Here is a 288,358-nt window from a genome sequence, read left to right as displayed (position 1 = left end):
ACCTTCAATCTAAGCCCTCCTGTACTTTGAGGGTCTTCCAAAATTGGCTTCTGTTCTAAATTTTGAGGTTCAGACTCATGTCCTTTGTTAGTATTCTTAGTAGGGGTATTACACTAGACTGAGGATCCATTGTGCTAGGCTCTGTTCAAACATATATAGTAAGGAAAAGGTCCCTGCGCCAAAGTGTTTATAATCTACATACACAAGACAGACAAATATAAGAGTAAGGAAGGAAAATACACATGTTATGGAGAACTGAGATTAAGTGATTTGATCAAGGTCACACAGCCAGAAACTACAGTTAGATCTCCTCAGTCCCACTCCAGTACCTTAACCACAAGCCCAGCTTTCCTATCGCCAATCAAGAGAGGAGGATGTGTGACTAAGTTGGCAGATATCAGAACTGTGAGCCAGCAGCTTGAGTGTTAATTCCAACTCTGAAAATGATGCCTTCTCTGGCTTTGGTGAAAGACTTATTATTTGTTGTTTTTGAGCTCTGACACCACACCTGAAACAAAAGGCAGAACTGTCTCTCCGTTTCCCCATCTGTAAAAAATGCAGATGATAAAAAGTACCTGCTTCTCAGGTATGCTATGAGAATTAGCATTCATAGCACTTAGATCAAATTTTGTCCAAGCACTAACAATTCCTAGCATTGTAAGTAGGTGGAACTCCCACCTGGCTCCAGAATATATACACTGGATAAGGTCCAATGTAGCCCCTTTCTGAGCATTGCCTTTATTGTTAACAGAAATAGCTTGGCTGTTTTTCGGGTTTCCCAGCAGATCTACTTTGTTATTACCCCTAATTCCTTCTGCCTCCAGATGGCTCTTACCCCTTTTATATTTCTAAATTGTGGGAAACTAGACCCACCTGATATAATCTTAGACTAAGAATACTTTTGCATTTCTTTGCAGGGTTCAAACTCCTGACATCAGGCTGACTCAATAAAAGAAACCTGCATCCTTATGCAGGCGCCAAAAATGTGTCACCCTATTATAAACACTTATAAAATCCTTTACAAATGTGGGTCGGGTCCAGAAGTGATGTGTATGGTGGTGTAAAATTTAACTCTTACTAGATTCCCTAAGGGCTACTAGGATGATTGGCAAAATGGAGAACCTACCTTACAAAAGGAGACTTAAGGAGCCTGGCTTATCTAGCCTAACCAAACGAAGGCTGAGCGGAGATATGATTGCTCTCTATAAATATATCAGAGGGATAATTACCAGGGAGGAAGAGGAGTTATTTAAGTTAAGGGCCAATGTTGGCACAAGAACAAACGGATATAAGATGGCCATCAATAAGATTAGGCCTGAAATTAGACAAAGGTTTCTAACCATCAGAGGAGTGAAGTTCAGGAACAGCCTTCCAAGGGTAGTAGTAAGATTGAGCTTGATAAATGTATGGAGAGGATGGCGTGATGAGACTGCCTACAGTGGCTGAGCCATTAGCGATTAGCAAATGTCTCCAATGGCTGGAGATGAGACACTAGAGGGGGAGATCTCTGAGTTACTACAGAGACTTCTCTCACAGGTATCTGGCTGGTGGGTCTTGCCAACATGCTCAGGGTCCAACTGATCACCATAGTCGGGGTCAGCAAGGAATTTTCCCCAGGTCGGAATGGAAGAGATCTGGGTTTTTTTTGACTCGCTCTGCAGTGTAGGGCATAGGTCACTTGCTGATTTGAACTAGAGTAAATGGTGAATTCTCTGTAACTTGAAGTCTTTAAATCATGATTTGAGGACTTCAGTAATTCAGACAAAAGTTATGGGCCTAATACAGGGTGGGCGAGATTCTGTGGCCTGCTGGTCCCTTCTGGCCTTAAAGTCAATGAGCCACTCACTTACTGATGTGTGAATGAGTGGTGTAATTTACGTGTGTTTTAATTTGCATGAGTCAGAATTTAAGGGCAGAAGGGACCGGCAGATCATCTAGTCTGAGTTCCTGTATATCACAGGCCACCACCATCACCCGTCGCCTGCACACGACATCCAACAACCACAATTAGACCAAAGTGTTACCGCCCACAGGAGACTCGATTGGAGCCACAGGAAGAGAATAGGAGGGACCAAGGTGCACCAGTACTTGAGGCCCCCACAGTGCCAGGGAAATACTTAAATGAGATACCAGATAATCCAGGCAAGTGACCCGCACCCACAAGCTGCAGAGGAAGGTGAGAAAACCCCAAGGTCACTGCCAATCTGACCTGAGGAAAATCCCTTCCCAAACCCACAAATGGCAATCAGTTAGACCCTGAGCACATGAGCAAGAACTATCCAGCCAAGCAGCTGAGAGAGAGAATGCTCAGTGTCACATCAGAGCCTGGGCCTTCTCCATCCAGAGTCACATCTCCAGCCGCAGCCACTCCTGATGCTTCAGAGGAAGGAGATTTAAAAACCAAAAAGAAGCAAAAAACAACCACCAGAATATATTAGGGGAAAAGAATCCCTTCCTGACACCTGCCAGTGGCCAGCTGAAATCCCAAAGCCTGCGTTTTTAAGAACATAAGACACAAACTGCGAGTGAACTTCCAGGCTACTGAGCGAAGCCCCCTATCATCATAAGCAACCCTACCATACAATTGCACTCATAAATTTGGCCAGCTGGGAGAAGGTGTAACTTACAGTAAGATATTTAACTTAAATATTCTTTCCGTGTTCTAATGTTAGTTGTTCCCTTGATACACTCCACTCTTCTGGCCCCTTGATCTGTGAGTTACACCAGTTTAGACTCAGCATGCCAAATTCAGAAGTGATGCGTAAAGGGATTTATAGATTACATGTTAATAAATTGGTGTGAGTAAATACCTACTGTAAATCTAAGGGCATATAAGTAGGTGTAATACACACATTGGGGGCAGGAAGAAGGGGTCACTTACACTGTCTTAGACTCCCCCTAGCCTAACTCAGATTCATCTTTGAATATGGCCCATTAATAAGGCCCTACTTAACTTGAGGTACTGCAGAAATTGTGGATTCCACAATATTAGGCTTCTCGCAGTTTTGGCAGTGGGAACTCCACTGTGCACGGGACTGAGAGCAGGTGCCCCGACCACCATGGGGCTGAGAGCAGGAGCCCACACTGACACCTCAGGGCAGCTGCTGACAGCCTGGAGCCCCTGCTGCCAGCCCCAGGTGGCCGGTGCACCTGCTCTCAGCCCCATGCACGGTGTGCTCCCACTGTCAAAACCGCAGAGAAGCCTAATATTGTGGAATCCACAATTTCTGCAGCTGTGAGCCCCGTGTTCCTGCTCTCAACCCCAGGTGGCTGACAACAGGAAATAACAACAAAGGAATAATGGACTTTATTACCGCAAATAACAAGGTCCACTCCTGCTTTTCCGCAATTTTCCATGGCTTCTCTGCAACGCAGCCGCAATTTTTTGACAACCATCCCCCATTTCAAGTAGGGCCTTACCCATTAATTATTTAAGCCTGAGAGCACCCTTCTGAAGTGGGCAAAAAGGATCATCATCATCCTATTTTACAGATGAGGAAACAGAGATACAGGGAGATTTAAACACTTCTTTAAGGCTACATAGAAAGTCAGCAGCAGGGCAGGGATCAGAGCTTGGGCACTACTGGTTTCAGTGCTCATTCCAATACATCACATAGCCTCTGTAGTCTAGCCTACTAAATATACTCTCCAGGCACATACTATAGACGTGTGTGTTTACTTCTGTCTCTCTCTCACACACACATTGCATATGTATGATGTTAATCTCAGGCCCATGTCTTTTATTAGTAATAATGCCGGGTAATCATATATATGATCGAATGCACACTCTTTATTGAGAACATCACTTGCAATGAAGTCTGACCATGCCATGACTTGTGAGTCTCAGCCAATACATATCCTCTGGCCTCTAGACTGAGAATATGGGTGCCAGAAACTCCCAGGACAGCAGTAAGGCCCTGAGGAATCCTGTCTGTTGGCAGGAGATGAGTAATCAGTAGTTGAAGTGCAGATTCTGGCTGAGCTCAGCTGTTGTGCAGAGGCACCGGGCTGTCAGCTACATAGTAAGAATAATTGTAATTCAGCTTGGCCACCTCCTTTTACCAGCAGTAACAGCTGAGAAATCGAGGCTGATCGAAAAGGCTTTTGCATTCTGTAAGCAAGCAAAGAGCGGACTTGGGGAGCTGGAAATAGGGCTTTTGTGTGCACGTTTTACCATATGGAAGGGACTTTATTTTATTCTTTATTTGCCCTTGAACTTTACAATGAATTGTGCTAAGTGCCTGGATTTCTGTATCAGGACTGTAGAAAACCAGCGATTCTGTATCCCATTGTTCTATTATCTCCTCACACATCATTTATCTGTGAATAAGGGGGAGCTGGTAAGTATCACTCAACCTCAGCATTAAAATTCAAAGTCGATAAATATAATAAATAAAAATACTGTTTAGTCATTCAAATTAAAAGGAAAAAAATCTCTCTCCTTTTCGAAAATTTCACCCTTTATCTGCTCAAAATATCTCGTGCAAATTAAAACACATGAGCACATTTACAGACCATGGATGTTTAATGATGAATTGACATTTGCAGCTTGCCCATCTGCAATCTCTTCATCTAGAAAAATAAAGTCTTCTAAGCAAATTGCAGAGAGAATAAATGCTAAGCAATACCAGAACCACAAAGCCAGAGAGACATCTTTGCTCAGCCATTCACTGGTACAAACAATAAGCAGGGTTGCCTTTGTCCAGAAACCAGGTTAGTTCTGCAAGAGCCAAATCCTGCATTAAACTGGCCCAAAGGCACCTGGTTTCCATTCTGCAAAAACTTTGCTGAACCAACAAAATGCTGGAAATAGATGTGTTTGTTTGTTGCTTCCAAATAAATATTGTGAAATAATGTAGCAGGAATAAACTAATAGGAGCATGGTTGGGACTTGAGATTTGCATGTAGAAGAGGGATTGTTTGCATCCTTAGTAACCATCCCCTTCCTAGCGTTCAAACCAGATTCATACAGGAGGAGGCTGAGGACAAGGACACCTCTTCTCACTCCTCTTCACAGAGGAGGAAAGCACCTTTTAAAAATATTTCTTTTAGGCTTTCCACTCTTTTTCTTAGGGAAGGGTCTGAAGAAGTCAACGAGGATTAACAGGCATCGATTATGGCCGACAGGCTTCTTTACTTATCAAATTCTCAAGTTTGAAGAAGGAGAGAAACTGGTGTCTGTGGCTCTTTCCACATGGAATCCCCATGATCTGAACACAGGGAAGCCCTGGGGGGAAATATTATTGTGTGAGCAGTGTATCACACAAGCACACGAGCGTCTCACATGAACCAGCACTGTTGGAGAGATTTCCATGGCATTAGGTGTTACTGGGGTAAGAACAGTGTTTAGGGAATCCATGTGCAGCACATTCATTGGCCCAGTAGACTTGCAGAAGCTAAAGGGTTCTGCTTCAGCCATACCCCTACCTTTATACATGGCTCCAATGACCTGTGACCCTCACTCTCTCGTAGAATAACCCCACGTCTTTGGAAGCCCAAGTCCCTTGTCAGTATGGTCACCTCCTGAAAGGAGCCAGCAAAAGCCCATCCTCTCATGGTGTGAGGAGACCTCCCTGGTTGCTGATGACAGGTTACTTGTGGGGCTCTTGTAATTGTCACAACTGGAATGTGGTCAGAGCAGGAGTCAAGCCAGATCTGGATACCAGAATCTGAGACTGGCCAGAGGGTACACTGGGAATCGGGGTCAAGAGGTAAGCTAGGACAGGATACTGGGAGGTCAGTGTCAGGCAGCAGGAGCAGGTAGCACAGGAAAGGCAGTCCTATGCAGGGACAAATCCAGTAGATTGGACAACTTTCGGTGCCTCTGCTTGGTTTAAATAGAAACAGGGAACCAATCAGGTCCCAGGACTGGAGTCCTCTGCTGTTGTTGAGCTTTGAGTTCCAGCAACTGTTCACAAGTCACTGGGTGGCTGGTCAGAACATGCAGCTGCCTAAATGCCCTGTAGACCAGCATTCAAGACTGCTGAATGGGCAGCCGGTAACCCAGTCAGAGCATGTGGTGACTGGCTTGCCCTGGTGTTGAAGCATTGATTGCTCTAAACTATTTTCTTGCTGAGATCCATTTGTCCATCCTCCCACAGGAGTGGAGAGGAGAACGGAAGGGCTGATGAAGGTCCACAGCCTTCCCTAGGATTCCTGAGCAGAACTGCACACTAAGCTGTTGCTGAAGACAGCTGTTTTTCTATTACATCTACAACAATTGATTTAAATCTCTGATAAACTGTCATCTGATCTTCTTAGAACTCATGTTTTCCCCTCTATTTTTTTAATGCATGTGGTATTTTCAAGAGGTGAGAGATGGCTTGAGGCAGAAGCTCCTCTCCTAGTCTGCAGAGTGAAATCAACAGTGAAGCCTATGGCAGGGGGTCCTCTTGCTTCATTAAGACACCTACCTTTGACTCGAAGGAGAGAGACATCTTCTCAAGCAGGGAGAGAACGAATTCTTCATGGGAGCCTATTTGTTAACCTTTTTGGCAAAAATGACATCCCTTTTTAGAACATCTGCAGTCAACTGGAAACCTGGCTTATCGTCAAACTTCTGAGTGGGGAGAAGAGCTTGACAGATGGCCTGGATGTTTCCTGAGCTAAAAGATCCGTGGGGTGATGCAGTAAGCTCCAGGGTGATTACCTCAATGCTATAACTCTTCTCATTTAGAATATCTGGATTACATTTGTGAAATTCTCCATGTGCAAAAATTAATAATTCTGTTGCCTGCTCATTTTTTCTTCCTCCTCATAAAATAAACCCAAATGGAAAAATTTGCAAACCAAAAATGTAATTACCCAGGATAGTAGGAATGTGCACACGCCAAAATAGCTGTGCCAATGCCTCTGAATTCTGAGATGTTTTGGATCAGGAAGTGGATCAGAACTTCACTGCCGGTCCCTGTCTCTCTAGTGAGCCTAAAACCGGAATGCAAACACCCACAGATCCTAGGGGAGTTCAAATCTGAACCCAGGCTTTGTGCCTCAAAATCATCTCTGCAGAAAATGAGTATGAGGTAGATTAGCTGTTAGGGTTAAGCATGTGCATATATCCCATTCAATTAATGGGCCTGATTCTCCATTCCTACTGAACCTAGGGGAAAAGCTAGCTGCTTAACTGATATTCAGAGTCAGTTCTAGACTCTGATTATTGTGGGGGAGATGAATGGGTATTTTGGGGCCCCTGGGTGTTGCTATTTAAAAAACAAACAACTTTCCAGGAGTCTGGGAGCTAGTTAGACTCCTGGAAAATCTCAGATTTTCATAGATTCAGGATTGTGTTACACCTTTGTCTGCTAGATTAAAGAACTCATTATCAAATATTTGTTCCTGTGTATATGGTAATAAATTGTGATCAAGTCAGCCTTTAACCTTCTCTTCGTTAAGCTAAATAAATTAAACTCCTTAAGTCTATCACTACAAAGGATGTTTTCTAATCCTTTCATCATTCTCATTGATCTTCTTTGAACCGTTTCCAATTTATCGACATCCTTCTTGAATTGTGAACACTAGAATTAGATGCAGTACACCAGCAGCAGTTGCAGGGAACCAAATACAGATGTAAAATAACCTCTCTGCTCCTACTTGATCAGCTGCTTATCCACCTCGACCCCCAAACCTTTCTCAGAGTCTCTGCTTCCCAAGATAATGTCCCTCATCCTGTATGTGTGGCCTACAGTCTTTATTCCTAGATGTATATATTTACATTTAGCTGTATTAAAATGCATATTGTTTGCCCACACTCAGCTTACCAAGTGATCCAGATTACTCTGTATCAGACCTGTCCTCTTATTTTTTTATTATACCCCCAATTTTTGTGTCATCTGCAAATTTTATCAATAATGATTTTATGTTTTCTTCCAGGTCACTGATAAAAATGTTAAATAGTGTAGGGACAAAAACTAATCCATGCAGCACCCTTATTGGAAAGACACCCACTTGATGTGGATTCCCTGTTTACAATTACATTTTGAGACCTTTCAGTTAGTCAGTTTTTAAGAGTTTCAAAAAGAAAAATTTAGCTTCCGTGTCAGTATCTTCTGACTTATAATTGATATGAAGGACTAATACTCTCCAATCTGCTGCTGTTCTACTGCTTTACATTGGATAACTTAGTATATATTTTTGCCTTTCTGACTATAATGTGAGGCCCTTGAAGATCGTTTAGGGTGGCAAATGTCCCCTTTGCCTCCCCGGTAGTGCAGAGCCTGTTGATCTAAATCAGGAGTAAGTTAGCTGAACTTAATGCTGTTGTAATGACATAATACTGGTATAGATCAGAATCTTGTCCAGTCTCTTGTGATCAAAACCATGCTTCATCTTGCCTCCTTATTGCATGTTATTAGATATGTGTCTAAATAAACTCTTGGTCTCCCATTTCTTTGTCCACATATGTGTTACAGACAGTGCTTACTTTTCCTTTTGCTTGTTTCTAATGAATCCTTGAATTCCACTCAGGGGAAAGATTGACTGGAGGGATTTATTCACCCAACTCCAGCCCCAAAGCCACGAGTGTGGAAACAGGACATTTTCAGAAATACTAACTAAACCTTAATTGAAAACAGTGCCCTGTATTTTATTTATTTCAAGGGTCAGAGCATGAGTTTGATTTTCATGAACTTTGCAAACAAGCCGCAGAAAAGTTTGGGTCAGTTTGTTTGCTTTCCCTTAACATCAGATAGACTGAGGTAGGTTAATGATGGACTGCTCCACTGAATCATTATTTCATTCTGTTTTCAACTAGAAAACCCAACAGTTAGTTGGCTTAGATTACTCTTTCACTTATTAAGTGAAAACACAGCCTCTCAGTTTTTCAGTGTATTCCGTATAATTATTAATCAAAAAAGAAATACATGTATATAACATTCTTTCCGAATATTTTCTATCTGATGTGAATTTAAAGCCCACACCACATTTTAAGTGGCATCGCTTTTTCTTGTATGTCACCAAAGCATACTCCTTGCTGTGAACATTGTGGTCAGTCTTTGATGTCTGGTGATGTTATAAACCAAAATGAGACCATACCTCACAATTAGAGATTGCTCAAACCCTCTTGTTCTTTGGGTGGAATTTGGGGATCTTTGATTATGAAACACATCTTCAACCAATTGTTATGAAGGGCAGCCCTCATTTGAGAACCACACAATCCTGCTGTTATCTCTCCATACAAAAATATTATTACCCTAAAGGCATCATCATTTTAAATCACCTAGTTTTATGGTGTCTCTCAATTTGGGAAACCATGTTTCCTCTCTCCTTTCCTGTATCATTTCCCACATCTGAGTCATGGCAGGAAAAGAGGTACACAGAGGGGTGTGCTGTGTTGTTGGTAGTGTGTTTCATAATCATGGAATGATAGTGGCATAGATTAGGATCATGTATCTCAATGACTCTTGCATCCCTATCATACAATGTCGCATAACAATAAGAAATGATCTTCTTGACCTCTTTAGCAGATGCCTACCTCTCTGGCTTTCAGGAAATGACCCAGGAAAGCATGTGGGCCAGGGGCTGCCTGGAACAAATGAAGCATACAAGTAGCATGATTCTTCGTTGAATTTCAAATGGATGGAAAAATGTGCAGAATGCACAAGTGATGGCTGATGGTGAGGCTGTGGAGTAAATGCTTTTATTTTACAACTCTCATGAATGCCATGTCTATGTGCTTTTCCTTTCTGTGCTATGCATCTCTAAGAAGGCAATGGTGCCATCCTGTGGTGAAGCAGAGAATCAATGACTAGTGTAATAAAATTTTACTTTTAAAGCTGATCAGATTGTGCCTGGACCTTGCATGGATCTGCAAGTGGTGGAAGAGCACAAGGGATCTTCTCCCCATTTGTATCTCCAGACACAACTGGGGTCACAATGCTCTCCTTAGTACAGCGACTGCTCCCTCCCACTACCTCAGATTGGGTCAGGAAGAGGCAGGGCCCTGGTCCTGGCCTCCAGTTCCCACCAACCCCACTGCACTGGCAGTAGAGCAGATCTTCTCAAGAGGTGATGCACACCAGAGAACTTCAGATGCCCTTGTACCATTGTAAGGCAAAATGTCATTCAAAGGTCCCCCTGCGGCAAAGTGGGCCCCCCACTTTAATGGCCCAATTAGGCCCAATTAGAATCTGAAAGTACAGCTCCAGTACTGACCAGCATAGAGAGATTGCTACACTGCATCACAGCACTATTGAAGAAGTGCCTGTATTGAATTGTCCTACTTAAAGCAATGAAGTTTATCTCAAAAGTGATAATTCACTAAGATCAAACCATACAGTTCCATTATTTAAAAAAATGCTGATAACCAGGCCAACATGGGATAGGTGTGTGTAATACATAAATAAAATACACTTATGAGGAGTCTGATAGATCTTATTCCCATACGATTCATAAAATAAATGCACACAGCTATAATAATTAATTCACCATAATTAATAATAAACAAGAGTTTTAAAAGGATATGAACTCCCATGCACCAAGGCACAGGGCAATTGTGACTGTTGGGGATTAGGAAGAAATTTCCCCCGGTGGCATAACTGCTTATTGCAGGGTTTTCTGTGCTTTCCTAAGAATCAGTAGGTCTCACCATTGTCAGAGACAGGATACTGGACTAGGTGGACAACTGGTCTCATCCAGTAGGGCAATCCCTACGTCCCTATACTCCTGCTTACTTGTGCTTGGATGTCTCTTAGTAGATTAAGAGAAATTGCTTGCTGTGTAGGTTTGTCCTTACCAGCAGTTTACCATTCAGTGCGTGTGGTGGGGGGTGAAAGAGACATATCCGATGACCCCATAGGCTGCATTTCCTCCCTCAAACTTCATTCTGGGCTCGCCCAAACTTTTTGCCATTTTCACAGTATCTTTTAATGTCCCCTTACTCCCAGAATCAATCAGTGTCCTCATTTATAATATACTGTTCAAACACCTTTCTCTTAAAAGTTGCCTTGTCCTGTGTATCTTTTCTAGTATTGTCCTTCACCTGGAGCGGGGCTTTACAAAGCAGAAAATGGAGTCACTCAGTACAGTACGGTGATCCACAAATGGCAGGCCACCAACCATGCATTTTATTTATTGCAAAGATCCATTTCCCCATCATGTCCAATCTGCTGTCACTCTTACGATGCAGCCAGAAAACTACTGGATGTCCAAAATGTCACTACAGCAATGCAAACTTCCTGACAGGTCATGAACTTAAAACAAGGAGATCCTTTTGGAACTGGATCTGCAATGATACATTGTCCTAGCTGAGCAGTTGAATGAGAAACAAACACCTGTGGGGGGGACACTTCACAGATGTGCCTTCAAGGGGCATCCACAATGAACTCCCTGAGGAACTGCAATCAAAGAGGAATATAGGGCTTGATTCTCCTCTCATGCTGGTGTAAAACAGGACTATCTCCATTTACTTCAGTGGGATTGTTCCTGATTCACACCATTATAAGTGAGAGGCAAATCAGAGTCAATGCATTCATTTATGCTCTATGAAAGGCCAGTACAACTGAGGGTACCGGAAACAAAGCTGGATTTTTATTCAGGAAACAACACATTCCTAAATGTTTTGTTACTACGGCATAACATTTGGTTACAAGAGATACAGAGTTTACCAACACTTACAGTTGCTGGTACACTTGTTGAGATCTCAGATAGACTCTGTGTGGCTAACAGTCAGGGCAGAAAAATATTGGAGAGAAGAGAAATCAAGTACTCAGCAAGCGCACGGTTTTCTTTTTTTACCCTTTCAGACTCCTGACTCATCCTAATTTTCTGGACATCTCTGACCAAGTGAGATTACACGAGTCAGGCTTCCTCGATTGGTTTCAATTAAATATACCTCACTTTGGAATCCCGCTCTGTTGGTCCTGGGAGCATTTTAGCTAGATTCATAAAGTTGCTCTGTCCCTTGCTGCTGGAAGTAAAACAAGTTCCTTTGAGATCCCTGATGTCAATGTTCGTGATTCTTGTGTTCTCCCCAGCTTACAATGAATTGGAATGCAATGTGCTGAGCCATTTTTCTTGGACACAAAAAGGGGAGCCAAAACTTTCAGATGTGGGTGCTTAAATTAGGGACCTAACACTATATTTAGCACTGAAATAAGTGGCTTGAATTTCAGAACTGCTAAGCAGCCTGATCTCCAATTTGGCCTGAGCATTTATCTCCCTATTTCATGTGCAGACTTTCAGATGGACAAGGAATTAGAACAAGAATTAAGAATAAGGAAAACAAACATACAACAGAAATCTCATGCTCTGTCCCAGGCAATACATGAATGTCAAGCTAACGTCTGAGAACACTCACAGTGATGTCAACCCAAAGTAACTCCATTGAAGTCTTTCCATCTCTTGGACTCGCCTTACTGTTTCTTGTTTTTTTCCCCAGAGGATTGTGCTAGATTTCTATGGCTGTAAAGAGCCTTTGCTGGGCATTGATATGGAAAGGCTGGAGGGCTATGGACAAGGCAGGCAATATACCATACTGGCTGACAGCTTTAAAACACTGGCTGCCAGTGATATTAGTCTTTGACTACAGAGAGAGGTATATAAGTGGAATTCTCACACTCCCCAACTTTTTCTGCAGCCCAAATGCAATAAATGCTTGCTCTCTCTCTCTTACGGAGCAAGGTGATAATTCCATCTCCATGACCCTTTCCTGTGATCAGGAAATTACAGAGTGGGTTTTCAGTATCTAACATCTTCCAGTTATCTGGCAAGGAAAAAAGGCTCTGATGCTGTCCAGTCCCAAATACTACAAGCTGACAAACGTGGTGCGGGGCAGGGTGTGGAGGCTTGATTAAATGCATTACATATGTTCATACCTTAAGACATCTGGCTAGTAGAGTGTCTGTTAGTTTTTCACCTTAAGAATGTGCAAAACTGAGTGGAAGGACTCCTAAGTGCAGCCCTAAATATTCCAACCCCTCTTTTTGCTCTTTGATTTCTTGCCTGAATTGTAAAAGAAAAGGAGTACTTGTGGCACCTTAGAGACTAACACATTTATTTGAGCATAAGCTTTCGTGAGCGAAAGCTTATGCTCAAATAAATTTGTTAATCTCTAAGGTGCCACGAGTACTCCTTTTCTTTTGCGAATACAGACTAACACGACTGCTACTCTGAAACCTGGCTGAATTGTGAATTTAGAGTTTATGTACTAATGTATGCAACTGGGAGGACCTCTCGGCAAATTAGGACATTGCAAATCAAAGGTCCAAGCTGGAAAGCTCTCCTGCCTTTAGGAGATTACGCTCTGATTTACTCTTCATGCGGAGAAGATTTTGAACATATTAATATATTCACCTGCTTACATTTTAAGGGGTCAGACTGTTTGCCTACCTGTTAGAGCTCTGCACCACTGCAGAGAGACCCATGTTGAACTGGTGGGGTTGGATTTTCTGCTCCCTTAATAGTTCCGCAGTAACCTGCCAAGCTAATTCAGAGCCCTTTTCCAGTTCAGACTATTGTAGGAACAGGGGGAGTTAAAGCGAGTACAACAGAAGGGCTTGGACTCTGGAACATCCAACTCAGGTTTACAATTGTTTATTGGCAAAGTCCATTGACCAGATGGCCAAAAAGCTACAGCAATGGAAAACACCCATTACCATTTATGGCTAGGCAGAAGACTGAGCCCCATCCTATCAGATACACATCTCACCACAGTGATCCAGGCTTTTATGACCTCCAGGCTCAATGATTGCAACGTATTACATCTGGGAATGAAGCCAAACAGGCTGAGGAATCTTCCTCTAGTACAAAACTCTACAGCCTGCTTGCTAAACAACACAGGCCACTGTGAATACATCAAGCTGGTGCTCTGTTGTCTGCACCGCTGCCCCTCTTAATACAGAATCCAGTGCCACTGTCTGGATATTCAAAACTCCCAATGGGACTGGCACTAGGTACCTGAGAGGTCACCCCTAGACTATGACTTCCACTGGTAGTTATGTTCCATGAAACCATGAAATCATCAACCAGCAGCTGGAGCTTGTGAATGGGGGAAACAGAGCTTTCCTGAGAAAGCTATTTCCTTCTGGCCCATGTGTTGGATAATTAGTACGTTCAAAATCTTCTCATCATGAAGAGCCAATCAGATTGTGAACTCCTGAACACAGAAGAGCCATCCAGTTTGGGTCTGTCTTCCTATAATATAGAACTCACCCCTGCAGGAGATAAGAATGGCCATGGGCCTCTACAGATGGTCAAAAAGTTCAGATTTCGAAATTGTTTACTCTGCAGGGTATGCATTTCTCCTGAATGGCCCCCTGTTTTGATCCGCTCTATCATCCTCAGTGCATTCTGAATTTATTTCTCTGAATGTTTTCCCCATAGTAGATTTTTCATGGCCTCTTCAAATACAGAGAGGGCTGAGGGCAAGAAAAAGAGGGGAAAGCCTGCTGCCTTCCTAACTACGTCTGCACGTGGGGAAAGGTGAGAGAGTTTTGTTTACTGTTGTTCGCTTTATGCACTTGGACAGGTCTCGGACCCTATGGTAATGAGGGGTACAGAAGTAGGGTTGGTTGAAAATTTTTCAATGGAATGATGTTCACTCCGCAACAGTGAAATTTTCCATGAGAGCCTCCTGGCAGGCTCTTGTTACTCTGCTTTCCTGCCTCCCCTCCCCAGCTCTGCAGGACAGACAGGAAGAGAGCCTGGGCTGGGAAGGAAGCAGAGCATCCAAGCTGTCTGCCATGCAACCAGAGCTGCCAAGAGAGGCTGAGTAGCCAAGGCTCTCTGTCTCTCCCACAGCCACACTAGAAGGTGTTTGCGAATTTCAAATACAATTGACAAGAACCTTCCAGGAGGACAGCCAGGAAGCCAAAAAACTCCATTTAGGTTCTCCAGAAATGGAATTTTTCTTAAAACCCCTTTTTGGAGAAAAAAAAGAAAAGAAAAAGAAATCCTTTTTGAAGTCTTGTCTCTAGTCAACATGATTCTTCCCCCCCCCCCCCCACCACCCCCAAAGGACACTAAATGCTGTAAGGGATGTTCATTTTCTGACCAGTTCTACATATAAGTACCTAGAAAAACAGAGCTGACAGCCCTTTGGAACAAATGAAATAAAGAGATTGGATTCCACTGAATTAATTTTGTGGTCAGATACAAAACCTCTTTTTATCCTTGGTGGACAGAGAGAAACAAACTCTCAGGAGTTTATCTTGAGTTTCATATTATAAGAAAAGAAGTACTTGTGGCACCTTAGAGACTAACAAATTTATTTATTAGTCTTTAAGACACCACAAGTCCTCCTTTTCTTTTTGTGGATACAGACTAACACAGCTGCTACTCTGAAACCTGATATTATGCTATGTTTTCCTTGAAGTCCCAGATCCAGGAGTCTTGTGATTACTTGAGACTCTCATCTTTCATTTTAAAAACACTACATTTCTAAATCCGCATGGAAAAAAGCTTCAAAAAATGAATCCCAAAGGCTTAAAAACCAAATTACAAGTTAAAAGAACCCCAATAAAATTAATCATTGTAAAGTCTTGTTATTTTTAAGTCAATCTCATGGTTTTTGGAGGGCTGACATACGATTTTTGAGGGCTTGGAGTTGGCAATACAGTAGTAAACTTTGCATTTATCCTTATTACTTAGCTCTTCTTAAGACAATGACAAGGAATAGACAGTTCCCAAGTGACAAAGGTTCAAGTGTAAAGCAAAGACAATCAGATAGGTGGTAGAGAATGAGTCATTACCGGACAGATTTCAGGGGGAGGGTGTTGTTTTTTTCCTTCAAGGTCTATCAAAAGCAGCATGGATGACAGTCACAGTCTGAGATTGTACTGACTTCTGTTTGGAGTGCTTCTGAGAAAAAACATGCAGACCACAGTAAGGACAGGAGAAAATTTAATTTAGTCATTGCAGCCTCTAAGCATTAGCCATAACGTGGATAATTCATTTTATTAATGTCAGACTAAATGAGGCTTCACTGCATCTAATAATTGTTTTGGTTTCATGTCGGGTGGCCTGGAGAGTGCTGGTGAAAGATTATTTCAAATTAAAATAGACAGAGAGAGCAAGCTCCTAGATTTAACAGTGTGCAGGACAATACACAATATCAGCCTTCTTTGCTGTAGTGCTCACATCACATCTCACAGTTCAACAGCAGTTTTTCTAATCAGTTAAAGGGCTTTGAAAGGACATTTATTTAAGAAAATCAGCTTTCAGGTACCCAAATTACTTCCAGATACTTTAAACATTTCATAGCCGTGTTGCTCTCACTGCTACCTTAGCAAACCTGCAGTAAAGTGCAGGGAATGCAGATCTAAATCAAACCAGCAGATGGCAAGGTAACCGAGTAGATGTCTGCACTTGCAATTGCTGCTCCTGAGGAATGGGTGTCATGAGGAAAACAGACTCTGTGGTGTTTATTTTTAATGCTGAACTTCCTTGCATTAACAAAACAGCAAGCGAATCAGACAGGAGTGAAGCCAGGGGATTTCAGTTTAACTGAGGTTAGATCTTTAAAGAGAATCAAAGATTACTGTGTATATTCAGTTGATGATGGTGAGATTAAACAGTTCAAAATGCTGCATTTGTTTTTAAGGGACCAGCATATGCTATTCCAAATTTATAACCAAAGACATGCCTATAAGATATTTATGGCAATAACTGGTTTTGAATCTTCTCCCCCAAAGAGCCGATAAGAATTTTTGAATCAGTGGGAGTAAGAGTTAATTCTAAATTTGTATATAATAAATGCAAACCAAAAATTGGTGGTGTTAGCATTTTCTACCCCAAGATTGCAAAAAGGTTAAAAAATGAATCAAGCCTTCAGCTTGCCTTTGGTCCCTTTATGGTCTCTCCTGCTTCCCTCCCCTGTTTGGCAAGACATCCTCAATGAGAAATGTGTTGGGGCACAGGAAAATAAATAATTACCCACTGAATCAACCATGCTGTTGGCTGATCCAGACAACAAAAGGTGCCCAAGGGTTCCAGAGACCATTTCTGTCGAGAACATTCATTCTAGGAGCGGGCAAAGTTATCTATCTTAGGTACTTTTCTGGGTCCCATCACCTTAATACCTGAGACCTCACAATGTTTTAATATATCCATCCTCCTAACACGCCAGAGAGGTCGGGAAGTGCTATCATACTCATTTTACAGGTCGGGGACGAGCACAGAGATACTAAGGCCCAGATCCACAAAGGTACTAACTGAAATAAATGGAAGTTAGGAGCCTACATACCTTCGTGGATCTGGGCCTAAGTGACTTGCCCAAGGGAGTGGACCAACTGTATGCCCCTTAAATAGGGAACCCCCCCCCCTACACAACTACAAACAGAGAAAGATGGTTATGTTATGGGCCAGATGATAGAGAGAGAAATCTGTCTAATCCATTATAATATCTCTTTCTCTATTTCCCTTCTTGTTGCATTTATATTGGTTTGCATTTTCCACTGGGCTATTTTGAATTCTGGCATCCCTGCAGCTAAGGATATGCAGATTTAGAAAGATCTAAAATATAAATCATGTAGGGACAGATGGTGCCTTGCCTGTATAAGGGTGCACAATGGGAGAGGCAAAAAGAGCTGTTAGGTACTGCAATTCCCATACTCAAGAGCGCTTCCAGAGCCCCACCTAACCCCAACCAGCAGAGTGGACAGAGGCAGACTGAAGTCAAGGGCCTAGTGGCAAATGGGGAACAATAGAGCCATACATGGGGTTTATTGCAGAGAGCCAGAATGGCTAGAGAGGCAGGCGGGCGTGGGGTAATAATACTTACACTGCTCACAGGGGTGTTGTGAGGGTAAGTTCATTAATGTTTGAGAGATGCTCAGAGGCTACAGTGATGGGTGTCATAACAAAATCGACAAGGAAATCAAACAAATAAAAGATCAGATGAACCCAAACCTGGATCCAAAGAAGCTGAATTTCCAGGGGGTTGAAATGGGAAGTGTGTGCCTGGAACATACAAAATACGGCATAAGAGGCAATGTTCAAACCAGCAATAGCAAACTACAATCGTAGTCAGGAATAGGCAGAACTATTCTTTCGTACTGGCTATGGAACATGGAAAGCCCTTACTGTCTGATTTTTCTTCCCACCCTTCACTGTTATGTGGGAGAACAGCTGCTAGAAAACAGATCAAGGTGACTGTAGAACTTTTCTGGGATCAGTGATTCTAAGATTTTGATAGATTTTGCCATGCATTAACCTACCAACAAGATAAAGGAATGTTACCAAACCTCTGCTCTGCAACAGTCTGTTCCTTGTCTTGATCAGGAAATTTTGCAATGGATTCAAAGTGATTCAAATAAAATATGTATCCTCTGTGTGGGGGGAAAAAACCTTAAGAAAATGAGATGAGAATGAATTCATGCCTGGTGCAACTCCACTCACTGAAAACCAGGGAGTTACACCAGGGGTGAATTTAGCCCACTACTTCAACCATTTCTAGATATAGAAAACATAAAAAAAAAAATCTGAAGTTACATGTTAGCAATGGGCAGTCTGTCAGGTTAGCTGAAACAGAGTGGAGGTAACCTATCTGCAGTGAGGAGAGACATGCAGGTGGAGGGCTGAATGCAAGGGAAGAGGTGTGAAAAGGGGACCCGGTGATAAAAGCTGAGCCATGGAAGGGAAAACTAAGGGTATTCACCAGAGCTGCTCCAAAAAAGTGAGGATTTGAAGTTTTGAAGAGAAACAGGAACATACATTTTCAGAAAATATAAGTGAATGTGGGGCTGGATTAGGAGCCTTGGTGACTAAAGTCCACCATTTAGCCACAGATACAGCAGGGACAGTAATACCATATGCTTTTACTGAATTCACCGCCCTCTGGTTCTCAACCAGGGGTACGTGTACCACCGGGGTATGCAGAGATCTTCCAGGGGGTACATCAACTCATCTACATCAGAGTTTCTCAACCTGGGGGTCGCAGGATGGGTTGGGAGGATGGGGGGTTTGCAAGTGCAGGGCTGGAGTTAGGAGGTGGTAAACATGGCAATTGCCCGGGGCCCTATGCTACAGGAGGCCCCATGAAGCTAATTTACATGCTTCAGCCCCTGGTGGCAGGGCTTGGGCTTCAGACTCCTGAAAGGGATACAGTAGTCGGGAAAGGCTGAGAACCACTGCTCTACCATACCGAGAGAGAAGGGGCGGAGGGCACTAAATGCTGTGGAGAAGCCATTATGGCTCAGTGTGCAAATCCTTCACTCTGCACCGATTACTGCTGCAGTAGTATGCTGAATTTATCATGTTTCAGAGTAACAGCCGTGTTAGTCTGTATTCACAAAAAGAAAAGGAGTACTTGTGGCACCTTAGAGACTAACCAATTTATTTGAGCATGAGCTTTCGTGAGCTACAGCTCACTTCATCGGATGCTACATCCGATGAAGTGAGCTGTAGCTCACGAAAGCTCATGCTCAAATAAATTGGTTAGTCTCTAAGGTGCCACAAGTACTCCTTTTCTTTTTGTGAATTTATTATGTGTGCTTCATGGCTTCGCCCATGCACTGACTCTGCAAGGTAAAAAAACACTTAGGCGATTACTGTGCAAGACATGATCCTCTGCCAGGCAAATAGGCAGCTGCTCAGCTCGGTGAATGAATAGTGAGCTTTCCCCAGGCTCAGCCTGAAGGAACATTACTAAATTTGGCTCATCTCATGTCTAGATAGATACATTTTCTGTCTGTATCTCCTAGTGGGTGCTTCCTGGGCGAGTAAAAATAAGCCATTTACCATGAACCTCTTAAAGGTCCAGACCCTGAGAAATGCTGACTTCAACGGGAGCTGAGGTTGCTCAGCATCTCTCAGGATCACATCAAGGCAGATAAGTTGCACCACTGGCAGTAACACCTCTAGTTTGCAGCAATCATCTATGCCAGCTGCTTCAGAGCAAGGTTCAGTCCCCCACCCATTTCCATACCTCCTAATGGATCTAATTGTGCCATGCCACGGGGGTGGCATGAGCTATCAGATTCAGGAGACTTAAGTGGGCATCTATGTTACCACTGAATAATTTGATGGCTTCAAAAAGGCTGGGGTTGTTTTCACTCTAAAATTTTAAAAGGCAGAGCTACTGTCTAGAATACGTTCCCCCCAAGGGCTCTCTGACGAAGGGCAATTCTACAGCTTAAGAAACAGTGCCTGTGAGAGTCATGCCTAGAAGAGAACCAAAGAAACGTTACTTGTGCTGCAGGGCCAGAGACACCCTTTCTATTTACTGGAACCAGAACAGAACAAGACTGTCTTGCTCTGAGGGATAAGTGATCTGTTCTTAAGGTGAAACTTGGCGGGGCGGATTACTGCCCATTACCGAATTCAAATTTTAAAGCCTGGGTTAAATTTAGGGAAGCAATGCTACATCACTGCAGAATCAGGACAGGGGCTGAAATTTCCAGTGCTGGCTATTAGTCAACTGGCAAATAAACACAGGAAATGCCACACCAAATCAGACCAATGATCTATGTAATGCTGTTTTGTGTCCTGGACAGTAGCCAATGCAGCTGCTTCAGAGGATGGTGTAAGAAATCCTTTAGTGAACAGTTATGGAATCATCTACTCAGAGGGGGAGTTTTTTCCAAGTGGTTAGTGGTAGGCTTATGCCCTGTGAGATAAAGGTTTTTATCCATTATAATTTTTAAATAGTCTTATGTAGTGGTAAATGTTCTCTTTATCTAGAAAACTGTCTGAATTTTTTTTATACTAGTTCTCAGGCTCCTCAATATCCAGTGGCAATGAAATCCGCAAGTTAATTAAAAGGCCTTCAATTGCTCATTGAGCATCCACCACCACAAAGGAACTGATTGTTTGTGAAAACTGTTGTTTAAAAATGAGTGTTAACCCTGAATGAAGCAACATGATGGAATATGCACTGAAGATGCATGCACCCGATGATTCATATCCACTTGTTCAAGTTAGAAGTGCATTTGAATGTTTTGGTTTCTTTGGTATAATATCAAATTATCTTTATTTACATAAATTCCCAAAAGAACAATGATGTTGCTGCCACAACTTTAAATAATGGTCACCTTCTGCACTTGGCTACTGTTATGCAACTCTATCATCTTCTAAAGGATTGCACTGGTGTACATGGAACATGGAAGCAGAAAGTGGCCCTAAACTTTTAACCTGAACTGCCCCCAAGACATGCATCCTATACAATAAATGGATGTAAAAAAAAAATCAACCTGAAAATCAAATGGCCTATTTATGGATAGAGATTATAGGGTAGGTAAAACCTGGGGAAGTTTTAGTTACAGTGATGGGAAACTGTCACTATGAAACCTTAAACCACATAGCACTCACCTGCCCTTTTTTTTTTTAAACAAACTCAAAATTCCCCCCAGGTTCAGTGAAAGGTTAACCTAAGACTCAGGAGCATTTCAAGCAAATCAGGGGTGGTTTGCACTGGGAGCCTGTCAAGCCTAACACTTTGAACCCCAGGTGAAGGGAGGTCAACCTAGGTAAGGTAAATCTGGGGATGTGGTCAAACTCAAAGCAAATCTCAGAGAGTGAAACCTAAGTGAACCAAAACCCCCAAGGAAACAGTTTGCACAAAGCCATGTGATTGCTCTTATCACTCTCATTTCAGGAGTGGTCATAACTGAACACATCCGCAGTCATTTCCCTCCTTTTACTGGGCCTTGTATACTCATGGGGGCTGCTGACATACTGTTTTGGGTTGGGGTCCGGGAATAACTAAAAGGCTAAACAAGGCATCAGGGCTCCTTTTATGTGAGCTAACAGTTTGTGCGTTCCTGTAGAGCAGACTCATTTTATATCTCTCTCTAAGTGGTCTTGGTGCCACTAGATGGGACAGAACACCACACCAAGGAGGTGTGTGGGTTACAACTGTACTGTCAGCTAGGACTGTTAGATATTTCAGCTTCATCTCCTGTAAAGCACCCTCCCTTTGTATTGTGTTCATCACTCATTAGGCCACCCTCCTTTGCTTGCGTCACTGCTTTCTATATCTTCATTTTTTCACTCCTTACAGCACCATCATTATCCATTCCTTGTGAAGCCGTTCCATCACCCACATCAATCCTTAAACCATCAGGGTTGATGCTGTTGGAATATGCAGGGAGATAGGTATAGCATATACAGCACAGAAACAACTGAGTGCACGCACACATGCAGTGAATGCTTTATTATCTGCCCACAGTCCAGACTGGAGGTGGCAGCTGTTCCTAGAGTCAGATTACTAAAGAGAAGCATAACACAGTTAAGTCCTTTGTATCTGGATACCGTATTGCTAGGGATGCAAAATCTCTCTGAGGTTGCTACTCTAGCCTATGGTTTGCAAGAACAGCTACTGCCAACAGTGTGGGGAGTTAAGGCCACTGGATCTAGGTAATCCCATGGCCTTTCCTCAGACTGTCTCCAATGGTGTTCTTTGTGCAGCTGGGGAGATACCTTAACCACAGGCATACTGCCCCATTCTGTGGGCACTCTGTTGGCATCTTCACCCCTCCTGCTGGCACTGATTCCATGGCAGTTTGCTTTGGCATTATTGTGATAGAATCAAATCCAAAGGTCTGAACTCTAATTTTACTCAGGTAGATTCATAGATTTTAAGGCCAGGAGGAATCAATAAATCATCAAGTCTGATCTCCTGTAGAACACAGACTATAGAATTGCCCCAGTCATCCCTGCACTGAGCACAGGACTAAAGCATATCTTCCAGAAAGCAAGCTAGTCTTGATCTGTAGACATCAGGAGATGGAGAATCCACCATTCCCTTGGTAGTTGGTTCCAAGTAACACACTAGCTATGTATGTTGTGTCCCTTTCTGGTGCCTAGTTCATACACAGGGACAAGAGTCTACTGCTACTCTGGAGTTACTTCTTCAGCTCAGTTGGCAGAAGCCTTTGCTTTTGGTGCTGAATATCCATCCCTGGGTGCTGTTCCTGATGGCTCCTTATGCTAAGATTGTACTCAGTTCTTTCAGGCAAACTCCCACTACAGCCAATGGGAGCTTGCCTAAGTAAGGGCTTATCTACATGGAGAACAACCAGTTCAACTAAAGGATGGAAATTAAACTGATTTAGTCAAACCGATGCAAACCTTGTTAAGAGTGGTTGATTTCAGTTTAGCCTAAATCAATTAGGATCAGGTTTAAGCAAAATCAAAATAACACATTCTTGTTCTGAAAGAAGAGTACTCACACAGCTTTTTGCGCTGGTGTAAATGGGTGCAAGTTTGTGTGTAGACAAGACCTAAGAAAGGCGTGAAAACGTGGAAACCCAATGTAAGGCCTCCATCGTTGTAACAGCTGAGTGCCACTTCTAATCTCTCTCTCTCATGATTTGATAGGTTTGAGAGAGAGAGCCCTGCTTGAGGAGGAATAGCCTATAGTATATGACAAAGAAGATGCTGCCCCTTTGCATTTTCTTTCAGGGATACATTGGTTGCTGTGCTTTACGGAACACAGGAAATTCTCCTGTATCCTCTATGCGCAGAAGTGCCTTGTTTGTTTCCACAAAGTTACCCAAGACGGAGAGAAGGCCCCTGTGTTGCAGAGATTCTGGAATACTTTATTCCTTTCTAGTTATCCAGTTAGGAAAGGGAGATATCAACATTCTCAAAAGCAGGTGGTTCATGATCCAGTCTTTCATGAGCACAGTTTGTGCTTAATTAACAAATTAATTTTACAACAGATAGCTTGCCTGTGGAGTGATTAAATTAGCAACCATTTTCAAAACAAGAGGGGTGCAATATAGTAGAGATAAAACATTTCCGGAATGAAATGTCAGCCTTCGCTATCATTCCCATTTCCTAAAGAGATGACAAGTCAGGCTTGTTAGGCAAAGATTATGCATGGTAGTCATTTGGTCAGCAGTCATGGTTCATTTTGCCAGGCACCTAACTGGCCTGGCTTGTATGTTGCTACTTTAAAACAAATGTGTAGTTCATGCTTCTGAGAAGTGTCAGACTGAAAACACTGGACACTGAAGTCCTCTTTTATCCACAGAACAATGAGAATTATAGTGTTGTTTTTATTCTTTGTTTCACAGTAGTACGTAAGGTATGTCTACACAGCATTCTGGAGTAAGCTTCCCAGCCTGGGTCAACACTCAGGCTAGCGAGGCTTGCTCCAAAATTCTGCGTAGACATACCCATAGAGGCCCTGATTGAGATGGATGCCCCCTTGTGCTAGATGATCTACAGTAGGAAAGTCCCTGCCTCAAATACCATTCTATTTAAATAAACAAGACAGATAACGAATGAGAGAAAGAAACTATTGTTCACATTTTACAGGTGGGGATTTGAGGAACACGGAGGATAAGTGACTTGCCCAAGATCACAAAGGGAATCTGGGGCAGAGCTGAAAATTGTATCCAGATCTCCTGAGTGGAGCTGGCCAAAACAAAATTTCCAGTTCACTGAAAAATTCAACATTTCCAAATTTGGTTTCACTCCAATTCAGGACGCCCCTGGAGGGGCTGCTCCAGAGCTACAGACCCTGGAAGCCCAAGGTCCCCAACAGCTCACTAAGAAACCAGATCATTTGACAAAAGTTCATCTAACCTGAGATGTTTCCACAAAACACCTTTTTTGACAAATCAGCATTTTCCAACAAAACTTTATTTTTCAGGAAAATTCTTAACTAGCTCTACTTCTCAGTCCCAGACTGGTGTCTCATCCACAACACAACTCTTCCTCTCTCAGTGCACATGTCCCCCAGTCTGGGCATGTGATGTGTCACAAACCAGCCTTGCAAGATAGTTCAGAGTCCTTGCTCACTCTTCCTTTAGCCTCTCTGATTAGACTGCCAACACTGCTGCCAATCAGAGAGAGAGGCTCATTTTTTCTTCTTCATAATGCAAATAGCTCCACACTAGGAACTGGACTGAGATCAGCAAATACTTTTTGCATAGACCACTGAAGTGCCATCAGACAGTAACAACCTGGACTGGATTTGCACCTATAAATTAGGCATAAGGGTATGTGACAGAATTGGAGGTGCTACGCAAACAAGTTATGACCGCTATAGAAGCTGCTATGAAGGAATCTAAGAATATATGGATTTAGAGGATATGTATAACTAACTGTTACTCCCACTTGGATTTGCCAGCTCCCGGAGCTCTGGACCGAGTCTCTAGGGGGCCCTATCAAGAGGACTACATTTAAGATGTCCCAAGGCCTCTGACCCTATTTCCTACCATGCTTGGAATCAGGGATGGGGACAGAAAGAATTAGAAATCTCCACTGGAGTCAACAGGGAAGCTTCTGCTTGGGGTGATCTGGATGAGCAGTCCATTGGACCAGTGACAAGGCAGGGCTGCATAACTCCCAAGGAAGGTACAGCCCGACTTTACACAAAGACAAGAGAGTTTAGTTTCAGTTGTTTGGAAGTTCGGACAGGGATAGCTTAGCTCAGGGAGTCCCAGCTAACTCCCACGCCCCTTGAAGGAAGTTCTTGTACTGCTCTGAGACTCTGGTACATGGATCAGGCAGTTCCAGCATGGCAGTGGCCAGCATCCAGAGAGAGAGAGAGATATCCAACGCCACACTAGCTACCATGAGCCAGCTGAGACCCAAGAGGATTCCAGACCAGGAGAACCAGTGAGCCTGGCTGGAGTCAGGAGAGGACCCTGGGGATCAAGAAGATAGATAGCTTTTATTTAAGTTGGTCAATGCCACAGGACTGTAACACTTCATCTCAGGACATGCAACCTCAGCTGTACCATCCACCTTGGGAAGGTGCCAGGGTGGGAGCTGGGGTTTGTAAGTGTGAGTGTTAGGAGGTGGGGAATTGGCTTATTTATCATTGTTTATTAACTATTAATTAATCTTGACCCTTTCCTTCCCCGGATCGTATTTTCCTGTTTATAAGAAAGTCAGCCCCCTCTAGTATGCTGTTATTTTCGGTGCATCATTCCTTTGGTGGGGTTTTTTTTTTATTACCTTATTGCCCCCCTGTGTACTGGACTTCATACTCATTGCCAGCTAGTAGGAGTAGTATTTGATTTTTCTCAAGAGACAGCATCCTCAGGTATATGGCACAGTGAGGTGTTACCTTGGATAGAGGCACATGGCACCAAGAAAAAAACCAGGACCTGACCTACATGAGGAGAGGGGCAAAGATCCTCCAAATAGTGGGCTACAAGCAATTAAAAAGTGTCTTGAGTCCTCCAAAGGAGGGTCATTTGTCAGCAACAGCCTAGAGAGTCTAGATAGGCTCTGTAGAGCAGTCTGAAGACATTGGACATTTCCAGTTCCAGGGAATAGTAAGCCTTAGGGAAGAGCTAGATATGTGTAGAGTCGGTTTATTGTTTTTAAGATCTTTCCTCTCAAATGCTTTTATTCTAAATAAATACTTTTCATTAAGGAGGCTGTTTGGTCACTGATTACCACTATTATTGTCCTCGGGAGAAACCAATTGCAGGGTCTGGACATAAGTCAGCCCTGCTGAGGTGATCATAGTTGATACACAGGGGACTGCAACCCTGCAGCACATCTGAGAGGGAGAGAACCATGTTATTCCATCCTGAGAGAGGAGGTGATGGCCTGAGATCTACCGGGGGTCCGCTCAGAGAGACTAGGAGGGTCAGAGGTACAGATCATCTGGTGACTGTGACAGGATCTTTTTCCAGTATCAGGGGGTAGCCGTGTTAATCTGTATCCACAAAAACAACAAGGAGTCCGGTGGCCCCTTAAAGACTAAGAGATTTATTTGGGCATAAGCTTTTGTGGGTAAAATACCACTTCTTCAGATGCATCTTTTTCCAGTTATTAGTCACAATGCTGTGACGAGGGAATGTCAAAGCTCAAATGGGTCAGAGTTTGAATAAGATCTATTTAGGTATAATGACAGCACTTATTACTATAGTATCTAAGGGCCTGATCTTACAAACACTTTCCACCAAGCCCAGGGACTATTCATGAGCAAAATCACAATGTTTGGTAATTAATGTTTGAAGGGTTGGGCTCAAGGAGACCAAACTGTCAGGTTAAACTATTCTAGGAGAAGGAGGACCGCTGAAGACCTTATTTTATCCAAAGCAGTTTGCTTCATCAGATCTCTAAAATAATAAACTGTGTGAAACCTGGGAGCATTCCATGGTTTTCTGGGATGGGTGGCAGTCCCAGCTAGGCAAAATAGTGGGTTGCAGCCTAGACAGTTACTTTTTGATGAACAAGTATTATATTTAACCCCCGTCTTATCTTCCCTCCCTTTGCAATACATATCCTTGTCCCAGCCTCCACTATCCTGGTATGCACAATTATCTCTTCATACTTCTCCTCAGGAGTGTGAGCCCTGAGAATTTCATCCAGTCCTTTGGTATTTGAGCTGCCAGCTCTACAGTGCTTATTGGGACAGTCACATGCTCTTTCACTCATGCTCAAGGTTTCCTCTTGGCTCCCAGGACCAGCCTCTGTGTTTTTGTCTGCTGCACAGAGACCTAGTAACTCGCAGTTACAATTCCCTGGTCAACCAACAACTCAGCTCTTTGTATTTGAATTGTGTGTGTTACTTTTGACTTCCTGTTATATGGTGGTACTGCCAAAAAACACAGCATTCAAAAATTTAAAAGGTGCTGATCTGATTTCAGACGCAGGTATCAGCCAAATCAAATCACGCTTCCACATAACTTCATATTAGGGTTGCCAATTTTCAGCACAGTAGCTTAAGTTATGCCCCTTTTTATACCCTGTTCAACCCACTGACTGTAGTGTTGTTCAAAGGTCTGAATAGGGCCATATTTGTCTTTTAGGACCACAATTTTAGAGATGCCTTGGCCTGGCCTTGCACAGCTTTGCACTTGCAAATAATTCTGGGTGCAATTTTGCAAGTATAACTGACTGCAAGCACAAATAATAGCACTATGTCGAACTACTTGATTTTGCGCATGGATAGGTATCAAGATGGTTAAATGGATAATCACATTTGCAAATTATTTACTGATGCAAAATGGAAGGTCAGTTTTCAAACTTTGGCCTTTACTGTCCTAAAACTTGAGGACGCCAGTCTGGGTAAACTGAAAAGTGCAACCTTCTGGACATTCTTCAGCCTTTATTCACGCTGCTCCTAATACACCTATGTTGCTGAACATCAGTCAATTGTTATGCAGTATTAACAAGCAATCTTCTCTTTTTCAGAAGGCTCTTCCAACGGAGGCACCAGCTTGGACTGTTTGTCTTCTGACACACCAGTGTATTATGACATTGCAGCACAATACCATCAAATTGCAACACGTCAAAAAATAACAATTTGCATTGACCATGAAAGATGCTTTAAGGCACTTCAGTGTACTGAGAGCCTAACATGCAAGACACAAGGTCATGCTATTGCTAAAGCAGGGATGATTGGCAGTGGAATTTTTCCCCACACATTTCTGCATAGGTAGTTACTTTAATAACTTTGCTTTAGCTCTTTCAGGCAGGGTATTGTGTTTCCTGGTTATACAGCTTATCCTCTTTTTGTAATGAATTATAAAAAATACCTCTGACATTTTCACATTCCTTGTGTGGCTAGTGAAGTGAGTCACAGCTCAGACAGCACTGAACCTAATGTGCTGAACATACTGATTCTTGGACAAAAATGAAATAATCAAGAAACAAATGCTAGCAAGTTATATTCTTCTATAGTTTTGAGCCATAACAATATATAACAGGACACAACCTTCCTGTACCTCTGTGCATTGTGTATTTGAGATGAGGGATGGGAAGGATATTACTAAGTGACCAAACAGTTTTCAGAGTAACAGCCGTGTTAGTCTGTATTCGCAAAAAGAAAAGGAGTACTTGTGGCACCTTAGAGACTAACCAATTTATTTGAGCATGAGCTTTCGTGAGCTACAGCTCACTTCACGAAAGCTCATGCTCAAATAAATTGGTTAGTCTCTAAGGTGCCACAAGTACTCCTTTTCTTTTGACCAAACAGTGAACTTCATGAAGGAAAAAAGTAAGTTCAATACACAAGAACCATGTGGTAAATTTTTATGTATAGAGCTTTTATTTACTAATATTAAAAAGCTGTCTTCATTCACGCAGTAGCTAAGCAAAAAGGAACTTTAGTTGGTAACATGCTATAAATAAAAACAGAGAGCCCAGTGTTCTGATGATAAACAGATTCCGTCCTTCTATAAGCTGTTTGTTCATTCACTTCATGGAATGCTGATTTCCCAGGCAGTTTGCTTCTGGGGACAAAAAGGAAATGTATTTTCTGTAGAGAAGGCGGGGTGGGGGAGTTGTGGGGGAGACACGAAAGCTGGATATTAAAAGGCAAGCATGGTAGTTAAGCACACAGGACAGTGATAACTTATCCCTTGTTCCACCAAAAGAGAATGGTAATTAATTGGCACCACTGGCAAGCCAAGTGTCTTTTATGCTGTTGCTGATCCAAAGACTAGGGAGGAAGGACATATGACTCTCTGATATTAGACACAGGTTTGAACCAAAGCCAAGATCCAAGCACCCTTTGACTTCAGTAGAAGTGGGGTTCAGAATCTGAACACAGACGCAGACCTATCCTTTGTGAACGTCCCTTATTTCTGATTCATTGGTCCCTTTAAGTCCTTGGAATCTTTGTGATCATCCAGTCTGACCTTCTGTATGACATAGGCCATAGAACTTCCCAAAAATAATTTCTAGAGCTTATTTTAGAAAAACATCCAGTCTTGATTTAAAAATTGGCAATGATGGAGAATCCAACATAACCCTTGGTTAACTGTTCCAATGGTTAATTACCTTCACTGTCAAAAAATGTACGCCTTATTTCTAGTCTGAATTTGTCTAACTTCAACTCTTAGCCATTGGATCATGCTATACCTTTCTCTGCTAGACTAAGAGACCATTATCAAATATTTGTTCCACATATAGGTACTTCGACACTGATCAGATCACCCCTTAATCTTTGCGATACTCAAGGCGCTCAATTTATTTAGCTTGTCACTATACAGCATATTTTCTAGTCCTTTAATCATTCTCATGGCATTTCTCTGAACCCTCTCCAATTTATCAACACCCTTCTTGAATTGTGGGCACCAGAAATGCACACAGTATTCCCGCAGTGGTCACACCAATGTCAAATGAAGAGGTAAAATAACCTCCCTACTCCTAATCAACATTCCTCTGTTTATGTATCCAAGGATTGCATTAGCCCTTTTGATTGCAGGGTTGCACTGAGAGCTCATACTCAGTGGATTATCTGCTGTGATTTCCAAATGGTTTTCAGAGTCCGTGCTTCCCAGGATCGTATGCCCCATCCTTTGTTCCTAGATTATATGCTGACATTTAGCTGTATTAAAACACATTCTGTTTGCTTGCTCTCAATTTACCAAGCAATCCAGATTGTTCTGTACTGGTGACCTGTTCTCTTCACAATTTACCACTCCCCCTAGTTTGGGTGTCTTATGCAAAGTTTATCAGTGGTGATTTTCTGTTTTCTTCCAGGTCATTGATAAAGATGTTAAATAGCATAGGGTCAAGGGATCCCAAACCTGAGGAATCCCCTAGAAACACAACTACTTGATGATGATTCCCCATTTATAGTTACATTAAGACCAATCAGTTAGCCAGCTTTTAATCTATTTAATATGTTCCATGTTAATTTTATATTGTTCTAGTTTTTTTAACCAAAATGTTCTGTCATACGCCTTACAGAAGTCTATGTACATTACCTCAACATTATTACCTTTATCAACCAAACTTGTGATTTCATAAAAAAAAGATATCAGGTTAGTTTGATAGGATTTTCTATAAACCCATGTTGATTGGCATTAATTATATTACTCTCCTTTAATTCTTTATTTAATCAAGTCCCCTAGCAGCTGCTCCATTATCTTGCCTGGGATTGATGTCCGACTGACAGGCCTATAATTATCTGGGTCACCCCATTTACACTTTTTAAATATTAGCACATTAGCTTTCCGCCAGTCTTCTGGAACTTCTCCATGTTCCAAGACTTATTGAAATGAAATGAATCCCCCTTTCTGCAATTCTAAGTGCTCCCAGATTTGAGGGTGTTAAGTCTGGAAGTGAGGCCCAAAGCCCATCCCTAATTAACTCCTATTTGTGATGATCAATTCTTTCTATTGCACCTGAGCTGAGCGGTGATTTACATTCCCATAATGCCTTGCATTCAACAGATTGAAGTGCTTCACAGGCTCAGTTATATGGGGCAAATCCTCTCCCACCCTTTGTGGGCATGGAGAGCCTCAGCTGTAGACAAATAGGGTTCCATTACACAGGATATGGGTAGTGCACATGGCCAGCATAGTAGGGTGTAGCCCCACAGGGCTTCCTGACCCTAAATGGCAGAGGTGTAAGGGACCAGACAGTGGAGGTGGAGAAGGAGGAGCAAGAAGCAGGACTGATGAATTCATGACTAGAGAGGGTCTTTTCGCAATTGGGATGAAGCAGCCGCTTCTGGAGAGCAGGCAGAGGAAGAGAAAGAAGCAACTCCTCTTTTAGTTTCCCCTACAAAGAAGAAGGATTCTGAGGATGAAACTGGTGTTGTTTATCCATCTTGCTAAATTAACTCACCAAGTGGATTAATATAATCAAGGGTTTGCCATTAATACAATTCGTGGTGTTGGTACAAAACTGAGCTCACCCCAAGCAGGGTTCCACCCTGCATCAAAACTCCCATGCCAAAAAATAACGTTAGTCAGAAGTAGGATTTTCCCCTGGCCATATACGTCTATTCCACCTAGAAAAGGCTCATTGAGCAACAGCAAGCCCAGACTAATGGAACATAGGATATGGTGTGACGAAGTGGGAATGTTCTTAAGGTTTTCTCTGAATATTGTGCGGGAGCCTCAGTTTCCAGCTATGCCTTTCTTAAGTATCTAGGTGTTGGGATAAGGGTGTGTGATTGTTGCAGAGCCCTAGGCAGGTGTGATGCTGTCTGCACAGAGAATGGCAAACACCCTGTCTCCTGGCAACTGATGGCCTGGGCCCCTCCCCTGCAAAGGTGACAACTGAAGGTGCTGGAGAACAAAAAGATAAGGTGGCCTCCTGCCCCGAGAAAGAAACAAAGGCCAGAGGAGGGGCTGGAGGGGGCTTCAGTTTGGAGCTGGCTGGGGAAAGAGAGGGAGGCCCAGAACCGGGTTCTGGCCTCTCTGGCCCCCAGGATGGACCTGACTGAGGGGTCCTGTTCTCTGTACCTACAAACTCTGTTTTAGACCGTGTTCCTGTTGTCTAATACACCTTCTGTTTTATTGGCTGGCTGAGAGTCATGTCTGACTGTGGAGCTGGGGTGCAGGGCCCTCTGGCTTCCCCAGGAGCCCTGCCCGTGCGGACTCACTGTGGGAAGCGCATGGTGTGAAAAGGGGATGCTGACTGCTCCAAGGTCAGATCCAGGAAGGTCGAAGCTATGTAAGCTTCATGCCCTGGAGACAGTATGCCCACAGAGAGGAGGCACGCTTCCCCAGAGTCCTGATTGGCTTTGTATGGAGTAGTTGCAGAGCATTGCCCGGTGACTCCATGACAACTGGACTAGATGGATAACAGGTCTGATCCATTCCTAAGTCAATTCCTGTCTCTGATAGTGGCCAGTATCAGATGCTGTTGAGGCCATTGCAAGAAACTCCAAGATGTAGAATACTCTGCCCCATGAGGGTCTCATCCTAATTCCCACTAATCAGAAATTGGTTTAAGATGAAATATGGTGTTTTACATCCCTTCAAGCCTCAGCTCATCTGTGGGATGTAAGTATCATCATCCCCATTTTACATATAGGTAAACCGAGACACAAAGGGATTAAGTGATTTGCCCAAGATTATGAGACTAAGCAGTGGCAGGGCAATATTAGAACTCTTGAGTCTGTCATTGCTTTTATCCCTCCTGCTCTAATTACAACATGCTTCTTCCAGATGGGGTTAAATAGAGTTCGTCCACCCTTAGCTGAATGTGTTGGCGTCTGAAATGTGAACATATGGGTGGTGGTGAAGAGTTCTCTCCTGCTGCATGTTTTGCAAGTGAGGACAGGGGAAAGTTTTTTCTGCTTTAGAATAAAATAATCCTAAAGAAACAAATGTAACTTAAGTGGATATTTTTGTTTTAAAGTAATTTCCCCCTCAGTATATCTTCTTGTAATTACTATTTAATGATTGTAAAGGAGGAAACGGTTCCCTTTGATTATAGGCAGGAAGGGGTCCCCTCTGAATATAGGCAGCAAGGCCATCTGTTAAATCTGTCATGTTATTAACATGACGCAGTTTAAAAGAGGGATTTAACTACTTTACAACTAGCATTGCCCTTGGACCATATCTCTATTCACAATGCATTCAACTTTGACCTCCTTGCAATCACTTGTTTGGAAAATAACTACTGAGCTACAAGATCTAGAAGTGTTTTAAGAGAGCCGAAAAACTAAACCCTAAAGGGTTCTTGCCAGGAAGAGAGTTAGTGAGCTCCTGCGTCTATTAACTTTGGGCTGGAAAAAAAAATCACCACATCTGGGAGCTGACCACACCCACACTTTAGGAAAGCTCTGATCTGGATTTAAACTCTGCAGATCAAGCCCACCTTTAATTAGCTTTACTGTTTCCATGATTTAATATTTCCTTACCATTTTACCCTGGGATCATTGAACATAAGGTACTAGGCAATGCCTTGCAATTTGGATTATGTTCTACGTACGTGTCTGCATTTGAGACAACCGCTTCTCAGGGATTCGACCATGACGTATCCTATAAACTGTTCCTTGTGGACAGAAATCTGCATGGAGCCCCAGCAGATTAAATGGGGATCTGTGGAGGCTCAAGAGTCTGACTCCACAGGCCAGCAGGGACTTTGCAGAGGCAGCACAACCATTCTCAATGTGGGAAAGGCTGTATGGTGGACGGCTGAAGAGTGACTCATTGGTCCGTCTAAGGAGCAGCATTACCAGACACTAAAGAGAGCTCTAACCAGTATGCCACAGCCAGAAGATTGGCGGCCGTCATGTGGGGATACAAGGGGCTGGCTGAAGGAGTAGTTACTTAAAGCAAGGAACAAACTGGGGAATCTTGCAGACTCCACCCTGAATAGAGAGGATTTCCAGAGAAATGAGTAGACCCCAACAGCAGAAATCTACTCAGAGATTCACATTTAAATTGCTGATTCTGTTGCTGTGGCCTGAACTGAATCTCCTCTCAGATACAGCCCTGATGGGGAAGTGTAAATATTAGAAAATTCTATTAATCATCCAAACACCTCACTGCCAAACACTGCACTGTCCAGATGGATTATTTGTCTGTCACACAGGGAAACAACCTATTCTCTTCAAACCCAGTTCATTATCTTGTTGCTAAAAAAGAGGACTAGCAGTCAATAGTCAATGTACACTGTCAATCTTGTTAAGATCTTCTGGCAAGCAGAACAGTTAGACCATAAGACAAGCCTGAAAAATGATTTTTTTTAAATGAGTGCCCATTTCAAGCGACTCAAATGAAGAGGGCCATCGCCAAGCTAACACATATCAGGTGTGTATCCTAGCAATAATCAAGCCCCAAACAGATCAGAGAAGCATCCAAAAGATGCTTTGGTCTAGGGCTCATGCTGAAGTCTAAGAACAGATGCTGTTGAGAGATTTGTCATACAGTACTTCAAAGGAAAAGGTCAAAGCTCAGACTTAAGAGTCAGGGAACCTGGAATCTATTCCTAGCTCAACCACTGACTCCCTATGTGATCCTGGAGAAGTAACCTATTTTTCAGAGGTGAAGACGTCAGTGGGAGCTCTGTGCACTCAGCACCTCTGAAAACAGGTCATTAGTCCCTCTGTTTCCTCATCTGTAAAGTGCAGGAAATAATATTAACCCACTTTACAGGATGTTGTAATGCAGGACTTTATGCATGGAGAGGCCAGAAGCGATATCTGACAGACATTAGCACTCTCGACCTGCCGCTATGCTTGGGAGAGCAAGTGCAGTGCCAGTGTGATTTGAATGCCCATGCATCATGGGTAGCTTTTTGGTGTGCAGACATGTGGTGTGTTATGGTATCACAATGCTAAAATTCTCTAGTACAGACAGGGCCAAGTTCATTTAATTCACAAGCTGTAATGATGAATGCAGTCCATCTTCCTGCAAGAGGCTACAGTGAGGACTGTGAAACCGTGCAGATAAATCTAGGAAATCTGCCTCGCAATTCATGATCTGCTGGTTCCTGTGTGGACCTGGAGAAGTTGACAGATAGCACTGATCATTTCAGCTCTCTCCCCTTGAGATCCAGAGGTAAGAGGTTAGCACCATGCTATGCAATCCCTGAATAAGGATGTTAACACCATCCCTGTAATTTAAAATATCACCTTCATTTATCACAGTGAAACTTCCACGATGCTCTGAATATAAAATTCTATGCATGACAATCTAATAGTTAAAATATTAAAGCAAATTATAAATGGTCCCAACATTTAGCAGCATCGACTCCAACAGAATATCCAGTGTCTGTGGTAGACAGTAATCATTTATACATAAATAATTTGTGTGTGCGTGTGTGTTTTGGGGGACTGTGGGAGAGAGGGGGTAGGGAGCAAGTTCAGAACAAAGGCAAACATTCAAAACAGCCTGAAGCCTTTTAAAAATGTCAATTATTTGCATTCCTAACACATGAGCAAATGCGATCACAGTTTACTGGATAAAAGGAGATAGCTTTGGGAGATCACAAAAGGGGAATGGAATTCTGCCTTGGAGTAAAAAGTGGGCATAATTCCCCTGGCATATCTATTTAGTGCTTTACATCCATAGCTGTCAAACTGTTTTACAAAGGTGGGTAAGTATCAATACCCCCATCCCATTTTACATAGATGGAAACTGAGACAGAGAGGTCACCCAGTGGTCAACTGGCAGAGTCTGTAAGAGCTCAGATCAGTTCCCAGTCTAGAGCCTTATCCAGTGGCCAATGCTGCCTCTCCACTGAAATCAGTGTTCACAATGCCAGCTTCTACAGCATTGACTTTGAACCTGAGAACCCAAACGACAAGCGAATACTCCAAAGTCCAAGAAGTATGGTCTCCAATCCTTTGTTTTTTCATGGAAAGCAAGTAAGGCAGCTGCATGTCATTGTGTTCAGGAGTGCAAGATGTTTGATTAGTTTTATTTTAAAATGGACTTTCTCAGTACAGTGCTGAGAGAGTATCTCAAATAAAATAATGATGACCACCCCTAGCATCTGGATGGAAATTTTGCCGAAGCACTCGCTACAAAATCTGTTGCAGCCAACTGGAGGGATGGAATGTATGTTATGTCATTTTAAATTCTCTCCCTACCTGCTCGTTAATTTAAAATAAAGAGTGTTCAGTTCTGAAATGTACCCACTACTGACCTGAATAGCCACTAGCTGAGCCAAAGGCTGTTAATAGGAAACCAGGCAGCCCACACACCGCACCCCTGTGAAGTACCAGTGGGGAAATAGGAGGGTTAGGTGAATGTTTGTAAGTGTTTTGAAGATGTAGAAGTGCTAGGTAGCATTAATTACATGTGGCAACAATAATAATAAAATAATAATAATAATATCAGTTCATTGGGCTAGCTGACAACAATCCGTCTGGCATAATTTTTTAAGAGTGCTCTGCTGGGAAAGATGGAGTTCTACAATGAAGGCACCATAACACATCCGCTTAACACATCTGCTTAAAACCAGTCAGCCAGACTTTCAAGAGATAGCCAACTAATTTCTACTCCTGAATCATAGAATCATAGAATATCAGGGTTGGAAGGGACCTCAGAAGGTCATCTAGTCCAACCCCCTGCTCAAAGCAGGACCAATCTCCAATTAAATCATCCCAGCCAGAGTTTTGTCAAGCCTGACCTTAAAAACTTCTAAGGAAGGAGATTCTACCACCTCTCTAGGTTTACACATTCCAATGTTTCACCACCCTCCTAGTGAAACAGTTTTTCCTAATATCCAAACTAAACCTCCCCCACTGCAACTTGAGACCATTACTCCTTGTCCTGTCATCTTCTACCACTGAGAATAGTCTAGAACCATCTTCTTTGGAACCACCTCTCAGGTAGCTGAAAGCAGCTATCAAATCCTCCCTCATTCTTCTCTTCTGCAGACTAAACAATCCCAGTTCCCTCAGCCTCTCCTCATAAGTCATGTGTTCCAGACCCCTAATCATTTTTGTTGCCCTTCGCTGGACTCTCTCCAATTTATCCATATCCTGGGACCAAATCTTGTGGTCTTTACTCAGCAAAATTCCCACTGACTTGTAAGGACTGGCAGATTTGCTGCTTACGCATAGAAGGAAAGCTGTGAGGAGTGAGAGGAGCAATAGAGGTTACCAGATTACCAATACCTGGGAAAAGAAACAATGAGCTGGTACAGCCTGTGATCCTCCAAATAATGTGTGGCTGCACTGGACTAGCATCATCAATATGCCTAAACACAGAACAAGCTTCAGACATTTCTCCGACTCAGAAAAATCACAGGCCATCCAAAACACCCTCAGTTAGGACTTAATCTCAACCCTTATCCCCTAGTATTTCATATGGTTGCAACTGCAAGTATGTAAGTGCCCCAAATTCTGAAATTCTGTTGATTGCAAGAAACAATTGTTAGCAACAGAGATACACACAGTCACAATCCACCAGCCCACACTGTCCCCAGCACAGAAAACCCACAGATACCTAGTGATCACAGGAGGTCCCTTTAATTTGAGGGTTTCAATTGCTTTTTAACAAAACATCCTTGAAATACTTGTACAGCAGATGAGTATGAGAGGGAGGACCAGAAGGGCAAGTGCTCTTTCTTCATTAAGTGCAGCAGCATTGAAAGCAGTAGTTAAAGATCCAAAGTACAGCATGTTTCACCTTGTTCATGGGATATATTAGTTCAGATGGTGGAAGATCCCACACAGGAACATTCTGTACGCACCTACTAACCAGCATACTAAAACTTTGATTTAATAAAGAGCAAACAAAGATTACAAGACTGGAGTGGGACCATGGCGAACGCATGAAATGACTGGTTTGACACAGGAAGCCGTTTAACTGCACATCAGTTTTTACAGTTAAGTATTGCCGTTGAAAGAAGTAAGAGCCTAACCAGACCCCCAAGCTTCTGCCCCAAAATTCAGAACAGCTGTTTGAAAAATGGCTTAACTGGGCCCATCTCTAGTTCTCCAATAGGATTTGAACAGTCTTTTTTTTTTTAAATATACAATTTTATTATTGGTCAGCTCAACAAAAGTACAGAAGAAGGAAACCTTACATGCTCCGCAGAGATGAAGAGGTCATTCAGCCAGCTGAGCAATTTCCCAGCTGTGGCTAATAAATGCAGCATTGTCTAGAATTCATCTGTCTTTATGACACCCTGCCACAGAGGTAAATGACAAATATAGGATTGTCTGTCCAGCAAACACTGGTGCTGTCCTGCAAGGGGACAGATGATTTACTGCAACGTCAGCAAAGAGAAAATAAGCCAAGCGGGGAAGAGTAGATACACTGATGAGGAGAAAAGGCATTTCATTTCAGTGATGCTTACCAGCACTGTTAAGGTCAGGGTGTCTCAGCATTTCAGTTATACACTCTCATTTTCCCAGGACTGTAAAAATTTCATTCCTGGCTAAAACTAGGCCCACACACTTTCTAAGGGTATGTCTGTTCAGGATTTTGAAAGTTTACAGATAGTTTATATATGAAGATTTTTAAAGAAAATAATACAAATCAGCTTAATAAATTACATATATTCTTACTCCCCCCAGATTCAGTTTCTTACACTCCTGACTGCAGGCTTATCAGGGAGCTCAGTGTCCATGATACAGGCTATGTGGATGCAACGCTGGACAGCCTGGATAATAATGCAATAAAGAAAATGGGAAACTAAATTAAAATAATAGTAATTTGATATGGCTTGCCTTTCAGAGGGTGTGGCCGGCAGAGAAAGTGTAGCAGAATTTTAGCTTTTCAGAGGGCTACGTTTTTCTTTGTCAGAGCTGGAGACTGAAACCCTCAGAAGAATGGGTATAACATAGGCAGCAAATATTTCCCCATACCACTCTGCCAGTGTGCCTCAGGGACCACTTGTAGGGTGTACTGCCTCTTCAGCCCTCAGCCACTCTGCTCAGATTACCAACACGGGCGCCAGTAGTGGGCACTTGCTTTTTCGAAGTGGGCAACCATCCACGAGGAACTAGTCTGAAGATGCAAAGCTAAATTTTCAAAACATTCTTAAAGGGAAATGGCTCACTGATACCTGGGCATTGGGAATGTAAGAAAATCTCTCTCTCCCCAAATTAACATTGTTAGCACAAAACTTTCGTAGCCGTTGTTTGGAGAGTGAGGCAGATAGAGCTTCTATATCCCCCTGCTTTATTCACTGTTTATGCCCTACCATACCTCTTCATCTTCTTGCTGAGGGGTAGCATGTGGCCCCTTCTCCTAGTCCTCCTATGATCCAAAGCAGCATAGGAGAGAAGTGCTGCTTTATCACAACCTTATCTTTTCCCACCATACTACCTCCCACCTGCATGGGCTTGTCCCAGTCTGATCCTTACCGGGATGTTGGAACAATTTGTATAGTGAGGATGCTGAGAATCAATGAACCAAACTGTAAACCCTGTATATAATGAAACCACTTCAAGCCGGGGGTGCAGCAGTCACCCCTAGTTCCAGCAACTATGATCCTTACCCCTCTGATAAGCAGAGGAAGCAGCCCCTCCCAGTACAGTCCTTCTCTCCGCAGTGTGGAGGAGTGAGATGGTTTTCCAGTGCAAGCGTTCACAACTTGTGTGTCACCATCCCCCTGGGGTCAGGAAAGTCAATGGTGCGGGAGGTTGCAAAGCACTGAAAATTTTATTTCAATCAAATCTCACTCCCCCACTCCCTGCACACCCTTACCCTTCAAGCTCAAGTATGCTGTGTCAACCTTTTGAAACACACACACACACACACACAAATTAGATAGGCTTATTGTTATCATGGATGCATTTTTACATGTACAGTAAATGAAAGGAGTTGAAAAGATTTGACTTTAAACAAGAGGTCACCAATCTGAAAAGGGTTTAGAAACACTGGCCTGCTGGCTAGAGCAGTGAATTGAGATTTCTAGTTCTTGTCCTGACTGTCACTGACTCACTGTGCAATCTTGGGTGAATCACTTAAAACTTTCGGTGCTTCCATTCCCACGTTTGTCAAGTGGTGAAAAGACTTACCTAACCTCACAGAGGGTCTGTGGAGCTTAATTTGTGTTTGTAAAATGCTTTGAGCTCCTCAGAGGAGAGGTGCTATGTAAGTGCTAACTATAGCATTATACCATAGCTTTACCTCTGTTATCAGAGAAAAGAGCCAATAGAAAGTCACAAGATACCAAGCATAGAAATCACATTTCTCATTCCAATCCACAACAAGGTGAAGCCATGCTTAGGTATGATTACAATGTTCTCATCTTGTAAATTACACTGATTCTAGAGACAGAAGGAATCATTAGATTCCTCCACAAGACAGTGGAGATTTTTTTCTAGGGAAAAAAAACACCTTTGGGCATTAAATAAAAACTTGTGTACTCTCCTACGAAACAAAGTTAACCAGTCTCTCCTCCAAGGTTCATATCTGGCAGCCTGGTCAAATAGCAGGACTGGTTTACAGCCCATGGGCTCTAAAGAGTTAAAAAGAGGCTTGCACAAACTTTGCTCACAGTGTAGCTTGCAGCCTCTTTGCTCTTGGTCTCTCCTCCCTCTCTCCTTATTGAGGAGAGGTAGCAGCAGTGCTGGAGAACTACCTTTCCTTCTACAATCTAACAACTGCCTACAGCAGCTGAAGGAGGGAACTGTCTGGCTAAGGCTGTTTCCATTCAAGCGTTCAGGCACATGAACAGAAGACTCTCCCCACCCTCCCTTGCTGAATGAAGGAAGAATATCAGCATTTATGCGGTTAAATCAGTCTGTCGGCTGGCATCTCAAGAGCTGGAATAAGAGTCGCCCCTGCCTGTCACGCAGCAAAACATTTACTTCAAGAGCAGAGAAGGAGAAAGTGCACTCCGCATGCTTGTTCGAAAAAAGATATTCTAGCTCCAGCAGTAAGACAGCAAATATTTCTTCCAAAGACCCAGCTAGTGGGGAGAGATGTTCCTAGACAAATTCTCAGCAAGTCCAAGGTCTGAACCAGATGCTTCCCACCAATCCTGCTTGCTAGGAAAGGTAATTATGCTCTTTAAATTCTTGATTATTTTCCTACATGCTGGCATAGCTGAGGCTTAGACACATTAGTTTACGCTTTGGCGTCAAAACAAAAGTATACCATCTGCCAACGAAAGAAGAGACCCTTGCCCCCAAATTCCCACTGGGGAAAATGCAAGAAACTGATGGAAACGGCATTTCAATGCTTTTTGTGCTTATTCAACATTTTTTTAAAGTGTAACTTATAAAGCACACTGTGCTCTGTACCAGGGTCTTTCTGCTTCTTCCAGCCGGGCAAAGGAGGACTGAACTACTAGCTTAGGAAAGCCCACGTTGGTGGTTTCAAACTGCGCCTCTTACTGTAATAATTGTCCTGTTCAATCCTGTTCTCATTTCTCTGTGATAGTTTTAGTACTGGATGGAACAGCAAAAACAGCTCACAATTGTTGTCCTCAGTTTCAAGGATCCTTTGCTACCTATTAAAACTTAAACTGATAGTGGAAAGAAAGCAAAGGAATGGAAGCATCTATCTAAGATAAGAGCATTTACTGCAGTTATCTAGCTATGCATTGGTTTTATCCTGGCCATACTTATTGTGTTGCAGGGTTTGAAAATCATTATTTCTCTTCCTTTGCTATAGAAGCAAGACATGGGGTGGGTCAGGTCTGGGTCATTAAAAACAGACTAAATCCTGAGCATGCTGAGATCCCTCAGCAAATATTGGCTTCACTGGGAGGTGAATGACTTCAGCACCTTGGCCCTCTGTATGTCTGTTACATATGGTGAGGGAAAGTGCTCTGATGTTAGTTTGTTTTAAGCCTCCATTTCCATTATTGATTTTTTTTTTATTAAACTACAGAACTTGTCTAATTTAAATAATTTCTCAAAAATAATTACAGAATTGTTATGACAGAACTATCTGTTTGGACTGAAAGGGCCTCATCCACTAACATCAATGAGGAGCCGAGGGCGTGAGCAGCTCCCAGGATTGGACCATATTTTCCAAGTAGGTCAGATCCTGTTCTGAATTAACAAATATTGATCAACAACTTAGATCTTTTAGGGAATTTGGTTTTTACTTCTGATGCACTGCACTTTAATAAATGTCTGTTAGTCTGACGATTAATTTGGAGGCTCCCAAAGCAGGGCAGGGAGGTCTTCGCCTACTCGGTTCTGAATCAGACAGTTCAGATCTTAACCTGCTTTGGAAATTGGCTTTGTGCAGCCTCTTTGCATATCAGATTTGCTTACCTGCTGTTAAACAACCCAGCTGCCACGGCTAGCTAGTGGGATGAAAGGGCTACAGAAAATACATTGAAATTCTGCTCCTGAGCCTTTTCTGCTAATAACAGTCTTTGTAAAACTAAAGCAAGTATCCAAAAAGATCTGCACATTGAAATACCTGCTAGTCATTTCAAATTCTTATATTTTGCAGTGAAATGCTCTTTGGTGATCTTGGTAACTGCTTCCTTTCTGGAAAAGATATAGGTAATTTCTCTACTTTCAACAGTCCAAATGAAGCTGAAGTCTCCAGATGTTACCTGCAATTCTATATCAATCAGACGACAAGTAATAAAAATCCATGCTAAATCTCCACTATTAATCTCTTACTTCTATTAATTCAAACTCTTGGCTTGGAATTAATTGTTGCACTTGAACTCCTAATGTGCTTAGCATTATACAGTCTAATTTTCAGAAGTATGTCAAGCCATTAGCCACTCTGGTCTTTAGGGAGAGACGCAGATTTCAGTTTTCTCTACCAGCTGAGACAGCTACAGACATGGGGTAAGGACAATGTTCTGCACTTTACTCATAGCATGTCAGACTACACATTGGTTGCACTTCGGCAGTGGTGGAGAAATCATATAGTATTAAAGTAGGTGTAATTAAACAAGCTCCCGCCATATCCTGTGTTTCCTACTAGCTACAAACAGTGAGTCTGTTCTTCACGGAGAAAGTTCATGCTTTATTCAGGCAAAGTGTGGGAATTATGGGAGTGAAATTTACTGCCCCCACCCACTCAGAGCCAAAGTCCAGGGCTGTAGCACAGCCTCATTCTTCAAGTCCTCTGCTGCAGCCTGTGTGCTGAAATAGCAGTGGCAGCCCCCACTATCACCACACCAATGCCACTTAGCGTGGTAAGATGCCAGCATCCTTGGGAACACGGATTCTTGGCCCCGCCCCTGCTCTCCATGCTGGCCTATGTGGGGACAGCACTGAGACCCTGTGACACACAGGGGAGTGTTTCCAGCATGGGGCTCACATAGTCCAGGGTGCTTCTGCTGGCAGTCTCCACCAATGTGAACTTCACCCCATACTGGATATGAATTCATTTGTACTATCACCTCCCAGAAGTCTCCTGTCTTTCTGTTTTTCATATGAAGGATAAATAGACACACATCAGATTAAGAATGGAAAAGTGCTGAGTTCTTTAATAACACGTGAGCTAACCACTTTGTTTCAGAGAAAGGCACCCATATTATGTTTTACATTTTATATATATATATATATATGAGGCAGCCAAAATCATTAGAAATGTGGGCCTCACAAGCCTTTATATAGTATTTTATACATAGGCTTATGAAAACACATTTCCAAAGTCAGCAGTGATTTTGGCTGCTTCAAATTTTAGGTGTTCAATTTGAGACAACATAAAGCGATCTGATATTCAGAAAGTGCTGAGCACCTGCCCTCTGGAAGCCAGGCCCCTCTAGGGCATCATTTTGGGCTCCAAAACCAAGGCACCCAATATCACTAGCCACTTTTGAAATCTAGGCCTTGTTCTTTACATTCTGGTTTTCCAGGAGTGCTGAAGTATTTAAAAAACATGGAATGGGCCAGATTTATCTCTGGTGCAACTGCACTAATTCCAGGGGACTTGCATCAGCAAGAGCTTTGCCCCAGTCTGCCTGGACAGGTTAATAAGTAATAAGAATGGAAGAAACCTCAAGAGAGAAAAAAGCTGGGAATCCACTAAAATATCACAAGATCTCCTGCTTTCAAAAGGGATTTCAAAATTGGAGGTGTAGGGTATCATTTGCATAGGTGTAAACCTAAACTGAAGGCGTTACTCTGGATATACACTGGTGTAGCACATCTGGCCCATGGACTGCTGCTAAAGTTTAAATGTCATCCTTATGCCCTTAATTCAATTAAAATAATATGTGCCAAAGGCTACGTAAAACCAGACTCAAACGCAGGGCTCACAGGCTGCAGAAGTCCAAGGGGTTTGTTTGTTTTCAGTGGCGCTTTTTTTGCTGAAGCCGTCTGGGAAGTCTGGAGAGATCGATAGAAGATGGTTGGGGTAGAGAAAAAGGAATAATAAAGCCTGTTTGAAACTTTCAGAAATAGTATCTTTCTAAGCTGCGAAAGGACAATCCAAACAAACAGTTTGAAAAAACATACCGTTTTATTTTATCCTCTGCTGTCAGGAAGGCCTACAATTATGTGCTCATAAACCACCCTTGATTTAAAATTGCATTTATTATAACAGTGCTGTCTGTGCCAATGTAAGTGAGCATTTCTCAGCATTTCCTATAAACCTTTGATTTCTTGGAAAGTTTGTAACTTGGCCATGAGAAATTCATTTGGCATAAAAAGGGATAGTCTACAATGCAAATTAATTATTTTAGCTGCTTGGGCAAAACAAGCTTTTGCTATCCTGACAGCCCAATGGTTGCGTCATGAGAGAATTTCAAGGGAGATTTTCAAGAGCACCTAGGAGACTTAGATGCTCAAGTTCATTGACTTTTAAAGGGACTTAAGTCTTTTAGGTACTTTTTGAAAATCCCACCTTTCATTCCTAGTGCCGTTCCTTCACATGCCAGCCCCACAGAAATGCAACTTGCTGGGGATGTTGCATGCTTAGTCCCCAGGGATTTGCACTATTCTGCAGTAACCATCACGACGCTGCGCATTGCAAATAGCCCTAGAACAATCAAACTCCCAGGTGTGCTGGAAAAATGGCTTTATTCGACTTTTCCTTCCCCCAGATCATGAGGCCCAATGGGGGCTGGTTTAGGTTAGGGGCTGGCTCAGGGCCTGACAGAACTCATAGCAGCACACTCTAACCATGCCCCCTCCTGCCTCTACACCCCAGTGGGTGGAACACAGCCAGATAACCAACTCAGGAATTATTCTAGGGGAATCCCCAGCTGACTGTTTAAGCCAGCAGTACAGCTCATTTTGACCATTCTATCATCCAGCAGGATCTGGCCCATTTATTCCTTAAGTTATCCTTTTATCTGTTTTTAAACTGTTTGAAACCAAGGGGGATCCTAGCAAACGCTGGGAGTGGTGTGGAGACACTGTGTTCAGCCCTTCAGTAACACCCAAGCCAGCTAAGTGGTAGTACTGATGGGACCCACACAGGGCCGGCTCTACCATTTTTGCTGCCCCAAGCAGTGTGCCGAATTGCCGCCACAGCGAGTGGCTGAAGATAGAAGCTGATGCCGAACTGCCGCCGTGGACGGCTGAACATAGAAGCTACCGCCAATTTACCGCCGCGAGCACACAGACTGCCGCCTCTTGTAGATTGCCGCCCCAAGCACCTGCTTGGAACGCTGGTGCCTGAAGCCGGTCCTGGACCCACAGAGAATTAGAGCTAGCCTTTTTCCCTCCAGAGAAGAATGTGGCACTGACTTGTGGGAAGAACTGATTAAGAAAAAAAGACAGAACTGTTTTCCCTCTGCAAATGCATTTATATCAAAATTAAGATGTTTCACTTTGTTTTGTTTCAATAATGTTGAAATTAGGGCTGTCAAGCAATTAAAAAATTAATTGTGATTAATCGCACTGTTAAACAATAGTATACCATTTATTTAAATATATTTGGATGTTTTCTACATTTTCAAATATATTGATTTCAATTACAACACAGAATACAAAGTGTACAGTGTTCACTTTATATTTATTTTTGATTACAAGTATTTGCACTGTAAAAAAACAAATAGTATTTTTCAATTCACCTAATACAAGTACTGTAGTGCAATTTCTTTCTCATGAAAGTTGAATTTACAAATGTAGAATTATGTACCAAAAAAACCTACATTCAAAAATAAAACAATGTAAAATTTTAGAACCTGCAAATCCACTCAGTCCTACTTCTTGGTCAGCCAATCGCTCAGACAGACAAGTTTGTTTACATTTGCAGGAGATAATGCTGTCCTCTTCTTGTTTACAATGTCACCAGAAAGTGAGAACAGGCGTTCTCATGGCACCGTTGTAGCTGGCGTCACAAGATATTTACGTGCCAGATGCTCTAAAGATTCATTTGTCCCTTCATGCTTCAACCACCATTCCAGGAAACATGAGTCCATGCTGATGACGGGTTCTGCTCGATAACAATCCAAAGCAGTGTGGACGAACATGTTCATTTTCATTATCTGAGTCAGATGCCACCAGCAGGTTGATTTTCTTTTTCGGTAGTTTGGGTTCTGTAGTTTCCATATCGGAGTGTTACTCTTCCATACCTCGTCCCGCTCAGATTTTGGAAGGCACTTCAGATTCTTAAACCTTGGGTCAAGTTCTGTAGCTATCTTCAGAAATCTCACATTGGTACCTTTTTTGCGTTTTGTAAATCTGCAGTGAAAGTGTTCTTAAAATGTACAAGATGTGCTGGGTCATCATCAGAGGCTGCTAGAACATGAAATATATGGCAGAATGAGGGTAAAACAGAGCAGGGGACATACAATTCTCCCCCAAGGAGTTCAGTCACAAACTTAATTAATGTCTTATTTTTTTAACTTGTGTCATCAGCATGGAAGCATGTCCTCTGGAACGGTGGCACTTTCACGACAAAGATTGCACTACATTACTTGTATGAGGTGAATTGAAAAATACTATTTCTTTTGTTTATCATTTTTACAGTGCAAATATTTATAATACAAAATAATATACACTTTGATTTCAATTACAACACAGAATACAATATATATATGAAAATGTAGAAAAACATCCAAAATATTTAACAAATTTCAATTGGTATTCTATTGGTTAACAGTGGGATTAAAACTGCTATTAATCATGATTAATTTTTGTAATCACAATTAATTTTTTAAGTTAATCATGTGAGTTAACATTTTAATATTTAATGTGTGCATATTAGATATTTTACATTATGTTTCAGCATTAACAAAATGTTTTTACCTTATCAGAACAAAACATGTTGAGGTTTCTTAAGAGAAATATTTTTGGACTTTCTGTTGCATGAGAAATTTTTCATTGTTACAATCTGGAATGAGATCAGTTTTTGAAATGTCAGAATTTCCCATGGGATGGGAATCCCTTTTCTGACCAGCTTTGCTTGTGGGAGGTAAGTGGGCACTTGTAGACAGGACCCAGTCCACATTGGCAGAGCTTCAGCTGCTCATAGGACACTCTGTGCCAGCAGTATGCTTCTCAAGTTATAGCTGAGATGACACATGCAGAGCTTTATGTGTAGGAAGGCAGTGGGGTTCATATCTTTTCCTCCATTAGTTTTAATGGCCCACATCTGTATAATCAGTGGGTGTTTCCCTAACCCACAAACACAGAATACTAGAATAGGAAACAATAGTGAATTATGCAGAGTAACAGTACCCTTCCTCTAAAGGTATAAAGAACCTTTGTAAACACATAATGCTCTTCCGGATTACCAAATGGCTCACAGGACCATGTCCGCGAATTCAGTTCATACCCCTGGAAATGCAATGCTCTAATAGCGATCAGATCAGATACCAATTTCATATTATCCTTTATCTGTCAGGTTGGTATGGTGAGAGTACAGTAGAAACTGGGTTTACTAATTCTTTTTGTTATCTCTTTCCCTTTTAGAAAGAAAGCGGTTTTGACTGACCCTAATTACAGAATCAGTTCAATGTGGAAAGTGGAAAAGACCCCATTTTTTCCAAACTCTCCTTCACCTAATCACTGACATCCATAACTTTGGAGAGTGGAGATCATCAACCATATTAGCAAGAGATAAAACAAGCTTGCCAGGTCACCCAGGAATAAATCATCTGCAGCGTGATAGGTTGGCAGAAAGTTCACTTCCTTTGTTCAAAAAGGAAAGCCTGTATAGAGCTAAGCCCGGCAGCAACTCAGATCTGTTAGTTCCAGAAGAGGACTAAAGAGATTTGGGCAAATTAAAACTCTGACAGCATAAGAAGTTATAACAACAAAAATCGATCTCTAATGGGGCATGTGAGAAATGACTTCCAAAGGCTCTTGTAGAGCAGTTTGCTTAACCAAGTGGGGTGAAGATCTCACAACCAACACAATTGTGCTTTCACTACAGAACTCTGGTCAGCATCCACTTTCAGGTGTAAACCCCCTTTCTGGATTTTCTTCATGAAATGGGTGAAGAAAGGCAACATTTTAAGGGTGAATAGAGAAAATGGACAAAACCTGAGAGGGAGCAATGACTGAGATTTATTTTAAATACCGTGGAAATCTTACTGGCCGTGTCCACTTGCCAACCCTGGCTACAGAAGTAAACACGACAGCAGATAAATATGCCAACCTGTACATGTACGTTGGCTTGTTCCTAACGCTCCTGGCCATCCTTCTCATACTACTCTTCACCATGCTCTTACGCCTGAAGCACGTGATCTCCCCAATCACCACCTCTCCAGAAAGCACAGAGAATGCACACCAGTTTACAGATGTAGAAATGCACAGCAGGATTCCTAGCATTCAATGAGACAGAAGCAACAGGCAGGAGGAAAGAGCTGCATGGCTCACAAAGCACCTTTTGTTTGGCAAAATATGCGTGTGCTTTGTGGGGAAGAGAACTCCCACCTGCCCACTCTGCTCTGCAATGTACTCCACATGTATCAAACAAACATTTTCAGCATCTAGGGCAGTATCATTTGACTCATTTGTGAACTGACAGTCATAAAATATCCAGTAGGCTTAGAACACTCCTGCCCCCTGAAGACTGCAAGCAACATGTGTTGAGAAGTTTGGTTTCTATCAGAATATGGAGCACATGTCCTAAATAAAATCTAGACCACAGAAGCCTAGTTGCTCTCAGGAGAGACTCGGCTCCTCCTGAAAAGACTTAATCCAAATGATAAAAGCTACTATAATGACAGCCAAAAAACCAAAAACATACAAGAATATTTTCTGAAAGATGTATTTGCTGAGTTATCTTTCCTTCTATTGTTAGAGGAGATTCTTCGCCTGATAAGAGACTTGAACTCAAAGTTAATTTGTGGTGCAGGCTCAAAGAACCCACAGGGCACATAAGGAAAATGAATAGTGGTGTGAAAATCCCCAGACATCCATCCCATTCAAGAAGGAAAATCTTAAATGGTGTTTTTTCCACTTGGAATAGCACATTTGCAAAATGCAATTTTGGAAATAGACAAGCGTTCCTGCTATAAGGCCAATGTGCATCATATACTGGGGCTATTACTTTCAGACATTAAGAATCAAACAAAGAGTGAATATTGCATTCCAATTATCAGAAAGAGGCAGCTCATTCAGAATGAAAGAAAATAAGAGGTAAAGTTCTTTGCATGAATCAAGCAGCATGAGTCATATTCAGAAGACACACTGCCTCTGTGTCCCTGCCCTTCCTTTGCAGGAACTGCATTCCCTAAAATTAGGTTCATTTCTTTCAGCTTTCCTAATGTCACTCAGTAATTAAAATCCTATTTAATGTTAGTGAATTAAGTGGACATTGCTAAAAGTGATAAGGTTGTTCTGAACTTGGACCTCTCTGTCATCTCCATGTAGCTTTTCCCTCCAGAAACACGCTAAAACTCCCAATACTTTTCTCCCAAGGATACGGGGGCAGGGGAGAAGGGAAAGGGAAGAGAATGCCAAGGCCCCACACTGCAATAATAAATCAGCATGCACAGCTCTGTACTCTGGAGTTATCCTAAATGACCAACTAGTGTGCATACAAAATTAAAGGAAAATATGAGCACTGAAATAGGAGAGCAAGATTCCAAGAGATCAACTGGAACAGTAAGAAAAAAATATCTAAAATTATGAAACAATATGCTGGGAATGTCCTTTTAACGTCTCTCTATATAAACACACAATACTTTATGGAAAAAAATAAGGACTTTCTTCACATGGATCAGAAAGATGGCAATCAAATATAGCATCTCAATTCTGTTGGGCCACTATCCCTTATAACAACACTTCTTAGATAGGGATCATTTAAACTCATGTTTACTGGGCAGGTGCTTCCCCATGGATTTTAACTAGCACATCTTACCTCCTTTGCTCCTGTCTAAATCTAGCCTTGTGCTAAAACTCCCTTGTGCTTTCCACTTTATATACAATCATTTGCCAATTCTCCTCTCTCCAAGGGCCTGAAAGTGCAAACTCCCCACACACAAACAGTGCTAAAATTAGCAATGACACTGACTCTACAGACCTGTAACAACAACAAGAACTTGTTCTTCCAATGCTTCGGGAATTGTGATTTCTTTATCCTTATGGGTCAGTTGTTCGATGGGTTGTTTTTGACTAGGAGTCTGGCTTCTTTATCTCTCTATGGGGAAGAACAAGATGCTAAAACCACAGTGGTCATGAATGGTCCACAGCAAGGATTAGCATTATTGTCACTGCTGTTCTGACTGCAAGACTCTTTCTCCATGTAGAATAGCACCTTTTGTACTCAGCGTACTCCATGAGGTGCAGGCTCAATGGGGAAAACAGTTAGTGTAGTAACTATGTAAGGAAACACAACATCCAATATACTTTCAGCAATATTTTCCACATAGCCTTGGACATTAGAATGTATTTGCCTGGAAGAGAAATGTAGGCCAGGTCACAGGTTATCCTGTACTCTTGTGCCATGGGATCATCACTTGAGCACCTACTAGACAGGACCCTGGCTTAACAGTTCATCTGAGGGACGGTACAGCACTCTCCCTGTTGTTGTGCAGCTCTATCAGCACTGCTTAGGAGTCCAGATTCTACTTGTTGTAGGATTTAATCTAAATCCTGCTAAACCAGATTGCTACTAACTGAGCCATGCTGTCATGTATGTTTAACAATATAAAAAAAGGTTTACTTGATACAGTTTCATTCTTTCAGCAGCAAAAGCACAGAATACTGGCTAAAATATGTATTTACCCCATGCAATCTTAAGTCCACCGCCATCTTTTTCAGGACCCTTTTAAAAGTGTACAAGAACCGTAGAATTCTGACCATTCCTTAACCCATGTGGCAATTAACAGTCTCTGAGAAACAATAATCTTCTATCATAGCCACCCAGAGAAGGAAAAGTTTTACTCCCAAGATACAGAGAGAGCTGCAGATATATCTATTTAATGAAGACATTTTAGTACAAAGAATAATGACAGACAAATTGATTTTCGGCCCAATCCTAATAGCAATTAATTCAGTGGCAGATTGGGGCCCTTAATTTTCTGTTAAAATATTTTAACTCATAAAAATACTCTTATTCAAAAAATGATTTAATAAATATATTGTAAATGAAAGGTTGATCCATTTATATTTAATCATATATTATATTTGGGCAGATAATATATTTGTATACAATACTGCCAGGAAAGGCAGCCAGAGCTACCAACATACAGCATCACTTTTCCCTTCTAATGTTGTTTGTCTCCATTTCAGACAGCAAGTAGCTGTTCAGCTCAGTATGCCCTATGCCTGGTATGCTCCCTCGATAGGCTATTTACATAAGACCTATATATATTTTTGTTAGAAAAAACATATGCACATTGTATGCACTCCTTGTCTTTTTCAAGGCTAGCAGATTTTAAAGCCTGCATTTCTCAAAGAAACAAATAAAACACGTGTTCTCCATTTGTAGTCTTTTTGTTCCTATTTGTAATTTTCAAGAGCATGGGCCTTCCGGGGAAAGGGACTGCTGGCTGGAATTTGCCTTTGTGGGTCTATTCGAGTCATAAGGATTCAGTGGGCTTTGGTATTGGTTTGGATATGTTGAATGACGACTGCAATTTAAGCACTGAGTTGCTGGATCTGTAATGTTGTGGTCTCATTTCACCACCTTTTCCCTCCACAAGCTTTATTTGTTTGCTTCCCACTTGTCCATCTGCTAAAAAATATTTTTATAAAACCTAAGAGAAACACTATACATCAATTCTGAATCAGCTGACTGCTTTATACTATTACCATAATGTGCACAGGGCCAGCAGCTCATAGTAGGGCTCACATGGAGGAGTACTATACTCCTCCAGTGCTCCCACTGATTTCAACTGAATCATTAGGACTGCTGGAGAATCACAGAACTAAGGTACTACTGTGCACCCATGCAGGAGAATAAGGGAACATAAGGAGCCCCCATACTCTGCATTGCCAGAGCCTTTGCAGTCAGATCACTTCCACTCTAGAGCAAAAGACCAGGCTTGACTGACTGAGTCCTGATTTGGTTCCGACCCTTCTCCTGGTAGGGTCTCTTTCTTAGGCTGGATTGTAAGGTTACAGTCCAGCCCTGTTCGAATCTGATAACCTTACTCAAACTCACAATCATCAGGAAACAGAAACCATCACAACTGCCCTTAATAGTCCTCAAAAATTCTTCCATCATATTTAGCCAAAAGGTTGCCAAGAATCCTCTCCCCACCCCACACCCATCTACAGTCATGTTTCACCACATAATGAATGTATGTTAAAACACAGCAAAAGATTCAAATACAAACATACCTTAAGAGCTAAAAATCCTGATTCACAATCTGTCCAATCACTCTCTATTAACTTTCATGGTGGGGGTCTCTGATGGGAAAAAAATCCACAAGTGATGGTGGCTGTTTGATACTTCTAGCATGCTTGGAAAGGATTGTAAAAATGACACATAAAAAGCATTCAAGTGTATTTTTATACATATTGATAAATACACAAGAGATGCTGAGAAAGGTTTTAGGACCTCTTCCTCTACAGGAATCAAGCAAAGCTAGGGGATCTCCCATATCAGTTTTCAGGTGCTATCTATCTAACTGTGGAGATCTGGATATGAATCTAATATTTTACAGCAGCATTCATTCATGACACAAACATTATACATGCACTGGTGCTGTTTTACAGTCATGGCTTCAAGGCATTGAGCATAAACTTTAGACTCTATGAGGGGCTTTGTGACCTTCATCACCCTCAGATCTGTAGAGACAATGAAGGTCCAAAAGGAAGATGAGAAGTTTATAGATACTAAAGTTCACCCTGGTGCTTTTTTTAAAAAAATTACCATTTGCCTAGGCTTCAAAATGAATATGCAAAAAGTGGAATGAAAAGTTAACTCCTAGATTACTAGGTTCTTCTCCCCTCTCCCTGGATTGCTTTATGTGCAGATTTCCCCTAGTGCTTTCGCAACAGAGGAAGATTAAGTCCATCTTCCAAGGCAGTTAACGTTCTGCATGAACAATAATGTTAAACTTGTTTTTGGCAGAGTGATTTTTATCAAAGGTGTTCTGGGATCTTCTTAGATATAGGCAGGAGGAACTCATTCAGCTGTAGATTATATTTAGCTAAGAGTGGAAGTGGGTTAGTGACAATCAGGAAGGGGTCTGTCCAATTCAGATACAATTTATAAATAATGCCTATATGGACATCAATGTGAATTTAGCTTTTATGTAAATTTATCAACTGGAGAGGGGGAAAAAAAGATTAATCACATGGACCTCAAGAATGGTCTTTGTTACTTTCTCCAATTATTTTATTGTTTGCAAACTGTAAGTGTCTTTCACTTATTTTAGAGCGGTCACTTTAAAATTATTTCTCCAATAAGGTCCAGAATGACTTTGTACTCCTAGCAGCCAACCAGTTGACACTCACTCTCATGGTTTTACAGACACAGGGATCTATTCAGATGACCCATTTAAGGGTTTGGTGCTATAGGACTTAAGTAGTATAACAACTTTTAATAGACTACAAACTTACTAACAGCCAAATTTTTAGAGTGTAAACTATTAATGGAAAATAAATAACTAGGGCATACCCTGGTTTCAATTTCTGGCCTCATTTTCTTAGTGTCTTCCCTAGCAACTGCAAGCACTAGAGAAGCAGTGAACCCAACGCAGGGAAATGTGGAGTGTCCCTCTGACTAACCTAGACAGAGGCACTGATGGCTCCTACAGGAAGCCCCATCCAGTTCTAAGCTAGAGGGAGGTGACACCTAACTTTAGGGATCAAGTAGAAGTTCAGGGATCTGGCTAGAATAAGGACTCATGAGAAATAAATTTTATATAAACTTCACAATTCCAGTCATTCTTTCAGTCAATTTTCTGCATAAGTGAGTCAAACCCACACAGGCACACAGCCTCTGCTCTCTCTCCACCCTACACTGAGGCTCAGCATCTCGGGAGCACTACTGTGGCCACATATGGTTCAAGAAAGGTTACCTCCCTCACAGCCACATTAGGCCCTAGGCATTTGATCTAAATCATTGGCCCATTCACTACAAAATATTTTAAACTTGGCATTTGTATGAAAAAATGATACCTGAAGTCCTTGAACTAACTCAAGTCCCACCTTGAGTCCCTCTTCACTGCAGAGTTAACCTGGGCTCTTCTTCAGGTGTTGCCCCTCATTCCCCCGCCGCCAACCACACATACAAAAGCCACATCCCGGATTTTGGTGATGCTTTGAACCCAAGATGGCCATAGGCTAAAGCCTGAGACTGACACCACATCCGCTTGGCAGCGAGGACACAGGCTAGATTAACTGAGAGCCAAAAGTCCTCCAATGCCTTCCCACAATTCACCCTGGGTGCCCAGAGAGACAGGCAAGTTCTTCCACAATTCACTAGGAAAGAGTCATAGGGCTGTTTAGCTTACTGCAGCACTGAGAACCATGGGATATGCCCCCAGAAGTCTTAGCAAGACACAGGTGCGTGGAGCACCAGCGAGGACACAGTAACTGTAGTGCCACTTTGCAGTGCGGCTGCCTAGACCCAGGCTAGGCAAACACGGGTGCCAATCAAGCAAATTAAGACATACCTATATTTAGGACATACTATAGTTTCTCATCCCTTAGCAACTTTAATTCAAACGAATTCAAGGTGATTGCAAAACAAAACAAAAAACAAAACATTGTTCTGTCAACATACCTCCGGCTTGTCTGATGCTGAAGCACGTTTAAATGCACAAAAGGCTCCCATCTGGGTCATTGATGGACTGCTGCTGTACAGAGACTGGCACCCAGGGGAATCCTCCCCCCATCCCCATCTGGCAACAAGAGTGAAACTAATGTGAGTTTCACGGTTGCTCACAGATTTTTTTCACCCTACTACAGCTCTGAAAAGTTCTGAGCAGCCCTAGATGCACTGAATCTGCCAGTCTGTGAATTCATGAAGACAACACTACATTGGGTTTCACTTGGCTCATGTTGGAAAGGTTATTTCCACAACTGTGCAAAAAAAAAAAAAAAACTTTTTTTTTGCTGTTAAATACATAGACATGAAAAGGAGGAAAAGGAGAGTTCTAAACATGCATTGTTTTCGTTGATGTACTATTGTAGCATGTACTAAATTTCAGAGCTCTTTGCAGTTATACTGTAGAAGCAACACTGAAATGAGAGCTGGCAGATAAGCACAGCAGAGACAGACTCTCTACACAGATTTGCAACTAGAAGAGCCATAATTGGAGAAAGAGGCTGGCCAGGATCAGAATGCCAAGACTGCTTTGCCTTTGTTTGACTTCTGCTGGTAACTGTCCATCAAGTTAGAGCCTGATTCAACATTTCCCCACCTTACCACCTGCCTCTGGATCCAGAATGAAGTTATTTGCAACAAAACAATAAGACAACTGTTTGTACATAATGTACTGGCTAAGTGTATGGCTAGGCGATTGTTAAAAATAAATTTACAAGGTGGGATTTTTCCTCCCTGGTGACTTTTGTCTGGTTTAGAGTTCCTGAACCAACCCCTAAATATAAACCACTTCTGAAAATTCAGTTTTCATTGAAAATTTTGAACAAAAAAATAGATTCACTCTTGTGGTGTTTGAAAAGTCTCTTTCACTCAATTCTGAAACAAGCTACCTAAGGGAGAGTTCATGAGTTAGGCCGAGGGCATGGAGACAAATACTTGAGCTCTATTACCACTCTGGCTACTGAGGAGCCTTAATAGTTCAACATCGTTGCCCCTTTTTTCCCAGTTGGGGAAACTGAAGCACTCAGATGTGACTTGCCCAAGATCATCCACCAAGGAGCAGCCGGCATTGCGGTATGCACACATTTACAACCAAACCTTCTAGGTCAGAGTATGGATTCTACACTTGTGTAGAAGAAACACCAGGTAAAAGAGAGACTAGTAATATGTACAGTGATGGCTGCACAAAAAAAGGTGCATCTCTGTGGACATTTGTATTCAAAGATGTGCAACACCTAGCTTCCTCCTGCAGGCTATATGCTTTACTAACAGAACCATTCATAGCAGAATGCAGACTGCTGGCAAGATATGCATGACAGGTCATAGGAATGATTCATCACAGATCACAAGATACACACGTGTAACTTAAGAAGACAAAGCTAGAGTCCAGGTGTGTTTTTCCTCTGTCACAAACAAAGAAAGCCAGAAACAAAACAGGGACCAAACCAAAGGTTTTTTAGTATGTGTATTTGTGCTGAATATAAGAAGAAAGATATGAAACTCACATAGCATAGTAAGTGCCCTATAAAAGGGGAAAATGCAATGGGAATGAATTCAATTAATAAGGCTCAAAACTCAGAATTTTAATGAGAATTCATTGTATGCCTAAATGTGCTACTGTTTGTGTTTTTTTTTTTGCCCTAGTGCTTAGCTTTGTGATTTATTTATGTCATCATAAACTTCACTGTATATCCCTCCCCAGAAATGGTCCACTAAGTAGAAGATGAGGATAAATACTTGATGAGAAATTATAATAGGTTTCCTTTTTTAACACTGGCTGGCCTAACAGACCAGTGAAATATGGAACTAATCTTGGACTAGACAGCACTATTCACGGATGGTCCTTTTTCCATCACAAAAGGAAACCACCATCATAAGTGGCAGTCACAACAAAGAGCCCAAGGACTGAATAGGCATGACACTAAGTTACCCTCTTACTGCAAGAGATGGTTTTTCCGGGTCAGGGTTTGAACATAGGAGTGGGCCAACCTTGGGGTAGCTTGCACGCTGGCTGCCTAGATCATACTTATTCTGTCTCCCCATTTAACCTCATGGACCTTAATAGATCTACTCTGGAAGGATGAAGCATGGAGTCAGCCCAGCTGGGAATGGAACGTGTGGTTCCAGAGACTGTAGGCATTTCTCACTTGTTACTTAGATTTACCTCTCTGGCAGTGGAATCTGAGAAACAAGCAATATCCAAACCAAATTACAGCAGAAGGCAAATAAGAAACTAGACCCTATTGGCAGGCAAAGTCTTCTGAATGCAGAGAGCCTGAGACATATTTTCTCCCAGGAGCAACCAATTTTTAACAAGTCCCCTTTAGCAAGCTGTCCCTTGGGCTAGGATCAACTACAGCAGGTGCCTGGTTTATCCATATCCCCTTTATACAAACATATTCATGTATGTGTGTATGTAGGTAGAGAGAGACTGTCTCAAATACACCTCCCCTTGCATTTACGTTGACATATCGGTGCTCTGGCAACTATAACAATCACTTACATAGAAAAATTAATACCAGGAAGATAATTAATATAATTTTGGCTTCTTTGAATGTGATTTAAAGGTGAAAGGAGGAGGAGCCAAGCTCATGTGATCAGCCAGCACTCCATGGGCCGTCATCACATGCTCACGGACCAATCTGAGAGTCACTTTCATAGGGGGACTTTTCAGTTACTGGGTTTATCTATTTTTTTTTTTTTTTTGGAAGGGAAGATGGATAGGCAAAAAAAAAAAAAGGCTTACTTTTTGTAGCCTCATGCATAGGTGTGTACTGGTTCTTTTACATTCTCCTCCCCCACCCACTAAGAAAAGATAAACCCAGCAAACAACATCCCCATCTACTTGGAGCATTGGGAGCTACTGTCTGACTCCCAGGAGATTCCATACATTGTCACTGTGGTGATTATCATTTGTATTATCATAGTGGGCAAATGCCCCCTTCTGTGGAAATCAGGGTGGCTTGCTAATCTAAAATGAGCTGTGTGTTTATTTACACTGGCCTGTTCCTGGAGTAAGTCAGGTGGCATTTCAGATAGTAATTATCTTTTCTTTAAAAAAAAAAATCTGTAAATAAATACAACATGCAGTACCCCTTCTGGGAAGGCTGTTTATTCTCTCTCTTTAGTAAGTCTGGAAGATCCTTCACTCAGTGTTTGTGAGTAAGCAAGGCCTTTCTCAGGAGTGAAGAGTTATAATTAGCTTTCACCAGAGAGGTGGATATGGGAATACAGATTTCAGGCAATTTTCATATTAACAGTGTCTCTTTAATAGGTGTTGCTAGTTTAGAAACACAGAACAGAACACTGTATTGACTACACTGGTGTCTAGCAATATGTTTAAGTACAGTGGTCTCATTCTTACGTGATTTTTACCCTGTTCTTAAGAATGATTAGAGTACTCCTAATCTAGAACTACCCTCTGCTGAGTTGAGTTTGGAAAGACTTGCAGCTATATTCCCTACTGGTTTATTTTCTTTTCAGTCATTGCACTCTTTTGACTAATCCACAGCAGAGGTTTGGAACTTAACTGTCATTTTCAATCTCCTCAATAGCACCAATCAAGTCTGTGCTGGATATTGGAGAGAAGAAGAGGTCTGAAGCACAGGACTGACAGTCAGAAAATCTGGGTTCTCTTCCAATTTGGTCACAGACTTACTATGTAATCTCTCTCCCCATCTGTAAAAGGGGGAGATACTACCTCCCAGCGGTGGTTTGAGGCTTGACTCTTTTTTTTTTTTATATCCTCTGTTGGAAGACATATTATAGATGTGGAGAGAAAAAAGTTAAATGTAAACAGTCTGCAATGCAGACGTGCTCCAGGGAATGGAGAAAGAAAAGAGGCAAGCAAACAAAACCTCACAGACCCTGCAGAGACTGTTGATTTCAGAAGGGGAAGAACTGATTTCATTCTAAGCTTTGTTTCCCCTAGCCTGACTTCACCAAACCAGACTTAAGCATGCCTGCTTTTCAGGTCCAAGAACATAAATTCTTCCCTCCGGTGGCTCTCGATGACATCACAGTGTGCCCTCTATTTGCCCCAGAGCAAAGAATGTGGCCTGTGGAGTTGTGGCTAAGAATACATTCAGTGTATGTCCTTGTTTGCCTTCATAGTTGCCTGTCTAAAGTTAACAGCCAGTAGATTTTTATTTTGCTGTTTGCCAGATCTGCATACTAAGTGCATTTAATGTTGCTGAAAGCTGTTAAATTGGCCGCAATGGGAACTGAAGTCCTTTCTACACAGAACAAGTTACTGCCGCACCCCAATGAGGAGACACTTCTGTGGTCAGCGCAATTCAGGGCCCAGGAACATCCTGTCTGCCTCTCAGTTGAGACTGGCAACAAATGTGCTAAGTAGTGCTGTGATGTGGTTTTATGATGTGAATATATTGACAGCAGTACAGCTATTCCCTACAGAATAGGGAATAACTATTCTAGTCTAAATCAGCTTTATACCAGCATAACTGCAGCCATATTAGGGCTTTTATCTGTGTTTTTTTTTACCAAAAGCTATATAAAGTTATACCTCTAGCCAAAACAGTTATGTCAGTTAAATTTTTAAACGTAAAGTTATACTAGTATAACTGCATCTACGCTAGAGCTTTCACCAACACAGCTATGTCAGGGGAAAAAAATGAAATCATATCCTAGCTGCCATAGCTATGCTGATAAAACTCCTAAGTGTAGACCAGGCCTTAAACTTAATAAAAGCCCATAGTGAGGCTGAGAGGAGGTCAAATAAGTTATTTGATATTCTCTTTTGTCTCCTATAACTGCAGTTTCTCCCTCTCATGCCTAGAGCATTTTAATGTAGTGAGTAGATGGCATATACTTTATCTGGCTAATGTATTAAGAAATGCATTATAATTGGAGTTGTTTAAGATTTTTAGGATTTCTATTCAGAATTAGTTCTTTACAGAATGACGGATTTTACCATTCATACCAGAATTAGACAAAATGATGGACTAGCCCCAATGGAAAGAATACACTAATTAGTGTTCATTTGTGCTAGACAAACCCACAGAGACAACTCTCTGGTTCTTTTTATCATACCTTCTTTTGAAGTGCAGTATTCAGCTTGAAATCAGTATATTATTGTTACTTAAGTATCTACAAGTCTCCTTAAGACTTGATCCCTTTAACTATGTTTTTAGGCTAATAGCCTAACAGGAAGTAAGCAAACTTGTCTTCCACCAAGAAAAATAAGATGTTCTGAAGAAAATACAGTCCTGTCAATGGCTATCCTCAGAAGCACCACACTGGACTGGGACCACCATTGGTCTGTTCCAATATTCCTGTGTTCCTCTGTGTCCTAGAGCTAATGTCCCTGGGGAAATATTTGACATGCTCCAAATCCTATTTGTCTGTGTGATCTAATCAAAGCAGACTACGCAGGAGAATTTGCTCCAATATACACAATATAGAATCAAGCCTTAAAAACCAGCTGAGTATGGCTGTTGGCAAAGAGCACCCCTGTTTAAGCAAATGCTATGTGTGGTCATGTTCTACTGAAAGCAGATAACATACCAATATTGAAACTTATGTATTGCATCTGGCATATCATCAAGAACGACTGTTATTGAGGAATTAACCTTCAGTACCTATAGTCCAAGCCTAAATAAAGTAGAACTTAGTTTAAGATGAAAAACTTGTCTCAGAAATCTTTGCAATCACGCTGTTAGTGTCCTAGATATCTGGGAACAAGTAACCCAGTAACATTCACCTTGACCACAAATGTATTTGTATAGAAAAAACACAACAATATTGTTTGTATATGCAGTTCTTGCAGCTAATTAGCACCTGAGGGCAGGTTGTGTATAAACAGAAAACAATAAGGGATCTGAAATATATCCCCAGCCGAACTCTGCACACTACCAGCCGCAGCACCAGGCAGGACTTTTATATGCATCTTCATCAACCTGCCATCTTTTAAATAAAAGAAAGATTCTGATAAAGAGAATCGAACTGGAACAATTTTATGCACCGTGACAGAGCCATTCATGAGGACGTAGTGCCCTGGAGAAATAAAGAAATGTAACACCGTCTGCTCTGAGATGAGGTTAGGCAGTTTTCTTGTAATTTTACATACAAATAATTTCTTTGACATCAAAAAAGTCACCATTAAAAAAAAATGAACTTACTAGTAACTGTGCCAACAGTGTCTTCATCAGAACTCCTCTTCAGCAGGCACTTACAGATGTATCCTCTGTATGATGACTCTACCTTACCACATACAGCACTTATAGGGAATCAGCAACTGACCCAGGGACAAGTAATTGGACATGGATCATTTCACAGAGGCGGCTGCATCAATTTTAGATCTGGCTGATAGTGATCTAAAGTTGTTAGAATCTGATCGTTGTTCAGTGGTCTGTGTGATGGTAATCTCACACCAGTTCCTAGTGGACAAATGTCTATTTCCCAAAGCCAAATGTAGTGCCATTCTCTCTGCAAAGTAGCCAAGGACTGATAACACCATAGGGAATGGAGAATCTGGTCACTCCTAGTGGTAGTCCCTCTGGAGTACAGCTGAGGCACACTCCGATTTTTACTCCTACTGCCCAGGCTGTGTACCTTTGCACAGATTAAAAACCTAAGTCCATCCACATCTGTCAATCTGTTTGTTTTCACAGACGGACTGCAACTCACTTAACACAAAATCAAATAAACCAATAACTAAGCTTCAGTTGGTGGCAATTTCCCTTTACTTGGCACGACTGTACAATTTTTCCACAGTTGATCAGTATTTTAAAAATGGTACTGTGACAAGAACAATGGTTTCCACACTGAAAGAGAGAAGTGAAGTTACTGTAGTTGGAAGTGTAGATAAATAGGCAACCATGCTTGTTTTAGGCTGAGACAAACAGGACAACTGTGAGTTCAGCAACGTTAACTCTAGGGAAAGAGTAATGCAAAACAGTCTTGTTTTGACATTAGCACTTCTAGCAGTAATCACTCTCCCAAACATAACAGACTTCTGTTTTAGATCTAAGCTGGTTAAGCTACACCCAATATGAATTTTACCCTATATGTTTGAGTGGATTCTAGCAAGACTGATTATTAGACAGATGACTGTCTGGAATTGCAACACATTTGCTGATATCTAATTGAGAGAGAACACCGTATTTGTAAAGTACACACAGAGCTTTCCAAATTCATTACACGTATAAAAAGGACTTCTCTAGATTATTTCTCCTTCCCGCTCAAAAAAACACTGCCTACAGCTCAAAACTTCATAATTCCCTACTTGTGTGAAATGTATGTTGCACTCTCCACCATCTGGTTTGCCTCCACATAACTGATATTTTTGACATTGCTGGTGATAAAAATTATTAAAATTTAATGAAATACAAGAAGTGAGTAGAAATATTTTTTTAGCACAGATTCTGTTTGGGTCAGAATCTCCAAACATATTAAAAAAAAGAGCGCTGGTAGAGACTGGATAATTCGAGGATCCTCAATTTGAGATGCCTGAATGAGGCTCCTACAGCAATACCACAAATCACCACCTTCTATTGCTGTGAGATTGCCTTTGTATTAGCGGTGACAGGGCAGACCCCACCTGGACAGCTAACATATCACAAAGCTGTCATTGCTATTGGCACCCTAGGTGGCAACTTCATAGGCCCAGGAATGAATGGACGGGCCCACCAACCTGTCCTCTCATCTCAGCGAGGAAAAGGCAGTGATGGGGGAGCTGGTACCACCAATACCTGTGCTGTACTTGTTCTGTAGATAAAATGAACTTAACTTCCTCAGTGTCAGGAGACTGGGACTTTTCATAAGAATTATATTTACTAAAAGAAAACACAATATCAGGTTCAAGCCCAATTTAAAAATTAAAAGGACAAGCAGAGTTCAAAATAATGAATGTCCACCTGAGATGTCACGTAGAAGAGGAGGTGTACATCCCTCAGGCACTTTTTTCTGTCACCAGACAAGCTCTCAGTCTGAACACAGCACAATTCTCAAAGCCTCATGCAGATCCCAGATCCCTATATCAGTCTGTAACTTTATTGAGCACCTCCTAGTGGCTGGATGTGGCATGGCAGTCCTTTTCTCATCCCCTGGTACCTCCTGCAGGAGCAGGCTGTTGAACTTGGTTGGCAGGTCTTCGGTGGCTCAGTCCTCTAGCCTGGTCACAGTCAAAATGAACCCCTTCCATGATAGTAAAGAGTCCAACAAAAACTGTCTATCTGTCCTCACCATGGTCTTCAGCCCTGACTCTGGACCTTTTAAATTCAGCCCTTTGCTTGGGCTTCTAAAGGAGTCTTGTCCCCTGCTCAGAGATTACACCACTTCGCTGGTGGGGGAACCCAGCCCCACTCACTATTCCTGGTTCCACCACCCACCATATATCACTCATTTCAATTAGTTGCTGCTGTTCCCTTGGACCTCTTCTCACCTGGCCCCTTTATCTTCACCCCTAACCTTAGGGTTAAAGTTCTCAGGTCCTCTCTCCCCCAGCTTAAGCAAATGCAGCCAGTCAAACTTCTGTGGCCAGAGAGAAGCCCCTTTCCTTGCCCCTCTGGTCCCAGCCCGGAACTGTCCTGCTAAGAGCATGCAACTCCTTTTATCTGAGCCTGCTGGGCTGCTGATTGGCCGCTTCCATGGGACCTCTCTAGCTGGCCTGGAGGCCCCACCTTTGCTACTCCTTTGCTGGGGCAGGATGTAGTAGGACCACAGGGTCTCCTGTAGGGAGCCACAGCAGCCAGGTACAACCCATTACACTGTCCCTCCACTGTGAAATGAATCTAATACACATTCAGATTCTTTCTACATTTTGTTTTGACAATGAGCTTGGCAATAACAAATGGATGACAGCAGTAACAGTAAGAAGGATTTTGTAAGTGTGGGGATGCTAATGAAAGGGACTGGAAAGAGTAAAAATTAGTCTGTTTGATGTCTTTTGAGCCTGGCGTAATGTCTGTCTGGATGTGCAGCACTGCCCTCTAGTGGCTACTTGTTCAGTACTTGGCTGCTTTTTCAGTTTCCTCTTCAGGCCTTCAGTGGTGCTTTTAGTTAACTAGATTCTTAAGCTATTCCCACACGGCATGTACATTGTATAGACAACAGTGGTGATGTCTATACATCTCTATGGGTAGGGTTATACTGAAAGGAGGAACAGAATATTTTAGACGTACAGCAGGTCTTTGTGCCTGTGAAAATGCACATATACCACCTAAGGATCTGATTACACTTATACTAACACAGCTGCCTTTGGAGAATAAAGCTCAGAGATTTCAGAGAACATGATTTACCTGGATGAAAATTAATTTAAAATAAAACAGGTATATCCAAGGGATTGTGTGAACATCTGAAATGGTATTGGACTCACATAGTGGATTGCTGCTGATGTATTTTCTGGTAGCTGGGATACAGGAATATCATTTCACAGAGAGCAAGAAACAGTGCCAAACTGTCACCAGTTGAGGTTCCCTAGAGGATATCCAAGGGACTGGTTGCCAGGAAACGCCAGCCATATTGAACCTTCACAGCCACGATAGCTCTCCTTATGATATGTTACAGACTCCCTTTCAGCCCTTTGCAAAGACCTGTATTTTGACCACTATACAAACTATTTTGTTTCCTTTTCAATTTTCTGCATGTCTCTTACACTGACTGTAAATTAGTGTTTTCTCTTGGTTTTTTGAGGCCCATTTTCCATTTCTGTAATACAGCATTTTTATCTACATTTGAGAGGAAACTAAGCATCATGTGTATGCAGCAAACCAGATCCACAGCTGGTATAAATCAGCATAGCTCCATCACAGTCAGCGGAGTTACGCCAATATACATTAGTTGAGGATCTGATGAAGTACAGGCTAAATACCAACTTCTGTTCCCATGAGTCAAGTCAGAATTAAGGGGAATACCCCAATCCATTGGCAGGGCACGGAGCACCAGCACAGCTGTGCCATACTATGGATTACACTTCAGCCCATGGACTCAGCCCCAGGCATTCAAGAATCATGAGACAGGCCTCAGAAAAATCACTAAACTAATTTAAAAAAAATATGATTTTTAAATCAATGTTATTGTTTTTATTTGCTTGCTGGTCTCAGAGCTTTCAGGGGCACTCAATCACATTTTCAAGCTTTTCTCTGCAGCCATAAGGGCTAGAAACCAACTTTAAAAAAATTAAGCTGAGATTCTCACATGAATCTAGGAGCTGGGGATATAAGATAGACACCAAATATTGCAAGACTCACAGTAAAAGTCATGAGTTGGCAACACTGCAGACTATAGTAGTGGTCACACTATCTAAATCCTCTCCTTATGTGGAGGATTAATCCAATGAATGCCCTATCCCTCTGTCATTCCCCCACGTACCTTCTTCCATCCTCCCCCCGCCCTGCACAGCATTCCCACTCCTTTTGGGGCCCTGTATAAGAAGGAAAGGATTTGTACCTGTTTTCTGATGTAAGGCTCTCCATAGAAATGTACCCACTCATTTTCATTTATTTATAATACTTTTAATTTGTAATATGTTTACAGTGAGATAAGTATGCAGATTCTTCCCCCCACCACCCCCCCCATTTCAATTTCCTTCCTGCATACAGTATTTCAGACATAGACTATTAAAAGCACTCCCAGAGTAGTCAGGGCTCCCTGGTGATAGGCCATCAATCTTGGGTGGTTTAGATTAAATAAATTGAGGACAGATTATCTTTGACAGGCTGGTGATGTAAGGTCAGGTCTTGCAAGGTGCTGAGCACACTCAACACATGTAGAAAATGAAGGTGATTAGCACCAGAAAAGAATCAGGCCCATTTTATGTAGGAAGAACTCTACTGTGTTTTCCTAACTTTGAAACATGTTTTGATAAACAGAGCTTTGATTAATAACTGCATTGGAATAAAAGTTATGCACATTTGGGACCAAAGTTAGTTCAAAACTCATAACCCATATGGGGCTTACCAAGAGGTCAACCTACTAGTTTTTTCTTTAGCAATGTGTAATATTTATTGTTACTTAACATGGCACACTCCTGAGAAGCCCTAGGGGAGTCACAATTCAAGACAAATATAGAACACTGACAGGTATCATTCAGTAGGTTTTAGAATACAGCATAAAATGGAGGAGCATACTCTAGCTTTTTGGGACACAGACACACAAATGGCCAAAGCAATCTTTGATAATAAGGAAGGAGGCCTGTATTCATTCCCACAACACTATCAGCATGTACGTCAAACCTCAGCACTACCACCCATCTGAATAACAGACAGACAGAGACTAGTGAAAACCTCTCAATTTTTCTGAATATGCATTTTAATCTGCTGATATGAAGTTTGAGGAGGCTTCTGCTTACTAATGTATTGGAGTGGCTTCATGTCTGTACCTTTATTTTAGAAAAGGCTTTTCCCCCACCTAACTTTACATGGTATTTCACAACTATTAGAATATTATATTGAAAGCTTGTTTTTGTTTTGTTTTTTAAAAATATCACTTACGTATTCTCAAAAAGATTTAGAGACTTACTGACTCCAATGCAGAATCTGATCTCAATCACACCTGTGTAAATCCAAAATATTAACATTCAACCTAAACTCTGGCTTCCACACATCCATGCCAATATTGTATCACATCATAATATCTACTAAATTCAAACACAACCTTTCTAAATATCCATTAATCAGTACAGTCTGCTAAATTTAACTTAAACAATTTGCAGTTTGGCTTGTGCTAAATTAAAGCAATGGGGCATTAATTATCATTGTTAATGAACTATCAACATGACAAACAGCTGTATAATTAGATTCGCTAAATCTTTTGTGCATCTTCCTAAAAAACACTAGTTGTTGTGTGTGACCTTGTCATATTAACTAACTCAGGAAATAAATAGGATTAGTGCTTATTTTTGGTAGTTCTTTCTCACATGTACTACTGTATATTGCATTAGGCTTAAGACAGTGTATTTGTGGTTCAGTTTCTGTGGCCAGTAAAGGATTATTCTGTGCTACAATGGTGGACACTTGTATTTATGTATCAGATGTAGGGTTTTTGTTTGAACCAAAAATTAAAAAAACACCCACTACCCAAGAAGAGTTTTGTCCCCCCAACAATGGAGAGATGCCAAAGACTCCATGAAGTCCATTAGGGACTTCACTGATTTTATGTGGAAAGCACTCTGATACTACAACGATGGGCGGCAGTATAAAACCCTAAGGTAGATAGAATTCCTCCTGCCCTGCAGGAAGTAAGAGTCATAGCTACAGGAACTTCAGTGGAAGTCATCCTACAGGCAGGAAATCTCCTAACAGGAGCAATTTTAAAGGGCCTGGCAGGGTTCTCATCCTACAAAAGCTTATGCATATGACTAGCCCCACTGTACTCAGTTTTCAGTTAATATTGCTCCTCTCAGCAGTAGACTTGCCATGTAAATAGGATAAACAGAATTTTCACCATAGTTTTAAAATGATTATTTATAGTTTTCTCCATAAACACTCTTGCTTAATACACTAAAAGACCTGAGCCCAATCCTGCTATCCTTGCTCATGTAAGTAGTCCCATTGACTTCAATGGTATTTGACACATAATAAATGTTACAAGCTCAATCTCTATAAAAATAAGATATTGAAAACCTCACAGATTCACTTAATGTTGAGAAAACAAAAATCTTACCACATTCTCAGATGCGAGCTGTATTCTGTTTGCACTCTATGTGCTAACTCATGCTTACTACAGTGACTGACGCATCATCAGGACAGCTCATACTGGAACAGGGTGCATAGAGTGGGATGTTTGCGTCATGGGCGCTGTTCTTCAGAGCCCTACAAAACAAAATTAAGATACTCTAAAACTTTTTGAAAACATTCACGTGTTCTGCTCATATGACAATATTGCTGCTTTTCAGCAAGGTTTTAATTAGGAGACTGCTAGCACATATGGAAATCTAATGCTCTGTACAGTATTGTATAAACAGTAAAGAGATGTGGTTATCTTGAAAATCTCATTTAAATCTGATCATTTGGACATTGTTACAAGTTAACTCCTAAAAGGACTATAATTTGAAAGATGGAGGGGAAAAATATTTTTCTTCTGTTTATCAGTGTTTCCTTTGTGCTTTGACAGCACTTTGTGTATGTCCCATTGCACTTCCTCCACTAACACAATGGCCTCACTCTTGCCATAGGAAAACAGTATCAGATTTGCACGGTCCCATATATAGGGCTTCTGATTTTCAATTTTTATAACCATAATTGGTTTTATAACCAATAAAACACCCCCACTTAAAAAAATAATAAACTGGAGTTTATCCAATAAACACCAGCAATGGTTACTTGTACCGAAGGCTTGTCTACACAGAGCAGTAATGCAGACTACAAGGGAGTGATTTCTAAAGCATATACTATAGTGGAAGCAGATATAATAGAAGCCCTACCCATATACCGTATGTGTAAGATAGTCCTTTCAGAGCACCCCCTTGCGGTACAACATGGCCCTTCAGGTACTGGCTTTAACTGTCTCTGGGGCCCTTGTAAGAAGTCACTCACAGACCAGAATGCTGTAAACTAAATTTCTGCTTTGTAGGATTTTATTTATTAAGTCTCTAACAGCAAATCAAACTGCTCCTTCACTCCTCTAGTCCAGTCCTTGTTCCCAGGATCCCACAACCCTCCTCCTAGGATCTGCACTGTTAACTTGCAAAGGTTTTTCCCTTCTTAGGTCAGAAATGCCACAGCTCTCCTTCTAGGCTCTGTACTGATCATTCAGGCCAGCTGCAGCCTTTACTCAGCTCCATCCAAGCTAGACCCTTTCAACTGTATCCCATCTAGCCTAGACTAGAAGAGCAAAACAGGCCTCATCTCCCTTTTTAGAAGCTTCCCTTTTATTACCAGGCCTAGACTAATTTACCCATATGACCTCCCTGTCATAGAGCTACTCTAATTTCCCCCACTTGGGGAGGCAGACGAGTCACAGGTGGGAAAAGGGCCAGTCAGGCTGTCACCCTGTGACAATGTAAAGCACAGTGGCACACAAGTTTACCTGCTGTTCTGTACTGTGGGTCACTTTGTAGGAAAAAGTGTGTCACATGGACTGATCTCCCATCCCAACAGGACCTCTCTAATCCCCTGTCTCTTGGTTCTCATAGGACTGTATTCTGTAGGCCATCAGGAGACATGCTTTTCCACAGGCCTTGCAAGAGGACAGTAAAAGGGAGGAGGCAAAGCTGAAACTGAAGGCAGGAGAGTGCTCAGAGAGAAAAGCAGATGGGTAGCTCTGACCAGGTCTGGTGATAATAATCACAAACCTTTCAAGAGGCCCTTCTAAACATGTGGGGGGAGAGAGACAGAAAAACCCTTTTACAATTATTCTTCCTTTTAAAATTACAATTTGCAACTTAAAGAGAATGTTTGTTTTAAAATTATTCAATTTCCCTTTGATTTGTTAATCCTCACACCTCCCCCCTGGCAAACATACATAGGTAAATAGAAGTAATCCCATTTTACAAGTGAAGACACAGAAAGGGTAAATGGTTTGCCCAAGGTGCAATAGCCTGTTAGTGATAGAGGCAAGATTAAAACTCAGGAGCACAATGGATCCTAGCCTGGTGCTCAGTCTACTAGGCAATGCTTGCTGTCTCATTGCTGTTCATTTTTAAGCTCTTTGCAGAGTTACATGTCAAGGTAACGTGCATTCTTGGCTCTCCTGAAAGGTTCACTTTCTGTAACCTGAAGCATTTAAAATCTTTTATGTCTCCTTTGTGCACAGGATTTTTTGGAGGTCAACAAAGGGTCACCAGACACTGGTTTCCAGGAGAACATGCATAATTTCTGGGATTTATTTTTAGTTAATGCTCTCTATCTGCAAGACCACATATAGAGCCAGAGTTATTTATGCTTACAGGATTCTAAATAAAATATAAAACTAAGAATTGAAACCACATTTGTCTCTTTTCCTTCTGTCTCCCATACCATGATAGTTTTAAGTGTGTGCTGTTTTGGTACTGGTGAAAGGCTTTACTTTATTTGACCTTCAGGGTAGTGAGTGAAGCCCCAGAGGAACGATAATTTCCTGTTGCAAAAAAATATTTTTTTTTCTGTTGCAAAAAAAAAAAAAGAGAGAAAGGGCTAGAAAGACTCAGAGGTCAACTAAAGGCACTGTTGCCAACTCTTGTGGTTTTAGTGCAAGCCTCACAACATTTGGTATTTCAACTACTGGAATAGGACATTGCAAAAGAATCTCAGCTTTCATTTAAAAAAATTTTTTTTCAGAGAAGAGCTTGAAAAAGTGGCCCAATAACACTTTGAAGGGTCAAAAATCATTATACAAAGAAAACAAAAATGTATTATTTTTTTTAAAAAAACAACCTTATGATTTTTAAGACACTATCATGATTTTGGGGGGCCTGACTCATGATTTTTAACAGGGTTGGCCATATTATAAATGCCTTAGGACAAATATAAAGGGCTAAAGTTGCAGATTCACTCAAAGGGTACCAGAAGAGGACAGCTAGCAGAGACCTCTAGACAAGACCCTCTGCTCTGAGTAGGTGTCAAGGAAGACAGTGAATGCTGCTCAAGGGAAACTATAGTCCTTCTTATTTTCCTATCTGTACTTAACTTCCTTATCTCTGCTAAAACTACACTTCTAATATGTATTATCTTACTCTTCTAGGTACCCTGGATTTTCTTCATACACAACAAGTCTCAGAAACTGCTCCACTAACAGCCTTTTATTGTGTTGGTTTGTTCCCATGGGCTCTTACAACTGTCACTGCACCAAACTCTTTAATCCACTGACAGAGAAGGGAGGAATTCACCTGGTTTTGAGGAGCCTGAGAAAACAATGCTCACCAGAATGTATCTATTAAAATCTCATCCTTTCATAAATGTACATGGAAATATAATATTACTATTATTTTAGTATACAGTTCCACCCCCAAGTTTCTGATTGGATGGTGGAGGAGAATGACATCTGAACAAACCACGTGTGTGGTTCACATTTTCCTTTAGAAACATTGTAATAGTGAAAAGAAAAGGAGTACTTGTGGCACCTTAGAGACTAACAAATTTATTTGAGCGTAAGCTTTCGTGAGCTACAGCTCACTTCATCGGATGCATCGATGAAGTGAGCTGTAGCTCACGAAAGCTTACGCTCAAATAAATTTGTTAGTCTCTAAGGTGCCACAAGTACTCCTTTTCTTTTTGCGAATACAGACTAACAAGGCTGCTATTCTGAAATTGTAATAGTGAGGTAGTGTAGCTCCTCCCCAGAGAACAGGTGGTTTGCTCTGAAGAGAGACAACGGGAGACAGGTGTCAGATGGGACCTCAGGAGGAAAAAAACAGGGAAGGAAATTAAAAGAAACAAAGTAATCAAGAAGTAGATAGTAGCAAGTTCCAGGTGGGAACAGGAGGAATAGAATTAAAGGGTGTCTATACTTCAAGCTAGAGGTGTGATTTCCAGCTTGAGGAGACATATTCGTGTTAGTGCTGATCAAGCTAATGCACTAAAGAGTGTAGTTATGGCAGCATGAAGGCTAACCACCCAGAGTACATGCCTGTCAGAGAAACCAGGTATGTACTTATGGTGACTAGCCCATCCTGCTGCTCATGCTCCTATGGCTACGTTCTGTTCTTAGCACACTAGTTCACTGAGAGCTAGCACAAGTACATCTCCTTAAGCTAGGAATCACACCCCCAGCGCAACATGCAGATATACCCAAATGTGAGCAGCCACACAGTGAAGTCATACATACCTGAGCTAATGTGTCCTCACTGGTGCTGCACTCACCAATGGGTCATCAGGAGTTTGGGGGACATATCCCATAGTTCTTGGTACTGCAGTAAGCTGAGTTGCTCTTTCCAGTAAATTGTGAGAGAACTTGTCTGTCCTTCTAGGCAATGGGAAGGAGGGGTGGGGGTGGGGGGAGAGTATTGTGGGAAGGCATTGGAGGTCTATTAGCACTTGGTGATGTAGGCTACTTCTGCATCATAAACTGGGAGGGTTACCAGCCTGAGTAAAAGTGGCACCTGAGCTCTAACACCCAGCTAAACTGGGTTTAAAGCATCACTAAACTCAGGTCAGAGGGTTCTGCATGGATGGAGCAGTGGCAGGGAGGGCTTGAGGGCGAGATTATGGGCAACAGCTGATTAAGAGCCTGAGTTAACTCTGCAGGGACAAAAAAAGTTGCAAAAATGAACTGTGTTTTAATCATGGCAAAGGAGTAGGTTTTACAGTTATTATGCCAGATGTCACAGCGGTAGGTGCTGCAGTAACACCTACAAATAAACCATGATTATCTGAAGGCTAATTATCCAAATTTGAGTTGTCTGGACTTTGTTTCTGTCTCCCATTTCTGCACAGTGAAATGAATCGGAAACACTAATTTTGTGAAATTTTTGGATGTTTGCTAAAATCTTTGAAAAGTTAAAATTAAACCATGTATAAAATGAAAACCATGTATAAGAATGTAGTTGGGCTCTTAAAGCACACAGGAAGAGATAAGTCTTTGCCAGGTCTCCATTAACCACAGTTTTGTTTGGGAATGTGTGGGTATTCCCCATTTCTGGTCTTTCCAGGGTGGTTTGTTTCATTGACATTGAGGGCACTGGAGCATGGCATAGAGGAAAATCTCTGCTCTTTATCTAAGCTATGTAAGCCGCAGTTGGTCAGGAATTCTTGTGATAAAAATAAGTAACAAAAATGAAAATAGCAGACTAGGTGTAAACTTAGATCGTTGCATGCTAGCTCCTTGTCCGTTCTCCAGGCCCCAGCCTAGCTCCTGTCTCTGGGGGAAAGCATCTCCCCACTGCTGGGTAAAAACACCACCAAATAGCACCTTTGTGCTTAGCAGTAAAGGAACACCTGGCTCTGAGGGCAGGCTGAGGATTGCTTTGGTTACCTTTATTTCGGGGTTCACAGGGGATGGGCAGGGGTTACTCTGGGGGCCATGTGGGTGCGTCTGTCCGTGGGTAACATTTGTGTGATAGACACCCCCCACACACACACCATATGTCACTGGGGTGACGCTGCCCCCTGGGCCGCTCGCCCAGCGTGGGGCTCGCCGCTCGGGACAGGCCCGGCTTCGCTGAACCGAGCGCGCCCCCTGGCGGCCGCTCGCATCCCGGCTGTCCGGGAGAGACGCCGCTTGGCCGCCCCCGGCCCGGCCCAGGCGAAGCGGCTGGCCATGAAATCGGCCTTTGTCACCGTGGGGACGACCAGCTTCGAGGAGCTGATCGCCGCGGTGACCACCCCGGAGACGCTCCAGGTGAGGCCGCGGCGCCCTTCCTACAGGCGGCGGGGCCTAGTGCAACCCAGGGCCTGCCGCGGCTCCCGGCTTCCTGCCTGCCTGCCCCGCCCCGGCCCCCGCTCGCGCCGCAGGCCCCCAGCCGCCCCGGCTGCTCCCTGCCCGCGGGGTGGGAGCGTCTGCTGGGCCGCGGGGCTGGCTCCCGCGCGGGGCGGTCGGTTCCCCTCAGCCGGCGCCGCGCCCGCCAGGAGCCGGCTCGCGCGCGCGAGGGGAGAAGCGGGGCTGGCCCCGCGGGGCGGCCCACCCCAGCCCTCTCGTCGCCGCGGTAACATGCCCCCCCACCCGACCCGACCCGCTGTAGGTCTTGCGGAGCCTCGGCTACGGCAGACTCGTCCTGCAGGTTGGCAGAGGGGCGGCGGCCCCGGCCCCGTTCCGCACGGCGGCGTTTACACTGGACGTGTTCCGGTTCAAGGAGTCGCTGGCTGAGGACCTTGAGAAGGCGGATCTGGTGATCAGCCACGCAGGTAAGGCGGCGGCGCCTGGCGCAGGGAGGTGAGCTCCGCGGGCGGCTGCCGAGAGCCTGCCTCCTGCGAGCCGGGGCAGGGCAGCCCCGCTGATCTGAGGCGCTGTCGTTGCTCTAGGGCGGGGGCCAGGCAAACTGGCATCGCCTGAGGGGCCACTGGCACGTTTTAGAGCTTGTAGCGTTGTCCCTGTGCTGAAGTGGGGATTTTCTGTCCTCGTTTCATGACTCCGGTGCGTGCCCGGGTTTCCCCTGTATGCTGCCTTGTTACCCAAGGGGTGGGAAAGGGCTGTTTGCTCTCAGGGCAGGCTAAGGGGCATCCGTATCAATGTCACCTCGCTGTCTGAGCGTCAAGGGGGTATTGGAAAAGGACTGGCAGAGGCTGACCTCCTGTCAATGGAGGATTTGAGACGATAGTGGCAAATCCAGTCACCAGGATAGCGACAACTAGCAGCCAGTGACCCAGAAGGAGAGAGATTTCCGCACCTCTCAGCAACATACCAGCTCAAGGACAAAGGATGGCAAAGCTGTGAGGTGGGGGATAAGAACTGGCGGCTGAAAGGAGACCTCTCTCACCTGGGAACTGACTGGGGGCTTGTCTACGCTGGCAATTTACAGTGCTGCATCTTTCTCGCTCAGGGGTGTGAAAAAACACCCCACTGAGCGCAGCAAGTTTCAGCGCTGTAAAGCACCAGTGTAGACAGTGCACCAACACTGGGAGCCGGGCCCCTCGTGCCGGTGGGTTTTTTAGAGCACTGGGAGAGCTCTCTCCCAGGGCTGTGCTGTGACCGCACAAGCCATGTTAAAGCACGGCCACGGCAGCACTTTAGCATTGCCAGGTAGGCTAGCTCTAAGGAGGTCAGAGAGAGAGAGCTTGAACCCTGTGGGTCACTACAGCTGGTCTGGACTCTGGGAGTTAGCCAGAATTCTCTATCGTTTAACCTTCAGTTCCCTATGCTGCCCTAAAAACTTCCTATGCTGTATTCCAGTTGACTAATAAACCCTAATGTTTTGACAATGCAGTTTGAGTGTGTCTGCAAATGCTTGGTGAGGTGCATTAATTCCCAAAGAGTGGACAAGTCCCTAGTAGGAGTGTCAAGGTTCCTCCCCCACTCTGAACTCTAGGATACAGATGTGGGGACCTGCATGAAAAACCTCCTAAGCTTATCTTTACCAGCTTAGGTCAAAACTTCCCCAAGGTACAAAATATTCCACCCGTTGTCCTTGGACTGGCCGCTACCACCACCAAACTAATACTGGTTACTGGGGAAGAGCTGTTTGGATGCGTCCTTCCCCCCCAAATACTTCCCAAAACCTTGCACCCCACTTCCTGGACAAGGTTTGGTAAAAAGCCTCACCAATTTGCCTAGGTGACTACAGACCCAGACCCTTGGATCTTAAGAACAATGAACAATCCTCCCAACACTTGCACCCCCCCTTTCCTGGGAAATGTTGGTTAAAAAGCCTCACCAATTTGCATAGGTGACCACAGACCCAAACCCTTGGATCTGAGAACAATGAAGAAGCATTCAGTTTTTTACAAGAAGACTTTTAATAAAAAATAGAAGTAAATAGAAATAAAGAAATCCCCCCTGTAAAATCAGGATGGTAGATATCTTACAGGGTAATTAGATTCAAAAACATAGAGAACCCCTCTAGGCAAAACCTTAAGTTACAAAAAAGATACACAGACAGAAATAGTTATTCTATTCAGCACAATTCTTTTCTCAGCCATTTAAAGAAATCATAATCTAACACATACCTAGCTAGATTACTTACTAAAAGTTCTAAGACTCCATTCCTGGTCTATCCCCGGTAAAGACCAGCATATAGACAGACACAGACCCTTTGTTTCTCTCCCTCCTCCCAGCTTTTGAAAGTATCTTGTCTCCTCATTGGTCATTTTGGACAGGTGCCAGCGAGGTTACCTTTAGCTTCTTAACCCTTTACAGGTGAGAGGAGCTTTCCCCTGGCCAGGAGGGATTTCAAAGGGGTTTACCCTTCCCTTTATATTTATGACAAGGAGTCTAGCTCATTTGGACTCACTGAACAGAGCTCACCGCGTGAAACGGGAGAGCTGGAGCCCAGAGGTCGAATCGACGGAGGTGGTGAGGTCCCAAGGCCGACGCTGTGCGGGAAGAGTGAGACCCAATGGGGCACAGGCACACTGATGGTGTTCCTCCTAGAGAGTTTTCCAAAGCTGGAGGCACAGCACCAATCCTATGGCTCCGTGACAGTCACCAGTTTAAATTTTGTAACCTTTTTGTCAAAACTCCCATTCAAACCAAATGTCAGTGGAATCATTCAGTATAATAGGAGTTTGGCGTGAGTAAATACTTCAGGGTTAATTGGTTTTTACTGCAAGAGTGTAAGGTGAAACTTGGCTGCACATGTGCAAATACTGTTCATATTACTGGTTTCTTCTGTAGGTGCAGGCACTTGTTTGGAGACACTGGAAAAAGGAAAACCACTCTTGGTGGTTGTAAATGAAAAGCTGATGAACAATCATCAGCTAGAATTAGCCAGGCAACTATACAAAGATGGACACCTCTTCTACTGCACTTGTAGGTATGGAACATATTTTCATATCATTTGTGCCTCTTTCTAGGGGTACAGCCAACTGTTCTCACTTTGTTCCCTTAGAAGAAATTGATAGCAGCCATCCTGACTGAACAAGTATTATCATTATGAGTGTTAAGGTAGTGCATAGGAGCCCTAGTCATGGCCTAGGAGCCCATTGTGCTATGCATAGTTTTTACAGTTTTATTTTACAGTATTACTTACAACACACAGATTTATGGGAGGGGAGAATCTCTTCTCTGCAACTGTACATCAAAGGCAAAAGTCAGTAACTCTTCCGCAAATAGACAGTGACTTGATCCCTCCAGAGCTAGTCTACCACTGCTACATATTGTTGCCAGGGTAGATTACTACTAGAGTTATGCTTGGTGCTACTTTCACCAAATCCTTGAAAATCTGGTTCCAAGGTTATTTTATAGGGCACTACTGATTCCAATTAAATGACAAACACTCTAAACAGAGCAAAAGTGAGGGCATTTGAGTTGCAGTTATTCAGACTGTTCAGGGGGAAAAAAAACACCCATACAAATCCAAACCTCTGAAGTTGGTAGAAAGCAGCACTGGCCAATAGATCTAAGTAACATACTTTGTAAGTGTCAAGGTTCCTCCCCCACTCTGAACTCTAGGGTACAGATGTGGGGACCTGCATGAAAAACCTCCTAAGCTTATCTTTACCAGCTTAGGTCAAAACTTCCTTAAGGTACAAAATATTCCACCCTTTGTCCTTGGATTGGCCGCTACCACCACCAAACTAATACTGGTTACCGGGGAAGAGCTGTTTGGATGCGTCTTCCCCCCCAAAATACTTCCCAAAAACCTTGCACCCCACTTCCTAGACCAGGTTTGGTAAAAAGCCTGACCAATTTGCCTAGGTGACTGCAGACCCAGACCCTTGGATCTTAAGGGCAATGAATAATCCTCCCAACACTTGCACCCCCCTTTCCTGGGAAATGTTGGATAAAAAGCCTCACCAAATTGCATAGGTGACCACAGACCCAAACCCTTGGATCTGAGAACAATGAAAAAGCATTCAGTTTTCTTACAAGAAGACTTTTAATAAAAATAGAAGTAAATAGAAATAAAGAAATCCCCCCTGTAAAATCAGGATGGTAGATACCTTACAGAGTAATTAGATTCAAAAACATAGAGACCCCTCTAGGCAAAACCTTAAGTTACAAAAAAGATAGACAGAAATAGTTATTCTATTCAGCACAGTTCTTTTCTCAGCCATTTAAAGAAATCATAATCTAACCCATACCTAGCTAGATTACTTACTAAAAGTTCTAAGACTCCATTCCTGGTCTATCCCCAGCAAAGACAGAATATAGACAGACACACAGACCCTTTGTCTCTCTCCCTCCTCCCAGCTTTTGAAAGTATCTTGTCTCCTCATTGGTCATTTTGGTCAGGTGCCAGCGAGGTTACCTTTAGCTTCTTAACCCTTTACAGGTGAGAGGAGCTTTCCCCTGGCCAGGAGGGATTTCAAAGGGGTTTACCCTTCCCTTTATATTTATGATAGTAAGGTAAATTAATAAAAGGCCCTGTCTCTTCAGAAGCTACTGTTTGAAATTATTTAGGCCTTCATGTTTAATACAACCTTAAAACAACATCAGAAATTTGGGTTGATCAACCACTATCCTACCCAGAGGCAGAGTTGTGGAATAATCATTTAGATCTGACACAAGCTCTCTTGTCTTGCACACTGATTGCTCCTGCTGTCAACTTAATTCTAACACCTGGTCAAGACTCTGTGTGGATGTCTGTAGTCAGGAGATCTTAGGAAGGTAAAAACAGGATACAGATTGGATAATGTGAAATGCATTCACAAGTGTCTTAAATGTAAGTAATCTTATTACTTATATGTGCACGGTACTATTAATGAATAAAATAAGATGAAGTTCCCTCTCAAGAATCTTAAACTTAATATAAACACAGATAACACAATGAATATTATTGTCCTTCATAAGTGAAAAATCATTCAGGAAAAATTAAGAAGGGACAGTGGGAAAGCTTTAGGGTACATGTTATGTGTTTTATGATTCATGTTTGGGAACATTGGATTATCATGGTAATTTCTTATGTTTTGCTAAATTTAAAACTGCTATCATGAGACACAAAAATAACCAAGTGAAAACATTTAGTGGAAGAAGAATTTTGAGAAGGGATCTGAAGGACAGCACCTAACCCACTCTGAATCTGGCTCCACATTGAAAGGAAAAACCATTAGTCATGTTACTCCTGGGGGAATTCTGTAACAAAAAATCCAAAATTCTGGATATTTTATTTGTCAAAATAATGCAATATAATCACACCAGTTTCATTTATTTTGGTACTTTATTTATACCATAGAAAAAAAATCAAAATAATTGTTCAGCATTTTCTAAACACATGAAATTTATGTTATGAATTCTTGGTAACCAAGACCCTGCATTCCAGTTATAATCCTGGATTTTCATTTAGATTACATTACTTTTATTTTGGTGTTTGGTGTACTGTAAAGTAGACTGCCGCTTTAAATCGCTCAGAGTTTCACACATGAAAGTCATACAGTTTTGTTAGTCATTGTCCTGCATTTATTTTAAATGGATAATTAAAATAGATCCTGAGCTGTAATCTGACCCCATTGTGCCTCTCTGGCACAGAAGAAAAAGCGAGAAAGCCCATACAGACCTTCCTAGCTGAGGATTCCCTTACTGTCATTTACAATAAGGCTCCTTTTATACCACTATGGCAAGGTAAAGGAGCCTTAATTGAGGAAAATGGGAACAATTAACTAACAATGGAAACATTAGCAGCCTGCCTGTTTAGTTAAAAGAAAAGGAGGACTTGTGGCACCTTAGTCTAACAAATTTATTTGAGCATAAGCTTTCGTGAGCTACAGCTCACTTCATCAGATGCATTCAGTGGAAAATACAGTGGGGAGATTTATATACACAGAGAACATGAAACAATGGGTGTTACCATACACACTGTAACCAGAGTGATCACTTAAGGTGAGCTATTACCAGCGGGGGTGGGGGGGCACCTTTTGTAGTGATAATCAAGGTGGGCCATTTCCAGCAGTTGACAAGAACGTCTGAGGAAGGGGAAGGGGGATAAACATGGGGAAATAGTTTTACTTCGTGTAATGACCCATCCACTCCCAGTATCTATTCAAGCCTAAGTTAATTGTATCCAGTTTGCAAATTAATTCCAATTCAGCAGTCTCTCATTGGAGTCTGTTTTTGAAGTTTTTTTGTTGAAGACTTTTAGGTCTGTAATCGAGTGACCAGAGAGATTGAAGTGTTCTCCAACTGGTTTTTGAATGTTATAATTCGTGACATCTGATTTGTGTCCATTTATTGTTTTATGTAGAGACTGTCCAGTTTGACCAATGTACATGGCAGAAGGGCATTGCTGGCACATGAGGGCATATATCACATTGGTAGATGTGCAGGTGAACGAGCCTCTGATAGTGTGGCTGATGTGATTAGGCCCTATGATGATGTCCCCTGAATAGATATGTGGACACAGTTGGCAAGGGGCTTTGTCCCCCACCGTTCCTCAGACGTTCTTGTCAACTGCTAGAAATGGCCCACCTTGATTATCACTACAAAAGGCTCCTTCCCTCCTCCCCCCCCCCCCGCTCTCCTGCTGGTAATAGCTCACCTTAAGTGATCACTCTAGTTACAGTGTGTATGGTAACACCCATTGTTTCATGTTCTCTATGTATATAAATCTCCCCCACTGTATTTTCCACTGAATGCATCCAATGAAGTGAGCTGTAGCTCACGAAAGCTTATGCTCAAATAAATTTTTAGTCTCTAAGGTGCCACAAGTCCTCCTTTTCTTTTTGCGAATACAGACTAACAAGGCTGCTACTCTGAAACCTGTTTAGTTGTTACATTTCTGCTCTGCCTCAGGCACAGAGCCAGCTTCACACAGTCCTATGCCCAGGATGCAGCAATAGCGAGGAGAGGGACAGAGTGAGTCTCTCTCACTCATTTGCATGCAGGCAGGCGGCCAGCCCCACCACCTTACTGTCTCTCCACAGACACGTCCAGCCTTCCTTCCCTTCCCTTCCTTCCCCCCTCGACCACCCCGCCTCGGTGATCTGCTCTCTGCTGTCCACTGCTCCCAGCAGATGTTCTCCGGGCTGCCAAGGAAGGGAAATGTGTTCCCCACAGATTTCTTTGCTTCCCTCATTTTTCTGCATGGGAGCCAAGAAATCTGCGGAAGCTATGAATTGTGTGCCCGCCCCCCCGCCCCCACATGCAGTGTGCAAAATTCCCCCAGGAGTAGTCGTGCTGAAATAGTATCAGTTTCATGACGCTAATTCTCTTTCTACCTGTGGTGTCTCTTTTCCCTCTAATGTGTGTTCTTGTTGCTAATCTAATGCCAAAGGGAATCATGTGCATGCATGCTTCAAGGCTAGATTAGAAAAATAGTGAAAGACAAAATACCCCCATGTGTAGTATTTAATCGTTCATGTTGCCTTTGTTTTTGCTTTGTTTTTATAGCACCCTTTTGGAGTCATTGAAGTCAATCGATTTGTCAACACTGAAACCCTTTCCTCCTGGACAGCCAGAAAAGTTTGCTGCATTCTTGGATAGAGTTATTGGATTTGAATAACTAATCCAGAAAAATGAAAATGTTAGTATGTGGTCAAATTCTTCTAATGTCACTTCCTTAATAGGAAAATCTACTTATTGGGACCAACACTTTTTGTATCAACTGAACGTAAATATGCCTGTTCAATTTCAGCTGACATTAAATATTTTCCCATTTAATGCCAATTTAAAATCTACTGGCTTCATGCTTCAGTTAACACAGTGTCAGTAGAGGTATAGGGTTATTTTTTGTTTGACAACTATATCTAAAGGACTTATCTAGAAAGAGTCAAGGAGAGCCAGAAACTAAAGACCCACAACTTGACTCTTGCAGACAAGTCCAGCTGATAAAGCAGATGGCAAATCCAGCTAACAGACAAAAAGATGTTTTCTTGCCGTTTTCGGTCTCAACTGTGAGTAAGATCTTAAAGAAAAAGAGAGAGATCCTAAACGAGTAGCACAGTGGTTCAAACTACAATCAAAAATGGCAACAGGTGGAGAAAAAGAAGGGGGTAGAGGAGGCACTTCTGCACTGGTTTGTTCATACACATCATCAGAACATATCAATTACAGGTGAGTTACTGATCAGGAAAGCACAAAACATTGCAACAGAAATGGGACTTGAAAATTTTGAACCAGTCAACAGGTGGCTTTGCTGGCGGAAAGCATGAACTACCATTGCATTTAAATGGAGCCATGTTGAGAGAGATACTGGTATCTCAACTCAAGCACTGGACAACAGATGTCTTTCCCTCAATCTTGGCCAAATTCTGGCCTTTAAAAAGTCATCATTAGCAGCCAAATAGCAAAGGAAAGAGTCACTGTTCTTGTGTGTCCAAGCCAAACTGGCAAAGATAAAATGAAAATTCTTCTGATTGAAAACCGGAAAATGCCATGTTGTTTTCCTGGTGTCCCCTCCCTGTCTATGATCTATAAAACAAACAGGAATGCATGAATGATTGCCATCAGATTCACTGAATGGCTTATGAACATTGACAAAGAGATGGGGAAAAAGAAAAGGAAAATTGCAGTGATTCTCAATTGTTCAGCCCACCCTACTCCAGAATTTACAAATGTGAAACTGAATTTTCTGCTGCCCAGTACAATTTCTCTACACCAGACTATGGTTGAAGGGGTCATTCACAATTTAAAGCTCCATTATAGAAAGATCATGGTGCATAAATTCTTCATGCAAACTGATGGTGGCACAGCAAATGTGAGAAAGTTCACTAAAGATCTTGATGTTTTGGATGCTGTTTATGTTGCGCAGTACCAGGCTGGAGGTAACAACTTTGTCAGTTGTAACCAAAAAACTGGTTTTGCAGCTGCCATCAAGGAAATCACAGACTTATCTTGGAGGACTTTTCAGCTGAACTTGGAGAGACTTATGTCCTTGGCTGATTTCCATTAATACTCTAATACAGATGCTGACCTTGAATGCTTAAGTCAGATGACATAATTAAGATCTGTGTAATCAGTTTTGGAGCCTACTGAAGTGAACAAAACTGGGGAGGAAGATGCAGTCCTAAAACCAACCAAAGAAGCTATTTTTAGAACAAGCTTTTGGTTGTAGTGAAGTGAATAAAACTATTACTAAATCCATTCTACAGTTTGGTAAAGCCCCAATCCCTGTCAGGTACTAACAGCATCATCTGATCCCATCTATAAGGCCACATAGTGTTTTAACCATATTGGAAATTAATGTGAAACCAGGTCCTCCACCACAGCAGCTTCTTTCGTAATATAGCCTGGTCCACACTTGGAACAGACCTGTACTAGTTACACTTATGTTGATACATAGCTGTTATTGAAGTTCTGACTGCTTCTCCCAGATCACTGCAGTGTGGTTGAGTTTTGTTTTATGCAAACAGTCAAACATAGTGGTACACTGCTAAAAAGTTAGTCTTCAACAAAATTTGCTAGCACAATTTTCAGGAGGAAAAAAAATCCCTGTCCACACCGACTCACACCCTTCTAGTTACACCCATATCAACAACCATGTTTTAGTGTGGTTCTGATCCCTGTAAGTAGGATACAAGCTAAGTCTAAATTAAAGTGCTCTTCCTCTAAATGTTCTTTAAATGTTTGTATTTGAAAGCTGATAGTGATGCGGTTCCAAATGTCACAGTACATGTGACCACAAACGATGGAAACAAATTAATTTTATTTCATGAATGCTTATTGAGCTAGGCAGCATATATACTTAATAAAAAGACAGCCCCTGCCTCCTAAAAGTTTATAATTTGTTTTGATATTTTTTCCCAAATTTAGCTGTGTGATTTTGGACATGCAACAAATATGTGAAAGGGACAGAGCGGAACAGAAACTTTGTTTGGCATCTTAAGAGCTGAAAAGAGGAAAATTGGCTCAACTTTATAATTTCCTAAAAAAAGTATGAACACACTCTCTGCAACAGATTTCAGATTTCTTTATTTCAATTATGTGTCTTCTGCTAATATCTTTATTTCAACAGAGAGGTTTTTTTTACATGTCATAGCATCAGAAAAGCAAGGCAAGGAGTCTGTGATGTAAATTTTTGTGAATAAATACAGTAAAGTAAGGTTTGTATTAGGGCTGTCAAGCGATTAAAAAAAATTAATCACGCTGTTAAACAATAATAGAATACCATTTGTTTTAAATATTTTTGGATGTTTACTAAATTTTCATATATATTAATTTCAGTTACAACACAGAATACAAAGTGTATAGTGCTCACTTTATATTTTTTATTATAAATATTTGCACTGTAAAAAACAAAAATTGTATTTTTCAATTCACCTCATACAAGTACTGTAGTGCAATCTCTTTATCATGAAAGTTGAATTTACAAATGTAGAATTATGTACAAAAAAGCCTGCCCTCAAACGTAAAACTTTAGAGCCTACAAGTCCACTCAATCCTACTTCTTGGTCAGCCAATCACTCAGACAAACAAGATTGGTTACAATTTGCAGAAGATAATGCTGCCTGCTTCTTGTTTACAGTGTCATCTGAAAGTGAGAACAGGCGTTCACATGGCACTGTAGTAGCTGGAGTTGCAAGATATTTACATGCCAGATGCGCTAAAGAGTCATATATCCCTTCATGCTTCAACCACCATTCCAGAGGACATGCTTCGATGCTGATGATGGGTTCTGCTTGATAACGATCCAAAGCAGTGCGGACTGACGCATGTTCATTTTCATCATCTGAGTCATGCCACCAGCAGAAGATTGATTTTCTTTTTTGGTGATTTGGGTTCTATATTTTCCGCATCAGAGTGTTGCTCTTTTAAGACTTCTAAAAGCATGCTCCACACCTCGTGCCTCTCAAATTTTGGACAGCACTCCAGATTCTAAACATTGGGTCGACTGCTGTAGCTATTTGTAGAAATCTCACATCGGTACCTTCTTTGCGTTTTGTCAGATCTGCTCTGAAAGTGTTCTTATAACGAACATGTGCTAGGTCATCATCCCTGACTGCTATAACATGAAATATATGCAGAATGCAGGTAAAACAGAGCAGGAGACATTCAATTCTCCCCCAAAAGTGTACAGTCACAAATTTAATTGATGCATTATTTTTTTAGCGAGCATCATCGGCATGGAAGCATGTCCTCTGCAAGGGTGGCTGAAGCATGAAGGGGCATACAAATGTTTAGCATATCTGACATGTAAATACGTTGCAACGCCAGCTACAAAAGTGCCATGCGAACGCCTATTCTCACTTGCAGGTGACACTGTAAATAAGAAGCAGGCAGCAGTATTTCCTATCAAGGTAAACAAACTTGTTTGTCTTAGCGATTGGTGGAATAAGTAGGAGGACTGAGTGGACTTGTAGGTTCTAAAGTTTTACACTGTTTTGTTTTTGAGTGCAGTTATGTAACCAAAAAAATCTGCATTTGCAAGTTACAGTTTCACGATAGATTGCACTACAGTACTTGTATGAGGTGAACTGAAAAATACTATTTCTTTTGCTTATCATTTTTACAGTGCATATATTTGTAATCAAAAATAATAATATAAAGTGAGCACTGTGCATTTTGTATTCTGTGTTGTAATTGAAATCAATATCGAAAATGTAGAAAAGCATCCAAAATATTTAATAAATTTCAATTGGTATTTTATTGTTATAAGTGTGATTAATCATGATTAATCCTTTTGAGTTAATCACGTGAGTTAACTGATTAATTGACTGCCCTAGTTTATATGTATTATGTTTGCGGTGTGGGTATTAATAAACATTCACACAACAAACAGAACTTATTATTGGTTAAATACACTTTTGTTTGGCAGAATTTTGGAAAATATAGACTATTCAATCGGAGGTTCTTACAACATTGTAGACCTGTCCAGGCAAGGTGAATAGGTTGTGTTTTAAATCATGTTCACAAACACATTTTTAAAAATACAATATTATACAGGAGTTTTCACCTAGTGTAGACAGGGCAAGGTCTGCTTATATGTGTTAGGTGGTCATGGTCAATCCTAAACTCCTGTTTTTCTACTCCAGACATAGGCTAAATATTTTTCGGACTCCAGGTTTGATTTATTTATATAGCTGCAAGTCCGTGTCAGAGTTCATGCAGGTTGAAATGTAAAAGTGCCAATAATTTCACCTAACTGAGAACAGAAAGGACACCTATATCAAATAAAGAAAACATTGTTTTGAGAGGCTCAGTATATATGTATACATATGCACACATAGCACCAATGAAATGCAGCATCCTCGAAGGTGGGAGTGTGATAACCAACTAGTATACCACACAGTGCACAACAGCTGTGGATGGAAATTTTAGTCCAAGCACACCAGGAAAAATCACTATTATTTCAAGTAGTGTGATTGGTTCTTTAATGTCTATGGAGAGAGAACAGCACTTTGGTTTTTTTTTTTAAAAAAGGTTTAATTTAAAATAAGCTCTATTTTAAAATAATTTTAACCAGGGCTAAACAGTTGTGTTAAACTCTTGGTCACATATCCAGACACCAAAATTGTTAGATGTGATCAAACCCAGCACTAAAAGAATCTATCACTTGTACTAAGGCAGGCTGCCTTTAGTCTAGGGACTTGGCTTCACTGCAAAGTTAACCTCCGTTATAACTTGAGTGTTGCCCCCAGATCAAATCCCATCCATACACAAAAACTATGAACTCAAGCATGGTAGTTCTTTAACTTGATTTGGCTGGCCTGTCAAGGGTTATAATCTAGAGTTCAAGTGAACACAACTCAGCGGGCAATCCAATCACTACAATCTGAATGTTATTTCATAGTTTGACTGCTCTCATCTGAGTTAGACTAATTTGATTTGTTAACTGCAGTGAAAACCTGGGTTAGAAGTTAACAGACTGTACAGTCACTGTGGCCAGCTGGTAGGGGTAGACACATGAAGTAGGCTATCTTATTTTTAGAGCTAGGTGGAAAATGGTTTTCCTATCCCATGAAAGTTTTAATGATTTTGAAATTTATCCTACCACAAATAGTGACAAATTATAAATCTCATATTTTTATGAACTGAACCTGAATTGGGTTTTTTTGGATTAGGTAAAATGAAATGTTTCCTTTTGATAATTCCAAAACTTTGTATTTTTATTTCAACCTTTTTTAACCTTTCTTTTTGGAGATTATAAATTAACAGAAATTTTCAAAACAAAAAGTTGTTTCAAACCAAAAATGAAACTTTTTGTTTTGAAAATCTTGAAACAACATTTTGACCATTTCAAAACATTTTTTAAAATAAAAAATTCAAATTGGGAAATTTGTCAATACCAACCCTTTCCCACAGAGTTTCGTGAAAAATATTCAGTTGGAAAACTCCAGACTAGCTCTAGTTATTACTTAATTGTTCAAATGTCATGAAAAAGAAAAATACTGTTTGTATATCATTCTAATATCTCAGATATTATCCTCCTTGCTCTGACCTGAGCTTTAGGTTGGGATGGAGACGGAAAAGATTTCAGATTATTAACACTTTATAGAAAATGAAATTATGTGCTTTACAATGTTTTCAGTACCTATTCCCCAAAAATTGTTCAGGTCTTTGACTGCTCGGACACTGTTCGTATTTCATCCTGGATCAAATAAACACCTGTAACCTTCTGATTTCCTATTATATGAATCTCTGTACGAGTCGCCATTTCTCTTTTATTAATCAGACACTCTAGCCATTTCTAAGCACTAGTATTTCCATTCCAGGACATAGCATTTTCATCATTTTTAGTTAAAGGAACAGTCTTTGATAAGTTTTTACAGTAATATTAATGTTTTTCATTTTTTTAGGTAAAAGGACTGGTTTGTTTTCTCGTTGTAGTATTCTGGTCATCTTTTTGTCCTGTTTTCTAGTAAACCGTCAGAGGCCTCTACATTTAGGGGGAATCATATGACTTGTGGGCTCTGGAAGTGCATTTACTTTGCCAGTTCAAATCCAGCCCAAATCAATAGTAAACAAAAGTTTCAAAGAGGGTTATTTGAAATTATTTACTTTAATTTAAAGAAAAACAAAACCAGCAAAATAAAAGCGTGCCCATCCAGGCTCCAGGTGACCGTGACAACAATTAAAAGCACAATACAAAAATAATTACAAAGAAAATAACCAAACCAAGATTCCATCCTGCAAGCTGCTCCCAGGGGGCTAGCTCCGTATGCCTCTGTGGAATAGCTGGCAAAATCAGCCCATCTAACAGTCATCAGTCAGCAAAACTATTACAGTTCCTACTCTACCCTTTCTCTTCAAATAAGAACATAAGAATAAGAATGACCATACTGTGTCAGATCGAAGGTTCATCCAGCCCAGTATCCTATCTGCCAACAGTGGCCAATGCCAGGTGTCCCAGAGGGTGTGAACCTAACAGGTAAAGATCAAGTGATCTCTCTCCTGCCATCCATCTCCATCCTCTGACAAACAGAGGCTAGGGACACCATTCCTTACCCATCCTGGCTAATGGCCATTAATGGACTTAACCTCCATGAATTTATCTAGTTCTCTTTTAAACCCTGTTATAGTCCTAGCCTTCACAACCTCCTCAGGCAAGGAGTTCCACAAGTTGACTGCACTGTGTGAAGAAGAACTGAATGAATCTCACTCTTCCTGAGATGTCTCCATTGCAAAGGGGTTTTTTAGTCCACAACAGGAAGAGGGGCCCTCATAGAACATATTAAAAATCTCATTCAAATTGGTAGTATCAACAGGGAGACCAAGGATAGAATAGGTATGCAGATTAACGTTGTTCCATCTGGTGAAGGTACATTGTTAGTGTGGTGTGAGGTTTGCACTTCCACTGCCCCTGCAGTATTTGTTCTGCAAATAAATAGAAGTCGTCAGCACTCTCGCCATAGGCACTTACAGGAGCATGGAAAAAGAGAGTAAGAAAGACAAAAATGCCAGCAAGAGGGCTTTGAGAGGGTTTTTCCCCAAAGGTAGGGGAGAGGGATTGGTAATACCACCCATCAATTACACGATACTACTCTACCAGTATTTTGTCCTGTAAATGTCAAGCAGATACTTAAAAAATGGGGCAGGTTTAATTGGAAGAGTTGTGAGCCTTGACAATATTCACATAGAATATTTTGTTTCTACTACTAAATAATCACGTAATTGTGCAATTGGTATTAAATGTCACTCCTTTAAACAGTGTTTTGCCTAAAATACGTTTTTTTTTAAAGTTCTGCATGTACATGTTTGATGTCTAATTACACCCCTTAGTAACACCTGAGAAACACAAATGACAGCTGTCTTCATAAACAGTTTATCTGCTGTCCAATAGCACAAATTAATTTTTCTAATCCCCCAAATTTTCCTCACTGAGATTTTCACTTTCTAAGTTGGCAAAGACAACACGGCTTGGTTAATATTTACCACTTTGTGAACTAGGTATTGCAGGAGTTGGGCCTAGAGTCCCTATGAAACTACTTAGCAGTTTTGGCTGCAGTAGGGACCAAAGGAATTAACCCCTAATTTGCAACATGCTATTTATAGTCATATATAAGCACAGCAGAAAAAAAGCTCTAAATAATATGAACTCAGCCTAACAAGAAATCCCTTCTCTTCCTAGGGTGGGATGAAGAACTAGAGAGCATCTGTTGTCAGTATTTTATTGATCTTTTAGTCAAAGAACAATCAATTTTACAGGGGGAAAAAAAACAGATACACACATGGACTCTGAACCTGCATATGAGTAATTTTACATGGGAACAGTCCCACTGAGCTCAATGATTTGCAGGATTGGGGCTTACAAATAGAAAACAAGAAAGACAAATGTTTATTACTAACTTACACTACATCTAAAGGACTCTAGTAAAACACATAAATGTTCATGTTCTCCTCTCTGATGCCTCATTGGTTCATTAGAACTTAATTGTCACCAGCTCTGTGTATTAGGCACCTGTTTTTGAAAAGGAGTAGAAAAGCCTTTACACCTGCTAAGAAACCACCCAAATCTGAATATAAAAGGGGGGGGGGGGAGAGGGAGAAGGACACACAAAGGGTAATATAACCAGTGAAAAGCAAACTAGAGCAACTAAGAGTGACATTCTAAGGAAATAAAGTTTTTAACTTTCTCTGTATTTTAAACTATTACATTTTGATGCATTACAACAGACAAGCTAGACCACATAAGCAAATCAGTCCAAAATTATCTTCTATGAGAGGCATATAAAATAATACTTCACTCGCTACTAATAACAACCCTTGGAGCAGAAACAGCTATATGGAAACACATTTAAGGCGACCCAGGACCACCAGCCAGAATCAACAGCGAGTCTTTGTGGGGCTGTGGATTCTAAGCCTGCCCTGGGGGGCTAGTTCGGTTGTTAAACACTTGTGATTGCTCTCCCTCCCTTGGGATGTTGTGTCTGTCGTAGCCCCACGGGGAAGAGGAGAAGGGAGCAGTCCCCAGGCCCGGACACTTCGGGACGCCTGTTCTGTAACTTTTACACTTTGCTCCTTGGGGCTTCAGGCACCGATTGATTCCCCAGGGCCGGCTCGCTTGGCTATATGAGGCACGAGACCAGGGCCGATCACCAGAAGAGGCGCGGAAGCATGGGCAGCCCGGGCTCATTGCCTGCAGCTGGGCTCCCAGCGAGCGACGCCACGCGCAGCCCCGTGCGCCCGGGAGGCGGCTGCGCTCAGCGGCGCTCCCCCTCCCCACTCAGCGCATCCCCGCCCCACCGCCGTCTCCCCTGCAGCCTCCCCAGCGAGCCCCTCCTCCCCTCCCCCCAGCCCCACGGCTCCAAAGCCCCCGGGGCCACAATGCAGCTGTCCTCCCACCAGCCTGGTGCCTGCTCCTAGTCCTCAGGCTGGACCCGGGGGCTCTTGCCTCGCAGAAGTAGGAGTTACCCCTCCCTCCTTGCACCCCCACCCCCCCCCCGAACCCGCCCCCGGTCGGAAGATGCAGAAAGGCTGGAAGAAATACTTCGGCCAGAAATCCCTCAGCGAGGTCACCATGGATGAGTATCTGGCCAGCCTGGGGCTGTACCGCAAGCTCACTGCTAAAGACGCCTCTTGTCTCTTTCGGGCTATTTCCGAGCAGGTAAAAGGAGTTTCCTTCCCACCCAGGGTGGCTGCCCCTCAAGGCTCGTTCCCCTCATAGGCCAGACCTGGGTGGTCCTTTCCCCACCACATCCTAGCTCTGCTAGCTGGAGTTCAATACAACTCATGCCTTTGGGGAGAGACCTTCTCTTCTCCCTTCCCCCAGATTCTAGCCCCTTCTCTCCTAAAAAGAGCCAGCTGCGCTTGTAAGTGGGGTTTGACTTCTTTTCTTTTGGGGTTCTCGTTTGGACTAATCTTCTACCAGTGGTTACCTAATCAACAATCCATTTATTTTCCTTTAGCATCTTCAAATTCTTCCGCTTAAAAATGCGGGGGCAAATAACGTAAGGCACAGATGTGCAACCCAAAAAGATCATGCTCTATATTGAGGCTCTCTTTATGAGTAACTTATAAAGGGTTTTATTAAACGATTAGTCGCTTTCTATAGACTGTTAGTCCAATGGGTCTATAGGTTGATTACAACTGTCTATCACCTAATGGTGTGCTTATAATTACCTATAGTATATGTTGTTCAGGTCTGTAACATGCTTATAATATATTCACCTTGTAATGTAAATCGAGGTTCTCAACCTTTTAATTTCAGAGGCTTCCCCCCCCCCACATGATATAAAAACTCCACTGCCCACCTGTGCAGGACACTTACCTGGGGCTCCCTGCTGTAGAGCCCCCGCAAAGCTAAGTTGTTCACGCTTTGGCTTCAGCCCCAGGTGGCAGAGCTCAGGGCCCTGGGCTTCAGTCCCAGGCAGTGGGGCTTCAGCTTTCTGCCCTGGGCCCCAGCGAATCTAACGCTGGCTCTGCTTGGAGGACCCCCCTGAAACCTTCTCACGGTCCCCCAGGGACCCTGGACCCCTGGTTGAGAACCACTGATGTAAACTATATGTAAAGGGAGCCTTAGTGCAAAGTGTAATTTAAAATTAGCTGAAAACCTTTCATTTCAGTGCCTTTTAAAACACCTTTTTTATTTTCTAGCTGTTTTCTTGTCAGATTCATCATACGGAAGTCAGGAAGGCTTGTGTTTTGTTTATGAGGGAAAACCAGCATAACTTTGAGTCTGTAAGTAGACTAGTGTATTTATGATATGCAAAGTTTTGTGTGTGTGGAAATAATGGGGGTGTTTATACATAAACAGTTATGTAGATCTCTGCACTGAAAACCTACATCTCCCTGTACTTTGTTTTGTTAAGTTTTGACCAAGCCCGGGTTTAAACTAGTACTAAGCGAGATGAGAAGTTCAGGGTAAAAGGCTTGCTCGTTTGCCTTACTCTGTATTCTGTCCATTAGTTTCTAGTCAACCTTAGATTTTGTTTCTAAACCTTGGAAATATATTTATATGGCACAACATTTTTATTTGTAAAAGGTAATATACGTTTATTCTAAACATCTGATCTCTCATTTTAAGTAACTGATTATAGTACTGTATAGACATTTAATAAGCTATCTTTGTGAAACTGAAACTTCTTGTGTGTGAGGAAACTACACTTTGAAGTAAAACATGCACCTCTAAGGACAGTGGAATACAGCATAGCTCTTTAACCATGGTGTTATACGTGCTTTAATGTCACTGTACGCTTTCAGTGGATGACTTCAACAACTGTAGGAGCCTGCTATTTTCACCCAGTGAAGACTCTGCTTTAACTGAAGTGGTAGAGGTCTGTGGTTTTCATTCAGAAGATCACAAATTAAATCCCTGCCGACAACTGTGGTGTCTTTATATACCTAGCCTCGGTTTGTTACAATACTGCTGAATATTAGGAAATGTACTTGTTGCTGCTGATGGATCAGTGGCAACAGGTAAACTTACCAGTATAGACAGGTCCTGTGACTGCTTTGAAACAACCTGGTTCTGAAGAGCATTCTGAATACTCTACTGGCTATTTGAACTCTAATTCACAAATGGCTTTCCCTGCATCTTAAGGGAACAATTCTAAATGTTTTATCCACCAAATAGATATTGAAAGCAATAAACTAACTTTTTAGTATTATAATACTGTAAGTTTTCTACAGTCTTTTTCACATCAAGTGTTAAAGTGCTTTGTACACTGTGTTCATACTCCCACTTAAATGCAGCTACCATTGCGGTGGAGGGAGACATCCAGTTGGCTCAGAACATGCTGCATAATAGTGAGATAAGACATTTTGGTGACAGGCACTTGCACGAGTTCCTACTCACAATTATTGCTGTGGTATTTTAACTTCCATACAGAGCAGCCAAGATCTTTGCCTTATCCAATAAAAGAAGGACACAGTAAACTACGTGGCATTTAAGATATTGGCCTCTGGAGGAAGGGCTGGGGTGAGCAATGCTAGTATTTGCACTTGTGTATTTTAGGATATCTACCTTTCCCAACCTTAAGCTATCCCTTTTCAACTGGAGGAGTAGATATAAAATTTGATAATAGCTAAAATTGTTACCCTGCAATTTAAAAACAAATGTGCTTGAAAAGTCACTTCTGCAATGCACTGAATGCAAGCAGGTGGGGCAAATTGTTAAAATTTTCAGACCGAAGTATTAGACCCAGATATAACCAAATTGTACATTTAGTTTGGCACGTGCACGAGATATCTGGACCTTCCAGACCTCATGTTTGACACAAGACATTCCCATGTGCTACCTTAATATGTTTGAGGAAACACTGCTATAATTCTGACTTTGTGATTTTTTTTTTCTTCTGTTCAATCTAGTGCATATAGATAAAATAGCTTTTCAGCAAGAAGTTACCTCCTTTACTAAGCACATACATATGCAATTGTTCCTAAATGTGGGGGAGAGGGAGAAATCATTCATGATCAGGAAGGCTACTTACTTGCCTTATGAACTCGAAGGCTGTTGGCCTAAAACCACTGCCTATATGCTGACCAATATCATCTCATTGTTTCCTTGTACTCCTCCCTGCCCCAATTGTCTCTATCCATCTGTTGTCTTATACTTAGATTGTAAGCTCCTTGGAGCAGGGATCAGCTGTTTGTACATCGCCTAGCACAATGGGGTCCTGATCCGTGACTTGGTTCCTAGGCACTAGAGTAATACAAATAAGAAAAATATTTTCAGTTTTCCTCTAAACGTTTTAAATACAAAGTGCAAATTCTGACTCTAAATGTTTCCAGCAGATTTAGTAATGATATGCAGCTGATTAAATCAATTATATCTTTTTTCTTTTTCCTTTTTTTTTTTTAAAAGTATGTGGAAGGATCATTTGAAAAATATCTGGAACGGCTGGGAGATCCAAAGGTAAGGCCAGATTCATATTCCTGAGGCTGAGCCCCAAAAGCTCATGAAGTTTGCTGGAATGTAAGTTTGAATGTTTTTTTGTTCTCCCTGCTAACTTGTATCTCAGTCCTGTTCTCAGATCAACATAGGTGGACCCTTGCACCTGAACAGAGCACTGTTGATTTCAATAGGACTTTGTGTGGGTGCAGTAGAACTCTGTGGATCTGATGGCAGGATCAGGGCCTTGGTTCTTGCTTGTGGGCAAAAAAGGGGCATTGTCAAACCACAACAATGTAATTTAAGCTGAGGGAACCAAACTTTGGTCCTGTCAGCCTGGATCTTTAACAGGCTGTTACAAAACTGGGTGCATAATTCATAGCAAATGTTTGACAAATTTCGCATTTTTTTCCAGATTTGGAAAAAAGAAAACCCCTACTTTCTTACTTATTGTTTCTTTGAAGATTTTTAACTAGTGAACATGAGCAGGATATAAGAGTATCTAAAGCAAATGTAGTATGTTTATCAAAGAAATACTTAAAAATATATTTGAGACTGGCACAGGTCTAGCTAGTAGAGCTTAGCTACAACTTTGCCTCTGATTACTGGGCCAAAAATTGAATACTTACTTGTCCTATGTCAGTGATCTTCTCTTCAGGAAGCCTCATATTTTACAAATTTCCAGACGCAGAAGGAATCAGAATTTTGCAAAAGATGGAACTTAAGAATTTGAGGAGTACATCATCACTTCACATTGATTCTCTCTCTTCCTCTCTCTCAGTGGGTTTTCTTCAGTGCCCACATAAATATTTTTAAGGTAGTCTGAGGGGTTTTACACTTACCACTAACTTTTAAGGATTGAGGAGTAGACCCTTTTTCTCCTTGTCCCTATGAAGCACAGTTATTGCAGAGGGCAGTATATTCAGATCTACTCCTTTATAGAGCTTGGTTTGAGTCTTTTAGGGCTTTGAAGATAGGGGCTCAGAATTTTATCCAGTAGTTAGAGCTGGGTAGAAAATGCTTATTTAAAAAAAAATCACGAAAAATGTTGACTAGCTCTTCTAATGGTATAGTGAGAGCCAGTATACAGTTCCAAGTACTGCATGGCAGGCTCAGTGGTCAGCTCCACTACACATTTGACGAAGAACATTTATTTTTGTACCTTCTAACATGATCTCAAAATAATTTTATACACCTAGGAAAGTGCTGGCCAATTGGAAATAAGTGCGCTCTCATTGATCTATAAGTAAGTCTCTTCCTTTTTTTTAAAATTTTTATTTTAAAATAAAATTAATTTTGTAATGGGCTGTGAATGGTTAAGGGTACTAGCTGTGGGGCCCAGGATCTCTTGATTAATAGATTTTTAAGGCTAGAAGGGACCATTATGATCATCTAGTTCTGATGTCAGCTTGGCTTAGGAGTGACTGCCGTTCAATGTTTATTATGTGAATGGGTGGCTGCAGACCAATTCCAGGTAAAGAGGATCCCACATCCTGAAATGTACTGAATTGGCATCCTAATTAAGTCTCACAAGAGGACAAAGACCTGGTGGCCATGGAGATGGAGCTAAGCCTGACTACTGGAGGTTTCATTGCTGCTGCCCAGGTAGTACTGGCTCTGTGAATTATAAGAGGGCTTCAGACTCTAGTGATGTCTGTTTGGCACTTTTCATAACTATTACACTCTTTTTTTAAGAGTTTACAGTGAAAGACTTACTGACGGGGAAGTGTATGAAATGATGTAGAATTGTGTGCACTAATGCTAGCTATAAAAGTTAATTGCCAACACACAAATAAAACTCTGTGCTTGGTATATGAGGTGTCCTTGAAAATTCAGGAAGTGAGAAGTGCTGCTCGGTGTGTATGCCTGGAAATGCATTTAAAATAAATTATAATTTCAATTAACATTTGAATCCTCTGTAGGCACTGTCTGTCTTGCTTAAAAAAAAAAAAATACTACCACTTCTGAACAAACAGTTTAGGAGCCTAATGGCAGAGACACTAAAACACTTTGCATCCTGTTTCAGTCCAAAATGAACAATTAGATTTCTACAAGGTTCTAATGGCATCCTGTACTGAGATTCTAACCCTTTTGGGAACTACTTCGTTTAGGGTTAATTGCCTCACTATCAGAGCAATCTGTCTTGAGATCAGAATTACCTGACATAATTAGATGCTCTTTTTATTATCTGAAACCAGACATCGTAGATTTTACCAAATATTTCTTCTTTCAAGTAGATGGTTCCACTTTGTGAATTTAGTTATTGCTTAAATTTTATGTTGGCATTCACCTGTTAGGAAAAATATTCTGCTCTCATTCTCTATATTAACCAACAGTGGATTCTCCTCCAAACTCTTCTCTTCAAATGTCTTCATAACAAGCACTTGCATTAAACGCATGCTCTTTCAATTCTCGATTTTTTTTTTTCTCTTTCCTCTCCTTCTCCCCCCCCCCCCCCCGCCTTCTTGCCTAGTCGAGACTTTATTCTGTACCGGTACCCTGGAAAGCCACCTGCCTATGCTACAAACAATGGCTTTGAAGACAAGGTAAGGAGATATGAGCCAATTTTCTACCCTCCCACTCCTAGATAGCTCTAATTTCACTCTGTTCTAATGAGATTTTCACTTCAGTTTTGCTCTTGTAACTCCAGTGAAGTCTCTGCACATTTTGCACACTTAAAAAACAAAACCAAAGCTAACTTCAACAAGGCTAATGCTCCCCAAATGAATTTTTTCACAGTTGAAACAGTTCCTGTTGGCTGCAGGAGTTAGGATATTACAGATGAGGAATCTTCCCATTTGATCAGCTTTAGCTTTTCTGGGGTGATGGTGCTTGAATTTTTTTTTAATCTTACTAGGTAGAATGAGATACTTGGATTGAGTTGCTAACGAGCAAAGTGAAGGTGGCAAGATTAGACAAATATATGGGTGAAGAAAGGGTACTCTTCTCCCTCCCCCAAAAGAGAACAGACAAGTTTTGGGGGGTTTTTTGGGGTGTATTTTTCCCCTCCTGGATAGAAATTAATTAGCTTGATTTTTGTGGGTTGTGCATTGTTACGTAAAGCAGTAGATAGTCTAAACCCACTTGAAGTTTTTACACAATTGAAGGGTGTAGGGAAAGTTCTATATTTAGCTTTTTCTTGTGAAATAGCTTTTCCTCTAGTTTGATACTAGTGGGCCAATAAGATTTTGAAGTTTGGGGATTCTAATGTAAGAGTGGCATTTAACTTCTAGACTGTTTGTTCATAAGGTAGTTGACTCATAGTAAAGTCCCTCATATTTGACCTTTAACAGTTCATGAAATGACAAAACAGTGTCCATGTGGGTGATAGGCAAACTTATTTGTACACTTGCTACAGTCTTTTATAGGGATCAACTCTGTTTCTAACACTCTGTTTGTATTTATACTAAGCATACCCATTGTTTGGACAGCGTGTTAAAGCACTGGCCTTAGAATAAGTAAAGGATTTGTAGTCTCGAGTGAGGACATCAAATAGAAAATGTTTGGTTTTCTTTCATTTCTTCCTCAAAGCTTTTTGTTGTTTTTTCAAGATCTTGCTGTGTTGTTCCAGTAACGGCCATTACGACTCTGTGTATACAAAACAATTTCAGGCAGATGCTGCTGTTTGCCAGGGTAAATTAACTCTCTTACACTATTTTTAATGGGAAGAGTGTTAAGTTCTTCAAATGTTCTCTTTCTTGGGAGGAGAGGGGTACTGAAGGGAGAAGAAAGTGGAAAGCTCATTAACTATTTTTAATGTAGTTGGTGTGTTATGAAAGTCCACAATAAGCACATCCACTACTCTAAGGTCACCTGTCAGACTCCAGGTGTTCTTTGTCTGGCACGAAGTCAAAACCATTGGGTTCTCTGTGCTTTGTTTGCCCAGCTGTCTTGTACGAGATCCTGTACAAAGATGTGTTTGACATGGATGAGGAGGAATTGAGAACTGCAGTTGAGATGTTTCGAAGTGGGACCAAAAAGAACAGAAACAGTGCCTCTGTTGGAAGTGAGGATGCAAACTTTGATTGCCTTCCCGAGAAAGTGTCCAAAACTTCATCTGAAAGGAGGTACGGGATTAAAAACAAAATATCCTGTGAACGCTAACTGATCACTTAAAAAAGGTGTTGGTGGGACTAGTCGTCTAGGTGTGTTCTGAGCTTCCATGTGGAACATCTGTGGCCATCCTCCAATGTCCTGGTACTGAGCCAGAGTCTGAGCATATTGTGGAAAAAGCAGCGTGTTTTTCCTGGGACTGGGAAGTGACATGTTTGAGCAGCAACCTTTCCCACTGGCTATAGTCAACTAGCACTGTCAGATGGCACCTTCTTACTGAACAAATCATGAGTAATCAGAATCATTGGCTTTAATTCCTATTAGTATGGCAGCAGCAAGACTGCTATGAGAAAGTGAGCTGATTCTATTGTAGCTCGTACATCGTTAACTATGCCTTAAGTTTAGGACCAAACCCTGCCCTCATTTGCAGTGCCACTGTGTAGCCCTTTTGTTTCTGATGGGGTAGTAACCAATGGCATTGTACAGATGAGAGGACAACATTTGACCTTATTAATGGTGATGAAGTGCAAGCCAGACAGGACCCAATTTAAGTTGCTGGCTCTGGCAGTTCTTAAACACTTTTAAATTAGACACGCTTGTTAAGGAGTCCTTGAGATTTAAAAAAAAAAAGGAACTCCATAGTGCCCATGAGTGGAATAACTGAAGGAGTGTTTAAGTTTGCAGAATAGAACTGGGCTGACCCTTTCTTAAACATAAAGCAATGTTGGCTGCTACTGCGTGGAAGACCTGAATTGAAGGGGCTACGGGAGAGATCATTTTATTTGCAATCAGAAGAGAGTTTACTCTGTGTGAGTGCTGCATGTGCAAAACTTCATATTTGTACTACATTATAATAGTGTTAGGTTCTGGCTTGCATCTTATCACTTGATGGCGCCATGGTTCTTCTATTAGGTCATTCAGTCAGTTTGATCTTGTTGATTTCAGGGCTGGCAAGAAATCTTGCATTGTATTTTGTAATCCTATTTTTAAATTGCTTAGAGTGGAAGACTGGGAAGGCAATGATACTGACAACCCACCTGAAGATAAACTCAAACAAGGCACTGAAGAGGCAAAGGTTTGGCAATTAAGGGAGAATCCTTTAATTCTTTCCCATTAGTGTTCATGATACTGTGATTAAGGTTGAATCAGCCCTTCCTATTCTAAATGCTGCTGTTGAAGATTTACACCCTTTTTTTATTTCCTCAATCTTGCATGTGCATGTTTAGTTTTTAGCCCTGGTATTCTTTATCCCTTCTTTTAAATTAATTTAAATTTAAATTAATTATGTTGAGCCTTTTATCATATTAAAAAGCTTATTTCTGAGACTCTTGTTCTCTAGGTAGCTTTAAAAAAAACCCTACAGGTTTTAAAAACAAAATTTGGCAAACAATCCCTGATCTGGACTCTTACCTAGAAACTATCTAATTTATCTTATTTTATTTTAGACACATGAACAGTGCTGTTCCATTTTACCAGGCCTGGCTCAAAACACTGCTCTAGCTAACATTCAAGGAGCCTGTGTATGCGTGTAATGTAATTAATTACACGCACACACTCATTGACTTTGGTTTGGAGTTGTGTGGTCAGCAGCTTCTGAAAGTCAGTCTCTAGTTAGTTTTTTCCTTCCCTGTTTTTACCTAGTGACTAAAAACTTTCTATTCTGAAATCAAGCAGATCAGTATAGAGTCTGTGATGAACTTCTTCAACATGATTTTTATTTATCTACTTTGTCCTCAAGCCTCAGAATCCATAATACCTAAAGACTTGTTCATATTCTTCTTAGATTCTGTACTTGAAGCAAACTAATTACATCTCATAGTGGAAGTGAAAGAGGCAGGGAAGACAAAGTGTATATGCTTATTTGAAATAATTAGAACCTCTGCAAGGGTTGTGAATATATGGCATGCTTTTAATTGTAGTCCATTTTAACTCTGTTTTAGCCTCCAGAAAATCCATCAAAGATGCCTTTTCCCTATAAAGTGCTAAAAGCCCTGGACCCTGAGATCTATCGAAATGTAGAATTTGATGTTTGGTTGGACAGCAGAAAAGGTACCTAAAAAAACCCTTTGAATAGTCTATAAATTCCTGGCTAACAGTAAAAGTTTTATTGAGGCTCCATGAGATTATTTTATAGACCTATTTACAAGTATTCAGGACCTGCACAGAGGGCTTGAGCAATAGACACGTACCTGAAACGTGAAGGGCATTATCTAACCCAGCAAACGTATCTGTGGAGCATACATCCTGTTACCGGCCAGAGACTTCTTCTTTTTCATCTCTAAGCAACCAGTAGAGTACTTCCAATTTTATGTGATGTCCATCATGCTCCTGAAATCTGATCTGTTGAGAAAAATATACTGGTTCTGGACTAGGAAATGTGGGGGTTCAGGAAAGCTTAGTGCAATAGCAGAGTATCGTCTTGTAATGCTATTTTCAGATCACGTTCAAATGTAAAATGGGGACTTTTATGGTTGCAGTATCTGCACAAAGGCTCATGTGTTCCATAAATTGCATTTGGGTTCAGAGTAACAGGAAAGGGTGGGGGTCACTTAGCAGTTAGTGTGCACTTTGAACTGCCAAATGAGACAAGTGCTCCCTTCCTCCCCAGCTCTCCAGGGGCTTGAGCACTAGGGAAATGTTACACTCTCTCCCCACATCTCTCTTGTTGCATTCACATCTGGGATTCTTTGGCATGCAATAGGTTCGCTTTACTCATCACTGAAATTTAGTCCAGTCCTTTCTGGGACTAAACAGAGCAGCCAGTTCCCAGTGTGCAACAGCACTATACAGAAATTTAGGAGTGATAAAGGAAGAGTAACTTTTCAGAATTTCCCTGTCAGGGAGATTTAAGTAGATTACAATTATCCAGATACATCCCGCCTTACAAAATGATCACAATTGGTCAGCATTTGGTGTGCTGATGGAAGATCTGAAAACAGCAGCCCCTAATGCCAGGCTGGGCTTTTGACTCTCAGTACAGCTACGCTGCTCGCTCCTTTTGGGGAGGTGTAGAGTATATACACTGCACACGCCTCTAGCATGGGTATTAATAGTAGTGTAGACAGGAAAGGCACTGCTTAGGCAAGTAGAGTGAAGACATGGCTGAGCCCTGTGTGTATGTACCCTACATAGCTCTCTACTTGCACAAGCAGTGCCTCTCCTGTCTACAGTGGTGCCCTCCCCCCAACTGCTGGAGTCTTTCCCCACTGCAGGGAAAGGCTCCAGCCATTGGTAAAAGCTCCGGGAGCCTTTCTCTGCTGCCAGGGCCTGCCAGAGACTTTCCTCACAGCAAGGAAAGGCTCTGGCAGGAGGGAGGTAGTGGAGAGAGATTCTGGAGGTTCCCTGCTGCCGAGCCTTTCCCCACTGCCTCCCCCGTGCCAGAGCCTTTCACTGATGCATGTAGCTACACACCAGTGTGGATGCAGCCTGCTTTTCATTGTGATGTGTAGCTACCCATACCCTACGCACCACTGCAAGTGGTATGCAGTGTGGACATAACCTCAGTGCTGACTCGGAGGAAAGGGACGTTTTTTGTTTCTGGCCCAAAATTTCTATATAGTATTGCTGCACACTGGTCCCAGGAAGAACTGAATTTCAGTGATGAGCAAAGTGATCCTGTTGCATATGTATTTTGTAAAGTGCTTTGGGATTCTTTGGCATGCAAGAAAATCTGGGAGGCACAATCTTCCTCCAGAACCCAACTGCCATCATTCACATTGGAGTTGTCACTGTGCTTTGTGGCATCCCAAGATGTGGGGAGAGTGCAACATTTCCCTAGTGCTCAAGCCTTGGAAGGGATTACTTGTCTCATTTGGTAGTTCAGAGTGCTCACATAATGATGTCCAGGAAAACACAGGAGATAATTCACTCATTTCAGCCTATAATACATACCCAGAATTGCACTCAAGGGAACTAATAGGTAAAAATGAAGAATAGTACCTAGCTTACTTTCACTTTGATCTCTTGTAGAACTTCAAAAAACTGATTACATGGTGTTTGCTGGGAGACAGTACTATTTAGGAGACAAATGTCAGGTTAGTACTCGAAGCAGACTCAGTAATGATGAATTATTAAAGTTGCTTTAAGTAAAGTATAAAGTTATAAAATTATCTGAACTCATTGGGTCTTACAGAGATTTCTTCTTTCATTATAGCTATTAAATACAATGGGGTCATCTGAATGATTTTTCTTTTTATTATTATTATAACTTTCTGTAAATTCAAAACTAGCACAAGATAGTGTATGGGAAGGGCCACTTGAAAGCGGACCATGAACTAGTGCTATGAATCCTGAAAGTCGAGGAGTTTAAGACTGAACTCTTGAAATACACAGACGCCCCACTGACTGGCACTGTACATGAACCTCAGCAGAATGGCAATGAAAGATGGACAATAAGAGGGTTTTTTTGGTTCTGTGTTTTGCAGTGCCTAGTGCAATGGGTCCTGTTTAGCTGTTGAATCGTACAAGGCAGTTTTGGTTCTGACCTGTCCTCTCCCTGCCTTTCTTCCATCCATTAAGTCCTCTCTTATTCTTTTTCTTGTTGTTTGTATCTGTTCCTGCAGTGTCTCTCCCTCTGCTGCCCACTCATCTACTGTCTCTGTTGGGTAGGGCGGGGAGTGCTGGACTGAGGTATTCCAAGACTCTCAAGCTAACTCAGTGGTATGTGAGCAGCATGAAAACAGCTCCTATGTTACCAGCCATTGGGGGGAACCAAGCACCATTAACGTGTCACCGTTTGGGTTTACCTACTCCCCCTTTGTTTCCCTCTCCAGGTACGTCTGGAGCCTGTGGGTAAGTACTACAATGCTCATATCCAGGAAGTTGGACATGATGGCAACATGGTGACTGTGTTCATTGAAGAGCTGGCAGAGAAGTAAGCAATCTGAAGACAGCCTTAGAGCTGTGTGTCTTATTTGCTGAAATCCTTTTTCTTTGTTGAGTCTGCACATACACACCTCTCTCCCAACAGACGTTTAAATTGTGGCTGTCAAATGGTTTTGAAACTCTGGGTGCAGTTTCTTTTCAGAATATAAAATAAAAACCAGACCCAGTTCCTTACCAGTTTAACAGGTTGGCAGTAGCTACCATTCCACTGGAGCAGATGGCAGGAGTAACACCTCTTGGGTTTTCATTGAAAACATTCTGGGTATAATCTAATTACCATGTGGACAGAAAGCAGAAGAGTCTCCTGCCGGTTGGGCTGAGTTCATGGTAAACAATGAGTCTACACAACTAGCTTCTAGAACTTCTTAAGAGTGGGACTTGCATCACAGCTAAATAATGGGTTGCTTTTAGTCCTTGAAATTTGTTCTGACAACTCTCATTCAAATTCTCTCCTTGCCCCTCCCCCTTAATTTTGGGAGTTTTGTAAATGCCTTAAGATAAGTCGTATATCTAGCAAAAATGCCACTTGTTGGCACATCCCAAATTTACCTTTGATAATCTGTATTGTTATCTGTAAGATTAAAAAGCACAACTCTGGTGCTATGTGCATGTTATAAGTAACAGGTATTGCAGCATGCCCTTGAGTGAAAGAATGTGCAAAAGTTAGACTGGATTAAAGATAAATTTAAAACAATCCTGAGAGTAGCTAGCTAGTCTCTGAAAACCAAGACAGTGCTGGGATCCAAATTAAAAATAAATAAATTAAAAAGCGGTGTGGGTGGGAACTGACTACTGTACACATTTTACATTAATATGTGTCTTACTAGTGCTGTAATGGGGATGATTCTGCCTCTGACACTGGATCTGTCTCTAAAGGATAGTTGCCATTGATGCAAGTTACATGCCTATAGCAGGAGAGTCTTTTGTTTTGCCCTCATCTATCTCTGAGAAATCTCAAAGTAGGATTACTATACACATGGGTTGGAATGATAAAAAGCTATATTTAAACTGTCCCCTGGGTTTGGCTAACACAGATGTACATACATTTCTAAACTGTCTTTGTTTTTATGTGCTGCTTATTTAAAGAAAAATCTCTTCAGTAAGATCTGCTTGCACTTGATGGCAGCATGGCAGTCATTTTTGTCTAATGTGGCACTGACTTACACTAGTATTTTTCATGTAGACATATTGTTCCATTGGCAAACTTAAAACCAGTGACACAAGTGACACCTGTCCCTGCATGGAATGTGGTTCCCAGTCGAAAAGGAGGAAACTATCAGAAAATAACAGGCGGCTATGTTTCAGAAATAGGTTTGTACATGGTTTCAATAAGAATCTTATTTGATTTTTTTTTTAGGGGAATGAACGAGGTTTGTAGCAGCAGTCTTCAAATATTGGATCTGATTGAATTCAATTGGTAATATAAAACTCATTTTAAGGGGGAATGATTGAGGAAAACCCTTCTTTGGAGAGGAAATGAATGGAGGTGAACTTCTGATGGGTATTTTGCTGGGGTACTTACAAATAGCACATCCATTGAGAATGTGTGTTAAAGTTTAATATTTAAAACCTTTAAGAGGCTGTAAAGCACTTCACAGACAATATAGAAAGGCCAGGTCCCTTCATCAAAGAGATTATCTAATTTTGTTATAAGAATGATGGTAACAGCAGAGGGAATGAAGTGAGGAAGGGGTCGTGCTACAGAAGTACAGTTCCATAGTAAAGCAGTGTAGGCTTGTGTGCCTCTTGATGATTCAGTGAAGGGTTTTGTAATTGACCCATTCCCTATGGGAATCACAAAGTAATGTCTCCAGGGAGGGGTTTGAATGATGAGTACGGGCTTGGCCTAGCCAAAACTGGGAGGCTATTCTGTGCATAGGAAGCTTATTAAACATTCTGCTTATCTACCTGTAAAGGATTAAATTAGTATTTTAATAAGCTCACACATTTGATTGCACTTTTCTGGGTGGATGACTTTTTTGCCATACTCCATATCCAAATATTAACTTACAGAATTTCTCATATGAAATTGTTAGCATTACTTTATAATCTGAATGTACCTCTGGAGTTTCTTATTTCTCCATTTAAGGCAGTCAAGTAGATCCGTACAGATGTTTAACTGAGCTAACTTTTCTTTTCCACTCTCGCCCCCATTATTTTTTTTCTTGTGCTTCTTTGAAATTGCAGAAATGGATATGAAATCACGGAAGAGACTGTTTAAGAAAGTCCGTGGGAAGGAAGTTTACATGACCATGGCTTATAGTAGGGGTCAGCCAGTTCTTCCACCTCGGCTACAGCACAATGTTCCTTCAGGTCGCTCTTCTCCAATTAATTGCTCTCAAAGTTGTGGGAATATGGCATCCTATGATCACTACCGTCCTCAGAATTCTCCTCAGAGGCATGGCAGGGGATATGGAATGCCCAGGTATGAAGCCTTGGAACCCTAACAAAGACCAGTATTCATTTCCCTGTTAGTTTTCCCACAGTTTTAGCCCTAGCTAATATTCATCTATTTAATAGATGACACTACAGGTGAGTTTCATCTGAGAGAATCAGTAGGCACTTCTTGGTAACTGGATTTTTTTGCCCTTTAAATTTAGGGGATCTGCCCGATTTATAAACAGGAACAACATGGTTGGCCCTCAAATAGCATTCTACCCCGGACCAGGGAAGAGATGTTATCAGAGCTATGACAATTTCTCCTATAGGTCCCGGTAAGCGAGTATAAATTTCTTTACAAAACATTGTACTACAAATAAGGGGAAAATAAGCTTTTAAAATGGCATGATACTGAACAATGGGTAAATAGCACTTCTGCAAACATTTATGTAAGGGCATTTCCAAAAGAAGTATAATTAAAACTTAATAATGGAAATCTGCTTAAACCCCCGTGTGTATGTCTTGATTTTTCTCTAAAGTTCATATAGCCGTAGTCGCCGGCAGATGCAGTGTGTCAATAAGGAATGTCAGTATGGATTTGTACCAGAGACTGGGGAGGAGCCTCAAGGTTTGGAAGAAACCATAACTTTCTATGAAATTGAAGAAGGAGATGAGGCTGCTTTTCCTGCTTTACCAGTAAGTCATGAGCTAGCAGTTCATTTAGAAATGTTTGCCAAAATGAGAAGGAAAGCCTGTACAAACATGCAATGTTGGGGTAGGTTGTTAAAACACACAGCTCATATTTCTTGCAATAGGCTTTTCAGACTTGGATGTGCAGCTTTGAAAGATGTGGAAGGGAGTTCTCCTCTTGTTTGCCATGCTCTAGTTAGAATCTCTCAGTTAAATAACTATGAAAGCTGTTGAGATATAGTAGAGATTCAACTCTTACGAATTTACTACAGCTTTTCTACAGAGTCTTGCCACTCACCTGTTGCATCAACATCTGCATTTATGTGTGATATTAAGTGACAAATGGTTGTGATGTTAGAGAACAACACACTAACCACTCAGAAGCTACTTTCTTCTGCAAAAGAAAATAGCAACAATCTCCAGACTGACTTTTTCCTGAACTCCTCTTTGCGCAGCAAGTTTCTATAAAATGAAACCTATTACAGTATGTGAATCCCTTTGTAAGCATAGTTATTCCCCAAACCAAGACCAATCCAAAATGAAGTTTTCAATTCTGCAAGTAAAATGGCAGAATTGAGCCTCCGGTCTAAGTTGTGAACCCCAGCCCCTTTGGTGTCCGCTCTTTAAAAATCATTCTCTTATCAGTCTACTTGCTTTTCCAAATTCTGTTGTAGGTTTAGACTAAACCACCCTGAGTGTGCCAAAAATGGTCAGTCAATATTTAGCTGTCTGGACTGGAGTTCAGGCATAAAATTGCTTAAACGCTGACCATTGTGAATTCAGCCGTCCTGTCTTCCAGAATTTTTTTGCCACTGCCATTTTGATATAATGAATTTCAGAAAAATAGATTTGTTGTATAAATTGGTATCTTCCTTTTTTCCTTCTCTTCTGGCATTTAAACATTGATTATGTTTCAGCAGCCATACTGTAGTCCCTTCTTCTGTTCTGGGCTTAACCTATGACCTTTGTTTAGCATTCTTGGAAGAAAACATTGGTTAGCAACTTAGACGCGCTATTTTGCAACTTCCTTTTCAGACTCAGAATCAGTAGCGTTCAGCAGGAATGTGTGCACCCCATTTCCCCCCCACCCCCCCGTATGTTTGCCTGTAGCTGCTATTGGATTATTTCTCATGTTGAGGCAGCTATTTTGTATCTTTTTTTTCTTTCTTCACTTGCAGTACTTAATGGCAGTGCTGCAGCACTTCAATGTAGACACTACCTACACCAACTGTCAGTGTAGGTAGTCTGTCTCCCCGAGAGGTGGTAGCTTAGTCAATGGAAGAATTCTTCCATTGACATAGTACTGTTTACGGTGTGGGTAAATCATCTTAACTATGCTGTTCAGAGGGTGTGGATTTTTCACACCCCAGCATGAAGCAGTTAAGCCGACTTAATTTTCTAGTGTATACCAGGCCTCATTCCCCAGCCCAAAGTTACACAGCTGTCTGCTAAGGCAGGGAGCTTAGAGATCAGAGGGACATACTCTTCTCTGGACAGAGAGTAAGGCCCTAACTTCAGACATTCCCACCAGATCCGTTTCTCTCACCAGAAACGCCACACAACTCTCCCTCCAGAGTCCTTTTAGTCACTTAGTGTCCCTTGGATCTCTAGGCTCCAAACCTTGGCAAAATAGTGGTACACTTGGGCTGGAACCTGGAAGTATGCTGTTGTCTTGGAATTGCTCCCCAAGTGTGTGTTTGGAAGGTTGTTTTATTAGAGCCGTGGTGTTGCTTTTCTGCTTTTTTTCCCCAACCGCCCCCTATTGAGTTTTGACAGTACATTCATACGTGAAAGTCTAATTACCCTATATGTGGTAACTTTACCTCACTGACCATGTCACATACAGTATTCTATAAAATTATTACATTGCAGCTCCATATCTGCCACAAGAAGCTAAAGCCTAATTGCCATCGGAAGGCTTCTGACTCTCCTTGTTTACTATGCAGTAGCACTGTTTGCAGATTCAGTGTAATGAAGAACTGCTTCTGCCCAAGGCAGGGTTAGTTTAGTTTGTAAATCTGGAATTCAGCAAAACTTTTTCTGTGAGCAGTGTGTCCTGGTTCCAGGCCTCTTGTTCTGAGTCCCAGTCTAGTGCCCTAACCACTGACCATCATTCCTCTCATCACTAACCAGGCGGTATGGAACAGGATGTGTCATTACATTTGTGAGCTCCGAGTCACGAAGTCAATGAAGGCAGCATTGGCTTTGGGTCCTGCTACAGTTCAGTTGGGAAAAGGGGGAGCAGGTTCTATAACCACCAGGAAGATTTCATGGTGGAATATCTCGGATCTCGTCAATGGCAAGTGACACACAAACTCAGTTGAAACTAGTGTATAACACTGAGTTGAGGTTCATGTGAATTTAAACTCTATTCCAGCTTATGTTCATCTAATGTAGCTCTGAGATGAGTGAAACAATTTATATTATGGTCCAGCCTGGAGACCCCAATTAGGGATCAGGACCATGATACTAGGCGTATACACACAGAGGGAAAAATTGGTCTACGTATATTAGGGGAGACACCTGGTGGATACAACATGGAGGGAGCACAAGGTACCAGTGAGATCATTGTATGTGTAATAAGTAGTGTTTTACAGCAAAATTGTTTTGCCAAATCCTGGTTTCAGGGTGGTGAGAACCTCTGGCGAGTTCACTTTGTTCTAATAAAACACATTTTATCTTGTTTCCTAGAGTCAGGGTAGTCCTGCCCCAATAGTCCCTGCCCCTGCAGGATTCTGGGTAGCTAGAAGAGGCCCAAGCCCCATTCCACCCAGCAAACAGACTCTGAATTCCTCAGAGGAGGAAGTCGATGAACCGAGTGATAATGGTAAGTTCTAAATCAAACACACACTTGTGTTCGGATTAATCCAGAATCTCCATTTTTGTGTATTCCCGTGCAATGTGTGTGCAGGCTACAAAAGCAGATCCCTTTAGCTCTGCTGCTGAGCCATATTGCCTTACAGTGTTCTTCACTAGGTACAGAGATGCCTTCCATTTTTCTCTTGAAGCCCAGCTTTAGGGCAGACATCTGTTTCAAGTAGTTAGAAGCATGCACATGTGCAACACCTCAGCTTTTATTGCATGGCAAACGTGTTAATCCATTTCATTTAATAGTTTGCCAGACTAGTGCTGATATGACTCTGCGGCTTTGTAGCAAGACAACTCATTGCTTGAAACATACAACATAGATTCTATTTGGTGACAGTTACTATGGCCTTTGGTGGAATGGAATAGACTAGTATTGTCGTCTTCTGACTTTCCTCACAAAGTAATAAACTTAGTTACTAATGTTCTACAAACTAAATCAAAGTGCATCCTTTTAGTAGTAGCCTTGGGTATTAGCAACTGCCTTTTTGACAAAAAGGAGCATTGTCTAAGACACCTTAGTAATCTTTCTAAAAGTGCCAATGGCTCTTTTTTTCATCTCTCACGGAAGCCAGGAAGGGCACTCAGTTTAATATCTCTTGATTAAAAATGAGCAGTATTGGAGAGTGTACCAGTATAGTTCTTTTCTCATTTCCCTATGCCTTAATCCTCTTTCAAATGTATTGCCTATTAATTACAGTGTATAAGGAGTAAAAGGTGCATTTTTCAGATAATTTCATTGTAGATCTATTTATACATAAAACACTTTATAAATAGTGACTAGAGAAGGGTAGAAATGTAGTGTTACAGATTGTGTAAAGGATTTTGCATTTAAAATTATTATAGAAATGTAACTCCTTTTGGGGGGTGGGAACAGTCCTGTACAGACTTGAAACACTTGTGGCTTTTTTCTCCATGTGTTCTTTACTTAACTATCTTAACTTTAATTCCTGTTACACAGAGGTGTATTAAGTCAAGTTATAAATTTAGCACAACTTTTCAAATAAATGTAAACTAGGGCCAAATTCTTAGATACATCTAGCTACACTTCGTTCTGCACATCTAGACTCAAATTCGGGTTTTCGGGGACTATAAATGATGTGTTTTGCCTTTGGACTACTTTGTTAATGTCACTTGAGCTGTGAAAGAACTGACCACGTAATGATAGATGTTTGTAGGAAAAGCGGAAATGGTGCAATGTTGGTGTATCCCATTCTAGTAATCCTTTTTCTTAAGACGGCTCAATTCACCTTTGTTGGTGACTGAAATGTAATTCTGATCTTTTCTGTGTTTAACTTTCTGAAATGAAGCTATCCGTTTCCTCTTTCCTAGGGGAATTTCATGAAGAATATATGTACACCCCTTCAGGTCAGTAAGAATTGGACTCTCCCATATTACTCACAGTGAATGTAAAACAATAGTTTGATCTCGCACAAGTTTTTGAAGGATTAGATTTAATGCTCCTGTTTCAATTAATTTTGCCCATGCCCTCCAGATCCAGACTGTGAAACTCCAACAGTATTTAGTTCAGCAGAGACTACAGCAAACTTGGTAAGCTTTAGTCACTGTTTGGATTAGGCTTCCTAGAAACACATAACATCCTTCAAAGAAATTGGCCCTGGAAGCAAGCTGAGTGTAGATGCCCAAGGGTGGTTTTTAGGAGGAAGGAATAATAGTTCCATTTATATTTCGCATTTCTTCCACTTCCCCTCCCACACCCCACCCCCTTTCCAACTAGATAGTGAATGCTTGTCTCTGAAGGGATCCTACTGAAACGTGACCTCATTACAGTATCATTATAGGGTTGGTCTTTAAATCCGTGCACAGTGCTTATCAAGTATATACACATCCTGGTGGTGGCTTTTACAGTCTGAATTTTATTTGTAAGAGTTCTGCTCCATGTCTGTCCTCACACTTTTGTGGGGAGAAGGGAGGTGGAAAATCATCTATGTTCTTTGTAAAGCCATGATTCTTCCTCCTCCTACTTCTGTTTTATATGCTACTCTACAAGTCCCACACCAGTGTATGCTAGCCTTCAGAGACAGGACTGGACCAGACCTTGCCTTTAAAATCAGCCAGTTTGTTAATGGGCTTGGAGAGGCTACTGTTTAGTGAAACAAGGTGTTTTCTCTTCTCTATCCCACACCCCTGCAGCTTGCTGGTCCAGAGGTCAGGTAATCAAGTGCAGGTATAGAAGGCTACTCTGCACCTGGCAGTGCAGAGTGCACTTGTGAACTGGCCTAACTCTAGTTTAATTTAGGGGGTTTTTAAGCAAAGTGCAGGATCTTTGAGTATATATTTTAGAAAATTAAAGAATAACTAGAAGACTTTGGGGTTTCTGGCATCCCCCATCCCCCTCCCTCCTTTTCCCCACAGTCTTATAGCCTTGTGGTTTCTCTACGTTTTAAACACACTGTTTTGCTTTGAAATCTCTTCAGGATGGAGGGACAGGTTCTGTCTCACCTCAAGATGGAGTTGCTTCATACAACTATTCCCAGAAGGTAATCTCAATCATGGACCATTAAGTCACATGTGACAATGGAAAGTTGAAAAATTAATGAAGAAAACCAAAAATGAACTCTTCTGCTATAAAGAGGTGGTCTGCCTACCTGTGCCTACAGGGTTGGGGCTAAATCCTACTTGTTTTATGATGTGAGTAGTCCCGTTGACTTTGATAGTCCTACTTGAGTCAGCGAGGAAGCAGGATTTGGCCTTAACTGCATTAAACGTACATATATCATTCCCCACCCCAACACATACACTCACTGTTGTTGGAATACTTTTTTAAAAAAAAAAAAATCACACAGTACTGTAGCTTTGAACTTGATTTAAACACGAAGTGAAGTGATATTGGTGATCATGTAGCAATTGAGTAAATTCTGTGTGTGTGTGTGTGTATATATATATATATATATATATATATATAAAAAAATTCTCAGTATAGCATACCTGTGTAATGGATGTATTGCACTTGTTCATTTAATATTGTAAGCCCTCTCATAGAGATGGTGGAGTTTTTTGCTTAGCATTTTATGATGTAGAATCCTAGGACAATATAAATATTTGGGGGAGGAGGGGTTCTTGAAAGCAGATGTTCACTATTCCATATTTTCTGTAGTAATTTTAGGCTGGAATTGGATCCCTAACTCCTTTATGCTCCTCTGAGTATCTCAGCCTAAATATATATGAAAACTACCAGACCCAGGTAGTATTTCAAAAACATGTGTGGGTTTTTTAAAATCAAAGTTGACAGTGTACTAAAATCTCTCCTGGCTCTTTTGCAGGTGATGGTGAATTCTGCAGTGATCTCAACCTCCTCTTGTGTTAATAATGCTCCAACAACAGTCTTTTCCTCCAGCACAGCAGCAGCCACTCAAGCCAACGTTACCACCTCCATTCCCCCACAGACTGCAGTGCAACCCATCCTGGTGTCCCCTTCTTCTGCTGGAAGGCCAGGTAGAGTGTTGGATACAAAACTGTAAACTTCAGGTTCTACTCCTGTTCTCACTTCTCACCACCCAGAATACACACTGAGTTCTTAAAGGTATTTCCATAGAATGTGGTTCACTTCTCTATGAATCTTTATTACCCCCACTGCTGACTTTCCTCATACACTGACAAGCCAGGTTTACATCTTCTTGGAGTCCCTCTTCAGCAGAAACAAACATAGATGGCTCCCTAACTTGCATAGGAACTGCACCCATCTAGTCTGGTATCCTGTCTTGGACAGTAGCTGCTTCCAGATGCTTCACGGGAAGGTGTAGGTGCAGTGGGTTAATCTGCCCGCAGCATCCGGTCCCATCCTTGTCTCTACTAGAGATTGGCTTAAGCCCTGAAACACGAAGTTTAATATTGTTGCCTCTTAGCACAAGTGTCTAGCCAATATGCAAGGCCTTGCTGGGTTACTGCTCTAAGGAGTTGAAATTGGTGACGTGGATCAGGTATTTCTTTGGTGCAATCTCTATATTTACAAAGAATGTTCGCAATGTCCTGTTTTCCTGAACACAGTAGGAACAAAGCTGACACTTTGCTCACAATTTCCAAATCTGCCTTTCCAGCCAAGCAGCTCTGTCTCTGCTCCCCACAACTGCATGTCTGGATTCCTGCTCACTTCCTCATTTTTCTGCCTCTAGTACGCACAGCTGCAACCAGTTTAATACCTCAGTCACTGTACTTGAAATCAATCCCTGGGGAAATCCCTCAGCCCACATGGTTTAGCTGCTCATTGACCTCGTATCTTGTGTGGTGGCTTCATTGTCTCCAGATACCTATCTCCATAAAAGAGCTTAATTGCTTTTTCCATTTAGCCTGAATGAAGGCTGGCTGGCATACCCATCAGCATTAACATGGTCTCTGATTGCCTTGTAGACCAAACACCTGTTTGATGGCAGCAATCAGCAACTTCCAACATAACAATATCCCATCGAAAGCTTTTATTGTCATAATTCTGGATATTTTGATATCCATATAAATGTCTAATCCCTCTTTGAACCTTACTACTTCTTTGCCTCAGTGACTTTCTGTGGCAATGAGTTCCACAGCCTACCTATACATAGTGTGACAAAATATTTCCTTTTTATCAGTTTTAAATTAGTCACCTTTACCTTTTGTCCCTCCCCCCCCCTTAAGTTATAAGACAAGGACAACAGAAGTTCCTTAGCTACCTTCTCTAGACCATTATTTTATATAGAGTACGTTAATTGTATTCATTCCGTTTTTATCTTAGAAAGCAGATGAAAATCAGAATCTTTCCAATGTCCTCTTATGAGAGTTTTTTTCCATGCTCTCAATTTCTGTACTCTCTATTTTCATTCACCTTCTATGGATTCTTTCTTTTGCTCTAGTCTCGTTCCTTTTCTCCTCTCCCATAACAGCCATCTCAATTCACAGTTGGTTTGTGTGTGTGTGTGGGGGGGGGGTTTGTTTACATTATGGTTAAGTTACTTTATGTGATCACTGCATGCTTGCAGTTATGATTAACGTTGCACTATGTGGGTTAGCCACTTGGTGGTGGTGTTACACACAAACTTATGCAAACAAATAAACTTTTTATTTAAAGGGGCACAGGCCACTTGGAATCTAGTCAGCTTAAAAAAGTTTATACAGTAGCTTCAACTACTACCCCTACCCTGAACCTTGCAGTCATTTTTTTGGGTTTCATAATCAGAGTTCCCTAACTTTTTAAAAAACTGCTGCTTATTCCATCCCTTGTGGCTGTGGGGAAACTGACTGCCTATGCAGGGGAAGAAGTGAAGCTGACTCTACACGAAGGCTCACATCCTCTAAAGGTGTTTAGGCACCAAACTTCCATTAGGAAGCCTTGAAATGCACAAAATAAACTGTAGAGATTTCTTTTATTAAGTTGTTTGAGTTAGTCATGTCTCTCGTCTTGACTGTAATACATTTCAAACCAAAGTGAATTTAACTACGCAAACCATAAGACAAAAAGTGGGATTTTTTTTAATTTGTCCAGAAGGAATGCTAAATCCTTAAAACAGAAGCTGATAACTATACATTTAGAGAGCATGATGGCAGTTCATACTAACTGCACTGGCTAGTAGTTCGCTTGTTTTAAAACCATTGAAAATCTGACTTGAGACTTTGAAATTTTTTTTAACATAGTAGTGATTCCGTCAATGCCGTACCCATATCATCCAGCTCCCCCTCCCCCTGTCAGCGAGGTGGGAGATAGTGGCAGCATTCCTCCGCCTTACTCCTGCGATCCCAGCGGCAGTGATCTACCTCGAGGTAAGAGGGATGTATTCTCTAACACTGTGCTCTTTCCCTTGCATCAGCTGGCGCTCTCCTGGTTGTATATCCTACAGCAGTGGTCTCCAACCTGTTTATGCACAAGATCAGTTTTTGAATTTAAGTGCAACCCAGGATCTACCCCGTCCCTTCCCCGAGCCCCAACCTGCTCACTCCATTTCCCCCCCTCCCGTCACTTGCCCTCCCCTATCCTAACTCACTTTCACTGGGTTGAGGCAGGAGATTGGGGTTTGGGAGGGGGTGCAGGCTCTGGGCTGGGGCAGAGGAGTTTGGAGTGTGGGAGGGGGCTCTGGGCTGAGCCTGGGGCAGGGGTTGCGGTGCAGGAAAGGGTGAGGGGTGTAAGCTTTGGGAGGGTGTTTGGGTGCAGAGGGGGCTCCGGGCTGGGGTAGAGTATTGGGGTGCAGGAGGGGTTAAGGGGTGCTGGCTTAGAAAGGGGACTCGGGGTGGAGGAGGGGGTATGAGTTCTGGCTTCAGGAGGGGGCTGAGGGTGGGGTTTGGGCTCCCACCAGGCACTACTTGCCTTGGGCGGCGCAGTGGGGCTAAGTAAGGCATGCTCCCTGCCTGCCCTGGCCCCATGCATCTCCCAGAAGGGGCCGTACCCTAGTGAACCCTGGGGGGGTGGGGAGATGTGGCTCTGGGCACTGTCCCTCTATGTAGGCACCCCCCCCCCCGCAGCTCCCATTGGCCACAGTTCCCCATCCACGTTCCCAGCTGCGGGGGCGGTGTTTGCAGGCAAGAGCAGTGCACGGACACCCCGTCCTCTCTCCTTCTTCCCTCCCCCCACCCCCAGGGCCGCAGGGGCATGCTGGCTGCTTCCAGGAGCAGCGTGGGGCCGGGTCAGGCAGGGAGCCTGCCTTAGTGGCAGCCCTTCTATGCCACCAGGGACATTTAGCAGCCAGAGATCGTAATCAACGGGGAGAGTCTCCAGGATTGACCAGTTGATCGCGATCTACTGGTTGGTGACCACTGTCCTACAACAAGCTGAATACAGTATACTTGTAGTGCGGAAACATCGCTCTGTACAGATGATGCAGAGGAGAAGGGAATATTAAGGTTGGTTATGGCGTTGGGATATGCTTAATTTCACAATTTGGGAAGAAGCTTGTGCAGAGGTCTCAAGAGTGTGTAATGGAATATTCCGCAAAGTAATTAACTTGTGGAGAAATAATGGGAAGCCCAGAATTGTTTCAGCTGTGAGTCACTTTCTTGTTATGATTTTTTTTGTTGTTTCACATAAGAAGCTAGTGAAGAATAAATTAATTGTTTTTGCCATAGTATTTGTGACAGTAAAGTACAATACAGGGGAAGTCCTGGCCTCATCAATGAGAATTTTGCCATTGTCTTTAGTGGAGCCCAGATTTCATCCTCTGGCTTTATCAACTGAAGTAAAGTGTTCTCACTTCCCAGTTTATAGCCTGTTCATGCACCTGTCCCTGATTATACGATGTCCTTTAATATCTGAAACTTACTACTTCCCTTTCTGGTAGGGAAAGCCATGGTGCTGCTCCCAGATCTTTCTTTGCGCTGTATTGAACAATTTAATGTGTTCAGGTCACGCAACTTCTTCTGTCTGCAGCCTCTTCCAGCTGTCCCTGAATTTCAAAGACATTTGAGTACTCTGCATCAGAAATTCTGTCACTTTTTATTCTCTACTAGAGAGACTGCCCTCTATGAAGACCTGCGAGCTGAAGGTGAACTGGCGGTAAACATGGCTTTCATATTATTTATCTCAACATATTGCTATGTAGGGAAGCAACTTAATTTTTTAGGTTGTCCCAAACTTTTGACAGTGAAATAGACCTAGGGGGAGGAGTCCGCTTTAGGCAGTTGTCAAGAGTGGCTCTTTCATCTTGAGAGAGCTGTTAAGATAATGTTCTCCTGGTTCTTGCATTCAGGCCCCATGCTAGTGCACTGGGAACTTCAGGCCACTTGACCATATAATATACTTTTTTTTCTGAGCTGTCCTTTGCAGGAGTTTGCCAAATGTTGAGCAGTCATGCTGCCATGTTTTGCAGCATCCATGTTCTGCAATCTGGAGTGGCTGCCTCTTGGACAAGTGCCCTCTGAGGTCCTGTTTTCCCTTCTTACAGTCTTGAATTTCAACTTCTTGTTTGCTTTGTCCTTTTTCAGCACCTTTGACTAGGGTGGTACGTTGCAGAATCAAGCCCATGTTTGTTGTGTCCTTTAACTCCCGTTGAAGAGAAAAGGAATTGAGGGTTAAGGGTTTTCAGCACCTTGCAGAATCAAGTGTTAAGTGTACGGAAGAGAATCTGGAGCAGGTGTGAGCTGAAGACCTTTTCCATAGAGGGCCAGCAGTTCTGTATTTCTCTCCCAATTAAACCACTCCACAGAATTCTTTGAGCTTCTTTTAGGGAAAGGTCCAGACTTTTTTTAAATCTAGTGTCTAGTATGGATTTTAGGGGAGAGAACTAGAAATGAGTCCTATGTAGTGTTTAAAGTATTGTGGTATGTGGGCATGTTACCTTAGTTTATAATGGCTATGGAGCTTTCATTAAGGCATCCATGGGTCTGTGAACAGGGGGTGACACACACATTATATTGGCCCGGCAGTGCCTTTATAAGTTGTGTCACAACTTCTGTTTATAGGTCAAGCTTTCTAAGTTCTCCAAAGTGGACATGCTTAGTTGGATTCACTTGAATTTGGTATCCCTCTGAAGGGTGCAGGGCAGCGTTGGGGACCCAAATTTGAAGCAGGGGTTCCAGAGAGACATCTTCCGAAAACAGTCCTTTTAAAGTTTCTACGTGGGGTGTTTTTTATTATTTATTTTTGCACAGGGCTGGAGATCAAACTATTGATGTCACATTAGTCAAAATGGTCTCTACCTTTCAAATTTTACCCAATACAGTGTATGGCACCTGCTAAATCTTTGGATGACCCAAATTGAAAGCAGTATTTAAGCAAACATCTTTCTTTCTTTTTTCTTTACATTATGCATGAACCAATAGAGAAAAATGGCTGGAGGGTTTCCATTCTCGCCACCATTTTATATGCTTTAAAGCTCAACTCTTGTAAGTATCCTAAAATTTGAATGGCTAATTGGATTGCTTTGAAATTTGGTGTGCCTGCATGGGGGTAGCATTAGTGATCCAAATTTGGGGTCATTGAACCTGGGCATTTCCAAAAGAGCAGCCTCTCTCCCTCAAACGGATTTCTTCTGCTGCCTTGCACTGTTAAACTGAGTGATACGACTGACTGACTGAATCAGACTTCCTGATGGCTGCTGAACTCACCCTTCAATTAACTAAGGAAAAGTTAATCACAAGCCCCCACCAAAGACAAAGGGAGTTCTGAACTGAGTGACTGGAGGTTGCTACAGTTTGTGAGTTGTGGGTGGCAACTTGAGTTTAAGGGGAACATCAAAGGATTTTGGGGAGCAGGGTGGAAATTTGACATGTGAATTCTTCCTGTGAACTGTGAAATAGCCAGTTTTGAAAGTTTCTAGGTGGGTTGTGTTTTTTGGGAGATTTTTTGTGTGGAGTTTGAGATCAAACTGTTGATGTGATGTGGGTCAAAATGGTCTCAATTCATCAGTTTTTACCCAGGATAGTGCATGGCAGCCACTGAGTCTTTGGGAGGCCCAAACTATGAACAGCATTTAAGAACACGTTCACTTCACCTACATAAATGTGCAGCTTGGAAGGATTATGGTGCGTATGCACCAATGAGGAAATAAACTGTAAGAGGGTTTCTATGCAGCCACTTCATGCTTGCCTGGGTAGTTTGAGGGAATATGAAGATGCCACTGCCCTTGCTGAGCACCCTGTCACTGATGTTTCTAGTCAGAACCTTTCTACACTTGTGCAACATGAGTTACTAAATCTTCATTGCTTGCTTCAGGTTGTCTGTTATATTATAATTTTGTTTTTACTTTATGAGGTTTACTATGAATTCAGCAAAATAGTTAGCTGCTGGTCTAACCAAAGTTCTTTTTACTGGGAACAAAAGAGCTAGAGACAGGACTTTGTGTGGCAGCGGTGGGGAATAGGACGAGGGAAAGGGGCTGCAGCGGGCAATGTGCCTAGGTGCTAGGCAGCTCTTCGGTTATTTGAGAACGTCTGTATTTTACTAGCCGCAAGGGCATATGGAGAGGTGGCTAATTTTATTTCTGGGGCAGATCAATGTGGTGGTTACAAAGACATGTCGTGCAGAAGTTTAGAACTGACTGCAGTAGCACTTTGACTGCTGAGGGAAAAGAAATGCATGCGCTGCCAAGAGTGCCAGCTTGTGAATCTCTTGAGGTGGGGTTTGCTGACTACAGGCTGCTTTGGCTTGGTATGCAAATTGTGGGGCATGATACACACTCTGCCTAAATGACTACTAACTACTGCCTATAATGTATCTTTTTTTTTCCTGTTTTAAAAAACAAAACAGGAAATTCAGTGACAAAAAACGATGTTCATAAAGAGTTAACGGTATGTCATCCCTTTGCAGAACATTAAATTGAGCAAACCTCAAATGTCTGAAAACCAGGAAATGTGCAGTTAAGGTGGCTCTTGTAACCTGAACTCTTCCCTCTTTTAGCAGTACCCCACTACGTCCTGCTAACACACACACCTTTACTCTGCCAACCCCGCAGTTGCTGACGTGTAAAACAAAGTGTGCAATTTGTACAGCTCATTCACTCTCATCAGCAGGATTCCATCTAGCACTATTAAAGGACAAAACAGAAAAAAAAATTTGGTTTTGCTCTATTTATTTTTGCTTAAAGCTTGACTGAACAGACATGCATGTGAAGAGTGTTCATCTTGGTGTGGTTTGGTAGTCACTGCAAGAGTCAGAGAGAGGTCCAAGCCAGGCCCATGTGTTTTGCTGTTTCACACATCCACATCTCTTTGAACTTTCAGAATCTCTTCTGGATTCCTCTCCCTCCCTCCTTCACCTCCCCCCCCCCCCAAGTTAATTTAGGAAGCTTGCATGTGCACCCTCTTCCTGCATGCTCAGTTATATTTATTGAAGTTGTCAATATCTGATTATTTTGTGAGTCCTGTGTTTGAGACCGTTTCTCCCTCCCTTCATTAGCATTCCAGACAGATCAGAGCCTCTCAGACTGCACTAATAAAATTCTTATCCAGAAAACTATTTCTTGAGGTCTTGTAAGGTGGCACTAAATTCTTGGTGACTGTTACTATCTTGTATTTATATATGAATCTCACTAGCCTCACTGCTGCTCTGTTTGGCAGGTGTCACATTGTGGCTATATTTTACTGAAGATTATTCTGGTTTCTATAAACTTAAAAAAGCATTGTAAACAAAAACTGGCTCCTACCTGCATTTGCTGCTGTTCCAGTGTTCCACAGACTTCTCTATCTTCAGTATTTGCCTGTCATTTCATTCTCTAGTAACTTGTGTTCTGTTACCTTCACTATGTAACGGTTGCTCCATTCAGCTCTTAGAACTGGTGCTTGCTTTGCATAGATTTGCATAATAATTGAAAAGTAAAATTAGATTGTTTAATTTACCCCAAATGTAAATGAGTCTGCTGCTAGATACTATATAGAGAGCATTTATGTTGCTCTTCCAGCATACTTTAATGCTTCAGCAGCATTATGGTTAACCTTGTCACAGCCAAAGCAGTGTCCCTAGGATGCCCTCAGGGCATAAACTCCTTGCCTGCACGGGTGGGGAAGAATTTATGCAGATTTACTAAGATAACTGGATAGATTATGGTCTGTTTTGAAATGGCAAATAATGAGAGGTGGCCATAGTGTGGATGGAGGAACTAACCATCTTTCCATTCCATGGTTAGGTTTTAATTCTTTCTTTTTTAAAAATGAAACAGCCTCAAAAACCTGTAAATATCAATAAAATGAATCAATAATATCAATAAAATGAAATCCTGAAGTACAGAATTAAGTGAGGTTTTTTAGTCCCATGGTCCTGCCCAAACAGATTTCCACTGATATTTCTGAAAATGTAGGAGGTGTAGAACTTTTTCAATTCACTTTCAGAGATTGGGAATGGAAGCAGTGGTTGACATTTTCTTAAAATAATCAATAATGTGTGAATATCTTGAGATTACCTGTTTTAGTGAGTCATGTGGAGCTTTGCCTCCCTTTCGTCTTTGCCTGTTTTCCTGGATTGTGTGTGAAGCCCAAAGAAATAGCCTCCTGATTGCTGCAAATAGCAATAAACCAAGTGCTATGCAAGTTGGCATGCAGAGAAGAACACTGTAGATCTGAACTGGTAATACTCTCTCGTTCACACAAAGCATCTGTCTGTTTCAGATAAGTGCTACAGCTTTTTTTCTTTGCTGTATTGCTGTAGGGAGCTGAGAAACTAGGAGGAATCTTCAGTTAACTTTAATGCAGGCCCCTAATCTGGAACTAAAGTTACCCATTTCTTTCCCTAACTCTCTGAAGTAGTCACTATGAGACCAGCCAAAGACGCTGATGTTTTATTGTTGCTTCTGCCCATTTCCAAAACTGCACTGTAGAATGAAAAACTGTGTATTCCTGCCAGAATTGCAAATGTGAATATCCCAGACATTTCACATTTTGGGGAGAAGTATGTTTGAGTTCAACATTTGATTATTCTTAGTGAACAGTTTTTTAAAGGCCATCCTCGCTTTTGGGATTACTTCTTAGTGTACCATATACATTACTACATTATCTCTTCCCTTGGATGGAAGCAAATTGGAAAAGGCAAGTTGGAAGGGTGCAGAAAACTGGGTGCATTCTATCCTTCCAAGGTAGGGGTGTCAGCATCTGTGTAGAGAGAGAGGTGGCATGCTTTTTTTTAATTGCATAGAGCTAGAAGACTTGGGGGAATCCTAATTCCAACTCCACAAATCTTGGTACTGTGTGGAATGCCTGCCCACCATGCTCCTTGCAGGTCCCCACTTCCCTTAGCAACACGTATATCTTGGTGGCCCTGCAAATCTTGGTGCCTCAGAGTAACAACTGCAGAGCAGGAATTAATAATGGGCAGAGATAGCATTAAGTTTTGGGTGTTAGGGCCTAGTCATACATGCCATAACCATATGCATTTCTGTATGTGTAGAGTGGCTGCAGATGAATTGCTGCTGGCTTATGATAGGGCAACTGGCAAAGTACTCCCTCCCCCGCATGCTTTCAGACTAGCATTATGCATTCTTCTTTTCATAGTGAAAATGGAGGGACCACAGGCCCTTGGAGAAAGGTCTGTAGTGCTCTTATTTGCAGAGAAGATGCTTATCAGTCAAATCAGTTTGGGGACATAGTATTTTAGTGACCTTATCATTGTTTGCGTACATAGAATGCAAAACTTAGTTTCATTGAGCCACATTCTGTGAAGCAATTTTCCCATAGATTTAAAACGAAGTAACATTCTATCGGTGGTGGTGGTAAATTATCCATGAATAGTTGGCAACAAACCTAACCAATCTGTAATCTAGTATTTCCCAATAATGTCAGATAATGGATACATCTTTCCATACCTTTTTACTGTAGTCAGATGTATGCTAAATTCTGGACTTCAGCTTTGGTCATTATGATTTATCCGTGTTTTTAACAGATTAAAATGCCATCTTTCTGGATATTGTGGAAGTTTACACAGCTATCATAAAATCTTATAAACTAATAAAAGTAAGAAAAACACAGTATTCCACTATCTATGTGCATGGGTATGCATTCATATTCTGTGTGCATGATGTTGGAAGTCCATAATAAGGAACTTTCACCTCTGCTTCTAGAGAGATAATGTGGGTGAGGTAATGTATTTTTATTGGACCAACTTCTGTTGGTGAGAGAGAAGATTTCAAGTTTACATAGAGTTCTTCTGGCCAGGCCAACACACTCACCTCCGCTGTCATTTCATAGGACTCTTGTGTCTAAAGTACTGTTTTAACAGAAGTAAAGCAGACTACAGCAGAACCCCATTTATCCAATATAATTTGGACCAAGGCCAGATTGGATAATCAAAAATCCAGATAAACCGGATAATGGGAAAGTGCAGTGTTGTATCACCATCTAGGGACCACACCAAACATTGCCCCGTTCTGCACCTGTGTGTGGTGGTGGTCCTGTTAACACTGATGGCTGGTCTACACTATGGGGTTAAGTCAACCTAGTATGCAACTTCAGCTGTGTGAATAACGTAGCTGGAGCCGACGTAGCTTAGGGCAACTTTTATTGTGGTGTCTACGCCGCACTCGGTCAATGGGAGAAACTCTCCCGTCAACTTACTTTACACTTCTTGTTCCGGTGGAGTACCAGAGTCAACAGAGTGATTTGCGGTCAATTTAGCAGGTCATCACTAGACCTGCTGAATTGACACCTTTTCCCCACCCACTCCGGTGGATCAATTGCCACAGCATCAATCCACAGTAAGTGTAGACATACCCTGATAGCCAGATAATGGAGGGTCAGATAAATGGGATTCTATTGTACGTGTATACCTGCTCTTCTTACAATTATCTCCCTTGGCCAAAGAAACAAATTAGTTAATATGTAAAAACACTGTTAATTTTAAATTACAAATCTTTGGGAAGTTGCTTCCAACATAAGTTTTAGGTCCACATTTTCAAAAATGACTGTTTTGGGTACCTTAAATTTTGGTTGCCCAATTTGACAAACTTCAACAGGCTTTAATTTTCAGAAAGCGTTGGTTTGAATACGAAAATCAGGCCCTATTGAGTGAGTGTCCAAAATAGCTAGTCACTTCTGGAAATCTAGGCCATGGTAATTTATACTTTTAATATATTCATTTGTTTTAAGGTTTGTAATAATCATTGATTATAGTCATTCTGTGAAAAGCATCATTGAGCAAACGGTTTATAGTAATACATTAATTTTAGTTTTGGCTTATTAATGTTACTTGTTAATGTATTGTCAAAATGTTTAATCCAGTTTTTATTGTGCTAAACTGCATAGATTGTTTACACATATGTGCGAACTTCAAGAATATCACTTTTGAAAGTAATTGAGTCAGATTCTGAACTCTGTATTCTAAAAATACATTCAGAAAAAATAATGCTGTCCAATTAAGCAATTTTATTTTTATTCATTTACATAGTTTTAACAAGACCACAAACAGATGACTGTTTCTGGGTGGTTTTTGTCCACAATCTTCAGTAATTATAGTATGTTTTCTAATTCCAGATACAAAGGTATTGCAGTATTATTTTAATTTGGGATTGCAGGTAAGTGCTTGTCAGATATGGTATAGTAAACCGCTTGTACAGTATCACCTGTCTTGACAGATGCATTGATGTGTCTGAATAGGGCTTTTAAGTGTTCTGAATTCGCTTCCTGTGCATTTGGCTATTAGTACATGCATGGGTGCCTTGAGGAGACTAAATTTACAATGCAGGAAGTTTGAGTTGTAAATTGTGAAACTCATAAAGAACATTTACATGTAGTGAGTTTCGTATCTGTGGCTTTATGAAGATGGGTGGGTAAAGCATTGTTCTTCCCATTTCTACGGGAAGAGTAGGTAAAGCATAGAGAAGTTTTAAGGTTAAGAGCCTGGTCAAGTGCCTGTTGAAATCGGTGGGAAAATTCTCCTGGGCCCCATGTATCTTGCCCAAGGCAATTGAACAGGAACAGAATCCAGGCACCAGCTTTTGATCTCTACTACAGCAATTAAGTGCATAGTAACGCCTCACTCCCAGCTGATGCTCAAACAGCCATGTGATCTAGTTGACTTTAGAGTTATTAATAATTCAGGGATGAAACTTGAGCATTATTCTCCAGGTATGGGGCCCCAGTGCTCAGGGTTCCTATTGACACTCTGCCCTTACCACCCACCCTATGGTGGTAGAGGGTTCTTGGCACCTGTCAGGATAAGGACCTTACAGAATGCAATAAGACTTTCTACATCCTAGAAATTACTAATAGAGACTAAATTACTGGCAATACCTTCTCTCTCTTTATTAGTATGTTGTACACCAAAAAGGTGGTATGAGATTTTAGTGTCCAGCAGGAGGTACCTCCCGTACTAGAATTACATCTGCCCTCTGATTCTGATGGAATAGATAATGCTGATATGCTGCAGACTAAGACTCATGCCAGCCTCTTCCACAATAGAAATTCCTCAAAATGCCTTCTCTTCCTATATGATAAAATGTGTAGGGAGGACACTTTTAATTCTTCGAGAGGGTATAATACAGTTGAGAAAAGTGCTGGGGAGGGGGTGGGCATGTTTTGGTGACTTTCTGGCAGTCTGCAAGATATAATCTGTATCAACATTGTTAACAGGTTTCTGGAAATGTAAATGGTTAAGTGCTACTGAGGTGGGGGGAGGAAAGTGTGTGTGTGTGCACACAAACTATAAAACTTCTCTCCTTACTTCGAATCTCCGAAGTATTATCATCAGAGCTATTGGCATTCCATGGTGTACATGCAACAGGTACCACCGCCATCACCTGTAGAAGCTTACTCAGCATACACTGAGCCTGCCCCCATGGTGGATCAGTCAGTACCTCAGCTGTACACTGACACTGGGAGGAATGATGTCCGGCAAGTTCCCCTGGAAACAGCAAATGGTTAGTATTTTAGGATGACCATTTGTGTATGTGAGTGTGAGCCATTTCAGTAGAAATGTTTCAGAGTAGCAGCCATGTTAGTCTGTATCTGCAAAAAGAAAAGGAGGACTTGTGGCACCTTAGAGACGGCTGCTACTCTGAAATTTATTTGAGCATAAGCTTTCGTGAGGTACAGCTCACTTCATCGGATGCATTCAGTGGAAAATACAGTGGGGAGATTTATATACACAGAGAACATGAAACAATAAGTGTTACCATACACACCGTAACAAGAGTGATCAGGTAAGGTGAGCTATTACTAGCAGGAGAGCGGAGGCGGGGGGGAACCTTCTGTAGTGATGATCAAGGTGGGCCATTTCCAGCAGTTGACAAGAACGTCTGAGGAACAGCGGGGGTGGGGGGAGGGGGAGGAATAAAATTGGGGAAATAGTTTTATTTTGTGTAATGACCCATTCACTCCCAGTCTCTATTCAAATCTAAGTTAATTGTATCCAGTTTGTAAATTCCAATTCAGCAGTCTCTCGTTGGAGTCTGTTTTTTGAAGTTTTTTTTGTTGAATTGCCACTTTTAAGTCTGTAATCGAGTGACCAAAGAGATTGAAGTGTTCTCTGACTGGTTTTTGAATGTTATAATTCTTGACGTCTGATTTGTGTCCATTTATTCTTTTACGTAGAGACTGTCCTGTTTGGCCAATGTACATGGCAGAGGGGCATTGCTGGCACATGAGAGCATATATCACATTGGTAGATGTGCAGGTGAACGAGCCTCTGATAGTGTGGCTGATGTGATGAGGCCCTATGACGGAGTCCCCGAATGGATATGTGGACACAGTTGGCAACACACTTTGTTGGAAGGATAGGTTCCTGGGTTAGTGGTTCTGTTGTGTGGTATGTGGTTGCTGGTGAGTATTTGCTTCAGGTTGTGGGGCTGTCTGTAAGCAAGGACTGGCCTGTCTCCCAAGATCTGTGAGAGTGATGGGTCATCGTTCAGGATAGGTTGTAGATCCTTGATGATGCGTTGGAGAGGTTTTATTTGGGGGCTGAAGGTGATGGCTAGTGGCATTCTGTTATTTTCTTTGTTGGGCCTGTCCTGTAGTAGGTGACTTCTGGGCACTCTTCTGGCTCTGTCAATCTGTTTCTGGGTATTGTAGTTGTAAGAATGATTGATAGAGACCTTGTAGGTGTTTGTCTCTGTCTGAGGGGTTGGAGCAAATGCGGTTGTATCGTAGAGCTTGGCTGTAGACGATGGATCGTGTGGTGTGGTCAGGGTGAAAGCTGGAGGCATGTAGGTAGGAATAGCGGTCAGTAGGTTTCCGGTATAGGGTGGTGGTTATGTGACCATAGCTTAGTAGCACCGTAGTGTCCAGGAAGTGGATTTCTTGTGTGGACTGGTCCAGGCTGAGATTGATGGTGGGATAGAAGAATGTTGAAATCATGGTGGAATTCCTCAAGGGCTTCTTTTCCACGGGTCCAGATGATGAAAATGTCCTCAATGTAGCGCAAGTAGAGTAGGGGCATTAGGGGACAAGAGCTGAGGAAGCATTGTTCTAAGTTAGCCATAAAAATGTTGGCATACTGTGGGGCCATGCGGGTACCCATAGCAGTGCTGCTGATTTGAATGTATACATTCTCCCCAAATGTGAAATAGTTATGGGTGAGGACAAAGTCACAAAGTTCAGCCACTAGGTTTGCCATGACGTTATCGGGGATACTGTTCCTGACGGCTTGTAGTCCATCTTTGTGTGGAATATTGGTGTAGAGGGCTTCTGCATCCATAGTAGCTAGGATGGTGTTTTCAGGAAGATCACCGATGGATTGTAGTTTCCTCAGAAAGTCAGTGGTGTCTCAAAGATAGCTGGGAGTGCTGGTAGCATAGGACCTGAGGAGGGAGTCTACATAGCCAGACAATCCTGCTATCAGGGTGCCAATGCCTGAGATGATGGGACATCGAGGATTTCCTGGTTTATGGATCTTGGGTAGCAGATAGAATACCCCTGGTTGAGGTTCCAGGAGTGTGTGTCTGCAGATTTCTTCTTGTGCTTTTTCAGGGAGTTTCTTGAGCAAATGCTGTAGTTTCTTTTGGTAACTCTCAGTGGGATCAAAGGGTAATGGCTTGTAGAAAGTGGTGTTGGAGAGCTGCCGAGCAGCCTCTTGTTCATATTCCGACCTACTCATGATGATGACAGCACCTCCTTTGTCAGCCTTTTTGATTATGATGTCAGAGTTGTTTCTGAGGCTGTGGATGGCATTGTGTTCTGCACGGCTGAGGTTATGGGGCAAGTGATGCTGCTTTTCCACAGTTTCAGCTCGTGCATGTCAGCAGACACCCCAGCCCCCCCCCCACCACCACCACCACCACTGTTTCTCAGACATTCTTGTCAACTGCTGGAAATGGCCCACCTTGATTATCACTACAAAAGGTTCCCGCCCCCCCCCACACACACACACACTGTCCTGCTGGTAATAGCTCACCTTACCTGATCACTCTCGTTACAGTGTGTATGGTAACATCCATTGTTTCATGTTCTCTGTGTATATTAAACTCCCCACTGTATTTTCCACTGAATGCATCAGATGAAGTGAGCTGTAGTCCATGAAAACTTATGCTCAGATAAATTTGTTAGTCTCTAAGGTGCCACAAGTCCTCCTTTTCTTTAAGCATCCTACTGTTTACCAGTTTACACTACTCCTGTGAGCTACAACAGTTGGTCACATTGGTCTACAATTTCAGTTGACAAAGCGAGGAAAAAGGACCATAGCAATCAATTCTGTTGTGTCAAGGGCCTGTTTACATTTCCCATTAGATGAGATAAATGATGAATTGCATATAATGGCCTCTGGAATTGGTGACAACTTGTGTGTGTGGGGAGGGGTTGTTAAAATAGAGTTTTGTTGTAAAATGAGGATAGTGTATGCTCTGTGGGTGGGTGACGAGATATTATCTTTTATCATTTTTAAAATTATTGTTCATTACTTGCAGCCAGGGATAGATGCTAGAAAAAAAATCAAAATTGCCTGTGAGCCCTGCTCCTTTATAGGTTATCTTAGGGTTAGGTGTGTGCTGTTTCTGATATATTACTTAAGTTTATGATTTAGAATTGCTGATATTCAGGGCTAGGTAACACCATCAAGAAACAAAAATATTATTTTTGGCTTGACCTTGGTAGACTAGCTGCTTTTCTAGAAAGGACTTTTTTTTCAAAGCTGTGTGGGAGGTTGTGTGTTTAAAAATGTTTGCACCTTGTGATGACCACTTTTTTTTTGCTGACCCACAACAAACCAAAATAATGCTTGTATTTTAAAAAAAAATCCTAAATTTTGAGTACTAGTAGGGAATATTGGAACCATAGTTAGTGGACTCTCCTAGGTGTCTTGGCTATCTAAACAGCCATTATCACTGGCTCTCTCTTCCACTGTGTATAAAGTTACAGCAATACTTAGCCCAACCCAACAGTTTTGTAAGAAGCATATAGGTTTATCTGGAGTTAAGGGGGAAGGAGAGGGGAGGGACTGTGTTAAAGGAGTAGATGATGTCAAAGGTCAGATGTCTGGCCTCATTAAGTGTCTGATATTGGGCTAATGGAGTAAACATGGTAGAAACTGGCATGTCTTTGTCACTGTATCTTGCCAAAACTATTAATTGATCAATGACAATTACACAGACTTGCAGTTCTGCTGCAATTATAACCTATTAAGTTTCTTTACCCCATATCCATCACCATGGTATCTGGTCAGAGGTTACAAAGAGAGGTGTTCTTTTGTTTGTTTTTTAAATCCCCTACTGTCCTGCAGCCCCCCCCCGCCCCCAGAGAAGTTCAAAAGGGGATCTGCCCTTCCTCTGAGCCTCAACAAAAAGAAATACAATCAGTAGGCAGTGAATACTTACAGACATGGGACACATCGGTGAATGAGCAGGTTGCCTTCCAAACTTATTCAAGAGCTGAGATGGTCTCCTTGTCAGTGTACGCATCATTTGGGCATAAATTATTTATCTAGATATGTTCTGTGTTGTCATAAGTGTCATAAAATTGTTTCAGTTGTAATGAAAATGAAGGATTGCATAAAAATGGCCAAAATGTTAAAATATATCAACTCTGTTTTCAGGTACTTTCCAAAATGTAGAGCCTCCACCTCCACCCCATGGAACAGTATATTATCCAGTAGCGACAGATCCCTATGGCCAGCCACCTCTACCTGGGTTTGACTCTTGCATCTCTTTAGTACCTGCCTATCATTATGTTAGCCCTTGGCATCCCACAAATCCATCGTATGGTAATTCTTCACGGCTTCATAATACTGTAAATCCTGGACAGTTGCATCAAGTCAGCTATGTTACCTCACCTAATCCTGTATCACATTATGTACCTCAGAGTATGTAAGGCCAAGTGATGTAAACTCACTTCTTGCACTAAAGTTTTCTTGTTTTCTCTGTTAGTATTGTTTCAGTAGTGGATTGTGTAGCTGTTTTGTTTCATTTACATGTTTCTCTTTTAGTTAATGGTAAAAATGTTTAAAACTTGAGTATTGTTTTATTAGAGTATGTTGGAAAGTAAAACTATTGTATAGCAAAGAACCCTAAGCTTATATTCAACTGTACATAATATATAACAATGCAATTTGTCTTTCATGCCAGTATATATAAATTATCACTTACCTTCATCAATAAGTACAATGTATGGAGGAGTTACTCTTGCACAAGAGAACGATGTATCTTACATATTATACCAGTTTGCCTGTAATGGTAACCTACTTCATTATGTAAGCAGGAGAAAGGTTGGGTCCCAGTCCATTGGAGGAAAGTAATTACTGTTGAAATAGGCTGCTTTTTCCAGTCCTGAACAAAACACATCAGCCAGGTGTATTCTCCAATAGTAACTACTTATTTGTAATAGTTGCTCTTTCTCTGTTTAATTTTGTTCAGTATAGTCTTGAAGTGTTAGAAGGTGGGAGAGTGCTCGGCATTGGCCTGTTCTACTGTATCTAGTTATATTTGTGAGAGCCTTGGTTCGTGAAAGTCACCCTGCACAAATGGTGGTAGAAGTGGTGTTTGACTTGCACTAAATAAACAAAAAAGCATCTAACCTATGGAAATGAGTCTTTTTTTTTTCTGACCAAAAAACCCTCCTTAATGTCCCTAAGAGGCTTGTGTTAAGAAATCCACATAGGGTTTTTTATGGGACATAGGAGACAATTGGACTGAACATATTCCCCAAAATTCCTCCTTTGAGTCAGTAGTGAAATGAGGATAACAACATCAAGCTGAAACTTGTTTTACTGCCAAAAAGCCAGTGCAGTACAAAACTACTTTTGTTGCTTTTCAGATCATAGTCCAATGAGGCGCTGCTGTACAAACTGATGCTTCTCCTTGTCATACTCATTGAGGACTGTTGTGTGCGTGTGACCCACGTGCTCTCTTACACTTAGGTCCCGGTGGTGGGGGGTCTACCCCACACAGTGCGTGAAAGGCTTAATGTGGGCTTGAGAGGCCAGTTAACCCACCTGGTTGCACCTGGAGGGTAACCAAGGCCTAATTTAAAAATGAAGCCCAGCTGGGGAGTGCTATAAAGAGAGGCAGCCTGAAGCAGAAAGAGGTTGCAGGGAGAAAGGGAAGAATTCTACAGTCTCTCTTGGTAATGAGAAGGGAAAGACCTGCAGGAATAAGAAAGCTCCTGCAGGGTAAGGAGGAAGACCAGGGAGTGCTACCTGAAAGACACAGGACTGGAGCAAGTTCCTGTGGCTGATCCTGACAAAGGGCAGAAACTGGATCTCTCAGGAGAAACCCTGGATGATGCTGTTCATTACAAAGAGCCCAGAAAGGGGTAGTGGAAAAGGCTTGAGGGAAGGCCAATAGTAAGTAGTAGTCCAGGGAGGCAGTGGCAAGGTGTCTGACAGAGCAGACCTTGGCTGCTGTTTATAGGGTCCTTGAACTGGAACCCAGCTTAATGCGAAGACTCTTGTTTCCCGGTTAGCCCTTTGGAAGATGGAGTTAAGCTCCCTAATTTAAAGGGATAAGGGCAACTTAGTGCCCTGAGAGAAGGGTGTAAGCATTATGGGACGAAGAGCTGGGGTCGAGGATCAGATGTAAGGACGTTCTCTCCACCCAGAAGAGGTGGGGAAAAAAAATGGGGCTTGGTGAGAGAGCCAAGTAGCGAGAAGAGGCAGGCCACTGAGGGATCCAGAGCAATGGTTGGTGGGGAGTAGCTAGAGAGGAGTCCAATGGTGAATCCACTCTCTTACTGCCCCAAATTTGTGTCATTGGGAAGGTGACTTTCCATAATTGTGTTGGTGTTTGGATTTGACATGGCCTTGATGTTAAGAGGTATTAATTTTTTTTTCCATAAAGGCAAGAAAAATATAGGATTTTAAATTAAATTTCTAATTTTTAATTAGTCCATTTTTAACCTTACTTACACTGTGTATACCTGTTCCCTGCCTAGGTGGTGCCACCAATTTTGAAATAATTTTATACCTTCTCTGTTGGTCCATTTTTCTAAAGCTTTGAGTGGGCATTAGTTATTGGTGGGCTGACACAGCTTGACATCACAACTGCAATGAGCACTACCTAGGGTATATCCCCTTGGTGGGTTCTGGGAACCAGATTCTCATTTTAGTTACTCTGGATTTATAGAAGTGTAACAATGCAGAGTAACTCCACTGATGTTATACCTGTGTACCTTGCCGCATGCCTGTATCCTGCAAAGGTGACTTTATCTGGAACCTTAGCTGCTGCTTAAGCAGCAGCTTAAACAGGTGTTCTGCAATCACTGATGATAGCTCAAGTCCTGTTTCAATCTTTGCACATTAACATCCATAACATTCCACACTGTTAGAGGCACACATCTTTTCAGAAGTCTTTCAATTTTAAAATTCATGCATTATTAAAGACAATTATCATAAATACTGCAGAAAAAAATCCCGTGTAATTCTGTGTGTTTGCGACATTAGACTTCACTGTTACTAAAGATCAGGCTACCGCATTGGTTTTTTCCTCCCCTCGCTGCACAAGAGCACTAAACTAAAGGTCCTACAGTAAGCAGCATTTCCAGATCAGTTACCTGTTTTGCTCCGTGCCAAGCCTTCATTTTAATTTTTCTGCCTCATCAGTATCTTCCTGAATATGATGCAGTCTTTTCTCATTCTATATTACAGAATTGTGTTCCAACCAAAACCTTTGATCCAAACATTGAAGGGTGTTCGAATTAGAAATCCAAATCTATATTTTCCAAATGGCTCCTTTCTTCATAATGGAAGGAGATGATAACCTTGGATCCAGACTTTGGGTGGCTTGAAATTGGGATCCAGGCTTATTTATTTATTTATTATTTTGCAGCTTGGGTTCCTATCTGACTGTTTTCAGTATCTCTCTGAACCCTGACCATTAGGGTGTTTGGATTTCAGGGGTGAAATCCTGGCTGTATTGAAGTCAATTGGAGTTTTGTCACTGACTTTGTTGGTGCCAGGACTTCACCCCAACATACCAATATTTGCACCCCTCATTGCATATGGTGTTACAAAATAGCTGTCATAGCTACCAGATGCTCATTGGCTCAGGTTTGTAAAACTAGGTGCTCAGTTCTTAAACCTAAGCACATGCACAAGTCTCCACAAGCCCTTGAGTTCTCCCAAAAGCAGTATACCTGAGTTGAATGCAGTTTGGTGTGTGTAGAGCCTTTGAAAAAGTTCTGCTGAACATGGTACAGATATACAGATCCATTGCTGTTCATAAATATTTATTATCAATAGGCAGCTGGAAATGTTACATCTGAAAAGGTAGAAACACCTTGAATTTCAATAGACATACATTTTTGGAAAAAAGTAAATGCTTTTTAATTTTTTTTTCAGTTTACAATTAAGCTAAAAATACACATAAAATTTCATTTGTTATGTACATTTCACTTCATTTTTACATGTGTTTGCAAATGATAGAGTTTGCACTGCTGACAGAAAATAGGTAGGTAAAACTCTTTCTCTCCCCCCCTCCCCCCCCCCCCCCCCGGAGGCTGCTATTTAATGGCTAAATCCTGAGCCCTTGCTTAGATTTTACGCAGGCAAAATTCCTACTTAAGGGCAACAAGATTTTGACCAAAAGTTTAAAAAAACAAAATCCCCCCCACCTATTGTTTTTAATCCTCTGGAGTAAAATACCATTAAAATAAATGTTTAGATTCCAAACTGTTTCTATGATTAAACTCTGAGAAGATGCAATTGAATGATAAAGACATTGCAAAAATGTTTGGCAAAATAAGCCCATTCCCCTTGTGCCTGCTATGTAGGAAAATAGAATACTTAAACTTCCTTTACCATCCTTTCCCCTTCAACAGATCAGTCTATAGTTCCCAAACTATATCATATAAACAAATACAGCTTAGCTTTTAAATGAAACTGCACGCTACCCCCAAGTAGCTACACTTAAAAAAAGCCAAACCTCAAAAACAAAGAATTTTTCTCTAAATGGTCAAAAAGCATCTCCTCTGAATTTTGTTGGCTAAAGATATCACAGTGTTTTGTTAGCTGATTTTGTTAGGAGGGACAGTTCTCTGCATCATCTGTGTGTGTGTGAGAGAGAGAGCAACCACATCTTGTTGCTCTGTTCATGCCACTAGTGTGAAAGTAAAAGTGATGGAAAAAAGTATTCAGAAGTGGTCTCTGAAGACCGTTGGAGGTGCTCTTTTTTCATAGCTGCTGAACTGCTCACTAGAAATTGATCTCTGGAAGTTTTTCTGGAGATCACTTTCAAGGTGGTTTCTAACAAGTGAGTTCATGTTAGTTCTTTTTCCTCTCTTTTGCTTTGCACACCTTTAAAAATCAAAGGAAGATTGATAGTCCTTTATTCTCCAGAAAAACTAAGATCCTGAAAATAAGGATCCAGCACTTCCACCACATTTCAAACACCTCTTTAGATAAAAGACATTATCTTTTAAAAACATTTCTGCATCATGATTTGACTTGGAACATTAGCCACACCTATGGAAAAACACATTATGAATAAAAACACAAATTGATTTAACCTTGTACAAATGTTACTGGCTAAAACAGGGGAAAGAGTCTTAAACTAATTTGTACAGGATAGGGAATAATATAGCCAGATAATATAATATAAAAGGAGTAAAAATGCTTGTTTTGAATGGTTAGCACAAGCAAAAAAAAAAATCTTGTTTTAGTTCTGGGAAATGATTTATAGTAATTGGGTTTCATTTAACATGTTTAGTAAGCTACAGCCTATTTTGGTAACACTTTATTTTAGAAATTCCATCATTGAGTTTGTTTATTATTCACTGTAGACTCACTGATTCTAATTAATTTCTCCATTATGCATTTGAGAGTCACAGGTGCTTCCCTATGGGTGATTCTGCTTCAACATGCCAGTTACACTTGTGCTACCTCCCTCTATGACATAAGGCTACAATATATTGGTGAGATTTGATGTCCATTGAAACCCACTCTTGTGAGGAGGGGAAGGCATAAATTATACCTTGTCTATTTCAAAATTGGCCAAAGGCATTTTTTGTTAAACAATTTCTTTTAGTAATTCCAGGGTTTTAAAAATGGTTCAGACTTGTTTTTCCATGTGCCTAACCAAACCCATCTAAAACTAGTTTTTAAATGTAACATGCTAGTGGACTGGTGGAAATACTAATGTATTCATGTGGAAATCAGCCATGGAGACTGCTTAATGTCTAAAATTTACACTTGTGGCAATGCTAATGAGATAGGGATTAGCTACCATTTTGATACTGAACCAAATTCACCAACATTCAACCTTTTCCAGCTAACATTATATATAAAAATTTTTCCTTCTAGATTCTATTCTTGGAAATGCTGAAAAAGCATGAAAAGCAAAAAGCATTGCAATCCATCCCAAAGTAGGAAGTATTAGTAACCTCATGAAAATAGCTGGTTCTTGCACAATTTTCCAGTTCCGTCTGAAGCCCCACAAAGAAGTCAATGCTTATCCAAACTGCTGGGCACTTATCCAACTAAATCCAAATTCTAAGTCTTTTGCCATTTGCCCATTGGTATAATGCACTGCTCACTTCCCCATAAGAATTTACAGCACAATCCCAGTGTGAAATGGGCCAAATCTTAGTCCCTCTGCTCATTCAGTGTAATGGAATGCTAAACTGTATTGTACTATTCAGCCACTAGCTGACACGGTGTGTAAAATACCTTATTTAAAGCCAACCTTAGCCATACTTGGCAGACCATTGAAGGATCTTTAATGAACACATCTAATGTATATATAACCAAGCTCTGTAGCTAGTCCATATCTGGTACAGGAATATGACATGGTGGCAGAAGTAAACTAACAACAGAAAGAGAAGGAACAAAGGTTGCAGGATCTTATGAGCATGCCACTCTTCAGTGCCACAGAGAACTTCAGCTTTGTCCATTGTGAAGGTTTATTAGTCTGAAAACAATGTTTTGCAAGATTTTGCATGGCTACCAAGCTCCACAAAGAAGCTGGAGATGTACAGGTATCTTCTTTAATTTATGCTACACGGAGTATATCTTTAAATCTTTTGACTTTACTGAAGACAGTCACAGAGATGACTATGAAAGGGTTCTGGTGCTGTGTTTGATGTGTACTTTATACCCCAGAGAAATGTGGCTCATGAAAGACAGTATTTTCAACAGAGAATTCAAGAACCAGGGGGCAAGGTTGAATGTTTTATAAGAACATTACATACATTGGCTGAAAACTGTGATTCTGGGAATGTAAAATATGAAAATATCAGAGACAAGCTTGTTATTGGGTTAACATAAAAAAATCTTTCCCAACAGATACAATTAAAGAGAGACTGAACCCTAGCCACGGCTATGCAGATAGCAAAGCAGTCAGAATTAGTCAAACAACAGAACAAAAGGCAGGAGCAACTTGAGAAACCTGAAACTAGTTTAGAAACTGTAAACAGATACTGGAGTGTTAAGTTATAATCATAAAACCCCTGAGGCAAGGAGAGAGAACACCCAAGCCAAGAGGGACAAAATACAACGTACATGCACAAGATGTGGAACAAGTAATATCTCAAGAGATGACAGATGTCCAGGCAGAGGCACACAATGTAATAAATGCATGAAATATGGACATTTTGCAGCTGTTTGCTGCACCAAAGCAATCAGGGAGTGCTCATATTAGAGACAATCAAGATCCATTGTTCTGGGATGTGATGTCATATGTGATGATGGAGAGCCTGCCTGTAGAGTGAAACTAAATATTTATGGCAAGACTATTGACTTTAAAATTGCCTCAGGAGTTGATGTCATATTCATCTCAGAAGCACTTACAATCACCTTCAACCCCTCCCAGAGCTGAATTCATCTGACACAGCTGTGACTAGCCCTGGAGACATTCTGAACTGCAGGGCCCAGTTCATCACAGAAACAATTTACAAAGGCAAAAGTCTTGCATTCAGAGTGCATGTGATCAAAGGATCATAGATCAACAATCTTTTCAGCTTCAGTGGCAGCCAGGAGACTGAGAAAGGGATAGAGGAATTGATGATACTGGGCTTTTGAAAGGAGATCTAGTACAAATCAATTTAAGAGACAATGCTGAACCATATGTGTAGAAACATCTCTTCTAGAGATACCTTAGAAGAAACTAGCTGCAGATTTTGTGTGAATTCAAAGGACATGGTTACCTGATTGTCATGGACTATTTTTCCAGCGATATAGAAACAATGTACTTGAAAGACATGTCACAGTGTTATCGAGATACTGAAGTGCACTTTTACTCACTTCGGTATTCCAGAACAACTAGTGACAGACAACAGACCACAATTAACTGCAGCAGAATTTGTCTTTCCAAATTAAATATGATTTTGATCATATTACTAGCAATACCCACAAGCGAGTAGAGGCTGAGAGAGCTATACAGGCAGCCAAGAAAACACTACAGCAGGAAGATCCGTTCCTTGTTCTTCTGAGTTACAGATCTACACCAATAGCAGCTACTGGATGTAGTCCAGCACAACTCCTGATGGGAAGACAACTCAGAACTACTGTTCCAACTTTGGAAAAGAATCTGCCTCCAAAGTGGCCAGGCATGAAGAAAGTAGCCAAGTCAGATAAAAAGGCTAAAAGAGCGTATGAACATTTTTACCACAGACGTCTCTCAGAGAACTACTGGGTCTAAAACCTGGTGACACTTTATGTAAAATTGGATGGAGAAAAGGGATGGACAACTCCAGCTGTCATAAAGAAAAGGAATTCAGCAGTCCGATTATCTGTGATCAAGACTGACAGTGAAGAGTTCAACAGAAACCACTGACATCTCCAATTTGTTTCTCAGAAAGAGCAATCAACAAAACAAACTACAGATGGCAGAACAAGAACACAATGACTCAGGGATTCTTGACTGACCACAGCCAGTTGTTGCAGCTAATGGACAGCCAGATGACCAAGTTGTTTCATGTTCGGGTCATGTAATTAGAAAACCAGTACAATTAAGAGACACTTAACACTATCTTTTAAGTTCAGTACATATCAGTGTGATATTGTAAATGGTAGGCACGTAGAACTTAAAAGGGGAGTGTAATGGAATACTAAGATGTATTATACTGTTTAGCCACTAGGTGGTTCTCTGTGTAAACACCTTATTTAAAACTAAACTCAGCCATACCTGAAAGAACATTAAAAGATCTTATGATGAACATGTCTGGTGTGTATAACCAAGCTCTGTAGCTAGTCCATATCTGGTACAAGAACATAACAGTCTGCACTCAGATTAAAATCCTTTTGAAGTAGATTAGAACTTTTCCCTGAGTAAGGACTGCAGAATTTGGACCTAAGAGGGAAGCAAATAAAAATAGCCGCATGTAAGCTATGCCCATGCAAATCTATGGCCACATTTGGGAGTGGCGAAGGAAGAAAAAACATGAGTTCAGTGTAATGTATGTTATATAAACAACACTAGGAAACATTTCTAGCAGGGTAGGACCTGAATCTCTTCCCGCTGAAATAAATTGGTTTGCCATTGATATCACAAGGATCAGGATGGGGCTTCACTCACAACTTCTATGGGAGTTACACGACTTTTTGCTTGCACATAGTGATGTGCTACATCTCCTCATACAATTGTAAAGTGTAATTGTACGGTGGTTACACAATTCCCATACTACATGAGCATTCCCTTTTCCTGTGTGCTACCATACGTATCCCTATTGATTATGTTAACTCCATGTCAGTAATAGTGGTTTTCAGACACAGCTCCCATTGCCAGCAATGGGTAATGCATAAGACCATTCACTCTATGGGGTTAATTATATATGGTAAAAATTAACCTATTCCTGTTCAGATTGCTTGCCATGTGTACATGTAGTAATGCTAGACTGTACAGGAAGCCCTCTTGTTACGTGTCTAGTGCATTAACCAATTTTAATCTCTTTAAAATGTAAGGTTTTATTTATACACTAATTATATATCATTTATTTAAATATTACAAGTCTTAATATTTACATTTCTTTCTATTTCTGCTAAAAATATATTACATCGCATACCATTAGAAAAAGAATGTGGAACACAAATAAGTACAATAAAGTAACATTAAAGGTGAGACGTAATCCCATGAAAGCAAGGATGTTCAGAGTTTAGGCTACTAGGTGACCCTGCTCTTGGTACCTGTCAACTGCAGACATTTCCTAAAGCCTCCTGTCTGAAAAGCACACTATTTTTTGTTTGTGGAAAACTGTCACAGTTGACAGATAAAACCTTACCTGAATTAGTTGTAAGAAAATAAATGAAAATATTTTACTAACATTGTCTGCTTACTGTATATAGCGCCTTTAATCTGAGGATCTCAAAAGTGCTTACAAACATTAAATAATTAAGACTCACAGCCCCTCTCCCCTGCGAGGTAGGTAGATATATTATCCCTATTTTACAGATGGGGAAACTGAGGCATAAAGAAGTTAAGTGACTTGCCCAAGGTCACCTAGTGAATCAGTAGCAGAGGTGGGAATAGAACCCAGGTTTCATGACTCCTGGTCCTATGCTCTAACCACTAGATATGCTTCCTCTGTAGAGATCACTTATGTAAATAGTCAAGTATTTGTATATCTACTGATGTGTTGAATTAATTTAAAAATAGAACTATCTAAATAGAAGTCTGCAAAGGTGTCTTTACTTAATTTCCTGTTTCTGAAATGGGTTCCTTAATCTCTGACCTCAATATAAATACCTCAGTTTTACTTATACTACATGTTAAATGTAATTGTGTGCTTTTGTGATCATTGGTTCCTTTTTGAGAGTGTCTCTTTGAAGAGTTGGGAGATGTGTAATTTAGGAGCAATAGCTAAAGATCTTCAAAAAAGGGGGAAAATAATAAAGTAAATATTCTTAACTTTGAGTTTCTTTGCACATATTGAGCGTTAGTGTTGAAACACAAAGAATAAAGGTCAACCAGAGCTGTGAGTGCAGAACCGATGCGTGAAAAAAGATCTACCCCCTACTACAACTTTCCAAGGAAATTCTAAATTTTACCCTCAGCCACACCCATGGGCAATCTAGGGAACGAAAAATGTTTCAATGAATGTTTAAACTCTAAAATGTCTTTTCAACCAAACCAAAAAATTTAAATGGAAAAATCTTCATTTTGGTCAATGGTTTTGGCTTCTTTGACTCAATTTTTTTTTTACCAAAAACAATTTTTTCATAAGAAAATAACATTCTTTTACCAGTTTTCACTTTTGGTTTTTATTGAAGAAAAGATTTTTTCCTCAGGAAACTTACCATAAAAAGTAGTTGGCTTTTTAAAACTGGCTTTAGTACAACTAACTCCAAGGGGTCCTACTGCCATCACTGAAGAGAAGCTGGGCCTTTTGCTTTGGCTGGCAGGTAGGAGCAGTGTGAAAGTTTTGTAAATGCCCAGTAGGGTGCTTTATTCTTTATATAGGGTGGTTCTTTGTAATAAAAGAGTTGTGTTCAATAGAAAGGCTTGATGTAATTAGCTCTCAGTTAGGGAGTGAAAAATACCTAAGCCACAAAACAAATCCCCAGAAGACCTGGCCATGGTGGCGCAACATAGCTCTCACCCTCAATGTAACTTTACCATAGATCTTTGTGTACAGCACTCTCTTGTTATGTTAAAATGCATCGGTTCCTATCTGTAGGCACAGCAAGGCAAAACGTCTAATGCTGGTTTCACGGATGGGGTTTGTGTTGCCAGAAGTCACTATTGCATTCTGTTTATGCACTGCTACAGAGTGGTAACTAGCATTGTTTGATGTGTGAACTGGCTGACACAAGAATGCTGCAGTTGAACAACAGGCTGGAATCACGGCCAATAGCAGTGTGCTCACTGTCCTGATGGAAGTAAAACCCCTTTCACACTCAGAGAGCCATGAACCCTGATTGTAGCCTGGTCTCCTTGAGCTCAGCTGATAGAATCTGCATTTTTTTGACAGGTTTCAGAGTAACAGCCGTGTTAGTCTGTATTCGCAAAAAGAAAAGGAGTACTTGTGGCACCTTAGAGACTAACCAATTTATTTGAGCATTAATCTGCATTGCCATCCCAGTAGTGATTTTTATTCTTTCTTGCTAGCCAGGGAACAGCACTATGGCTGGCCAGCCCTGTTCAGAGTAAGATTCATAAACTACAAAGTGGGTAGGTGAAGCATGAAGTGATTTCAGACATCTCTGCCTCCAGCTAACTGCTCTTTCAAATGCTTGCATTCCTAGACAAATGCTCGGTCAGCTTGGTTTGTAAATTTTCAGAAGGTGCTGGTTCTGGGGTGTGGGGATGCTCCTTTCATTATTCCCTTCAATCCACCCTGAATACCATCCTGGTGCATAGCTGGCTTTAGGGTGGGAGTATGAAGGGAGGCTGGATTTGTTAATGAATGAGCAGCAACCTCCCTCTCAGCCTGGGAATTTGCACATTTTCGTTGTGCAATACCATGTCAGTGCTTTGTTCCCCCTCACAAGAAGAGAAAATGTAGGGTCAAAGATAATTCAAACCACCTTGTAAGCATGAGAGCCTGAAAGCTGTTGAGCTGATGGTGAAAAGTACTTTTCAACTTGACTAAACTGCAGGACAGGCTTAAATATTTAGGGCTGAATTATTGCATAGGGTTCAAGTAGCATGGCCAATGGAATTTGCAATCAGGGCCTCTACACCAGTGGCTCATCTTGCTGAAAACCAGAGCTGGCTTAGAGCCACAAAGTCCAGACTGAGTTGCATTGAAACTCTCCAGAAGGCTTGCGTGCTGAGACCCAAGGTTTTGTTTTGGCCCATAATAGCGATAGAGGCTAGCTGCGAATTTCAGATCTACATCTGTAATTTCCTGAAAGCTCTTGGGTCTAGGAGCTCAGATTTTTGGTTTCGGCTCCTCCAGATTGAGATGTGACCTCATTTGTAACATATGGGTGCCCAAATGAACCATCTGCCATAACAGCTTTCCTACTGGCAGAGAAACTGGTATTTAATAATCAGGCAAAATGTGTCATGCTTTGATGTTTGAGCTCCTCTTCCAATGTTAAAACAGGAAAGGAGCTAGTAACAGGGAGTCCCTGGAGCTCCAGCCACTTTTCATAAAAAATGTGTGTCACCCAACAGCAGGCTCAGACGTTTCCAGTGTTATTACAGTAAATCCTTCTCCAAACACAATCCACAGCCATGTGCTCTTAGGACCTGATCCTGGAAGTCTCAATTCCATTCCCTTCAGCAGGAACTGAGCTAGCTTAACACCTCATAGGATCAGAACCCTGAAGATCACTGCCCTGAGCTAACCAGGGTAGCTTTCTTTTAAGGAAATCTGTGCATCAAATCATGGGTGCCACTTAATCTGTCTGTCTTTCTCCTGGGGAGAATACATGCTGCCCCATGTGCTCTACTGAGCACCCTTCTTGAGCCACTACCCGCTGCACATTCAGGCCCTGATTTAAGCAAATCACTTAATACCCTTCTGAAGGTCTACTTCCACCATGATTCCTATAAGAAAGCTACTGACTGATAATGGCAAGGGAGAGAGGTGATTGGTGCTAGACTACATATCTCAGCAGCAACAACCAAGTAAGTTCTGTTATCAAGCACTGCGTTATCAGAATCACCACCTTCATCAACTGTAGGTTGTATTACATCCCTTCCCCTTTGTCTGTGTGTCTCCTTAAGACTGTGAAGCTGTTTGGGCCGGGGACAGTACCATCCTTTATGCTTATACAGTGCCTAGCACACGGTGGCACTACTGGAAACAAATAACAAGGGATAGATACGGCCGTGTTCCATTTTGGTTCATCTAGAATAGAAATTGCATGGGCAAAGTTCAAGCTGGTATTGCTTAGCCTGGTTTTAAGGAATGCAATTAATGAAACCAAGGAAGATGTTCTTTCTTAGAGCTTGATAGCACAGCAGGAGATCAGTTTTCTGCCTAAAACATTGTACCATCCAGGACTGAAAAATCTGTAGACAACAAAAAACGTAAGGCAGCACTAGAGATGGGCTCAAGACACAAAATTCAGATCTGAATTTCAAACAGCAAGAGATTCAGGGTGGCTCAGATGTGGGGCTTTGGTGCAATCCATTACAAAGACAAAGGAGCCATTTGTAAAATTCAGACGGCGGGTTGTAGTTCAAACACAGGCAGGGATGTTTGGATCCTCGATTGTGGTTCAGTCCCATCTTTATGCAGAGCCCTATAACTATGCCAGTCCGTCAATTTCTCTTTCAGTGTAAAAGGAGTACGTAACTCTACTTCTAATGAGAGGGCCAGTGGATTACTAAATAAATGTAGCCGATAAATGAAAAATGAGATAACTATAAGCAGAGCACATAACTTAACAGGTGATAGTAACTGGCTGATAAACTTCTCTCATTTCAGAAATAGTTTACATTGAGACTATAATGTACAACCTTAAAAACACACACAAATGAAATAATCAGAGGCTGTATTGCTTAAAAAAGAAAAAGGCCAGTTATAACTGGAAACCAGTTTGTCTCTTAGTCTCCAGTTAAGCTACTTTTCATTAGCTGGTACCATGGACCAGTGAATTGAGGAGAATGTGCAACATACAGCAGGAGTGGCTTGAGCAGGGGTCCATGGGTTCAACTGCACTCACGGAAATCAGGCCCAGATGAACTGGGATGCACTGAGTGCAGTTTTTCAGGGCCCCCATCTCAGGTTTGGCCCTGCTGCTCGTCCTTTGTAATGGAGGGGCGAATGGGACAAATTTGAGTCGGGGGTGGTGTGATCTGGTCCACAGGTTCACAGAACCATTCGGATTTTGTGCCTGCCATTGATAGTACAGGGAGTGACTCACCCACCCTGGCCAAATCCAGATCTCACTTTGGATGACGCCCAAGGTGACTGGGTCAGGGATACCGCTCCCACCAGCAGCGGGCTGGAGTTCAAGGAGAGGCTGGACCAGTCCCCAGACTGCATACAGGGCAAAGGCCCCTAGTCCCCATGGAGACGGAAACAACCCCCTAGGCCTGGGCCCTCTTTGACCTCCCCCATTCCTGACCCCTCCCCGGGCCCATTTGACTCCTGATCTCCTCCCCACCTCCCATCCCTGCAGGAAGAGCAGCAACCCTCAAAGGCCTGGCCCACTATGATCCTTCTTCTGTCTCCCACCCAATCCCTGCACCCATTGAATCAGGGGGTAATATCTGACTGACATCCAGTGAACAACCAGATAGTTTGGATTAGGAAAGAAACTGTACAGGTCTTTTACTCTGCCACCAAAACGTCTGAGGTTTATGGGAGCTGAAGCTTCGATCTGCATCAATAAAAGAACCTTGGGATTTACAGTAAGCGCACACAGGCTAAGCATAGCAATTGGTAGGGAACATCAGTCTGCCCTCTGCTGCTAAGTATTGAACATCCTTAAAATGGGCCCAAACTGGTAAATAGTTCAGCATCAGTGAGTGTAAAAAAAGCAAATAAAAAAATGTGGTAAAGGTGGCTATAAAACAGGCTAACATAACTAGAGTTCTACACCCGATGCTAGGGACCGAAAGGGAATCCTGACTCTGAATCATCGGTGATAGCAAACAATTACAAATATTTAGCTACGTTCTATAGCAGGTGTTTAATAGCTTTACTTATAGCCGAGTTGTAATATGATCTTCCTGCCCATCTTTCCACTGGTTTATAAGCAAGTCACAGGTCTCTCCCCATGAGTCAAACACATCCTCGGTGGAGTCTATAAGTTTGGAATTAGAGGAGCAAATATTGGAAGCACAGTGAAGAGAGCTGGTACAAACCATAGGGCATTCCTTGCTCTGTCCTGTAAGTCTCATGTTCCCACTGTAGTCCACCTCATTGAGGTTAATTTCACTTTTGGAACAGTTCTCTTCTCTCTCTTTTTCGATCTGAGAATATTTCATGTCTTGCCACATGTAATGCGGCTGAATAACTCCGTCTGAAATAGTGTACATAGGCTCTGAATTTGGTTCAGGCACATGGCCATTCATCTTAGAGAATAGGAGACCCAGCCTCTTGAAAGACTCTTTCTTGGAGCTCGAAAGCCTCTGAACCCTATTCCCATTTCGGACGAAAGAGCGCTTATTTATTCCGTTGCTTTTTGGCTTCTCTTCCACAATTTCGATCCCCGACATAGTTTTAATCAGAGCGGACACATTGAAATCTTTTTTCTTGTTGGCTATATTGAAAGAAACACTCTTGGCTTTAGCTTTTTCTCCAGAACTATCCTCGTTGTTTTCATCCTTTTGGGAGACCTCTGTGCTGCTAGTAGAATAACTTCTCCTCTGGGGTTTCCTGTTTCCCAAGAGGTCAAGGACTTCATAGCGAAAGCTAGATATGTCCTGCTTTAATTCCTAAGGCAAGAGGGAAAATGAGTTACACTCAGAAGCTTCATCTGGGACATGAACGAATGATTGTATTCCCCTGAGAGGAGTGTTCAAAGTTATGCAAATGTCTGATACCAAATCACTATGTACAAGAATACCGGATAAATCTTTCATTATTCAGTGGCTGAAGGAACATTTTAGTAATTCTGTGCCTAGAGAGAGAACCTCTCTATGTCTCTAACGGCTACTAGGCCAGCCCTCTTGACACCAAGAAAAAAAAGGAATCATTATTTTTTAAAAACCTAATGAAGATGTTCATGCAAGGGGTGAATGGGGGAGAGGGGGCTCTGCTGAAATTTACAAACATTAATGTGACTCTGTCTTAGTTGATGGGCCCCACATTTTAACTTAGGTGACAAATGTCACCTAAAAGCTCTTTGGGGCTGACTCCCCTAGAAACTCAGGCATACTAAGGAAATGACATTGCCTATCTGTCACACACATGCTGTAATGTTTAATCTGTTGATTATCATCTAAGTCTGTCTCTTCATGGCTGCCTTTGATTGGTCTGCTACCTTGCATAATTATATTCCTTGCCACTGGTGTTATTATTCATGCACACAATCTTTGGTCTTATCTAGACTAGCATTTAAAGATGTGATGTTAAATGAAGTTAGCTCAATCTGATTAACACCTTCTAAAATCCTAGTCCAGACAAACCGATTGTACTTTAGAACATGCTAAACTGCTAAAGCCTAGACGGAACCAGAGGGTGGCAGGGACCCTGCCTGCTCACAAGAATGCACATAGACATACATGTCACAGGTATGCTCAGCACAAATAATACTGAATAATCCTTTCATCAGTAGCTCTCAAAGTGCTTTACAAAGGAGGAGGCATCACTTAGGCCATGTCTACACTACCCACCGGATCAGTGGGTAGTGATCGATCCCCGATCGCTCTGCCGTCAACTCTGGAACTCCACCACGGCGAGAGGCGGAAGCGGAGTCGACGGGGGAGCGGCGGCCGTTGATTCCGCGCTGCGAGGACGCGAAGTAAGTGATTCTAAGTCGATCTAAGATAGGTCGACTTCAGCTACGCTATTCTCGTAGCTGAAGTTGCATATCTTAGATCGATCCTTCCCACTCCTCCCCCCCAGTGTAGACCAGGCCTTAGTGTAGCAAAAGGAATTGTTATGAGAGGCAACTGTATTACAGAAAAATGGATTACCTTAAAATTTTCTTCAGTTAATCCCTCGTTGGTTTTGGAATTTCGTATCATTGCTGCAACATATCTTTTCACTAGATTTCTGATCACTTCCTGAAACATAAAAGAACATGAATGATTCAGCTACCTACTTATCGAGGCCAAACAGTGCAGTCTCATTGCGTTTTCACTGTCTGTGATGTCTCTGTCCCACTGTTTGCGGAGTCACAGACCTGCCTTTGGTGTTGAAAAATGGGGTATGTTCTTTCAAAATAATGAAGCATTATAAAGAGTTATAGATCTTGCATCTTGAAAGTTCAGAGTTAAGCATAAGTCAAAGTCCTGTACTAGTGTTGTGTGTATGTAACAATGCTTGTGTGAGAAGAGAATTCATGTCTCAGCCTTCTTAATTTGACACATAACTTCAAGCCACTTAACTTATCTGCCTTGCTTTCCCCATTTGTAATATAAGGATAATTACTCACATTGTGGGGATAATATGAGTCTTAATTGGTTAAAGAATGTCAAGTGCTTTTAAAGTTTCAGTACAAGTCTCATATATTTGCCAGGTATTATGGAACTGTTAAATATGACACTTGGAGATTTGTTTTCCCCACACTCATGAGTCATGGACATCTCCATAGCTAAACAAATACATCTGCTGAAGAACAGCCAAAACTAGATGGATTCATTTAGAGCCACATTAGCCCACCTGGATATAAACTGGGGTCCCATTGAAGTAAATGGGAACCATGGACATCTACCCAAGGGCATAGTCTATCCTGAGGGTAATCAGTCTAACATATATTAAGGGCTCCATCCTGCAAGGCTCCCAGACCTTGAGCACCTATTGCTGGTATTGGGATCTAAGCATGCTCTTCACTTCACAGGATAAGCTCTTAGTGACTTGCCCCAGGTCTCTGACTCCTTCTGTGGTCCTGGGCTATTCAATTCAGACTGAATTTTTGGTGGGAAGAGATCCATTTGTGCAAGTAAACGTATGTGCTCGTTTGCCCCTGCCTTTGTGCATGTCATTGCTATAATTACACAGGCAAATTGTTTTTTAGACCCTGTAGATGTGTTCACAAACATAGGTGTGCAATTGCGCACACATTTTTCAGCATGGCAGTAGGCCTCTTCCCACTACAAATGTTGCCCTCAACCTCTCTGTGTCTGTAAGTGGAGAGAGTAAATCTATGATGCATGTCCTCAGGCAGATTGTCAAGGTGAATTATTTAGGGCAGGATGTTCAAAGGAAGCCTTAACTCCCGGGGCATCTTTGAAAATCCTCTTTGTCAACAGCCCAGTGAAGTCAAAAAGCTCTGAGAACTACATTTTCAGGCTGGCTGTGGATCCCTTGTCTTTGTGGTGCCCAGATTAAGACATATAAGCGAGGCCCGAGTTTCAGAAAAGTACCAAATGCCTGTTTTCTGAAAACAAAGCCCCTTTAAGGTGTCTCAATTTTAGACACCTAAAAATTGAAGCACCCAAAATCATTGGTCACTTGTGAAAATGTAGGCCAGATGTACTATATAACAACATTCAGGGGGATTTATTATTATTATTATTATTATTGTTTTTCCTTCCAGAATACTGGTATAATGCATTCAATTGGGTTCAAGCAACTGGTATTGTAAATACAGATTCATCCTGTTATAAGCTGTATCTGATGAACTCTTGAACCTGGGCAGGAAGACTAAATAGAAGCTACAAAAGTCTTTTCAGCAGAAGAAAACATTCCTCTCATCTGAGCCTTCCTCAGTCATAAAAATACTCCAATTGTTCCTTATTTGTGATGAATCTAGGAATTCATTGCAAAAATAAGGCTAAGCTTTTTGACTTTTTAAAGCAGCAATTTTGATGAGGATTTCACTTCACCACGTTCCCAGACATGAAATCTTGGCTCCACTGAAGTCAACGGGAATTTCACCCAGCTTTTGCACTGTATGTGAAGAGGTGAAAGGCCACAAGTGAGCCGCGGAGCCAAACCACATAGACCGTTTGGAAGAAGCCATGCATATTTTATTGCAAAATGAGCAGAAACCTCTTAGAGCTTGCACATGTGTCAAAATATATTACAGCACTTTGCAGCCAGCAAGGCGTCACGAATCAAGCACGAGCAAGAAATAGGCAATAAATGACTTAATGAACTAGAGGCTTTACCTGGTAATGTTGATTCTGAATCAGGTTGTCAGCGTGCCGTTCCTGCAATTAAATAGGTACAAGTATATTACATGGGGATCAGTCACGTCTCCATGTCTCCTGCTGGCTCGCTAGAAGCTGTGGCCCAGCAGTAGCCCACTACTAAAAGCAAAGGGATACTGGAATCTGTGAGCCTGAATTAATTAATAATACTCTGGGCAAATGAAATACTCAAATATAAGGCTCCTTACTGTGAATGTTTTTAGGTTTTCATGCCTCTTCTGTTCATCCTCAGAGTCCATGTCTGGGCACAGTTGCTTGTGGATCCACTTGCAAAGGTACCAGATTGACTTGGGACTTGGGATAATATTAAATGGAGGTGGCAGAGTGCCACCTTCATCAAAGTAACTCATCCACAGCTTTGTCCGGGCAAACTTCCACTCAATGTCCGCGTGGTCCTGGGAAAGATGGAAACAAAATGGTACTAGCTTCAGGCAAGCTGCGTTAGAGGGTGCATTGACACCCACTGGATATGTATCAGCTTAGAGGTTGAGCCCTGTGAGAAGATATCTGTATTAATGCACAGGTGCTGAAGGGGGTCTCACATGATGAATGAGAGACAACTTCAGTTCCTCTATAGCCCTTGTCCATGTACATACAAAATTGGCATGAAATGTAGCACAATACTGAAAAAGGCCGCAACACCAACATTGAGTGAAACGTTTCAGAGTAACAGCCGTGTTAGTCTGTATTTGCAAAAAGAAAAGGAGGTGCCACAAGTACTCCTTTTCTTTTTAGTGAAAAGTGTTTCCCATGTCAAAACCTGGGTTTGTCATTTAAGATTTGTCCTGCCACTATTAATGGTTTCATTGACACCTAAAGCTGAGCAAGGAAAGCCATTCCTTAGGCTGAGTTAGCACCAGTGAAGTCATCAACTATGAGAGGAGAAAAAAGAATTTTTCAACTCTTCTTTTCAAACATCATTGGTTTTTCTTTCCTAGTCTGCAGGTGTATTCAGATACTTCTCTGGGAAAGGATCTTAAGTAGTTGTGTTTTGTTTTTAAAGCTACTCTTATTTTAGCTCTTATAAATTTTAGATAAAATAAAATCAATCTTGATAAAAAGGATACATTTTATTCTGCACTAGAATTGAAACTTGGAGTCTGCATCATACTTATGCATGTTAAAAACACAATTAGATGCATTTTGCCTATTTTTCCATTTTCCTCCTCATTGGAATAGTTCACATGCATCTAGTGCATTACATCCAAAGACCTCAAAGCGCTCTACAAAGATGGGTAAGTTATTAGCCATGTTTTCCTGCTGCACAGAGACGTGACCTGACTGGCCCAAGGTCACAATCAAGAATCAGGACCCCACTTTGCTGGGTACTGTATTAACACATAACACAAAGATGATTCCTGAGCCAAAGAGCTTAAAATCTAAGTCTGTGAAATGTCTATCCATAAAAGGAGTTTGGAAGCATTGTTTCCTGTCTATGGTAACAAATCTCACATTATCTACAGAGAGACGTGTCTGACTTCAGCCAGGATTTATAGACACCCTCCAGCTTTTCAAACTGATCATGTGCTATGTCTTTTGTATTTTAATTTAAAAAGTGTCACTGTTTCCGATGCTATGTAGAAATCATACTACGGGGCACAAAAGGAAGAAATTGCTTGAGTCCTTCGATCAGAACTGTACACAATACAGCTTACAACGTACTCTGAATTGCAATGGTGAGGATGTACATTATGTATTGTTATCCACACAGGGTACAGCACTGGGCTGAGAGCTGTGACACTGAAGCTGTTTGGCTGTTTAGCATTTTTAGCATGTTTAGCATGCCTGACATCAGGTGACAATATGGCCCCAGTCACGCTGTGCTGGGAGGGGCAGCCATGGGATTTTCTGCTTGTGTAGCCATTCCCAGTAAGGGCGGAGTCTGCAAACCCATCAGACTGACCACTGGAGGCAACGTGTAGGGTGAGGCGATGTGTTTGGTTGCATGTGAGCATGTTTGTAATAAGCATTAACTAACCGCAGCGATGCTGGCTAAGCTTCCACCTACACTATGAAAATGGGCACATTGGGTTCTTGGCTACATGGCATTGCCCTGACCTGGTTAAAATACAACCAGGTCTTGCCAGTTGAGATGGAACAGAACCATGTTTTGATTACATATCCACATCATGCTACTGCTCTGGACTTCAATAGGGCTGCAGCATAAATCAGGAACACGTTCAGTTCAGCCCACACAGGAAGCATGTCAGATCCGCACCACACTGCAGCAGGGGCGCTGAGAACCATTGAACCAAACTGCAAACCCCATATATGATGGAAACCACTTCAAGCCGGAGGTGCGGCAGCACCCCCAGCATCCCTATTTCCAGCAGCTATGCACTGTAGCCAGGTTTTCCGCAGTGGTAGCTTTCTAAACATAGGCAGGATCATAGAGGCAGTTTGCCTTGCCCTTTGGTCTATGTTACATTTTGGCCGGATCCTCTGGACAGGAGTAACAATAAGTAGCACAGACAGGCATTAAAAGAAACAGCATCTGAACTTACCAGACAGCTGGAGCCGAGATATATGCAGCCTCATGAAAGCTTTGTAGGCAGCCTTCTCCCAGGGAATCTACTGGAGCTGTGCAGGAGGGTTGCCAGAAGGCAACCATGCCCACATAACCCTGGCTACTACAATAGCCAAGAAAGATTTCTCTTCCTCGCTGTCCAGAAGGGATACAATATCCGGAGCGCAGAGATGCTAGGAACAGCTGCCTGAGCAATGCTAAGCAATACTTTTAAATGGCTACCGTTTCCTGGGGAAATAAACTTTGCACCGTGTGAAGATGAATTTTAAACGCAAGACAAACTTTGGGAAAGGAAAGGCGGGAGAGACTCCTTTGCCCAGCCGCACACAGCTCAGCCTGACATCCCAAGTAGCACAGATACACTGCACCTTCAATGTGCAACATTTTGTTATATGTTTGCAAAACTTGCATGGTGATACATAATCCCCACCCCAGCAAAACTCAGCTAACCTTACACTTCTAAACGTACTAGACGTACACTTCTAAAATCATCCCAAGTGGTCTTTTATTAGCCTTTTTATCCATGCAGCTGATCCCAGGTAATTTAGGAAATATAGCAATGTGGTAGGATCCTAGAAGGATAAAGAGCTAGCAAGTCTTTATTTATTGTTGGACAACTGCTTTGCCCAATGTTATACTTTAGTCCAGGCACTGAAGTGTTAGTTATTTCACAGAGCAGGCACATGGATGGAGTTGAAGTCCATGAAAGTTGCTGTTTTCCTGTGGACTAGAAGAGACCAAAGTGATATGTTGTTGCAACTGCTATTCTAATTTGCCTCTATGTTTTCCTAGTTCAGAGACAGGAATGGGAAAAGAGACTAGCTTCAGAGATACTAGAGAGCAGGCTGTCAGAAACTGCTGATCAATTTGTGCCCTGTAATGGAAGATTTGATAGCCCTTGACTAGGTTATCCTAGTTTGTGTCATTGCAATTTCTATTCTTATTCATGTGTCTAATTTTCTTCAGTGTCACTAAATTAGTTGTTTCAATAATGTTCTGCAGTTGCAAGTTGCACAGGTTAGTCATCTGTTGTACAGAGAAGTATTTCCTGATTCACAAACCCAAGTCACTTTTGCTACAGCTTCTGGCTCTTCCCTTGTACTACTTTCTTGCTCCTTGTGGGACAATCAAATCTTCTGCCCCCTGGTTCATCAGCATTCAAAATAAACACAAAAATGGCTAGAAGATGGGATCATTCTGCATTTTTGTTGTCCATTTTTAATGGCCTTCTGTATAGTCTGAATATGACCTTTGAATTTATATGTAACTTAAGTGTTTACATTCCATCCAGGGATTGGCAGAGAGCTCTCTCTTTCACTCTCTCTCTCTCTCTCACACACACACAGATCAAAGACCACAATTGCCTGCTGTGGCTTGCAAGGTCTGATAGAGTAGCAGAGCGTGGCCAGCTGTGTGAATTGGTGGTACATAATTTCCTCCAGCATGTTATAAAAAGGCGGTACGCTGGCTGGAGGAGCTAGTTGGTAGTGGGAGATAAGTGGTTGCTGCAGGAAAGAGTTATTAGGAAGGAGGCAAACTGCTAGTTTTTTGTTGTTGTTTTGTTGAAGGTGGGGGTATTTAACCAAACTGACATTTTGTCTGAATTAAGCCTTTTTGATTTCTCCATTTCAGACCAGAATAGGGCCTGGGGTGTGTGGGGGTGTATGTGTGTGCAGGGTGTGGTGTGGGTGTAAAGTTTTGGGGTAATTTTGCGTGGCCCCTGTAAAGCTAAATGCACTCATCTCTTGGGCTTGGAGAACCCTGGTCCCAAATCCATTGGAGCTTCACCTGATTTGTCACACACATGCAACTCTAGTAGGATTTCTTTTAAAAAGACAAACAACTTGCTAAAATCTGACCCAGATTATTCAATCGTGTCCTCATTTGCTGCTGTGAATTCCCCGGAGATTCCAAATCAGGCTTGTTTCAGTTATTTGCACAGCTGTTTTGAGAACCTGAATGATGAGGGCAAACCTAGTTTGGGGGTAGTTTTACACTGGGAATGTGCAATGGAAAGGCTATTTAGTTTTACTGAGAACATTTGTGTGTGCCAGGGAACTACCCTTTCCTCCTTCACATCCCTCCTTAGAACACAGGCCAGAGGCAAAGTTGTTCAGTGATCACCCACCACAAAGCAAAGTGTTTTTTAAAAAGTAATCTGTCCTGCTCTGAGTTTTGTGCTTCCCTGATCACTCGGTGCATTATAGGCCAAACTCATTCCTGCAGCTGCAGCATCAATGCAGCTACCTCAGGGATGAACATGGCCCCGTGTATTCGACTTTGTGGTCAGCTCAGCTTTGAGTGTGAATTCCTCAGGGAAGGGACTGTAGCTTTCTGTGTGTTGTACCGGGCTCAGACCACAATGGGCATTTAACGAGTAATAAAAAACCCCTAATACGACTAGTTGATAGCATTTCTTTGAGATGTGTGTTTATGTGAGGGAGAAGAGTGCTGCCGTTTCACAGAGGAATATTAAAAGAGAGCAAATTGAATAAAATGTCGCTCTCGGTAGCATCAGTCATATTCCAGGTATCGCAACAAACCACTTAATGCAACCTGTGGTGACTGTAGATAACAGGAGTATTCTGTATTTAGCACTGACAGCTCATCCAAGTTCTGGCATTGTCAGGGCTGCCCAGAGGATTCAGGGGGCCTGGGGTCTTCGGCGGCAGGGGTCCTTCCGCTCCGGGTCTTCAGGGCACTTCGCTGAAGACATGGAGCGGAAGGACCCCCCGCCGCCGAATTGCTGCCGAAGACCCGGAGCAGAAGAAGCGGCAGCAGGTCCTTTACTCCAGGTGTGTTCGGCTGCACTGAAGGACCCGCCACCGAAAATTCTAGTGGGGGCCCCTGAAAACTCTCGTGGGGGCCCCTGCGGGGCCTGGGGCAAATTGCCCCACTTGTCCGCCCCTCTGGGCGGCCCTAGGCATTGTCCCCACTTCTACTGAGAGAGAGAGGGGAGGTTGGCCAGAATATGAAGCTTATCCCCTAATCTTTCATCACAGCCAGGCAGAGCAGAGAACTGACCATGTTGGGCCACGTTCAGCAGGCACCCCTCTAGTGGAGGTGCTGCACCTCCCCCACCTCACACGGCAATCTCAGCCTGGGCTAGGAGCTCAGGTCGTGCTGGGACCCAGGCCACGCTCACCCCCATGTGGACATCCTACTCACTGGACTGGGCGGACTCTGATTTCCAGCTCCTTCGTCATCTTTAGATGATTGCTTTTTCAACAACACTGATCATTTTCCTATGAAAATCCATCCACTAGTTCCACATGTGCTCTGCAACATGCCCTTGTTGCCATGGCAATTCTGTATTCGTATCAAGATTAGATTTCACTGCCCTTTCTGTAGGTTCCACGTCTGGGCCACTTCCCCCATCCTCCCTCCAGGTTATCACTCGCTGTTGTAGCCTTAGCACATTTTAGCTCTTCTGGCTGAGTCAAAACCGCTTAGCCCAGTCAGCCCCCAAAAACACAGGGCAAGGCACCCAGATTCTTTTTTCTTCCAAAGAAATGTTATCAGTATCCATTGCAATGAGGCTACACAGTAGTGTCTGCATAATCGTTTGGCAAATCCCTGCCAGTTGAAGGGATAATTAATCTTGCCCAGAGATCCCCATGTGGAATTGCTGCAACCATCTCATTTTTGTGGCCATGAGGATTTTCTAATTCAATAGCAGTGCTGGATTCGCAGATGTGCCAGATCTGAAATAATTACCTACTACACTAATTATCCAGCATAATTCAAGCACTAATCTCAAGCTTTATCGCTGGGTAGAAAACCTGTTATTTACATTTTTAAAAATGTTTTATAAAGATTCCCATTACCATCTCCCCTCCCCAGCCACATGGTTTGAATCATGCTTTGCCAAATGATTGGTCTGATCCTTAGCTGGTACAAATTTGGCATTGATCCATCAATGGAAGTCTGTCTTATCTAGCTATCTTAAGTGGCCCCATTAACATGCTATCTGAGCACCTCACAAACTTTCAGGTATTTATCATCACAACTCTTCTGGGAGGTAGGAAAGTGCTTTTATTTCCATGTTACAGATGAGGCCCAGATCCACAAAGGCATCTAAACTCCAGATTTGGTTACCTACGTCCCACGTTTGGCTCCACTGCAATCCACAAAACTCCCACTAAACCCTATAGGTGCTGATTCACTTGGTGCCTATGTTTTCAAGGCAGAAGTTCCTTAGGTGCCTCTGGGCATGTGGACAGCTGCTGCACTCTAGGCATCTGGACACCTGTCTTCCACCTAAGCCTGGGGCGGCAGGTGCCCATTCATGGATCACTAAGCAGATATAGGCACCTAAGTCCAGGCCATAGGGAGGCACCTATCCCTGACATACACCCTCTGTCATTGGCAGCTCTCATTGGCTAGTTTAGGTGGCTCCCCGCCTAGCATGCTGGCTAACACACCTATCTCTCTCCTTTCATTGTATAATGAGACTAGATGCTTAACTCGGGCTTTGTCAATCTCAGCAGCGTTCCTGTGAGTTTCTAGGTGCTGCAATGCTGAGTCTTGCAAGACCTAGGCCCCTTTGTGGATGTGGACCAAAGAAACCAAGTGACTTGCGCAGGGTTGCCCCAGTTTCCCAAGTTCCAGGCTAGTGGCCTAATCACAGCACCACCTTCCCTCTAGAGCGATTCCAAATGTACACCCGCTGAAGATCTTGTAGGACTAGGTCAAATTTACACCCGCTGAAGATCTTGTGGGACTAGATCAAGTCAGGCTACGTCAGCACATTGCGTCACGTTATGTCATTTCACTCGTCAAGATGAAACAAATGAGCCTGTGGCAGCATGTCAGTACAACCCATCAGCTTCTCAGCACACGGGCCGTCAAGCACTCCGACATCTTCAAACTTAATTTTACTGTACATACAACAATGAATCCCCACGAACTTCATCCGCTCCCTGCTAGGCTGAGGTGCATGAGTGTCATTGCTCCCATTTTTCTGACAAGGGGAAGAAAATGTGTTCCAAGAACACGCACCTTTCTGCAGAAAAGGAGAGAGATCGTTATTAATCTAGCCTCTTCCTGTTCAGCCCCAAAAGGCTCTGTGTGCTGCTCCCATATGTTGTTATACAGCAGCAGCTAGTGGGCTAAGTTGGAATCAGGCTGTTGCCTGGCAGGGATAGCTGTCTGCTTGTGACAACACCCTTTGCTTGAGTATATCACAGGGAAGGTGCAAAGTGGTTCCCCCTACCCACAGGGGCCATTAGCAATTACAATTCCTGCACCCTGAATGTAGAAGGACTGCTCTCTGCTAGTGCCCCAAGAAGCACCAGACTCCTCAACAGATCACTGAGAAGGTGTGGCATCACACAACCACCAACACAGGTCTGAGTCTACTAGACCCAATCCAGCCCTCAGTTCGGGGGACAGAAATAGCACTGCTCGTGTGTTAAGCTGCCTAGTCATAAAATAAAATGGAAGCCATCTTCAGTATAAGTCCTACATTTGAAGGTACCTAAAATTCTGCCAAGGATTTAGCATGAGTCTAATTGCAGCTTATTATTAACGACATGTCTGCCTCAGTCATACGTCACTGCCTGGAAAGGCAATTGTTGCTATGAACATGTCCATCAATTATCAATATTTATTGCAAGTGCCTTGGGGGATTACAGTGCCACGCACAAAGTCGGTGCCCAGTAATTAAGAAGAAGAACTAAGTTTTTCTGTTTCACTGATCAGTCTTTCATAGAAATGGATGTGTCCATTTGGCAAGTCGGCTGATTTTGCCAACTTAAGGGAAGCGTTTGGTGTATGTTTGGAAAATGCACACTCCAGCATCTCTGCTATTTATATCTCCCACGGATAGGATATAGTTGGTAATTAAAATCTTTATTATAGCTTACACTGCAGTACATTCCACAAGGTATCTGGGTTATACACGCTAATTACCTCTCATCTCCCAGTAGCATATCTAATGGAAACAATGACAGCTAATGAGGAGACCTGGGACTATAATATTTGGGGAAAATATAGAACCATGTTTCATGCTGTCCTTTGTCCTGTTAGATTATTTTGGGCTGACAAGTGAGATGCATGTGACACAGCTCTTCTCTTTTCCTCACTACTGTTCCAACAAGCTCAGTTTTGGTTTGAATGCCCACATAAATCAGAGCAGTATGAAGGTGATCAAGCCAAAAAGCCCCCTGAAAAACACCAAGGACGGGAACGATATCAACAAAGGCTTTGTTAACCCTGCTTCCCATTGTTTCTCCTGTAGCACAGTCTGAAAAGAGCCTTTTCTGCATACCAGCTAGGCTGATAGCATTACCGACACAAATACATGTTCCCCTCACCACCTGCTGCTGGGGCAGACTCAGTCAGCCACACCAATCAGCAGCAAGCCACTGAAGAGCTGTGGCGCTCCACCTACCGACACGAGCGCTGCTGACTGTATTGCGTGCAGGGTAAAAAGGAATCTGCGATGCTTCAGTTCTCCCCCCCCCCCGTACATAAAACCTTGCCTTTGCTTCAGGTACATAGTGTGGTGGATTTGGGTCTTAATGATCCAGTGGTGAAGAAAGCTGATGCATTTTGCTGTTGAGCAGATGGGCCTCAGAAGCAAGGGGGGGATAAAAACCACATCTTTTCCACTAAGAAAAGGAGGACTTGTGGCACCTTAGAGACTAACCAATTTATTTGAGCATAAGCTTTCGTGAGCTACAGCTCACTTCATTGGGTGCATTCAGTGGAAAATACAGTGGGAGATTTATATACACAGAGAACATGAAACAATGGGTGTTACCATACACACTGTAACCAGAGTGATCAGGTAAGGTGAGCTATTACCAGCAGGAGAGCGGGGGGGGAAAAAACCTTTTGTAGTGATAATCAAGGTGGCCTAGGATCCAATTGTGGCCTATTATTAAGGCAAAAGACATTTTGAAAATTGGAATTCCAGTTTCCAGCACTCCCAAGATTCAAGGGTATTTTGGGTCTCAGGTTTTGGTTCAGCTTGTTATAAAGGTAGTGGCCATTTGCAATGTTTAGATCTGGATTCTGATTATGAATAACCCCAAAGTACATTTGAGGTTTTTTGCCATCAACTTCTACAGTTGGTAAATGTTTACTAGTAGATTTTGTACTTGATCAACCAGAAAGGTAGGGATACAGTAACCTCCTTGTAAGCCTAACCGTGGGAGCTGTTTTCTCAAGTTGCTGGGATTTTCTTTACTCAAAGCAAAGAGATTCGGTATGAGATTTGTTACTCATCCAGCTACCTCTTCCCACTCCTCTCCCAGTCCTCCACTTCACTCCATGTTCCCTTTTTGGGATTTTATGACTTCATCTCCTCTCATCATCTCACTCCTCCCATACACTCCTACCCCATCCTGGCATTCCCATCCCAAATAATAAATAAGCAAACAAAATACATAATCATCAAAAAGCCTGAGTCATTAACCAAAACAAACACAGTGTTATTGCGGTAACCCATGTGCTATGATTCCCCTACATAAGAACATAAGAACGGCCACACTGAGTCAGACCGAAGATCCATCAAGCCCATTATCCTGTCCTCTCACAGTGGCCAATGTCAGGTGCCCCAAAGGGAATGAACAGACAGGTAACCATCAAGTGATCCATGCCCTGTCACCCAATCCCAGCTTCTGGCAAATAGAGGCTAGGGACACCATTCCTGCCCATCCTGGCTAATAGCCATTGATGGACCTATCTTCCACTAATTAATCTAGCTCCCTTTTGAACCCCTTTATAGTATTGGCCTTCATAACACCCTCTGGCAAGGAGTTCCAGAGGTTGACAGTGCGTTGTGTGAAAAAATACTTTCTTGTGTTTGTTTTAAACCCTCCCTTCCAATTGCCTGTCTTCACTTGCCATAATTTGCCTATCTTTAGGTGGTAAGGTCACTGGGGCAGGACTGTGTCTCTGGTATATTTTGTAAAGTGCCTAGCACCAATGGGCACTCAATGCCTGCTTACTGACCTGCTTATTCATGGATTTAGGTGCCTAACTGTAAAGTCCGAAGTTTGAAAAATGTTAGCCTAAATGCCAGGATCATTTAAAAATACCTCCTTACGTCAAAGGAAAGGAGACTATTATAAATTAATAACTGATCAAATATGTTCTTTTCCTGACCTTTGAGCTGCAGATGTGGATTCAAGGCGTGGGAGTTGGAAAGCCTTTATTTTTCTACAAACTCTGATAATGGGGGCTGTAATGAAGGGGCTGACAGGGCCTTAACTATAGTGTGGCAACAACTTCATGCTGTAATCACATTAATCCAGACCAATATTTACACCAAAGAATTCTGTTTCATTAGACATTCTCCAGCTTGTTTTATTTAGCGGGGGCTATCCTGTTTTACCTTATTAACATTGATTTAGTTGATAGACTGCAGCATGTTGAAAAATGAGTCTTGAGAGATTTGGAATCCTTTAAAAAAAGCCATGTTTCTGAGGGCTCTTAATGCATCCGTTCGTACTGCCTCCTCATCAGCTGGGAATTTCCACCCCCTACCAAATCCCATTTGATTTCTTTTCCCCAGATAAAGCTCTTTTAATACATATTTTAGGAACATGTTGGAGTGAAAAGAAAGAAAACAGGCAGTAAGAGAAGCAGAGAGAGTATTTTTCCTCTACCTTTTAATTTTGTTGTTGTTACTCTTTTAACTAAAGGCTCTTTAACGCAGCAGCCTGAGATAACGGTAATTCAGCTTGTCAGGTCTGAATAAAGAACAGGAGATTGCGGCAGGTTGCGACCTCTGTGGTTCCATCTGGATATTTTGACTTCCATCATGTAGCTATAAGGAAACCTTGCTGTGCTGTAGGGGCACAGAGCCACAGACTTGTCATATGGGGCTCTGGCAGGCTGAATGCAACAGGGGAAAGAGAACCCATCAATATTGTACTTGTGAATTTCTCTTTATCAACAAAGCAAACTGGGAGTCATGGGTGGGTTTTGCGCTCATCCTGATCCTTAGCTTGCCATTTAACACTTTCGTTCCTCTCAACAAGACACCAGCTGGGTGGCGAGAATGCTACGAGGGGTTTGGCTTTGAGATAAAAAGCAACTGGAAGGATTTAACTGCCTGACTCTGCTGGGCCCTCTTAAAGGTATAAGCGTTTACAGGGTTGGGCCCTAGGATGGAAGCATTCTATTTGCTAATTCTTGCAACAAAAGAAGAATGCAGCATCTGAAGTCAGAGCACATAAACTAGGTCCATCTGGAGGCCCGGCAACAGCAGATGAATATTAACAGTGTGATTCAAGTCCACTGGTGATATGTAATTAGGCCACAGCCAGTGAAAACACAAGCAGCTCTACATCTTCAAACAAACACTTTAGCTTGCTAGCTAAAGGACAGTTAAACTCCCTGGCACTGCACAGATAGGCTCAGAGTCTAATTTTACACACGTCCTCCTGTCGCTGCATTGTGGAAGCACCACACACTTTTGTTGTGCCACACCTCCCTTCACTTCCCCATGAAAGGCTTACAAGGTGTCCCCCACCAAGCCTCAAGTACTAGAGATACACTACTGGGCCCTGTGACTCATGCAGCTTCTCACAAGATGGGGATTACTGCTAAGGAAAACAAAGGCTCATCATCCAACTTTCCCTACATCTCTTGTACAGAGATGGGGCTACAATACAAACTTGATTATCCCAGTATCATAGGAGACATTTAACACACTCAGATAACTGGGAGAATTTTCAGTGTAGTGAACGGGCATCAGAGGACGTGACCCACTTTTGGATAACAGAGTAGCAGCTAACTGAGGTTTGGGTAATTGCAGCTAAAACGATTCCTGGGCTAAAAATGCACTTGTGCACAGAACACTGGAAGTTTGTTTGCAGATTGGAATTACATATACAATGGTATGTGCATGCCCGGATTCCCAAGATTCATGTGCACACTGGATGTTTTGGGTGCCCAGTTTGTGTGTGTTCTTTAAATATGTAGGCCTTCGTATCTATAGAGTCTTACCATCATATTCATCTTATTTGAACTAAGACAGTGCAGGATTGAGGCCTAAGTCCACAAACTGTGTCAATTCCACTTTCTACATTATTGGGCATAATTATTAGCACAGCATCATAACGGAATACACCGCTCAACAAGGACAAAGTTACATGGTCTTTGCCCAGGGGATCTTATAATCTAAGTAAAATTAATGCAAAATAAAATTGGGGGACACATAATGATAAAAAAGAGACTGACAATTCATTTGCAGAGCAAAGCTAAAGGAGAGGGGTACACATCCCCCTTTAAAACTCAATTGCTTTGCTACTAGGCACATATGCTGCTTCAAGAATCACCTGTCCAAATCAGCATGTACAATAAGAGCCTAACTTCATTTCCTGCTCTACCTGAAGGTATATAAACAAATGCAAGCTTTGATTTGTCCTAGATAACAAAGAGTAGATGGACCTGAACCAAAACCCCAGGTCCAAACACTTCCCCTCTCTTTGAGGAAGCTTGGATACTGATCCAAACATCGCAGCTGACCTCACTTCTCTTACGGACTGATTCACAATCCCTAAACGCATCCTCATTCGGGGGTAGTTCAGATCCAGGTCTAGATCCAAGTTTTGTAGCTTGGATCATCTCCAGAAAAACCCATGAGAAGAATCAACAAAATTGACAAGTTTCTGGTCCCCTAGAATGCCAGAAAGAATATCTTGGCTTGAAGTAAAAACCTGGAAGTTTTTGTTATCTATTGAATGGTTACCAATACTAGCATTCAGTTATGCAGACTAGGCCATGGAGAATGAAATCTCATGTTTTGTGCCATTAACCATGTATTGCTGGGGTCAGAAAGGAGTCTTTCCCTCCTCCCCAAAAACAACCTTTCACAATTCACTAGGTGCATTATGGCAGTTTTACACCTTCCTTAGAAGCATCAAGTATTTGTCACTATTGGACTTGCTGAATGGATGGTCTGATTCTATGAGGTATAATGCATGTTGCATAAATGACTCTCAGGAAATGGGAGGCTGGTTTTATTTTTGGACTTTTGTATGGATGTTATTGACAGACTCATAGTGGACATTGAGAAGTATGCAACTATCTAAGATGAAAACTGTGGTATCTTGAGAAGTGTCTCAAAGAACTTGTTCCCGTACATACACCTGCATTCTTCAGAACCTATCACCCTCAAATTTCTTGGCATGACTCATACAAAGCCTCTCTGTGGCATCTTTATGTCTTCTTGGGAGAAGCTGCAATATGAGGCAGGCACACCTAGAAAACCGATTTTGAACTAACTTTAATATCAACAAGCAGGAAGATCAACATGCAAGAAGAACAGGAGTACTTGTGGCACCTTAGAGACTAACAAATTTATTAGCGCATAAGCTTTCGTGGGCTACAGCCCACTTCATCGGATGCATAGAATGGAACATATAATAAGAAGATATAGATATATATACATACAGATAAGTTGGAAGTTGCCATACAAACTGTGAGAGGCTAATGCAAGAAAACTCTCTAACTTGATACATGCCATTATTCATTCCAGTACATTCCAAACTCCTTTTCCCAACTCTAAGCAAATGTAAATTGATACAATGCAGCAATATCCACAATGCCTCACAGTCAAAATGATGCACCTAAGCAATATGCAGTTGATGTGAGTAGAGAAGGTTAAAGTTTTCATCAAGCTTGCAGGTAGCAAACCATTGTGACAAGAGGATGACAAGTGAAATTCTGCTACGCATTACAGCAGGCAGTAGTTACAATTGTGGCACAGAAGGAGTTAAATTAATGCACAGAACCAGAAGAAGAGAAAGCCAGAGAGGTCAGAGGTAGGAGAACTTCTTGTGGGAAATCCACTGCTGTGCTGTAAGCAATGCAATAGATAGCTGAAAAATCTCTTAAAATTATGTGTGTCTTAATTACTATGCTGTCTGCTGCTGGCAAAGCAAGAAAACTCCATCTAAAATGCTCCTAGATTTGCAGTCAGAATTTCCTGGTAGTGTTAATTTATTTTTAACCACCCATATCAGCTGTCCTTGTTTACTACACAAAGCACCTATATTTTTAAGGAAAATATTTGCCATTTTGTCACCCTGTCTCTCCAATAACAATGTCCTAATCCAATGTATTCCAATCCAGAGTTAAAAAGTATGTTCCTATTTTTCTGCCCAATGTCCTAACTTGTATTACTCAAGCATTGGCAGGTACATTTTTACAAGGTCAGCCAATCTGCTGTCAGTGATACACGTGCATTTGGCTGTGATTTTCAAGTGTAACAAACACTCGAGATGAGACAGCCAACCACTGCAATCCTCATTTTTGTGGGAAATATTTCTTAAATCTCCTATGACTTGATTATCTCTATGGGGGAATAAGCATCTTCCATGTTAGCCTGCAAGAGCCCAGAGCACTGTCCCAAATGTATGCTGTGTATAGATATTAGCCACCTCTCAAAGGAGTGGAACACAACAGCTGCCTCGCAGAGCACCACAGCGCTACACAAAAGGAGGTGAGAGGAAACAGCCTATCCAGGGAACAATGCAGGAGTGATTCACAAAGACTGGCTGCAAGAGGCCAGTTGAATTTGGCCTGGGTGCTGGAAAGAACGCTCCAATTCTTGCTAAAATTGCCATCTTTTATTAAATGACTATAAATGCTCAATATCCTATTTTTGAAACAGCCAGTAAACCCATGCTGGAGCGTTGGCTCAGTGCCACTGGCGGAATCACCAACACGACTTCTTACAGATTCCTAGATTTTTCTTGGAGGCTTCCCGTCCAAATACTAACCAGGCCAGAACAAGCTTAGCTCACAAGATCACAGCCCCAGGGTTTTCTGAGTGCAGACAAATGATGGCTTCAGCTATTAAATTTCTCTTTCGCTCACGTTGCTTTTGCTGTCTACACAAGGTTCAGATAACTGTTGATATAGCTCCTGTGATGAACTTCCACGGGGTATCGCAAAACACCTAGAATCTGAGTCCATCTGGGCCATGATTTCACAAACCATGCTGAATGTTTACCCTTGCAAAATGCATGTGCATCTTTGGTCCCATAAAAAAACTACATGCCTGTGTATTAATTGGACCTCACATGACCTACAGATTTAGACTACAAGCATCAAGGTGCTTTGCAGAATTACCATCTATACATGCAGAAGGACTCCTTCACTTCAGACTCAACCAAGCGGTGACAATATGAGAAATAACTTATCACCTAAACTGACCTCATTACCCGCCCTGTTACTTTATGCCACTCATGAATGATGGAGCTACCTGGCCACCCCAGTCTCATGAAGATAAATTTCATTGTCCTTCGACTTATCATTATGGCATATTCCTTCTGCATTCATAACTTGATGCTATTTCTGTCACTTCTGGATAGGAATTTAGATGAGGGAGCCAATAGTGCAAGACGTACAGTAGTGTTCTGTGCTGCTATATAGAACATTCGGATCTTCAGAAGTTGATGAGGCCCAGAAATTTATTGAAACGTAATGAGGTATTGGATTTTGTCTGCCTTCTTGGTTGTGAACTGTAGTGACTCCCGTGATCAGATATTGACAACGGTTTGGCAAACTGGAAACGCATGCAGGCTGGGCGGTGAAAAATCAGTATCTAAATGGCCACAGGGTGCTCCCCAGGGAATAGACAGTTATTGAAGAGTGAAATAGCTTGGTCCAAAAATCATAACATTCTTGCAGCTCAGTAGATTGAGAGTTCCCTTAAGCTGTGCAGAGGTTATGCCATGTGCTTGTCTTACTGCGTCTTCTGCAGTTATTCTATGGCTTATGTTGTACTTTTTCTAACAACCAGGAACTAAACCCTGTGGTTGGGAGCACTGACTGAAAGCAAGGAAGGCCTAGATTCTCCCTCTTCTAGCCTCACCGCAAAGGCAGATGCAGAGATGAAACACGCAGGGAAAGATCTATCATGGTGATATTGTTTGGTCTTTTGCTCCTCGGGCCTGCGAATGCTGTTGAGGCAGCTGTACACTCACGTGTGGGAGGCAGGGAGGAGAAGAAAGAGCTGACTGCGTGGCGGAGGGGCTCATTAACAAGTGGTGTGGATGAGAGCTGAATGGAACACTGTCCATTCCATCTCAGGAACACTGACGTGCTAAGACAGACTCCCTCACCCGGTCGTTTTGCCAGTGTTCACTCTTCTGTGGGGACTTGACTGTGGCAGAAGGTTTTTCACTGGTGTGAGTATAAAATGGACTCCACAACTCTCCAGGTCTCCTGATCCTCATGCAGTGGGCTGCTGTTATCTAATATGCTTTATATCCCCAAGAAAGCTAGCATTAAGATAAGAAAAGCTGCCCAATTCAGCAACCAGCCCAAAAAGGGGAAGGGAGCTTTGTTTACTTTCTGTGAAGGCAGGGTAAGAAAATGAACCACAATCTTAAAACTTGACCAATATTAATTAATAGTGGTTAGGGAACATATTGATTCATATATAACCCTTAGAAGAGGCGGGGAAATTTTCTAGCCATGAGGAATGCTGTAAGCCACCAATGCAGAAATGCCAGCTTTAAGAATCGAGCTCTTTGCAGGTTCAGTTTGTGCTGCATCAGGACAGCCTGTAGCTGATTATCTCTTGCCTTCCAGGCAAATGTCACTGTGCTGTATGGGAATTTCTGTATTAAATATTAGGTGACAAGGAAATCATCTACCATCGCCATCCGACTGTCACAAGCTATGGTAGGAAGCGACCATTCCACTCAGTGACAGCTTGACACATTCATCAGTGTGAATAGCTTATCTGAGCCCTTTGTCTGCTGATCTTGCACAGACAGACATAGATTTTGATGCAAAAGTTCACTGTTCATAAACGCTTTATACCAACAATTTTCAGTGTATGGGTTGTTCAAACTGTGCACCTCACCTAACTGTTATTCCTTATTGATGGTGTATGCCTGGCTATCTAAATCACGTGGTGGTGTTTCTGGTTTTTGATAGGATGCCTTTAGACAGGAGAATAATGAATAGGAAATAACAACAGTGAACAGTAAATACCTTGGTTCTCATGACAATCTTTGGTTTGGGCTTTGCGTCATCCACAACCCTATATGAAGCCAGGTAAGGAAGAGGATTGGAAAAGCATGTCAAAGAGGCTGTCTGGGTTCCCCACATATCCCCCCAGAATCTGAAGGGTCAGCGCTGGTCAGAGAGGTAGTACAGAAAGCATGGACAAACGCTGAAAACATTTATGCCTGTGTAGTGATCTATTTTCCAAGTGGCTAGCAAGATTAAGGGTCCGAGTCTTTCCATAGGCTTTAATGTGAGTTAGATCCCAAGGGCAATGTAGTTCTGCCCTGGTGGCTAGAGGCTGTTTTCAACTTAGCTAGATAGTTGGGATTGGCATGAAGCTGCCGTTGAGTTTGGAACAGGAAGATGCAAGCAGACAGACAAGGTCCAGATGCTTCCTCTCCTTGCCCTGTTTTGGGGAAGCACTGCTCCCATACACCTTCCCTCCTCTGGCTGGTAAGGTGAGAACTCACCAGCCAGGGAAGTCTGACGTGGGAGCAGGAGAAGCTGAGGTGAATTTCCTTTTTCTCTTTTTTGATTTTTCATCCTCGTCAAGAGTAAATAATGGCATTTATAGAAAGGACAGTGGGAAGCCCAACAAGGGATGAGTCAGACCTCTGTATCACTGGCCAGTTTGGGGGCACACATTTCTTTCATTTCAGATACTTTTTGACTTTTGTTCCCATTCCCAAATAACCCAACACAGCATCACCCCATAATGTCAAGATCCATGAAGCAGCCAAAATTGTCACACACACCCTCCGAATCTAACCTACTTTAAACACTATGTATACAAGGTTTAGGCTCCCTTCAGGCTTATTTACTTTAGGGCCTTAATAAAATCTAGAATGATGCCTTCCCAGGATCACAGACTGAGGCGTTCTTTTTCCTCTCCACCTGCAGTGCCTAACTCCTCCTGCTCAAATACCCACTGTCATTCAGAGTCTAGTTTTCATAACATTGACAATAAGAAAAGGAGTACTTGTGACACCTTAGAGACTAACAAATTTATTTGAGCATAAGCTTTCGTGAGCTACAGCTCACTTCATTGGATGCATGTAGTGGAAAATACAGTGGGGAGATTTTATATACACAGAGAACATCATTGTTTCATATTCTCTGTGTATATAAAATCTCCCCACTGTATTTTCCACTACATGCATCCAATGAAGTGAGCTGTAGCTCACGGAAGCTTATGCTCAAATAAATTTGTTAGTCTCTAAGGTGTCACGAGTACTCCTTTTCTTTTTGCGGATACAGACTAACACGACTGCTAATCTGAAACCAACATTGACAATGTGTCCCCAATTCTGCCTTTGGCTGTTCAAGTTGGCCCTTCGGTGCTTAAAATGAGGGTATGGTTTTAAAGACCAATCTGAACACTCAAATACAGAGTTGGTCAAGTCTGAAAGTGGACCCATAATGCCAGACATAACTGAGCTCAGATCCTGCGTTCTGTGCGGGCGTTATCCTAGTCTCAGTGACTTCAGGGTTGCAGGATCAGGCAATTACAGGATTGGTTTGCAGTTCAGTTGAGAATTAACTGATTTCAGTTGGTCCATTTTGGAATCAAAAGTTACAGAAGTGGCTCTTTGCACATATGAGCAAAGAAGGTTTGGATAATAAGTGATAGGACTGAGGAGAAAAGACACCAGAAAACATTTAAAAATGAAACAAAAAGTGAAGAAAAAAAACAAACCCTTTCAAATAAAACCACCCAGTTGCATTGGGTTTCCTGTGTGCTATAAGGTAAGTAAGTAAGCTGTTAATGGCAAGGTGATTAATACACCTGAGGGCAGAGTTTAAGAAAAATAGGACAGTTAATAGGTGATAACCCTCTGCAGTCAAGAAGCATTAGAGTCTAGCAGACCATCATCCATGAACACAGAAACACACTGGTTCAGTCTAGTGACTGGAAACTCCAACACACTAGCTGCCGAGGAGTTGAGGAAATAGCCCCAGTCATCCTGGAAGAAACCATGAGACACAAATGCTGCATGTAAAGCAGATAGAGCTTGCGGAGAAAATCGGAAAGGAAGATGGAGGGACAACTTACAGCGATGAGCTGGTAGGAGTTGTTCATCATGGCTATGAGCATGTTCAGCAGCACGACCAGGGAGATGACATTGTATGTTCCGAACATGGTGGCCCCGACAAACTCCGTGAACTCATGCCTAGCCTTCACATTGGTGACGTAGAGATTCAACAGACCAAACACGGACCAGAAGAGCGACTGGAGGGTCTCAAAAAGTCTGCAAAAGACAAACTGCACTTTACTAGTTGGGTCTGGGAGGACAAGAAAAACACTTAGGTCTCTCTGAGCCGTGTCTGTGATGAGGGTGAGTACAATGGTGCACTGCAGGGTAGGGCTTCCTGCACCGTAGCCATGGTGAGGGTGGGGATTGTGCTGCAGTGTACCATAGGGCACTATGAGCCATTGCCATGAGGAAGATGGGTACTGCGGTGCACTGCACCATAGGGCTCTATGCACCCTGGCCATGGGGAGGATGTCAAGGTGCACTGCACCACTGAAGCCATTCGGCCTTCAGTGCACATGGGCAGGCTGCATCCCTGCGTTCACACTGAGATGAGTGTGCTGAAGAGCAGAGCCAATACCTTCCTTTCTGGAGGGTCAGTATGTGCTTTCCCCTTACAGGCTACAGTCCACCAGCCAGCACAGGAGGGAGCTGCACCCTGGACCACAGTGTTCCCGGCCCTGTTCGGAGTTCCAGTGGCACCGTGACTCCCCTGCCCTTGTGCTCAGGGGGGTGCAATGACTAGGGCCATAACTGCCCCGACAGGTGCACAAGGAGATTCCCCTACACACACAGAGGGCCAGACACGATTGGGCCCCTCTTGTTAAAAATTTGCATGCTACAGTATAAATAATCTCTCCCATTCCCACAGGGTCTCCATCAGGAAGACCTCTGCATGCATAGGCAACGCTTCAGTCACCTCTGAAGTGCAGCATGGGAACATTATGACAGCACACGGCCGTATTGCATCACAGGAGAGGAGGTGAATATCACATCCTGCTGAATCTCCAGGGGTGATATTGGCAGAGAGCGTGCAATTACCTCAATTGGATATTAACCAGGACAATGGGGCTCAGACCCCTACTCTGTATCCTCACATCACAGGTGGTTAGGGACCCCTGTATTATGTCTGATGAATGGCAGAACCTAGTACAGTACAGTGCCCCCAGCATTATGCAGGAGCACTTGCTCAGTCCTGACTCAGAAGAAAGTGTGTCACCTAATTAATGCAGCATGATAGGGTTCTCCTTTGAAGTCTCCTGACCCCACTTAACTTTAGAGCTATGGCTATGGGTTGCTATGGCTTCTGCCATAGACAAGTGACCTTTTGCAGTCATGTCAAATACATTATCAGGATTGTGAATAATCACTCCTTTGGGTATTATTGTTTCAAGTTTTGGGGAGCTGACGTTTCTATCTACATTTAAGATGTTTTGGCTTTGGCCTGGGGTCAATAGATGGTTTTTAAAAAAAAGAGTCTTACTGTAAAAACCAAGAAAGTATTGCTTAAAAGAATATAATCTATTTTGGATGTGCTTGAAATATTAGGAATCTGTTGTATTGGTTGTTCATTTGCCTGTTAAATTCTTTTGGCATTCACACCTTTACTATCCATAGAGGAGTTGCCATTCTTTACAATTTTAACTCTTGTATTACAATCTGGGTTCTATAGAGCCTGGGCCAAATTATGAAATCCTTAATAAAGCAAAACTCCCCTTGATTTGAACAACCTGACTTCTCTGAGAGGCATATTAGTTGAATAAGGATGGGGTAAACATTGAGTAAGGACCTAGGCATTTGGCCCCATTACTTAAGTCTGTGAAACTGTACCTGAGCGATGTAAAGAAAAAAGCACAGATGACACCGTAAGTCACATGACACAATCAGTACACCCACTTTTAAAGGGACCGCCCCATCTCCCAGCTAAACAGCTGAACTCATTTGATTATTATTAACAATAATAACAATACCTAGCCCTTGTATATTGCTTCTCATCAGCAGGTCTCAAAGAACTTTACAAAGTAGGCCAGTATCATTATCCCCATTTTACAGATGAGGAAACTAAACTGAATTTTTAGCAAATAGTTTGTAAAACAATAGAAAAATATTTATTGTTTTTAAAGATCTAATGTAACGAATGAGGTATCGAATCATCCTAGTGAACCAGAATACCAACTAAATGAAAAGTCAACCAGCTTACTGCTCAGCCCAAATAACATTAAACACATATAGCCAAAGGGAAAACACAAGAGCTATCTGTCAAACCACCTGCCAACAACAGGGAATAACTCTCTAGTTGCACACAGAATGGGGAAAGGGGACAAGCAGAAGGGAAATCTAAGTGAGGGGAGGGAGGGAGCAGTCAAGAATGAGCTATCTGACATAAAAATGCCTTATAGCCTGCACTAAAGGGATTAACCAAGGCCTCCAGGAGACATTGTGGCGGGGAGTTTCATCATGGAGGAAAAAAAAATTCCTTCGTTTGCTGCTTGACTGTACCTTGCAGAATTACATCCTCCCCATCCAGCCATAAATCTCAGGTAGGAACATAAGATGGAAAGTATTTGTTCAAGGATTTAGGACCGAGGGGTGAAATTCTGTCCTCAGCCACATGATTATCAATCTGGAATAACTCGTTGAGGGTGAATAGCATGTTACTTTGGATTTACACCTTTGTAACTAAGAGCAGAATTTGACCCTAGGTTAAGAAGGAACGTTATATTGACACTCACACACGACCCTGAATGGTATCCTAACATTAGCAGGCAGTGCAGCTTATCAGGAACAGCTGTAACAGACACCTTTCTTCCTGAGGGCCAAATTGTATGACCTTTACACTCGTACAATAGCATCTTACTCCACACAGAGTGCCATTGATTTCAGTGGGGCTCCTAGTGGATTAAGAAACTATTCTGTATGAGCAAGGGGTTCATACGCTAAACAGGAAACAGCCAGGCCGATGTTGTGTGCTGCGATTTTGTATAACAATAATATTTTGTTATTCTTTCCTCTCTCTTTATGTAGTACAATCACATACTGCCCGCAATGTCTAACAGGGGACCCGAACCAAAAGGCTATGTCCATTGTTAGGCACTTTTGATGAGGCTCACAATATTTTAGAGGAATATTGTTTTAAAATAGAAACCATTTCTGAAATGTGAACTCTGAGCATCTACTGGGAGAAACAGCAAACCTCAACGGCCCTCTAAAAGCATCTGAGGAAAAGACAGTTCCTGCTTCACTCTCTGGTGCACCGTTAGCCTCCAGCAAGGCTGCAGTTTCTAGTGTGTCTTGGAGAAAATGGCAACCCAGTTAACAGCGTCCCTCTCAAGACAAAATGACACTGCAGAAAACAAGGAGTCACTGACTCCCTCCCACCCCCTTTTGGTTGACTGAGCCTCTGTGATAAATATATTCCTCAGACTGCCTGTCTAAGCAATAGACACACTCCACTTTCTCATGCACAGAGAGGCCAAAGCCTAAAAATTTGAATTATTAATGGCTTCACCTCGTTGCTGTCACAAAGGAATATTACTTTTCCTTGAGCTGTGTTTGTGGGTCAGAAAATTTCTTTGCAACAGATATTAGACCCATCCTTGGGGAGTAATCAGAAATAATATGATGGTAAATAGGTGTCATATTTTAAACGAGTTGTACAAACATGAACAGTGCTCCTGTTTCTCCTTCTCTGATTATAAAATTAGCTCTTATTATGTGACTGCCTCGGAACACTTTTAGAGATTGAGGGGACTCACTGGAAGCATTTTGCATTTCTTCTACCACTAAGGAGGGATGAATTCAAGCCAACTTGAGGTAACATTAGGCTTGATTTGAATTCACACCAATGCTGCTCATTCTAAGAGTCCCATAGATATAATTTCCTATTTTGCAGGTTGCCCATTCTTAGCAAGTCGCACATGCTGTGTGTCTGTTTGAGGAGTGAAATGTCAGCTTGCCCTGGGGGTTTTAATAATGACTATTTAAACTTTTAAGAACACAGTGAATAAACTTCTTAAGCCCAGCTCAGACAAAAAGGCAATGGCAATGTATTCTGCCTCCTGCCAAGGGAGCTGGGTCCTAATGTTCCCCACCCACTGCTGCTTTGTTTTAAACAAACCTCTGTCCCCAGATGCCGAGTGCCCTCAACTTTCTCTTTGTGAGGCAGTCTCGTTGGCAAGAGGTTTAAATGCACAGCGGTACCGGAGAATGAGTGGTCTGCATTTAAAGAATGCTGTCAAGTTGATTTGTGCACTTTCTGTCAAGTGGTTATATATCATTTTTTAATTCCCTGTTGTGTGTTACACCCTCTTAGAAACTTGAAAATCACATTTTTTCTCCCGTGACCAAATGTGCTTTTTTCTTTAGTCAAACATCTGTTATTTCCTTCATTGATCAGATGGCACTGAAAGCAGCAAAGTAACTGGCTTGCAATAAAGCTGGGCCCAAACAAAAATCCCAGATTGAAATACTCCCTTCCTCCCATACCCTTCAGCTCTAGGGTTGACTGGATCTGGTTCTGAACTCAGTGCTTCAGCCCTTTTACTTGTCAGAAACTTCAATTTATAGAGCATCATGTCCTGCCAAAACATTTCTCTCTGTGGATCAGCTTTAGCTCAGCTATAGGAATGATGTTTGTTAGTTAATTTACTGCTGCAAAGGGAGCACAAAACATTTTTGTAGGAGCATTAAAATATTTACCATGGGATAAAATGAAGGGCTTTAATTCTTTTTTCACTAACACCATGTGGCTCTCTTCACTTCAGAGGTGTTAGTATTGGGCTAAATGAGTTAACCAAGCCCTCCATGTTTCTGATTTGCAATGGTTGAAGAGCTCTTCTTAGTAAAGGGGAATGACAACGTCTGTGCTTCTTTTAGGAATGCATCCGATGAAGTGAGCTCTAGCTCACAAAAGCTTATGCTCAAATAAATTGGTTAGTCTCTAAGGTGCCACTAGTACTCCTTTTCTTTTTGCGAATACAGACTAACATGGCTGCTACTCTGAAACCTCTCTTTTAGATCTGCCACCTTTGGTACCTTTGATCATGAGGGGCTGTTGACATGTGGCCTCTGGCAGGAGTGGATGTAATTTCACCTAAGTGGTTCTGCTCTTTTTAAGAGGAAAGCATTAGCAGGATGGCTGGAGCAGTTGCTCTTTTGCCCCAAGGCCTGGCACACTTGGGGTCTGTCAGCGCCTGGATCTGATAAGCTTGTGGACATGTTGCAAAGCCCATTTTTTAATCCTAAACATTTGGGCGAAAGATGAATGGAGCATTTGGGAGCATAATGGAGAGTTTTATTTGATTCACTATCAAGTGGTGAATAATAATCTCTTCTGCTTGTTTGTGTTTTATTTATTTTATTTTCTATTGTATCTTTCAAGCACTGTAAAAACACCAAGAGCAATTGGATTGGTGCTGATTATTATCAATATCACGGCTATTATTCATTAAAATAAATGCACAAGAAAGACAATTCCAGTTATTCTTCAGTTTGCACTTGTTTCTTCAGCCATGATCTGTGCCAGTTACCATCCCAGCAATTTATATAGCAGTTCCTCAGTAAAGAACTAGCATTTCCTCCAAGTCTCTCTGATCACACCTACATCAGTATCAATAAAATCACTGAAGTCAACAGCATTACACTGGTGTACAACCAGCCCAGGTGAGATGAGAATTTTGCCCAAGCTGTATCACCAGGGCTATAACCTATGCTATGTTCCCAGGCTTCAAGTAAGTTTCATTCTTTGGGTTTGATTGCATAGAGCATTTGTTATGGTCCTACTGTATATTATTTTATATTGCTGTTATTTATCATCATTTTAGTTTATTCTATGCATAGGTTTGTTCCTTCCCTTTTATTTTATACTTTATTTTTTTCTCACACTGAAAGGATTCCTTCTGTGGAGTAACCATGATTTTCTAAAGGATATTGACATTATACAGGGGGCATTACTAAAATACCTTCCAGTGTATACATAGGATCCCATCCTGCACTGAATGGGAGATGGACCAGAGGACCTGGTGGTAGCAGCTCTTTTCATTTTTTAATTTCTATGAGACTTATCACCACCTCCCTTGGGTCACAAACATCCCATCATAGGGAGAGACCTTGTGCTCTGGAACTAAGTATCGTTCATGACAGCTAAAAGGCAGACTTCAGCAAAGGGTCTGCCCCAGTTAACTCAGACTTTCCTTACATAACCAATCAACTGGCCTGACAAATAAAGGCATTCGCAGCCAACGCGTAGAGACTGTTAAGGTAGGAAGCAACGTAAGTCAGCATTACAGAAAGGGGATGGAATCTTACGTGGAGAAGGCATTGTTCTGTTTCTCACATCGGATCCCCTTGCAGTTGTTGGGTTCCTCTGAGGCACTGGTCTCATAATAAAAATAAAGCTGGTTCAGTCCATTGGCAAAAGCCAGAAGCACCAGACAGTAGATAAAAAGGAATTTGAGGATGTCTAGCAGCATGCGTCCCAGAGAGATCTGCAAGGGGCCCAGGTGGGAATTTGCTGTAAACAGGGATATGAGACGCAAGGAACTTAAAATGTTGGATATTGCAAAGAGAGCTTCTGCAATGAGCGTCGGGTGCCACATTTCCCATTCCTCCCTTGGACGAGAACCATTATACTGAAAGAAATAACAAGGGTACAAAAATTAATGGTGCAGTAAACACTTTAACATAGCCCCAAAAGCCACAACTGCTAACAACATTTCATTAAGCAGTACACTAACCAGCTTTTGATTACTTGAACAGATGGTGTTCAAATCTGGATCTCAGTCAGGGTTAGGTAATGCTCAGGGTTCAGGTTTGAAAAGCTGACGTGGTTAAGGCTCAGGTTTGAATTCAATGGAGTCAACATCTCACAAGTTGTTCCTGTGAGATTTTGTCCTCAAGTGTGACAGTTTCGTGAGATCAGCTTTTCATCAAAGATTATTAGCATGCCTGAGCTAGATTCAAAAATTAAGCTCTTTAGTTTTGGAATGAAAATTTTATGGACCAGTTCAGGACCATGGATTCAAACAGAACCCCTATCACCCCTAAAATTCAAAGGAGTTCAAATTCCTCATTATCAAATTTAAGATTCTGATTTTGGTCCATTATCAATTTTTTTTTTCACTTCCAGATTGTTCATACACATTTGAAATGGTGCTTTTATACTCTGGGATAAGCAGAGTGGAAAAGGAAGGAAGAAGGAAAACATGGATGAACAATAGAATGTGGTAACTGTATGCCTTCCTCCTTCTTATTTCAAAAAGAGCCAGGCTCCCAGAACTGAAATGCTTTCTGCACATTAATTTTCTTATTAGTTAATTTGGCATGGTAATTTTAGGAGAGTCATAAAAACAGAGGTCATAATTATAGCTGGAACACTGGATACACCTGAAAGCATCAACTATAAAATTAACTAGGTTTATAGTGCAATTATAAAAGCATATGAATTATTTGGGCCACATGTTCCCCTGGTGTAAATAAGTGCACTCTAGTGACATCAAAAGAGTCATGGAGGCTGATTACATCAGTGTAGCTCCATTGGGCTGACCTACAATGGTGTAACAGATCGGAATCAGATCTTTTAACACCAGGGCTGAATTTGGCCTCTTAGTTCTGTTCTGCTCATTTACCATGTACCATGTAAAAAGGCAAAAAATGTTCCTAGAAAGGCGAATACAGTAACAAGTGTTTTATAGCAACTGATAAATTTTGTAACCTTTAAGATAAACACACTTTACTCTGATAGAGGTATCTTTGTAACGCCCTTCAGTTTAAATCTTAAGGTCCAATGCATAAAAATCACAACTTTTCAAGGAGATAAGTAGAAGCAACCATGGGCTTCACAAAGGAGGACTTGGGCATGGCAGCACTAAACATCACATCACCTAACTTTTCAGCACCCTGCCACCTTGTGTCATTTGCAACCCCAAGTGAGGCAACCAGGTTCCCTATGCATTGTGTAGGAAGAGTTGTGCACCTAAAATAGGGATGGATTCACAGAAGCCAGCCTGTGGAGTGGGGAGCTGTCTAAGCTCACCTGTAGGAAATGCTGAGAAGTGGGGTGGGACCTAAGCCCTGCCCCTCAAAGGGAATTAGGCACCTATCTCTGCTCAGGATTCACCACCAAGCCAGAAACTCTCTCCTGGAGTTATGCACCTAAGCCATTTCAAGAATAACAAGGCATGGTTCCCCTCCTCACCCCAACATCTCGTTAGCCCAGTGGTTAGCACACAAAGTGGGAGAGCTGGATTCAAATCCCTACTCTGTTGGTTTCAGAGCAGGGAGCTGATGGGAGGTCTCCCATGTGTGTGTCCTAACTACTGGGCTCAGAGTCATTCTCTTGCAGGTCCAATGAATCTTTAAGTCTTTCATACAAGGTGGGAGAGATTGAGAGAGACCCCTCTCCCATAGCCATAATCTGGGAGACCTGTGTTCTTGTTGCTGCTCTGAATCAGGCAGAATAGGGATTTGAACCCAGGTTTCCCACATTCCGAGTAAGGGCTTTAATTACTGGTCTAGCAGAGATAAAGGGGGAGGCTCTACTGGCCCCTGGCTGTCTGCTGGGTGTATTAGGCATGCTCGGAGAACACCTACCAGATCAGGCCCTGCAGGAAAGGTAGGCAGGGAAATGCCTTGTTTGTGAATCCTGCCAAGCCCTAGACATGAGTTAGGAAGTGAGCAGCTTTGTGATCAGGACTTAGGCAGCTTTGCACATGCCCACAGGCAGCAGTTTAGGCACCTAGGGGACTTTAGATGCTTACAGGGTTAAGTGGTAGCTGAGCAATGGTTTTGTCAGTGTCAGTGACAGGTACCTAAATACTGCTTGAAAATCTAGCTGCGATACAGTGCAGCTGCATTTCTACATGACCTCTGATTGCTTCTGACATTTCCAAACTGTTCTCCACTTCCATGAACACCAGGGACTCACTTTGTTAACTGGATTTGAAGCTGGCCCTTAAACGTTAACAAACAGTGCAGATGTTGTTATCTCTTTGCTATTACCTCAACCATATATATGTGTATATATCTATAGCTCAGTGAGAGAGAATCAAATCAAATACTTGGGAAGCAGATTCGCATGGAAGCTTCAAAATTCTGCTTTGAGTGCTGGCGAGAAACTTCCCAACAGCACGTGGCTCTCTGCCAGCATTTAGAGTCAGCTGCTATTAAAAAGAACTTGACAAGGCCTTTTTCATCTCACAGATCTTTATTTTAAAAATGGCAATTTTTCAGGGCTGTGTTGTAATGGCACTATATAAATCAATGGAACCCCCTCACTTGCAATGCCGTGTTCAGTTCTGGTCAGCCCAGCAAAGTGCATAGCAGAAATAGAAGGGGTTCAGAGATGTATAATGAAAATGATTAGACACACAAAAAGACTGAAATGGTTGGGGCTGTTTAGACACCAGAGAAAGGACAGTATAGAGAAAGGTAAACTGGGCTCTCCCATTTACTCTTTCTCATAATACAAGAACAAGGGGATACTCAATGACATCGAAAGGCAGGTAATTTAAAACTGATAAAAGGAAATACTTTTTACCCTACACTTAATTGATCTGTGGAGTTCATTGGCATTAGATAACACTGAGGCCAGAGTTTAGTTAGAATTCAAAACACATTAAGCATTTGCACAAATACTTACTACATTCCCAGTCACACTACAAAGAATTTGTAGAACACCAGAAGAGTTATAAACCCCTATGCTTCAGGGCACAAGCCAACCTCTGGGTGATAAGGATTATGAAGACACTTCTGTTAGGTTATTCCACCACTGACGAATCCAAGGTTTCTTGCACCTTCTTCTGAAACATCTGACACTGACAGATGCAGGATACCGGATTAGATGGACTATGGCTTTGATCTGGCATAGCTACTGGCATGTTCCTATATTGATTAATGTATCCATGAGGCCCAGGGTGCAGAGATGTGGGGTTCCATTTTGAAGAGGCAGGTGTGGGAAGAGAAGCTGAGAAGGGAGCTGCGCTGGCAGGGACACCTGAGGAATGGAGTGCCAACGGCTGGGCATTTAAGGCTTCAGCTCTGCCCAGCAGTGTGCAGGGGCAGTGCTGCATCTGTATATAGGAGACAGCACAGGAGTGGAGAGGTAGGCCGGGAGGAGGAGCTGCAGAGCCAAGCTGTGAAAAGTCAGGGGTGCTGTCCAGTGAGACTGCCACAGTCCTCTGATCTCAGAAAGGCATGTCAGGGCTGAAGGGTTAGGACATAGTGAGAGGATGTGACATGGAGGGTGTATGCACTGCAGCTGGGACTGAGCCTCCCCACCCGGGTAGACAGATTCACACGAGTGGGGCTTGAGCTACCGTGCTACAAATAGCAATGTGGACATTCCATCAAGGGCAGAAACTCGGGCGTGGCCCCTAGGCTTCTGCAGCCCAGCTCCAGACCAAGCTGCAACCTCCCCACTATTATTTTGAGCAAGGTGACCCTGCTAGAATGAATCGGTCTACCCAGACAGGGAGGCTTGCTCCTAGCTGCAGTGTAAACATACCCATGGATGTTCAGGGCCTGCAGAGGCTCAGTGGGATTAGCTACCCTTCCAGCTTTATGACTGTATGGAAGTGTGGGCGTTTGCATGCAGGGCTCTGTGGTTTTGTAGGTATGAATTACTCATTCATAAAGAGAATGTGGGTAGCTGTATGTTTGCAGATATGCATGGCTTGGGTTGCGTGTATTTGTTTGTGCCTGGTGTTTTAGGTGTTATTGGTGGGTGTGGGGTAAGCGGCTGTGTGTCTCAGAGAAAGAGAATTGCCACGTTGCTGATTGGGTCACGTGACTTACGATTTCCAGCTATTTTATTTTTATTGCTCACAGTTCAAAGACCAAATGTTCAAGTGTTTAATTTTCTCTCCTGCTGTAAATGTCTGGAGAAAAAGATGTAATCTGGCTTTGCTTTGATACTGATACAGAACAACCTGATCAGGGAGTAGCAGCTATCTTGGCATTCTCTTTGAAAAGTGCTAATTCAGCGGTAAGCAGCCTTCTGCACTTTAAAATGGCCCCTGTGCTGGTCTTTTTATCTGACGAGCTTATACTACAGCCTTCCTGTTTCAGCTAGCTTGTGAAATATTTAGTTTCCTCATCTCTCTCCTCTCTCCTTACATTATGACTGGCTACAAATGGACAGAGAACCTTGGAGCAGTGAACTTCTGCAGCACTGGTCTGAGTTCAAGCTGCTGTGGTTAAAAAAAAAAGCAAAATCTTCCCTTGTGTACATAGTGGAACCAATGTTATGGAGCAGCAAAAAGGGAAAGCCCTAATTGCTGTGGGACCAGTCACATCCACAATGCAGGGGAGGAGGTCAGGTTATGGAGAGCCCCACCTAGGGAACACTGCATCCCCTACGTACCCAGGAGATGTACTCTGTGGAGGTTCTCTTCTAACCCTGGAGGGTGTGAGAGATATGGGAAAGGGGACTAGTGAGTGTGCAGTGATGTAGATCTACTGCCCTAAACTCCCTGCATAAAGAAATGTTCAGATTCAGACCCATGTCTAAAGCAGCAGGAAGCTAGATCTGGAATTGTAATTTCAGATGTCTATGGCCTCAGAAGCAGGAACTCTGGGAGCTGGTGGGGAAGGACACTCCCAATCTGAAAACAGGGTTACTTCATGTTTGCCTTACACCACTGTAACACCACTGACTTCAATGGAGTTACTCCTGATTCACACCAGCATGAGAGGAGAATCAGGCCTACAGACTCTGTGAACACCAGAAAGATTAGAGAAAACTCTGTGAGCCGGGTCCTGCAAGCACACCACTCCCACTAAAGTCGATGGGAGTCACTGTGTTGAGGTATTGCAGGGACTGAGCTGTGTGTGTGTGAGAGAGAGAGAGACAGAGAGAGAGAGTGCTTCTGGCAGTTCCCTGGCTTCAAAGCTTGTACATAAATTAAATTAGAGCATCAGATGTTTATAAATCTGAAAGGTGCTTTTGAGGATGAACGGTAATATGCACTAGCTCAGTTAGTGGAGCTGACAGTAAGGAATCTGCAGCATAGTTGTAAAATCTCAACAGAGTATTTTATCATTTTCCCCATTTACATTATAAAACTCTAATTTTTTTTCTGATCTCCCTATTCTGGATTCATTGTTACATATTAAGTGGATTTAGCACTGTTGTAAGGTTCTCAGTGACAATCCAGAAACTTGAGGTTCACTCTTTATCCACAGTTATAAGGTGGGCAGTGGTTATGTGAACTCCTCCCACAACACCCCGCCAATGTGCCTTAACCTTAATCAGGCAGGACAACCTGTAAGGGGTGAGAAGCATGCTCGTTCTCCAAACCATTTTAGTCACTGGCTTTCCTACTGAGTTTGCAAACAAGGATGCCAACTAGTAGCACTTGTGATGTGGGCACCTGTTCTCTCTGAGCTGGAATTTCAGCGTTGACAGATAATTTCCTGTGTACTATAGTTTTCACACACATGTGCCAACTTACTGTACCTTGACATAAGCGACAATTTTCAGGGAGATAGTTGCAAGATAGAGCGAGTTCATTGCAAAGTCCATCAGATTCCACCAGTCATGTACATACTCATTGAATCCACCATCCCACATCTCCTTGATTTCTCCCCAAATAAAACCTGTGGAAAGAAAGAGAGTTTATCTGCATGAGGGAACATTACTGCCCATTAAAGCAGAGCAAATCCAATGTAATAAAAGGCAATTATAAACTAACTGCTTGGGAAAAAATGCCTCATCCTTTTTCCTTTCCTACAAAATCTAATAAAGCTGCTTACAGAGTGTTATATAGCAGAATGGGAAATGCAGTCAGAAAAGGAACGGCTCAGGCTCAAGCTGTCCTGCCCAGTGCTTCACATACTAAGCACAAGGAGATGCTGCATGAAACACACATTCCTTTTAACTGTTCTAGGCCAAAGTTCCCCTTTAGAAATTGTGGGTGACGTGGCCCAGGGGAAATTTTTATTGATTTAAATAAATAAATGATCTGAGTAAATTTATTTGTCTTTAGTTATTAATAGAGCACCCACCTCTGTAGTGTCTAAGGGTAATTCAGTGCTCCTTAATGATGCCAGCGTGGCAGCCTTGAAGGCTGATTTCCCTACCCTTATCCATAAGACAGGTGACAGTCACACAAGCTTCCCTCCATCAATCTGCCTCAGCCCTGAGATGGAAGGATCACATCCATTCTCCAGGCACATTCATTCAATTTCACCTTATTCTATGAATAGCGCCACTGACTTCCATAGGACTACTCGTGAGCAAGCTGCTACTCAGCATGGGTAAGGGTTTCAGAATCTGGCCTTCAGTTTACGGCCTCTTTCCTGAGGCTGTCAGCTAGAGTTCCACTCACCACCATTTGTGGTGGTGGCTTTTGCGATGTGGACGTTTATTCACTAGGAACTGGACTGAGACAATCAACTCCTTTCACAAATGTCAGCCTCCAACAGGGAATTATTCTCACTTGTTACTAACCTAGGCTAAATTTGCCTACAGTCGTGACATAAGGCTCCATACCCTGTTACCATTCCCCTAAGCCATCTAGAGTAACATTTCCAAAAAAGCCTATGTGATTTCAAAGCCTAGCCCTCATTTTCAAATGTCACTTAGGTGTTTCGGAGCTTAGGGTATGTCTACACTGCAACTGAGTGGTATGATTGTAGCATATGTAGTCACACCCGATTTAACTTAAATCTACCTAGCACGGGTACAATCATAGTAAAACCACAGCAGAACAGGTTTCAGTGTAGACGATACAATCCTGCCTGGACCCTGTGTACACGGGTAGCTAGCCTGAGTAGAAGTTCATGCTGCTGCAGCTCCATTGCTACTGGCCCCTGTGCTTGCTAGACTAAAGCTAGCTCGGGTATGTTTTCTGCAGTGTATTCATACCCTAAGTCCCCTTTTAGACTCTTAAGTGCCTAAGTGACTTTTGAAAATGGGACTTTTGCTCCTAAGTCCCTTAAGCACTTATGAAAATGTTACCCCATCCCCATATATTTTGCATGGTTGAGTTTACAGCATTGGACGTGACTCAAGAACCAAGACTTAAATCAGAAAAGAAAAAAAAAGCATCAAGAGAGTGGCTAACAAACATCCGACAACAGAATTATGACGTGATCCTCCAAATTGGGATATCAGTTGAGTCTGTTTTCTAGGGCTTTACAGGTTCAATATGAAGAACAAAGAGCATGGAAATTAACTGTTGCAAACATAAAGATATCAATCACATTTTCTTGGCTGATGCCACTGGTCAGGTCAGCAGCATGTTATGACCAATAAGGTAATTTTAGTACAGCTGTCTTAAAATCTTTGCACGCACAAAATAAAATAAAATAAAATAAAATAAATCAATGGAGCAGCTTCTGCTGAAGATCAACTATGTTGTATTTATTGTGAGTAATCATAGTTAGCATTGTTACTATAGTTACTGTAATGCTGTCTGCACTGTACGTGCCTGGTCGTTCTTTCTCTCTCTCTCTATTTTACAGATATTTCATAAACAAAAAAGGACGTTAAAATGGTAAATTCTTCCTTACAGACACATCAGCATCTCATTTGAAGGTCTGTTTTTCTCCAAAGAATTTCATATAATTTAAATGTGAAGTGGAGGGTGCGTTAAGTGGTAGGAAAAAAGGGTGTGTTTGCTGTTTATTCCAAGATGAAGTGAGCTGTAGCTCACGAAAGCTTATGCTCAAATAAATTTGTTAGTTTCTAAGGTGCCACTAGTACTCCTTTTCTTTTTGCATGTACATTTCAGCTGCACATTTGCTAATTCCTATTGTTTGAAGACTACAGAGAATGAGGCTCGGGCTGTGTGAGAGCTGTAGGGCTAGCCTGTGTGAAGTAGCACAAACTCTCCTGTCTTTTTGGTAAAGTTGGTCACAATGGGAAAAAAAGTTTGTTAACGCAACTCTGTCCTTTACCCATCCTTTCATCCACAGTTAGAATTTTGTAAAAATGATCCTGACTAGCAGTAAAACATAGAAGCAACATCTTTGGTTTTATTTGGAAAAAGAATGTGGCAGTATTTTGTCCAAATTTTGAAATGTTTGAAATTATCCAACCAGTTCTAGTCTTAGAACAAACTAGCTGTTTGAGCGTGTAAGCTTAAAGATGGGTTTTTGAAGAGATACTTGTTATTCACACTCCCCTTCCAGTGCCGCAACTTCAGTAAGTCTTTTTCTGGCCCACTGCAGATTTAGGGACTTGGGAGAATTTCTTGCTCAAGACTGGATGGTGGTGCAGACGGAGATTTTTGATACATTAGGTTCATCCCTCGAATGAAGAATGGCACTATAAACACAGTGTTCAGCACAGAACATGGGATGGGGCAGGATCACCTTAATTCACCTGTTGGCCCCAGTTCATCCAAGAACATTTTCCAGGGATTCCCACTGTGTGTGGGGAATTCCCAGATGCCATGTTAGGGCAACTCAGCATCTCCTCTATGTCACCAGAGCAGCACAAAGAGGCCAGAGAAAGCAGACAGAATCTGAGCCCAACTAATTTATCCTCACAACACAACAAGGTAGGGAAGTTTGATCACATCTCCACTATACACTTGGTGAACTCAGGCCCAGAGAAATTAAATGCAGAGCTTGGCAGAACATTTTCGATGAAATTTCATTTCAGCAAAATGTGCTGTTTTGTTGAAGCCAAAAAATGTTGTGGAGATCGATCAGTTTCCATAAAAGTTTCAGCAGGAAGGCTTTGGGTCTGGGGAGAGAACAAGCAAGAGAAACCCCTATATCTGGGCAGAGGGGAGGTTATTCTGTTGGCCTAGGATGGAGGCTGGACAGGTACAAGTCCCTGATTTGGAATGATCTAGGCTAAAAAGCTCTGCTGTGGAAACAGGCAGAGCCAGGCCTTACATCTGGGTCTCCCACACACGTCGTCCTAAAACAGCCGAAAGGTTTTGTTTTCATTCCAGTGCAGACCGAAAACAAATTTTGAAACCTCATTGTGGTGCTCCGGTCAGCTCTAGGTAACCGACCTGTCCCAGGTGAGAAATGAAGCTTGTGGTAGAGCCAGGAACTGAACTCCTTTGAGTCCTAACCCAGGGCTTGACCATCCTACAAATCACCCTTCTGAGTAGGGACAGGCCCAAAGTGAATGTGCTGAGCCCAGAACCTTCGGGCTGAGTTTAAAGTAAGTCCAGGTTCGAAACACTGGACCTGATTGTACGTGCCAGCTGTAGGGGAGGAAGATGGCACCTTCATCGCAACAATGCAGCAGAAAGCAACATATATGGGCTGGCTTAATGGGGGAAGCTACATCATGAGTGGCCTTGTGATGTCACATTTGGCAGGGGAGAGTAAGGAAACAACTCTCTCTTATTTTTTATCTTTTAAAAGTATTTGTATTCACATCGCCTCTGAATTGGGTGAAGCACCTGATCTTGCAGGAGTGGCTTGCTGGAACTGAGAGGAGTAGCCAGCAAGAACACTATTGTGGAATTTGCCCTCTGCCCATACAATCCTTGGCAGATATTCTTCTCGGCCCTACAGCCTGTTTTCATCAGGAGAAGCAGATTTCTCTTAAGGGAGCCTCAGAATGAGACTCCAGCCTAAGCCGATGGTACATGGGAGCAGGTACATTTTAACACAAGAGCAAGGTAGAGTAAACGAAGCCAGACGTGAACCTAATGAAAGGAGAGATTGTGTTTCCTCTGTGAGTCTACAAGGTTTTATTTGCCACAGTGTGCATTTGAGCTCAAGGCAGCTCAGCTTGAAAGGGGAAATGAATCTGACTCATCAAACGTATCAAAATGTGGTTTTTTGCTCTTACACTTCTGCGGGCTCTGAAAGCTGGGTTCCATGCTGCCATATCATCTTTATTCTTTGCTTTTGTGAAACAGACAGAACGGGGAAGCTGCCACTCATTTTTCTTCACAATTAGGGCTGCACTAATCAGCTTGGAATAGGCAGCTTCTGCTTTGACATTCCAGTAACCAGCTCTCCCCCGTTCATATTGGAGAGCTAGACTGTGACTTGGATTATGTGCCAGCACTGGGGCATAAGGCAGAGCAGGAGTCTTCCCTCTGATGCCCCATGTGCAGGCAGTCGCGTAGCTGGGGGGGGCGGGGCAGCGGCCACTCCCCCACTGAGCACAAGTGGCGCCTTGTCAATGTCTTGGCGCCTTTTAAATTTTCCGCTGTTGAGGGATCAGGGGGAAAGATCCAAAATGTCAGGACGGGTGGGGAATGGGCAAAGAGCGAGCAGACTCTTAGCTCTGCCTCCCCCGTGCACCAGCCAGTGCAGTGGAGCCAATAAGAGAGAGTCACAATTTGTTGCTGGTATAGGCCAGCAGCCAGTTATGATGCCCCTTCCCCACTCAGAGCAAAGGGGAAGCGAGGAAGGAACTGCGCATCAAACAGACACAGCACCTCTCGCGGCTACCCCAGGTTGGTGCAGCTTCCTGAGGGCTATGCCAAAAGACACAGTAGCTGGCAATAAAAACAACAAAACAGCCCTAGCCCCATAGTTCCAGAAGAAGGACAGCAGTTAATGAAGTTTCCAGATTTGGTTGCCAAACCTGTTTACACGCAGATAACACAGAGACTAGCAATTAATCCACATGCAGTTATCATGAGCGTAAGTCTGCCAGTTGAGGCCCAAGCATATTTGTGTTTCCTCTGATTTACCTAGAACCCAGGGTAGGATCATCCATTCGACGATAGTGGGAGGTGGTCCCTGCACATGGAGATCAGTCCTGACAATGTGCTGCGATGCCAGAAGTAGCATGAAGAGGAAGGTTAGGTAAGAACCGGTGTGGCAGATAAACTTTATAAATGGCTTTTTAATGAACAGTCCCAGCCTGCTCTTAGGTGCAATTAAATATGCCACAGAAAGCACAGGAAATAGCAGTCCAATGGTGATGCAGGTCAAGAGCTTGACTGCCCAGTGTTTCCGCCTCCATCCTGGAAAGCCGTCATACCAAAGTGTAGCTAACAGCTGCTGGCAGTTTGGCTGAGCAACAAACTGGAGAGGGAGAAAAAAGGAAAAGGTTAGAAGGACAAAGATGCAAAGGCTTCTCCTGGACAGTGATCATCATGCACTTGGGATAATTTCCCGCTTTGGTAATTCACATGAGCTGCATGGCCTATACGTCCCCCTGTTTTCCTCTGGGCTCCCAGTGAGTGAGCTGCAGTGCACCGTGGCCTTTTACTGGGGATGGACCTGTTTTGGTTTTTTGGTGGTTGTTTTTTTTTAACTCAAGATGAAAACCCGTTGGGAAAGAAGAAGAACCACCGTGTACCTTTCCCCAAACACCAACCTAGGCCTATGGTAGTGCCAGGGATGGCAACCAGATTTCCGGAGTCCCAAGCTACTATCTTACCCATAAGGCTAGCCTTTCCCATCAAGGCGTCCTGACAATCAGCTTTCCAAACAGGGGCGGGCACAAAGCCAGACAGTTAATGTGCCAGGCCCAGAATCTTAATCTGCCATTTATGCAGCCTTGCAAATGGGGCTAAATTGGGCCTAACCCTGACATGGGTATGTAGGTGTAAAGTGAAAGCAGCTGTCCCCAGTTAAGCCACCTCTAAAGGGCCAGGCCCAGTCATACTCCCTCTGTTCAGAGATGTGCCACCAGGGGCACGAGCTACTTGAAATACAGTGTGAGGGTGCAGACAGTGGGTGGGGACACAGCCTTGTCCTCTGTATACTGGTCAGCTGAGCTGGCCCGGATGTTAGGTTTAAGCTTTATCAGAGAGTTTAAAGGACACTCTTTAGCTCCACACTTTCTCTCCCGGAGCTCCAGAGTAAGATGCTACTCAGACGTGAGTAAGGGTGGCAGGACAGGGAGCTGGATATCGGTAAACTAAAGTCTGAAGGAAACATTTCTAGATTTTGGGGACAGTTCTCCTGCTGATTCTGGCTATGGAGATCTGTGGTATATTCTGGACCAGTTCTGTGTGTAGGTCAGGAAGAGAGGGGGATTTTGCATTTTTTTTTACTACAGGCAGGATTTTAGTGCTTAACTTTGCTCTAGGAGGCTATTTCTGTTTTTAGTGTCCCTCAATAGAACAGTCACTGGTCTCATGTGAGCCCTAGTGCTAGAGTTACATAATTAATAGTTACTCTGAGCATCTTCTATTCCCAAGCTGCTGCTTCTCCAAATGCTTTTTTCAGCTTTTGGCAGACTCAAAAGAGCACTTGGCGGCATTTAAAAATGATTTGGAGACCAGATAGGCAGGAAGAGACAGAGCGGTAAAACTCTGTGTGTGTGTGTGTGTGTGTTTGCACGTGTGCCTGAAAGTGAACATATGCATCTGTGCATGCAGGCAGGCACATGCAAATGGGGGGGGGAGAAGGGCTCGGTAGGCGAATGCATGTGGTTATGTGACGTTCTAACACGGAACGACTGGTGGGAAGCTGGATAAACTTTTGGCAAGGTTGTTTGTTGTCAGGGAAAGGTGGGCAGTTGTAAAATATCTGAGTCTAGTCAGGGAGAGGGACACTTTTGATCACAGAACAAAAATGACACTTTAATGTTCAATGTTCAGTTCTACTCTGAAAATGACTTTGAAGAAATGGGCTCATGGGATTCTACATTTATGGTGCCTGAGTGATTCCATAGCAGAAGTGCTTAGTTTACAAGTAAAAAGATGTTTTTTTCTAACCACAAGTCCTACAAACAGCCTTAGGATTCAAAACTCAAGCCAAGTTCTTTCTGACTTGTGCATCAGCATCAATAATAAATATTCTGCAACCAGATGCTGCCCTCAATTACATCTGGGCAAGCCTATTGCTTTCATAATATTTCTATTCAGAAACTTTTCAGAACAAAATGTATATTAAGGACCCTATCCCCATACCCAATCCGAGCTCATTACAGGATAGAGGCATACGTGCTTGTTTTTTGCCTTGCGATTTTTTTCATCCCCCTTGATGGGGTTATCCTTAAATTCATAGTTGATCTAAAATATTCCTGAGGGATTCCTTTACGACTTTTCACTCACACTCTACCAGTTCTGCATTCAAGATAACATGGAAAACCCATGACCTTAGTTCTAATCATGTCATTTCACTAAGGTCTTGTCTACACCAGGAGGGTTTTATTGTTATAGTTATGCTGGTATTGTTAAACCAGCAAAACCCTCTTAGTGTGGACACTGTTAGATCGGTATAAAAGTGCTATACCATTATTACTGCATCTACACTCGGGCTTTTACTGGCATAGCTTTATTGGTAAAAAAAAAAATCACTCCCCTAACCAACATAGCTATACCCGTGAAACATTTAAGAGTAGACAAGGCCTCTGAGACTGATCAGAAAACAGATTCAAGGTGGTGAGTAATCTGAAGATGGCAGTATTATTTGTTATTCATGGAGTGTCTCTGGAGAAGTGAGATTTGGTGTTTTAAAGTGTTATTAATGCCCAAGTCACATGTACATTTAGGAGATAGTTATGTGCTCTTTGAGCCATTTCCCAAAAAAAATGTGTCTTATACCCAGGCCTGTTCATGGGTCCTACTGTTGCCCATCAGATGAGTTCAGATTTGACATGGCAAAGTCACTTTCATAATAAAGGTTCCCGCACATACCCAGACTTTTAACTATCCATTCACCACTAAAACTTCCTAACAAGACTTAGCTCTTACAGGGTGCTCTTCATCCATGATCTCAAAGCTCTTTTTAAAGGCCAAGCATTATCATTCCCATTTTAGAGAGGAATAAACTGAGACCAGGAAAAAAGAAAAATGACTTGCCCAACATCACACACACAAAGTCAACAGCTGAGCCAGCGCTAACACCTAGGTCCCCTGCCTACAAAAAGAGTGGGCAGGTGCTTGAGAAAAGCTTATATTCTCTCGTGAGTATTTGAACTATAACCTGAAGGATTGCTGGCATACAAAAGTTGGTATTCTCATTAATGCACTGGTGAAGGGGGCTGGTGGGAAATCCTTTCTCAAGAGCTCTCTCAGCACCTAAAGACATGATCTCGGAAGAGTCAAATGGTGATTTACTGTTCAAAGGGAAAAAAATCAAATAAGAAATTGACCAATTTATAGAGGCAAGATAATCCCTTCCTCTTCTTCTATATCTTTTTAACTGTAATTCACTTTGAAAACCCACATTAAGGAAAGTAATCAGCCAATGATTAATTATAGACGGCAAACTAACTAACATGTGACAAAAGTCAGACAGAATCCTTTAGGAGGGACTTAATGCCATTATTTTTTGTACATATTGACTTGGATTTTGTTCACCTATCTTAGGCTCTAAGATTCCTCATATAAGAGATGTCTAAATTTGCAGGAGCAGGTAATTCAAATGGATGGATTGATCTGCCTGAGTGCTAAGAATAAAAGTCCCAGAAGGAGCAGCAGGTGTCTGAGGTGTGGGACATTTATTTGGGAGAGACAGGTGGACACAGGAGGATACCAGAAAGGAAAATCAGAGGGAACACGTTTGCTTTAATTTGACTTTTAACACCCCCCAGTCACTGAACAACAGTTGGTATGGTGATAATCTAAGGAAAACTGCAGGGTGCTGTTTCCCAGGACCACTCGAAAATGCTATTGTAATAAAAATTCTACAGAAAAACAACAGAAATCAGTAATTTCCTTTTCCTTTTTTAATCTATGATTTCAGAGGAGTCTAAATCACTGGTTGTGCTTAAAAGCCAATGGAACAAAAGAAATGGAAGGTTACCTTGCCATATTTTTTACATTTCAGGGCTTAGACAAGGGTTCTGGCTGGATGTTTTCTACAGGAACTTCCATAGTAATGAGTAGTGTGTTTCCTAAAAAAGATCAGCAGTGATTTTTTTTTATGTGGGAGGGGAAGTATCTTATAAAATATTTCTTCACTTTATTCCATGTAATAGAAAGCAGAAAGGGGAGGAAGAGTTTATTTCCCACCCCTCACACTGAATCAAACCCAGAGCCACTAGAGCAGTGGTTTTCAACTTATTACACATTGTGGGCTGCATATGTGGCCACCCCTACCACACAGCTGCCCCAGACCCCGCAAGGCTTGCCGGCAGCCCCAGACCCCCACCATATGGGGCGGGCTGGCTGCCCCAGTCCCGGACCCCGGAGCTCACGGGGCCTGCCAGCAGCCCCAACCCTGAATTCCTGCCACATGGGGTGGGCTGGCATCCCGAACCCCGACCCCTCCGCGCAGTGAGGCGGGGCAGCCCAGCCGGACCCAGTGATGAGCTGCCAGAAGCTGAAGATCTGGTTCCTTCAGTTGCTCTGGGTCTTCGGCGGCACTTCGGTGGCAGGTTCTTCCCTCGCTCCAGGTCTTCAGCAGCACTGAAGGACCTGCTGCTCAAGTGCCGCCAAAGAGCCGGAACGAGTGAAGGGCCCACCACTGAAGACCCGGAACGAGTGAAGGGCCCACCACTGAAGACCCAGAACGAGTGAAGGGCCCGCCGCCGAAATGCCACCGAAGGCGCGCAGTGCTGCCAAGTGAGTACAAATTCACAGGGGGAGCCGAGAGCTTGGGCAGGACGGGCAGGACAGGAGTTTGCCCACCCCTTTAACAACCGGTTCTCAACCAGCTGCAAAATTTAACAACCGGTTCTAAACCGGCTGAAAAATTTAACAACCTGTTTGCGCTAACCGGTGCGAACCTGCTCCAGCTCACCACTGGCCCAACCCCTCCGCACTGGGCAGCTGGGAACCTGGTGGACCCCAGCACGCGGGTTGGCCTTTAGCACACAGCTGAGCTGGACTACAGCTGTGTGCTAACTGGGCTGCATGCGGCCTACAGGCCGTGGGTTGAGAACCACTGCACTAGAGAAATCAAAATATTTTTGCTTCTTCTGTTGCTTGTGCAACTTCCAGGCATCTTAAAAACTTTCTCCCCTAGTGCCAGCTTAAAGGCTTATTTTTAATATGTGCTCTCCTTTCCTTGTATCTGATGTCAGTTCTACAAAGAGAAGAGAATTCATATATCATGCAAGGGATCCTTTCAAGATCAGCTCAGAAAAAAGGAATGGCAATAAAAATGCCATTAAATCTTCCAACCAAGCCCACCCCTGCCTTACTAAAAATGCTCCAAAGGAAATTGAACAGTAACAAAAATTTCTCCAAAATGGCAGAAATCCTTGAAAACCCTCTGGTTCTCACACCAGGGCTGAGCACCTGCTGAGTTAGCCTTTTACTGTCCCCAAATTCGAAAACATAATGCAATAGTTATCGCTAATTTTAAAATATTATTCCAATGGCTTTAAATCTCAAGCAAGATAAGGACCACAGGGGAAGATGCAGAAGCTTCAGCAGCCATCTTTTCCCAGTGACCAGCTGATCAAAGGTTGGGGAGCAACCGAGGTTGAACCTATGATGAAATAAAGTGTTTCGGCGTAATGTCCATTGTTATCAGGGCTGGTGGGGACACCAGGGGCCATTCGTTGCTGTAAAAGATGATTATGGTGCCAGGCACTAAATAATAAAAAGCTCAACTCTAGTGCTTTTATATATGGAATAATCCAAAGCTGCACACTTAGGGACTTCGTTCGCACACATGGAGTTCGTTTCATCCATAGATCTCAAAGCACTTTATAGCGAGAGCGACATTTGATCATGCCCATTTCACTAATGGACAAAACTGAAAACCAGAGGGTGAAGGTGACTTGCCCCAAATCACACACACTAAGCCAGTGGCAGAGCCAGCCACTAAAACCTAGCTTCTCTGAATCCATGTTCATTGCAGCATCTGCTGTATACAAAAAATATGATTTCCCTATCACCATCTTGCCTTCAGGTAAAACAAAGTTACCAGTGCTTTCCGGCAAATCTTTCTTCAGTTCCCTCATGTCCTCAGTCACAAACATTACATTCAGTCTCTCCTGTAATCCTTCTTCATTTGCCATCGACAGAACTAATGCATGTGACTATCACATTTATTATTTCTCATGAACATACCAGATGCGGCAGGTTTTGTTATCAACTAACGCTGTTGCACTGTGAAAAATGAGAGATCTGGAGTATACAAAAATTGTGTACGCTCCCAGTTTGATAATATTGTTTCTGACACAATAACTTCCAGAATCAATGGCTGGTTTATTATTCTAGGCACTTTTTTTAAAAAATGATGAGAATATGATGCACAAACAATATATCTTTTCAATCAATAACAGTCAGGATATCTAGTATTTTTTCTCTAGAGATATGGTGCTCAGGGAGTCTCCAATCTTCTCTTCATTTTCTGGGAGAATTGTCAAGACAAGACATCTCTGTTACCACCCTGAAGACATGACAGATAATCCTGTGACAGTTGCTTCAATGAAAAAGAATGTTCTTCAAAGGTGCTTTTAAGAGTGTACTCTGTGTATACATGAATATAAGCGTACAATGGGATTGAGTAGAGCTGGCTGAAATGGGATTTCTGGTTCATGGGAAATGTCAGTATTTGGAAATATAGTTTCATTCCAGGCTCTCAGGCCTACCAACTTGGGAGTTGGGCAGCGTAGGGACCCAGCTGTCCTCGAAGTCTGGAAGCTCTGCTTCCACCCTAATTGGCTGGTCCTGGCTTGAAGCAGTCCACCTGGGCTCTCCAGCAGCCTGCAAGGAAATGAGGCAGGCTTCCATCAGAGCCCTGCCTGTGATTCATCAAAAGTGCATCAGAACAGAGATGTTCCTGCAAAACATTCTGAGTACGACAAATTGGACATTTCCTCTCTATTACTGAGGTTGTATTAGTTGTTGGCTTGAATTGTCCCCTCTGTATCACAATCAGTGGAACTGGAGTCAGAGGGCTCATGTTCACTGCAGGAGCTATTGTTGAGGAGACACAGGAAAACAAGAAATACAGGAGCTAGGCTAGAAGTAACTCAGCCATGAGAACAGAACAGTGCACAGGGTTTAATGAAGTTCCACTTGTTCAACTCTACTGCACCCAGCTTCACTCTTTGCTAATGAAACATGGTGGCAGCATCTGAGCAGTGAGTTCTCTGAAGTGCAGCTGCTGGCAGCGTGAGCCATTGCACTTGGTCTGAAGCCACCCAGAGCCCTGGATTTGCAGACACCAAACTTAGTCCAGCGATGGGCCCAGTGGAAGGAAGAGTTTGAGCTGTTCCCAGACCCGGCCATGTGGGAGGATGACAACAGCAGGAGAGTAACCTGTCTTGAATCAGTGAGTCCATCAAGTCACCCTTGGGGAATATGGCCATACAAGCCATGGATCTGATCAGGGTGCTGCCGTTTGAGAAACAAAAGGGAGTCCCATGGACTATGGAGGCAATTTTAAAAGCCTATGGGGATGTTTCAAAGTTGACAGGTGCCTTGAAGAAAAGTTGCAACTGGGAGTAGACTCCATAGTGGAACTTATCACGAAGGAAAATTCCCGTGGCAATATGTAATCCAGTATGCAAGGAGCTAGAAAGTCTGAGATTATAGGTGTATCATAGCACTGGTAGAGGTCAGTACAGCCTGGGTAGGCAGCGTGGCATGGGATAGAAGCCAGCAGGAAAATTACGCAGCTGCATAGATGCAAAGCCACTGAAAAGATGCCATAATTGATGACATCTTGCCAGAACTCTCCAGAGCCAGAATCCGTACGGTCTGTGATATGAAGAGCTGGTTTTGGCACATATGCCGGAATAAAGAGTCTAGGATGCTGACAACCTCTGCAGCACCATTTGGTCTCTACAGATGGCTGTGCATGCTGAGGGACATAAGAGGTGTTCCAGAGGAGACTCACTCAATTGCTGACAGGACTGAGTGGTGTGAAAATATTTACAGATGGTATCCTCATTGTAGGCGAAAGAAGTAATGATGCTGCTGCCAAAGGAGACCATGACGGAGAAGTATAAGCTCTTCTTCAGCGATGCAGTAACAAGAACATAAAACTCAACCCAGAAAAAACATGACTTGTGAGGTGACATATATTGGACATCTGCTCACAGCAGAGGGACTGACAGCAGAGCCCAAGAAGATCAAAGCAGTTATAGACACACCAGCCCCAGTGGATGTGAAAGGGGTTCTGGGCTTCATAGAAGTGATACATTTTCTGTCCAAATTCTGTCCACACCTGACTACAGTACCACAACCCATGCGTTAGCTCAGAATGTTGACTGGGAATGTCCCCAACAGCAAGCATTTGACATGCTGATGCAAATGATATTGGATACCCTTGTGTTGAAGTATTGTTAGCCAGGAGAGCCACTGGCACTCCAGTGTGATGCATCAGAGAAAGGATTGGGTGTAGCTTTTTTGCAGCAGCAGCCGCTCGCTTATGCCAGCAGACTCCTGTCAGAGACTGAACAGGGGTACGATGGCTGTGATATCTGGAGTGAAGCGATTCCATCAGCACACCCGTGGCCACCCAGTAATAGTGTAATCAGAGGTGCCAAACAGCCCAGCACTGACAATGATGGAACGAAAGACCAAAACCTGCTACCAATGAAGGGAGACCTGTTGCAGCCAGAGGGATGGAAACGTCACTGAGATGAGATGGCTAATGATCTGAGAAAGCAGGCACTAGAGTATGACAAGCCAGCCAAGGATTCACCAGCCTTGGAGACAGGCACTCTGAGGGATATAGCCATTACAGAGACATGGAATGGACTCAAGGAGTGGTGAGGGTTGCAGTGGCACCCAGGTCATAAGAGGTGACTCCACAAGTGGGACAAGTGGCCCGAAGGAACAGGAGACACAAGCCAGCGGACACGAACCCAGAGACGCAGGGATTATCACAGAATGGAGAGAGAGAGAACCATTCAGAAGCCAACCCCATGAAGAGGGAGGACTCCAGAGAGAGACAGTTTGCCAGACCCGCAGAGAGAGAGAGAGTTTCCCCAACAGGCAACCACAACGGGAGTGGCCTGTCTCAAAGCCTGGGTAACCAGCTGAGTCTGTGGTAAAGATAGGACTCCAACTTGGCTATGTACCAGCACCTCAGGCCAAAGTGGGGATCCGGGCATCAATTACTTGTTTTTAATGTTTATATTAAAATGTTTGTAAAATTGGGAAGATGTATCATGATCAGTGGAACTGGAGTCAGAGGGCCAGTGTTCCCTGGAGGGACTTCTACTGAGAACACCCAAAAAACAGAACACAGGGAGGTAGGCTGGAGGCAACTCAAGTACACAGACAGAACAGGGCACAGGGTTTAATTGTTCAACTTAACCTGCATTCAACTTCACTCTTTGCTATTTAAACACCCTCGTGTGGAAAATCCTTTAGAAGAAAATCCTGGGTGAAAACATTTCAGCAAGGAGATGCTCCCTTATCATTCTATTAGACAGGCTCTGTCATTTTCTGCTACAGAAGAGGATGAAGAAACGCTGCAGTATCACTGATGTTAAACTGTGGTGTTTTGGACTATTACTGTAGCATACCACAGTGCAAATAAGGGCTAATCTAACAAAATTAGGAGTGGCAGACAAGGAACAGAGGTTAATTTTCTGAACTCTACATCAGATTTTGCTCTCAGTTCTATTGGTGCAACCTCAGTATAACTGACAACAGAACTTGGGCCTGCTAATACTGGGCTCGGCTGTTATAGATTCTGGTTTATTCATCTATGTAGAGCATTACACAGAAAGAACAAGAAAGTACCTCCAATAAACTCAAAATGGAACAGGCTGTTTGCAGCTCTGACGATCATCTAAAAAAACTCCAAGCAATATCATGCTCGTACAGAATGAATGTGCTCTTCAGAGCTATTTCAGTTGCTTCTTGAGGCACTCACATCTTAACCCATCAGTGGTCTAATCCTAAATTACATGTGATTGTGAGGGATAAGGGATTACCTCCTGAATATTGGGAGGAAAGGAATAGAATTTGTGTATCGGATGTCTATATTAGTGACGCAGAACACTGCAAATATTTGAGCATGGTATTGATGACCTAAAATGTAAAGATTAGGCATAAAAATATAATCCATCTAGCAGCTGTTCCCTTTAGAATGTTTCCCCATAATAGAGAAACAGGTGACAATGAATGTGATGAATGCAGAAAATGAAATTCTGTAATAGCACCATACCACTATAATGCCAAATGGTATAAAAGGGAGCCTGGCAGGACTCAGAGCAGGAAGAAACAAACCAAAATATTTTGCACTTATGTAGTTTTTACCATCAAAATGGTTCCAGATGTTAATTAAACCGCCAACCCCTCCTGTGCAGTAGTTGAATATTTTCATCTCTCTTTTATACAGGGGGAAACTTTGGCCCAGAGAAGTGATATTACATGCTGGCTTTGTCTAAACTAGGAAATTCCTCCTAAATATTTCTCGCCACTGCTACCACCAACTGAGCTTGGCCACTCCTCTAAAATACAATACTCTAACCTTTCTAAGAGGAGTTACTTTTGCTTTTAGAAGACTGATTCTGATAAATACAGTGGGCCAAATTTTGCCCTCAGTTACGCTCATGCCAATTCATAGTCTTCAATGCAGTTGCAGAAACGTAAATTTAATTCAGTGCTTTATAGGCTGTAAATTTCCTATGAACTCAATTCTAGCATGCCAGTAACTGTAGACAAATACAACAGCCATTGTGTTCCCAGCAACAGTCCACATGGCGTACAGCGTGTATGTCACATGTATGGACAGGTCATTGTTTGCCCAGTGCAGCCACAAAGAGGCACTGCCTTGCTCCTCTGCTCTGTCTACACACCCCACAAGTCACAACAGTGGGAGAGAAGTCTCTTCAAGGCCACGACTCCCCTGTCCTGTGCAGGGTGTAGGCAGGCAAAGGTGGGAATGGACAGAGACTTGGCTCCCCTGCTCCATCTCTCAATGTGCTAGCAGCAGGGCTGAGTCTGTGCAGGGGATGGGGAGTACAGCTCCCATTATTGTCAATGGCAGTTCTGCATGTGGAACAAAGGGGAAATGTGGCCCTTAGTCTTTAAAAATCTCACAGGTAGAATAGGTCTGCTTTATTTCCTAACATTCGGGATATATATAAAAGTCCTGTGTGTAATATCAAATATCAATCCTATTGAAGGCCTGGGGCCGCCAGTTGGCCCAAATTCTAAACCTAGTTCAAGTCCACCAAATGGCACCAACCTTAACACAAGCCCAGGGCCACATATCAACCCTCACCATAACCCTAGCTTGGATCCACCAACTGGCCCCAACACTATCCCTAGTCCAGGGCCACCTGTGAAACCTAAGCCTAGCCCAGGGTTGCCTACTGGCCCCCAACCTTAACCCAGTTAGGGAAACCTACATAGCCCAACTCTAACTCTAACTTGGGGCCATCTACTGGCTCTAACCTTAACCCTACCTCAGGTCCATCTAGGTAGCCCCAATCCTACCCCTATCCTGAGGCCACCCAGTAACCCGAACCCTAAAGCTAGCTCAGGTCCACCTACTAGCCCTAACACTAACCCTATCCCAAGGTTTAATGGTCCCATTCTGTGCTCTAAGATTCTCCTAATGTGCCTGCTCTGCTCAAAACAAAGCAAAACACAATTAGACCAATAGACGAAGTACTCTTAGCCCAGCATTTATTTTGAAATTGAGGGAAAGGATTTTTCAAGAGGAAAGGAAATTTTACAGGTGAAGTAAAACCGGGATAAAGGAGATGGATTACAGCGAGGAGGCAGAGAGGAAGAGACTAGAGAATGTTGAATTTCATCAGCCTTCCGAGGGTTACAGGCCTAAACCAGTGTGGCTTAATGTGTAAAACTTTAATTTGCTTTATCTGAAATCAGGTTTAGGTTAACAAGATCTTAAAAGCCCCTCTGTCCTTAGGCCCTGTCAAAGTAAAGGCAATCTTTTACCCCAGTTAAGTCACTGTCAGTCCCTAAATTTTTGCTGTGGTCCAGAGGCCCTAAGATTATATTAAGAAGCGCTGAGTGAGTGAGATGTGTGAGTGGGCTACAGACAATGAGCTTTATCCCTAAACCATAAATCACATCCATGGAAGTGGTGAGGTCTGAGTGGATTAGGAGCCAGATATGCCCCTTTGTCGTTACTGTAGAGGAGAGGGTTGAAGCAGTTTCCATGGAATCACCACATACTGGTCCCAGGCTCTTATATTTTTGAAAATAAAGCCCATGTTTGTGGTTTAGGGTGGTGATTGAAAAACATCTGCCAGTTGGAGGGGAGCACTCAGAAGGGACCAAAGATTAAGCTTGACTCCACACAATCAGGTTTGGAATGTGCAGTTGGGGTGTGAGAGCTGGGATTCCCCAAATTGCTTAGAAAATCTCTGGAGAGGTGCTCTGGAGTGTAACAAGCTCAAATCACAACTTTAAAGCTCAAGGTCAAGGTGTTCCTCTCAGGTCACCACAATGGCTGATGCCCCAACTTTCCCTGGGTTAGTCCTAAAGAAAGAGGAGACCCAGACTTCCACAGACCAGCCAAGCCAGCTGCCCAGAGGAATCCCACTGGCCAGCATATGGTATTGAACACAGCCAACACCACCTAGTCCCCTACACTGTAATCCCTGACTCTGAAGCTCTAAAGACCAAGCAAGTCAAAGAGTAGAACCTTTTTCTTAGATAAGTAACATTATTCGTTTTTGTTTCTTATTTTAACACAATCCTGGGGATGTCTGCAGCTAATTTACTGATTTTTCTAACTTTTTTGAAGGGTGAATGTGAGTGTATGTGTTTAGGTAGCACATGAATATAAATTTATATTAGAAAGGCCCTATTAATCATATACCAACCCAAATTCTAAGCAGAACCTACCCCACATCAAAAGGTGTCACCCTGAGTTCTTAAAGGTGTCCAGATTAAACCACTCTGCCCAAAAGGGAAACCACAAATTGCTGACCACTGCTGTACTGAAAGTAAAGAAATTAGCTAGGAGGGGGGAAATGGAACAGATCATTCAATCAACACATAATGGCATTTCAGGTCTGAGAAAGAGACTACATCTCCTTAAATGTCCAGGATGAGTATGCATAAGGACTCCTCACATATTACAGTGACTTCATGATTTTATTATAGATATTATATGTCTTGACCAGGTGTCGATTTCATTCCATATTCTTGTCAATGTATTAATTCCATTTTATGTTACGGTTAATTCATCTATTTATCAGTTTGATGCTGACTGTGATCTGAACTGAATCATTGCATTGTCTGATTTTTAATTGGTTAGGGAAGTGGAATAATTTAGGAAGTGATATGCTTACTTAGTTTTATATTTTGTCTGCTTATTATCTTAATAAAACCCATAAAAAGTACATTGAATTGGGTTCTCCTCAAAATGCCAGCATGGCTCAAACAAACTAAAGGATGAGGTACTTTAATAAAAACATTGGTGAGTCATCTGGCGGTGCCCCTAATTTAATAATGATGTCCCCCAATGGCCTGGTATGGAATTCCAGTGGGAAATGGTGAGACACAGATAGCTAGGTTTCTAAAACAGCCAGAAGTAAGATGGAAACTACATGTGGCTATAACTACTCCTTTCTGCACATTTTGCCCTGTCATTTTGCACTTGCTTGTCATACAAGTGAAATATCAGTCTCCTCAAATGTGCAGATTAACAAGAAAATCCTCATATAGTGTAGCAGGTTTCTTTTTTAACTTTGACCTTGTTAACAACCACAGAGTTATTTGCATTCTGCTGGTCAGGTGTCAGCTGAGGACTGAGGCATACCTAAGAACTGTTCTTCATGACACACTTCCTGGAGTAGAAACAAAGTGAAAACACAACTAAGCAAGCAAGGTGTGTGTGTGTGTATTAGTGGGAAAAATTGCATCCAACTCAACATTCCACAACAGGAATCCTTAAAGATAATCTCCTTTTTGTCAGGTCAATAGTTATGGAGCACTCCCATCAGAAACCACATTGTTTCTTATGTTTATGGTAGTACTAACAGCAACATACTGATGCAGCGCCAAAGAAAATAATAGCCATTACTGCCACTCAGAAGACAACTGACAAGGCCTAAATGGTTCAAGAAAGCAGAGCGCTTCCCAAATCACTCAAAATCCCTCTGCTGGCTAATCAAGTGAGCTTCAGGTTTCATATAGGTAAACAGATGGTTCCATATTATATTGTTTCTTCTAATCTCATCTCAAAACATTTTAGCTGGAACTGACCCATGAATCTCAACTCAGGGTCTCTTCTGCATTAGGTAGTCACAGTATAGTTCCCACTGGACGTAAATGCAAACCCAGTTTGAACTGCAGCAACAAAGCCACCAGAGATGTAAATACTGGCAGACGGCACCACTCTGAAGGAATATCAAAGGGCTTGATCAAGTTCCCATTAAAGTCAAAGGCTTCCACTGGCTTAAATGGGAGTTGGATTGGTCCCTAAATCCCCAAATAAGAGAAGTGTTTGATATACTGCATATTGCAGGACAAAGCTTGTCTTGGCATGTAGTCAGGGAGAAAGAAAATAGGCCTTAATTTAGCAAAGCAGTTAATCAGGTGCTTAAATATATCCCTATCCATGAAAGCATTTAAGAATGTGCATAATTTTAAGCATGTGGTTAAGTCCTACTGATGCCAGTGGGCTTTAAGCACATTCTTCAGTAGTTTGCAAATAGGGACAGACTGATGAACTGGCATCATAGAACTAACCTAGCAAATTATCCACAGGAACATGCTTACTCTGGGTCAAAGTCTGTGCAAGAGTTTAGAATCAGGGCATGGAGAGATACAGTCTTGTCAAATGCTGGTTTTCAGCATTTGTTTTAGTAGACTTTAGAATACAGTAGATAAATAGTTATTCTGGGAAAGATTTCTGCAAACATGCAGGTATATAAATCCATTACAGAAGTTAAGAAGGCCTAACATGTTGAAATTAACATTCTCAATTTACAAATGTAGCTCGCTGCAATCCAAACTAGCTCTGAACATGACACAGATAGCTAAGAGAGATGGTCAATTAATTCACAGCAAACTGACTGATTTCCAACAACTGAGGGAAACATCAGGTGCATTTTACGGACATATCAGAGATACTCAGGTTAAAAGTCACATAAAGTCAAATATTGAAGTCTTTCTCAGTCCTTATGCAAGCAGAGCTCCCATTGTTACAGGTCTCAGAAATAGGTATTGGGAGCTTTCTCAGAACATAGTTGAAGGGGTGGGCATGCTGATTTTTAAATAAAGATCTTTTCTCCCAAGAGTATTTCCAACATTTAAATTAAAGTGTATTAAGAAAAATTCAGGGTTTTAAAGGTGACTGGCAAAGATTTCATTATAGATTAGGCCCGTGTCTTTTTTTGCTTCTTTGTTTCTAATAAAAAAGCCTGAAAATGTTTTTCTTCTGCAGGTTTGTGTTTGTTTGTCTGTCTGTCTGTCTGTCTGTCTGTTTGTTTGTTTGTTTGTTTGTGAGGTTCTTTTTTAAATCTTAGAAATATCAAGTCTGGTCTTCCCTGGATTTGCTGGAGAACTTCTGGGAGGTTCCAGGGATGTCTATTCTGAGTTCCACACCTTAATAGACTGAGTGATGATGTTGAACCTTTGAGAAAGACTATCCTTTTCCAAAATATTAATTAGTTATTGGAATTAAATAGGGGTTAAAAAAAACAACAGCCTTTTTCTGCGGAAAAGGACCTAGGGGTGAAGTGGACGAGAAGCTGGATATGAGTCAGCAGTGTGCCCTTGTTGCCAAGAAGGCCAATGGCATTTTGGGATGTATAACTAGGGGCATAGCGAGCAGATCAAGGGACGTGATCGTCCCCCTCTATTCAACATTGGTGAGGCCTCATCTGGAGTACTGTGTCCAGTTTTGGGCCCCACGCTACAAGAAGTATGTGGATAAATTGGAGAGAGTCCAGCGAAGGGCAACAAAAATTATTAGGGGTCTGGAACACATGACTTATGAGGAGAGGCTGAGGGAACTGGGATTGTTTAGTCTGCGGAAGAGAAGAATGAGGGGGGATTTGATAGCTGCTTTCAACTACCTGAGAGGTGGTTCCAGAGAGGATGGTTCTAGACTATTCTCAGTGGTGGAAGAGGACAGAACAAGGAGTAATGGTCTCAAGTTGCAGTGGGGGAGGTTTAGGTTGGATATTAGGAAAAACTTTTTCACTAGGAGGGTGGTGAAACACTGGAATGCATTGCCTAGGGAGGTGGTAGAATCTCCTTCCTTAGAAATTTTTAAGGTCAGGCTTGACAAAGCCCTGGCTGGGATGATTTAATTGGGGATGGGTCCTGCTTTTGAGCAGGGGGTTGGACTAGATGACCTCCTGAGGTCCCTTCCAACCCTGATATTCTATGATTCTATGAAAACCCAAAATGCTTGAAGCAGTTTGGATAAAAGTCCTCTCCCCTCTCACTTGCTCAGCTTTCACTCTTTTGGCTTCTTTGGTGTAATCATTTCACTAGTTCTCCAGTCAGTATGGTCTTCCAGCCTATACAAGACCTGCATTTCAAAATGAAAACAGAGCAGAAAAAAACCCTTAAAAAAACTACCAACGTCTTTACATCCTTTCTTATACATCATAAAGAAGAAAAATGGGGCACAAGTCCAGTTTTCTTTTCTTTGCAGATTGCCTTTAAGCAGTCTGAATAAAAATCTTTTACAGTTAATCAGGTTTCACTTTCTTGGTACTTACGGTGTTATCCTACTAGTTCTCCAGCCATCACAGAGTCCTCCAAACCTGAATTTCTAATGTAAATAAACAAACAGAAAAAAACCTTTCTATTAAAAAGCCCCTTTCAAGACTTCTTTTTTACTTAATAAAAAAAGTCTGACTTTTGTGTATGTGCGTGTAGCACGTCCCCTTTAAGAAGAAGTCATTTGTTAGATTCGTAATAAAAAAAACATGTTTACAATCTAAAAGACATTGATAAATCACTGGAAAGAAAACAATTAGATAGAATGATGTCAATCCAAGCCCTAATCTTCTCACTGAGGGCACTACTGGAAATAAATAATAAAATATCATGTTAATTCATATACCATATCTGCAAGGTTGGAATTTGAGGCTGTGGACAAGAGGTCTGGTTAACTGAAATAAACAATTTATACCCCAGTAGGAACCCAGCTGTGACATTGCACTCCATATGTTTTATGGAAATATGCTTATGAGTGTAAATATGATGTAACTGGCATATGCTTCATGCAAAAAGTCTCTTGTAAGGTATCATAATGAAGGTTATAACCTACTGAGTATATTCCTCCTATTTGTATGTATGTATCATTCTTGTATCTGAAGCTAGAAATGTAAAGTATAACTCTGGGGTCCTAATGCAATTGTGCAAAGTGTGGGCCGTTGATGGTGGTTTAGAATCTTGATGGCTCCCATTGACAAGAACAATTGGTTGTAAATGATTCTGTTTACTTGCAAGCCCTCCTGTGTTCGTGTAAGCCAGCCCAGGAAGGATGGAGGCTGGGGGGATCTCACATGCCATGTGACCATGTCACATGATGCTGAAATCCATCTTAAATCTGGTACTTTTCCATTTAGAAGGATGGGTGGGGATCTAGAGAGACAAAAGATTCCTGCCTTGGGCCAAAGCTATAAAAGGGGGTGGAACAGAACAAAGGGGGCTGCCAGTCATGATAAATCCACCTGAGCTGGAAGTAACAAAAACTGTACCAGGGAAAGGATTGGGCCCAGACTAGGAAGGAGTCTAGTCTGTGAAAGAAGCTTATTGGAACATCTCTGAGGGTGAGATATTATCTGTAATCAGTTTCTTAATGTATTAGGCTTAGACTTGCATGTTTTTGCTTTATTTTGCTTGGCCACTTTGTTCTGTCTGTTATTACTTGAAACCACTTAAATCCTATTTTTTATTCTTAATAAAACCACTTTTGTTTATTATTGAACCCAGAGTAAGTGATTGATACCTGGGGGAGCAAACAACTGTGCATATCTCTCTATCAGTGTTATAAGGGGTGAACAATTTATAAGTTTACCCTGTATAAGCTTTATGCAGAGTAAAACGGATTTATTTGGGGTTTGGATCCAATTGGGAACTGGGTGTCTGGGTGCTGGAGATAGGTGACCTGCTGAGCATTTTTTTTTTTTAAAGTCTGCAGCTTTGGGAGCGTGGACCAGACCTGGGTCTGTGTTGTAGCAGGCTAGTGTGTGTGGCTCAAGACGGCAGGGTTCTGGAGTCCCAAGCTAGCAGGGAAAATGGGCTCAGAGGTAATTCCAGCATGTCAGGTGACAGTCCCAAAGGGGTCTCTGTGACTGAACCCATAACACCAGCATATTTAATTTTTTTCTTCTACCGTGAAAGAGTATTTTCCTGGAATGGTGTTATATTCTTCAGGTTTCTAATCATGAAAATATATGGGTGAAGGAGAAAATGGATCTGTGCACTGTGAACACCTCTCACCTTGCTGGGAAGCCCTAGCCTATCACTCAATTTCAGAATAAATCACTGTTATACAATGAGGGGTACACATGCTCTGTAGAAGTAGGCTTGCTAAACCATCAGGGTCAGCAGCAAAACAATGAGAACACACCAACTGCAGTCACATTATAAATGCCATTCTGAACAAGACCCCAATTTGGGACGATTATAATGAGTCAGTTTATCCATCACACTCGCTCTCACTTTCCTAGAATGAAGAACTATTAAATTATCATGTTTCCAATCATGACGTATCCAAATGGCCTATTTTGATGATGCATCTATTGCAAACATAATAGAAATTGGGAGTGAAATCCTCAGTCTTTTGTCTGTGGGCTTCACAACACATTCCCCTGATGAGTTCAAGAAAAGTTGAAACCTACCCCAATCAGATCATTAATAGCACCATTTTCACCACCAAGAGGGGGCTCTGTATAAAGACTTTTTCCCATGGATATTAATATCTTTGGGCATCTCACAAACTGGAGTATGAATCAGCATGATTTACCCTTCAATGCTGACATCAGGGTAACTGGAAAGACTGTTTGTGAATGGGTGGTGTAGACCTTCAAACAAGAGAAGTCTGATGAATTTGCTTCTAAGAAACACAATGTATCACTTGTTTCCCCCATTCCATATTTCTCTGTTGTCTTGAGAAAGCAAAATCAGTCATGTCCAGTGCCATAGCTTTTGCTTCCAAAGCCGCTCCTATCATCAGCAGAAAGATTGATGCAATCTATGGAGCTAAGGGAAATGGTGTACCCCCTTAATCATTCAAGTATGTTCTTGAGTTGGTGACAGTTTCCTTTTATTTTCAACATTCTTCCCTTCTCTCTGTCCAAGATGTCATTCAGACCAGAGACTAGGGGCAAGAAAATATTAATGAAATATGATTCTTACTTTTGTTGCCTAATACATGTTACCACTAGTCAAAAAAAATCCTAACAATGTTATTCATCCATTACTAGATGGTAGCATTACCAAAAATAATGCAGCAAAGACAGAAGTGTCCAATACATATTTCTGTTCTGTTTCTGAGGATGATGAAATACTTTTACTCCAACAGCAACTAAGGATGATGATCCTCTGAGCCATGCAGTCCCTTGAAAAGCCAGTTTTAAATGTCTTGCCTTTAAAAAGCACACTAGATATAGTCAGCCTTGTGTTATTATACCTCTAGGCAATGTTGCGTTAAACCAGACAAAACCACTGGAAAATATCTCTGCACCTGGCTATCAGCAAAAAAATGTCCTTGGCTCTCCATCAAGAAAACTGAATGGGTTTAGAAATAGATATAAACAGTGTATAAATTGCTTTTATTTTTGCATACTCCACACCACATCCTTCATGAGCATGTGATATTTTTATAAGCAAACTGAAGTGCCCTTAGAAATTCTCCACGTTTACTCAAACTCTCTTGGGGATGCTTCACATCTAACCTGACACACTCAAGACACGGCTGAGCAATATACAGCATGGGTGGAATGATTGTCCATACACTCAAGTAATATATCTCTAGATGTATTTGTCTATATAAATGTTTTGGGGAAACAGTAACTGAACTCCTTATCTAAGGGTATGTCTACACTACGAAATTAGGTTGATTTTATAGAAGTCGATTTTTAGGAAGCGATTTTATACAGTCGATTGTGTGTGTCCCCACTAAACGCATTAAGTCGCGGAGTGCATCCACAGTACTGTGGCTAGCGTCAACTTTTGGAGCGGTGCACTGTGGGTAGCTATCCTACAGTTCCCGTAGTCTCCGCTGCCCATTGGAATTCTGGGTTGAGCTCCCAATGCCTGATGGGGCAAAAACATTGTTGCGGGTGGTTCTGCGTACATGTTGTCAGTCACCCTCCCTCCCTCCGTGAAAGCAACAGCAAACAATCATTTTGCGCCCTTTTTCCTGGGTTACCCGTGCAGACACCATAGCACGGCAAGCATGGAGCCTGCTCAGATCACCGCTGCAGTTGTGAGTATTGTAAACACCTCGTGCGTTATCCTGCAGTATGTGCAGAACCTGCAAAAGCAGGCGAGGAGGCGACGATAGCGCAATCACGATAATGATGAGGACATGGACACGGACTTCTCTCAAAGCACGGACCCAGCAGCTGTTCAATGCGAGAAGTCGCTGGGGATGGTGTAGCAGCGATCAGAGGAGAGCAGAGCAGGATCTAAAGCCTGCAGTAGGGGGCAGGAATCCCAATCTCCAATCTCAGGGGCTGCAGAAAGAGTTGTCTTTCCTGACTAGGTCTCAAAGAGCTGGACATTGTTATAGCAAGTCGTAGACCAAGGATTCAGCAGGAGCAGGTTGAGAGCCCTCCACTCCTGGGGAAGTTTCACTCTGAGCCCCTACTGCTATACAAGAAGCTGCAGGTGTTTTCCCACTCCTTTGTCCCCTCTGTCCCCTTCCCCCACTTTCTTTACCTCCCTTTTCCCTATCTCTTACTCTCTGTAAGAATCATACAAGGACCACGGTTAAAAAGTGAAAGGAAAAGTCAGCGAAACCAATATTCCTGTTGTTATTGCTGCTTGCTGTGTGCTCCACAATCTCTGTGAGAGGAAGGGGGAGATGTTTAAGGCAGGGTGGGAGGTTGAGGCAAATCGCTTGGTGGCCAATTACACGCAGCCAGACACCAGGGCGATTAGAAGAGCACAGTGGGGTGTGCTGCGCATCAGAGAAGCTTTGAAAACCAGTTGACACTGGCCAGGCTACGGTGTGACAGTTCTGTTTGTTTCTCCTTGATGAAAACCCGCCCCTTGGTTGACTCTACTTCCCTGTAAGCCATCTGTCCTCCCCCCTTCGATCACCACTTTCAGAGGCAATAAAGTCATTATTGTTTCAAAATCATGCATTCTTTATTAATTCATCACACAAATAGGGGGAAAACTTGCAAAGTAGCCCGGGAGGGGTGGGTGAGGAGGGAAGCACCGGGTGAGGTGGTGGATGAGGGGAGGAGGGAAGCACAAGGCCACACTACAGTTCAAAACTTATTGAATACCAGGCTTCTGTTGTTTGGACAATCCTCTGGGGTGGAGTGGCTGGGTGCCCGGAGCCTCCCCCCAGCGTTCTTGGGTGTCTGGGTGAGGAGGATATGGAACCTGGGGAGGGCGCAGGCGGTTATACAGGGGCTGCATCAGCGGTCTGTGCTCCTGCTGCCTTTCCTGCCGCTCCACCAGACACCTGAGCATGTCAGTTTGCTCCCCCATTAGCCTCAGCATTGCATCCTGCCTCCTCTCATTGCACTCATTTAATGCAGAGGTCGGCAACCTGCGGCATGCATGCTGATTTTTGTTCTGTTCACCCAGGCCAGCAGCGGGCTGAGCGGGGCTGGCGGCTGGAACCCCAGACTGGCAGCGGGCTCAGCGGCTCAGCCCGCTGCCGGTCTGGGGTTCTGGCCGCCGGGTCCTGCCAGGCAGGTCCTGGCCACCAGCTCCACTCAGCCCAGCCCGGGGTTCCGTCCATGCCCTTGGAGATTTTGGCATATATATTGGCATTTTGTCTTTTTGAATGGAGTTCTGCCTTCTCCCCATACAGCGATCAGATCCAGTACCTCCCTCCCGTTCCATCCATGCTGATGAGCTCGCCACACTGGCCAAACAGGAAATGAAATTCAAAAGTTCCCAGGGCTTTTCCTGACTACCTGGCTAGTGAATCTGAGTTGAAAGTGTTGTCCAGAGCTGTCAGAGTGGAGCATTCTGGGATAGCTCCCGGAGGCCAATACCGTCGAATTGCATCCACAGTACCTCAAATCCAGAAGAGCGATGTCAATCTTAGCGCCACTCCCCTTGCCGAGGTAGAGCACAGAAACCGGTTTTAAGAGCTCTTTAAGTCAACAAAATCGGCTTGGTTGTGGGGATGGATTTATCTTTAATCCTACCTAACGCGGCTAAATTCGACATAATCGCGTACTGTAGACCAGGCCTTAGGAAACTACTTTTGAGGCTATGTCTTAAAGTAAAAGTAGTAAAAAATAAAATAAACCCCCCAACAAAACCCATCTGATTCCTTCAGATCACCTGTCAATGATTTGAAGAGTAAAGTGAGTAAGAGAGCTTGAGGATAAGCCTGCCATGAGAGAATTCCATACAGTCCTTTGATCTCTCAGTGAAAGTGTTAAGCCATCCAGCGGGAGATAAAATGCCATTTTCTCTCAGTATGGTAAAAATGGTTTGTGAGGAATTTAAATGGGCCTTATTCTCCCTGGCCTTGCATCTTGTGGAATAATTACACACACACAGGACGTGGGCCTGGTTCTCCATTGTGTCATCCTTGCATACTCAATTGCACCTGTCAGTAAAACATGGACACAAAGCACTACCAGATCACAATGCTGATATTTTGCCCACATTGATTTAGTGCAGGTACAAAGGATTTCACAGGATGGAAGGTAATTCATAATCAGGCAAAATGGTGAATAATGGCACCATTCTGGCTTAGCAGCAATTTATGCTCACTTTGCATAGGCGTAAATAACTCCTCAAGGGACAAGGCAGTGGAGAATATAGTCCTTTAGATCTGATTCCCAGCTGCCACTTTACACAACTCTGTCAGTGCCTTAAACTGGGCATAAATTATTCTATCAGTCTACCTAAGGTCCCTTTTCACTGCTAGAGCAGTGGAAATGAGAATCAGACCCTTTGTCTTTATAGTTGATTGTGTTTTTAAGTAACTGTCAAGGAAGCCTTTCCCAGACCTTAGGAAGAGCTTTGTGTAAGCTGGAAAACTTGTCTCTTTCAGCTTGTCCAATACAAGTTAGTACCTCACCCACTTTGTCTTTCTAAGGAAGCCTAGAGTTTTAGAGAAGTGCCTTTTTCCCCTTCTCCTCTCGGTATAAATCCCATTGATTTTATAGAGCTTAATTCTTTGGGAAATGGATCTGAGGAACATGGATGCAAAACCACCAGATCTAACCAACACATTTCATACTGTGCCAAAGCGGCCTTAATTTTTTTGCACATCATGAAGGAATGTAGAAGAACAGTTAGATCCCTTCTGTCTTCTAAATAAATGATCAAGTTCGCTTGGTATTTTGAAACTCATGGCATGCAACCATTCCACACATACGATTGTTTCCATTGCCAGGAAGCTTGAGAGGGACACTGAGCATTACATAGTGGATTTGAACATATGCTACAAAAACCACCTCAGGGCACATTCTAATCTCTCTTATCATAATTGATTCTTCTCCTCCTGTGTAAAAAAGTAATTACCTTCCAGGATGCACGTGAGCTTATCCAAAAATAAACATAAACAGCTACACATTTTATTTTTCCCATTCTTTGCCCCCGAAAGGAAAGTGCTCTTACTCAGAAGTAACATATTTGTCAGTTTATAAAATATTTGCAAATGTAACTTTCTGGCCAAATCAAATGTAGAGCTGTATATGTGAAATGACCCATTTTTCTGCCATTGTGAAGATAAAACAAATATCTGTGTTAGAGACACAACAGAGTCATGAGGGAGAAGAGTGCTAGCAGATGCCAATGTTTCTAGTTCCCGTCTTGCCTGCAGTAATTTCATGTTATACACAAACTCCAGCTACAGGATGGGGGGACTCAGATAGAGACATAGGGATGTAATTTTCAGGTAGAGGGACTGGTGACAAGGTCAATGAGATGCATATTAGAACATTCCCCAGAGAAGAATGCATTGCACTGATTCAGGTAGGTGCTAGCTAAACCACTGGGACGGTTTCCTCCAACTCACTAGGTAGAGTTGCAACTCATGGTGGACAAGCCATGTCAAGTCTTGAAGTAGATGGTGTGACTACCACATGGATTCAGCCCCCAGGTGTGGGGGGGCAGGGCTTAATTAATATTTTGCTTGAACTTGACCCAGATAGCCAGAGTTTCAAATGTATTTAAGTGCCGTAACATGCAGAGAGGTGCCTAATGGGATTTTCAAAAGCACGTACGCAATTAAGAGCCTATCTCCCATTGATTTCAGTGGGATCTTGGCAGCTAGGCCCAGAATTTTAAAGAATTTAGGCATTGCTGAGCTCAGCATTACAACACCTAAGTGAATTAGGCTCCCAAGTGCCTACACCCCTTTTGAAAATGAGATTTAGGCACCTAAATTGATTAAGCAATTGGCACACCAGCACCTACGTACTTTTAAATATCTGGGTCCTAAGATGATTAGGCACTTTTGAAAATCTCGCTAGACACCTTGCTGCAACTTTAAGTCCCTGAATGCCTTTGAAAATCTCACTGACTGGCTCAGCACGGAAATGGTCAAGACTTCAATAAGCAAGAACTGCCTTTTCTCATTATGATTTTTTTAATGGCATATTCAGAATGATGGAGCCATTAAACTGTAGTGAGAACTTGAACTTCTGTTCCTTTCACACAGCCAGAACAAAGGCAGCACACGGGGAGCAAATCTGCAGTTCCAGCACAGGGGTGTGATGAAGGGGGAAAAAATGTCAGTCAAGGGAAGACTGCAGCACAATGAACAGATGAATACACTGAATAATATATCTGGGGTATAACTGGCCTGATTCTGATCTCACACCAGTATGAATCACCAGTAACTCAAAGACCAATCCTCCACTTAAATATATGGTGGGTCTAGGTAACCTCAGCACCTCGTTTTGGAGGGAAAGGCTCCTCTTTGGACTCAGTTAGAAAGCCTTGAGAATTTATCTACATAATTAAGGTAAAATGGACTCAAACCACGTTCCTTGGAAACCTTTCGTACTCACCGCACTGAATTAAACAAAAAGCAGGGTGGCATTTTCAGCAGTAATTAGGCTACAATTGAGCTGGGGTTACGTACTGCTGAAGATGGGGACAGGTGCTATTGATCAAGGCAACAACTCAGGCCCAGATCTTCAAAGGCATTCAGGTACCTCAGTCAGTGGGATATGGGGAATTGCTGGTTCCCAAGTTCAGGAGGCAGGAGATATAAGGTTTATTCCTGGCTTGTGATCTTGGACAAGTCACTTGAACTATCTGTAATAGTAGGGCCAAAAATACTTCCCCATCTTATCAGGATGTTGTGAGGCTTACTTCATTAGAATCTGCAAAGTGCATTGGTTCCTTAAAACGACTGTCTGCTCTTTGGAGAAAGGACTGTCATTATCCAGCCCCTAGCACGATGGGGCCCTGGCCTGATTGGCCTCTAGGTACCATTGCAATATAAACATTAAATAATAACAAAAGTGATAGAGGAATGCAAAGTATTGTTCTGATTGCCCATGTGTATTGCCAAGCAGCAAATCCTAACCAATTAAATTAAGTCAAGACACCATACATGTAAAGATATGGGGCCAAATTTTCAGTTGACTGCCTTACCTGAGCTCACAAACTTTGAAGCACTATTAAAGGTAAAGGAGGCCACTGAAATTGACAGCTGAGATGAAAGGTGTGATTGCACTGTGGAAGTCTGCAGTGCCAGATTGCTACTGATAAGTGTGAAATCCTTTTGGAGTTGGAATATCCACAATATGGGCCTCTGTCACGCAGGTGTGCAGGGTCATTAATCATCTCCTGCTACACAGGCCAGCGACTCTTGGAAATGCGCAGGACATAGTGGCTGGATTTGCAGCAATGGGGTTCCCATACTGCCATGGGGTGATAGCACACATATCCCTGTTTTGGCTCCAGCCCACCTTACCACATTAAAAAAAGGCACAAAAATTATGGGATACGGATGGCATTATGGGTGGAGAAAGTTGCATGAGGGAAACTTGACCTCTTTTCATCAGCCCCCTTGCTGCGCAACTTGTGTGTCCCCTACAACGCATTACAAAAGTCCCCAAAAGGCATGGCACTGCAGGGTAGCACACACAGGGATACCCACCCATGATGCACTGCACTTTGTGTTGACACAAGCACTCCTGGTGAGTATGCAAGCAGTCGAGTATGCATGTGTTGAAGTGATATATCAACTGTGGCAGCTTTATGCAGTAGTAACCTGCATTGACTAAAGTTTGTAGACATGGCCTGCGACTACCACATCATTTGTCGTTAACATAATATTTGCTACCAACGGAGAGAAAGCTTCCCTGACTCAGGGCCAGGCAGTAAGTTCACACATGATTGTATGGCTACTGGGTAAGGCTCTGAATGGAAGCATTGCCATCTGCAATGAGCCTTCACTAGCTTCTCTATCAATCATGAATAATTATCTGTCCCTGTGACAATGCATGTCTAGAGCCTACCATGTTTTTGCTGGTCTAGGCAAGGAGGGATTGAGAGATATTTAAACACAGAAGCCTGTTATAGAGAGGGGTCCATGCTTGCAGACAAGACGCCCGCTGACTTTGGAGCCAGTGGGGCAAGGTGGCTCCATTTTATGCTCCGACTCAGTAGGAAAAGCCTCCTTCTGAAAACAAGTGCTCACTCCTTCCTCTCTGTCCCTCTGGAAAGCACTTTTAGTCCAATATTTTTCAATTAAGATAAAAGGAGTTTCCCCATGTCAGTCACCAAATGTCCCTGTTTACAGTTTTTACATGTTGGCAGGGATGTGTATATCTTGCCTGATGATTTGTTTTTATTATCATTATTATGCCCAACAATTAGAAACATGCTGCAGGTGGGCTGTTTGCATTCATCACTTGTTTGCAAACAGCAGGGAGCTGTGGGGGAGATCAGGGTGGTTGTTGTTTCCCTTTGGAGGCACATTCATTCTGGCCCTATTCAGCCAGACATTGCAAACGGAAACGGCACTGATTTAAAAGGACAGTTCAGTGCTTGTGTCCATTTGACGTCATTTACACACTGGAACTGACATAAGCACACCAGTGAAACATACGGAGTCATACAGCCAGCCAAACCCGACCAAAAAAAGAGGCAGAAAAATGTCAAAAAACAATTAAACAAATTACAGCTTTACAAAGTGTTAATACAGGGCAGCTCCCCACTGCAAATAATGGCTCCTACTTAATCCAGATCCATGGTGTTTCGCTACTAACAAAACACAAGGTCCAGTCACTTTACAGACTCCTGCTTGAACACTTCTGAAGAGCAGCAGCAGGATAAATGCATGTCCTGAGACACCTGGAATCCTTAGCGATCTAAGGCAGTGCTTCTCAACCAGGAGTACACAGAAGTCTTCCAGGGGTACGTCAACTCATCTAGGTGTTTGCCTAGTTTTACAACAGGCTACATAAAAAACACTAGCGAAGTCAGTACCAACTAAAATTTCATGCAGACAAAATGAGAAAGTCAGCAATTTGTCAGTAACAGTGTGCTGTGACACTTTTGTATTTTTATGTCTGATTTTGTGAGCAAGTAGTTTTAAAGTGAAGTGACACTTGGGATACACAAGGCAAATCAGACTCCTGAAAGGAGTACAGTAAGAACATAAGAATGGCCCTACTGGGTCAGACCAAAGGTCCATCCAGCCCAGTATCCTGTCTACTGACAGTGGCCAATGCCAGGTGCCCCAGGGGCAGTGAACCTAACAGGTAATGATCTAGTAATCTCTCTTCTGCCATCCATCTCCACCCTTGGACAAACAGAGGCTAGGGACACCATTCCTTACCCGTCCTGGCTAATGGCCATTAATGGACTTAACATCCATGAATTTATCCAGTTCTCTTTTAAACCCTGTTATAGTCCTAGCCTTCACAACCTCCTCAGGCAAGGAGTTCCACAGGTTGACTATGCGCTGAATGAAGAAGAACTTCCTTTTATTTGTTTTAAACCTGCTACCCATTAATTTCATTTGTGGCCCCTAGTTCTTATATTATGGGAACAAGTAAATAACTTTTCCTTATTCACTTTCTCCACACTACTCATGATTTTATATACCTTTGTCATATTCCCCCTTAATCTCCTCTTTTCCAAGCTGAAAAGTCCTAGCCTCTTTAATCTCTCCTCATATGGGACCCGTTCCAAATCCCTAATAATTTTAGTTGCCCTTTTCTGAACCTTTTCTAATGCCAGTATATCTCTTTTGAGATGAGGGGACCACATCTGTACGCAGTATTCAAGATATGGGCGTACCATGGATTTATATAAGAGCAATACGATATTCTCCATCTTATTCTCTATCCATTTTTTAATGATTCCTAACATCCCATTTGCTTTTTTGACTGCCGCTGCACACTGCGTGGACATCTTCAGAGAACTATCCACAATGACTCCAAGATCTTTCTCCTGATTAGTTGTAGCTAAATTAGCCCCCATCATATTGTATGTATAGTTGGGGTTATTTTTTCCAATATGCATTACTTTACTTTTATCCACATTAAATTTAATTTGCCATGTTGTTTCCCAATCACTTAGTTTTATGAGATCTTTTTGAAGTTCTTCATAGTCTTCAAGACACTATCTTGAGCAGTTTAGTATCGTCTGCAAACTTTGCCACCTCACTGTTTACCCCTTTCTCCAGATCATTTATGAATAAGTAGAAAAGGATTGGTCCTAGGACTGACCCCTGGGGAACACCACTAGTTACTGCTCTCCATTCTGAAAATTTACTGTTTATTCCTACCCTTTGTTCCCTGTCTTTTAACCAGTTCTCAATCCATGAAAGGATCTTCCCTCTTATTCCATGACAACTTAATTTACATAAGAGCCTTTGGTGAGGGACCTTGTCCTCCTTGAAAATCTAAGTACACTATGTCCACTAGATCCCCCTTGTCCACATGTTTGTTGACCCCCCCTCAAAGAACTCTAATAGATTAGTAAGACATGATCTCCCTTTACATGTTGACTTTTGCACAACAATTTATGTTCTTCTATTTGTCTGATAATTTTATTCTTTACTATTGTTTCAACTAATTTGCCTGGTACTGACATTAGACTTACCAGTCTGTAATTGCCAGGATCACCTCTAGAGCCCTTCTTAAATATTGACATTACATTAGCTATCTTCTGTTCATTGAGTACAGTGGCTGATTTAAAGGACAGGTTACAAACCATAGTTAATAGTTCTGCAATTTCACATTTGAGTTCTTTCAGAACTCTTGGGTGAATGCCATCTGGTCCCGGTGACTTGTTACTGTTAAGTTTCTCAATTAATTCCAAAACCTCTTCTAGTGATACTTCAGTCTGTGACAATTCCTCAGATTTGTCACCTACAAAAGATGGCTCAAGTTTGGGAATCTCCCTAACATCCTCAGCCGTGAAGACTGAAGCAAAGAATTCATTTAGTTACTCTGCAATGACTTTATCATCTTTAAGTGCTCCTTTTGTATCTCGATTGTCCAGGGGCCCCACTGGTTGTTTAGCAGGCTCCTGCTTCTGACGTACTTAAAAAACATTTTATTATTACAGTAGACTGGAAAGGTTGAGAGCCACTGATCTAAGGTCTGGTTCTTAGCTCAGAAAATTGTGTGTGCAGGCGTGCAGCCAAGCATCATTCAGGTAAAAATAAGGCCCAATGCTATAAGGTGACAGGCAACGTCTCATTGAGGTCCACTGGAAGAAGTGGAAGGTGCCCTGTGCTTTGAAGGCTTACTCCCCAAAATCCTGGTGGGATTGCTGAAAATAAGGAACAACTGTTGTGGTCAAATCAGTGTGCTTATTTATTCTGTAGTTACATAACAACCTACCCTTACTACTTTACACCATTTATGATCCCCACTGTAATTACCTTTAAGGGTGCCACCAGCTGGAGTTTTTGTGGGACTGCCCTGATTTTGAGAAGGCTGTTCCAATTTCTCCACTGCTCCACTCACAAAAATATGAAAATAAATATAGTAAAATAACTTTTTCTCCTCCCAGTGCCAGTCACAGCTTAAACAGAAAATCTCTCCCAGTTGAAGGATCTGGCTACCTATCTGATCTGTCTTAGTGTTTTGTATAGTATCCATCACCATAGTAGCTAAGCATGTAGGGTAAATTTTTCAAAAACACCTAACTGATTTAGGAACCTAAGTCCCTTTAGCATTTAGGCTTCTAAGTCACTTAAGTTCTTTTGAAAGTTTTATCGGTACTATCTAAGGCGATCTGGGCAGGAGTGGCCAGCTGCTCCAATGTCCCAGAACACATTGCAGCAGCAGCAGCTGGAATTCATTTAACAGTTGTGTAGCTACAGTCTATGAGATGTGCCCTTAACAAATAATACCTAAATGTACTGTGAGTCATTCCTAAAAGCTGCCACGGTGCAACTTGAGTGCTCGGCTTCCAGTATGTCCACACTTCTCAGTCTACAACAGTAATATCAGGATGATGCTGACGTCTGTGATGTAATAGTGATGCATTGTGATGAAACGATGTCACATGAAATGTTAATGACACCCCATCACCACACTGAAAAACATCACCATGTGACATGACATAATTGTCTAGTGGGACTGTGACCTTATTTGAGTTATTCAGTGAAAGCCTGGCCCGACTGAAGTCACAGGAAATTTTGCCACTGAGTTGAACATAGCCAGGATTTCATCTGTTATGTCTCCCAGCTCCATTTAAACGATTACCAGACTCCATCAATGTGAGCAAAATCACAAATCCATATGAAGACTAACTGGCATGGAAGTATTTCACTCTTAGTCAACCTACAGCTTATCAATGTAGCAATCTGTTATCATGTGCTAGATATGGCCAAACTTGAGGGTCTAGCCTTGCTCTTTGCTTCTGGGGCTATGTGCTCTGCAGATATAGCAGCCCATGGGTAGAGGATGGGAAAGATGCATCTTCCACCACTCTGCAGTTTTCCCTCTGGTAATGTGGAGCAGACTTTATGGGCTATGGAATGTGTCATATTGAGCTCTCCTCATCTAGGACAATGGCATAACGCAGGGTCTTGAGTGGGGGGAGAACAGTAAAAAATAGAGTGATTAGATAGGCTTCAAAGCTTCAAGGAGGCTTTAGAAAAAACTTTCCACCCTCCCAGGTGGAAAACAAATGCAATGGACAAGTGAAATACATTAAACTCCTTAACCAGGTTAACTAGGTCTTTCTCTTTCCAACCCAGGGATGTCACAGGCAAATGACAATTGATACGTAATCCACTGAGTTCTGTGGATTGGTTTGCAAACAGAAAGAAAATCCAGAGTCAGCTAATGAAACCATGTCAGCATTTTACTCGAGTTAGATTCACGGCCCTTCTCTATTGAACGATACTGAAGTGTCTCTGGATTTCCAGGGCTTTTGGGTGGCTCTCTTTCATCTTTTAGCGGAAGCACTTCTTCCTTTTTCTGGCACTAAAGGCAGTAGTTTCCATTTCTGGGAAATTTTTCTGAGTCCCTAGAGCCTGGATGAAGCAGAGCCAAAGAATCAAACTGGGGTTTTTCAGGTGTGAAGCACTATTTGCATGGTACAGACAAAGGTCCTGTACCCAAATGTGAGAAATATGAGATTAAACTAGTGTTTGCTTACTAGCAACTGTGATCATTAAGATTGCAGATTGTCCACCATTACCCTCGTTAACAACATGCCCATAACTTTAATTGTGCAGTCACATGGGTTTGTGCATTTGGCATGTATGTAACTGGAATTTGGATATTGTAGGCCACACTTGAATTGGCTGTTGGGGCCAATAAGATGCCTCCAAAAATATTGTTATGTGTCTCCTTTTGTCAAGGGCTTTTTCTTTCCTTTTCCAGATTTTTCCTTCTTCCTACCAGCAGTAGTGAAATGAGGGAGCCCAACTATAGCTCCCAACTTTGAACACTGTTTGCAAATGCATTCACAACCAGAGTGCCCACCAAGGGCACAGAGTCACAGTTTGTGCTTCACTTGAGTGCGTTCAAAATACAGCTGCAAACAAAACAGGGTGAGCATTAGGGATATGAAACACACCAGAATCATTGTCCGTAAGGCTCCTTCTTTGTGATGCCTACACAAGGCTTATTAAAATCCTCTCTGATTTTCTTCACATCTCATCACTGCAAAACTACTTAGGGATACTGAGCCTATTGCAGTCACATCCTCTCAAATTCAAATCCATGGGCCTCTGAGAAGTGGTGGGATGATGAGAGCTGTTGATACCAGCAGGAGTTCCCTTTGCACAGGCAGGCCTGTCATTGGAAAGGCCCAGGGCTTGGACTTTAGTGAGAATAGGAAGATTACTGAGGATGCCTGGAAGGGGATTTGGCGCTATCATCTTTAGAAATCATTAAAGTCTTATTAGATACCTATGGGCACAGTTTTAATTGAAGTCTGACTCAAATCTGTCCTAGACAGAAAATGAGGTACTCAGTCAATGCTAAACAGGATCACAAATGACTAATCTTGATCTTGTAGCGCGCTGCACACCTCCCAGGGGATGCTGAGGGCCCTGAGCGCTCATTGACTTCAGTTTAGAACCAGGTGGGTTTAGAACCAGCTTGTGTAGCCCTACTTGCACCTGGTCTTCCTTTCAATCCAAACACATTGGTCTCAGTTGGGTCACGGTCCTGGTGTTCCCTCAATGAACACAAGGTAGGCCAGGAAATAAGTCATTTTACTCAACATATGTGGCTTCGGCAAACCCCCACATTAAGGTGACTCTTACCTCTTTCTGGTGATACTTTATTGCTACCTTTAACTTTGCCAAGTCATGACATTTTTGGGGATCCAGCTCCTCGCTCTGATCATCCCTGTGGTTGAGAATGATCTCCAGTTCCCTGGAGCTCCGTGCCTGGTCCAAAAGGTCTTTAGCAAAACGTTTGCACTGCTGGGAAAGCTCTTCGTATTCAGCCTTGAACTCATTCTCCACTTTGCTGAGCTCCTTCAGTTCCCAGCCCAGCCGGAAGGCTGTCAAAATAGGGTCCTCACTCGATAAGGCAATCAACGAAGGGCTGGCTAAGGCTTTGTAGATATTCAGCCTCGACCTGGAATGCCTCAGGCTGTCCACCTCAGAACTGGAGACACATTCCACACAGTTGCATCTGATCTGGTGGGGGCGCGGTATTGTTACCCGTCTTTGGACAAGCAGTTTGATGATTTCGTAGTTGTTGGTGTGGGCAGCCAACATTATTGGGGTGATATCAGGGGTGAATTCTGAAAACTGGGTGTCCATCATCAAGGTAGGGACCTACACATAACAGATAAATACATAATAAAATAATAATAATAATTAATTAATAACCTCATTCAGGGGAGTAGGAAATAGACATTCCTCTTGTATAGTTATACTAAACATGGCCATGCTGACTAAGCAGGGTAATTCAAAATATTTCACATTCAGCAAACCTTTTTTACTCCCTATTTAGGCAAAACTGCCTTCTCCAAAAAGTGCCCAGTGGCCCTCACTGCAGCAATCCATGGCACTTAAACTCATATGCTGATGTAAAAGTTGCTCAATACCCCATGTTTGTTTTTAAAAAGGAAGTTGATGGAAAGTAGATCCTAGTTCATAAATTGCTACTGAAAGGACAGCTGGGTTTGTGAGACAAAGGCCCAGGGAACCTCACAAAAGGAGAGCCCCCCAAACAATCAATATATTATAAATATTATTATTTATTATTTATTTATTTATAATATAGTAGTGCCTCAGAGTCCCAGTCATGGACCAGGACGCCATTGTGCAAGGTGCTGTACAAACACAGAATAAAATGACGGTCCCTTGTTGAGCAAAGGGGTTGCTAACTTTTTCCCTACTCTTTTAGTAGGGACAACTCTCCAGAGGAAGAGAATGTTACATAAATGCCCTCAGATCACATTTTTTAAAAGGTTTGAAAAATGTTAAATATAAAATTAATGAGTCACAATCTACTACCAATCAGCCACTACAGGGTATGCATTATTCTGCTACCGGTGCAATTTTCAAGTCGTTAAAGGCCCAGGGCTGAAGTGGAGGTTAATGCTCACTCTATTGTGATTCATTACTGTATTCAGAGTGCAGAATTACACTGAAATGCTCATACAGACTCGCCCCTCAGTGTGTTTCCATTTGCAACATAGATAGCTCTTTTTGTTGTGTGTTAATAATCACTTAAGCGTGCTGTATTTCATGTACCCGCCGCACTCGCTCCTGTGGCTGACATTCTGCTGCTGGAAGTGTGATTGCAGGTTATGGTGAATAGCAGGCACATTTCCCTCTTGTGACTGTCAGAGGCATTTTCACAGAAGGATTTTAATGACAAGAAACATTACTCAGACCATTAAAAAAAAAACACTCCAGCTAGTTAATAATTCTCTTTTCTGACACCTGTAACATGATGTAATGGTGGTTGTGAGCAGCAGTGATTGGACGTGGGCATCTAAAACCGTGAGTCTCTTCACGCAACGGCTCTAGTAGACTCATAAACCTCTATGCAGTCTAGCCACTAAAGCAGGACTGAAAGCCAGAGAGGTAAACTTGGGGCTACCATCTGTAATACTTTCCCCAAAACATGCAAAAAGCTAGGTGGGTTGGGTGTGCTGCTGGTGAGAATGGCAAAGCAGATGACCGAGCTGGCTAGAAGTGCCAGGGCTTGCAAATATAACAAGGTGCCTGCCTGGGTACAGCAAAATGGGAGTTAATTCTCCAGCAAGCCACACCCACACAGGTGGAAAGAATTATGTTAAGGAGGCAGAGCTCCTGACTGAAGGCAATCAGGAGCTAAGGGCTTACACCAGGGAATCCGATAAAAATGGCTCACTGGGTGCACTGAGGGCAGGGGGTGGGGATGGTTATTGTGTTTGGTTGAGGGTGGCGCATTACTGCTCAAGAAAGCTGCATTTGTTTTCTCTTTGTTAAACAAGGTGACTATTGTCTTTTGAGAAGCCTATTAAGCTCTTGGCAATAAACAGCATAGTGAAGCTCTCTTTGCAACGCTTTTGCTGGTTGCTCACTCTGCCACTTTAGTAACCTACCTTTCTAAATGGCAAATGAAAGGTACAGAGTTCACTTGGCCACATTTACTATAGTTTCAATCCTCAAATAAAATGCATGTATAAGTACATAATGAACCTAGTTATTTCTCTCTCTTGTATAGTCAGTCGCTATTGGCTACTATACCCAGATCCTAGGCTTCAAATTGGAAAAGAAGCAGTTTCCCCTCTGTACACCCCATTACAATCAGATGACAGGTTTAATTTGGTTCTTTCCTGATTGAATGTGCTGTATCTAGACTTGTAAAAGGAGAATATTCAGCCTTCCATGAATGACTGAGTCATGTTTCTTTAAATAAAAGACATTTGCAGACAAAATAATGACACAAGTGGGGAAGGAGCTGAGCTAAGCTACCCTGGACCTTCAGAATCTGACATCCTAGCCCTGATCTGCTGTTATTATTGTCTGTATAACAGTAGAGCCTAGACATCCAAACCAGGGTTGGAACTCTGTGCTAGGCATAATACAAACACATAGTGAGAGACAGTCCCTGCCTGGAAGAGCTTACAATCTAAATAGACAGAGAGTGGGAAAAGAAACAGATGTGCTATCAGCCCAAGGTCACACAGCAGTTCACTGGCAATGTGAGAAATAGAACCCACGTCAACTGATTTCCTCGGTAGTACCTTAAGCACTGACAACCTGGGTCCACCTCTAATTACAGCTGTATTACAAACCAAACCAACAACAGAGAGGCGCCTGGTGAAAACGAGGGCTGTGATGATCCTTTTTCTTCTTCTTCTCATTCCTAATTGATCTACGCTAAAGGCAGTATGCTGGCCAGAAATGTTACATTTTGTGACTTTTTGGTGCTTTTGCATCAGACCTTGCTGGTTTTCAAATACAGATCTTGGTCTGTGACTCTTCTGTTTAAAAGTTGGCATTATGCAGAGAAATCCTCTGTTGATAACACAATATTTGATGTATTGTCATTGGAGTAATTGCTGATGCTCAGTCTGTGGCTCAGCATATATTTGCATTGTTCTTACCGGTTGAGCTCATGTTTAGGTCAGCTTATTCCACATTTTAGGCTAAATTACAGTGATAGACGTAGAATAGGAATACATTATTTTACCCCAAAGACTGTGCTAAGTGACCTGAATAACAAATTATTTTCCATTAACCTCATCCCCTGACACAAGCTGTTATGCCGAATCCCTCAGAACCCCACTGTCAGTTCTCACATAATAGCATGTGCCTTTCCTGCATTTTATCTTGGTAGTGTCAGCTTCAGAAATTAAAACTACCATTTATAACAATCGATCGAATACTTATTAACATCCTCCTGGAGTTAATCCTCACAAGGCTGGGCTACTCACCCACTACCTCATTGCCTTTTTTGATGATACTGCAATGAGCGATAATTGGATTTTTTAACTAATTCCTGTCCTATTTCGGAAACATTGCAGTTTTCCCTCACATGGAATCATTGCTCAATCTACTTCTGAGTTTTCAAACAACCAGCAGAAGCACTGTTTTATTCATCATTGGAAAGGCAACATTTTCTAGTAAACAATGCACAAGAGAGGGAGAACAAGGGCTTGGATTCCAGTCCAGGCTGTAACCTTGAGCAAATCACTTGACCTCTCTGACTCAGTTTCCTCCAGCTACAAGAAAAAGATAATATGCTCTTTATAACATGCTTTAAGATCATTAGATGACAGACACTCTATACATACTAAGTAGTTATTCCTTTCCACAGTTAGAAGATGAAGACTACTAGACTACACTATGCCTCATAAAGCAATAACTTCCTTCACTCCAAATGGACCACAGTGCAGAACCTCAAAACCAAAACTATTAATCTAGAAAGGTCTGTGGGTCTGATCTAGCCACTGTCTGTTGTCAGAGGTTGGAATCAGAATCACAAGGGGTTTATTTTGAAGTTCTTGTTTGGACAGAGCTGGGAACAATTGTTCTTATGAGATTTTTGGCCCAAGGTGATCATCCTGTCCTCTTTCCAGGCCCTTCTCAAGATTCACTTCTACTTTGGAGCCTACAGGAAATTGCTAGCTGATAACGACTAATCGGGTGGCGAGCAGGTATTGCTGGGACTGTTTATTAATTACTTATAGCACTAAAAGAGAGCCTGCCAAATTGTTCAAATATTGACCCTGGGCAGCTACCTTTTGTTAGGACAGTTACCCTCATCTTGTTACACCCACTTGTTGTATCTTCTTTTCAGCTAGAAGGAACCACCTGTTACTATGTGATTATGCAGCACCCTGCAAAATAGAGCCCTGATCTAATTGGGTATAGAGGCACTCTTGGAATACAATTCAAAAAGTAAATAATAATCTCATGAGAATGCTAATCTTGTGACATTTTCCCCTATTAAAGATAGCAGAAAACACCTGAGATAAACTGAGCAGGAAAGATTTCCACCATTTGGGCCTGAAATTCACAAGAAGAGTTCACAAGATTTCAGTGCCAACCAACCCAAGCTCAAGTACTAGCTCTGATTCAGCTTCAGACCTGAATCCTGAATCTTCACCGTCAAGGCTGCACAGTTTTGCCCCAGTCTATATTTTCGAACCTGTCACACATCCCTTTGCTCCGCCAATGGAAGCAGACTTGACATCCCATTTAATTCTTTCTCCCGTCTTCACAGCTTTCTCCATTCTACCCCCTCTGCATGGATGTGCCAGCCTCAAACCGCACCTGTGCACATACTCTCTCCTTACTCAATTCCCTCATAAATACTCTCTTTTTCCACAATTCCCAGAAATCCAAGCTCACTTCAAACACTTTCTCTCCTCCACCATGGTATAGAGGAGATAAGGAAAGCCAAAGAGAACCTAAGCTTGGACTCTTCTCTGGGCTTCCCAGTACATCTTGTTTTAGCTTTATCTACCTCTTAGTCTGTATGCTTCTTGGGCCAGGGACAGGCTGTATATCTGTGTCCCGTATAGCACAGAGGGTATTAGCATGTTGATAGTGCTTGCAAATAATTAGTAATAATATTGACCTGAACCTTACCTGATCTGGATTCAAACATCAGCTACTCAGCTCATCTCTAATTCATAAATCAGCTACACTGGACTAGTGTAAAAGTGTGATATGAACGTTTACTTAATGTGGCTATTTCCCACTACTTAATTAATATCTGATAGAATGAAAATCGAAAGGGTTTCCTGATTCAGAGTGTAATGCATCACTGGACAAAAGATCCCCTGGTACAATCTCATGTAAAGGTCCAACTACAACACTTGAAAACAAAACACGACAGAATCAGAGTCTGGATAATCTACTGACCAATGAACCTTTATTTGTAATATATCAATTTTCTATGTGCAATTGTAAAGGAACCACATGCTATCAACTGCCACAAATGGCCTAGCCAGCGTCTGTAGATCTAAAACAAAGAGGATTTTGCAGCATAAACTCTCATCACATGTGAAACTTGAGAGACCATAGCCACAGCATGGCTGGTAAGATACCTTAAGACTGGTTGTCAGTTCAGAATCACTGTCCTGTCTGTGACACTTATAGATTCTGTTCTGAAAATAGAGACACATGGGGGACAGACAGAGTCAGGGTTAGACGACAGCGCGGCTATTGGCAAAAAGGGCTTGAAAACACATACGGGATTATGGAGACATACAGTGACTGGGTGACATTTCTGATCCCACCTCCCTGCCTGAATCCATGATACAGACTTTCTGGACCAAAAAGGTGTTTGTGTCTTTTTGTAGTGTGGGGCTCTTAAAAATGCAACATTTGCTGATATAATAAAAGGAAGCTAATAATCAGTTTTAAGCAGTGATTCCAGAGATACTGATTTCAAGACCCTAACATCTAGTCAGATACGCCTAGAGAGACTCTGTACAGGGCTAAAACAGTGACAATGCACAATGCAGTAACAATGTATAAACACAGTGATTGATTTTTCAATACAGAGCAATTCATTGAGTGAAATTACCGGGTTAATTAATAAAACATAGTGAATGCCACCATCTATTTGGTGACAAGAAAAAAGTTCTAGGCTTGTCTTTCGACTTGTCATGAACATCTTTTATCTGTGGCACTCATTTGTTGGCAAGCGTTCAGCTATATTGGGCCTGATCTTCAGTGGTCCAACTCCAGTAATTTCAATGGAGCTATGCTAACATGCTCAACTGAGGATGTTGCCATTGGGACAAATTCTGCTCTCAAGTTACATCAATGTAAACTCCAAAATGTCCATGTATCTCAGATTTACAGTGACATAACTGAGAGCAAAATTTGGATCCATATCATTTTCAGCACACTGTAGTAGCCAATCATCAACCAAAGGTTACTATATAATACAGTACTTATATTTTAAAATGTCGTCAAGGCCAAAAACACTAGCCTACGGTAAGCACTTTAGTGTTTGCTTTGGAAAACAATGCAAGAGAGGGGAAACATATGACTTCAATATAACCAGCCCTTTTTTAGCCAATGATAAGAAGAAGCAAAACAGATATTCAGCCAGTCATATTTGCTCTAGACTGATTTAGTTTTAATTTGGCTACTTATCCATGTGTTTAAAACCCGAGATGTACCCATGGGATAGCCTTCGCAGAGCTAGCAAGCAAGTGAAGGCATTTGACAGTGGCGTCAGAGTTGTACATGGCCTTGTCGTGCTCAGCCATGTGTTTAAGAACTGCAGTGTACCTAAATTTAGACTGTCAAAAGATGTCACTATTTATGGCTCACGCTGCAATAATAACTCCTCTCTTGTGGGGGGAAGATGAGAAGAGAGAGAAGTCTGTACAAGGGAAGGATTTTGCAAATATAATATCTAAGTGAGCTAGCACTGTTCAGTCGGAATGAGCACTTCCTCCTTAACTGGCATAAGTGTATCTATCAGCATTACACTTTCTGATGAGAGTGAAAGAAGTAAGATGAGGCAGTTGATGTTTAGAAAAAGAGTGAGGGTAACCAATGCATAGTCTTGTCTCCCAGCATCCCAGCAGGATGCTGTTGAGAATTAGATAGCTTGTGTTTATACCTCTTGTGTTTCAATTAAATTCAACCTCCTGGTTTGCTCTTAACTGAGGCAAGGGACACAACTTAAGAGGAACCTACTGGAACACGAATCCCATTTGGAAGGCTCATCTCATGTCATAAGGAAGTTTTAATTCCATTATCAGAGGGGTATCCGGGTTAGTCTGTATCCACAAAAACAACGAAAAGTCCAGTGGCACCTTAAAGACTAACAAATTTGTTTGGGCATAAGCTTTTGTGGGTAAAAAACCCACTTCTTCAGTTGCATGGAGACTGAAGAAGTGGATCTGAAGAAGTGGGTTTTTTACCCACAAAAGCTTATGCCCAAATAAATGTGTTAGTCTTTAAGCTGCCTCCTCCGGACTCCTCATTCTTTTAATTCCATTGATTATAAAGCAGCAAGGATTGGATTCTGTGCTATAAGGGTGTGAACGACGGCATCCTCTTTTATGTTCATGACTTCTGATTTGTACAAACACCATGGAAATGTTTATTATAGTGACAACTTACATATTGTGTTGTAATGTGGCTCTCTGATGATTCCTCTCCCCCAGTTAGTAAATGTATCTTCTCTTATTATTCATTTATATAGCGTAGGGCTAGCTGAATAATATTTGTCAAATTCAATAGAACAAACAGAGGACCAAATTCCAACCTGGCTTCCATTGCGATAAATCCAGAGTAACTCAACAGAGTTACTCCACACTTACAGTGATATCACTGAGATCAGAATCTGGCTCACAGGGTGGCTGGCGTTATTAAAGCTTTGCCAAAGCCCAGTTGTTCCCTAGTTACTTGCTAGACACAATCATTTCCCAAGATTCTCCAGCAGCAGTTCAGGAACACGTCTAGTAATGCTGGTAAAGGAGTAAATCCAACTTAGCCCCTTTACTGCAGTCCACATTGATGGACGAGTTAGTGCAGATGAGAATTTTTTTCCCCACTTAACAATATAAAGCACTATGTCTTCCCTTTGCCGTTTTTTGTCATTACGATTTTAAGAGCTACTCATGGATGGGAACAGGAGCGTTGGTGACAACATAGAGCAGGGGTGGCCAACCTGTGGCTCCGGAGCCACATGCGGCTCTTCAGAAGCTAATATGTGGCTCCTTGTCTAGGCACCGAATCCAGGGCTGGAGCTACAGGAGCCAACTTCCCAATGTGCCGGGGGGCGCCCACTGCTCGACCCCTGGCTCTGCCACAGGCCCTGTCCCCACACCACCCCCTCCCCACTCCACCCCTTCTTACCCCCACCCCTGAGCCTGCCATGCTCTCACTCCTCCCCCCACCCAGAGCCTCCTGCACGCCACGAAACAGCTGATTGGGAGGTGCAGGGAGGGCGGGGGAGGTGCTGATCGGTGGGGCTGCCGGTGGGCAGGAGGCGCTGGGAGCGGGGTTGGGGGGACTGATAGGGGGCTGCTGGCGTAATACTGTGGCTCTTTGGCAATGTATATTGGTAAATTCTGGCTCATGTTGGCCACCCTGAGGTAGACTAAAGCCTGACAATAGGGAGCTTTTTGTTTTGCTTTTTTAAAGATGGGAAATTCATCTTGCTGAAGGGCTACCCACGTCCAGTCCTGTTCAGACTTTGTCCCAAATAAAGGCTTTGGCGCTCCACTGCACCTTACACAGTGTACAGTTTACAGATAAGCATTCCCTGAAACCCAAACGTACTGAAGTAAAGTCATTGCATGGCTGGCAATTTGCAATGATTATCAGGCATAGCTTGTAAAGTCATGTGCTTTTTATTATTATTATTCATGATTTTTTCTGCGGTTGACTCAGAAAAGACGATTGCATTTCCAGCCTTTTTTAATTACTTCATTCAACCTACAAATTCCCAAGTCAGACAAAACGGTAACAGGGACAAGATGTGCTAACGCAATTTAATATTTATGCTATCTATGGTCTTTTATGTCATCTTCTTTGTATGTAGAATGCCTGCCTTTTCCTGTAATTTATTAACATATGCAGGCAGGGTATGAATCCTTGTGTTTCCGTGATGAAATATGTGACAGCTTTTTTGTTTAGAAGAGGGTTTTGTTTTGTTTTTAATTCCTGCTTAACCGTATTTCTTTAGGTTTCAGAATTGATGGCAAAAGAGCAGCATTACAAAAATGAAGCAAATGGGTATATCTGGGATCACTTCTGTGCTGGACTTAATGCTGTCTAACCCTGTCCAGTGGTCTTCCACAAAACAGATCTCCAAACTTGCAAATCAAATTCCTTAGCTCTCCACCCATTTTGATTTTGTTAGGCCAGGCCAGTGGTTTTTGTTTTTGTAATAAAGAGCAGAACATGAAATTTGATGCTACAGCTTCTGAACTAGAAAGTGAAAAGACCACAGAGTCAAGGCTGACAAAAAAATAGAAATTTGGAAAATAGATTGTTTCTCCCCCCCAAAAAACCCCAGAATGAGTAAGATTTTCCTTTGCTACCACTTATCCAATACCTTTCTTCATTGGTTCTAATGCTATCATTTAAAAGCCACAGAGTTAATGATACACTTTAAATGCTGCTGGAACAAGATCTGACTCATCAATAGCATCAGAACTTTGGCATTTTCTTTCTGCATGGTGAATATTCAAATGCAGTACCTGAGTCCTGTTCATATTCCCATGAACTAAATACTATGATGCACGTTGCCCTGAACCATCACAGTTCGGCTCGTGTGCCAACATGCTCCTTCAAGGTAGACTCAAGTTGAGCGTGGCCTTTGGACGGTCTCTACAGGATTTCCACTTTACTAGTAAGCAGAGGTGGGAAGTATTACAGAAATAACATTCTCAGTCCCAGTGTTAGGGGGAATCGAGTATCTTGTCACTAGTAAACACTGCATTGGCAGGCACTGTAAAGTGTAAGTTATTGCCATAGTGTAGGGGTAAGTGAACTGCAAGGTTAGATATGGGTATATCCGGCATTCTGAGCAGATCTAGATGAATACTGCAAAAAGTATCTGTGAGCTAGAGCCTTGCCACGTGACCGAATCTGATGGGACCCAACTAAAGTGCTTGGATCATGTCAGGTCTGAAAACTAAATCATCTCTTGCTTATGGGGTCAGGGCAGCAGCATGCCCCGCTCCTGTCAACCACACCACCTCGTTGTGTTTTGTGTGTGCCGCAAAGTGACTCTGCCAATGAGCTGCAGCACGGCTCCACAGCGCAGACAGCACAGCTAGGCGGTGGCATCTGGCAGGAGTGGGGTGTGCAGCTGCTGCTTCCCCAGCTCCACGGTTGGAGACGGATCACACGAAGGGGGCGAGGGGAGCACGGCAGCCCCACCAGGTCAAGCCCCAAGGACATGACGTAGGCAGCACGGACACAGTTTCAACAGGAAGGGTTTGGTTCCAGGTTGGATCAGTTCCGAAAGTGACTCAGTACTCTTGGGTCAGCTTCAGGTCTGTTGTGGTTGGGTTCGGGTCCAGGTCTGAGTTGAGCTTTAAGATTAGCCCAAGCATTAGTTTTTAATAAAACCATGGATTTGTTCCCGTGGTGCCCACAATATGTCCTCCTCACTTTCCTCCAACACTCACCCAGCTGAAAATATGAATGAGAAAGTGTTACGAATACTCATGGCACAAATAGATATTCATGAATACTCATGCTGAAAGAGTTTGAGTGTCCAAATTGAAATCTCTTTCTGGGCTCGGGAGGCATCCAGTCAGGAAGCAGAAACAAATATGTGATTTAGGGGACCAATCGAATTGCACAAATAATGAAGATCAGAAGCCACAGTCATGGTGTTTGAGCAATCCCCAGCCTGAAATCTGTTGATTAACCATTACGTTCAAACACCAAACAAACTGATCAAAACAAATGTTTGTTGGTGGAGAAACAGGGAAAAGGATTAAATTTGTTGAACAAAGAGTTTGCCGCAAATAGTTCACCCAGCTGTAATTCGAGCCTCTAGCTCCCAACCCTGGAACGGCACAGTGCTGTGTGAGGACCTTTCTTCCCCTCTTCTTGGATTTCTTGTCACCAGATGGCTCAGACAGCTGAACTGGCATGATATTAAGCTACTGGGGATCAATGTAATTTATTGTTATGAGCTGCCAGCAAGTGACATAGGGTCACGTTGAGCACATTACTTGAGGTATTATCAACAACACTCTTTTAAATGAGTAAAGAAGGTTCCTAGTGAAGCAACCATCGTAGTTCCAATTTCCTGACCTTCTGTCTGTCTTTGAGGCAGGGAGCATTTCTTCTGTTCAGCTGTCAGTGGAAGGGACTTGAATATATTATACAGAGTGGACACTAAAAGAAAAGAGTTTGGGCAGTTCCTGGAGTGGCCGAGGATGTGGATGAGTCACGCACCCTGTCACAATCTGCTCTATCGCCCTGAGGATGTTGTTCCTGGTTCTTCCACACATCCAATCTTTGCTACCTGCTCTTAGGTTTAAAATATGGCTTTTTCCTAATTAATGTGTTAATTAAATGAAGTGGTGATTTCTCTGCTGTTGGTTTAATTAGATGGACTCCATTTCTGATGCAGCTTTCACTGTCACAGGCCTGCTGCTAACTATAACTATGAGTTCTTACTACAGCAATAAAAATAATGAAAAGCTTGGGTGCTGGCAGAGCTGTTAGACATTTGAGCTGCAACAAACACTTTTAGATTTTCAGACACAATCTTTCTTCCTTGTGGTCTCTTCAAATATTCCCATACCAAGTACCTACAGCAAACTTGCTTGTAGTACCACTGTTCCCTCTGAACCTTCTCTGGAATAACTTTGACTCTAAACCCTTCCAACTATTGTTAAATCTTTCCTGTTCCACTGAAACTCTTGTCTCAGATGCTCTGATACAATGATGAAGGCCACAGAAGTTCCTAGACGGGTGGTTACATCTGGGCTTTATGCTCCTTTTGCCTGTTGTCGGTTTCTGATGTCTTGCACTTCTTATGCTCATCTCTGTGGCATCTCAGGCAGGTTGGCTAAGGCCTCTTCTCAGAGGTGTCCGAGAACTAACACTGAAGTTGTGCTTCTACCATAATCACTCTGTGGAGCAGTACATGCACTGCACATCCATTTGCCGTGCCTCTCCATGAACACCATTCCCATATTCATTTCTTCCTTGGTTTACCGTCTCGGAGTTGCAAGTCTGGAGTTTGATACCTTTGGGCTGTGAGTACACAGATCCCTGCCTTTCTTTAATACTTTAGTAAGGTCAGAGGCAATGGTCATTCCTTTTTCTACAGGAAAGAAATATAAGGGATGATCTCTCTTATGGCTTTGAAGAGAGGGCAGTTCAGACCTTCAATCCTCTCACTGTGTAGAGGTCCTACCTAATCCCACTGGTTTCCAAGATTTTTCATTCTTTCTTATCTAGTTTTTATACCACCATCATCTCTGTGGTATCTAAGCTGTTTCCTTCATTTTCACAAGCACAGTTAGTTATTCGGTTACGAGGCATGTGGAAAGGTTAGAGAAACTCTTCTCTTGTCTCTTTTAGTAGAGAAGAAGATCCCTACATGATTATGACTACTCAACTGAAAACACCCTCCGTCAAAGAAGTAACCTGGCTTTGGTAAGAATGAAAAGGTTTAATGTAGCATATCGTTTATGGTTCATGAAAGGTTGCCTTGGGGCCACAGATCTATGGTATTTACTTACACAGAGATTAAGACAGACTTTTATTCATCAACTCATTTGAAACAGGATTTTCAAGATCAAGCTTAAGTTATCAAATGTTATCAAGTTTAACAGCCTGCTTCTAGCAGGTGCCTGAGGATTATTAACACAGATCCTAAATCTTGTCCTTTATTCCCTACAGTGTTTTCTGGAAAAAAAAAATTTCCCCTGGGCTTATTTCTGCAGTATATTTTCTTTGGAAGATATTGGGATTGGTGTCTGTTGAGATCTCATTGACTCATGAGGCCTTTTGACCACTGAAACAAATGCAATCAAAATTATCAATACTGAAAACACTTTTTTGTATTTTTGTTATTGAGACTTTGCATTTCAGTCCCATCTGCAAACCAGATTAATTTGGAGCCAGCTGTCTGGGGCAAATTACTAATTATGGCAGATACAAGAGGGGTCTTAATATCATCTTTATGTGAACATTTGGTGTCAGCTCTGATTGACATGAGCAAAACAGCTACCCAGGAAAGTGTTTATGTTTAGACTGAGGACAAAAAATTAATCCAGATAATTGATAGAAGTTCATTTCTTAAAGAAGAGAAATAGGGTTCAGAATTCAGCATAGACTGTACATTTTATGTTAGAAATTAACATATTGCCATGAGTTACAATTTACGGCAGACTCATGCAAATTGAGTGTATTTGCACTAAGAGTTACACAAAGCACTCAGCAAAGCACCTGCATTGTTTTGTAAAAATCACGCAGGAACCAATTAAAAAAAAACCTGAATGCCCATAGGTTCAAATTCAAAATCCATAAAAGTCAATGGAAAGACTCCTATTGTTCTTCAGTGGGTTTCACTGAAAGATCAGGCCCTCAGTGAAGGAGTTATGTGAAATACTATTGCTTCTAAAAATAAGATTAAGATTATTATGGAGAAAACTTTATAAACGTAATGTACATTTTCGAAGGAGTGGTTTCTCTTTTGTAAGTGCAATTAATATTCCCGCAGGTTGCACCTACAGGCTTGTCTACATGGGGACATCCAGGAAAACCTGATTTAACTAGAAGTGTGAATTTGAAGTGGATTCATTAAACTGCATGAAATCCCTATGTGGACAATGTCATTCAGAATTAAAGTGGCCTGAATTTGTTTTATCTTAATTCACATTCGAAGTACCTGTGACCACACTGGGAGTTGGATCAGGCCCTTAGTCAGCATGGATATTATCCTCTACTATGAATGACACATATCAGCCTCTCCCTGCAGTCTCTCCATTGATTAAAACAAAGGTCAGAATCCCATGACATGACACGTCTGTGGCTGAACCCAAAATCTCCAAAAGGGGTCATTGTGGGTCACAACTGCTGTGACACTAAGTTAGCAATGGAATTATTCTGTGTATAACTGGTGTAGTCTCTTTAACGGTTTCATCTAGAGACCTGTAGTAAGTGCACAGAAAACTGTGGCTGTCCGTTGTAATGATCAGACAGAAGAGACCTTGTGAGAAATGCCAAGTTCCGTGGAGGTGAACCTAAAAGGAAATAAAGCTATTTTAAAACATCATTGTTCAGATGTAATGTGCTATGTCGGTTCCCTCAAAGAGGCTTTTGCTTGCCCCGGTCTCTCCTAAACTTCCAATGTAAACGAAATCTCATTTCTTTCTTTCCAGACACATCTGAAACAAGCCAAGCTGTAGCGCTGGAGAAGTGTGTTGATATAGTAACTGGCATATGACATATCACTGCAATTGTCATAGCGCTTTCAGAAAACAGCAGTTTAACATCAAAACTGCAGTGTAACAAAGGCGTGAGGAGTAAAGGGTGCCTGCTGGGTTTAGTAATGGCATATGAAGTCCTTTGCTGCTGTGTCAAACTCACCAATTTGAATCAGGCTCTGAGAGGCAGGGATGAGACCCTGGCACTCTCACAGGAGAAAAGCAAACAAACAAAAACCAAAAGCTCTTGTCCTACTTTTGAAACCACTGCAGACCCTACTACCTGGAGATATCTCTATACAGCCCCAGGCCAGAGTGGGGCCAGGCCAGAACATCCATAGGGAGCTCCCTTGTGTGTCTGAGGGGTGCCCAGGCTAGACCATCCATTAGAGTTATATAGGCCCGTGGTGCCCATGCTCCAGCAATATTCAGGGCATGGGGGCCCGGCTCTACCAATGTTCGGGGCCAGGTCTCTCTCTCTGGCCCCACCTGCCACCCCCGCGTGCCTCCCCCGGAGCGTCCCTGCCTGCTGCCCTGCTCTCCGCACTGCACTCCCTTGCCGGCTGCTGGTGGCTACAATGAAGGGAGTGGCACCAGCGGCAGGCTGAGGCAACTGCTGCACCTGCAGAGGAAGGAGGCACACACATGATGGCAGCCCCCCCGCCCTGGCTCCCACCACGAGACGACTCCGATTCCGGGGGGCCTTCCTGGCGTCTGCACCTGAGCAGCTGGGGCTTGGGTGAGTGTTGGACTTTGGACATCCCGTCCCCGTCCCCCCCGCCATCCGCAGTCACCCACCCGCAGTCACCACTCCGGCCCCTCACTTGGCAAGGGGAAACCCTATCTCCCCCCCCCCCGCAGTGAGGCTACGGTGAGGGACAGAAACAGGGGAGGAGGCGCACACGTGATGGCAGCTCCCTCCTCCCCCGGCACCCACCACAGGGGAGGCAAGGGGGCTTCCCGGAACTGAGCAGCTGGGGCTTGGGGTGAGTGTCATGACACCCTGCCCCCCCCCCACAGTCACCACTCCTGCCCCACGCTGGGCAAGGAGCAGCCCCCTCCCACACCGAACAATGACCAAAAGTGTTTGCTGCCTCCTGTAGAACATCGCAAAAGAAGGGGCTCCATTTTGTTTTAATTTTAGAAAGTATTTGCTTTTGCAGGTTATTGATCCAAGAGTGCTTGGTGTGATACAGCATGGCCAGAAGGCAGCAGGAGAGTGATATAGGAGAGATATCCAGGGGAAGGAGTTGGAGCAGAGTTGTTTGGAGTTGGAGCAGAGAGCGGTTTGAAGAGAGTTTGGAGAAGTGCCGTGGCTGGCTAGAAGACCAAGACCTTAGGTAAAGAGACACCCGGCTTGTGCAGAGAGAGAGGACAGGAAGCCCCACAAGCTGAAGAGCAGGAGAGGGAAGTAGCCCAGGGGAAGGAAGCACTAGTTCAAGTGGTTTACCACTATCCCTAGAGCCCCTGGGCTGGGACCCGGAGTAGAGGGCAGGCCCGGGTCCCTCCCTCTCCACTACCCTTCTCTGGGTTACTAGTGGGACAGTAAATACCTTAGTTCAGGGGCAGGAAACTGCACCATTAACCAGCCCCCCCCCCAAGAAGAGGAAGCACGGGACCCATCATAATCGTACTGGCAATTTGCTACATTGGTTGTTTCCATTTTCAAAAGAGTATTAATAAAGTTGATATTCTTAGTTAAATAATTTTTTCTTATGATAGCGATATTGTGCAATATAGGTAAACTGTTAAACGCTTACTGTTTCCAGTCCATTTTTACATTGTTTAAAAATATATATATCGGCTTACAAGGCAGGTGGGGGGGTGGGGTGGGACTTGGACACCGCCAAAAATTATAAAAACCTGCCTCCCCTGCACTCTGCAGCTGGTTGGTCCAACTCACTTTGTGGGAGGAGTGGGCTTGTGGTGTCTTCTCCTCAGCCCTCCTCCCTTCCTCTTCCACCCCATACAGTGCTGGAAGGAAGGAAGGATAGGCTCTTTGCATGAGGAGCCGTGTATGGGCCGGCCACAGTCCAGCCCTCAGTATTTTCAGACAGAAAGGGTAGACCATATCAGGCTGTCTGTATATGTCTGTAAAAGTAGTTATGCCGGAAGGTACTTGTGGCCTGCCATCATGCAAAGACAGTCACAGCCCTCGTTCAGGTGAACAGGTGCGATAAAGCTCTCTCCTTTGTGCCCAACGTCTGGAGCACCTGAAATTCTTTTCTAGGGCAAAACAACTGATGCCGCCAGGGAGGTGTCAAGAAAGCGTGGTGCTAACAGGGTTTCCAAAGCTCATAACTCAGGGCTGGGAAGCTGGAAGAAGGCTGTATGTCAAGCAGCTAGGAGCAAGCAACCAGATCCTCAGAGCTCTCTCTCTGGCCCCTGGACAGAAGCCGAGCAAACAGAGCCCCTCTCTATGGAACAGAACTGACTGTGTCTGACTTCAGTTTTCTGCAGAAAAGGAGCTGCCCATGTGCAGTTTTGTGCCTACCACTGTCCAGGGAAACAAGCCCTTGTGTATAAATAAACAGACTGTGCTCAGAAAATAACCTAACTCTGCACCACGGATTTCTCTGCCAAACAGAAACCACTCAGCAAGGCCTGGATTTCAGCTACTGCTCAGCCAAAAAGGGGCAACCTTTTTATTTTTGCTTGGCATGAATGAGGACACGGCCAGGACCATAATGTCAGCCGAGGAGGACCTGGATACGTGCACACACAGGCATATAATTCAACTTCAGCGGCTGTCCTGTGCTAAGAGGATTTCTGGGGTACTCTTGTGAAAGACCTTTGGTGGGGAGCCACCCTAGGACTTCCCCAGGGAACGATCCAGTAAGGATCATTGGAGAATGTGCATTGGCATAGCTCTGAGGCTATCATAAGGAGTCTGAGTTCTGAAACAGGCTGCTCTGGGATTAGCTTTGTGGGTTGAAGCGTTAAGCCACGTGTCCTTATTGTGCTTAACTAGGCACTTCTTTTCGATAGAACTGTGCATGAAATGAATACCAATCCATTAGTATTGATGAGGCTGAAGAGCTAAGAACCAGTCCTGCAATCTTCTGCAGGCAAACTCCCAATAAGGTCTACAGAAGATCCCGAACCAAAAGCGCAGATCAGAACAACCTGAAATTCTGAGATTTATAGTTAATAAATCCTGTTTTGTACAAAAGTTCTTTTGCTGACCCAGGGCCACTCAAAATAGGAATGAATCTGGGCTTGTGACAAACCTATTTTTTGTCAGAATGTTGAAGGTCAGGAGAGACGATTAGATCATCTTGACTGGCCTCCTGTCTATCGCAGGCTATTATATTTCACCCTGTGACCTCTGAATTTATAGATTCATAGATTCTAAAGCCAGAAGGGACCACTGTGTCACTTAGTCAGACCTCCTGTATATCACAGGCCTTGGAACTTCCCCAATATAATTCTGAGAGCAGATCTTTTAGGAAAACATCCCGTCATGATTTTAAAATGACCAGTGATGGAGACTCTACTTTGATCCTTGGTAAATTGTTCAAATAATTAATTACTCTCACTATTAAAAATTTACACTTTATTTCCAGTCTGAATTTGTCTAGTTCAACTTCCAGCTGTTGGACTGAATTAAACCTTTTTCTGCTAGATTGAAGAGCCTATTATTAAATATTTGTTGCCCAAGTAGGTGCTTATAGCCTGAAATCAAGTCACCCTTTAGTCTTACATTTGTTAAACTAAATAGACTGAGCTCCTTAAGTCTATCACTATAAGGCCGGTTTTTCTAACCTTTTATTTGTTCTTGTGGCTCTTCTTTAAACCCTTTCCAATTTATCAACATGTTTCTTGAATTGTGGGCACCAGGACTGGACACAGGATTCCAGCAGCAGTCACACCAGTGCCAAATACAGAGGTAAAATAACCTCCCTACTCCTACTCGAGATTCCCGTTTATGCATCCTAGGATTGCACCAGCTCTTTTGGCCACAGCATCACACTGGGAGCTCATGTTCAGCTGATTATCAACCATGACTCCCAAGTGTTTTTTCAGAGTCACTGCTTCCCAGGATAGAGTCCCCCATCATAGAGTCATAGAATATCAGGGTTGGAAGGGACCTCAGGAGGTCATCTAGTCCAACCCCCTGCTCAAAGCAGGACCAATCCCCAATTAAATCATCCCAGCCAGGACTTTCTCAAGCCTGACCTTAAAAACTTCTAAGGAAGGAGATTCTACCACCTCTCTAGGTAACGCATTCCAGTGTTTCACCACCCTCCTAGTGAAAAAGTTTTTCCTAATATCCAACCTAAACCTCCCCCACTGCAACTTGAGACCATTACTCCTTGTCCTGTCCTCTTCTACCACTGAGAATAGTCTAGAACCATCCTCTCTGGAACCACCTCTCAGGTAGTTGAAAGCAGCTATCAAATCCCCCCTCATTCTTCTCTTCTGCAGGCTAAACAATCCCAGTTCCCTCAGCCTCTCCTCATAAGTCATGTGTTCCAGACCCCTAATCATTTTTGTTGCCCTTCGCTGGACTCTCTCCAATTTATCCACATCCTTCTTGTAGTGTGGGGCCCAAAACTGGACACAGTACTCCAGATGAGGCCTCACCAATGTCGAATAGAGGGGAACGATCACGTCCCTCGATCTGCTCGCTATGCCCCTACTTATACATCCCAAAATGCCATTGGCCTTCTTGGTAACAAGGGCACACTGCTGACTCATATCCAGCTTCTCGTCCACTGTCACCCCTAGGTCCTTTTCCGCAGAACTGCTGCCTAGCCATTCGGTCCCTAGTCTGTAGCTGTGCATTGGGTTCTTCCGTCCTAAGTGCAGGACCCTGCACTTATCCTTATTGAACCTCATCAGATTTCTTTTGGCCCAATCCTCCAATTTGTCTAGGTCCCTCTGTATCCTATCCCTGCCCTCCAGCGTATCTACCACTCCTCCCAGTTTAGTATCAAGAAGGGATGAATCTGGCAATGAATCTGAGTTTGTGCCATCTGGATCTGATTCACTGGAACCAGGTGTATTTTGTGTGTTTGGGGATTTTATTGGGAACATTTTACACAACTCTGTGTACAATTTAACCGTTATATCAGGATGAAAATTGTTTTTCCTTAACAGACATGCACAGTTCCCCCTGGCATTAATGGAACACACAAAGATATAAACGTTGGTGTAGAAAGAGAATTAGATACGTATATAGTTTAGTGCTTTGAAATGTAGCACTAAACTAAAGATGTTGGGTCTAATCTTCAGCTGATGTAAATCAGCCTAGCTCCATTGACATCAACGGAACTATATCACCTTAAAACAACGGAGGAGGTGAATCACTAAGAATAAAAAATTCTGTATTACAAGAGAACTTTTTGAAGCCCGCATAGAATCACAGCACTTTCTTTTCATGATCATTCACACGTACTTGTGTTTAACCTCAGCATTTTCCCATTATACTGAAGACCCTTTCAGTAAAGCTTGAGTTTATCTTTAGTTCTGTGCTACCTTCTGCCATTCTGGTGTATCTCTGAACAAGACAACCAGTCTTTCTAGAGCAGTGAGAAAAGACTACATACAGTTCATTTTCCCATGTATGGTCCATATTTTGCCACTCACATCAGGATAAAACAGAAAAGTAGTATTCAGTTTAACTCTGTCAGAAAATATCTATCTATCTATCTATCTATCTATCTATCTATCTATCTATCTATCTATCTATCTATCTATCTATCTATCTAATCTGCCAGCAACATATTTCTAGTTAGTATTCAAGGGATTTGTGGAATGGTATTGTTTCTGAATTGTAAGAGGGACATCCTTCAAAGTTATCTGTGATGATCTGGAGTATTTCTTCATTGTTTGCTTTGGATTGTAAAAAAAAAAAGCTCCACACTACAACCTTTTATAGATTCATAGATACTAAGGTCAGAAGGGACCATTATGATCATCTAGTCCGACCTCCTGTACAATGCAGGCCACAGAATCTCACCCACCCACTCCTGCGAAAAACCTCTCACCTCTGTCTGAGCTATTGAAGTCCTCGAATCGCGGTTTAAAGACTTCAAGGAGCAGAGAATCCTCCAGCAAGTGACTCGTGCCCCATGCTACAGAGGAAGGTGAAAAACCTCCAGGGCCTCTTCCAATCTGCCCTGGAGGAAAATTCCTTCCTGACCCCAAATATGGCGATCAGCTAAACCCTGAGCACATGGGCAAGATTCACCAGCCAGATACTACAGAAAATTCTTTCCTGGGTAGCTCAGATCCCACTCCATCTAACATGGTTAAATCACAGTAATCCCTCAATTCTTTTATACAACATGGAACATGTTCCAGTAGATTTCAGAACAGAAATTAGGCATTGGAATGGAGAGATAGGTCAATAGATATTCTAATCAAAGGACAGGCAAAAATCTATAGTGCGTCTAGTATTACATACACTCAGCAGCCCATTGATCAGCTATGTTATTTGTAAATGAAGATAAGAGAAAAAATTGTACAGTACAATAGGTAACATTCATGGACTCTGATCTTGCAAACACTTTGGCATGTACTTAATTTTAAGCACATGGACAGTCCCATTGACTTCAGTAGGACAGCCCACGTGATTAACATTAAGCACATGGCCTGTTAAGCACAGAGGAAATGAGTTATTGCACCCTACAACTACAGTGCTTTATTTCAAGCTGTAGCAACTCATGCTCCTAGCTCTGGAAGTCTTCAGTTCAATCACCAGCCTGTTTGTATGGCCATGGCATGCCAATGCATGGCAGCTGTCACACATGTGTAAATGTTGAAGTCAGTGGGACTGCTCATCTGCTTAAAGCTAAGCACATGCATCAGTGTTTGCAGTGTTGGGGTCTGTCTTTGAAAAGTGATTCCATGTGTTAAAAGCAAGAAAACAATAGCTTAGGTCAGCGTTTCCCAAACTGTGTTCCGCGGAACACTGGTGTTCTGCACGATGTGAACAGGTGATCCGTGAAAGAATTGTAATTTAAAAAAAGGGTCTTGCACTTGATTTTTGTACTACTTTATACGCACTTTCCAGTTAGAAATTGTTAGTTCAAGTTATTTTAAATTTGTATTTTTGCTGTGTTTTATAAAATAAAATATATTTGAGCATAAATAACGCAATTTTTTATTTGAAAACCAAACGACTACAAAATAATATTGTAAGTGTTCTGTAAATATATACCGGGTGTTCTGTGGCCAAAAAAGTTTGGGAAACGCTGGCTTAGGTTTATATATTGGAATTTAATTAAAAAAGACACTCAATTGTTGCACAAAGTATCTATCTATAAATCGTTTTGGGTTTGCCCGCATCCTTAGTTTGGGAAGTGAAGATGAATACTATCTGAAACTGAAACTGAATGGGGGGATTTAAGTAAGGCAGAATGTGATTACTCAGATCGGAAATTGACCAGGAGACCAGGACTGACACAGCTACTCTTACAAAAAAGGACCAGAGAATCTTTCATTAGGATCTTCATTTTGTGTTTCCTGGGTCATACAGCACCTTCAACAGCACAGTACCCCCATGCCACCTCCCCCAGCTGTTCTGGGACACTGGCTCAGAACTGATTCAGAGAAATGTGCTCTCTACAGAATCAACAACTTCCTGGGATTTTTCATAGTGATCTCATAGTTAATAACCAGGCCTTATCTAGCTGAGTCTGTGACGTGTCCAGACCTTCTGGAGCTTCTGATCAACTGGGTATCTCTTACCAAGCCATTAGCTAATATAAACATTCCTTGCCTGAATATTTGACTGACCTGCTTTTCACCACTTGGCTTCCTGTAACTCAGAAGCAGCTCCACGGCCCCAACCACCTCCTTCCGTATTGCATACAACAGAGCATCTCCCACGTAAATACTGTGGCTCAGCAGTAACTCCATGATCTCCAGGTTTTCATTCTCTATGGCTATTAAAAGGGCACTGCGTCCAAGAGGATCCATACAGTTAATGTTGATGTTGTAGTAGATTTCAGCCTCTTGTAAGGCATGTTTCACACTGGCATAGTCCCCCTTCTCCACAGCAATGAGATAGGCCTTCTCTTCCTGCGAGAGCTCTGCCTCTGCTCGCACGATCTGCAATGGGATCCGGTCTCTGTACGGTGAATAGTTTACCTTTTTGTAGTATAGCTGGGCCATTGTTCATAGTGACTGTGCAACCTGTTTGGAAGAAAGAAGAAGGACACTTAGAGACTGAAATTACAGCAAGTGCTAGCTTCCATTCAAGTGAGACAAATTGCTGAAGGTCAATCATAGTGAAAGTTTCTGCTCCCTGCATCAGGGCTTATTTTCAATGAGTTTAATACTCCCCAACACTCATCAAATGAGGGGCTACATTGAAAAGGTCGCAGTGTCGTATTCCTCAGGACAATGCACAAAGTGACACTGGTTGTACTTTAAATGCCAGGCAATGACATTCTTCATCTGTTTACCAGCACCAGCTGTTGTTAGTGGATTATCCATCAAATGTGTGAATAAGTGGATTTCTCACCTCTGCTATGTTTTCACTCAGTGTTTTTCCTCTCTCTTTATAATCATTGGGCCATGTCCTCAGCCAGTATAAATCACCATAGCTCCATTGAAGTCAATGGACCTGTGTTGATTTATACCATCCAAAACTGGCCTGTTATACTTAATGAATTTTCCTTTTATTATGCGCTCTCTCGCCTGCTCTCTTTTTTTTTCTCCCTTGGAAGAAGGGCTTAATTTCCCTCCTGTGTGTATACTCTGACCTGGTCATGGTTTTATTTTAAAACCTTAGCACATTTTTTTAATTTAACTTTCTCCCATTTATAAATAGATCCTGAAAATGGGCTCACATTCACCGCATCACTCCAGCTCCCTAGAGTCAGCAAGGCTGCCTGCAGCCTAGGAAAAAACTTCCTTTGAACAAATGTAGCAAGTTGAACTTCAGCTCCATCCCATCACGACTTACTAGCCCACCAGGTTACCAAACAAACAGGCCAGGTAGCGCATGGGATGGAAAAGCACCACGCTGAGGATACAAGGGCCTCCAGACATTGTTTAATGTTGTAGTCTGCAGGCTTGGGTCAATGAGGACCACAAAGTCAGTATCATAGCAATACATAAGTTAAAAACACCTGTTAGATCTGTTTGCCCAGTGCAGGATTGTTCCATGCAGCAAATTTAACAGGGTGTTGTCTCATTCACTCTTATGCCAGGTGGCAAGGTAAGACTGTTATGGGGAGAAAACAGATGGAGAAGGAGGGCTTTGTGATTCACACGCAGGCCTGGGAGTCAGGAGATATGGGTTCTATTTTTAACTTTGCCACAGATTCCCCCATACAAGAGCCGACATCTTTTCGCACTTGTGCTTTCAGTGATGTGATCAACCCAAGTTTTTTATGCTGACGTGTGGGTATGTCTGACAGGAAGATTCCTGTCCTTCAGGAAATATACATATCTTGAATTCAGAACACCATTTGTTAAAATGTTTTAAATAATGAAATGAAATTTTAAAAAGGATGCTGTCGAGATTTACAAGCCAAAAAAATTGACCAGCTTTCCACCTGTCAGGTCTGACCTTTGGTAACCCAACCAAGTATTCACTTGTTCTATCCAAAATAGAGAGTTTATTATTTTCTTACTGCTAGACTACCAATAAATCAACCAGTGTAACATGTTGTCCTGCACATGCACCTGTTTTGTTTAGTGTTATTGTGATGCCTTGTTTATATGTGCAGTAAAACTATTAGTGAGGGTGGGGAAAATATTTTCATTTCATCCACCTGTTGTGCAATGAGTGCAAATACTTTTTATTGTAATCTGCATAAATATCTATATCTGAAGTCTGTGTTCACAGCATCTCGCTACTTAGTGTGAAATTTAAATTTCACTGAATCAGCTGAGGGGCTAACCAGTCATACCTGATGTGGCAGTTTCCCATTGTACAGAATACTGCACTACAGGTATATCTCTGCTGTCTATGATGTGGCTTCAGAAGTGCTTGCCATAGGGCAGCTGTGTTTGGAAGATTAAGGATTGAGTGAGGTTCTCTTTTAGCTCAAGTGTTTAGGGACTTGTGTTTTCTGAAACAGGAAGATCCCAGTTCTATCCCAGCTGTCACCATGAAATTGTGGGTGAATGCTGGCATGCAGCAAAGTGACATCTGTGAATGTCTTGGGAGGCCACATATTTGTTAGAATGGGTTAGGCATGTCAGAAAGTGCTCTGTGAGAGCCCCTGCTTCTGATGAATATGGGAGTATTTCTCAATTTACGAGAATTACAGCTCCATGCACATCTGTTTAAACCATTAGAAGCACATATGCTTTAGACACAATCTGAGATATGGTTCAAGCCTTGGATACAACCCGTCTTAAGTACTTTGGCTTAGTTTCTTGACGCTAAACATAGTGGCTTCTGTTATTTTGTTGTACATATTGTCTTTGGCATTTGCGTGCTTAAGTGACGTAACTTAAACAGACAGCTCAATGTGCTAGGATGGTAGCCAGTGAGTAAGGCAGCCAAGCCATTCCCAGACTGATCATTTTCTGTCCCCCCTACCTCCACCCCCCAATGTAGTCTAAAAGTCACAGCCCTTGCTGACATGGTTATGCCAGTTACATTTGTTAAGTGTAGACTGGGTCTAAGTGACTTAGGAACTCAGCACCTATTGACATTCAATAAGTCTTAGGCTCTTAGGTGGTCAAGTAACTTAAAAATGGGGCTATACAGCTCCTATGTCACTTAGGCCTGATCTACCTTACCCCAGATCTGAAAGGCATCACCCTGGCCAGAAAGATGGGGGCTACAACACAGGGACATCAGGAGGTTACAGGGAGTTAAGGGGCTAGTTCCGTGGGTGTCAACAGGAGATGGAAAGAGCCTGAAAGCAAGGAAGGATTGAAGTGACCCTTGGGAAAGTGAGAGTGATGCAGAGGACCACGTGAGAAGGGAAACATCATTCTCTTGTGAAGATTGATGCTTCAACATACCTGAGATCTTTTGGTGAGGAATTCAAGTCCAGCTGGACATCTTTTTCTCCTATTTCTATTCAATTTCATAGAATTTTTTTGCAAATAGTGGGCCAAATTGTGCAATGATTTTCGATCATTGCCACCCTGTAGAAGTCAGTGGAGTGGCACTGGGTGTAAGTCACTCCAGAATTTAATCCATTGTCTTTCCAATAGCTCTTTGTAAAGGAAAAAACCCACAGTTGATATTAACTTCTAAAACAGATAGATCCTGGCCCCCCAGTATAGCCTAAGGCTCTGATCCATCAAAGCATTTGTTTCATTTCAAGCCCACGAGAAGCCCCATGAAATCAGAATAGAAAAAATTCATCAACTGAATTACTTGTTCTGAATTATTCATTCAGCTCTGTTACATACACTGTCACTTGTACAGCTGCTCCCCCCTCAAACACACTGGTGCCTGGGCCGGAAAGGATAGAGTACAATGTCCAAGCTAATATATTTCTTATTGGGTTACGCTGCAGATTGAGCAAGCTGTTTGTTAACTCTTGTTTGTCTGCTCAGATTTAGATCCAGAATGGATGAGGCGGGGTTGTAGGTGGAAGTTCTAATCTCATTCTATCTTTCCTGTAAAATCCGGACATAAAGCCAGCCATTAGCAAAATGATCACATATACTCAGACAGCTAACAAATTACCGCAAGTGCTACTGTATAGTGTGTCATTTACTATCATACTTCACGAGCCTGCTGTGAACAACATCATGCGCATAAAGAAGTAACGATTGCTGATCAACAGATTTGCATTGACCGCTGCTGCTTATTTATTCTAGAGAGAGAAACTTGCCCCCTTATAAGCATGTAGGGAAATGAGAAAAAAAAATTGGTGAAATCAAACTCAGAAAAGATCTGTGTAATTCCCAGGGACATCAAAGGGAAGCAGCGGCAAAGTATTTGAAATGTAGCAAAACCAGATATATGGCTACTATTACACAGTGACTTTAATATATTGAAATCTGCACAGAAAGCTTGAAAAATACAAATTTTTCATTTTACTTCCTTTCACAGAGCAAAGTCTCCTACTAGCCAAGTTAATATTTGGGACTAGGGAAAGTTGTTCTGAATGGTACATGTGCTAGATTTCAAAAGCATCAATGATGATATAAACACCATGTATGTGCTGGTGATATCCACACAATAAAATACAGAGCATTCTGAAAAACAAGAGAACCGGCTAATAAATTGCATCTCACATGGTCCATACTTTATCATTTATCTTTGACTATATTGCCTGCCTCAAGCTCATTTATTCCCCCTTCATCAGATCTACTTGTAATATTCCAAACCTTCAAACAGCTTCAAAAAGCCACCATTTTTCTTTAAGCTCCCTGTTAAAGAAATGGGAGTTTTATCCCTTTAAATGCAGCCATTTAAAACCTCTATAAATGACCTGAAATAGTTTTCTGTACCCACAGCGTGAAGGTCTGAACTCTCGGCATCTTCCAGGGTATTTCCCATTGGACGGATTGGCATTGCCACTTTACAAAGGGATAAAGTTCCCTTTCTAGTGCTGCAGAGTCCGGAGACATCAGAGCTCAAATATGTCAGTTCTCCAGGACTGAATACTGCCCATCCTTGACTTTGAGCCAGTGTAGTTTTGGAAGGGACAGTCCACAAACAGGGAGGAAGAAAGAAGCTGAAATAAAAAATGGCTCTCGTTTGAAGCTATTGAGAGAGTTCATCCATTTCATAGCATATGCAAAACGCAGAGAAGAACTCTCTCCCCAGCCCATTCCAAACCATACAAACATAACAACACTAACTTAGGATGCACCAGATGAGCAGGATATGGCTCTGTCTCCAAGAGGTGCAAAAATTATAAAATAATTAAACTTCTTTCAATGTAACAACATTTTTTTCCGTAACACTTCTTCCTCTGGAGCAGGGGTGGCCAACCTGTGGCTCCGGAGCCACATGCGGCTCTTCAGAGGTTAATCTGCGGCTCCTTGGATAGGCACCGACTCTGGGGATGGAGCTATAGGCGCCAACTTTCCAATGTGCTACAGGGTGCTCACTGCTCAACCCCTGGCTCTGCCCCACTCCTTCCCCCAAGGACCCCGCCCCTTCCCCTGAGTCTGCTGCACCCTTACTCTTCCTCCCCCCACCCAGCCTCCTTCACACCTGATCGCGGTGGGCGGGAGGCGCAGGGATGGAGGGTTAGGTGCTGATCGGCAGTGCTGCTGGTGGGTGGGAGACACTGGGGGCTGCGGGGGGGGGGACCTGTCGGGGGGAAGGCGGTCAGGGAGCTGTCGAAGTATTACTGTGGCTCTTTGGAAATGCACATTGGTAAATTCTGGCTCCTTCTCAGGCTCAGGTTGGCCACCCCTGCTCTAGAGGGATGCACATTGGATAAGCTTCATAGAAGAAGTGGATTTGAGGAGGCACTAGGGGTGGCATGGAAGATGGCACAAAGATAAGATTGAGAGAAGGAAACAAAAGAAATGGTCAGGTGGGAAGCTTCAGTGACATGAAGGAAGCATTGGGGATGTAGGAAGAAATGAAATCAGGGAAATCTTATTATTAATAACTATATTTCTCCATAGATAGATACAATCAATGATGGGGACACACGGCTGCCAATCATGAATGCTGCTTTCTGCCACTGTGCAAATTTCATGATATTTCACCAGATTTTCACAGATAATTTCTCAGGAATTTTTGGCATTTGTTTGCTTCTGCCTATCACAACAGGATATAATCCATGATGTGACATTCTAAAATTCTCATCCCTTGAGACTTCTGGTGAAGTCTTAAAATGCAATCAGTCAATGTTAGTTTGTTTCCTTCTAATAAAATAGGACAATCTAGATAACTGGTTTATTTTTTATCACTTGTTTTGCCTGATGATTGACAGATAGGTGACATAAATCACCAGGGCCTAACTATGTAATGAAAGCAGAATGTATATGTATATATATATATATAGTTTAGATTCAGGAGCTCATTGCTGACAACTGTGTGAACATCTGCCTAAGTGATGAAAACAAGAATCAAATACTCAAGAGCCATCTTTCCTGCTTGATGGGGCTCAGTGTGAACAGCCAAACGAAATCATAGATTGGAGTAGTCAATCAAATACTGTATCTGCCACTGTGCAAATAGCACATTAGGTGTTCCCTTTTAGTGTAAGTGCATTCTGGAAGAGGTTGACAAAATTGTGTGTGTGTAGCATTAAATGTTGTCAACACATCTTATGTCGCTTTGTCCTATGCTTGTATGGCAATTTTTCCTCCTTGGTATCTCAAGGAGGACATCATCTGCACTTTTCATTCTCTACCTGGGGCTTGAGCTCTTTGAGAAACTGGTAGGTTGAATTAGCTCTTTAGTCATCCTTAGAGTCTGTGCATTTAATAATATTGATCAATTTTAAAAAGTTATAAACCTGTGTTCTGACATAATCCAGAAGGGCTATTTAAGTAAATATTATTACATTTACTTAATGGACCAATTGAGTCTGTGATTGGATCCTTCTAAGTGCCTTAGTTCTTATTCACTAACTATGCTGGAAAAAGCATATGGCCTCAGGACTTTTGGAAAATAATACTTATTTTTTATTTTCAACAAAATATTTTTCCCTTTTGCAAAAGAGGCAATACGTACTCAGTACACTACTTTTTCCATGGAGTTCAGTGGGAATAGAATCAGGCCCTAAATCCCCTGCAAACTCATGAAGTCCCTATATCACAGCCACCACCTCTCTGGTCAGAAGCAGAACATTCCCTGACAATTTTTTAAAAACAGAAAGAGCCCAAATAAGCATATTCCCTCAGGAGTTTCGGAAAATAATATTTATTTTATATCCTTCTGAAAAATATTAAGCAAAATATTTTGTTTCCTGTCTCAAAGGGACACTACCCTCTCAGGCAGTTTAAACCCAACACCTAGGTTTCGTAAAAATATATTCCGCTGTAGTGACTGCATCCCAAAGATTGTAACATTTTATTGGTACTAGGCCATGACAACTAGAAAGTGAACTGACTACTAACAAAATTAAAACTGACTAATCTAATTGCATTGCCCAAACTGAGTGAAATGCTGAACACAAACAGACTACATGGTGAAAAGCAAGTCCCCAATTCTGCAAGCTCCACCCAAGTTGATCCAGCTATGGGCTAAATTAGCTTTTAAAAATTCTTTCAGATTTAATCACCTAAGGTGGTGTTCAGAATATATGAGGTCATTGTGGTGTTGTATATGATTTTCTAACTTTACAGAGGCTATTTAAAAAATATGTGATACAGGCAAGAAAAATTAATAAGCACCCAACTCAGCTATTGCTAGATAACTCCAAAGCTGTAATACAAATTGACAAAAGCCAGAATTTTTTTTCATTGAAGGTGACTCAAAATGTCACAAGTGAAGACTGAAATTTGAATTTTAACTCTGAATTTTCTATCTTTGGTAACATAATTTTGAAGTTATTTATGTGTGACTTGGAAAGCTCAAATCATTGATATAATTCTTTCTCCTTGTATAATCAATTGGATGAGTCACAACGAACTGCAAAAAATTAACACCCCCTTTTTTAACATAACACACTTGGTGCTTTTGGAGATCTTGCTAGAGGTTTTCTTCTCACTCTGACCATAAAACTCAGCTGATGACTTGGGACTCATGCCCCAACTAGCAGGCTGATCTGCACAGGCAGACCCCTGTACTGGTGCTGAGCCCCCTTATCTTCAATGGGGCTCTTTGCAGATGCAAGGGCCTGACTGAGTGGATCTCACTGCAGGATCAGGGCTTAAGAGTCCCAGATCCTAGATGTTAGCTGAGATTTATATTCACAGTAGAAGAGGTCCTTTTTTTAAAGAGGTGGCATTTTAATCTTGTAAAATGCACTAAATGTAGAACTCATCATTGAGGCAAAGTGAATTTTATATGTGTGTGTGACAGTCAGGGTCCAGACTGAAGAGAGAGTCTGAACCCCAAAGAATAAGCAACTGAATCAACTTATTGTATACAATATTATCTTATAAAAGTGTACCGAGTACAATGCCTAAAAAGTGGTGTCACACTGGTCATGAATATCATTCCCTGATGTATAGTATGGATGGATGGTGTGTAAAGATTTATGTATGTGTGCTGGAAATATGGTCCTAAAATGTGTATTGGGGGCTGACTTGATAAACAAGTTTGTCCTAGTCTAAGGAATGTTGTTTTGCCTGTTTGCCTGTCTCTCCAATTTAAATTGAGCAAGGTGATGCCAGAGACAATGGAAGTTACATTTCAATATGAGTCAACAGGGTGGTGGGAAGTCAATGGGAAGAGACAAACAGCACGGGAGAAGAACTTTATGTGGGGATAGACACTTCAGAAGAACACACTTCCAAGGTTTGCTGTACCATACAAAGAAGGGGAGAGAACCCCTTTGGTATCCATTGCTTCCAGGACAAAAGAGGCCAGTGCTCTGGAAATCTGTGAAAGGTGGATCCTTCAGCAGGGTGGGTTGAAGACTCTGAGAACTTACTGTAGGTAAGGAATTGCCGAGACCACATTTATAATCTGTTAAATTTAGACACTAGAAAGCATATTTTTACTTTTGTTTTGTTTGTGACCATATCTTCCTTTTTTTCTCTTGTTCGGTATCATTTACACCTATATTCTTTATTAATAAACTTATCCTTAGTTTTACTATAAACCATTTTGTGTATTAAGTTAGAGTGTGTCCTCAGTAAGTCAACAGGCTGGTGTGTATACTGTCTCTTTGGAGGCAGCAGACTCAATAATTTCTGTGAGTGTCCCATGAGAGGGACTGGACCCTGCAGAAAGACACCTCTGGGGAACTGGGGTTCACTGGATGTTACCTGAAAACTTGCAAAGCAAGATTCAGATGGGCAGAGTCTCAGGAAGTTTGCTGGTGAGGCAGACATCTGTGGTATGACAGGAAGCTGACACACAGTTTACGCTCCAGCAGAGCTCACTCTTGCCAAAGCAGAGAGGTAACACGGTGACTTATGGTTCTGGTCTCCCTGACACACGCACACACTCCCTTCCCATGGGGCCCCTTCCCTGGAATATTCTATTCTGTTCTGCTTAGACTCTAATACCATGCCCATCACTATGGTATCTGAGCACCATTACAAACCATACATTTGCAATCAGAAGGAGAAAGTTATTCCACAGCAGGACAAGCATTTCTTCTAAAACTTTTCTCTGAGGACCCTGCAGCAGTCAGGCTGTGGCTGGCTCATTGATATGCACAGTGTTTGTATCTCAAAGTCTGTTGCCAGTCAAGACAATTTACAAACCCTGGGGTCTGTCAACCTGGATATTGTCTTTTAACAGAATTTTCCCTTTAAAATGATGGATTCAGAGAGTTTGCTTCTATACCTGCGTGGCTTACATAAAATATTTTCTATTTGCACCTCGTGGGATTTTTGCAAGTTGTGTGAAAAATACAAATTATTTACATTCTGGATTCATCTTGTAGGCAAACCTCTTAATTAATTCACTAATTATTCCTGGGCATGGGCGTTGGAAGTGGGACTAATAAGAAGCCCAGCATTCTGCAAGGGAGTCTCCAGTGAGACAAGAAGAATCATGCTGGCTAGAGAGTGCCCTCCCATGTCTGTTATCCACTAGCTGAAACTAGAGCAGTTCTCATCTAACACCCTGCACTATCCGGGCCATAATACATGTACAGATGCTACGATAGAGTATCTCCTCTAGCAACTAGAAGTGTGGGAAGTTAGGCACCTAAATACCTTTGATGATCCAGGCCGTAGTACCTGAAAACCATGGCTTCTTGTAGCTAAAGGGGCAGTATTGTCTGCTGGTCAGAACAGGGGATTGGGAGTGAGAAGTTCCTGAGTCTGAGTCCAAGTTTTTCTACTGAGTGGATATGTGATCCTGAATAAGTTGCTTCACTTCTCTGTAGGTCCTTTTTTATTCACAAACCCTCTACACAGGGCTGCTCTGAGGCTTAATGAATTAATGTCTGTTAGACATTTTGAGATCATCAAATGAAAGTTGCTAAACATGTTCAAAAACATTATCACTCACTTTTCTACAGATTTTAATCTCTTAAGAAGTTTGTCATGAGTGAGGATAGTCAAGTTCTGGAATTGGCTTCCATGGGAGGCTGTGGAATTTCCATCATCGGAGGTTTTTAAGAACAGGTTAGACAAACACCTGTCAGGGATGGTCTAAGTTTGCTTGCTCCTGCCTGACCATGGAAGGATGGATTAGATGACCTCTCATTTCTATGATTCTGTAAATAGCAGTGGTCCAAGCTCTTTATTACTGTCCTGCAGCACATCTGCATTAGGTGACTGCAGTGCAAATTTCCCTAAGGTAGATAAATCTGGCCCTCCTGGAAATCTCAAGCTGAAATGCCAGCCCATGTCTTGAAATCCTTTGCTGATGCACACAGAAAAGCTACCAACCGACTCCTCTTATGATCTGAGAATGTGGGAAAGTGCCTTTAAAATAGCCATGGGGTGGGCTGGAGGAAAGGGAGAAAAGACAGGCTTATTGTGGGTACTCATTTTCAGCTCAGAACATTAGAATGGTCCATCAATTTAACACAAGACTCTTATACCAAGACTTATCAGCAGGACAAAGAGCAAGTGGCTGGCCTGTGAAGAATGACGATGTCAAATCGACTACTTACCTTTTGTACATTTTCTTTTTAAACATTCTGATTAGAATAGTTGTATTGAGATAGGATGTTGGAGGATATTTTGATTCATTACTAATGTTTCTTTTAAATTAAAAATTAGTTTTTTTAAAAGAAATCCCAATCATTGCAAAAATAAAAGCCAATCTATATGTTCCATTCCATATCCAAAAACCAAAAAAGGCAAGTGCCTTTGATTGATTATGCTGATGCTTTCCCTAGTGGGAGCTGCATTTCCCAGGGAGCAGACAAGCTGATGTTCTCTAAGCCATAGCAACTCCATTGACTTTCACTTGCACCAACCACCACTTCCCACAGCTCCCATTGGCCGGGAACGGTGAACCGTGGTCACTGGGAGCTGCGGGTGGCTGTGCCTGTGGACAATCAATGTTAACAAACTGTCTTGTGGCCTGCCTGCGGATTACCCCAACGGGCCGCATGTTGCCTTCCACTGCTCTGAAGGTTCCACATCAGCGCAGGGGTCTGGTATTATAGAGAAGAGAGGCTTCTCCCAGTATGGCCCCATCTGGAAACTCAGTACAGTTTTCTTTCCCTACCCTTCTAATCTGCATACACTACACTGAGGCTCAGTGTATACTGGGGAAGTTGCACTAATGTAACTATCCTGATGTCAATTATTTGGGTAAGTTGCACTAGTAAAAAACACATTGTTTAATGGTGCAGTGTTCCAAACATTTGTGGCTTACTTTGGTGTAATTACATTGATACAGATACACCACTTCTACTTTCCCCAGTTTAGGCAAACTATTATGTATTCTGGGTGAGTGGGTTTAACTAGTGTCTTGCTATAATCTGTGGGCATAACTGAGGGTGAGAATGGCCAGCTCTAGATTTTGCAGGTGAACTCAAAAAACCAAAAAGAAAAGGAGTACTTGTGGCCCCTTAGAGACTAACCAATTTATTTGAGCATAAGCTTTCGTGAGCTACAGCTCACTTCGTTGGATGCATCAAATAAATTGATTAGTCTCTAAGGGGCCACAAGTACTCCTTTTCTTTTTGCGAATACAGACTAACACGGCTGGTACTCTGAAACCTGTCAAAAAACCAAGCAACATCTCATCTCCCACCAAGGGAAACGAAAGTAGAAACCAATATTAGGCTTGCCTGCATTTTATTAAATAACAGTACATTCTCTCTGGGTCTGTATAATTAGCTGGGGTGCTTGAACTCCTGGAAATATGACCTTTGCAGATTCTGGGTGTCCCTGATTTGGCTGGATCTGTCCTGAAAGCAATGTATCTTTTTTAATGAAATATATTTCCCAAATTAAACTGCTACTGGAAACAAATGGTCTCCATCGGTTTGAAACCCAAATGCAGTGTTCCACTGACCTGAAACCCACCTCCTTTCCTGGCACATTTCAAAACAGCTTGATCAGAAGGCATGAGAGTGAAAACACCAAAAATGGAAATGGAAAGCGGGGGCATGCAGGGACCAGTGTGCCATAGTCTGCAAAGTAAAAAAAAAAAAAAGGGAACAGAGAACTGGATGTATGTTTGAGCCATAGCTAGGATTCCAATATGGGATTATTTCTGGTGTCATTAAAACCTGCAATATATCTATGTGTTTGAAAAGTCTCTGCTGGTTCTGGTAGATTATTAGTTCCAGCTGAAAGAGAAAGGAGTATCGCTGCTACACGGCACTTTCACATACTAGGGAAGAGAACAACAGGACAGCAGCAAAGGGAACCTTTCCATTGCTTCAACATGTGTTCTAAGGAATAAAACAAGTATAAAGGGAAGGGTTGTGCCATTCCAATCACATTGTTCTGTGCAGCTAGAATATCCTATATATCAGCTAGTAATACAAGGAGAGGGACGTTATCCCAGGATTGAGGCCCAGACACCCTGGATGTAGGAGCAATTTGCTCCCATAGTGAGGCACAAACCTGACTCCTTCGCCGCTAACAAACTGATCTGTGCCGGCAGTGAGGTAGTTAGAGGCACACCTGCAATTCAAGGGGAGTGGAAATAACACAAGCTGAGGAACCTCTGACCTGAAGAAATTCTGCAGCATGCAAAACATGAGTGTTGGCCATCATCCGTCCGGAATACAGCACAGGGAGAGCCCCAGAACTCCGACATCTCCAACAGAACAGGATCAAAGGCGTCAGGGCACTGTTTGGGGCAGGGAATGAGGGGATGAACTGAGGGTTGGCACATAGCGCAGAGGTCTTTGGCGGGGGCAGGGAGGACAATCTGTAGTGGGAGGCAGAGAGATGGGTGAGACGTGAGTGTGCAGAGGACAGGAGATCTCAGAGAGTGCAGATAAGCTTTGTAAACGCCTCTGAACTTCCCAGGGCTTAACTGATGAAAGGTCTAGTAAAATGCCATTCTGTCATCCGCATCATCCCAACTGGCAATATTTGGCACCATTTTGATCAGTCTTAGAGGAGAGACCCCACGGGCCCTAGAGAACGAATTGCTTTCTCACTTCTAGAAGTGATTCCTTCATGTCAGGGAGAGCATATTGCTAGGGAGTGGGGTGTGCAATGGAATGGCTCTGCTCCTGCTTGTGCTCTCCCTGTTATGTGGGGATGAACTGGCTGGCCCTTTTTGCCCATAAGCCCCTTGTAAACAGGCTTTGTGCAGGGAATCTCTGCAGGGGATACAGCCCACCCTCAACCTACAACATAGCAGCTCTTGGGCCCTACCTTGGCCACTGGTCCAGCCCTTGGGTGGACAATGGCTACAAACCCTTACAAGGAAGCTTGTGTATGCTTCTTCCATGTGGCGATTCAGTGGCCGTGGCCCCACTCTAAGCCCTCATTCATGGTCTGTCTTGTGGTGGTGGGGTGAAGCTCAGCTCCCTAGAGCACAGCAGGTGAGGCCTGGGTATTTTGTGTGCGCTGCCTCCTGTGATAGAGTGCACAAACCCCATACGGGGCTGAGGCAGCCCTGCCCTTCCAGTCCAGCAGAGCATGCGGCTAACTGAAGAGGAAGCTTAAAAGGGAGCCTCTCAGATCAGAAAGAGGAAGGCTGGGGAGGAAGATGGCTCTACCTGAGGACACCTGAAAAAGGGTGCTGAAGAAACCTCGCCATGAGGAAGAAGACCGGCTGCTGAGCACAGCTGGGGCTGAAGGTTTAGTCGTTGTTTCTTTTCTTTTGCTCTCTTCTATTGGACTTGGAGGCTTTGGGGGAGATGGATGGTAGGAACGAAGTGACCCTGGGAGGCAGCTCTAGAGGCACTCCCAAGTGCCTGATGCTGCATTCTCTGATAGGGCCCTGGGTCAGAGCCTGGTGGAGTGGGGGAGGTGAGGGGGGCTGGGCCCCCCTACCATGTGCCCTTGTTGCAGGAGGGGCATAAATCTCATTTCCACCCCTCTTCATCCCTCTCTTATAAAGAGCCAGGGTAAGGACACTGAAAACCCTGAGGCAAGGAGAAGCCACATACAAGGGTTAGGATCTGCACCAAAGGCCCTTCCTGCTGGAAGGCAAGAGATTGGAAACTGGGTGTGCTAACCACTAGGCCCCCTGTTTCTCTGAGGTCTCTACTACACATCCGCATACTGTCCCAGAACAAATTTCATAGAGGGTAAATAGGAAACTTCAGTCGCCAAGACGTCTGCCTGTCTATTGCATATTAACGTTCCTGTCTCTCGGAGCCTTCCATGAGAGAGGCTCCTTCTCTAGAAAAAATTACTTAAAACAAAAATCCAACCAAGCTACTAAAATGACCCCCAGGTTAGGTGGCTCCATTATATTTGTAACCCCTACCACAGCAAAGCATTTACAGTTTATTAATTTCCTACTTCTCTTCACACGGCCATTAAAGAGGCGTAAATATAAAAACGCACCATTGTGCAATCACAAGACAATCACAGCCTTCCATCTTCTCAGATACGGAAAGAACATGAAGCTTATTATATCTGCCCCATGTCATCACTGCATTCCTCCTCTTTCGAGGTGTGATATCTATTCACTTTCAGAAAAAAAAGCAAGAAAGTGTCAAGCAAGCAACCCCATTGTCTTATCTGCTAATACAGCACGAATGTAGCATGGCACCATTATAATCTCTCATATTTTGCATCCGCATTCTCTGAACCCATTGGCTGTAATCTCTAGCTTCCCCAGATACCTACAAGGAGTCTTTTTCTGTTACCACAATTGCTTGAAGAGAATTGTAATCACTTCTTCAATCAACAAGTTAATCACTGAACAGAGTCCGTAGCAGAGCTAATGCCTCTGTACACCGTCACAGCTGCTTCTTCATTGCTATAAGTATAAGGAAGCTGCCCATTCATTTAAAAAAATAAAGGATTATAGAATAGATAGCAACATGTCAAATAATTACTTGGGGGAGGGAAAGGGCATTTTGGGGAAAGTGTCAAATAACTAGCATTGTTATAATTGTTTATACTTTGCTTGAGCCAGGTCCTTAGCTGATATAAATCTGCACAGTTCCGTTGGCTTTGCTGGAGCTATATACCAGTTTGCAGGAGCTGAAGAAACTGGCTGTAACTAAAAATGTAGCCATTATCTAATATAGCTAGCTAGCTCTTCAGAGTTTTATGCAGCATTCATCATCTGAACACCTACAAAGACCCACAACTCAGGATAAAGTCTTCCACGTTTACTATGCAGCAGGAATATAGCACTTTCTCTGCTTTTTCTTTTTAATCTTATCCTTCAATCAGAGGTGTTAGAAAGAGACACAAACAAAATCCCAAGCCCAGGTATCACACTACAGTCATAGATTCTGCTTTCAAACAAAAATATTTTAGAAGGCAAGACACACACACACACACACACACACAATCTCAACTACTTTTTAATGTCACCAGGAATAGAACCCAAGGCTCCCTGAGGTCATTTTTTACACTGCAACAAACATAGGGTGAAAAGCCAAACTGCACAGTTTATAACCTCTCAGGCATGGTACTCCACTCTCTTGACCCTTGAGCGGTCACACACACCTCTGCAAAGCAACTACAAAACATGCAGTAAAATGCTACTGTTTGGACCTGGAAGCATTTTGCACCAACCTGGATAAATGTAATGGTGGTGCAAGGGGCAAAATAGTGTCAGGATTTTGTTTCTTTTTGCCATTTTACTACCCACCTACCTCATAGTCAAAGTGGATTGTTCCATGCTGTTTTTTTGGAAATGAAAGGAACCTTCAGGTTTTTGTTCATTTTGAAATACTAACAGGAGAAAAGGGATCCTTTAACAGGATCCCACCACAAAACCCAAATCGGGGTGTGAATTTTGAACACCCTGAATTCCTGGGTTATTTAGATCAGGAGGGGTTGGTTCAAGTTCATAGCTGAAACAAACCCTCCAATGTGAGCTATTTGGTTTGGTTGCAGTGCTGAGAAGGAGAACCACCGGTTTAAAAGCAACGGGATTTGCTGAACATACTGGTCTATATTGATGGATTATCGATTATCCATGGCAACACAACAGCTTTTACCCTGCTCTGTCATCTTGGTTTGTTTAGTCAGCCCTGCTCCGGACACCTTCACTGCCGCTTATGTTGAGAAAGACTCTTGACAAAATGACTGCCTCAATTACTCAGGCTAAGGGCCATTTTTAAGGAAACAAGAAAAATTGCACACACACAAAAATATCAAGGAACAGCAAGAAGAATTTCTCTGAAGAAAGAAGATGGGTTTTTTTCCTTGACAAGGCTAAACAAACAGGCTAATCTGCGGATGAAAATAAAAAATGTGCATGAAGCTCTCCGAGGAAAGCAGCTGCCAGTCTCAGATTGGAGAGCTGTGATAAAGCTGTAATCAGAAAGTGCCGTAAATTGTTGCATATCTGAAGAGTCACAAAAAGGCTGGGGGAGATAACAGCACATCCCTTTATCATAAGAAAATTCTGGTTTTGAGAGAATTAAGCATATGAATTTAAAAGACATAAATTGAAATTGAAAGAACATATTTTTTTAAAAAAGAGAGAAAAAAAATCCCCAAGGGTCTTTCATGTAAATCAACCCCATCCCATAGATAGATAGATAGAGACAGATGGTTCCACTGCGTTGGCTAAGAATCAGCATCTCTCTAGGGGTATAGGGTCAGTGGCTCCCTTTAGAGTGAGATATACAGTGTATATTCTGCAAGCCCCTATACTGGCTCACTTCTGTGTGAAAGGGATCCAGGGCCTTTGCACAACCTCTCCACTGCAGAGATCTTCCTTATCTCTTATGATCAAGGACTGGGATTGTAGATGGCTCCTTCCCAGGGGACCTATGGGCAAATGACATCTTGTGCTCTCTCTCCCCAGCTTTGTGCACGCATGCAGGGCCATCCACAACATAGGTAGAGGATGACAGGTGTGTCTTCCCAGGCATGTAATCTGTTCCTTGTCAGGTGGCGTGCTTTACTCTTGTAAAATGTGATTCTAAAAGTATGTGATGAGAAGTGAAATAAATATAGTTAGCACAGCCTCATTTTAAACTTCCCTTACAGCTCTGTCACGCACCTGAGCAAGGAGTCGGGCTGTTACGTCACATTTTGCAAAGCCTGCAAGATGCTCCATATTGGACGTTGTCCACTAGTCCCTTAAAGGGACCCTCTCACGCTGTTGTGTTTTGTTGTTTTGCTTTTCCTTTTCCCAACATTCTCTCACCTGGTGTATTATTTCAGTTGCTATTTCTCCTTACTGTCTTTGTTTCCGGAGATGATTTGAGGCTGTATTTTAAGATTCCCTTTATTTTTTCTCTTGGATTACAGTTTGGAGTTTGCTTTCTTTTGAGTTAATCTTTTGTTGCTTTTAATGGACTAGATATTTCTGTTTTCAAGAGACATCTTAAATTAGACTTTTCATAGTTTTTCTTCAAGGGAGCCTTAATCTTTCTGTTCTCTGTTTTTAGATTCAGCTACGGTATAAAACTGCCTAGGCTTTATTATTAAATTGAGGCATATATTTTCAGGCTACATATGTGCATATATACAAAGCAAATGCACAAATATACAAATAAGGCTTTGCATAATTTTGCTGCTCTATTAAATGAAGACACTTGCAAGATCTGCATTTCCCCACACTTCTTGCTTCCAAACCTCTGCACCTGCTAATTTCTTAATTCTTTTTTCAGTTAGTGGAGGCTTGTGTATTCTTAATTATGCTAATGAGGACTATACCCTTTAAAATACTAACATTTTGTAAACTTAAAAAAACTCAGTTAATTTAACTAGGCCTCATCCTTGGATCTGTCTTCACTCCAGAACTCAGACCCCACTTCAGAGCTTTAGTTCTCCTTATCTAGACCGCCTTGAATGCTCTTCCTGCTGTTCTCTAGTCTACTCCAACACCCCCCTTCGCCCCCCCCCAACCCCAGCTCAGCTCTTACACACCCTTGCTTGGTTTCAGAGTAACAGCCGTGTTAGTCTGTATTCGCAAAAAGAAAAGGAGTACTTGTGGCACCTTAGAGACTAACCAATTTATTTGAGCATGAGCTCGATGAAGTGAGCTGTAGCTCACGAAAGCCCATGCTCAAATAAATTGGTTAGTCGCTAAGGTGCCACAAGTACTCCTTTTCTTTTTACACCCTTGCTTGGTCTTCTTTATCTGCTCTCTAAAAAGAGGAGGATCTTGGAAGTTAATGACCCTCTTCTCTGAGCTGGTGAACACCCTCAACTCCCCTTGAGTTACATGGGAATTGATGGCACTCAGCACCTCCCAGGAGGCTCAGAAAATCAGTGACTGGGACTCTCAGTAGGGCTCATCAATTCTCCAGTCAGCTGGATTTTTTCAGTGCTGCCCTCTACCTTTGCTCCTCTCTCATTCCCTCTTTGCTGCTCCTTTTTGCCCCTCTCTCAGCATCCATCTCTTCACTCCTTCACGGATCTGAGGATCATCAAAAGATCTCCCAAAACTCCAGGAGCCTGATTCGCCACAGCCTTGCACATAGGATAGTCATTTATACCCATGCAAGGTGAGTGTAAACCACTATCAAATCTGAATCCTCCACTCAGCCACACCAATGATAACATTCTTCATGAACTTTACAAATGTGCACATGATTACGCAAGGTGCAGTACAGTGGAGAATCAAGCCCTTGTGCCCTGATCTTGAGTCCAGCTGAGCTGTGGACAGAGGAAGTGAGAATAGTAGGAGTTATGTGATCATATACTACCTTTGCACTCTCCCAATTCCTAGGGCTGCCAGGGGCCAATTCATCTGCTGGTATAAATTAGAGCAGCCTCAGTGCTGCTCTAACTGATGTTCACAGATAATATCCCTAAGGGGCTGTTCCTCCAGTTAGGAATCACTGGAGTGCAGTAGTACTCCATCCCGCCTCCTCCCCCATCTCTTGGGATACACCCTGTCCAGGCAGTAAATTATACCTCTGGCAGAGGGGATAGGGCCTGGACCAGGATCTGGTCTGTGCTTTTTGGTAGCTATAGCTTGTCTACCTCCATACATCCATTACTTCAATGCATCGCTCTTCTGTTTCCCTGAACACTGCTTTGCTGAGCTGGTTTATGTTTCCTTGGCTTTTACAGAAAATGTAGGTCAGAGACATGTCGAGCATTCATCAAAACTGTGATTTACTGCACATGAAAGGAATAGTGAGCACTGAACCTGAGAAAGAGAAATGTGACTAATTGCCTAATTTACCCAAACAAACATCTACCTGATGAAAATCTTTGTTCTTGGCTTGTTTGTCTCTGTCTACGTGCATTCCTAATGTGCTTTTTGCTGGTATCAAGATGCTGGTCTTTTTTGAATGTCTACACAGAACTATTTAAACCAGAGGCAGAAAAAGCCTAGCTGATCATTCAGTCTATCTCCCTGCCAAGACAGGGCTGCTGTTTCTTACAGTACAGGTTGTTTATAAGATACCAATTTCTGTCAGTGGAGAAGAATGTGTATCTGTGCTCAGTGACCCTGAACTGAAATACACAGGCATTAAGGTTGGGAGCAAATTAAGCTAGAGCTAAATTAGCCCTGTAGGGGGCAGTGTGAGCCATTCTGGCCTGAGGGGAGCACCGGGATCCTTTTCACCTCAGGATACACAATCTCTTGTAGGGCTGCCCAGTGCACGTTGCGGGTATGTACCCTGGACAGTCCAAGGAGATGCCAGGAGTCTCCAAATTATTATCTTTTGGCAAAAAATCATGAGATTTTTTTAAATCTCATGGTTTTTTAATGGTTAACTTTGGCAACACTAAGATTGCTTCCTCTGGGCATGCCAGGCCCTGCACTTAGAGGCCGATCAGTCTCACCACTGAAAAATAACACTGTTATCATTGGGTACATTGGGCCAATTTAATGCACCGTGGTCATTGTGCATTTTGCACAAAGGAATAATTTAAAGTGCCAGCATGATATTTTACACCCTTGCTCATATGTAGCATGAGAGAATCCCTTTGATTTATTAGGATGAACATGACACCAGTTTTACACTGCCGTTGGCAGTGGAGAAATACATTTATGTACATACCTGACAAAGCCAATGGGACCAATTAATCTCTTTCATCCGTGTACACGCTGCAGAAAGCCCCTATAACTGCCAGGCAGAGCCCAAAATCAGCTGAAGAAAATATGGGCAACACAAACAATAAAAGACTGTTGTTATTCATTACCTAAGCATGGCTGCAGCAGTCTGTTTAGAAACACAGACGTGCAAACTGCTTGTGTATTACTGGAAGAGCATTATTTCCATAATTTCTCTCCTAATTGTAACAAATCATGATATACTGGATTGTTCTGAGTATTAAGGGCTTCATCTTGCAAACACTTACTACCAGGCATGATTATGGTCCATAAATGATACTTATATGGCCCCCATCATGTAGTATCTGTATTTAATATATCTCAGTATTTAATATATTCAGCCTCACAACACCCCTTGAGGTACTGACGTGCTGTATCCCCGTTTTACAGATGGGGAAGTGAGGCACAGAGAGACTAAAGGACTTACCCCAGGTCACACAGGATGTCTGTGCTAGAACAGGGAATTGAATCCACATCTTCCGAATTCCAGGCTAGCACCCTAACAACTGGATCATCCTTCTCTCTTGTTGTGTGAGGACCGCAGGGTGAGTCCATGTGTAGAAGAGCAGAGACTAGCTGCTCGTAGACTAGCACAGAAGTCTTCACTAGCAAAATTTTCATTGGCTTAGGGTTCATAAACAGCCAGTATGTGTTGACACACCTAGTGGTGACTCTCTGACAATATTACCTTGTTCTCCAGAATCTCAGCTTTCGTATGAAATGAAAGTAAGTCTTTAATCATTAGGGTTGCAAAGAAAACTGCAGAAATATAACCTGAGCATAAGTGATGCAGAAATGTCCACAAATGTGTCCAGAGAGCCTGGAACAATATGCCAAAGGGTGTGGACTACCCTCTTCATCTCAGTATGGGGTTAACTCAGATGTCCACTGATGATGATGATTTAAATGCCAGCATTGTTAACTTTCATCTCATATAAAAAGGGAGATGGAGACTATGTCTACACTTCAAATGCTACAGTGGCACAGCTGCAGCACCTCTTCAGTGTAGACACTTACTACGGTGGCAGAAGGGTTCTCTCATTGCTGCAGTAAATCTACTTCCCTGAGAGGCAGTAGCTAGGTTGACAGAAAATTTCTTCCATTAACCTAGCGCTATCCACATGTGGACTTAAATTGGCTTAACTAGATTGCTCAAGGGAGTGGATTATTCACACCCTGGAGCAACCTAGCTGGGTAGATCTAATTTTCTAGTGTAGACCAGCCCAGAGATTCCCAGATTAACAATATTTGCTGTGAGTTTGTAAACTCATTTTGATGCCACACCCTGGTGGTGTTTGGAAGATACCATCAAGCACCGTTTTCCCCAGTCAAGAAGGAGCAAAGCCCATGGAGCCTAGCAGAGTTTATGGGAATATTCAAACTCCACCAACAGGGTGCTAAGCTCAAGGAACCTCACAGAGCCCGGGATTGTCACTTACTATATATTGGTATAGCACCTAGCACAATGGGGCCCCAATAGTCGTTGGGGCCTCTAGGTGCTATAATGATGATGAGAGTCTTATTTCAAAAATGCATTTTCACCCTTCCTCCCTCCCTCCTTCAATGACGTTTTTCTACTGCACATCTCTGATTTTGGAGATATCGTCAGAACCTTTCTTTTCCAGACATTTAAAGCAGATAAAGCTACCAAATAAAAAAAAACCAAACCAAATCGGCTAAGGCCAGCTCATATGTATGAAACTACTGGAAAGGACACAAAATGAAGATTTTTTTTTTTTGGCATATAAGCTCATTCATAGCAATGTACGTGATTATTATGACAAATGCCCATTAAAAATGGAATTTTAGCAGCAATTCTAATCTAAACATTCCTGCATGCATCTCATTAGCCATTAGTATTCTTGAATAATGTCCATTAAATTTTACCACCAGCAGTCAAGTTTTCGCAACAGTTTGGCAAACATGACTGCTAAAAAGAGGATCTGCAGAAAAGCATGAGAAGCTGCGTGCAACGTTCCATTGGGACGCTCTTAAGATTCTGCATTATGTCTTAACAGATTGGACTATGGCCTTGAGATCACCAGCCAGATTTTTGCCATTGGGTACAGCAATGTAAAGCTAGAGTTACTCCGTTGACTTCCTTAGAATTACCCTGGATTCATGCTGGTGTCACTGAGGTAGAGTTTAAAAAAATCTTCGTGGAAGGCAGATTACCTAAAACATTCCAGACCAGATTGTGACACACTTCTTCAAGATCATGGTTACCATACTCCACAAGTGGTCCCATTAAAATCCATGGGACCACTTGTGGAGGAATGCCATGACTACGCTACAGATTTCTGCTGACACATCTATGCCAGTCAGTGGTGTGAAGAGTTGTGGTCCCTGACCGACACAGTTGTGCCAGTAGAAGCCCAGCGTGGAGAGGCAATTATAACAGCAAAACTAGAGCGAGGGACCGGAATAAGCTGTTCTAGCAAAAGTACAGTTTTGCTGGTACAAGCTGAGTCCACACTAGCAGAACCTTACCGGCATAGTATGTTAGTATACCTGTACTGGCAACATGTTTCTAGTGTAGCTGTGGCCTGAGGGGTTACCCGGTATAAGAGCATCAGAATCTGGCTGCTAACTTATACCTGTAACCTCCCCTCTCTTTTGTAGTTAAATTACATCAACTTTTTTGGCATAGCTTGTAAGCAAGGCAGTGGGAGGGATACTCCTCTGATGACGCTGCAGCAGTGTGTTAGGACTGTTAGAACCTCACATCCAGCTGCATGAGAATCCCCCATGGTCCAAGCTTTCCACAAGGTGTCTTATGCTACCATTGCAAATTCTGGGCTTGTCTGGGATGAGGGCGGGGAGAGCAATGCTACACACTGCAGGGATTCCAGATGTAACTGTCACCAATAGATTGCTGGGGAGACACCGCTGCAAGGAGCTAAGTTACTTCAGAGGCTGTACTGGCTTCTCACAGCAGCTCTGAAGTGGGACAACACAAAGTTGTCTTAAAAAAACACCTTAGTCCACCTCTACCTGGCCTATAGTTTTCTGCTGTGACTTTAAGAGTTCCAGCATAAAATCTCTGTTGATATATACAAATTAATTTTGCATTGGCGTAAACTGGACTAGCTCCATTGGCTTCAATGGAGCAACAGAGTTACATCAGCTGAGGTTCTGGACCAAGGGAATCTAGTCACACAATTCCCCCACCTTTAATGAGAGCTGGATAACAGCATCCACTGGCACATTTTGAGAAGGATGTTCTAAGTTATTCCATAAGAATTACTGGCTGGAGGCTGGCTACATTAGCTCCACAATGACATTAACCCATTCAGGTAACTTAGTTGGCATTTCATGATGAGAAAAGTCAAATGTCATCCGTAAACATTTTCCCCTTTTCATTTTGTTGTTGTTGTTTTCTTTGGAGGAAAAGATGGGTGAATGTTGGCTCTGGAGGAAAGTTAATGGGCTGCTAGCTCTAAAAACTATATTTCTGCCCAGATGCCTTACACTCTAAGCTGCCCCAAAACAAGCTTAAGTGCACTTCCCTGGCAGTGCCATCAATTCTGAGCTGTGTGGAACTGCTCTTTTGAAGGCTGACAGGCAATGTTTATGATAGCTCCAATATACTGTCCTTAATGCCTGATCAAGATAAAGGTGCAGTCATTTAAAAATACCTCTCTCCCTAGGAAAAGAGTTCAGATTGCCCATTTCAGTTCAGATAATATTTGACGCCAGCTACACTCCTAGACCCCACTCTCTCACTCACTGAGCCCCTACACGCATTATTGACAATGAAGTTGTTTGTTTGTCATCTTCAGACTGAACAGGAATGACATTTCTGTTGCAGTGCAGTAAAAGGTTAGCGCTTGCATAAGCTGATAAATATGAAGTCAAGGTGACTGCTTTATGTATTACATTAGCATAGAAGTGCAAATCCTTAGGGCACAGATAGAAATCTCAGTAAGCAACATAAGTAACCACTGCAAAGCAACAGAAAAAGTCCAAAGGAAAATGCGTACATTTTGGAGAAACTATATGTAAAATGATGAGAGGCATACAGTCTTGCAGTGTGGTAGGCTGTATCTATGCAGATCACAGAATGAAACAACCTTGAGGTCTATAGGATGAATATTCCCTGCTAACTCAAAAGATGCTGTTTTCTATTTGACTCTTTTTTGGTAATTACATCTGCACAAGAAGACCAAACTCTTAGAACAGCATCAAGTTGATAAGTCTTATGTAATAAGAAAAAAGGCTCTCTCCATAGCTTTTTTCAACATTTGACCAAAATAGCATATTGAAGAAAGTGAGAGTCAGTTTTATCTGCCTGCTGGCTTTGAGATTTCAAATAAGCCCCTTGTAACAATTCCCCGCTAATTACGAGTCCACACACATTTAGATGTGAACTCAGTTCAATACAACATTTAGAGTTCTTCTGATTATTAATTTTTCTTTTCAATGTCAGCTATTAAAAAAATTATACAAGAAGATGAATTCTGTTTCTTCTCACCACCCCGGCTACAAAGGAACTAAATTGTTTTAAATACATTTTGGAGCATCTGGGTCTGATTCTGCTCTCACTTACACTGATGTAACCCCATTGACTTCAATGGAGTTACTCCTGATTTACAGTGATGTCAGTGAAAGCAGAATCAGCTATTCTGGCCGCAATTCTGCTCTGTTATAGTGGGGTAACTCCATCAGCATCAGTGGAGTTACCCTGTATTTACTCCAGTGTAATGAGTGCAGACTATAGCTCTCGCTCACTCAATGGGGAATGCATTGATAACCCTTGGTAGCATATAAAAAGAAGGGATATCTCACTTTCCCCCTCACTTCTTGTTTCATGTGGCACTCATGTAGCTTCTCCCATATAGCTTCTTCTGCTAGGTTTGCCAGTTTTGGTTGGACATGTTCCTGGAGGTTTCATCACATGATATAATCTTTAAGTAAAGATCAATCTTTAATTCCTGGAGACTCCAGGACAATAATGGAGGGTTGGCAACCCATTCTTATGCTTTCAGACCTTACCACATTCTGGCCTATTATATCCCCACTTCTACTTCTAGGGCCCTCTTTCCCACCCAGAGCACAAAAGGAAAAGATGCAGACACAAAAACACCAATTTAGGGGAGCCCAGATTATACCTCAGAGTCTCCCAAACGATTCCGTGTACAACGACATCTTTGGGTATGTGCTTTAGCAGAGCTCCAAGACCAAATAAGGAAATAGGGCTACATCTGAATTGCTAGAAAGGTTCTTTTGTGACAGTACAAATGATAATGTTTCAAAAATGTCAATGAACCATTCTGATCTTTTTAAATCAAAACAATCTGGCAAATTCCACACATTTGCGAAATATTTCATTTCAGTTGACTTGAATCTGTATTTTTCTCTGACAAAAGGTTTGGCTGAAAAATTTCACCCCGTTGCCCTGCTAACTGCACTACAAATACATGAGAGGCTAGTTTAATGTGAGTAGCTGTCAGGTTTTCTGCTAGGTAACCAGTGTTGGAGACAGAGTTGATCAAATAGTGCAAATAATGATGGCAGGCGTTCATGCAAAGATCAGCCATTCCCCCAAACATTCATGTGAATAGACATGGTCAGGCTGCAGAGCCATTTGGAATTTGAACAAATATTTGCAGACATCTTTTTTTGCACTATCGCCCCAGCTCTGGTTGCAGCCTCCAACTAGTCTAAAATGTTTCAGCCTGAAGAGGATATTTTCTATATTAATTGTTCATGTATTGTAGGTTCTATTTAGGACCAACATTGTGACAGTCTTGACAACGACAACCAATCCATACAGACTTCAGCAGGAAAGCAACTGCAGGACAACCACAACCAATGATAAAAAACTACTGAATTTAAATAAGACAACAATAGGTCCAGTTACACACTGGTTAATTAAGAGACAAATTGGTGCTTACTCATAGCATCAGTTAGTCACAATATTTTAAAATCACCTTTTTTGTTGCAGACATTAAATTTTTTTCTGGGCTGTGGAGCTGCCTGTGCCTTTAACATTTTAAATAAAAGGAAACACTAAAGCTTGATTCTGATCTCACTTACACCAGCTTTCTATTGATGTCACTCCACTGGAGTCACTCTAGATTTACACCAGTGTATCTGAGGAAAAAAGTCTGGCCCGTGGCCTGCAGGAATGCCTTTCCACATCAACTGCCAAAGATAAGAGCAGAATTAGCCTTCACATTACAGGAGCTTCTATCAGTTGTCGTGCAAGGGTTCTCCACTTTAGAGTGCTTCTGAACTTTTTTAATTAGCAGTCGGGATGAAGGCACACTGCTTTGCTCTGACTCATGCTCCCAACTGTCAACTACATGCTAGCATTGGGTGTATGTTAAATGCTCAAGTCTGAACACTGCCTGACTACATCTGGCACGTGGGTCAGTCTGTTGTGACTTTTTTTGTTGTTAATCACAGTATGCCATTAATGGGTAGGAGGGTTCCTTGGTGCCTTCTGGGATTTGAATTCTCCACTAATGCGGATCCAAATTCCCTGTTTATTACTCACAAATGCACACTGTGTATTTTGGGCCGATGAAGGATGATTAAAATGGGAAACCATCCATCACAAATTCTGTGTAAGCTTCCTTCATGCTTTGCTTTGAATTAATAAATGGAACAAAGCAATAGGCTTGAGTAGCAGAGGACTGGGAAGCAAGAGATGTGGGTTCTAGTTCTGGCTCTGCCATAGACTTCCTGTGTGAACACTGGCAAGTTGCTTAAGCTTTCTATGCCCTCAGTTTCCTGATCTGTAAAATGGGGTTGAAAATCCAGTTCTACCTTACAGGCATGTTAAAGGTTTAATCAACTCATATAAATTTGTCAAGCCTTTTGTGATCCTCAGTCAGAAGGTGGTTAACATACAAAATGTATATCTTCTAGCAATGAGCAGGGACGGAGGGCCTGATTCTGACTGAATCTAGCTCCATATTATCTGTATCACTGGTCTTTTAAACTTTAGCATGAGACCACTTGATGGACGGCATTCTAATCTTCAAGCCTCTCTGCTTACCTGTATCTAGTCAAGGTTAACTTAATCAGACCACTGTACAACTAGTTACATGTATGTTCATGTATAAACATCCACAGTGCCATAATGCTAAAAGTGAGGCAGATCTACCTGGCCGAATGAAGGCTTTATGGACTCCCAAGAGGGCTGCATGAAGCCTAATTTCAAGGCTCTATTACTCTTTTTGAAAATACAATAATAATATCTTACATTTACAGACCATCTTTCATCCTGAAGGATCTCAAAGTGCTTTAGGACTATGGGGAAGCATTTTATTTACCAATAAAAGGAAGCCAACTCCGAGATAGAAAGCATCAGCAGTTGAAAAATATGCAGCAACCCTCCACAAGAGATTAGGACAGGAACTGAAGAATTTTTCATGGAATACAATCTTCAAAGCGCCTTTTGATGAGTAGGATATAGGAGGTTGTCCAACCTAACACCCGCTTATTTTTACAGAAACTGCAGTAAAATGTTTGACACAAGTGGTCGAGTTTTATTTCTCATCTGGAAATCAGTGCCTACAGCAACCCGCTGTCCTCTAACACCATACTGGGGCATTGTTTCAGTACTGACTCAGCTGGAAGAGTGCCACCCACTAGACCAACACCACCACTTGCTGTAGCAGCCTGGATTTTCATTCACATGTCACAAAAAAATAAATACCAAATAGTCCACTCCAAACAGTTCATTACCAATCCACAGGTGAAATTTGTTTGAACAAATACTTGGGAATAAGGAAGACAGTTGTAGGAATCAGGTTAGTTTGTGAATGATACACAAAGAGGAAAAAAGGATATTATTATTATTATAATTACTATTATTATTTAGCAAATAATGTATTTATTATTTAACCCACTCTTTTCATGCCCATCAGCCAGTTGCTTGGATGTGACATGAGCTGGTGGTCTCTTTCCATTTCATACTGGACTGGTGTTCATAATACAAACACCAGCTACTTGTGCTGGGAGGCCAAGGACTGAATGGGGCGTGGAGACTGAATTACCTTCCCAAGCCTATGAGTGGAGACCTTCAGAGCTGAAGGACATTGGCACTGTGGAGGGAAAGGGGAATCCTGCTCTGGCTGTACCTATTCTGTGGGTAAATAGTAGAATTCAGTCTCGAGGTCTGCCAAACCAACACCTTTCCTCAGCACTAAATGAAATAACCATTTAAAAAAGACTATAAAAGAGCATTGGCATGACAAGGTCTGTGCAGCAGGATTGCTGGACCTGCAGGTGCTGTGGGTCCCTGACAGTGTCTGAACTGACTACTTTATTCTTTCCCCCCTTGGTCAGCCAGAGTGCAAATCCACACACAGTCTCCACTCACTTTTATCCTGCAGCCTATAAATATGCACGAACTGTGCTGGGGTGAACTTGAACAATCTCTCAGGATGTCATCCTGGAAGAGAAAGAAGGCTGCTTACAGAGATGCTGTTGCTTACACATCCTCTGCTCCTGCTCTGCACATGCGCACACAGTTCTGGGATCACTGAGAGATGCTTCTCGTCTGCTCTGAAGATAGAAAGACATGACAATATATATTTCTGGCCACATAGCTGCTGGTGCAGAAAATTACCAAGCCCTGTCCTGCATGGGTCTGCATCATGGTTGGGGATCCTGTTAGAAAGACGTGGGGGTTGAAGAGGATCTTTGTCTCCACCTCTTCACTTGGCTATTGTAAGAGGGACAAAGAAGAGTTCAAACTGGAGCTAGGGTGCTGAAATTGGAGCAATTACAATAGCACTGCCCTGGTTCTCAACTTGTGAGGTAACTTCCTTCTCTTCATGTGTCACTATAATAATGCCTGCATCTGTCATTTTCACTCCATGCATCCAATGAAGTGGGTTCTAGCCCACGAAAGCTTATGCCCAAATAAATCTGTTAGTCTTTAAGGTGCCACCGTATCCCACAAAGACACTCTGAATACTTGGCACCACTATGTTTGTGACATCGCTAGCTACTCAAGCCTAAACAAAGTGAAAATGAGTCATTGAGACATTAGTAAGAAGGACATTTAAGATGAAGGAATGTTCTATGCCTGGGGCCAGATCCTCACCCTTGTTTAAGACATGATTCAATACTCACTGAAGTGAATGGAAGTTTTTTCCATTGACTTCAATGGGCTTTGGACTGGGCCCAAGGTTCATTTGTGCCATCAGTACAATACCAAGGGATCTTAAATCTGCCTACATGGCTGCTGAGGATTTCTTTGGCAGTTTGACCCTTTGCCAGACCCAGGATCAATAGCAGAGGATAGAAAGCTTAGAGCCACATTTGCTTCCCATTCAGTGCATCTGAGGACTGAGCCCCATATTTCTAGCTCTGATCTGAAGACACAGGGACCGATAGGATACAAAGCTCTAACGAGTCTGACTCAGATGCAGGAAATACAGCTCTTTTGTCAAACAGACGTCGGTGCAAATCTGCCTAGCTCCACTGGTGTAAATCTGCCTAGCTCTGTGTCATTTGTGTGTAAAGCAGTTTTCTAATGCTGCCTTTGAAAAAGAACAAGAAGATACAAATTACAATTAGAACACACTCTTAACAACCATGCAGCTGCTGTGACTCCCACAGAGCTGTCTTGCCATGAAAACTCCAAAAAATGGGTCATCCAGCTAGAAGAGGACAAATGAGAGCAGGGGCCTGGGGTGGGGGTAGGAATCTTTGCTTCCAGTCCCATCTTCAGATGTAGTAGCAAAGGGACATTTAACATCCAGAAAAGCACATTCATACCCAGCAAAGGCCACTGATTATTGTGGTGAATTATTTCTGCACATTTTGGAACAGGCCCGTCCATCTCGGGCTTTCTGCTGCCAGAGCACCTCTTCTCAGGCTCAGATAAATTTGTTAGTCTCTAAGGTGCCACAAGTACTCCTTTTCTTTTTGTAGTCTCAGGAAAGACAGAGGAAATCACGCTGTCCTGCCCAAAGTCACCATTAATTTGCCAGACAGACTAACTGAATTGTTGCTGATTTTTCAGATACATGAATAGACCATAAAATAATTTATAGCAGATATTTCCAGTCTGATGCTATCATCCCTCCCTGCCGTGAACAAGATCTGCTCAGCTCCTCTTCCCCCATCTGTCTGGAGGAGCTGCAGTAACACAAGAAGCCATGATTCCCTCCTTATCCTTCCCCACATTGGTTAATGTCAATTTTTCCTCCTCTCCCCAGCTCATCTAGAGCTGAGCAAGGTGGTCCTGTATCTTCCTGGTCCCTGATAATTGCTGCACTATATTCAGAAAGTCAACCTCATTGCAATTTGAGTGTGTAGATCCAAGAAGTGCTCAAGAAGTTTTGCAAGCCTGGAGTCTACCCTTGCAAACCTGGGACTGCTCATGTGACATTTTGTCCACCATGAGCATAGAAAATGGCTGGCTCCCAGTGGGTGAAGACTTTTTGAACATGTTCCTAGCAGGAATTTTAGCCCCACAGTCGCAGAGTCAGTTGACCCGGGCTCTGCGACTCACTGCTGCAGGTCTTTGGTTGCTGAGTGGACATACCCATAAGAGCTAAAGATTAAAAATAAGAACAATGGGATACTTTTTGCAAACTACCTATGTACATCCCAAGCCAATCAGATTGATGATTCCCAGGTGCAAGCTAAAGACTTTTGCAGCTGTCATTGCCACTGATGATTTGTACCACTAATTGCACTATTTTTCTCCTCTGATTTGTGTGCACTGCGACTTTGTCAAGTTCCCATCAGCAGCAGAAAAAGCGAATGGCTTTCATTAATTATGTATTTGTTGTTTTATTTATTTCCTAAGACAACAGTTTTGCCATATTGTTGCAACATGTGTTGCCTTGGTGGCGCCATTATGTAGCTTTTTAATGAATGTCTATTGATATTCCTGAAAGGTCGCACTAATTGCGGCTGCCTTGCGTTGTGTTGGCTTAGCATTACGCATCATGTGTGAACTCTCCATATCAAAGTTCCAGGACATATTTTTTCAGGGACATGATAAAACGTCAATTTGTGCTGCTGTATCACTGAATCTCTCGCCGTTGAGGACCACAGGGTCCCAGATGTAGAGCGAGGGGAAAACAGGGTGCTGACTTATCCACACTGCAACCCTGTCAACATCCATGTAGTTACCTGTGTGAAAGTCAATCCTGTATTTGGTCCACAATGCACAGAATTTGGCCCATGCTATGAACAACTCTATAAAAATAATGACACTCATTTAGACATTTGAAGATTTCAAAGCATTTTATAAACCTGAATGAATTCAGACTCTCAGCCTGAGTGTGTGGCTGTTGGGCGACTGGCGTAAAACAAGTTGGTGGTCTCAGTCCAGTTCCTAGTGGACAAGAGTCCACAGCACAAAAAGGATTAACTGGCAGGAATTAACACTTCTTTATAGCGTATGCGTAACATGCCTCAGGTGGCTTGTGACCAAGATTCATCCGCTAGTTGAATCATTAACTTCCTCCGGTACTGATGGGGAGCGTGACATGAACACCAATTGGCTATGATAAACAGCTAACATCTCAACTGTAGAAGGGATCCCTCCGGCTCAGGCACATTGATGAAGCCGTATATAAAACCAGGAATATGCTACCTGCAATACACTAGCTCTTTCGATACATTCAATACTTCAGTCTCAGGGATTCTCAGTCGGGCCCTTTCATGAGTATTAAATTCCTTTGCAAAACAACCAAAATAATTTCCCGGAATGTGGTGTTAATACTCTACAGCTACAGAATACAATATTCATCAGAGAAATTACTTGACTCCTGCATGAGGACAGGCCTCTGGAAGGGCACAAATGGCCTCCAGATAATTTTTTTTCACGTCCTACTGACCTATACAGCAGACATATGGCCACCGCAGGGAAACTATTTTTGTCTGGCAGTTTGACAGGGGGCCTTGCATAGAGAGCCAAAAGACCTGTAAATAATGCCACTTCCCTTCTCTCACCTCAGCTGAATTACTCACAGCCAAATCACTCTTGTGTGGCAGCATGGAAGCTATTTTCCAAAATCGTTTCAGTCAGCCATGGGTTCATAGTGATTTCACAGACAGTGATTTGTTTATTTCTGCCAGGGGGTGCCTGCACTAATCAGACTTTGTGCGTATAGATAATGTGGTGGCTTGCCAACTGCCTATACTTATACCAATATCTTTGACAGGAGGTGCATCTACTCACCAGCTAATCAGACTGTTTGATTAGGTTACAGAGAGACCCCACTGGAAAACAACAGGTGATAAATGTGAAAGTGAAGCTTTTGACAGTTGTAACATACCGGACCTCCCATTCCTTGTCATAGATTCTGAATCAAACCATCACACTGTGCATGTCTATACACACACACACACACACACACACACGCAGATCCCTGCACATTATTCATACAGATAAGAACAAATATAGCTACAGAGATATTGTTTGTAACTTAGTGTGACCTCAGGACCACTAGAAGCGCCCCCCAGAAAGAACACGCACCTTACCACTCTGCAAAATACAGATTTCAACAGATTTTAAAATATCTATTAGAGCTTTTAAACAATGGTTTCACACTGTATTACATACCGTTTTTTTAGACCCCAACTTTGAGTAACCTTAAATCCTTTCTAATCTAAGGAACATCCTCCTGACAATGGCTCAGATTGCTCCCCATACATCCACACACAGAGGGGAGTCTCTGTGTGCCGATCTCCCCATGCACAGCACAAATGTGGGATCCAAGGTTGATGCAGGGGGAGGAGTGGATACTGGGTGGACCAGGAGAAGGTGTGAGTGGACCATATTGGTGTTGGGGAAATGTACATCATTTCCGTCCCTCCTCCAACCACACAGAGATTCCCCAGAAAGACAATAAAGTCTCGGGTTGGACTATGTTTTCCCTGGATCCTGAAGCCTCCAATGTAGCACTGTCAGGGATCAAGGTGCTTGGAGCCAGAGCAGATGTGGAAACACAGAGCCTCTAGATGGGTGGCCCTGGCCTTCCACAGATACCCTCAGATCTGCCTGGATCCACAAGGTTTGAGTATGGACCCTGTGGTTTTTTCCTCTAGAGAGGGCAATCTTTGTGTTCCCAGAGGTCATGTGATAGTTCTCACTGAGAAGATTTTCATGGAAAATTAGCCTGCTCTTTCCAACCCACACTCCACCAACCTTTGCCTGCAGGTTTTACATGGAAGGACCTTATCTGGGCCTAGAATTGCATCCCTGGCTTTAAAACACTTCATGGACTTGCCCTAGTCAAACCCATGCATCTTTTCCCTCTCTGCTAGACTAGCATGGCCCTCTTTTTTCCCCCCTCAATGTAATCTCTCCTCTTCTGGTGTGCGATTCGTCTCCTCAGCTGCTTCTCCTGTTCAGAGTAGCCTTCCTGTCTCTAGCTACATATATTTTCAAATCTCATCTTCTGCCAGGGCCCGATGCTGCGATCCCTTATTCACGTGAACAATCCTTACAGGGAAAGTCCTACTGGGGCTGCTCTGCTGAGTAAAGATTAGTCATGTGAATAACTAATCTTTGCAGGATTGGGCCCACAGTAGATGAATTGGGCACCTGCACAGTACTCGTTACCAAACGGAGCAAAGAATTCTTGTTGCAGATAGGACAGTTTCATTAAAGTGACAGTGTTCTTGCACCTAGCTTGATCTTTCAAGGCAATGAGCTGGCTGAAGACAGTATGATGAGGAACTGTCATTCTAACAATCCATCTATCTAAGGCACCTGTCACTGTGGTATCTAAGCACTATTCTCTTGTTTCCATCAGGAAATGTGTTGCATTGCTGAGAATTTCATTGATTGAAAACGTTCTAATATTCCATCATACATTCTAATCACCAGAATTAATTGCAGCTAGAGGCCAAGTGAGAGAATGGCGCCTCCCCTTCATAATGCAGAGCAAAGGCAAACTGGAAAGCTCAGAACAACTGAAGGAGGAATTAGAATTATTTCACCCACTGCACCAAAAAATACAGCAACCACACCTTAGCATGATAGGGATTGCTCCCTAGTTGGGGCCTCCAGCACTACTGCAGTATACATTCTTATTAATAATAACAGAAATGAACAAAGTCACCAGACCTAAGTGAGGTTGGAAGTGATGAAAGCGCTTTGAAATACTAAACTCTACCCATAATAATGAGCACTTATATCTTATGAACACATAAGGGTTTTTCACCCTGAAGGATCACAAAGAACGTTGAAGAAGATGAAGGTGGACACAGGAAATCAATAACAGGATGACTAACCCATCCATGAAAAGCAGACATGTTCATAATTCTACTTCAAGTTTCTAGTGAGATCACAAATCATTCCATACTTAATGTTTATGGAGTTTTACTAGGAACACTTAATGGAATTACCTTGTTGCATCTTCCATGGTTAACCCATGATTTACTATTGCAGCTGGTTAAATATTCCCCTCATTTAATGAATAATTCAACAAATAAAGTATTCAACAAATATTATTTCACTAGCTGTGGATTATTTCCTTTATTTTACTGCAGAGAAAGAGAATTGTTTTGTGTTGGCAAATGTGTGTGTGTGAGAGAGAGAGAGAGAGAGAGAATGAGATGGGAGACCCAGTGAAAATCATATTTGACCATTTGGAGAACTGTTTTCAAACACTTAAGCCAAAAGATTGCACTGAGAACAAAAATACTAAATCTCTAACAGCCTTACTGTCCTAGTGAGTCAGCTACAGAGACACCCATAATTGTTAGTAATGAAGATTTGCCTCTGGAATCTTTTCTGTCCAAATGTATTGCATGAGTGGGTCTCTCTCTCCATGCCTGATGTTGTCAATACAAAGCAAAAGTTGATTTGCACTGAGGAAAGGCATAAAAAGAAAACCCTGGGTTGAGGCCTATACATTACTACAACACATACAGAACTACACTGGTGTCTCCCAACTCCAGCTCATCTCATTCTCACACAACCTCTCATCCTGTCATACAAAATGCCAACAGAAACATTATGCCTATTGCTCGTGACAGCCTCTGTGTGAAGACTCTTCATTGCTTTCCCTGCAGCATTCTGCATCCCTAAATCACCACATTTTAATATGGAGCAAACCCTACAACACCTCCCCACACCATCTCTTCAGCACATTGGCACTAGTGGTCTAAGTAGATTGAAATAGGAGCAGGAGCTCTCCATGCACCAAGCAGAAAGGGAAGTTCATGCAAGCCAACGGAGGGGGCCCTGTGCACTCCCCACACCCACAGTTTAATCCCTGATTGCCACTACATTATTCCCTTAACCAACAGTGGTACTCACCCTGGATCCTGAAGCATGAGACTGAAGGCTCAGAGAGCTGGCCTTATCACTGCTGAAAATGGATAATGCTTCTCCCATAGCCTTACAAAGAACTCAGAAAGAACAGGAGGACTTGTGGCACCTTAGAGACTGACAAATTGATTTGAGCATAAGCTTCCGTGGGCTACAGCGAAAGCTTATGCTCAGATAAATTTGTTAGTCTCTAAGGTGCCACAAGTACTCCTGTTCTTTTTGCGGATACAGACTAACACGGCTGCTACTCTGAAACAAAGAACTCAGTTAGACACAGGGGGCTCGATTGTCCCATGTCTTAAATCTTGACCCTAATCAGTCAAGTGCATTTGGGTGTGTTCACTTGAAAGGGGATATGGTCAGGGTGCCCTTATATCACAGTGATCTGTGGTTGCTGGGGAACCCCATGAGAGCCCTTGGTAGCCAGCACTAATTAAAATAGCCTACAGGTAGCTCTAATTTGTGCCAGGAACCAGCTTAGCATCAAATTAAGGAAGCACAAAGGTGGCTTAAAGTCACCTTCTTGTCCCCTTGTCCCCCAGACTATGACAGTAGAAGGGGTCTGGGTCCTTATGAATTTATCTACACCCAGGCAATATGAGAGTACTTCCCCACCAGCATAAGTGAGTGGACAATTCTGATTTAGTAGCATTTTACTTTTATTTTGCAGCCACTTTGCACAGCTGCTCATCACTGAAGAAGGTGAAAGGTAATAGGAAATCTGACCCTGCATCTTTGGGTGGCTTGATTCTGCTAAATTTGATGAGACTTGCTGACAAACGTCTTATCCTTCAACTTAGCTTGTCTGCTCTTTCATGTTCTCCCTTTCTCTCTTTAGCCAGAAATGCTTTGCATGTTTGTTTACTCTGAGCTACATTCATCTGAGTCATTCAACAGCCTTTCCCCACTAGCACATTACAGTGAATTCTGAAGTGAGGCATCCATAAGAGAGTATTATATTGCTGTGAATATGCCAACAATGGGCTAAATTCTGGCCCATATCTTGCTTTCAGAATGCCTGATTGATATTAATGGGGAGAGTTATTTAAAAATCAACAGCATAATATGGCCTTTTGTTTCAGTTACCCTGGTTTTCATCTGGAGTAACCCTATAAATCAAAGGAGTCCCTCCAGTTTTACACCAGTGTAACTGTGAGCAGAGTTTGACTCACATTGTGCAAATGATGCTACTGTACTTAAAAGAATAATCCCAACAGTATCAGCCTCCTTTTAGCTACACTTGGGTGGTGGTTATCAACGATTCAGTCTATTATGAGGAATAATTATTTGCACATTGTTTTTAGTAAACTTCCTCTTCCGGGATAAGTTATCAAGACCTGTAACCTTGAGAATCCAGAGCAAACATATTGTGGATGAGACCCATAATTCAGTGAGATGACAATACCATAATTTTGCCTACTAAAAAAAAAATCCACCTAATCAGGAGACCTCAGTACTGATCATCTGACGATTTTTTTATGATTGCCCGAAAAATAAATCTTTGCAAGAAGTGAAATAATCAAAGAGTTTTGTGTTATCCATTATCTCTGAGATGCCAATCCTGTGCAGAAACTAGTTTGAACATCTAATTTAAAACAAGGGAAGAAGGTCAAGAAACTAACGATACATTTTAAATATCCGATAAATAATCCAAAAGATGAATAGTTTTAGATTGTAAATGAAATATACTGAAGAGAAAGGGAGACAAGAGATATACGATAAAAAAAAATGCTCTCCTGAGAAAGTAACAAAATTTTAAAGGATTTTATGACTGTTCTCTGTGTTTACAACTCAAATCAAAGCCAATTGTAGGGTACTTCGCATTCAAGCCATTTCCCATCTAGGTCCTTTTCACGGTTTGAAGAAAGCGAACACCTGGGCCCATTTCAGTTTTTTTCACTAAAAATGTGCCTGGCAACAATATCTCAAATTAAAGTTAGTTTAATAAAGATAGTTATTGTCTATCAAGGCTTGCATTGAGCTGATAGCTTATTGATCTCTGCTCGCTAAAGTTCAATATTAAAAAAAAAACAAATGAAATGACAAACCATAGCATGGTAGAAAGGGGAGTCTAAGAGGCTCACAAGGAGTCTAGTTAATGCCAAGAGACTTGTGCATTCTCCAGAATATAGATACATTCAAAAACATTTATAAGCTAGATGGTCTGAAATGGAAATGACCCGAACTTGCTTCAGCTGATATTTATCCAGCAGTTCTACTTAGGGAAGATGGGTGTAAACATGTACATGAAGTGTACATATATACATGTATCTTGGTCCCTGGTTGTGTCGTTTTCTTCCTCAGAAATAATGCCCGATAGTTCCTACTAGGGTTTAATATTCAGGAAGGTAGGCCATTCTATTTGTCAACTGTATTAAAAGACATTTGGCTACACATTCTTAATAAGCTAACAATCTGAGTTTCCCTTTAGTTCCTAAAAAGCACTTTTGGAATAATAATCATGTGCACTGATGTAGCATCTTCCTTCCCAGAACTGAAAAGTGTCTCGCAAACAAAAATGTAGCTTCACAACGGTCCTGTGAAGTAGCTCAGCATGATTATCCCTATTTTACAGAGATGGAAAACAAGCCACAGAGAGTATGAATGACTTGATAAAGGTCACACAGGAAGTCGGTGACACATCTGGAAATAGAAACTCCTGACTCCTTCCCCTCTCTTCCCCTACCTTAGCCACATGACCAACTGTTCTTCCAAAAATCTTCCACTCTCTTTCATTTTGCACACTGTACAGGACCTTGCATTACATAAGAGCATTTGTTACAAAGTGTTCCACCTAATACAAAACCTGTTTCTTTTTATGATTTGTCCAACAGGAAGATTCTCAGACAAAATATTTGAAGAACACAATGGAAAAGTTGAGAGAAGGTGATCAAGTGGATTAAAAGTCCAAACACCCTTTGAGGCAGCTGTGAAAATGTAGGACTTCATATAAAATCATTGAAATGGATAACTCAAAAGTGTGTAGAAATTTATGGAATAATTATACCGAATCCTATGCATAGCCATGAGCTAAAATGATATTATCAACATCACTAATAATAACAGACAGTCACAATGTCCATTCACAAAAGACACAGCTAAATAGCAAATAGAATGAAATCAAACAAATTAAGTCCTGTGAGTTCTTGAGAAACAGAGATTGGAGGGTTGGTTTTTGTTTTTGTTGTGCTGGGAATCTGACAGATTGTTAGGCATTTGACAGTTTGTAATTTATGTAGTTTGAGGTTCATAGTGGAATTTTATTTCTGAAGGTATGGCAAAGAACATCTTCCTATGACATCACTATTAGCAGTTCTTGTTTCAAAAGCTGTGGATCACTGATATGACTCACAAATGTGTCACAGAAATGGCCCACCTAATAAGGTGAAAATAAATGTATATGTGTACATAATATCTAAAGTAAAATCACATGAACACACAGGTGGCTGTTATAAAATTCATTATATATATTATAATTTAGCACATGGACATATATATGTAATATCTACTGCATGGACAGCTAAAATGAAACATGGTCCATTAGATTTAGAGTCTGCATCACCATAAACTTTTGCAATGAAGCCAGCTAGTCTGGACTTTATTATAAGTTTTGATGTCCTCCTGTTTTGTACTCTAATCCGACCAGCTGGCAACTTGGCCACTTCTGCAGTAATGAACTTCCCTGTACAAAAAATACATAAATAACCAACCAAATAAATAAATGCAGCCCATTGTAACTGTGATTCACTGTATTTTCTGTCTGCATGGAAGGAGGGGGAGAAATCCCTGAAGCAACTAGCAGCTTCCTTCTAATGTGACACGTGCTTAATTTACAGTATCCTAGCACATATGAAGAGGAGATGCCATAAACATGTAAAAGCCGGGGATATAATTTCAGGGAATGAAACAAGGCGATCAAAGGGGTCGTAAAAGCTGGTTTTGAACCACCCAGCTCTAGGAGGCGTATAAAGAAGGGGGAAGCAGGCAGCCCCGGCCATTCTACCCTAAAAGGCTTTCGCCAGACTATCACGGGCAAGCAGAGATTATATATAAAAAATATTTTTCTCCCTTTCCCACTGACCTCCTAGAGTTGAGGCCAAACATCTCCTGGAGGAAATCCGACGGGGGGCACGGGAGGGCTGAGGCGTGTTTGAACAGAGCGCTGGCGCCTGATGGAGGCTGCTGTCAAAAGCTCGGTGGGGCTGGGGCTGGCAAATCGGTCTTTTCAAACTGCGGCTCTGCCTCCCTGGCTTTCTCTTTCTCTCCTGCCAGGCACCCAAATCACAGCCCTTCTCCTGACGGTCTTGCCCAGAGGCGACCGCCGGTCCCTACAATCTGTTGCTCCCCTTCTGGCTGCCTTTTTACTAGAGCCTCCCCCCTCCCCCCCCCCCCAAGCCCCACACAGCGGGAGACTCACCGAAGAGAGGCGGCTTCGGTCTCTACATGCTCAGGTCCCCGCGGTCCGTGGCGTGCGGTCCATGCCTCTCATTTGTAATCCGCTCCGGGATGAGCCTGGCAAGGACAAGCCGCGGCAGGGCCAGGGCCACCCATTTCCCTCTAATTCTTCCCAAACTTCCCCGGCATCGCTCGCCGCGGCTCTGCCCACCGCCCGGGCGGGTGCCGAGCGCAGTCAGGGCGCCGGCGGGAGAGAAGGGGCAGCAGCCCCCAGCATCGTCTGGTGCCTCGCCTCTTTCTCCCCGCCACTCCCGGGCCCCGAATTCAGCGGCGAGCGGGTAGGGGCTGCGAACCCCCCCCCCCCCCCGCCGCTACTCCCCCCCCCCGCTCCTCCTCCAAAAAATAAAGAGATCTACGCCCAGATGCACTCCGGAGCGCCAGCGGGAGGGAGGGAGACTGACACACGCTGCACGCGCCCCATCACACACACTCACACACCCAGGCAGGGTGCAGCGACTGATTATCTCAGCCACCACCACCACCCAGTCCCCTCTCCGGCTGGTCTGGGCTGCAGCCCCCTGCTTCTGCAGTTTCTGGAAAATGCCATCGGGAGGGATAAGCAGGAACGGCTTTAAAAAAAAAAATACACACACGCCAATCCGCTCCTTCTTCCTTCTCGCTCTGTCTGGCCCTCCTGGTGCTCGGGGGTGCTGCGGCTGGATTGCCCCTCTGGGTGGGGGGGGTTGGGGGGGGTGAGCCGCAGGAAGCGCTTCCCCAGGGGCGAGTAAAGAGAGATGGAGAGGCAGCAGCCTGGTCCCTAGTCAGTCCGCGAGGAAGCCAAGTTCTCCCTCGTTTCCTCCAGCAGCTAGGGCAGCCTCTTGTCTCACACCTTGGAGACGACAGGAAGGGGGAAAGGAAAAAGCTGGATCGCACTGGGTCTTACCGACGTGTGGCCCCCCGCCTCCCCCCCCGGCACTGTGCCCTCAGACAAACCAGAGAACGAGTCTAGCTGATGCTATTGCGCCAAAAAAAAAAAAAAAAATCCACCCCGGAGCACGAGCTCTGCGAAAACCTGGATCTGGCACCTGCGGGAGCCACTCCCATTGTGACCCCGAGGCCACCAATTCTAACGCCCGAACAGAGAGCCGGGGTAACTGCTCCTACAGCGCCAGAAATGTCTGGACCCTGGGGAATTAGAGCAGACGAGCGCCACCAAAACACAGTTCTGGCGCTTGGATTGTCACTGGATCCGTTCAATGCTTAGCCCTCATCCCTCAGATTTCATGGCAGGACCAGCGAGCCAAGCGTAGCTGCTCCGACTGCACCAAAATGTTCTACACCCCACTACATCCTGGCACGTGAGTGCCCCCCAAAAAAACACTGATCCGGCACCTGGGTCCACCTGGATCGCCGCAGTTTCTGACTCCGAACCATAAATCTATCCTTCCTTGGAAAAATCTGGACCCTGGAGTCCCCTGGCCCAATAGCACTAGAAAAAACACGTATTCGGTACCTGGATGCTTCCAAATTTTAAACCCAACCCCAAATTGTAATATGTAAATAGAAGAAAAAATAAAGCAGCTCCTAATAGAGCAGAATCTCCAGACCCTGCAGGAGCAGCACAAAAATATACACCTGACACTTGACTGCATCCAATTAGGTTATTTTTCAATCCCCTCCTTCCCCTCAGTCCTACCAACAAAACAGAGAAGTGCGGCTGCTCCATCCCACGGTAACTGCACAACAAAGAAACCTGGAGCCTGCTGGTTCCATTGCCCCCAACCCACCAAACGGTACCTACAAAATAGTTAGCACGTGCTGTTGGTCCTACGTGACCAGAAAATCCCGGGCTCGTACACATCTCAGTGCAAGAGCAGAACAGAAACGAAAACAACAACAACAAAAACCATAACCAGCAACTGGTCAGTTTTGGACATAAACCTCTGAATTCTGCTGCAGAAACAGACATCAAGTGTAGCTGCTCCTAGTCCCCTACGGAAATCTGTCTGCTGGTGCATCCTGACACAGGAGCACTTGAAAACTCCAGATCTGAATCTATATCTTTCAGGGTCTTGCCTGTTTTTTTTTTTTTTTGTTTTGTTTTTTTCCAGCTAGATTCCCAAACGTGTACTGTCTAGGACAGAAAGCAATTGTAACCATTCTTTGACATCAGATTGACCTGCTTCAATACATCACGTTTCGGGAAAGCCACAACAAGCCATCTCTGACATCTTGATCTTTCTAGATCCAGCTAAATTCCATGCCAGGACATTGACATTTGGCAGTGGAACTGCCCGGCAGATGTGCACGATCCCACTGCACGTGGTTTTAGCTGATCAACCCTTGGTTGAGATTTTCCAGGCAGTCTAGGGAATGTGGAGACATAGTCTCCATTACCTTCACACACATTTTGACAGATCTGTGTCTAACCCCCCTAGGCTGCTTGCAGTATTCTCATTACACTGGATACAGACTGAAGTCGGCGGGATCCAGCTTTTACAGTTCTCCTGGCCAAGAAAGCTCCCCTCTTCACCTGCTGCAGGAGAGAGCTCAGCGAGGCAGCATTTCCATTCCGTTCCCTTGCGCCTGTCCCCATTTCTTCCCCTTCTTCCCCTTTCCCACTGATTTTCTCCCAGCCACCTGCTACTAGCTCATTTTCTCTCCATCCTCTTTTTAAATTCAGAACTGCATTCAAACTGGTGGGCTCCCCCTCCCTTGGAAAATGCTACGATGTGTTTGTGGTTTGCTAGTGAGCAAAAGGTGGATGCCTCCAGGAGCAGAGCAGCTGGTGGCATAAGGTATGTCTGGGGGGGGATGGAGGGGAGGGGGGAGCACGTGACGGAAGAGCAGCGTCACGGCAAGAGGAGCTCGTGGCAAATTTACCCATGGCACTGGCAGGTCACCCAAAATCAAACCTGTCTGAGGGGCTCGGCTTGTGTTGTTGCTGTGGGTGTTTGTTGATTGTGCAAGGGACCAGAGGGGGGAATATTTAGCCCTAAAAAAAAAGGAGGGCGGTTGGTTGTACAGCCTAGAGTCACGTTAGTGAACTGCATCTCTGGTCTTGCACCACAAGAATCAATTGTATGTTCTGCCTTTGACCCCAGGGTAATTGACATTATAGGGATTGTCTCAGCTCTTAAAAGCCTCAAGCCATTTTTGAAGGAAACACTAGATAGATAGGTACAACCCCTGGAGGGATCCACATTTTGAGTCCAGTTCTATGTTCCCCTAGACTGATTCTCCTGGAGTTCTGAGCTGGGCATAGAACCAGAGCCCTTATAACTGTATCTAAAGCATTAACAGGTGTCTCTGTTAAAGGTATCATCATCTTTATGATCAGAGTGTTTATTGGCTGTTTGTGCTTGGGATCAAAACTTGGTTTTTAAAGAGGTGTTTGTAATTGGCCTTATAAACATGTCAAAATTTATCCTATCACCTTTAATTATTGTTATCATGTTACTCCAAATATTATTGAAATGTGTATTAAAAGATGAATAATAGGTGTGAGTGCTCTGCATTTATACAGTACTTTTCTTAGGAAAGCACATTTCCAACAAGCTGAATTACAAACTGTGCACAGGAACCACTTTATCCATCACTGAAATGCATCCACCTATGAGATGAAGTGCGACAAATGCTTTAATAGTGTACAACAACATTGCACAGTTTTAGGGCAGAGAGTGCTGAACTCCTTATCCAACTGAAACTGCATAGTTCGGTAGCTAGACCTAATAGAGCTACTCAAGTTAGAATCTGACCAGGCCACTAGAATTAACAAATACTTCTCTCCTTGCAAAATAATAATAATAATAATAATAATAATAATAATCAATTCAGTCTTTCATTACTAGTGGTTAGGAGCCTGTCCTGCTGTATAGGGGCATTGGCTAATGCTGACTAGAGCTAAGTAAATCATTAATAGCAAATAATTTATTGAGAGTTTTACCCTCTCTTTCCGCACATGGAATGTCCAGAGGCAGATCATGATTTCCTTGAATTTACTTATTATTCAAATTTAATCAACCAATTTTTGAGGTTTATTTTTTAATGCTGTGGATTAATTGTAACCTGTTTGCTGCACATATTGGATACTCCATATTTGAGATTTGAGCTGTGTTGGTTAGTTGCAACTGGGCACATAAATGACATGATATTGTCCCTGTTCCCTGTTAAGATGAACGTAATTTATAATTAGGGGAATGGCCTGTAGAAGCCAACAGGCTACTTGTAGAAAACCCTCTGTACATATGATTAAGCTGATATGGTAGACAGAGGCAGACAGCTTTAACTTGGGAGAGAAAAAAAGTACTTTTTTACCATTCTGTAGAAAATATTTTAGTATCCTATAATAAATCTTAGGGTCACTCTAGTGATGCTTCCAGGTGTATTTGTTTAGGTGACTTTGTTCTGTAGTGATCATCTTATGATTTTTCTCTCTATTTCTCACCTGCTTCCAAAAAAAATCTTTGCATTTAACACTACCTGGCTGGGGTCCCAGAACTATAAGTGGAATAGTTACTGGTGGGTGGGTTGGAAAGATAAACTAAATTCTAACCTTGTGGAGAGAAGGGTAGAGATAATTGTTCGGGTGCAAGGTCTTGTGCAACTAGGAGGCTGTGATCTCCTTCTAAAAGATGCCAGAAATAGGCCGATGAGGGTGACTGTGGGCAAGGAGAGAAGTGAATAGCCAAAACGGGTGCTATGTGTTATTACACAGGTGTTCTCTTGTGTGGGCAGCTTTTGGTTAATCCAGCCTGTATGTTCTGCAGTGTGAAGATATAGAGAACAGCACTCAAGGAACCCAAACTGCAATGGCAGTTGGAAAAAAACAAACAAAAATTCTACTATGCTCATATCTTCATTTTTTATTTGCTTTCAGTGCTCTTTTTTCTTACCTTATAGGTGACAGGCTGATCTACTCATCTGCATTTTGATGGTTAAATCTCAATCTAAACATCTTTGGGTGATTAAAAAAAACCAGTTGAGGAAGAGCAATTTTAAACCAAATTCCTAATAACAATAACATATTCGGTTTGTGAATGTTCCTCCATAGGGCGTGATCTAAATTGAGACATAAAGGATAAGATTTACAGCGCTCTGGAAGTGTAAAGAACATGTTAGCATAAATAAGAATCAGGCCCCAAACTCTTTTTTTATATGCCTGTTTCTGTTTCACAGAAGCTGTACATGTCATTCCAGGAATGCCAGAGACGTATAAAATGATCTGGATTTTTCTTTTTCCTTCTGTAGCTTTAACATACAGTAAAACAGGACAGTATTCATGCCGTAAAAACAGAGGGGAAAGTAATTACGCCTATAAATAATAAAGACTTTAGCCAATGTCTTTTATCTCACTGAAAAAATGCATATCCCTTTATTGTGCAGAAGGAGAGATTTTGCATATTTTAATTAAATCAGTTGAATGGTTGGAGGGGATATATCTGTTTGGCTATCAAGTTCCTTATTGAAGAAAAGTTCTCAAAGTTCAGGAACCTGGAGAGAGCTTTAAATCTCGAAGGCTAAAAATAATCTGCCACTTAGGAAAATGCCATGGCATTTTTTACCACTGCTTTAGATGACTTCAGCTAATCAGAATATGAAAATTAAACAAGCAAATTAGAAATCAGGATTTTTAAAAAATCCTTAAAATTTCTTTTGTTATTAATTGGACACTGCATAATCCCTTGAGACTGCCATGTTCATGATAATATCAGTAGGAAATGATGCAATCTGATGAACTGTATCTTGGTAGGAAGATGAGGGCAGCAGCAGGTGATACAGAGGACAGCAGGAGAATTCGACACCTCTTTTTAGGTAGTGTCTGTATTATTTTATTTAGATTTTTTTTTATTATTGCTTCAGTGTAAATATCCCAAGCAAAGCTTCTGGCCCAGGTCATCAGCTGGTGTAAATTTCTGCACCTCTACTGAAGACAATGTTTGCAATGGAGTCACACTGATTTACGGCAGCTAAAGATCTGCCCCACCCGATTGACCTTAAGACAGGTGTGCGAATCATCTGTTGTTCCCTCTAGACCAAATTCAGAGGTGAAGTTAAGGGTACTTGGTATACCGTACCTCTCCTCCACCCCACAATGTGTACGTTACACTACTTAGACTCCTGCTTGGTTACCTTTCTTTGCGTAGGCTACGTCCACATTTGAAATGCTCCAGCAGCACCGCTCCAGAGCGTCAGTGTAGACCCTCACAACAGCAACAGGAGGTGTTCTCCCATCTCTGTAGTTAATCCACCTCCCCAGGAGGAGAAAGCTAGGTTGGCAGAAGGATTCTTCCATCACCCTAGTGCTGTCTATGCCAGGGATTAGGTCAGTTTAATTATGTCTCTTGGGGTGTGTGAATTTTTCACACCTCTGAGAGACATGCTGGGTCAACCTAACTTTTCAGTGTAGACCAGCCCCCAGACTCACCTAGGTTCACATCCTCTTACCAGCATGTAACTTATACCCCCTTTGTCCCCACTCATACACAAACACACACACAGTAGCTCCCTGTTTGGACACTAAGCTGGTATAACTCACATGCCAAGGGGACCAATGCAGAGGTGGGTAGAAGTAGGCTACAAGAATGTGTGAGTTAAATAGGTCATCCCCAACTTCAATTGACTCCTTCATACACATCCCTCCTGCTCCTTAGGAGGAAAGCTTCACCAGCACAGACTCCTTCACAAAAACATATGCATCACTAAATGGGTGCAAATAGGTGTAACAGAGTCTAATTGAGTATAAGGGAATCTAGGTCTCTGACCCTGCAATTGATAGTGCACAGGTGAGCTGCTGCACCCTGCACAAAGCCCCCAGTGAAGTCAGTGGGGCCCTATGCAGCCAGAGTGGTCAGCCCATGTGCTATCATTTGCAGGAGTCTAAGTGAGTATAAAAGGCATCTAACTTACATCATCCCACAAATCATGTTTGAATTTTGGCCAGCGTCTCAGGGTGAAGATCCCTGTCTCACGGGTTGTAGCTCTTCTCTTCCTCTCTAGGTACATGACATCAAGCTAACACCATCACTACTTCCTTTCTCATTATGTCAGGCTTAATTTTTTTAAAGACAGCATGTAAACTAAATAATCATTTTTGAGCCAGTCACAGTTTGCATCTGATTAAGCAATTGAAACTATTTTAAATTCCAGCACAATCTCCCTTTAATTTTTCTTTCTGTCCTCAGCTGACAATCTTCCTTTCTTCCATTCACCTCAAGTGACTCTGCACTTCAAGAAAATCACTGGATCTCTAGCTAGAAATAGAGAATTATTGGCAGCTTCATTAGCTTCTCATCCCAAGCCAGACGGGCAAAAGATAATGCTGTCATATGCTTGAGAGAGAGGGCTTGCTGTCAGTGCTGCCGGTAATGGGTGCAGTGTGCATCCCCTTTTAATGGGGCCCTGTGTGTCTCCTGTTCATTCCCGTCATGAGGAGGAAGCAGTACAATTTGTGTAAACAAAGAGAAACCCTGGCGATTAGAGATGGGCTTGAAGTGCCAACAATTGCATCCCAAGTCCAAAAACTCCATAACTGAGGGTTGATTGTGTCTGTAATTTATGGTTTATGTTCAGATCTTTATAAAGAAAGATGCTCTTTGCAAAACTCAGATCTGGGTCAAATCCTGAACACCCTGAAATTTCAGGAGTTTTCAAGGGCGTTGAGGCAGGCCCAGCTCTCTCAGAGGGAGCTGCCAGTTTAAGCAGACTGCATCTGTGCAAAGCCCCAGTTGTTCCTAACAGCTTCAGAAACTGTTGTTGGACCCAGTACCCATGTATTATGCCTGAAGACCATGTAAGATGACCATGATAAAGCTCCAAGGAGCCTATTAGATAGCAAATCTACCCACCATCTACTTGTCTGTGTTTGTCTAGGGAATATAGAAATTGCCATACTGGATCTGGCCAGTGGAAAATCTAGTCCAGGATCCTATTTTTGACAGTGGCCTGTAGCAGGTGTTTCAGAGGAATGCACAAATTCTCCCACAGTGGACAGTGATAGAATAAG

General features: G+C 42.4%; 4 protein-coding genes across 9 annotated transcripts; 3 read left to right on the top strand and 1 right to left on the bottom strand.

Moving 5' to 3' along the window:
- The first annotated feature begins 40,538 nt into the window (after positions 1-40,538).
- SERTM2 (serine rich and transmembrane domain containing 2) lies at positions 40,539-51,750 on the top strand. 5 transcript variants are annotated; one of them, XR_014713001.1, is made up of 3 exons: positions 40,539-41,008; positions 41,887-41,993; positions 42,423-42,578. XR_014713001.1 is itself a non-coding variant. In XM_084639388.1 (3 exons), the coding sequence occupies exon 3, from the start codon at positions 48,387-48,389 to the stop codon at positions 48,666-48,668; it is 282 nt and encodes a 93-aa protein (XP_084495514.1). In that variant the 5' UTR covers positions 40,539-41,008; positions 41,901-41,993; positions 47,801-48,386; the 3' UTR covers positions 48,669-51,750. The 5 variants fall into 5 exon arrangements, 4 of the variants coding, with proteins under 4 accessions (XP_084495514.1, XP_084495512.1, XP_084495513.1 ...); XM_084639388.1 differs by lacking the exon at positions 42,423-42,578 and adding an exon at positions 47,801-51,750 and having other exon boundaries at positions 41,901-41,993; XM_084639386.1 differs by lacking the exon at positions 42,423-42,578 and adding an exon at positions 47,801-51,750.
- A 21,358-nt stretch (positions 51,751-73,108) lies between these two features.
- LOC311526131 (UDP-N-acetylglucosamine transferase subunit ALG13-like) lies at positions 73,109-83,179 on the top strand. Of its 2 annotated transcripts, none has more exons than XM_084638853.1 (4): positions 73,109-73,277; positions 73,657-73,780; positions 76,206-76,344; positions 80,856-83,179. In XM_084638853.1, the coding sequence occupies exons 1-4, from the start codon at positions 73,197-73,199 to the stop codon at positions 80,965-80,967; spliced, it is 456 nt and encodes a 151-aa protein (XP_084494979.1). In that variant the 5' UTR covers positions 73,109-73,196; the 3' UTR covers positions 80,968-83,179. The 2 variants fall into 2 exon arrangements, with proteins under 2 accessions (XP_084494979.1, XP_084494978.1); XM_084638852.1 differs by having other exon boundaries at positions 73,618-73,780.
- Positions 83,180-90,306: 7,127 nt separating this feature from the next.
- On the top strand, positions 90,307-129,871 carry LOC311526130 (UDP-N-acetylglucosamine transferase subunit ALG13-like; the record flags this gene model as incomplete). Its single annotated transcript, XM_084638851.1, has 24 exons — positions 90,307-90,447; positions 91,437-91,520; positions 93,646-93,696; positions 94,872-94,918; positions 96,146-96,218; positions 97,224-97,305; positions 97,559-97,739; positions 98,725-98,800; positions 99,666-99,774; positions 101,695-101,759; positions 102,498-102,598; positions 103,793-103,920; positions 104,797-105,034; positions 105,210-105,323; positions 105,528-105,684; positions 108,370-108,505; positions 109,876-109,911; positions 110,039-110,094; positions 110,982-111,044; positions 111,828-111,999; positions 114,166-114,291; positions 123,412-123,452; positions 124,616-124,796; positions 128,900-129,871. 24 exons carry the CDS (start codon positions 90,307-90,309, stop codon positions 129,172-129,174), a joined length of 2,733 nt encoding a protein of 910 aa, XP_084494977.1. The 3' UTR covers positions 129,175-129,871.
- A 13,457-nt stretch (positions 129,872-143,328) lies between these two features.
- On the bottom strand, positions 143,329-280,437 carry TRPC5 (transient receptor potential cation channel subfamily C member 5). The gene is made up of 11 exons (XM_084639722.1): positions 280,376-280,437; positions 240,380-240,778; positions 218,058-218,579; positions 185,117-185,453; positions 179,953-180,092; positions 173,805-174,127; positions 167,519-167,714; positions 148,142-148,348; positions 147,912-147,953; positions 145,773-145,862; positions 143,329-144,569 (listed from the first exon to the last, which is right to left on the bottom strand). The coding sequence occupies exons 2-11, from the start codon at positions 240,755-240,757 to the stop codon at positions 143,835-143,837; spliced, it is 2,970 nt and encodes a 989-aa protein (XP_084495848.1). The 5' UTR covers positions 240,758-240,778; positions 280,376-280,437; the 3' UTR covers positions 143,329-143,834.
- Between the last annotated feature and the right edge of the window lie 7,921 nt (positions 280,438-288,358).

The sequence above is a fragment of the Lepidochelys olivacea genome (assembly GCF_965140295.1).
Source record: "Lepidochelys olivacea isolate rLepOli2 genome assembly, chromosome: 9".
Lineage (NCBI taxonomy): Eukaryota > Metazoa > Chordata > Testudines > Cheloniidae > Lepidochelys > Lepidochelys olivacea.
The sequence above is the reverse complement of the archived record's forward strand: the minus strand, read 5'-3'. Positions and strand labels throughout refer to the sequence as shown.

What these genes read in the sequence shown, in the direction of transcription:
- SERTM2 (XM_084639389.1), top strand. Translation starts at nt 48,387, where the DNA reads ATGACTGAGATTTATTTTAAATACCGTGGAAATCTTACTGGCCGTGTC.
- LOC311526131 (XM_084638852.1), top strand. Translation starts at nt 73,197, where the DNA reads ATGAAATCGGCCTTTGTCACCGTGGGGACGACCAGCTTCGAGGAGCTG. An exon ending in CCACCCCGGAGACGCTCCAG is followed by an intron (nt 73,278 to 73,617) that starts GTGAGGCCGCGG and finishes GACCCGCTGTAG; the next exon opens with GTCTTGCGGAGCCTCGGCTA. An exon ending in TCTGGTGATCAGCCACGCAG is followed by an intron (nt 73,781 to 76,205) that starts GTAAGGCGGCGG and finishes TTTCTTCTGTAG; the next exon opens with GTGCAGGCACTTGTTTGGAG.
- TRPC5 (XM_084639722.1), bottom strand. Translation starts at nt 240,757, where the DNA reads ATGGCCCAGCTATACTACAAAAAGGTAAACTATTCACCGTACAGAGAC. An exon ending in TAAAGTATCACCAGAAAGAG is followed by an intron (nt 185,454 to 218,057) that starts GTAAGAGTCACC and finishes CTCCCTCTCCAG; the next exon opens with TTTGTTGCTCAGCCAAACTG. An exon ending in AAATTGTCGCTTATGTCAAG is followed by an intron (nt 174,128 to 179,952) that starts GTACAGTAAGTT and finishes TATTTCTTTCAG; the next exon opens with TATAATGGTTCTCGTCCAAG.